At 38.9% G+C, this 288,358-nt stretch overlaps 2 protein-coding genes and 2 long non-coding RNA genes across 7 annotated transcripts in view; 3 read left to right on the top strand and 1 right to left on the bottom strand.

Moving 5' to 3' along the window:
- The window catches only part of LOC131676332 (uncharacterized), a 2,363-nt gene extending 1,477 nt beyond the window's left edge, over positions 1-886 (top strand). Inside the window, exon 3 of the long non-coding RNA XR_009303132.1 lies at positions 710-886. This is a non-coding gene — a long non-coding RNA (uncharacterized LOC131676332). The remainder of the gene's footprint in view (positions 1-709) is intronic.
- Positions 887-107,837: 106,951 nt separating this feature from the next.
- Positions 107,838-280,455, bottom strand: LOC131677956 (uncharacterized). Of its 3 annotated transcripts, none has more exons than XM_058958058.1 (5): positions 279,938-280,447; positions 279,647-279,874; positions 109,181-109,328; positions 108,761-109,119; positions 107,838-108,705 (listed from the first exon to the last, which is right to left on the bottom strand). In XM_058958058.1, exons 1-5 carry the CDS (start codon positions 280,005-280,007, stop codon positions 108,602-108,604), a joined length of 909 nt encoding a protein of 302 aa, XP_058814041.1. In that variant the 5' UTR covers positions 280,008-280,447; the 3' UTR covers positions 107,838-108,601. The 3 variants fall into 3 exon arrangements, with proteins under 3 accessions (XP_058814041.1, XP_058814042.1, XP_058814043.1); XM_058958059.1 differs by having other exon boundaries at positions 107,840-108,705; positions 109,181-109,325; positions 279,938-280,445; XM_058958060.1 differs by lacking the exon at positions 107,838-108,705 and having other exon boundaries at positions 108,982-109,119; positions 109,191-109,328; positions 279,938-280,455.
- LOC131677958 (uncharacterized) lies at positions 230,221-236,990 on the top strand. Of its 2 annotated transcripts, none has more exons than XM_058958062.1 (2): positions 230,221-230,425; positions 236,022-236,990. In XM_058958062.1, exon 2 carries the CDS (start codon positions 236,137-236,139, stop codon positions 236,809-236,811), a length of 675 nt encoding a protein of 224 aa, XP_058814045.1. In that variant the 5' UTR covers positions 230,221-230,425; positions 236,022-236,136; the 3' UTR covers positions 236,812-236,990. The 2 variants fall into 2 exon arrangements, with proteins under 2 accessions (XP_058814045.1, XP_058814044.1); XM_058958061.1 differs by lacking the exon at positions 230,221-230,425 and adding an exon at positions 235,402-235,627.
- On the top strand, positions 251,699-253,144 carry LOC131677959 (uncharacterized). The gene is made up of 3 exons (XR_009303500.1): positions 251,699-251,945; positions 252,003-252,345; positions 252,401-253,144. It is a non-coding gene; the product is annotated as an uncharacterized LOC131677959 (long non-coding RNA).
- Positions 280,456-288,358: the final 7,903 nt, after the last annotated feature.

Genomic DNA, 288,358 nt, shown 5'->3' with positions numbered 1-288,358 from the left:
TCACTTGGGATTTCTTTTCGAAACACTCTTCTTCTCGTTTTCATTGCACTTTTCAAATGCACTTTTTTCACAAACTACTGCAAAAACTCTCGCGAAACTTTGATCGTTTACTAACAAAACTTCAAATTTTCTGCCAATGTGCAGATCACCAAAGGAAAATGTTCGGAAACTCTCATTTGTGCGTTTGAATTTTCACTTCAGATTTCAGTTTTTGCTAATGTAAACAAGCGAGTCGGTACCTAGCAACGTGGCTTCCACATATCTTCACCTTAACGACGATGTTATTTCTAATTTAGCAACTGCTAGGCTTTACTTGCAAATATAGTGGGCTCATTCGTTCTTTAATGAGATTAACGCGAACATTGAATCGAGCTAGTCAAATCAGAGATTGAAAACACAATTTAAATTATCGCCATACTTATTGTTAAACTATCTGGTGTCCTATACTTAACGTATTTGTGTATTCCATACACTGATCAAGTTAATTCTGTTGGTTCGCAATTCGTGAAGAACTTTTAATTTACTTTTAGTGCATAGATAATTACTTTTAGTGTATAGAAAGGACAATGTTTTTCGGCATATTGGACGTTTACAGAAATTATTCCCAATTCGGGAAAAACAATCGCACTTGAATCCAACGCAGTAAAAACATTCATTAAACATTTGATTATAATGAATCTAAATAGAGTTGCCTTCCTTCTTTCCGCAGAATGAATGCCTTCGTTGATTCCCAGCGATAGTCTATCTTTTTTGGAAATGGAAAAGGACGATGAGGAACAGAAGTCGCAAATTATACGTACTATGGGAAGTAAACAAACGATCGTCAAACAGTTGGATCATTCTTCTAGTTAATGAAGTTAATTAAAAGTGAATATGCAAATAAATTTTATACCACAATAAACGAATTAAAGTTCGTTCAAATAGAAGTTTCGTTTTAGAAACGAGGATACTATTTCAAACTAAATGTAAACACCCGTGCCCAAACGTATATATGCGACATATCACAGCCAAAGATAATTTAAGTTAAATCAACTAAAGCCACCTTGAATTTAATTCCAACAGCTTTTTGAATCAGCTGTGGTTTTAGTAGATCCAGCTAAATTTATCTATTACACAATTGAAAAAACTAAAGTTATTTATAATTTTAATCTTCAAGCTTTTTGTTTAAACAATGATATTAGTTGATCTAGCTAAAAGTATCATTGACATAGTTGAAGGAGCTAAAGCTTTTTTTCAAATTTCAATACACAAGTTTTTTGAATCTGCAATGATTTAGTTGGTTCAGCCAATTTTTTTAATTGGACTGTTGAAACAACTAAAGTTCTTTTGAATTGTATTCAACATACTTTTTGATTCAACAATAACTTTAGTTGATCTACCTAACTATATAATTCACATAGTCAAAACAACTAAACCTACTTTGAATTTCAATTCATGACCTATTTGAATCAACAACGACTTTAGTTGATGAAACTAAATATATGAATTGAAATTGAGAAGCTTGATTGCTGACTGACTGACAGCATAATTTTTTGACTAGAAAATTAGTTATTTCTGCCAACTTTTGTTTTGATGCTAAAACAAAAATGACAGTTTAGAAAAATCAACAATCGTTTAGCTGTACCAAATTTTAACTAGTCGATTTCAGAACCACAACTAATAATTTAGCTGCTATGCGATCGCAAGCGTTTCCGTGCAGTGGACAGAAGTAGAGGCAAGGAAGCTAAGGCCTCGCAGAACAGATAGCGCTTAGAAGGAAACTGAGAAACATGTATCTGGAGGATTCTGCTACTTTTTGAACGCTACTCATAAGGATTGTTCATCGAACAGGGTGGGTAATGCGTTGTCGAAAGATTTTTAGAAGTTTTCGGAGAATTGGTTGGCCGGTACTGGAAAGACGGTAGTGATAGAAATTGTAAAGATATACTATTGGGGAAATAACAGACCGAGCAACAGGACAGCTTGTGGTTTCGTTGGGAAAAGATAAGCTGACGAAGAGTCTGAGCGAAAATGATATGGGTTGTGAGCGGCGGTTAGAGGCGGTTGAAACTGTACTGGATGACGGCGAGCAGAGCAGTTGAACGCAAAAAAAAATCTCAGTGTGAAGTTTGTACCGAAGGATGCAATCAAAACATTAAACTTATTGTACAACATACGTAGCAATGAAAACCCTAGCCGTACAAGGATACCTTGATTTCTGTTATCGTCAAGATTGTAAAAGATGAAAATACTGATGAAAATATATGGAAGTATGACTGACGTATGTGATCGTGAGATTGTAATAAACCTTAACCCCACACGGCACAAGCAAATGCACCAGCAAATGTGATGTTTTATAGTTGGTCAACTACGCCAATCAGAAGCGAAGATCTGAATGAATGATGGAACGAACACTAAAGCATCTGTAACCAATATTATTTGAGTTTTAAAATTTTAATAAATACGATAGTATTGCTGATTATCGCCAGCATATAAAACATTACTTTCAAGTGAATTCCCAAACGTTCAATTATATGAATATATATATTTAGAAAGGTGGCTGTTTTATAATAGATTACACAAATAGTGGGATTATTGCGTCACCCACACTAACTAATTTGTCAAACCGATGGATCGAAGAATTTGGGGTTCCAGAAAAGTTCGAAAACAACAGTGTTGTTTCAAAAAATGAGAAAATCATCGTACCAGGACCACGGCGTCTCGGAATGTTTATAAGACTGTTTTCAATGGACGATTTTATATCTTGGAATAAGGATAAATCCAAAATATGGCTTATGCAAAGCCAGACATTCAAAATGGCTAACTTACCATACATCAATTTTAAATTATTGTCGAACATTTAAATTTTTAGAGTTTTAAACAAAAAAGTGTAGAACTATATCCAATTTTACATAATAAAATTAAAACCTCAAACACGGTAGTGATACACCCTTGATCGAGGTCTTATAAGATCGATGCATATTTATAAATTTCCAAAACCCATGAAGTTTCAAATAGCTTGGCGGAATCCCGGCGGAAATATGAAACATCAACCAAGATTCCTCGGCGGAACGCATTTTTAAATTGTTTTATTAATCGTACGATATTCTGCTAGTTTAAAATTGCACATCAGTGCAAGGAAAAAACTACATCAGTGGTTTGCAAAAAGGGATCAGCGTATCACTTGAAGTTAATATCCAAAGAATTCGGTTTACGTGGGCGATTGAACTGATGGAATGGAAGTGATTGTAGTGAAAACGAATTGAAAATTACACTATAGGCATTGTATCACCGTGATTAACCTAGATACAGTCCAGCATTTCCTGAAATTTTCGCCCATTGGAAAAGGAAGAGCCTTGTACACTTCCTTGAAGTGCTTTTCCATGTATTTATTCAGGTTGTTTTGAGGTTGTTTTCTCTCTGAAAAGTTGTTTATTTTCCGATAAAGTTTATCAATTGCTTCAAAGAGAATAGGGAAAGAGACGAATAGAGTGAAGCCACAAATACCTTATTAAGCAGACCAATCGTGCAATGTAAATAAACATTACTCATGCCTGAGTTGGAGGAGATAAGTATTGTACATCTATTAAAAATGAAATTTCAATTTTCGTCAGAATTTGGTTCAATCGTGATTGTGAGGTGCATTCTAGAGTATATGTATGAGTAAAAACAAGCTTTAGAATTATTTCATCTCTTTGTTTCGAAATGCGCATCGTTTGATAAACAAATCCAACGATCGATATACGGTTTGTTTTCAAAATATAATAGGAGTCATGTAAAGTGCTGCCTGTGGAAGCGGTTGCCAAAATTCTAGTGTTGAAATCATCATAAAGGGAGTGTTGCCGTTTTGACTGATTTTCACTCTTCGTCTCTTTCACTATTCTCTTTGAATTGCTTGGATACGAAAATCAAAGCAGTGTTGCGCGAGAAATTCTATTTTCATTATTGCCGAGGGGTAACTCGATGTACCGGTAACTGGCGGTAAATCACTAGGGCATTTTTTCGTCTAATTATTTTATTGAGTTTCAAGTCGTTGGTAACTCCGTGAATATACAATTAGCGTGCATACACGAACACACTGGCCCCTTCAGAAATCACATTTTTGACAGCAAACTCGAGCAAGCAGGTGATCGATTCATCGCCTAAGACTATCAGCACCGGGCGTGGGTATAAGCAATTTACTAACCGTCATCATAACACGACACCGCACCGGCGGTTGGTAAGCAGGTTGGGAAATGGAAACTTATCGTTTCGGTTTACAGCGAGTGTCTATATTTGGTAACTTCTTCCAACCGACGCCAACGTTGCTATTCGCAGAAAGGAGGCAAAACAAAGGAAAATGTAAAAAATAGGATCTCGCGATAAATGTTATGCAGAAGTGTTCTGCGTGAATTTTGATTCGACTCGTGAAAGATTTTTATTTTAAATAAAATTATGGATTGAGCTCAATAAATAAAACTATCGGTTGTGAGACAATAAATTATTTGATTGAATTCAATAACATTTTTTTAAAGTTTACAGAAATGAAAACAATTATTGAAATTAAAAGTTTATTGTAACTTTAATGAAAATATACTTTCAAACCTCGATTCACACCAATTATTTTGTCGTTTGATACAATGAACAGTATTTGTTTGTATTCAATTACTCACAGTTTTGATTATGCTGTATGTTTTCTGCGTGGAAGTAAAAATTAGTGCATCTAAGCAGCTTGGATTGAACTGGAAGATGTAGCATTATGTCAAGCTGGGCATGATGTCTCCCAGGATCCGATTAATGGAATGCTAGCAAGAAGCTGAATATCATTGACTTTGAAGCTTGTAAAGCCAATACGAAAGCTAATGATAGTGTCCAACGAAAATCGAAAATCGCTGCGAACAAATGGTGATGATTGTGGGGACTGTGGAAACTAAGATTCGAGAAGAACGCGAACTTTTTCTCGCGCAAAGTTTTTAATTCAGGACCAGTAGTAAAAAGAAGATCACAACGATAATGGTTTATCACACACTCTGCAGCGCTTAGTTTAAAAACGCTGGATTTAATTGCTAATAGGTACGCATGGCAGGACACAGATCACACCTGTTACATCATCACCATCTCATTTCATCCGGTGGTTCATCATATAAGGGGCAAATAAGCGACCTGGGTAGTATACAGTCGTGATTCGCTGGTTGGACACTTTTTAACTGGACCGCTTTTTAGTTGGACCTCCGCTAGTTGGACCATTGTCCAACTAAAAAGCATCTGAACATCAAAATCTCGTGCCAAATTTACTTTGACAATCAATCTGACAATATTTAGAGATAAGAACAGATGCATTAGGGATCTTTAATTTGGAAAAATTGTGCCAGTTTTTCATATGAATTGGTAGCGTGTGTCCTTACGAGTACACTCATATCATTCTTAAACCTTAATTATTCTTTTATGATTTTTAAATTAAAAAAAACCAAATTAAACTCAACCAGCAAACCGACAGTTGTCCTACTAAATGACGTATCTGCAAATATCTCGTTCGCCTCATTGTTAACCGGGACAGCACCCCACACAGCATGATCTGGTACTTTGTCAATCCGCTAGCAACCTACCATCTCAAGTTTCATCTGCAAACTATGGTAGATCTGATAAGGCAACCTATAGGGTCGTGCAAGTCGCATGGGTTTGGATGTGTTATTGTCCTAAAAGGTTAGTTTGTTTCCTTTTAGGACAATAAATGTTTTTTTCAATAGTTTCGGGCCAAAAAATTGAAAAAGGACTGAGATATCAACTCACGGTACTAATCTGCATCAGAATATGCCTTAACCCGCACACCCCTAAGGATCCCTTTTACACTGCCAACATCTTCTTTGGAGAGTTTTTGACATTTGTCAGTCGGTCCAACTAGCGAATGAAATTCGTTAGTTGGACAAGGCTGTGGCCCAACCAGCGAATCACGACTGTATACTACCCAAGATCGCTTATTTGCCCCGTTTTCTATGGGATTTCCTATCTTCATGGGACTGACTTGCGAGCATAGGCAGTATACCCAAGTAACCATAAGCATTAAGCCATTGCACTATATTGGCTATACATTTGCACTAATGTTGCATTGAAACTCCATTACAGCATTAACAACGCAATAAAGCTCTTTATTAGCATCAATAATGCATAACTGCACAGCCGACATATAGCATTATAGCTTGCTCTATATGCGTATATAAAGCTGATATAACGCGTACATGCTTCAAGGATCTTTAAAGCATGTAAGCTTTACAAGTGCATTTAATGCCATTATAGAGCATATACAAAGCTGATATAATGGTATTGTAATGCTGTGGGTTTATTTATTATGCAACTCTTCTTGAACATTATATTCGGCATATTTCATTTCAATCGAACATATGCAATATAGTCCAGGAAGCAAACGCAGCGCACTTACAGTGAAGGCGAGGCAAGGTACCTCAGTTCGAGACTTACTAAAGGTAATTTTCGTAAACATTCATATCATGTGAGAACGAAAACCCATTAAGGATATTCATAACAATGCATTAGAACAGAGTCAATTACGGTTTTAAACAGGATATTTTATTTTTAAATTTTTCCTTTTTGCTCATCATACCGAAAGGAAACATAAGAAATGGTTTTAAAAGCATGGCGGACAATGACAACCAACTGAAGCTTTTTAATAGCATTAGTAGTGTCAATATAAGGCTTTCAAATTTGACATTTGTACGCTTTTGCTATATAATAGCATTAGTACTGCAGAAACGAGCTGTCAATCTCCGCACAGTAATAGCACTATATTTCGCCTTTTCGGCATTAAATAAGTATTTAGGGCTTCACGGCTTTGTAGGACAGCTTTATATGTGGATCTAAAGCAGATATTAGGCTACGTTATAATGCTTATTGGTTACTTGGGTAGTGAAATGCATGAACGTGAATGCACTTGGAATTCAATTCACTTAGTCTGTAAATAAGGGGAGGGCGGGAGTAGACGGGGTTGAGTGTTTGTACTTAACTTATAAAAATGATATTTTTAATACATTTCAAAATTTCTAATATTGTTCTTAGAAACAGTAACATGAAATGTTAATTAACTTTATAATTTATTGTTGGACAATGAAATTGCTTGTTTCAAGACGTTTATTATAAATTTACTAGAAGTATTCCGCGTCGAACAATGTGGAAATGTCCTATAATTCTAGGATAGCCACTTTTGTTAATTCGTTGCAATAGTTTTTGACTTACCCCGACAATTTTATGCAAACTGTGGATACATGGATGTGGATTTGATGACCAATTTGGTAAGCAGCGAAATTTGGCACTACCCCGCAGGACTGTTGTTTAAAAGCAAGATTCCGTGTTATGTCATTTGCCATACTGATAAATTGGAATCAAATTTATAATTTTTGAGCAATAACTCATTATTTGATTCCATCTTTGGAATTACCGTGTCGACGACAAAATGTTGAATTCAGTTAATATATATCTGTATTAACTTGCCACAAATTCGTGTGTACCAATTTGCCCCAGGGTACGCACTTAATGTTTAGTTCTTGAAGTAGATGTAGTTGTAGTTAGTATTTCAGCTCCAGCGATACAACCGATTGTAATTAGAATTAGTTGTGTTATTGGTGCCGGAATACTACACAGTTAAGCTTTTTCGGAAAATCGGCCGGAATACGAATTACGAATACGAATTAGAACCAACCAGAATTTCCGATTGAACTTTACTTTATCCATAGGTGCACGCAAAGTTCATATATCGATTACTGGAAGCCTATTGGTCGATAGTAGCGCCGGCTAGCGGCTACTTGTTGCCAAAGGCCTTGTTTGTGTTATAAAGACTCGCACAGAGTGAACCCAAATCTACCTATCGAACAGTCAGAGGGCTACCTATCGTGCAAAGTAAACAAATCCATATTAAATTTGCAAAAGGGCGAATAAGATTTGTAAACAAACTTTTGTTTTGAAGGTTTTTCTTAATTTACTGTAATTTTAAAGCAGAAAACAATTGAAATTACTTCTACGAAGGGTAACAATTTACATTAACGCATATTTTTCATGAAATTCCACTCTGCAGCAGACTAATGAGCGAAACAAGTTTGTTTACAAAAAACAATTTCGCCCTTTTGACGAATTAATATTGAAATATTCTTCTTTTGGAGAACAAGCAAGAAATGTATTAGTTAGTTAATATCATGGCGAAATATTTCAATCGTCGAAACAATACACTGTATTCAGTTTATTATGCTTTTTTTGTAACAATGTGAAATAAATTACATGGAATAGTATCAAGAATAAAGTGCTATAAGCCACGAACCAGTGGGTTTTCAATTCACTCCATATTAATTTGTGTAACTCGGTTGAAATCACTCAAAATTGCAGCAAAAATTATGGGTGCAGGAAACAAAGAAGATGGCATCATTTTAGGCAGCGTTGCGCATTCCTCTGCACGGGACTCTATAATACCACAGACACTAATTGTTGTTTGCTTAAAAATGATAGTTATATGTTTTACACATACAGTCTGAACTGGATGTCATTTATTAATAGCAAAAGTAAAATTACTTTTGGTATGGGTCAAAATCCACATTGAGGGGAAATTCCGGAGAAACTATTGTTGGTTCAGCGCAATTGACAGCAGTCACGAAAGAGTTGACGATACTCCTTTTGTTCACGAGCACTAGATGTGTTTGGTGAATATTGGTTTGGAACTTCCTCTCAACGTGAATTTTGATAATTGTCTTTTAAGCACAAATCTCCGATCAACATGGGGAACGTGCTATTTGAAGCAGTCGCTACTGATTCCTGATTCTAGTTCTAGGTTAGTTAGATATGATTACTATAACAACGTGCTCCGTGTATTAACCTAGGAAAACAACGAATTTTACGCAAGTTAATATTATTATTGAAGCCACACATAAAATACTATCACTTAATTATTTTTGCTTTACTGTATACTGTTCTGCCCAAGTTGTACAGTAATGTTTTCATTTCGAATGGTTATAGTCCAGCGTACCAAGTATTCATGAATAAGCCCACTATTCTGCGATTCAAAATTGCCTTTGAATATACTTAATATCTTAATATGAATATACATATCTGGATGTTTACCCGGCTATGCTGTCTACAATATGACCACAGCTAATGGACATTTGGGCTATAAAATTTATGTAAAAATCAGTGTAAACGTCTATTACCTGGGGTATTAGAGTGGTCCAAAGTTGTATAAAAAAAAATGCAAAGTGCGAAATTTCAAACCTTGCAGCTGAATATGATAGTTTGGGTGGCTAATAAGCTTCCCTGAAGATTTCAGCTCATTTGGTACACTGGAAGTGGTTCCGCAAATGGCTCAAAGTTTGTATGGGAAAAATTGACCAAATGTATGGAGAAATGCATCAGTTTAACATTTTCAGACCTAGGTGGCGCTGTAATCGATCAATGTTTTTCGTGAGAAAAATTAAGAATCTTCTTGTAACAACAAATCGACTCGTGAAGACTGCAAGTCAATCCAACAAAAACTGACAAATAAAACTGTTCTCCGTTGGCAAGCCCTTGATTATATAGTCTACTTTGCCGAAGATTATCCCGTCAAGTGTTTCCACCCACGAGGTATGCCCCAATATCAAATGTATGAAAAATGCTCAGGCACTATAGCGCCACCCAGTGGAAGAATTCACAATTAAAATATGCTCCGTCGGAAAGCCCTGGATCTTAGGATTTACTTTGTCGAAGCGTCCACCCCGCTAAGTGTTCCCGATCATGAGATATGACCCAATATATAAGTTAACTATAGGTCATTTGCCTACTCCCTAGTGTCACCTGGTGGGATAATTCTGCATTGTTCTGTTCTTCATCGGAAAGCCCTTGACATTCTGATCCAGTTTGCCGAAGATACTACCCTTCCAAATGGTCAGCATTTCGTGTTATTAAAAATTGAAATTCATGTAGTTATCTACCTCATGGAAATCGTGCGTTCACCATAAGCCGCTTTTTTCACTTTCGACAGAGCCACCCCAACTACAACTCATGACACGCTCAACTTTGCGCGCTTATAACTTTGTCAGTTTTTGTTGGATTGACTTGCAGTCTTCACGAGTCGATATGTTGTTACAAGAAGATTCTTAATTTTTCTCACGAAAAACATTGATCGATTACAGCGCCACCTAGATCTGAAAATGTGAAAGTGATGCATTTCTCCATACATTTGGTCAATTTTTCCCATACACACTTTGAGCCATTTGCGGAACCACTTCCAGTGTACCAAATAAGCTGAAATTTTCAGGGAAGCTTATTAGCCACCCAAACTATCATATTCAGCTGCAAGGTTTTGATTCTGAGATTTAAGGTATTTTGGGCCAGGCTACTGGGGTATGGCAGTATTCTCACATACATTAACGCGCAATTTTTCTCCCATCCGTTTATATTTGACTGCAGCGTCTGAAGGACGTACGTCAGATGGCTTCCGTATAATTTGGTAAAACCCAATTTTCTCTGACTTTTCAATATAGTATTAGCTCCTCTTCAAAGGCTTCGAAATACATAAAAACGAAAGCGTATTTGAAACTGATCGTTCGTATAAACTGTTTCCGCAAAACAATCGTTGAATGGTCGTAAAGGTTCCTTCTCCGCAAGTTTGTTTGTAATATCTAGCATGAGATTCTTTTCATTACACTCCTGATTCATTACACTCCTGATTCAGTAGACTCCGTAGTATGTGCTTCAGACAATAACTTCTGGGTAAACATTAGTTATTAGAATTCGTTGTCCGTTCCGAACCCATAACATTTCTTAGAATTTTTATTACATAGAGAATTTTAGCATATTTGAACAAAAAAATGTCTTATTCAATTCAATAATACAATGTTTATTGCTTCAAACGGCAAAATTAATGGTATGAGCATTTTTTTCATTGAAACAATAATTAACTTTTAATCTCAATAAACATTTCCAGGTTGAATAATATTACAATCATTGCAATAAAATATTTTTAGAAAAGAGAACGATGTTTGTTACTGAAAGGGTTTTATTGAATTCAATAAATAAATGTATTTTCTTTCTAGCAATATTTTTTTCACTGAATAAAGTCCATATAATTAAAAAACGATTATTTTATTGCATGACTCGGCATGATTGCAAAAAAATGTAACGTAACTATAATAACAACTACCGGTGTAAAAATAGATTATTATTTTAGCAACCTATTTACCAACGACCGGTGCGAAAACGGGTGTCTAAATAAAATATTATCGTTTAGCGTAATCAAAATACACACGCATTTGCTTAGACTATCAGCACCGGGCGTGGGTATAAGCTATTTACTAACCGTCATCATAACACGACACCGCACCGGCGGTTGGTAAACAGGTTGGGAAATGGAAACTTATCGTTTCGGTTTACAGCGAGTGTCTATACTTGGTAACTTCTTCCAACCGGCGCCAACGTTGCTATTCGCAGAAAGGAGGCAAAACAAAGGAAAATGTGAAAAATAGGATCTCGCGATAAATGTTATGCAGAAGTGTTCTGCGTGAATTTTGATTCGACTCGTGAAAGATTTTTATTTTAAATAAAATTATGGATTGAGCTCAACAAATAAAACTATCGGTTGTGAAACAATAAATTATTTGATTGAATTCAATAACATTTTTTTAAAGTTTACAGAAATGAAAACAATTATTGAAATTAAAAGTTTATTGTAACTTTAATGAAAATATACTTTCAAACCTCGATTCACACCAATTATTTTGTCGTTTGATACAATGAACAGTATTTGTTTGTATTCAATTACTCACAGTTTTGATTATGCTGTATGTTTTCTGCGTGGAAGTAAAAATTAGTGCATCTAAGCAGCTTGGATTGAACTGGAAGATGTAGCATTATGTCAAGCTGGGCATGATGTGTCCCAGGATCCGATTGATGGGATGCTAGCAAGAAGCGGAATTTCATTGGCTTTGAAGCTTGTAAAAGCCCGAAAAATTTTATATGTGGAGGCCAATACGAAAGCTAATGATAGTGTCCAACGAAAATCGAAAATCGCTGCGAACAAATGGTGATGATTGTGGGGACTGTGGAAACTAAGATTCGAGAAGAAAGAAAATGCGTGTATTTTTCTCGCGCCAAGTTTTTAATTCAGGACCAGTAGTAAAAAGAAGATCACAACGATAATGGTTTATCACACACTCTGCAGCGCTTAGTTCAAAAACGCTGGATTTAATTGCTAATAGGTACGCATGGCAGGACACAGATCACACCTGTTACATCATCACCATCTCATTTCATCCGGTGGTTCATCATATTTTCGAGGGATAATATTGTGTTGTGGTGTACAGTCGTGATTCGCTGGTTGGACACTTTTTAACTGGACCGCTTTTTAGTTGGACCTCCGCTAGTTGGACCATTGTCCAACTAAAAAGCGTCTGAACGTCAAAATCTCGTGCCAAATTTACTTTGACAATCAATCTGACAATATTTAGAGATAAGAACAGATGCATTTACACTGCCAACATCTTCTTTGGAGAGTTTTTGACATTTGTCAGTCGGTCCAACTAGCGAATCAAATTCGTTAGTTGGACAACGCTGTGGCCCAACCAGCGAATCACGACTGTATACTACCCAAGATCGCTTATTTGCCCCGTTTTCTATGGGATTTCCTATCTTCATGGGACTGACTTGTGATCATAGGCAGTATAGTGAAATGCATGAATGTGAATGCACTTGGAATTCAATTCACTTAGTCTGTAAATAAGGGGAGGGCGGGAGTAGACGGGCTTGGGTGATTGTACTTAACTTATAAAAATGATATTTTTAATACATTTTAACATTTCTAATATTGTTCTTAGAAACAGTAACACGAAATGTTAATTAACTTTATAATTTATTGTTGGACAATGAAATTGCTTGTTTCAAGACGTTTATTATAAATTTACTAGAAGCACAGAGAACAGACATCCATGATCGAACAAAAATATTTTAAAAACGTGTTTAAACATTTGAATTAATATACGAAAAACACTAGCGCAGCCACTCCAACCTATCCCAACTATCCGTCAAATCGATTCCAGAACCGGTTCGAAATCTTGGATGGATTCAGCATGGAATCTAGCTCAAAGAAAACAACCGATTCCGACTCTATCGGTTGACGCGTTTTACCTGGAATTCATGCTGGAAGTCCGAATCGGTTCCGGACTAGTTTGACTGGGTAGAGGAATAACCACTGTCAATTCTGTCGCACTCAACCACAAAAAAACATGACGACAGTAGCGCACCTGGTTTAGATATCCAAACTACCTTCGAAACCGTTAGAGATTTTACACAAGTTGAATGCTTAAGATGGACGTCTGTTCTCTGTGCTAGAAGTATTCCGCGTCGAACAATGTGGAAATGTCCTATAATTCTAGGATATCCACTTTTGTTAATTCGTTGCAATAGTTTTTGACTTACTCCGACAATTTTATGCAAACTGTGGATACATGGATGGGGATTTGATGACCAATTTGGTAAGCAGCGAAATTTGGCACTACCCCGCAGGACCGTTGTTTGAAAGCAAGATTCCGTGTTATGTCATTTGCCATACTGATATATGGAATCAAATTTATAATTTTTGAGCAATAACTCATTATTTGATTCCATCTTTGGAATTACCGTATCGACGACAAAATGTTGAATTCAGTTAATATATATCTGTATTAACTTGCCATAAATTCGGGTGTACCAATTTGCTCCACGGTACGCACTTAATGTTTATTTCTTGAAATAGATGTAGTTAGTATTTCAGCTCCAGCGATACAACCGATTGTAATTAGAATTAGTTGTGTTATTGGCGCCGGAATACTACACAGTTAAGCTTTTTCGGGAAATCGGCCGGAATACGAATTACGAATTAGAACCAACCAGAATTTCCGATTGAACTTTACTTTATCCATAGGTGCACGCAAAGTTCATATATCGATTACTGGAAGCCTATTGGCCGATAGTAGCGCCGGCTAGCGGCTACTTGTTGCCAAAGGCCTTGTTTATGTTATAAAGGCTCGAACAGAGTGAACCCAAATCTACCTATCGAACAGTCAGATGGCTACCTATCGTGCAAAGTAAACAAATATTCTTCTTTCGGAGAACATGCAAGAAATGTATTAGTTAGTTAATATCATGGCGAGCTATAAGCCACGAAACAGTGGGTTTTCAATTCACTCCATATTAATTTATTGTGTAACTCGGTTGAAGTCACTCAAAATTGCAGCAAACATTATGGGTGCCAGAAACAAAGAAGATGGCATCATTTTAGGCAGCGTTGCGCATTCCTCTGTACGGGACTCTATAATACCACAGACACTAATTGTTGTTTGCTTAAAAATGATAGTTATATCACAGACGAACAGACGTAACACGAGATGAATTTCCATCGCCCATAGAAAAAACGGTCGATTTAAATTATAAAAAATGCGCCATATCCCCGAGCGTGGCGCTAGTGAAGTGATTTTGACACATTATAAAATGCGTCGTTTCTACACGCACACGAAAACATCACCGCCATTTTAATCGCATGTAAACCAAAACAAACAAAATGGGCCGGAAATGTGAAGTGTATTCCTGTCGAAGTGCCCAAGGCAGAAATTGTTCAAAATCGTTTCACAGTTTTCCGCACGATGCCAATCGGTGAGTAGACACATTCTGGGATGTTATTAGTTTAAATTATTCGGCGATTCAAATCTAATCAGATGCATGCAATGGGTTCGAATTTGTCGGTCCCCGGAGCTGATGGAGAAATTCAGCGTTGGCGGAGTGCAGGAGCTACGAAATCTGAAAATATGCTCCGATCATTTTCGATCTGATATGTTTAATGTTCCGTTTCAACCAAACAAGGGGTAAATTAGTAAGTCGTGGAATGATTAGGATTAATAAAAACTGCATATTTAGGTTACGTCAAGATGCAGTTCCGTATGATTCCAGCACATCGAGCATACTTTACACTGAAGATAAAGGCAATTCTTTCATTGAAGACCTCCCTAGTGCCACGTATGAGGAATCATCGAGGCGAACCATCAAGTTGGAAATAAGTAAAATTGAATCCACCCATAGCCTACATGATGAACTTCCACCTACGGAAGACGTCGAGAATGAAATCATTGATGCAAATGTGATGCATTCTGATATTGACGAGGAAATTTTAGGCGTTGTTTTTCCGCGATCTAGATCCAATGATGACCCCGATAGCGCAGCCGACACTTTACAAATAGACTACAAAGCCATGTACTTACAAGCAGTAAAAGTAAACGCCAACCTGGAAAATCAAATAAAGTGTCTGCGGGATTCTAAAAGAGCGACCGTAAAGAAGAGTAAGTGGAGACAACAATCAATGATAAGAGTTAGGAAAGCCAACAAGCAATTAAAAGCCGATTTGAATCGAGCTCAAAAACACAAATCTAAGGATATTCAACTCTTGCAGCTTATTGAGTCAAATCCTGTCGTTAAAAACAGCTTGTTTAATTCAGTCAAGCCGCAGGTATACTCAACAAATGAAAAAGTTTGCTATCGGAACGTATCTTACTGGCCCAGCCGCATACCGTTACATACAAAGTTCTAATGTACTCACGTTACCTAGTAAAATGACTATAAGACGGTGGACCAGTAATGTGCACATCAAACCTGGTATAAACCACGAAATCCTCAAACAGTTAGAGCGTAAGACGAATAACTTCCAATTAAAGGAAAAGGTTGTAGTCATTTGCATTGATGGGATGTCTCTAAAACAAGAACTTACCTACAATGCGAAAAAAGATATATTTGTAGGATTTCCAGATGATGGCAGAAAACGAAAAATCGAAAAAAATAATCCGACAATTCTTGCATCTGAAGCTGTTGCCGTTATGATATCAGGACTTACTGAAATCGAGACGGGTAATTCAAATGTGGAAAAACGCAGGTTCAAGCAGGTAATGATAATATATGCTGTGAAATGTTGGAAAGTTGTGGTAAGTCATATTAAAGAATTTTCCAATCCTCTTCACTCTACATCTCGTTTAAAAAATCTAGATGAAACCTAGTATACTTTTATCGATTACATAATGACATCATTTAATTTATAGCCGGTCGGATATTTACTTGGACACCATACGCTTGGAAGTTCTGTGCAACATTGTTTGGTCGAAGAAACTGTACGCGCTGCACGAAAATGTGGACTACATCCCGTGTTGCTTGTTCTTGATCAAGGTACAACTAACGTAAAAATGGTGCGAGAGGCAGGGGTGACTGTGAAAAATCCTGTTTGGCGTGTGGATGGCAAAGAAATAACCGTCATGTTTGATAGTCCACATTTGCTCAAAAACGCAAAAAACATGCTCACAAAACATAACGCATTTTTCAACAAAAACATTGCTTCTTATGAACATATTCAGCAACTGTTCCGAGTTGATCAAAATGCAGAACCTAGATTGGTGCCTAAACTTACGGATAAAATTGTGAACCTTGCACCGTTTATGAGCATGAATGTTGCACAAGCTGCACGCACACTTAGCAGTTCAGTGGCAAGAGGTCTGAACTACTATGTAGCATCAGATGAACTACCTGCTGCAGTTTTGGGTACAGCAGCGTTCGCAGAATTTCACGATAAGTTGTTCGATATATTTAATTCGAGATGTATAGCTAACGCAACAAAGGTAACTCAAGATAACTTTCGCAGCATAAATCAATCAATTTACCTGACATTAAATTATGTTTCCATTCGTAATGTCAATCATAAATCTATTGACCAACCCTTAAAATTGATCAATACAACTTGAATTGTACGAAAGTACCCGAAAAACGATTTCATCATACTTATTACCTCAGATTAAAATTTGACTTAGAGTAAGCTGTTAAAATATCCTTTTTTTAGATGTACCGCGCGGCTATGTCTGATAACTCATTGCATTGGGAATTTTTAAACGAAGCCGAAAAAGTTTTGCAGAGCATGTATTTTACAAGTAAATCATGCACCAATCCACAACAGGTAAATACACACACCCACTACCGCTTTTCAAGTTCTAGTCCAAAGAACGAAATAGTTTTAGCTAAACTCATGAACCTTCTGTATTTTCAGGCTATTCGTGAATCCAAAACACTGACAGTAAAACAAAGAAAACCAAATTATATATCAGGCTTCCAACTTAAGCTAAGTATGCACCTCTTGCGAAATGAAATTTCCTATGCAAAACCTATGCATAAAAAACGCCGCGAAATGCTCGCGAAAAAAATTTTCGTTTCGATTTCGTAAGCGGTATGCAGTTCTCGCGGAAACTGCTCGAAAAAATGTAGGTAGTCGAGACACTGCTCGAAGAATGAACTAGTTATTATTTTCTCCGCGAGGTAGCGTCTCTTTCTATGTGCCGTCAATACGATTCGATTTTTCGTTGCGAAATATTGATCGGATGTATTAGGTTTGTTCCAGTACCAGGAGAAACTGGAAGTACTCCGGAGCAAACGGGGAGAAAAACGTTCCTGTATTATCTTCTTCCCTTTTTCTTCTTTTGGTAGCAAACCGGAGTGAAAAGGAGCAAGAATTTTTTGCTCCGGAGCAACAGGGAGTAACTTCCATGTACTGGAACAAACCTATTATTTCGCACTGAAGGCACGAAATTTTGACAGAAGAAAAAAAGAAAAAAGTAGTACTGACGTTTATCTTGATTTGTTTTGTTGATTTCAATGTTCGTTTTTCGTGAAATTTAATGTTTTGATGAGGTTTATTACGGTAATTATGTTCAAAAAATATTTTGAAATAAATAGTAGTCAACAAGTGGTATATATACCATTGAATACCTCACGACAGTGCATTGGCCGTTAGTGCCTGCAAATTCTGATGGATAATCGCTGTTAAATGTAGGTTGCATGTATTTGAATGTACTATCGCCAGTAGATAGTAACTATCTGAACTGCAAGCAGCACGATTGTACAGAAAAGACACCATAGGTTCCCGAAAATGTTCTTCCAATGTGTTTAATTGTGTATGCAGCTAATATGAACGAATCGTACGTGACGGCAGAACTGTAATGATAGCTGTTTCGGATCAAAAATTATCTTGACGTGGTAGCTGTTTGAAAAAAACTTCACTAATGAAAAAGGTTTAATCGAATACTGACCGAATATTATACATACTTATTTTGATTGTTGATTACAGGATTGTATATTTGTCAAATAAGCTCTACTTCGGGATGAATGCGAAGGGGATAAGCTCTTCTACCGTTGGTGTAGCAGCTGGCGTGGACCCTTTGGCCTAGTTTCGGTTTAATAAATAAACTTTCACAGTGTAGGTGATTTTCATAGGGAGCTTGTATTATCCCATAACCACATAAAACATGTAAAATTTTGGTAAATATATGTATTCCACAGCACTATAACCAATTTAAAATGACGTAATACTCTAGCCTTGCTACTATACATAATTATTGCGGAATTTTATCTTCGATTTTTTTAACGGTCTGTGTCTCAAGAGCATGATAATCTGGAAAGGATGTCTTTGGAAAAATGATGATAAACTATGTGGTGTGTCTACATATTTTGAGTACATGGTAGACTGCACAAAATCGCAAGTCAGTCATATGTAGATAAAGAATCCCATAGAACATGGGACCGACTTGCGATTATGTGCAGTTGATAACGCTCTCGAAAATCTAATAATTTAAGAAGTTCGTGTTTTCGGTGAAATTCCGAGGAATGCTTTCCGATGGTGAATAGATTGATTTAAAATTAACCAGCTGCGCGATAGTTATGAATAGTAAGATTTTTGAACCTCTGTATATCAAGATTATGGTAATTTGGAATGGTAGGGACTTGGCATTTTTTCAGGAGGTCCAAGAATTATTGAAAGAATAATTTTAAAATCACTCACCAGGTGGTACTTGCGCATACAATCATAATTTTAAAAATAAATTAACAGCTTCTTGATTGTAAACTGATTTGTTTGGATTTTTTCAATGGACAATGTATAGCAAATATACTGAACTTCTGCATTTTAAGATTATAATAATTCAGGAGGCTCATGCCTTCAGCAGAAATTTTGAGTACTAGTCACGATAGTGGTCAGGTTACTTTAGAATAATTCATCTACTGGATGGTGCTAGTTCAAACAATATTTTTAGCTGTCCTATCTCATGATCATGAAAACTTGAAAAGGGAGATCCGCTCAGCAATAGTCAAGGAAGTTAGTTGCCAGGGTACATAAACATAAGTGGATCGTCTAACTAGCCTAGTTTGCATACCGCATATGACTAGGCTAACTGCTCTCCATACAGTCACATCCTTTAGATCTTATCTTGGCAAATTTTCTGAAGAAGAGAAGCGCTACTCAATGATGTAATGATAATAATTTACCATTAATTCACTACGAGACATAAGTGAGCTTTGCAATTGAATTACATTGGTTTAATTAGTATTTTAAATTATATTTCCCTCCCCTAGGTTGACGGGTTTGGCGGTATTGCAAACATCATCTAGCATGTTTGTGCATCAGTATTAAAGAACCCATGACAGGCAACTGCTTTAAAATGATTATTGCATTACGCCTTGATAGTGGTGAATCGAGGAGACCGAAAGGGCTTATGGGTCCTTTTTTGTTTTGTGTTTTTTCATACTCCGCACCAGCCCAAACTAACGGTCAGCCAACGGTGCACACTGGCGTGACCGATTGGCAGGTCACTGTGGATTGATTTTCAACAGCTTAATGGTAGTGTTTATGTGCACGGCTCGCAGCGGAAGTCATTGTGTGCCGGTTTATCGGTCGGCTTCGCCAACGTGCATAGGCGCATTAAAATATATATATATATATATATATATATATATATATATATATATATATATATATATATATATATATATATATATATATATATATATATATATATATATATATATATATATATATATATATATATATATATATATATATATATATATATATATATATATATATATATATATATATATATATATATATATATATATATATATATATATATATATATATATATATATATATATATATATATATATATATTGAGCCCTATTAGTTGTGTTGTGTTGTAATAATTGTATTTTTACTACTAGTGTACAATTGTTAAGTGCTAGTTGTTTGTCTATCTGTATCGTATCGTCTATCGTACTTGTGACAGCTGGGTAAGGGAATGGATACAGAATGGATACGCCGTATATGATAGAATAGTGGGTAATTCTTCTTGGGATCTGTTGGTCACTTTTTGCCGATGTTCAATTCGAGCATTCGATTCGATTCATTCGGGAAGATCGGATTGGATAAATTAAGCTACGATTAATTTACCAACGCACGTGAATCATCCATTCCTGGCCAGCATAGCATGGAAAACTTCTACGGAATGCAATTGTCGTTAATGGTAAATAAGTATCATTTTCTGGCATTTAGACGATTTAAAGTAGTGTGATTGCATGTTACATCTGTTCTTTTCCTCTACTTCATTAGTCTGTTTTTGGTAATTCTAGTAGATTGCTTTTCCACTTCTTGTGTACCAAAAATAATATCGATTAATTTTGCTTCTACTTAATTTATTTCCTTTTTTTCTTTATTCGATATGTTATTTTTTCTTTTATTGCTATATATTAAATTACTAACTCACTAACACAATAAATTGATTATTCTCTCGTATACACTCATAATCTTTCTCATTCCAAACGTACAAATGTGGACTTCGAAATAACATAAACCTGGTCACAAATACAAACGCCCGCGACCTCGCCAACATTAGAACACCCCGGTAATTAAGTGAACGTTTTAGCATATATAAATTTACTAGCACGGTCTCAAGTATCAACTCACCGCTCGCGCAATCAGGAATCGGTCACGTCCGGAAGTCTCTACATTCGATCCTAACAGCCCATTCCCATTTTCCATGCCTTGAGTTGAACCAATAGAAAAAAATAGACGACACATATCATGGCGACATGACCTGGAACTCTTGTCAAATGGGAGAACTCACTTTTATCATCTGAGCCATACACTAAAAATTAAGTATATTCACGGTCCGCGCGCGATCATTCAAGAACACGCGAACATGCGAATGACCACACGCTTATAAAAAATAATGTATACACGTGAAGTCACATACACGCTAGCACAAGCAACAAAAACGTCAATATACAAACGTTCGAGCCCTTCGCGACGATCCACGAACACCTACTCCGGAATTACGAAAATGCTTGTGAATTGATAAGTAGTTCATGTAATGATCTTATTTTTTCTAGGCAACATGAGTCAATGGACTGAAAATAAAATAATTTATTTTTACAATAAAACCAATGTTAAATTGGAAATGCGGAAGTTTTTTCCATTTTCCAAAATGTGAGTTAGCCACTTTTGGACGCCAGCCATTCAATTGTTACATACGGCTGAAATGTGGGTCAGGTCCACTAGAAAGTTTATAACAATCTATTATCTTTCTTTGGATAAAAGCAGCTTAGAGGGCGTGTCCCATCCAGCGGGCTGAAGAATCGATCCTCTGGGTTACTGCTCTCATGTTATAAGACGACTGAAAACTGCACAGTAGATAAGCAAAGCCATGGCACTACAAGGCCTGCGGGCAAAGCGAGGGTTTTGAAGGCTCAAACTCCTCCTATGAGGGTTTTGAATTACTTTTAAAAATTTATTATCTTCCTGTTCACGAAAACATATACTGTAAACCGCTTTTGGACACATAAAATGTCATTTGGTTTCAGTCACTCTGGAAACAAGTCGATGAAGAAACCAGCGAAGAAACCTTACGAAGGTGGCTGGAAAGGAATGTATGTCAAGTTGAACGGCTTCTCTGAAGGATCGGTTCACGTTTCGACAAGTTTTGATATTAGCAACATTTGTGAGTAGACCAGTTACACCGCAGATGTCGATCAACGGGCTAGCAACGGCAGCTAAGGAGGAAAAACCCGAAGTTGGAGAAAATCGGGATATCGTTATCTGGAGAAATTTCACCGGCGATGATCACTCCGTCAGAGTGGCAGGTAATGGATCGCGAAAATGTGCATCGGTATCGGGTGAAATACCGCCGCCGAGAAGCTCTCAGCACCAGCTAGCAAATAAATAGGAACGAGTAGCGCCAAGAAAGTAACCCGGCGAACGTGGTTGTGAAGAGATGTAAATCCTTATGGTCGACACCTTCGGATCGGTTCTCCTGAACAAGTAACGATATTTGCAGCAGATCTGAGCAGGTCAGATATACCACAAAGATTGGACAGCAAGCAAGGAAATTTCATACGTTGGTTTTTTTCGCAACAAAACGTTCCAAAGTGGTTTTGTTTTTGCCAAACTTATTTGGCATAATATGGCTCACGACGTATGGTATAAATAACCAAAAGTCTTAACATAGCTGGGTTATAATGGGTTAACTTATACTATGTACACAACACAAAATTAAAACACGTTTTAATAATTAGCAACAAAAAATCTGTCATCAACATAGCGTTAAAACACGTTTTAACTCGTAGTGTGTATGTAGTATTAGATTAGTTAGTACATACATACATGGTGCAATCCGTGGCCTAATGCGAAAGCTGTCCATAACATTGCTAGTTTCCATAGTTTCAAAGCTTAAATTAGTTAGATCATTATTTTGCATTTTTTTTTTTAAATTTGGGTGCAATTGTATTGGTAATACATCTAATAGGTTTTAAATGTGCTTGAACCAAAACTATTCACTTAATTGAAAAAAGCATCCAGCTCATTCACGGAAAAAATAAAAAAACTCAAGTATAGATAAGCGAAAAAGTATCTCGCAAGGTATTTTTTATTTTGCAGTCTCGTTAAAATTATTCGAAGCGTAATTTTTATCTAACCCAAAGAAACGAGGGTAAGCTTCATATTTCTATAATAAAGAAAACGTTACCTTTGTATTTTTTTTAATTATGCCTATCGTCTATTATGCCTAACGTATGTACGACTAACTTCTTTATGCCAAACGTCGCGCACCCAGTCAAACATTCGTTTTTTCTCAACGGAAAATTGCATTACGAAGGATAGTTTTTTTCGAACAAATATAGCCTAATCGCCTATGTCAGCGGTTCTCAACCTATTTCATACCACGGACCCCCTCCGAAATCATCCTGGGACATCCACTGTTTAACATCGAGCTACTATGCTATCAATATATTATTTTCAATCTATTACGAAACAATGGCTATTCCAATATATAAATATTTTTACGCACTCCCAGTAACTACTTCACGGCTCCCTAGGGTGAGAATCGCTGGCCTATACGGACTAAATGACAGAGCAGCGGAGCTTAAAATTTCGCTTCAAGTGTAATCCGGGGATCCAATTATATCGCTAAACAAATATCTTTATCCAATCCATTATATATTCCTAATTACTCGACAACGGATAACAAACTTGAGTTGATTCATATCAGCTTGGTGGTTCCTGATTTGAAAAAATTCTATCGCTGAAAATCTTTCAGTGTATCACCAAACAGTTGCTACAACTCATGTTGCCAGCAGAAAATTCTGCCCAATGCATGGCGCACGCAAAATATATTTGCATAGTGCGCTCTCTCGTTCAATTATATACGATATATTGGATACAGAAGAACGGAATATCATATCACATAATATTCCGAATGCATTTCTCATATTTTCACGTTCTATACGTTAAAATTTTCGATTTCGTGGGTGTTGTGTTATTCAAAGGAAATTCGTACAACTAATTTTGACACTCTGCATCGGTGAATCGTCTTTATCCATTTAGTAAATAAGCGGATGGGCGATCACTCAGCTACATTGTTTGATAGAATACTTTGTACGGGTGGAAATAGTTGTATATGTTTGTGAATGTTTTACTGGTTAGCTCTTTTTTCTATAACTATATATGTTTTTTATGTATCGCACAGAAGTACAACTGCTCGTTTCGATGCATTCTCCATGTACCTCTTGGATATCCAAAATTGCGTCGGTTGGAAATAAACATTTCAATCCATATCTCGGACGTCATTCAGTACAATAGCGAACCTCGCGAATCCCACCATTTTCCCTGTACAGCTCATGCTTTTTCAAGTTGTCTGTTTGAAACGTTCTCCAAAGATTTTATTTGGCCTCTGAGAAGCTCCATAAGATGAAAGTTCCTTCTGCATACCAATCGACTATACATAGCATGACAATTGACGTTTATACAATTAACGTTATATTCGTGTATGTGATTTGTTTTGGTATCGGATATAGATTGACATGATTTCTAATAAAAAGTGTACGTCAGCCGAAAGTCTGTTAACGAGAAGACAAAAATATATATTCGTTTCAGTTTTAAACTGCATTTTATGACATCTTGAAAATAAATATTTGAATATCATTGAATAATGCTGTGCATTCTAAGTACTTACACTTTAACTAAATCATTCGTAGTGTTTGAATGAATATTCTTCAGTCATCACATTCATCAGCAAGCATCAAACTGGTAAACTGATTATAACATCATTCGCTAGTGCCTCCCCAGTCCAGAACTTTCTTACTTCACTATAACATGATCATAGGTAAGGTCTGATTCTGATTAGCACTTTTCAATTTTAGCAGAGCAAATCTCAAACACTGTGCTTTCGGCCTTTGGATCACTTGGAGGCTGTTGATAACTGGTGGAGGCCGACAGCCGTCCAGAACATTCATTTTTGTTAATAAGATAGTAGATTCTAGAAACCAGCAACAGTATTTTCAACCCCTCACTAGTTGTTCGAAACAGAAATTAATAAAATTTATTTAAAATACTATGTTTTCTTTTTTAATCAATAATGATAAACAAACAACAGCTGATAGCACTTTTCACTTGTGAAAAGCGACATCTAACTGCAAATGTGCAGAAACTAGTCTGTCAAGTTTTCGCGAGCAAATGTCGAAATTCCGCACGGAAGAAGGAAAAATATTTCGCGAGCTCATTTCGCAAGAGGTGCATACTAAGCTTTAACATCAACGCTTTGCGTTGTCTTTGGCCAACGCTTTCAGAATTTGGATACGTATATTTAAAAACCAATTATACGTCACAGGATTGCATTGAAAACCTTTTCTCGGAAATCAGACGACGATGTGGCCGGAACGACACTCCAAACGCATATCAGTTTGGAGCTGCATTTAAATATGCCGCAATTTCGGCAAACGAAAAATTACCGGAAGGTACAAACTGTGAACAAGATTGTGCTGAACTATTGGTCGATGAAAATGATGTTGAATTCCGAGATAATTTACACGAAAAACAGCATTCCAATGCATTCGTTTATAAGTTCACACCACTCAATCTTGATCTATCCAAGAATTATTCCTCGAAAGACTTGAACGGATTGGCCTACATTACGGGCGCTGCAGCAATGAAACTAATTCATAAAAAATGCCGAAGGAACCTTGTTGTTACTCGAGACACCACTGAATTGAACACTGAATTATTTAAATTTTGCAAGATGAAAAGTGCATTGAACTATCCCAGTACAACATTATTCGAAATTGGTCTGTTGGCATTCACTGCATACAAGCAAAAATTTGAGCACTTCCTATACCAAAACCGGCAAAACGTAAAGGAACGGCTAAAACAGTATGTCCAATATAACGAGTTCGATGCCTTTTGTTGTAAAAACTAGGAGTTGGTAATGTCCGGGACATAACCGCGGTGTTGACGTAGGACTAAACTTGGGCATATCATATGACATTCATGGATAATTTGAACCAATGCACTTTTTGAATGAATGTTTACGGAAATTTCATGTCGAATGAGATTGCCACATTCACTGATTTTCTAGGACTTGCAAAAACCTTCGGGTTTGTAGATTAATTTGATAAACATTTGCTTATATGAATCACTGGTACATGTACAGAAGAATTGACAGGCGCAAACTCAATCCAAGTTATTAAATGGAACTTTCTAATTCAATTCTTTCTCCATTATGTTTTCATCCTAATAAGAACGGTTTGCAGATAACTATTTTTGGTGATACCAGACGAGAATCCTTTCTAACGATTCGAACCTTGCCCCCGAATTCGCTTCTGCTGCGTATATACATGAACCCCTTTCGCAGCTCACATCGAATGAGCATTGTATATCGCAATGCGATCTCTTTTATAAACTTCTTAGTGCAGATGGAAGTCCATCCTTTTGTGCGACAAATGGAAATATTTTCATCATTCTTTTTGGTGTGGCTTTCGCTTAGTAGTTTGTAGATTAATTCGATAAACATTGGTTTATATGTGTCACTGATAAAGTACAGCAGACTTGACAGGCGCAAACTCAATGCAAGTTGTTAAATGGATCTTTCTAATTCAATTCTTTCTCCATTATGTTTTCATCCTAAAAAGAACGGTTTGCAGATAACTATTTTTGATGATACCAGACGAGAATCCTTTCTAACGATTCGAACCTTGCCCGAATTCGCTTCTGCTGCGTACATACACGAACATTCCCCTTTCGCAGCTCACATCGAATGAGCATTGTATATCGCAATGCGATCTCTTTTATAAACTTCTCAGTGCAGATGGAAGTCCATCCTTTTGTGCGACAAATGGAAATATTTTCATCATTCTTTTTGGTGTGGCTTTCGCTTAGTAGTTTGTAGATTAATTCGATAAACATTGGTTTATATGTGTCACTGATAAAGTACAGCAGACTTGACAGGCGCAAACTCAATGCAAGTTGTTAAATGGATCTTTCTAATTCAATTCTTTCTCCATTATGTCTTCATCCTAAAAAGAACGGTTTGCAGATAACTATTTTGGTGATACCAGACGAGAATCCTTTCTAACGATTCGAACCTTGCCCGAACTCGCTTCTGCTGCGTACATACACGAACATTCCCCTTTCGCAGCTCACATCGAATGAGCATTGTATATCGCAATGCGATCTCTTTTATAAACTTCTTAGTGCAGATGGAAGTCCATCCTTTTGTGCGACAAATGGAAATATTTTCATCATTCTTTTTGGTGTAGCTTTCGCTTAGTAGCAGGGTTGCCACATTTACTAATGTTCTTGAAAGATTATCAAAAACCACCAATCAAAGCAGGCTAATTAATGCTTTTACAAAATCTATCAAAATTTACGGTAAAATCTACGGAATCTACTACACAATTGTTTTGATTATTTCCCAACGAATCGCGCAAAAATCTGTTTGTTCCGTACAACACAGCGCAAATAATTGACGTTGGAAAACAAATCGGCAACTTCAGCTGCCAAACACTTAGAAACGATCGAAGCGTTTTTCCGTCAATGTCACTTTTCTGACTCAAATTTTTGTAGGTATTTTCTTGCTTCCGTCCAATTGGTCAGTTTATTAGTTTTATCGTACATTTTTCGGATATTATTATAGAAAATAACTAACCCGATAAGAGGGAAGTTATTTTCCAAAGCACGAAATGGAAATTTCAATTGTAATTCTTCTGAGAACGATTTTATGGTCCTAATTAGAACCGTTTGTTGTGAATATTATTTCGCCGTTTCCCGCTCGGCATGATGATTATTCGCTTGGTATGGATAGCGCACAGATTGGTATCTTCTAACAAACTAACCAGGCAGGCCTCGCTGGCTTCTTAGAGGGCCATTACGGCCGAGCTCCGGAAGAGTAGATCGGTTTTGAAATGCTGTGCAATCTCACGGACCAGGCACTGGAAGAGCAGCTTGTGAATTAGTAACTCTGTCCACTTCTGAGAGCGATGAATTTCACGCAGGGCGACGACAGTTCTTGGTTGGCAGCAATAAGGCAGTAGCTATGATTTGGTTGATAGTCCAAATGCAGCTTCTCGTTGAGCAGCACACGTACGTGTGTTCTGCTCTGTGGCTTAGACACGTCTGGCTTTAAGAAAAACTGTGACACCCATATTTATAGGTTCTAGCATTAATGTTGATTCGCATTAAAAGTAGTTTTTGAACTTTTTAAACAAGTTTTACATAGCAAACAAGGTATCAATAGCAAGCGTTGAACGTTTTCCTTTCGATTTATGAAACAATATTAGTAATTCCTTTAGTAGGAGAAAAGTTATTAAGGTTCAAAGTGTACGTAACGCATCCGTTTTGAAAATTTTGAAATGACACCCAGTATAGTAAAGAAAGACGTAAGTCCTACGTCAAAACTGCTTCAATCGGATTGTGGACAAAATATTAAACACACTCATTAATTGCTTCCTGCGGAAAAATAAATACAGCTTGAAGCTGGCTAAATCCAAAACTTCCCAAAAAACAATCGGATTAAAATCAAACGTGATGCGCAGGAACAGAAAGGCTGTGCGAATGAATTTGCCAACTACAAACAAAAACCACCGAAATTAGAACCACTAAGTTTTAGTTTAAATCAAATAAATTTATTAAACAATTATTCTACAGTTATTGCAAATTTCAAAACAAAACTAAATGCCTTTGACACATCAGGACGACAAAGAAAGGGTGGGAGTGTTTCTAATTGTTGAGTGTATTAGTAAATGAACGTCAAAAAGGTGTGACGTCACAACCCAAATAATTGACTTCCTCACACAAAAAAACATTGTTACCGTTGCTTAATTTCCCAAATATAGAAAAATAAATGATTGTCATGCTTTCTAAAAATGCAGTATTTGCTCAGCATTTTTTAAATTGGTCAATTGCAAACACTATCCCATCGAAAATCGCAGTATGTGACGTCATAAGCGGCCCTTACACGTTCAATATTTTTGTCAATACCAGTATTGACGATATTGTTACAATATTTCAGTCCCGTTTGAAATCCACATCGTCAGTAAATTTTTTTCCATTACACGTACAATACTTTTGTCAATACTCTCTAGTATTGACAAAAATATTGAACGTGTAAGGGCCGCTATAGATTTTTCTGTTTCTCCCTTCAAATTTGACAACTGCAAAAATCCCCACCTTCCATTTTCTCATCCTGCATTTGACAAGCGGTGGGGAAGTAATGCCAGAACTTCGGTCGAAAAACATTTTTTTGCCATGGTTGCCAGAATCACATTTTGTGCAACATGTACAACAGATGTCGCTAGTATACCGTGGGCGATGATTTTTTTAGGATTTTATTCTAGCTGTTACGTCTGTTTGTCTGTGGAGCTACTTTGGATTTGGCAGTCAAGAGAGCTACTTTGACATTCCCGTTTGAGTCCTCCGATCGTAAGTATGCACAAGCACCATATGCTTGTTCCGATGCGTCCGAAAAGAAATGCAGTTGCACTGTTGATGGATTTAGGCACATAGCAAATCGTTCAATCCTGAGCTGATTCAACAGTGGTAGTTGTGTGTGATAATTGTACCAACGTTCTTGGATTGCTACTGGTAGCTCTTCGTCCCAACTCCAGATGGTTCCATCGCGATTCTTCAAGGTCCACAACATCTGCATAAATAGTTTAGCAGTTGTTACGACGGGTCCTACTAAACCGAGCGGGTCGAATAGTTGTGCGATGTATGATAGCGCCATACGTTTGGTAAGTGATGTGTTCGTTTCGGGTAGAGGAATTTTTATCTTGTACCTTAAAACATCGGTAGAAGGTTCCCAATGAAGACCGAGAGTTTTAAGACATTGGTCTCGATCCAAGTCTACCGATTGCTGCAGGGCTCGATTTTCTTCGGGAATATCCTCCAACACAGTTGGTTAATTAGAGGCCCATTTACGCAGCTCAAAACCGCCCTTAGCTAACAGTGAGTCCAACTGATTGCGCAATTTGATGGTTTCAGCTACGGTGCTTCTGCCAGAAATGAGGTCGTCTACGTAGAATCTTGTTCATCGTCGGCAAGTTGTCGCAGCACCCTAGATGCAAGATATGGCGCTGATGCGGTGTCGTAAGTGACGGTCTTCAATTCAAACGTGTCCAATGAGTCGTCCGGGGAGGCTCTCCAAACAATGCGCTGTACAGAGGTGTCTCGTTCATCATTTGGCGATATATCTGTTTAATATCGGCAATCAGCATTACGCGATGAATTCGGGACCGCATGATGATCGACCTCTAATCGTCCTGGACAATTGGACCAACTAAAAGGGCGTCGTTTAAGGATTTTCCACTGCTGGTTTTACATGAGGCATCGAAAACGACTCGCACTTTGGTCGTCGTACTTTCTTCACGAATGACTGCGTGGTGAGGAAGATGATACAGTGGAGTGGTGGAATCTTCGAAGTGTGCTAAGCGTTGCATGTGTCCTTGGTCATGACATTCTTTCATGAAGCTACAGTATTGTTGAGCCAGGTTGCGAGCTCGATGCAAGCGAGCTTCGAGCAGTCGGAAGCGATGAACAGCGGTGCGACGGTTGTCGCCTAGGATAGCGAGTGCAGCCTTCTTGAATGGTAAGCGAACGATGTATTGTCCTTCTGGTGAGCGAGTAACTGTCCGTCGGAAGTAGTCTTCACAGGTGGATTCTTCCACCGAGTAGCAGGGGGAGGAATCTCCTTCTTCGATAACCCAAAAATTTTCCATGAGCTGGTGCAAATCGGTGACTGAAGCAACGTTAGCGGTTATTGGAGTTAATGTCGAGCAGCAATTGGCCCTACCCGACACTACCCAACCAAAGACAGAATTTACTAAAACAGGTAGGTTGTCTCCGAGTGTAATCCGACCGGAAACTCTGACTAAGTCGAAGAATAATTCTGCACCGAGAATAAGATCGATTGGATTTGTTGTACAGAAAGAAGGATCGGCTAGGTGCACGCCAGATGGGATTTTCCAATGCGAAATATCTACTGACGTGGAAAGTAGATCAACGGTGACCTTGGGTAGCACAAGAAAATCGGCAGTGGTGGAGTAATCGCTGAGTCTGGATCGCACTGTTGATGAAAACATGTACCGTGCTTGCGTTGCAGAATGGCCGATGCCAGCAAACGGAGCGGAAATTTTCTTGCGCTGCGCTTTGATAAGTTGAGCAAACGATTCAGTAGCAAAGCAGCACTCGCTACCTGAGTCAAGCAGAGCTCTAGCCACGTGATGTGTTCCGGCGTCATCAATTACAATGACTGCTGCAGTGGCTAGTAGCACACTCGTTCGTCCAGCAGAAGCGTAACTTTTGGGTTTCATCTCGCTGGCTGATACAGATACGGTAGGTGGCTTATTTGACGATTTCGAACTGGGAGGATCATATATCTTCGGGCAATTTGGTGTATCGTTGGTACATAGTTGTGTATGATGTCGGCCTCTACACTTTCGGCAGGTACTGGTAGATGGACAATCCCTGCACATGGTACCCTTGCGCAGGCAATTCCGGCATAGCTGATGCCGACGAGCTTCTTTCTCCTTTTCTTCGGCACTCAATTTTGAAAACGCTGTACATAGATATAGGGGATGCTGATCGGAACAAATGATGAACTTCCTGGCGCTGAACTGACTAGCCCAATGGCTAGCGAGTGGACGTTAGTTAAGCTGCTTCTTGATTACCGCGGGTGGTGGGACCTCAGACAATTTACCATACATATTTTGAAGCACTGTTACTCTCCTCTGAATAAAAGCAGTCAAATCGCGAAACGAAACCGCATCAAGAGTGGACGAGTGCTCTTCCCAATCTCTCCTGGTTGTGTGGTCGAGGCGTGTGCTAAGCATGCGAACCAATAGAATGTCCCAAAACTCCGTCTTCTCCCCCAGTTGCTGTAGAATCTTCACGTTTGCCTCGAACTTTTCTACCAACGAGTGCAGCTCGACCGCCGATTCGCGCTTAATTGACGGGAACTAGAACGGAGCATCTACATACGATTGTTTCAGTCTAGCAGGGTTCTGAAAATGCTCCACCAGCAGATTCCAGGCAACGGGATAATTATTGGCACTAAGTGGTATGGTCTGGATCAACTTAAGAGCATCACCAGAAAGAGACGATCGGAGGTAATAGAATTTCTGAATATTCGACAGATCTTGAGACGAGTGGACTAGCGAAAGGTATAGATCGTGAAAGTTGAGCCTGCTTTCTAGGTTTCCACTGAACATGGGAAGTTCAACGTCCGGCAATCGCAAGTGCGATGTCGACGAAGGGATCAGAGCGTTTGATAAACTTGACGACGGTGCGCACGGTGTGGATGGCATTTTATTAACGGAGAGCAAGAATCCTTTCACTCGATAGTAGTGTGATTCGATGTCCGTTCTTTGCTTCAGCTACTGTTCTATGGAAGCTTCATCCAGCGACTCGAGCTCACATTGCATCTTGTTGAAGTCGGTCCACAGCGCGATGAGGTTTTCTAGGCGAACGGGCACCTCAAGAGCGTGGTTCTCTTCGTCGTAGTCGTCGACAAAGGTTTTGATGAGGTTGAACGACGTCATGATACTGCGCAGTCGCAGCTTCAAGGATTTGATGCGACGTTCATTTGACATGATGATCTGGAACAGCAAAACGAAAGACCGCGTAGCTCAAACGAGGCGGGTGAATTAAGAGGAATACTAATTACAGGCAATTCAATGCCTTGTAATTTAAAATTGCAGCAATGGCGGCGTCGCGTCTCGATTGAGATAAAGAAGGCTGGATTCCTTGCAACAAACCGTTCCGGAGCCTTACCGAAGCAAGATGGCGTTTGAAAGATGAACGGAGTCCGTCGTTCTTCCGGCTCGAAGGACCAGTGTTGGATAGCTCAGTACTAACGGTTGGAAGCGGTAACTGCAGGCAAGCTGTTTTAGGTGATCGCAGGTAAGTAGAACCCTTTTCGTTACAGGTTCGACGGTTTCTTTATGAAGCAGGTAAGTAACACTCTTTAACTTAACTTCTCTTCTGTATTTAAACTTTCACTTTTAACTTCATCCATATTTAATTCTATAATAACTTCTTCTATCTTTTAACTAAACTTAAATATTTCATTTCACTGCTTTCTTCAGAATCTTGACGTTTCTTCGATGCCTATCCCTTGGTGTAAAAGAAGGGCGCGATGACATTCAAAACGGCCTTTTATAGTTCCCAGGGATTGATGGCGGAATTATGTTGCTCGATGCTGTCGATCGGTTCAGTGGATACTCCGACAAATCCCCTGTGGCAAATATTCGCAGTGTTCCCAAAAATGAGTAAACGGGCAGGGTAACTCCGTGAATATACAATTAGCGTGCATACACGAACAGCTACCAAGCACAACACCGGGCAACTTGAGCAATTTTTCTTGAGTATGTTTTTGGCAAGTGGTGAGGATAGTGTACGCGTTAATTGGGTAGTATTTGGCGCACCAACATTAGTAGCGTAAATATCCAGCGCCAGACGCAGGTTCCGTTTGATGGATTCGATGGAACCGCTATCGACAGACTCTTCGTCATCTCGACTTCCATGAGCTCATTCAGTACTTTATGATAAAATAACAATAGTCAACACAGGCTACGGTCCGACCAGGATGTAGAATTCAACTAGATACATTCGACAATAATACCACGCAAGACTGGCAGTGTACTCAACTGCTGTATGCTTTTCAAGAGCAGCTGATTCTTGGTGAACTATCGGAAAGGATTCAAAAGAAATGGCATTTGCTCACATTTCAGCATGTTTCAAACAATTGAATTCAAATAGTTTGTACCTTTCCGATTTATTTGAGGTATGATTTTCCTGGAAAGACAAATACCAACAATATCAAAATAGCGCCGATTTTTTTAACGTGGCGAATAAAATAAAACAATTAATCAATCAGCCGAATTTCAAACCTTAACTTTTTTCGTTTTGACAACAAATTCTGTCAAAACAAATCAGTTTCGCGTACGGCGTATTTTGCTATCCTGAATGAGCAAAGCACGTTTGTCAAACTTCTCCATCAACAAGTTTGACAACCCAAATAACCACATACATTATATTGAAGCATTATTTTAATATCGATAATGTTCATTTGCTCTAAAACTACTTTCTTAAAGCAGTGCTACCATAACACAACATCCCAAATGTTTCAAGACATTGCCTCTTATGAGCAATGTAATAGGCATTATACACACCTTTAGAGCAAAGTTTTAGTGTTTGATCGCATTGCATTTACAAATGCTTTGACGCTCTACTGCGCTACACTTGAAAAGCATATAATGCTCGAACTAAAAGTTATGAAACATTAAAATAATTTCACGTTTATGAAGAAAATGTTCTAATCAAAAAATATCAACCTGAAACAACATGGAGAGTAGTGTGGGAAACGGACAATTTTCTACGAATGGGACAAAAATATCGGAGCACTGCACCGCCTATAGCTTTTGACTAATCCAATTTCCGTTGAGGAATACATGAAATTAAACAACACGAGTATGCATTCCTATAATTTCCAACTCAGATGAAGCGTATCATAGAGAAACCACTATACTAAAGACTGATCTCTGCTTCGTTTGTTGATGTTTATATTTCGCGACCCGAGAGCCACACGATAAATACTAATCTACTCAAAAAATGACAAATGTTTGCACCTCTCCTTCTATACCGACGTGTCATCGCATTAACAAAGGCTATATAATGTAAAACGTTATTCATATATTGCAAATATCATTCCGTCGGCAACTATCCTCCACAGATAAGAGTGCTAACGGCCTACCTCGTATGAAGCTGGTGTCAGATGATCATGGTTCGGATCCGATAAAAATTATTTAAAAAATCTGAAGGAATTGAAATTTTGTGGTGTGATGTTAATGTTGTATCTGACGAATAAGAAGAAGTGGAAAATGGGAAAAACGTTCATTTTTCTATTTTTTAACCATTTTCACTTTGACATTATATCAGCTTTATATTGTGTTATATAACATCGATCTGTCAAAACAAAACAAACATTATTGCAGCATCTAGTAATGCTTTTAGCAGACTAAAGCTTTATAAGAGCGTTACTAATGTAAAATAAATGCTTTTTTGACAGCTCTTACATCAGTCGCTTAATCGCCCTTTTCCACTTTATAAAAGCATTGGTGTTGCATTTACAGCAATGAAGCATTTTATCGCATTCCACGCACGACTCATTTAAGACTGTTAACTTTGCACCATTTGAAGTGTCGTGGTTACTTGGGTTGTTAATGGAGAAATTTCAATAATCCGATCTCAATCGCCCGAAAGTTATTTACCCGAATGACGTTCGCCCGAATGCTATTCACCCGAAATGACGCATTTACGTGAATGTCATTAACTAGAATAGACCATTTACCCGAATGCCATAAACCCGAATAGACCACTTGCCCGAATGTCATTAACCCGAATACCGCATTCACAACATAAAATAAAATCAAATTCATGCTGCTTAAAAGATCATTTACTATTGTTTCGATTCCAACAAAAGAAAAAAGAATAATAATACTAGTATCTAACAAGCAAGCATGCTTCTATAGCCATTCTCTCAGCTTTCGTTGCTTTGGTCAGTTCACAAAATGTTTTACAAACGAAGAATTGCATATCGCACCGTGTTGCTCATATCAGTGCCATTAAAAATCAAACATCACCATGCGCCCGTCTTCATCATGCTCTATATCAATACCGTCATTGCGAGTTCGGAAACCACGTGGAATAAGAAAACTATTAGCGGCTTCATCATCATTACCACCGTCTCCATCGTTTAAATCACCGCGGTGCACCGCCAGCTAAATCTCAAAAGGAGTTTCATGCCCAGAAAACAGTATTTAGCCTACTTTCGTCATTATCATCGATGCATTCCGCATCGTTTCCGTCGCCGACTCTGGGTATTGATTGGGATTGCTCTGATTTCCCAGTTGCTGCCAGTTGAGAGCAAAAGTCCACACCACAAGCTCCGTTGTCTTTGGAACAACATTCGTTCGCGGCATTAACATCAGTAGCCGCTTGTTAGAAACATAAGAGTTGATTCCTTCTTTCAAACATGAGCAGTTCTTTGAATTTGTATACCAAATAGCCCTCGCAAAAAGTCTGGTGAGCTACTCGTTTGCACGGTTTACTCAAACTTAGGAGTGGATTCCTTCTTTCAAACATGAGCAGTTCTTTGAATCTGTATACCAAATAGCTCCCGCAAGCAAACTGGTAATCCACTCGGTTGCCCGGTTTTCACAAAAATAAGGATTGTTTTTTTTATCAAATAAGAGCCTTCATCGAAATCTATATACCAAATAGCTCTCGCAAGTAAACAAGTGACCTAATCGTTTGCCTGGTTTACTCAAACTTAGCGGTTGATTCCTTCTTTCAAACATGAGCAGCTCTTTGAATCTGTATGCCGAATAAGTTCACAAGCAAACTGTAAATCCACTCGTTTCTCCGCTTTACTCACATTTAGGGGTTGATTGCTTATTTCAAACATAAACAGTTATTTGGATCTGTATGCTAAATAAGTTTACAAGGAAACTGTTGATCCACTTGTTTGCCCGGTTTACTCAAACATAAGGGTGGATTTTTCATTTAAACAGGAGTAGTTCTTTAAATCTGTATAGCAAATAACCCTTGCAAGTAAATTGGGAAAAACTCGTTTGCCTGGATTACTCAAACATAGGGGCTATAAATTAGTTTTTAGTCGAAGAGCACGCGACGTGAAGCGCTGTGGCGTAGCCACATTAGACGTAAATGTTATCTATTAATTGGTAAATTAATTGTTATGCCAAATGTCCGTTATGCCAAATAACACTAACTTTACGCAAAATTAGAAATTATGCCAAATGACCGTTATCCTGAAGATAAAATAAATTATTCTAAATGTCCGTTCTGCTTCAGTGTAATCAATTTTAAAAATTACGCAAAATAACTTATGCCAAATGTCCGTTATGCCAATTGACCCAGACCCCAAAATAAGTTGGGGTGTAGTGATTGTGGGTTTTTTGTCCCATTCACACAGGAACAGCATGTTCAAACAAGTTTGCAAGAAAATAACATTGAACTAATGCTAATTAAGTACAATTTTTGATTCAAGTGTATCAGTGTCGACACGTAGCTTATCAAGTTCGCGGATGGTGCAAGGTGTACTAAGAAAGGAATAGATATTTCCACAATTATATTAAGCATAACCAGCCATGGAATCATAGTTTGGAGAAATGAGAAAGACACAATTGCACCACTAGGTGGATTAAAACAGATTTTTAATGGTGGTTTATAGTGACGATGAGTCCAGCCAGCAGCTCAACTGAAAGGTGAAAGGGTAACTTCGGGAGGGAGTGACTTTACTACGATAATGTGGAATTACGAGTTTGTCCTTCGAAGAATCCTTATTCTTCAAGCTACAAACTTTTATTACAGTTGCATTCTTGTCTACTATTTCCCCAGAACTTCACCATCTAAACGTAATACTGGAGAACGATCAGTGCTGCTATTTTCATCGTATTAAGTCGCACTACCCGATATAGCTTATATTTCACCCGCCTTCCATATCTTCCGGCTTTAACACAAATGAGATGCTTCAACACAACTGGTAAGTATCCAAATAAAGCATTCAGCGTAAATTTATAAAACTTGCAATTGCAGCGTTGAATTCAGTGCACTTTATTTGATCGACGATCTCAATAGAAGTGAAAGCAGAAGTCTCGCTATGCGAACGAATCCTGAACTGAATCGTGCTCTAATACCTACTTAGGTTGATCGATTCGATGCATGGAGTGTGGACGATTGACAGCCCATTTCATTGTGTAAAACTTGCTGGATAGTTTTTTCATTTGTGGTTCCCAACACGCTGCAGTGTCCCCCATAGGTGCTGAATGATTTCTACATGCAGTAACGCATCGTCGGAGATAACAAGCAACAACCGAAGAAGTCGATAAATGAGTATTCTTTGTGGCACTAAAAACTGGATTCTAACAGCACTGCGCACTTACTATTCTTCCATTAAATTCTTCTCATAGACTGGTTAGTTCGACTGGTCTGTCTATGAAAGTTCCATCTCTATCACTTGAAATACATGTGTTTTGACAGCTCGCAGTTTTCAGTAGCAGTTTGATCACTCGCACTTCGAAAGTGCGAAGTCCAGGTTGGTGGGAAGTGCGCAATAATAATTCAAATTAGCGTCGATGTCGATCAGTACCTGGAAAACTGTCATAGTTTCTGTTTTTGCTGATTAAGATGGTCGGGAAACAGATACGATAAGTCCGACGTCTTCCTAGTAAGCATAGTACTAGTATGTTTACGATCTATGTGATTTTCCTTGGAATGTTTTAATTTCCATCCCCTTATTTATCCTTATTTACAGAATATATCGCTCATAATATGTACGCTCATCTGCGGAAACAGCGATTAACCAAGACCGCTGCGAAGTATGTACCGTGACCAGATGCATCGACGTTCAAATACTTGATTTGGAAAGATTTACAACATAATCTCATATGAGCGTTCAACGGCAATAAAGCGACAGTTGAGCTTCTGCGGCATAGCTGTTAGTGCCGAAAACGTTAGATACGAATTATTATTACGAACGAAAGCTACGAAATTGGCCAGAACTTTAAAATGCTCTACCATAGCCATAATTAAAACACAACGATCAAATATCTTTAACAAATTCGTCGTCCCACAAAGGCAAACAAGATCATTCAAATGCATCGCTACCAAAGCTAGAAGCACATCCAGAAATTATTCGTGTTGTTTTTCATATCTCACTTCATCGAACGAGTAGTTCCAACGTGTCAGAGGACAGTTCGAAGCTTGCTTGCTGCCGGACACCACTCGATAGCAGCAATCAGAAAAAGTCTTATCAGAGTATGAACTCTTATAGTGACAACAAAACAGCATTACATGTGTAGGTTCTTATCGAAATACAAAGATGAACAACAGACAAACAAACCACGAAATAAAATCGCTAGAGATTATAAGCGCTAAGAAAAACGCTACTTCATCGCAACCCATCATCTTAAAAACACTTGCCCAACGAGCCAGGCACAACCACAAATTTAACAGTTTCATGCTGAAGAAGAAAACTCTGAGCAGCGACTATTTTATAGTTTTGTACACGAGTGAACCGTCGCTTACACCCGGTATTGAAAGTACAGGCTAAGATATTTTGGCGGCCTTTTTAACAACAATATACGTAGTCTAACGACGAGTATTAAAAAAGAAAGAAAATCGCCATAAAAAGATATCAACATCTTTGCACCAGAGGCATGACGTTGTAAGAGTGAATTCTGTGGTGAGTGATCACAATACTGTAGCAATTTGAAGGAAATGAAATTTTGTCTCATTTTTTTTGTTGCAGCAAATTGATGAGATCTGCATTCCCAATAGTTTCTTCATTTCAGAAGTTACGAAACTTCTTCCTGTCATCATCCTAACCATACGGGCCAACAAGCTCATTAATTGCCGACAGATTCCGTCAGCCCAACTTGTTTCACAATAATCCGTAGTCGATGGGAGCAAAGTATTGGACTTTCGTCAGAAAAAAGATCATCAGATGATCATAAAGTTCACCCAGTTTATGGCCGTTCACATCAACAATGTCTCGGTTTCTTTGTTAAACAAAGGCCACAATTTGGGCTGGTTACTGCAAGCTACAGCCAAGGAGATTCATTTCTACGGAAGTATCGCACATAACACAAAAACAATGCTTGTTTCTGTCGCTCTATGCGACGCTCAAACAAAAGTTCTTCGCCGCTGCTCGGTCACCAAGAAAAGACTGGGCGATAATCCGGCCTGCTTGGGGGAACTTAGCTGCGAAATTTCCATGGATAGTGTGCTGGTAACTCACGGTCGAACTTCGCAGAAAAAACTGCTGATAGCAATGGCCAATACGAAAGCGGTGCACAGTGTCGCCTAGCCGGACAAAACCTCAAAATTTTATTTTAGATTTTTCGTGATTTAACATTTTTCTCTGCTTCTTAACAGGTTGAATAGAGTCTTCTCAAAATATTAAGTCCCGAAGACGAGAGTTCAATTTTTTACAGAACTTCGATAGATGATGAATTCTGCGGAAAACTCTGTTCAAACCTAAGTTGTTCAAATGAATATATCTTTTTAGTTAAGATTCCGATTGGGGTCAAACTGATTTCATTTGAAAGGTTATTCGCTGGACTTATAGCTGCCATACGATTTAGTGGATTCAAGACCTTCCTTCTCGATCAGACATGAAAAACAAATAGTAAATCGAGCAATAGTTTAAAGTTATAATGTTCAAAGTGGCTGTACTTTTTTTGAAACGGTTCGGAAAGATCGCTTGTTATTCATTATATTTGAAAATTAGTGTACTTTTCGAAAATGAATATCTTGTTTTGCCCCTTTCTGCCCCGAGGTATGAAAAAAGGTGATTTTTCATGATACGTCTGAAGGAGACGCATGGTAGCCTTTGACTACCCAGGGTTCGCAATATAATTTATAGATGTGTCTTAGCATTATCAACAATTGAAAAAATGTGTATTCTGCTAAAAAATTCACCGAACCTAATTTTTTGAAAACGAATTTTCGGAAATAGTGCACTTTATATTCGTAAATGTTGAATTTTCGAACCACCCTAAGTGCCAAAATTTTGAGGATTTAAAAAACAAAACATAAACATCAAATATGAATTCAGCGTCACAAAATTACCCTAATGTGAAGTTTTCATCAAATTCGGGCCACTTTTGAGGTTTTGTCCGACTTTTGTATGTATGGAAGGTGATCACTGTGCGGTGGTTCGTATGAGTTCATAAGGGACGCACAAAGCCAGCAGCGACGGCACAAGACAGAATTGTGTTAATTTTGATCAAGATCCTGTGTTCTATAAGGAGGATAGCAATAGCACCGAAAGGTACCTTGGAATAGCTTCACGCAGATGAATCTGAAAAGTTTAAAGCTGGCGACAAGCATGACCAAATCTGCAGTGCGGTTGGCTATTGGTGAAAGACCGTTGGAAGAGTTTTTGATGCAACAGGTTGTGCGGAGCTGTGGAATGTGAGTCGGTGTTCAAGTTTGGGTCGCAAGTGATATCATCTCTTTGCTGCAATTATACGAAACTGCTGCTGAACTAGGATACCTAAACACACTGCGGCGTGTAGAAAATTCTTTTTTGAATTTAGTACTAGGAAAATATCACTGGTGTTCCAAACTCACAGGAATTGTTTCGAATAGTAAGAGGTTCTAGTACTCTAGGAACAACAAAACAATATTATAAGAAAATTCAAGCAAATAAAAGTTTCAACAGAAATGCGTTTTGTTTGCTAAAGCTAAATCTGACAAAACAAACAATCCTAAAATCTAAGCAAAAAGAAGAAGAAAGAAGAACCGATTCACTAGCGGTTGTAGTCATTCTGCCTGACAGAAGTATAGCAGACGGCTGCCAGCAATGCCTCCCTCAAAACCGATGGGCGAAATCCTGGTAGAAACGGTTGTATCGATTGAGGTGTATGTCTGGCAGCCGCGAGGCAGCCATGCACCAGAATGGCTGCCAGCCATTTTTCGCCTGCTGGCAGCCGGGAGGTAGCCGTCTAGCAGCCAGCGTTGAGCGGGTATATTAGTGTTGTCCTAAGACAACCCAGTGAGCAAATTTTCTGGCAGAGACCGCTCTGCTAGATTTCTCTAAATCTTGGTTTGGAAGCCCTGTCAGATCTCCTGTCGGGTTAGTTGAGCTAGGACCAGGGATGCCAAGTGTTTTTCCAAGAAGTCTGTAATAATTTTCGAAAAAGTCTGGCATAACTCCGACATAAACTGTGCAAAGATCCTGGCAATTCCTGTCTCGTAGAATTTAGCACGAATCGAGCAAAACATCTGACAAAGATGTGGTAGGAAGCGTGCAGAGATCTTGGCCGTACATTTCTGACTGGATTCTGGATAAAAGTGAGCAGCATCGGCTGGTTTAACCGCTTCTGTCAGAAACGGTTGTTGCATTTGAGCGAATTTGTTGCCAGAATTCTCGCACAAATCGCGCAAAATTTTCAATTTCAATTTCGCTTTGCTCAACTTTTGCTAACTTTCTGCTTGCCACGCTGACCGGGAAGATGTGACAATCGGCTACTTGTTTTTCGTTCGACATTCTTCTTTTCGCACATTTTCACCCTGCCGAAATCTTCCGAACTGTGTTGCTATTTTTATTAATAAAAAAGAAGTCTTGTTAATTTATTTTATGCCGGCAATATTTTGTATCTTTGTTCCACTATACTGATGTAGGGCACCGTTTTTCTATGTCATGGGTATTAAGTAAGGTTTGATGAAACAATTTTCTGAAAAATTTTAGATTATGATGTGGTTTCTGTCTTATTTTTGTTAAAGTTAATCAACCACATATCGGGTAAATACATGATAAATACTTGTTTCACTTTGCCACACAATTTCTGTTCAATTTAATCATTTTTTACTTTTTTAACGATAATAATTTTATTTGTCAAAAGTAATGACAATCTTTTCCTATAAATATAGCAACACCAAAGAGAATAGTGAAAGAGACGAAGAGTGAAAATCAGTCAAAACGGCAACACTCCCTTTATGATGATTTCAACACTAGAATTTTGGCAACCGCTTCCACAGGCAGCACTTTACATGACTCCTATTATATTTTGAAAACAAACCGTATATCGATCGTTGGATTTGTTTATCAAACGATGCGCATTTCGAAACAAAGAGATGAAATAATTCTAAAGCTTGTTTTTACTCATACATATACTCTAGAATGCACCTCACAATCACGATTGAACCAAATTCTGACGAAAATTGAAATTTCATTTTTAATAGATGTACAATACTTATCTCCTCCAACTCAGGCATGAGTAATGTTTATTTACATTGCACGATTGGTCTGCTTAATAAGGTATTTGTGGCTTCACTCTATTCGTCTCTTTCCCTATTCTCTTTGAGCAACACTGCCAACCATCATTTCACTATCCCTGCAGTAACATTCGGTACGGTGCAAAAAGTCAGAAACAACCAATCAGGAACTGGACCATTCTGACGTAAAATTGGAACAAAAACGGTCCCCCCTATTGTCACGTCTTGTTTTAGGTGTTGTCAAAAACAAAACGAGAGATTCGACTCAGTTGAGGTCTTCCGTGCAGTAAGCTACTTTTGAGTTGTTTGGGGTATACCACTGAGAACTGACATACAAGTGAAGTTTTCAACTTGTGTAAGAAATTAAACTGTCGCTTTGAAATGACAACAGCAAGTAGCAACTTGCAACTGGTCGGCGCTTCGATCGGCCAGCAATCGCTATACGGGACTTGTATGCAAACAATGGTGACTCACGCATGCAAACCTGTAGGCGATGGTGATTTTCAACGTATTTTCATTTAAATCTTTACACAGGTTTTTCGGGCAAGTTTGTTCTAGCTTATATCGACATAGATTTTTCATTAGGGCTTAAATCGCAAATGTAAACAAACTGCGTTTTCGCTATTACGACATTATGCAACAAAAATACTACAAGATTGAGGTGAAAATTAGTTAAAATGGTTTTTAGTTCGATGTATAATTAAAGAAAACAAAACGGCGAAACATGCATTTTCTTCGAGATTTCGACTTAGGCCCTTCTTCTCATATGGAATATAAAGGCCAAACTTACATTTTTAGACAGAAGCGGGCGTACGGTTATTATTCACAAATAAAAGAATAAACAGCGATTCTGTTATATAAATGATAAGCAATATCTACTATGATCATGTCTACTCGATAGTTGTTGCACAATAACATTCGAATATTTCGATATTTTCATGAAATTTGAAGAAAAGATTCACGCACCCTTTCTTTTACATTGGGTTTCTATGCGCCCATTTGCTGAGCCCTATTAAAAGGTATACTGTCAAGCTCGCCCATTTACCCAGCCCTACCCAGCAAGACAGAGTCAGTTTAGCCCATTTACCGCGCCCTTCTGAAAATTATGTACACGGTTTAGCCCTTCCGCAAATGGTGGTTGCTGAAGGGCGAAATCACGACTGGGATGCAAATTGGGCGTAAGCATTTTTTTAGTTTCTACCCATTAAAAGCACATAGGAATTAAATTCTTTGTTATATTGTCATAAGGTTTAACGAAAAATGCTTCCGGAAAAACACGGTCATAAAGTAATTTATACCTACAATAAAAACTACATTTAGAAAACCTTCGCCGAATATTGAAACTGATTTTTCTCCATTTGAGTACATTGCGACTTAGGCCCTAATGAAAGATCTGTGTCGATATGTCTATGTCTAGCTTGTGGGTATACTCAAAATTAGCTAAGTTCAACTTAAATTGAAGTCAATTAAACTCAAGGTTGAGTTATGATTTTTGCCGTAGTTAAATGGAAACTACCTTCAACACGGTTTACCTAATTTTACCTTCCTGCACGATACCCCCCGAGTCAAGGATGGATCCGCTGGCCTTTGGGTGGTATACTTTTGGCCCAAAAATAAACCGTTAAACAGCATAACTGTTGCACGGGAGCTGACAAAACGTTACTCGGCCGTAACCGAGATTAAAAAGGTTCAGTCAGATAAACTGCGCGTAGTCGTTACTGACTTGAAACAGGCCAATAATATCGTTAGCAATAACCTCTTTACGCTGGAGTATCGCGTCTACATCCCTTCTCGTGATGTGGAGATCGACGGTGTGGTAAGTGATGCGGGTCTAACGGTCGATGATCTGCTGAATGATGGGGTTGGCCCTAGGGGCAGATCACTTGTGATGCATTTTTAAAAATCAGCGAAATTAAATGCATTTCTTTCCATCAAAATAGAAATTCGTAATGCATTTTGCGTTGCGTGTAATGTATTTTGCATTGCGTGTAAGACGTCAAAACCCTGCAAAAAACAGTCCTACATTCAACAAAACATCGAACAAAGTAGATCAGCGTAGGACGATTGTTAAGTAATCTTTTCTGCGAAGGAGTGCAAAGTAAATGCAAAAATGGAAATTAAATGCATTTTTTCTAAGTTGATGCAAATTTGTTATACATTCCTAGAGTGATCTGCCCCTAGGGTTGGCCGCTTTAAGGACCCTAACCTTCAATCAGTTAAGATTTTGGAGTGCAAGCAATTGCACTCAAAGTCCATCGAAGATGGGAATTACAGTCGCGTAACCTTCGCCGGATCTGCACTTCCGAGCTACGTTGAAGTGGGAGGAGCTCGTCTACCTGTGCGCCTGTTTGTACCGCGGGTCATGAACTGTTCCAATTGCAAGCAGCTAGGTCACACGGCCAGCTACTGTAGCAACAAGCAACGGTGCGGTAAATGTGGGGAACGCCATTCGGATGATACTTGCAGTAGGCCCGCTTAGAAGTGTGTTTACTGTGGGGAGAATCCGCATGCACTTTTGACATGCCCAACGTACAAACTTCGCGCGGATAAACTGAAGCGATCCACCAAAGATTGCTCCAGACGCTCTTACGCAGAAATGCTTAAAAGAGCTGTTCTACTTATCTCCGAAAACCCATTCGCTCTCTTGCCAACTGACGATAACGCCTCTAACGACCCTTGCGAGGGGCATTGTTTGGTTCTGCTTGGAAACTCTAGGAAAAGACCTAATCAAAACTCACCTGAACTTTCTCGTAAGGGTCCTAGGTTGCCCCAAACAAGGGTACAAAATAAAAATAACTCATCAACTGGAAGTGCTGATACAAATTCGAATATAATGCCTCCTGGTTTTGGGAAATTGAGATACAACCAGGAGTTCCCAGCACTCCCCGGGGAACCAAAAATCCCAAGTGCTCCAATTTTACAGTCAGAAACTCAACCTAAAACGGGATTCCTTAAATTTTCTGACATTGTGGACTGGATATTCACAGCTTTCAACATTACCGATCCTATGAAAAGCTTGCTGGTTGCTATTCTACCAACAGTAAGAACATTTTTAAAACAGTTGACTGAACAATGGCCCCTCCTTACAGCGATCGTATCCTTCGATGGCTAACTTATTAGACGGAATCAGCGATCTGATCACTGTTTTACAGTGGAACTGCAGAAGTATTATCCCCAAAATTGATTCATTAAAACCCTTGCAAAATTACAATCATTGTGATGCATTTTCCCTATGTGAAACATGGCTAACTTCTAATATAAACCTCAACTTCCACGATTTTAACATTATCCGCTTGGATCGAGAAGACTCTTTTGGAGGGGTACTTTTAGGGATCAAAAAGCGCTACTCCTTCAATCGAATCAACCTCCCTTCGACGCCAGGCATTGAAGTGTCACTTGTCAAACAACATCTTTGCATTGCTTCTATTTGCATTCCTCCTAGGGCCATGACGGGATATCGAAGATTCTCCAACGTGATTGAACACCTTCCCTCGCCCCGCCTGCTTCTTGGAGACTTTTACTCCCAAGCTACGGGGTGGGGCTGTCTGTACGACGATAATCGATCTTCGACAATTCAAGACCTTTGTGACAACTTCAATATGACAATTCTCAACACAGGGGAAATGACATGGATTCCTAGACCACCAGCGCAAGCAAGTGCACTGGACATATCTTTATGCTCGACATCACTACGGTTAGATTGCAAGTGGAAGGTAATATCTGATCCCCACGGTAGTGACCACCTACCAATTGTAATTGCAATCACCACTGGTTCAAGACCATCGGCACCAATCAATGTTCCCTATGACCTCACACGAAACATTGATTGGAAGAACTACGCTGCTGAGACATCTAAAACTATCGATTCGACACAGGTACTTCCCCGGAGCAAGAGTATAAGTTTTTGTCCAACTCGATTCTCGATACCGCGATTCGAACTCAGACGAAACGAGTACCCGAAGTGAACACTCAAAAACGGTCTCCCAACCCGTGGTGGGACAAAGAGTGCTCAGACGTGTACGCGGAGAAAGCTGCCGCGTAAAGCCTTCCGGAACACCGGGTTAGTTGCTAGTTATCGAGTGTACGCGATATTAGAAAAGCGAATGAAAAATTTAATGAAAGCTAAGAAACGCAGTTACTGGCGCTGGTTTGTCGACGGGTTAACAAGAGAAACATCGATGAGCACTCTTTAGGGCACGACCCGACGTATGCGAAACCGAAACAGTAATAACGAGAGCGTGGAATATTCAAACCGTTGGATATTCGATTTCGCCAAGAAAGTTTGTCCGGATTCCGCCCCGGCACAGAAAATCTACCGCGCCGCGTCCCCTCACAACACCGCGAACGAAACACCGTTTACGATGGTGGAATTCTCACTTGCTCTCTTATCATGTAAAAATAAAGCCCCGGACCCAGATAGAATCAAATTCAACTTGTTGAAGAATCTGCCAGACTCTGTCTAAAGACTTGTCTCGTCCGCGTCGTTCTGTAATATCGTTGAATATTTCTCGTGAAATTAAGGTTTTCCTCTCGTTTAATCGCTTGAACAAGTTTAATTAAGTGATTCTGTACCCGGTCTATGAAAACGAATTTGAAATCTTGTATAGTGGTTCCTGAAATCGATATTAAAAAATCATCATCAACGGTTGTACGATTCGCTTGCTTTGTTCCGCCATTAAACAGCAAGAATGATTTGCAAGAAGTGCTTTACTCGAATCGCTCCCGAAGACGAAACAATCGAATGTAAAGGTTTCTGTTCGACGGGTCGCATGTTTACCATGTGAAATGTGTGTATGTCACTGGATCTGAAGCGATTATCTATAATAATAATAGTAATATTCACTGGCTATGCAATGCGTGCGAGGAGATGATGTGTAACGTTCGCAACATGGAGGTATTCCGAGATAAACGCAAGCTTCTCGATATTGCCAATTTATCATCCTCAACCTTCACTACTACTGATGCTGAATCACACTTAGAAACAAATGGTAAACAATCATCCTCAACCTTTATTAGTGCTACAGCTGAATCAAACTTCGAAACGAATGATAAACACAGCGAGACGGATTTACACAAGGAAGTTGCCGATTTAAAGAGCGAGATCGCTATAATTCATCAAACACTGGCAGAATTCTCAAGTACGTTTAACGTTTCTGCTTCGTACCGGTCAACGCCGTTATCATCAACTAAACTGTTACACGGTTCGAGAGAGGTCGATGCAGAAAAATGTAGCAGAATCTTTCATTCGGAGAAATGCTGGATTTTTCTAACGAGAATAGTCACTGTCACGAGTCACTGAAAAAGAAGTTCTCGATATGGTGTCAAATTGCATTGGTGAGACAGAAGACATACTTTCGGTGCAGACGCTTGTACCACAATGGAAGGATGTAACAACTATGCGGTATGTGTCCTTCAAAGTTGAACTGGACGTTAAATTACGAGATGCAGCACTTAACCCGTCAACCTGGCCTAAAGGAGTTTATTTTCGAGAGTTTGAAGAACGACTAAATGTATGAAAATTTGTAAAGTAATGTAAATATTCGTAGTGCTATAATGTTTTATCGCTTTGTGTTGTTGTGCCGTTACGCAAATTAGTATTAGTAAACAGTAGTCTGTGCGAGCGTGTAATATATATATATATATATATATATATATATATATATATATATATATATATATATATATATATATATATATATATATATATATATATATATATATATATATATATATATATATATATATATATATATATATATATATATATATATATATATATATATATATATATATATATATATATATATATATATATATATATATATATAATATTAATAATAATCACAACCCCCTACATTGGGTGTTTTAAAAAAACTATGTTTATTGTAAATTCAAAACGCCTTGACTTCCCATTTCAGAAATTTCGGATTACCAAAAACTATTGTGTGCAACCATGAGGTAACCTTTACCAGCATTCAACTTAAAGGTTTCCTGGCAAACTTTGGAATTAATATTGAATTCGCATCCTCATCCGAATCGAACGGGCAAATAGAAAAGACCCACAGTACTATAATAGAAATGTTTAATACCAATAAACACAAATACCCTTAACTATCCTCCCTAGAAATCATGTCCGTTGTAAACGCATTGTACAACGAAACAGTTCATTCAGCTACCTCGTTTACTCCCAACGAAGTAGTGTTCAATCAGAGAAACATTACGAACCCGGCAGAAATTTCGGAAGCAGCCCAAAAATTGTTCGATAAAATAATCCTCAATTTGGAAAAAGCACAAAACAATATGAAAAAATGCAACCACAAAAAGGAAGAACCACCATATATTAACGTAAACAGCGACATTCATTTTAAAAAGGGCACTAGGAAGAAAGTCGACCCCAGATACATAATGCTCAGAAAACCACGATAAAACTATAAAGATTAATATTAACTATAAAACTATAAAGATTAATATTAACATAGCGCAATAAAAACAAACTAAAAAGATTAAGAAAAAACAACTAGTTTAAACACCTAATAATACCTGTCATTTTCCTTTTTCAGATTCCAAAGGCGCCTCAAACCACACGGAGACTAAAAAAACCCCTTTTTTCAGGAACCCACTATAAAAAAGAATATAAACACTAAAAACTTTTAAAATTTCTCGTTTCAGCCATCCTAAGCCGTAGATTAAAATCCTCCAAACTCCTTCACTCGACACGAAACGTCAGGAAAATGAGACAATTCCCACCAATTCATATCGCTTTAATTTTCACAACAATTTTGACAATTATAAAAAGCCAAGAATTAGAACTAACCAACCTTAACAAAAAATCGTTATTGGTATTAGAGAATGGTCATTGTAAAATTCAGACAGGAGTTATTAACATTATACACCCCATAAACTTGACAGATATAGAGACTACAATAGACAGCTTGATAAATATAGCGTACAGCAAAACTAATTCCCAGTTATCTACCATAATTCAATACAAAACTAAGGAACTCTACAATAATTTCTTGCAAATTATGCCACATCGCCAAAAAGATGGGACACCGTAGGAACAGTATGGAAATGGATCGGAGGAAGCCCGGACGCCCAAGAACTTAAACTAGTCGACGGAAATAATCAACAGAAACGGATTAACACACAACTTGGTAAAAGAATCCAGGACGTCACAAAAACTATTTACAAACTAATAGAGAATACAAACGACAATAATCTCATATTAAACGAAATCCAACTCATAAACACAATAATCAACATAGAAACAATCAACAAAATACTAGAAAACATACTAGAAGCGGTAACTCTCGCAAAAGCTGCAATTCCAAGCAACAAAGTCTAAAGGAAATTCATCTTATGAAAACAATGTTAGAAGAACAGGGTGTCAAAATCGAAATACCGGACCAAGCTCTGTCATACCTAACTCCCAAAATCGCTCTCAATAAGGACACACTATTATACATATTAGGTGTGCCAAAACTACAAGAAAGGGAAGCCAGCGTACTAGAAATTCACCCGCTAATCAACAACAAATCGATCATTACAGACTACCCAAAATTTATCATCAAAGATCGGAAAACTCTTTACACAACCTCACAACCAGACAACTATGTTCAACGAAGTACATTCATCAAACCATTCAACGATGACTACCCAATCATCTTGGGAGTGAACAGTCAATGTAACACAAAAACAGAAAATGAAACAATAGCTAAGCTCGTTTCTGATAACACACTTCTCATAAACAACGCAAAAAATAACGAACTAATATCAAATTGTGGTCCCGCCAATCGGAAGTTGAACGGCAACTTTATGATTTCCTTCTGGAACTGCAAAATACATTTCAAAACGGAAATTTTCGTATCCCAAAACATAACCATTAAACAATCGATCTTCCAAGGAGCCATGCACGACCTAGTCATAAAACAACAACTGGTACCAACACACAACATAACAACTCTCGACAATAGGAAACCGGAAGCTACTGGATCGCATCCATCTGAAGCAGTTTAATCATGATGTTTTAAACTGGAGGCTGCTTAGCGGAATCTCAATGTCAACGGCGCTCAGCCTAACCCTAACAACGTTTGCCCTTCTCTATTTTACACAAGAAATCCACAGGATTCTAACCAAGCTGTCCCGCAGGAAAAATCGAAAGCCACCTACATCAGGAATACACACAGACGAAGTCATCAACACGCCACGCGGCATCAGCAAGTTCTACCACATGGCACGAGCACTTCCACCACATGGCAACACAACGGCACCGTCATCAATTCGGACCCTGATCAACGTGGCCAACGTAAAATTGCAGACTAGATAGAACGATCGAATAAATCGATCGTGTTAGGAGCAGCAGCATTTAGTCTTGTATTAGAAACGTTCGAGTGAAGTGCAGTGATTTTTGAATTTATAATAAACATAGTTTTTTAAATTACCCAACGTAGCGTTGTTATTATTGGCGTATTAGGAAATGAAGAAGTGATTTATCGAAAAAACAGTGGACTTTCATCCTAACAATGTGAAAAACAGTGATACTTGCTAAAATCAAACTTAGCATCCCTGGCTGAAGGCAACAGCCGCCAGAGTGATTCGAGGATCCCCCGCCGATAAACACGTGGAGCACCACCAGCGTTCTTCACGTACCTACACCACGACAGGTGAGTGAGTTTTTTTAATTTCAAAGAAAAACATTACTCATTTCGGATCAGCGTACTACCAGACAGGCGCTCATCCAACCAGAAGATCGCACTACTAAATAGACTATCTTCTATTTGGCGTACTACCAGATAGGCGCTAATTCGAACAACACACTACTAGATAGGTGTCGTTCTTTGAAATGAACGAATGCCAAAAGCACTGAAAGACGCAAGGCAAAACAAATTTCTGTGCAGCAGGAATTTGAGCTCTTCAGAAGAATCTATCGATTCCATCGAGTCCGGAGGACATTCACACGTCCCCGTCGACCAAGGAAAAATTGACGAGCTGACAAACATTATGTCGCTCAACAACACTAATGATCAACCCGTTAATCACCCCACCATGGATGATATCTTAGTTGCAATAAAACAAATCAGTAACAGGCCACAACAGCAAGAAGCATTCTTATGTGCTATACAAGCAAAAATTAATAGCAGCGCGAGTGCCGGACAATTTATGCCGACGCCGCCATCACCACAACACTTAACTACGTCAGGCGATCCGTTCAAGATACCTGACCCAATCAAAATGTTACCCGCATTTAAAGGGAGCAAAAAACAAGTAAACAGCTGGCTGGAGACACCAGAAAAAACCTTGAGTGTCTTTGAACCCTTAGTGAGTCCATCTATATTCCAAATGTACGTCACAGCAGTGGCAAATAAAATTGAAGGTTAAGCAAGGGACATCTTGTGTACAAACGGAAGCCCTACAACCTTCACTGAAATTAAGGAAATTCTAAACGCCTGCCTAGGCGACAAACAAGAATTATCCACATACAACTGCCAACTCTGACATACAAAAATGGATGGTAATATTAATCAATATTACCAGAAAACCAAACAATTAATACATAATATAAAATCGATCGCAAAACAAAATACAAAATATAACTCCATTTGGGACGCCATAAATTCATTTATAGACGAATACAGCCTGGCAGCATTTATTAGTGGCCTACAAAAACCCTACTTCGGCTATGTTCAGGCAAACGGTCCTAAAGATATCGAACAAGCTTACGGATTTCTTTGCAAATTCACCTCCAATGAAACTACCCGCAAAATAACAGTCGAAGAAAAAACATGATAAACAGAAACAATATCCTAAATACACTCCATCTGGAGAAAATGGTAACTTCAACAAAAATTTAAAAAACCGGAACGACGAAGCCAAACCAAACCGGCACAAGTTCAATCAACCCAAATTCGAATCATCTCAACAACTATTTAAAACCGAGCCAATGGACGTCGATTCCTCAATCCGAAGCAAGTTAACACTGAACAAACAAATAAATAATAACGAAAATTCCGATGGAGATACGGAAAGTGAGCAAAGCGAAACCGAAGAAAATTTTTGTTGTATTTCAACTCAGAGACGTAACAAAGCAACTGAAGTCAGACAATTTTTTACAATATCTGGTAATTACCAAACAAAATACGGGCCAACAAGAACATTGTGAAGCCTGGCATACTTAGTAAGACAAAAATAATCTAACCAACTACCACTAAAAACATTACAGGTAATAGAATAGTGCACAAAAGGGGTAAATGTAAAGTACTAAGTGAAAAATTACCACCAATTACCCTATATGAATTAGATTTCCACCCCGAGTTCGACGGTCTTATAGGCACAGAAACCCTTTCAAAATTCAACGCCGTATTGAATTATCAGAATCTCACACTAACCGTGTGCGACACAATATTCCCGGTACATAAATACAACATCGAACCAACGAGAATCGAACAAAATCCTCTCACCCTTAGCACTGATAAAAACGGTGATTGGCTTGTCACTAAACCTTCAAAATTGACTGAAAACATAATCATCGAACCCGGAATCTATAGAGCTAAAAATAATAGAACCACAGTCGTAATTCGAGCAAACAAGAAACCAATCTCACAGACCTCATTCCCGGAATTAAAATTACAAGTTAACAACATCGAAACACGCAGTTTCTTCTCAGACAAACCGAGTATGAAAAAATTGGAACCACACCCATTCGACGAACTAATCAGAACAAAACACCTTTCCAAGTTCGAAAGAGACCGACTACTAGATACCCTTAAGAATCATAGCGATATAATACTTAAAGAAAATGAAAAACTAACTGCAACTACGAAAATTAAACATAAAATTAACACAACTGACGACCTCCCGGTCTATAACAAAACCTACAAATACCCCCATGCTCATAAAGAAACCGTAAAAGAACAAGTCAACGATATGCTAGAAAACGGCATCATAACACACTCAGAATCTCCGTGGAACGCACCAATTTGAGTAGTTCCCAAGAAATTGAACGCATCTGGGAAAAGGAAATTCAGGGTTGTCATCGATTATACGTATACGATACGTATACCTCGACGACATAATAGTGTTTGGCAGGAATTTGAAACACCATTCAGAAAATCTTGCAAAAGTTCTCGAAAGACTAACCCTATCAAATTTGAAAATCCAGGTGGATAAGTGCGAATTCTTAAGAAAGGAATGTGAATTCCTAGGACACATAACAACAGAAAAAGGCGTTAAGCCAAAGCCAGATAAAATCAAAGAAATTCTCAACTGGAATCTGCCACAGAACGAAAAACAGATAAAACAATTTCTAGGACTGCTTAGTTACTACAGGAAATTTATCATGGATTTTTCAAAAATAGCAAGACCAATGACAAAATACGTGAAAAAAGGAATGATACTCAACACAAAAGACCCAGAATACATTGAACCATTCGCCAAATGCAAAAAGATGCTAACATCAGATCCCATATTAATTTACCCCGACTTCGAGAAACCCGTTATTTTGACAACAGACGCCTCTAATTATGCAATAGGTGCCGTATTGTCGCAAATACACGATAACAAAGATCACCCGATAGCATTTGCTTCAAGAACACTAACTACCCGACTATTGAAAAAGAAGCCCTTGCCATAATCTGGGTTACCGAAAAATTTGAACCTTACCTATACGGCCATAAGTTCACACTAGTGACAGACCACAAACCACTAACATTTATAAAAACCTCGAACAAAAACACCAAAATACTGAAATGGAGGCTTGAGCAGGAAAACTATGACTACACCATAGAATACAAGACAGGTAGAACAAACGTCGTCGCCGACGCCTTGAGTAGAAAAGTAGAAATCAATATGACAGAAACCGATGATAGCACAGTCCACTCTGCAGACACCTCTTCAGACTTCTTCCTACACTTTACGGAACGACCAATTAACATCTACAGAAATCAAATAATTTTTAAACACGCCAGAATCAACACAACCATCCATGAGACAATATTTCCTCACCATACCCGAACCATTATTTGTGGTGACAATCTCAACAAAGATTTGATAACAAACACCATCAAACAATATCATAATGGAAAGCAAACCGCTATCCTCGCCCCCGAAGACACCCTACAACTCATACAAGAAGTATACCGAGAACACTTTTCAGGTTCACCCTCACACAAAACATGGTGGAAGACGTCCTATCGGAGCAAAGACAAAACGCAATCGTGAAAAAAGAGCACGAAAGGGCCCATCGCGGAATACAAGAAATAGAAAAACAAATAAAGAGATCATACTACTTCCCCAACATGATAAAGAAAATAAGAACCTTTAACAATTCTTGCCCCATATGCGCGCAACACAAGTATGAGCGAAAGCCATACAACATCAAAATTTCACTAAGACCAATCGAAAAATCTCCCTTCCATATATATATATATATATATATATATATATATATATATATATATATATATATATATATATATATATATATATATATATATATATATATATATATATATATATATATATATATATATATATATATATATATATATATATATATATATATATATATATATATATATATATATATATATATATGTATATATATAAAAGACGCCTGTTGAATTTATTTAATAGGTTTCTTGAGGGTAACAGTACGTGGTAGTACGTGGTGCCAATCCAGCACGTGTTTCAAGTTGTTTTGCGAAATGAATCTTTTCGCCTGGACGAATTTGTTGAACGTTATCAACACCGCGTGCCTGACGTGCTCCAACTGAATGTAGCTGACTTCCGAAAATCGAATCGTCATTTTCACCTTCAGCAAATGTACCACATCACCAATACTTGGTCTTATGCGGAAAGCCCGGAAGTCAATGGCAACCGTGTTAGCCCGAAGAATCATATTTTGTTGATGAGACTCAGTCATCTTGATAGATCACCGCACAAGAATAACATGCACACAAGAAAAGGCAACTGTTTGCGCTGGCTTGGGTATCAGCCGAAATGACACTGGTATTGTGACTGATGCCTTTGGTGGTTGAGAATAGACTGTGTTCATTTCAATAGATTTTAAATCTATGAGGTATTACGATTGTACCGGTTCATATGAGAAATTACCTTTGTGACCGCAATAACCAACTTGTAACTCTGGAACCAAAAGTCAGAACTGAATAAAATTCAATAGCAGTCATTGGGGGTATTATATCTTTCATTTGTCAAAATCGGTTAAGAGTTTGCTGGAAAATAGGTGTGACATTAGCTCGGGAACTTGGCGAGTTCCCCGAGGGCATCAAGATCCGTTATAGGTGACCAATGTAGTCAAAACTACTTTGATTGGTCATTAGTGATCTAAACCTGAAAATCCAAGTAATGTTGAACGAATTTGAATTTGTATTACATCATTCGGACACAGAACAGACATCCATGATCGAACAAAAATATTTAAAAAAACGTGTGTAAACATTTGAATTAATATACGATAAACACCGCCAAACCAACTTATCCCAACTATCCGTCAAATCCATTCCGGAACCGGTTCGAAATCCTGAATGGATTCAGTATGGAATCTTGCTCAAAGAAAACAACCGATTCCAACTCTCTCGGTTAATGCATTTGAGCTGGAATTCATACTGGAAGTCCGAACCGGTTCCGGACTAGTTTGACTGGGTAGAGGAATAACCGCTGTCAATTCAGTCGAACTCAGCCACAAAAACATGACGAGAGTAGCGCACCTGGTTTGAATATCCCAACTACCTTCGAAACCGTTAGAGATTTTTTTGAATTCTGAAGATGGACGTCTGTTCTCTGTGATTATACCATTCATTTGAAAGAAAGTTTGTGTAAATCGGTTCAGTCATCTCAGATAAAATTGAGTGACATTATTTGACACACACATACATACATACACACACAGACATTTTGCGGTCTCGACGAACTGAATCGAATGGGATATGACACTCGGCCTCCCGGGCCTCGGTTGGAAAATCGATTTTTGGAGTGATTGCAAAGCCTTTCTTTATATGAGAAAGGCAAAAACATAGATTACATTCTTAAAACTTGTAATAAGAGAATTAATTTCATGAGAAACATCACTGGCACGTGGTGGGGTGCTTCTCCTTCTGATTTGTTAATACTTTATAAATCCCCTATTTTATCAGTTTTAGAATACGGTTGCTACACTTTTGGTTCAGCTGCAAACTCACATCTTTTAAAGTTAGAGAAAATTCAAATTCGATGTATAAGAATATGTCTAGGTTAAATCTACACACATTAAATCACTTGAGGTTACTTCTTCTATTTTTTTCCTCTGAGACTTAGATTTCTTAAACTAAATTGTAGGTTTTGAACTCAATGTTTATCTACTACTCATCCCCTAGTTTCTATTTCTAAGACATTAAGGAGATGGTCATCAAAATCCGGAAGGCGCTACTGTCTGTCGTGAAAGAGTACGATACGGCAACGCAGAGGGCAGATTCAGCTGAGCGAGCATCCGCGTCGGCTAAGGCCTAGCTCCTCCGAAACAGGGTAAGGAGAGGCAGATTGGAGTGGAGAACACGCCAGTTCCCATAACTCCAAAGAGGACAAGATCCTCACCAGGAGAAGAAAGACCAGGCGGGTCAAAGAGGCAGACGCTCGAGGATGCTGTTGCTGCCGAAGAAAAGGACGCCACCTTACAGGGTGAAAGCTGGAGCACCGTTGTAGGTCGGAAGGAGAAACGCGGGAAACAGCAAAAAAAGAAGGAGGAGCGAAAAGGGGAGCAGAAGAGGAAATCAGAACCCTCGGCTCATCAGGGAGAAGCCGTGCTCGTCAAAGCAAAGCTCGTCAAAAAGGTCAGAGAGGACCCAGAGCTGAAAGATTTGGGGGAAAACGTGTTAAGAGTCAGGCGTACCCAAAAAATGAGATGCTCCTCGAGCTTAAGAAGAATACTACGACTAGTAGCTCTGCCTTGCAGGAGACTATAACTAAATCGATGGGTGGAAAGGCAGAAGTTAAAGCCTTAAGCCCGGAGATGGTAATCGTGTGCAAAGACCTCGACGAAATAACGACGGAAGACGAGCTGAGAGGTGCTATGAAGCAGCAGTGCAAACTGGGCGAGGTGCACATGACGATCCGGTTAAGGAAGGGATACGGAGGAACGCAGATAGCGATGATACGTTTACCGGTAACCACTGCAGACAAGGCACTGGAGGTAGGTAAGGTTACAGTTGGATGGTCGAGATGCCTACTGAGAGCCGCCCCACGAGTAAACAAACAAGCAGAGAAATGCTTCAAATGTTTAGGCTTTGGACATTTAGCAGGGGCTTGCAAAGGCCCGGACAGATCCGGGATGTGCTGGAAATGCGGAGAGACGGGCCATCTTGCGAGAGACTGCACGCAGAGGCCGAAGTGCTTGCTTTGCACCCCAGCGGAAGGAAACGACCATCAGATGGGTGGCTTTAAATGCCCAGCGTACAAGAAGGCGACTGCAGGCCAACGGTGATGGAGATGACCCAGATAAACCTGAATCACTGTGATACCGCACAGCAACTGTTGTGGCAGTCTACGACAGAAACTATGTGCGATGTCGCTTTGATCGCAGAGCCTTATCAAGTCCCCCCTAATAACGGTAATTGGGTGGCGGATAGATCAGGAACCGCAGCGATACAAGTAATGGGAAGATTCCCTATCCAAGAAGTGGTAGAACGTTCCTATGAGGGTTTCGTGATAGCCAAAATCAACGGCATCTTCGTATGTAGCTGTTACGCTGGACAGTAGAGCAGTTCAGCCTAATGCTGGAGCAGTTAACCGAGCAGTTGATCGATCGGAAGCCGGTAGTCATTGGTGGTGACTTCAACGCCTGGGCTGTGGAATGGGGCAGTAGAGTAACCAACACAAGAGGGTGTATCCTGCAGGAAGCTTTTGCGAAGTTAGACGTACGATTGTGCAATGAAGGCTCTGTTAGTACATTTCGGAGAGACGGGAGGGAGTCCATCATAGACGTCACATTCTGTAGTCCCTCATTGACGGCGAACATGGATTGGAGAGTATGCGAAACGTATACGCATAGTGACCACCAGGAGATTCGCTACCGTATCGGCCAACGGAACCCCGCGGCAGTACAGAGAAGGGTGACCGGCGAACGATAGTGGAAGACGAAAGCCTTCAACAAAGACCTCTTTGTTGAGGCACTTCGGCCGAACGGCGGGACCGAAAACGTGGATGCGGTTGACCTAACAAGAAGGATTGTGGCGGCTTGTGACGCCACAAGGCCGCGAAAACTGGAACCACGCAACAAACGGCGTCCAGCTTACTGGTGGAACGAGACGCTTAGTACGTTACGCGCTGTTTGTCTCAGAGCCAGAAGGCGGGCCCAAAGAGCAAGGTCGGAACCAGATAGAGAAGAGCATAAGGCATCGTTTCGGGAAGCTAGGGGCGCTCTAAAACGGGAGATCAGACTTAGCAAGTCAGAGTGCCACAAGGAGCTATGCCGAGAAGTAGACGCCAATCCCTGGGGTGACGCATACCGAGTCGTGATGGCGAAAATGAAGGGTCCGACGACGCCAGCCGAAATGTGTCCGAGCAAGCTGAAGATAATCGTCGAGGGTCTTTTTCCCGAAGAACGATCCAACTATATGGCCACCGTCACCGCACGGCGAGGAAGAAGGAACAAACATGGATCGGCAAGTGACTAACGATGAGCTAGTTGAAGCATCGAAGCGCCTAAAACCAAAGAAAGCCTCTGGTCCGGATGGAATACCAAACGTGGTACTGAAAGCTGCGATCCTGGCATATCCGGACATGTTCAGGATAGTGATGCAGAAGTGCCTAAATGAAGGCAACTTCCCCGAAATGTGGAAGGTCCAGAAGCTGGTGTTGCTGCCGAAGCCAGGGAAGCCACCTGGCGACCCGACCTCGTGCCTGCTGGATACACTCGGAAAACTCCTGGAAAGGATCATTCTTAACAGGTTGACGAAATTCACGTAAGGTGAGCGCGGACTGTCCAAGATGCAGTTTGGTTTCCGCAAAGGAGCATCGACAGTGGATGCAATTTGGATAGTTCTCGAGAGTGCCGAGAAGTCATCTAAACAGAAGCGAAGAGGAGATCGATACTGCGCTGTGGTCACGATAGATGTGAAGAACGCGTTCAACAGTGCCAGCTGGGAAGCCATCGCTGCAGCGCTGCATAGAATGAGGGTTCCCGACTATCTGTGCCAGATCCTGAAGAGCTACTTTCAGAGCAGAGTGCTACTGTACGAGACGAGCGAAGGACAGAAGACATTGCGTGTCACAGCGGGCGTTCCTCAGGGCTCCATTCTCGGTCCAACCCTTTGGAACGGGATGTACGATGGGGTCTTAACGCTGCAGCTGCCTAGGAAAGTGAAAATCGTAGATTTCGCGAACGACGTGTCACTAACGGTGATGGGTGAGACACTTGAAGAAGTGGAGGTGTCGGTGACGGAGACAATAGACGCGATCGAGAGCTGGATGAACGGGGTCAAGCTGCAAATAGCTCACCACAAGACGGAGGTGTTGTTGGTCAGTAACTGCAGATCGGTCCAACGGATGCAGATCGACATCGGAGGGCACGTGATTGCATCGAAACGTGCATTGCAGCAATTGGGAGTTATAATTGACGACCGGTTGAGCTTCAACAACCACGTTGATTACGCCTGTGAAAAGTCGGCGAAGGCAACGAACGCAATAGCGAGAATCATGCCAAACGTCGGCGGTCCGAGAAGCAGCACGAGACGTCTGCTATCTACTGTTTCGTCATCGATACTCCGATATTGGGTTCCTGCCTGGAGTGCTGCGCTGAAAACCAAGCGGAACCGTGAAAAGCTAAACAGGACATTCCGACTGATGGCCGTACGAGTCGCGAGTGCCTACAGAACAATATCGTCGGAGGCAGTATGCGTTATCGCCGGGATGATCCCCATCTGCATTACCCTGGCGGAGGACGTGGAGTGCTACCAGCGGAGAAATGCACGTAACGCTAGGAGACAGGTTCGAGCGGACTCGTTGGCTAAATGGCAACAGGAGTGGGACAACGCGGAGAAAGGAAGGTGGACCCACCGACTCATCCCAAATGTATCGGCCTGGGTACATAGGAAGCATGGAGAGGTGAACTTCCATTTGACGCAGTTTTTGTCTAGGCACGGATGCTTCCGGAAGTACTTGCATCGGCTTGGACATGCTTCGTCACCCCTTTGCCCGGGTTGTGCGACCGTGCAGGAGACACCGGAACACGTGGTCTTCGAATGCGCTAGATTCGAAGAAGTTCGTAGGGGTATACCTGGTATGACAGCGGACAATATCGTCGAAGAGATGTGCCGTGACGAACATACCTGGGACGCTGTCAACAGAGTGGTCTCGAGCATACTCTCCGAGTTGCAGAGGAAGTGGCGTAGAGACCAACAAGAAACCGCAAATCGGGTTTCGAGAGAAATTCCGCCGCCGGGGAACTCTCCAACTGTGTAGACTAGGTCCACCGCCGGGGACCAGTTGAGTAGTGCGTGATGTAGCACCGAGTTGGGTCGTCTGGGCGCCTGGGAACCGGACGTCAAGCTTCACCGGAATCGCTGAACCGACCTCGACATCCTTCCGGGTAGTTCGTGAGTAGGCTATATCCACCGCCGGGGATTGGACCGAGTAGACCGCGTCGCAGAGCTAGCAGTGGGTCGTTGGGGCGCCGGTGAACCGGAAGTTACGCTCCAACCGGAATCGCCGGATAGACCTCAGCACCTACTGTATGGCCCGTTGAGTAGGCTAGATCCACCGCCGGGGACTAGATCGAGTAGATCGGGCGAAACGGAACGAGAGGAAGCCAAAGAGCTCATGAAATTGTGGTGCTAAAACAAAAGAAGAATCGGTACCGGGGGTGCCTCCTTCGCCGGGGAACTCTCCGTCGGCGTAAGCTAGATCCACCGCTGGGGACTAGACTGAGTAAACCGCGACGAAATACCACCAGTCGCAGGTCGTCGGGGCATCAGCGAACCGGACGCTCTGCTCCACCGGAATCGCCGAACTGACCTCGACATCTGGTTGGTTGGCTCGGTTTCGGGAGAACTTCTCTCGCCGGGGAATTCTCCGTCGCAGTAGGCTAGGTCCATCGTCGGGGACTAGACCGAGTAGTTCGCGAACAAGTCTGGTGCTCAAAGAGTAAACGGCGTTTAATGGTGCGAGAAGGGAGTTGCGGTGCTAACAGGCACAAGCGAGCCGAAGGGCTCGGTGAATTAGACAGTCAGAAGTTTGCCGCTCAGACTGTACTCGTAGGGGAGGAGTACTAAGCCTCGACTCACAGCCAGCTTTCCGACTGCCATGCAGAGCTTGCCAGTCTGTGTGGATGGTAGAGAATTGGTGGTGTGTAGAGGAGTGGGGCTGTCACCCTACGGAAGAAACGAACTAGTAAGTAGTTGAATTAGAGTGTGTGCTATGCACATAAAAACCCCTCCCCGAAGTAATGCCGTAAGGTAGTGCCGGGGAGGAATTAGGTTCTGGGCAAGAGCACTGGTTTTTAGCGGGTCGGGTGATGGCAGCCCAAACCCGTTCCCTGACAATGGGGTTTTTGTACATTTTTCCTCACTCAGGGTTTTTCTGAATTTTTTTTACTGCTCTCTAAAAAAACATACATACATACATACATACATACATACATACATACATACATACATACATACATACATACATACATACATACATACATACACATATTCATACACACATACATACACACAGATATTTTGCGATCTCGGCGAACTGAGTCGAATGTTATACGAGACTCGGCCCTCCGGGCCTCGGTTAGAAAATCGGTTTTTGAAGCAATTGCATAACCTTTCTATATGAGAAAGGCAAAAGAATAATATTTAATTAGCTTAATCAGCATGAGTTCAATGTTATCTTCATGTGATTATAATTTGGAAAGGTTGGTGGAATGGGTTTGAACGTGTAGGGAATGGGGGGTTAGTAGAGTGGGAGTGGAGGATGCGTCAGAAATCCTTCATCTTATTTCGGTATACGGGGTGGATGAAGGAAATGCGGGCGTGAGGGTGGTCCAAGAGGAGGGGAGTGATGAAGGAGAGAGGTGTAAGGGCAAGGCGGGGGGAGGGACGACCACGCAATACTCAACTGCATATTTTGCCTTCCATTTGAGACTTGGTTTGAGAAAATCGGTTCAGTCATCACCGAAGAACCGATTTGACTTTAATTGTGGAATATGCCCGGAATTCCGGACTTCCGGAATCGTCGATAGTGGACAATATATTCAAAGAATGTTTGATTGGCAATCAGTGATCTAGTTCTGCGATTAGAAGTTATTTGGTGACCATTTCAATAGTTTTTAGCCTCTGAGGTATTACGATTGTACCGATTTATATGGGAAATTCCAGTGTATCCTTACTAACACCCCTGTAACTCCGGAAGCAAGAGTCAGAACCGAATGAAATTCAGCAGCAGTCAATGGCATTACTGTATCTTTCATTTGAAATCAAGTTTGTAAAAATCGGTAGAGAATTCGTTGGGGAATGGATGTGATATTAGCTTAGGAACTTGGCGGGTTCCCCGGGGGCGTCATGAACCATCATAGGTGGCCAATGTGGTCAAAGCTACTTTGATTGATCATTAGTGATCCAGACCCGCAAACTAGAGTAATGTTATATCAATTTTAATATGTTTTACATCATTTGAACATCATGGTGGTACCAGTTTATATTGGAATTTGCTGTGTGACCGCACTCTTCAACCCGTAACTCCGGAATCGGAAGTCGGATCAACTAAAAATTCAATAGCAGCTTATGGGAGCGTTATACCTTTCAGATGAAACTAAGTTTGCGAAAATCGGTTCAGCCATCTCTGAGAAAATTGTGTGAGTTTAAATGACACACACATACACACACATACACACACATACATACACACACAGACATTTGCCGATCTCGACTAACTGAATCCGGAAGTCCGGAATTCCGGGCATATTCCACAATTAAAGTCACATCGGTTCATCGGTGATGACTGAACCGATTTTCTCAAACCAGGTCTCAAATGGAAGGCAAAATATGCAGTTGAGTATTGCGTCGCCGCACCTCCCCCCGCCTTGCCCTTACACCTCCCTCCTTCATCACTCCCCTCCCCTTGGACCACCCTCACACCCGCATTTCCTTCATCCACCCCGTATACCGAAATAAGATGAAGGATTTCTGACGCATCCTCCACTTCCACTCTACTAACCCCCATTCCCTCCACTTTCAAACCCATTCCACCAACATTTCAAAATATAATCACATGAAGATAACATTGAACTCATGCTGATTAAGCTAATTAAATATTATTCTTTTGCCTCATATAGAAAGGTTATGCAATTGCTCCAAAGACCGACTGTCTATCCGAGGCCCGGAGGGCCGAGTCTCATATAACATTCGACTCAGTTCGCCGAGATCGCAAAATATCTGTGTGTATGTATGTATGTGTGTTTGTATGTGTGTATGTATGTATGTATGTATGTGTGTATGTGCGGATTTGTTAACAAAATGTCCACATTGGTTTCTCGGAGATGGCTGAACCGATTTTTACAAACTAAGATTCAAATGAAAGGTATAATATTCCCATAGGCTGCTCTTGAATTTCATTTTCAACCGATATCTTGTTCCGGATTACGAGTTGAAGAGTATGGTTACAAATCAAAATTTGTTGATTTGTCCACATCGGTTTCTCGGAATTTTCTGAACTGATTTTGACAAACTTGATTTTAAATGAAAGGTCCATCAGCTGCTGTTGAATTTTGTGTGTATCCGAGTTCTGGTTCCTGAATTACAGGGTGATATGTACGATCACGCAGCAAATCCCGATTCTAACGAATTCTGCGATGAATGTAAAAAGGTGATTTTCCAAAATGTAAACAAAGTCTGTTTGGCCACCATCGACGGATCCGGAAGTATCCAAATTCAGAATAACGGTTATTTTGGTTTCTCGAAAATGGCTAGACCGATTTGATCAACTTAGTCTCCATCCGACTTCCGGCTCCGGAGTTACGGGTTGTGGAGTGCGATCACATAGAAAACTCCGATTCAAACCGATACCGCGATGAATGCAAAAAGGTGCTCTTATATATACTTACCAAATGTAATAAGAATGAAAGACATTTCCATAATGTTATATTGTACGAACCAGCTATTAAATCATAGTTTGGAGAAATGAGAAAGGCACAATTGCACCTCTCGGTGGATTAAAACAGGTTTTTTTTTAAATATTTTTGTTCGATCATGGATGTCTGTTCTGTGTCCGAATGATGTAATACAAATTCAAATTCGTTCAACATTACTTGGATTTGCGGGTTTAGATCACTAATGACCAATCAAAGTAGTTTTGACTACATTGGTCACCTATAACGGATCTTGATGCCCCCGGGGAACTCGCCAAGTTCCCGAGCTAATGTCACACCTATTTTCCAGCAAAATCTTAACCGATTTTGACAAATGAAAGATATAATACCCCCAATGACTGCTATTGAATTTTATTCAGTTCTGACTTTTGGTTCCAGAGTTTCAGTTTGGTTATTGCGGTCACAAAGGTAATTTCTCATATGAACCGGTACAATCGTAATACCTCATAGATTTAAAATCTATTGAAATGAACACAGTCTATTCTCAACCACCAAAGGCATCAGTCACAATACCAGTGTCCTTTCGGCTGATACCTAAGCCAGCGCAAACAGTTGCCTTTTCTTGTGTGCATTGTCTGTAGAACGAAGAGAACCGTTACTATTATTCTTGTGTGGTGATCTATCAAGATGACTGAGTCTCATCAACAAAATGTGATTCTTCGGGCTAACACGGTTGCCATCGACTTCCGGTCTTTCCGCATAAGACCAAGTATTGGTGATGTGGTACATTTGCTGAAGGTGAAAATGACGATTCGATTTTCGGAAGTCAGCTTCATTCAGTTGGAGCACGTCAGGCACGCGGTGTTGATAACGTTCAACAAATTCGCCCAGGCGAAAAGATTCATTTCGCAAAACAACTTGAAACACGTGCTGGATTGGCACCACGTACTTGCAAAGTGGCCATTAAAAGATTCATGTCGTATTTTGGAGAAGTGGAATCCATTACGGAGGACACGGAGGAATTACTTTCCAGGTATTGCAAATGGTGTTTTTGTGGTGAGAATGCAGGTAGACCAACCCATTCCATCCTACTCTACCCTGCAGTACAAAACAGAAGGGGGTGATACCATTATACAGCGAACTCTATGTACATATCAAGGTCAAACTAACACGTGCCAGTTCTGTGAACAAACGGCACATTACGGACAACCCTGTCCAGAAACCACTGAGAAAAGCTCATCTACAGAAAGAAATGCCAACACTCATTCCCTGAGCCACAAACAGTTGCCAAATTTGTGGCTGCTGTTCAAGCAATAATGACAACTGCGTAAGCCGCGTCAAGTACCGTAAACTCAACAGCTAATACCGTCAGTGAGGGAGCTACTATCAATGACGGAGGGTTCACGCTGGTGACCCGAAAAGGAAAGAAGTTAGGAACGAAGCCTAATCGCGAACATCAAGGCAGTAACCCCGATGATGACCCGGACATGTGCGACGACGACAGAAATGTGAATGACCCCCATGATACAGTTGACGTGGATGAAAATATTTCCCCGAAACGAAAACGGATATCCGCGCGCGTACGGGATCAGATAGATTAATATTGTATTAATTGTTTATTATTTTTATTTTTTACATCATGTAAATATATAAAAGACCCACGGCTCCGTGAAGCTAACGCCTTGAGCCGTGCCAAATAAAGAACCTATTGAAATGAGCATCAAGTTACTTCGATTCGCAGGCCTAGATCACTGATGTTGAATCAAAGATTATTGGAATACACAAGTAATTACTAAGTAGTTAACTACAACCAGGTTGAGAATCAGAAGAAACATTTAAATTTTCATTGTCTTCAAGAATTTCGAATTAATTTTCTGTTGTAATTATTGATGAGGAAGATTTCAATAATTCAGCATATGAATATTAACTCCTATTTAGGGTTCTTTTGGTGGACTTTAGTTTGACGATCTTTATAAGAAGGGTATTCATTTAATCTAGTATCTTTGCCGTGGTAATAAATACATGATTCTCTGCTAATTTTACAAGAAAATGTGCTATGGTCACCATTACAAGTCCCAAATTTTATTTTATTCGAGCAAAATTTTTCTGTGTGACCAACGTTATTGACGTACAGAAAGTCAGGAAGTCGTTCAAAAGTGACACGTACTGAACTAGATGGAACAAATTTTTGATCACCATTTTCGTTAATTTTTTATATAGACGTTCACTATGCAAGATTTGGACAGAAGAAATATTTCTATTTTTAAAAACTCCTAAACCACAATTAATTATATTGTTACATTCAATAACCTCGTCAAAAATTACTCCATCAATCTCAACTAGATCACATGGAATATTATCCCGAACTAAAAATATTCAAATTGCTTAATTTTTACACAAAATAACTCAAAACAAGTACTACGTACATTGCAAAAACACAACACCGCTGGGATTCACTGCTACCAAGGCCTGGAAAGGGGATCGTCAGTAGCCCTACCAAGGTAGAACCCTCGGAAACAGGGCGAGAACCGCCATCAAATAGTCGTCGACGATCACTTTTATATAGGCGAGCAAGTGCGTAAGACGTATTTTTAGTAAAAACAAATTGTGATATATAAGTAGGTGAAGTGAAACTCTGCCAGCCATTCAGGACCTTTTGATACCTACCATAATTTGGGAAGTTGCGAACTCCCGGAGACACGCCGCACACGCATCGGCCTAGGTGACTTGACGGTCACCTACGTCTAACAGTAAAGGACCAGCCTTCAGCCCTCTGGTCGCCAATGAAAACCAGGGACAAAGACTCTCGGGCAAAGGCACTAATTACCAAGGAGAGCAACCCTTCTCGGTCTGGTAAAAGTCGGTCTCGTCCGTCGCCACCCGATCTTGCCAACGAAGGAAGCGCCTGTTGGACACCTCGCCCAGAACGCCTTTCTGGACCGCCATTTTACCCACCACCCCAGCATCAAATCCTAAACCCAAGGATCAGTCACCGCCATCTTGCAGGAAGTTCATCGTGCCAACTACAATTTCGGAGATAAACCGATCAGCGAGCGCTCGCCGATCCATCTAGCTGGCAAAACAGTCTACAATTCGGTACGTACCAGTGACTAGTGAACCCACCAGTGATACGGTAACACCATACACCACCATACAATAAAATTACACACGTTAAGAAAGTTGAGTGTTTTCGTATAGCACAAGATCCGCGAAATCCTTCCAGTTTGCCCAGTAGCGCGCCGACCCTGCGACTAAGTCCGAATCACGTGCTGCTGAAGCTTGTCGGGTAAACCTTAAGTTACAACACTTTAGCGTTGATTGACGAAGGATCTTCAGTGACGATTGTTGATAGTGGTGGTAGCTCCTCAGAGTTTTTACAGCAGATTGGGGAGGTAACTGTGGAAGATACGAAGTATCTCAGTGGTCTCAGTGATTCCGAAAGAGGTTTGAAATGGGACCCAAAGAACTATGTTTTCCTCTTTGCAGCTGAGATGCGTGAGGATCTGAAGTCTTATATAACAGGATATGCTTGGCCTACAAAACGGATAGCGCTTAGGTGCATCATGAGCATGTTCGATCCTAAGCAGTTTCTTGCACCAATGCTAATTCATGGACGGATTTTAATTCAAGATATTTGGAGGAGTGGGATTGGTTGGGATGAGAAATTAGGACTGAATCACTACGAGAAATGGTTGCGATGGACAAAACTATTTTCACTCATTGAAAACGTTCGCGTACCTCGATGTTATCTTGGGGAAATGGATCCGAGTGCATACGAGGACATTCAGTTACACGTTTTTACGGATGCTAGCGAAAATGCTTGTGGTTGTGTAGCGTATTTCCGCTTTTCGAATGGTGGATTCTTCTAGTGCGCTCTTGTTGAAGCAAAAGCGAAAGTAGCACCGCTACAATATTTATCAATTCCTAAAAAGGAGTTGGAAGCTGCAGTGTTAGGAGCACGTTTATCACTATCGATATGTGAGAATCACTCATTCCCGATCCGGAAGAAATTTCTGTGGACGGACTCCATTGCCGTACTTTCGTGGATCAGATCAGAGCGTCAAAAATATAAGCCTTTCGTAGCACATCGCATTGGTGAGATCCTTAATATTACAAATCCAGACAATTGGCGCTGGGTTCCGTAAAAAATTATGTTGCGGATGATCTTACGAAGTGGAGTAAGGCAACTGAACTGAGTCCAAACAGTCGCTGGTTTCGAGCAACAGATTTTCTCTATAAATCCGAGAATCATTGGCCGGCAAAAACAGCCAATAATAGAGACTAAGGAAGAGCTTCGAACTAGCGTACTATTGCATGATATTGTGTTGCCTGATAAATTATTTGATAGAATACAACATATATCTCATTGGACGGTATTGATGGCACTATGGCAACTGTATATCGATTCGTGTTCAATTGCAAGCGTCGAACACAGAAGCTTTCAATTGAAGGTTTGCCAAGCAAGTCGGAGAGAAAGGGATCAACTTCTGAATCCGCAGTGAATTTAAAACAAGGGGAATTCTTAGCAGCGAAGAACTGTCTTTAGCGCCTAGCTCAAGGTGAAGTATTTACAGATGAAGTGAAGGTATTGATTAAGAATCGAGAGTTACCGGTCGGGAAGAAAATGAAACTGGAGAAGAGCAGTTCGATATACAACAAATCACCTTTCTTGGATGAGTTTGGAGTGGTACGCATGGAAGGACGGACAGAGGCAGCCGAGTACGCTGCATTCGACGCGAGATATCCGATTATTCTTCCAAACACTCACCCAGTTACAATGAAGCTTCTACGGCATTATCACCAGCGTTATGGACAGGGTAGTAGAGAGACCGTAGTGAACGAGATAAGACAGAGATTTGATATTCCACATTTGAGAGCGATGGTCGAGAAAGTAATGCGAGAGTGTCAGTGGTGCAAGATACGAAAAACGATACCAAGGACTCCCAGAATGGCACCACTTCCACCACAGCGATTGGCAGTGAGGGCAGACCCGTTTTCGTACGTTGGGCTTGATTATTTTGGGCCAATAGAAACGACTGTTGGAAGGCGTAAGGAGAAGCGTTGGGTAGCATTATTTACGTGCTTGACAGTACGTGCGGTGCATCTAGAAGTATCATACAGCCTATCTTCAGAATCGTGCAAAATGGCAATAAGAGGATTTGTCAAAAGATGAGGTAGTTCTGTAGAAATTTTCTCAGACAATGGGACGAACTTTGTAGGAGCTAGTAGAGAACTATCTGAACAAATCAGAAGAATCAACAGTGATTGCGCTGACACTTTTACCAGTGCGAGAACACGTTGGACCTTCAATCCTCCGTCTGCGCTGCACATGGGGGGCGTACGGGAACGGATGGTACGATCTGTAAAAGAGGCGATGAAGGTCTTTATGAATAACGGGAAATTAAATGACGAGATACATTCAACGGCGCTGGTAGAAGCGGAGAATCTAATAAACTCTCGTCCGCTAACCTATGTAAGGAAGACAGTTAGGCACTGACCCCAAATCATTTTCTGCGCGGTCTTTCTTCTGTAGAATGTCTACCATCTAGGTTTCCGGTAGATCTGGCGAGTACATTGAGGAGTAGCTACATACGAGCACAACACCTTTTGGACGAGCTCGGACGGAATCGATGGCAAAAGGAGTACTATCCCACCATAAACCCAAGGTCGAAATGGGTCGTAGATCAAAAACCAATAGAGGTAGGAGATCTAGTATTTGTGGCAGATAGAGAGAGGCGTGATACTTGGGAATGAGGAATAGTGAAGGATGTCATGATTGCTAAAGACGGACGCATTCGGTCAGCGGTTGTGCGTACAAGTAAAGGCGATAAGTCTAGGCCTGTGACAAAGCTAGCTGTGTTGGAGGTTGTTAGTGGTAAACTCGATAATGGTCCCGACAGGAACCAATAGCAGGGTTTACGGGTGGGGGAATTTACGATCAATCAGGATTATTCGGCGTTGACTGTATTAGAAAACCCCAAGATCATTTGACTGTACCCGCGCCACTGTCAAATTAACGTCAGCTTAATAAGTTATGATAACACATTGATGATAATGAGATAGTTTTTAGTTTGGATATTGGAATTGATATTTGGCAAAAACTTTTGGATAATTTATTTAAATATTGTAGAGAAGAATTAAAGGTGAAAGTAGACAAAGCGTGAATATTTGGAGTGAGCGGAGTTAATGAAATACGGACTCATTAGCAAAGGTGGGCGCATTAAATGGTGACATATACGAAAGACCAATCTGCTTCAACGAATTTTTTAGTATTTGTCGTCAGAGGACACTCAACAGTTGGCATACCTCGTGGAGCAATGGTGAACTTGGACGATGGCTACATTCCATTATCTCAAAGGTATCAACGAAGCCTTGGTTCAGGGGGATGGATGTGGGTCGGGATTTTATTCATGTAATGTCCCGACTTATGTCCAACCACTACACCTTAGATGCGCATTTGCGGCGCATTGGGCTTGCGGAGAGTAGTCTGTGCGCTTGGGCTATCACGACATCGAGCACGTTGTCTGGGTATGCGCCGGTGGACGCCAGGTCTCAGTTAAAGGATTACCTTCGGGCCCGAGGTAGACCACCCAATGTCCCAGTCCGAGATATGCTGGCAAATCGTGATTTCCGCTATATGTCCCTTATTTATACTTTCATAAAAACGATCCCAATTTAGCCCCTCTCTTTCTCGTTTTAGAAGTTTCCTCTTGCCTTGTGGAACCGATCAGCTCCAGACTGCCACTATGTAACCGCCGTCGCCCTTACCACTACGGAAACTGAAGCGAGAGCGACTCGAGGTTGTAACCCATCAGGGTAACAATTGAGCACTGGGTGGAAATATACCCTTTCGTGGGTACTCTCTCCGTAGAGTGTATTGTTTACGAAAATTTATGCTCACCGCTGTTTTGTACCGTTCACACTAAAGTTGTAAATTTTTGTTCATTTTCTCGTTTGTGAACGGTTTTGTTTATGCAGATAGGTGTAGTAATTTTTGTTGAACATTTGTATATAAGAAACATAGGGTTTAGGTAGGTCACCGCTCTCCTCTCGCTGTAAAAGTGATTGCTAACTATGCTGTACCATGGCAATGACAGCTATGCGGCGGTGTGTTTTTTTGGTGGTTGTTTGGTGGAGTGAAAAAGGCGGCCATCGAGATAAGGGAGAAAGTGACGGACCACGGTGACAATCAGACGTCCAGAAAATTGTAGTGGTTTTTTTTCGGGACAGTTTCCCGCCACTGTAAAATCGTGAAGTGCGCGTGTGCGACGGTAGATTTCCGTCGAAAGTGCCGGCCCGTGGTCCGGGTGCTCAAGAAAGTGTGGTGCTGGATCGCCGTCGGGGGAAGCTAATTATCAAGGAGCTTTCGCTTCCCCGGCTAACCGTAAAGGATCCAGACGCACCATTCCGCCCTCGCTGGGAAGGATAAGCCGAACGAGCCTTGCTTTCCTTCCCAGCTAATAGCCAAGGAGGGCGAAGCAGGGTGGACAGCGGCTCCACCTGGGAAGAACACTGCGGTGTCTTCCGGGATTCTTTGCGGGGAGCAAAGCATCCGGTGATTCGTCACCACCGTCGCTAGGGAGGTTCCGACAAAGGAGCAAAGCTCACCTCCCTGGCTAATTGTTAAGGACCGCTGCCGGTGCAGCCAACGATACCAGCAGGAGAACTCGGCCGTTGGAGTCCCGGCCGGTCGGAAAAAACCGTCGCCTTCCCGCCGCCATTGGCAGCAGACTGTAAGGAACGACCAGCAGAGGAGAGTTTCGGGAGAATAAACGGTAAAGTTAGAATTTATTTGTTCTTTTCTCTTTTTGTTTGTTATTATACGGAAATCCGAAATTCCGGTAGGAGCACCTAGGCCGCCCTGAAAAGAAGGGCAAACCCCTACTTACAAGGTCCGATGACTTTTGAAGGAATCCCCGCGGGTCCGAAGAATACCATCCGCCAATCCGACCTACTAGACTGAGGCGCTAATTTGTTTCGCTGATATCCCGTTTGTCCGAAAGTTGCAAGTTTTGCTCTCCTCTCCCGGTCACCATCTACGCCTTCTCTCCCCTGTCCTTGATACAACTGCTTCTACACCGATTTTGGAAATAAGCCCCCCTCTGAATATCTTGACCAAGCATAAGTGTCCGATAAAAAATCAAATTTGTATTCCGTATTCCTAGTTTTAAGATAGTTGTAATTTTACCTCTTTGTTAAAACTATTGTCCCCCATATTGTAAATAGAATTGTATCCCTAGTTTTAAAAACACCTGTGAAATTTTTCATAAATATTTGTTCCCCATTTTTTGTACCAAACTATATTGTTAGTTTTAAGATAACTGTAAATATTTCCTAAAAAACTATTACTATTGAATTCCTTGTTTTAAAATTTTTCATAAAAAAAAATCTTTTGTCCCCTCTCTTGTATATAGAATCTTATTTCTAGTCTTAAGATAGCTGTAAAATTTTTCTCTTTTATAAAAAAAATATTTCAACATTGTAACCTCCTAGTTTTAAAATATCCAACATGTAAAAACAAAAGAATTTGGCACCGCCAAGCTAACGCATTTGTGCCTATCTAATAAACGAAATGAATAAAAAAACGGGAAAAAGGTGATAGTTTTTTTTGTATAGTTGAAAATCTGTGTATATAGATATGTATAGTATTTTAAGGTTAACTAGCTGGAGATAAAGTAGGCTGAATTGTACTTTCGAACGCAAATTACCCGTAAAGATCGTAAGTTTCTATATCTTTAATAGTTGAGACAAATTTATACATTGAATATTACGAGCAGATTGCATTAGGCTGGACGAAGTGTTGCAAGAGTGTTGGATTTGGCGGGAAGCTAAAATTTGAAAATGTGAGGTTAACTAAGTCCTTGTTCTCAAACATATACCAATCGATAAATATATTGCAGCTTTGAGTGATTGTTATAAATCCACTACGAAGACGGTTTTGGTCGACCCTTATCCGAAACCCTCGCAACAATGACTTTGTTGCTTCAGCAAAAATTCCGTCGTTCGGGGTATCTTTGCGCACTTTTATCAATTTTTCAATTTTGACAAATTATAACTCCTTTAATAATCGATGGATTTGTATCATATCAGCACAGGTTTATCGTCATCGTGTATGTATTATTTATGCCAAATATTAGCAGAATTGGTTCACACATAAAAATGTTGTTCATATAGCGTTCAAAAATATTTTTGTGGACTAGCAGGGGGCTACTTTGCACACTTCTTGAATTCGATATAAAATAAAAATTAATTAGTTTTATTTACTTTCATTGAAATATCATTAATGTTACTGGCTGGCAGATGGCCAGCCTTTGAAAAGCCCCTAGTCCCTGATCAAGCCACGGGGACCGTCTGGGGTGGACTCTCACGGTCTCTTCTCTGGCTAGCTCGATCGTGAAAGCACGAAGACTTTCATGGTCGGCTCCGGGCCAACTTTAGGATCAAGAGTTCGGATGATTAATGTCACTAACTTCACTTCACTTCAGAACATTTATTAACTTCACCTAGTGTGGGTGTGTACTCACTGAGTCGGCTGACTTGTCTCTTGTGGCTATACTTGGAGCGGTGAAATGTTCGCTCTGCGTGGTTCTGCGTGCGTGCGTGCGACTTCCAAAGCAGGGTAACTATCCCGAATACTGCTGCAAGATGAGAGGGTCTGGATCTGCCCGATACACGTGGTGTTTCTGCTGCCTTGTCACGTATCGGGGCCTGGTAGGATGAATCACCGGGCCACCGTTGCCTCCCAATGGAACGTGGTCGACACCGTCGTGAATGCGGGTACAGTTGGTGTTATTAGCAGAGGGTTTTCATCGTCGATCCATGAATGACATGAACTGGGACGGCTACACGACAGTGCAGGTATCGGGCAATGTCGAAGGCGAGCCGCGGGGCGGTCTCAATGGCTAGAGTTAGTGCGTGGCTGGTAGGCACTTTGCTTTGCTCGTACAATAATGGGTCCTGACTTGTTGATTAGTCCTCGCTGTAGGTTAGTCACTTTTTAACTATAACTCACTTTGGACAAATGAATTTAATCTGGTTGGGTTGAAGGCTGGAATGGAAAATGTCTCAGTACCTCATTTTACGTACCGTTAATAACTTCTTTCTCTCTCTATCAGCTATCTCTCTCCCTCTGCGATTTCAGTATTTCCTGGATTTTTAAGACCTTGAACTCAAACTTTGGTGCCAACTTCGCAGAGAAATAGTGTGTAGCGTGTTGTGTATGTTTACAATTTTAGTACAAACGAAGTAAATTTAATACAATATATTTTAAATTGATCGTTAGTGACGTACGTTTTAATAGACATTTTATTTAATTACATATTATACATCTGACTACTATTTAGATTATTTTAATATTATTTATTTTTTTGCAACGCATGCCCATGAATTTTATAACTAACATTAAAGCCTAATATTTCCAAACGATGATATTTTTTGTTCTCCTCCATGGATAATATAGGGTATAAGATGCGGAACGGTAACATTAATTTATACTGGTACGCAGGGGGCTTTTTCAACAATAAAGCATCACGCATTTATCGCATTTTCTAAAATAAGGGATTCATTTTAATTTATCATTTACAACGTTACTTGTCAGAAAAACTTGGGTGGGTTGAGACTGCATATTGTTTTTCTTATAGATAAAAGGAAAACGATGAAAAATGGCAATATCAGTTTATTTCTAGTATGTCAGAATAGGTTTTTAAGAGAATTTAAAGATTTTTTTGAATTATCAATTATAAAAATAGCCAAGTGTGATTGAAAATTTCGCAAAATAAAAAAATTAAATAAGGGGCTATTTATGACGCATAGTTGAGTGCTAAATTGATGGCGTAATTAGTACAAAAAGCACCGTTCTCAAGTCATGCACTTTTTATGTCAAGAGTTCTGAAATAAAGGTTCGAAACCAGTTTTTTCACGGCCAAGATCACATTATTTCGCAACCACCAACTATGGAGGTTCAATGTCTTCAAAGAAATTATACAGCATAATACAGAGCATCTCTTAAAAAAACAATTTTGGTAATTAATTCTCTTGGACATAATTACGCAGAATAAACTCAAAACATTTGTAAGGAATAATTTTTCACAGTTTTATTGTAATCCAGAATACTACCGTATCAGCGCCCAATTCACTTTCGCTTCAGCGTAATCTTCGCTCAAAATAATTCTTCTTCTAAATTCCTGATTGGCTGAGTACCGACCAACTTACACCTCGCGCGGCACCTGCTAGGCGCGCGAACGCTAATTAACTTATTACGACTCACTAACTGAATGACTCACCGGACGTGGCCGGGCGAGAGCAACTTAAAACGACTGACTAACTGAATGACTCCCCGGACGCGGCCGGGCGAGAGCAACTTAAAACGACTGACCAACTGAATGACTCCCCGGTGGATGAATCAGTAGTTCATTATGACTCATACTCGGAGGCCTTTACTTTCTATAATAGCGTCGCCGTCTGCTGCTAGCAGCAACAAACTGTGTTTAATTAAACAAAGTGTTTATTCGTTTTCCGTAAGCATATGGCTTGGAAAGCGCGAGTGCATCAAAATATCAGCTTAGCTTAAGGCTGTAGCTGGTGATGTAACCCAGGAAATTAGCTTCCATGGTGCACCACTTGGAGAAATTTTCCAGGGTTGATGCTGGCCGAAAACTATGGGCGCTGCATGCCCCCTTACTTACTGAGCTTGATGTTGCCTCGGAGAGACGCATCATCAAGACGATTGCGCGGGACATTAGAAACATTTGTGTCAAAAAGTCTTTTGTGTCCTAACTCCTAAGATTGCCATTACAAAAATCATATTTGTTATTACTTTTGTCAAAACCAAATATTTACAATTTTCTATCATTATTTGACATTTTCTTAACATCCTAACTTTACGATGGTCCTAGTGTGCACCCCTGCTGTCCTTCTTGCGGCTCGTCCAATGCTTTCACCGGTGTTTTCACCAGTGTCCTAACCAGTGAGCTGTCTTGCTGCTTCCCCTTTCGTGTTGGTCGATATTGGTTCTCGGGAGTTCGATTTCGAGGCACCTTCTCTTGTCTCGACGTCTTCCTTGTGGTTTACTGTTTTCCGCCTTCCTTGCGTATTGATTTCTGCTGTCCTGCCACCTGGCTTTTTCGATTAATTTCATTTACGTATGTGAACCTTCGCATCAATCAGAGTTCGACGTTTCTTGTTGTACCTCCCTTTTGTTATTACTTCGGATTGTCCGACTGCCAGTGTCTAACATGACGATGGGCTTTCTTTCAGTGCAAAATCGGTTTTGGTAGTTCCGACTGCGGCAATGTATATGTATTGGTCCGACACCAGTCGAATTGTAGCGACTGTGCGGCCTGCTTCTTGTTCTTGTAACATCGGTCAGGGTGTAGAGTTCCGACCGAAGTACTTGATAGTTAATCATATGACCGTAGTCAGGTTGTGATGTCCCGACTGTGGCCTTTTCGTTTGTGTTTTGGAGTGAGCCGGATATTGGCTGTACCGACTTCCCTCCCTACGTCTTATTCTCCCCTCTAGCATCGTATACTCCTTTCATGCCAGCTTGGCTTCCGTTTCTTGTTGTCTTCTGCGGCGCCCCTCAATCGTTCCCGTCACCACCTTCGACTGGTTCCATCCTTATCGAACGCGTTGGGTAGTCTAACAATGCTACCTTAATCTATCCTTGTCGAACGCGTTGGGTAGTGCTCGTGTCTACCTTCTCCACAGGGTACACACTATTGGACTTCTGCTTCCACTTTGTACAAAACCTCCTATGTTTAATGGTTATTATCATTTTCGTCAATATTCGTTATTTGTTTAATTGCTCTACGGTCAAAACCGTCATTTGATTGCTATATATTATTATAGTATTGAAAATTTTTTTTTATCTGTTTCAATTTTCGTTGGCCTTTAATTATTTACTTTACTCTTTAAAATTTGTAGTATGTGAGATTACTCTGGTTTATAGTTTATTTTAAAATGAAAACCGACTCGGTTTGGCAATCTTCCTAATCTATTCTTGTCGGATATGTATTTCAAGCAAGAACAAGGGTGTTAGTTGTTATTAATTGCCCCCAATTCCTTCTTTTTCCCCAAAATGTGTTTTTTTTCTTTTGTTTTTTTTCTTTTTTTTTGTTCGAGATCTTTTGCTACTTTGCTCGTTTTAATAATTTCGAGTTCTTTTGCCTATTGTGCTCATTTTTAGTAAATTTCTTTTTTGTAATTTTGTTTTAGACTCGAGATGGATATTTTTTTTGTGTGTTCCTCGAGTTGTGTCTTTTTTTGTAATTGTGTTTTTTTTCATAATAATTTTTTTTTCATAATAAAATATATTTTTTTCATTAAATTTTTTTCAAAAATGGTGTTCCGACAACATTTGTCGAAGCGAGGTAAGTATTTTTTTTGGGAATACTTGAGTGTCTTCCTTCCTGTCTATTGTGGCTATTGTATATGTTACTTCAACATCTCCCCCTATCCAATTGAGGTTGATTCAGGAGGGTACCTGTAAATAAAGACTTAAATTCCCGAAAAGATACATGGTATTTGTAACCATGCGGTTATGAAAGAAAAGTATACTGAAATCTTACTTACCATAATCAACTACATCCATCCTAGAGAGTACCTGAAAATTACAAGGTGGACTGATGCGCAACTTGTGAAACCAAATCGAAATTCTCCTAATAATATTTAGAAAGATAGAAAAAAAATAACGCACTTTGGCTCATTTGCGACTCTTATGAAATTGAAAATGAAATTCTTCTGCAGTGTCTGTCTCTACTGCAATTTGATAACTTTCTTGTTTTTGCATTTTTCTCCTTTTCATAAAATATTTCCCATCTGGGCGTTTTCTCGCCATTTATTTAACTGCATTTTTTTATGTTTATATTTTAACCAGTACTTGGACGGATTCATGTCACGCCTCTTTGGTAAAATGTAATCTTCTGAGCGTGTTCGCTACACGTCTCTTTATAAATTGTTTAATAAAAATTTTCTATTCCCACTTTCACGTTTTTCGTGATGCTTTCATCACCTATATGTTATAGTGTCCATTAACACTTCTCTTTAACTATGAAACTTTTTCCCTTGTTTTCACCGCTAAGATCTCCTAATGATTATCCCCTTCGTCTTTGTCTCGTATTCCTGTTCTTCACCCTTTTCGCCCTTACTTGGTTTGTCCTCGTTTGTCAACCTCTTCGTCCTATCTGGAATTTTAAACACTCGTTCGTACTTCATTCATTTATCATACATCCTGGCGTCAGTTTCCTTGTGTATCATACACCCTTTTCACTCCAGGGGTCTGACTTCCCCTTGCTCATTCATTCTTGTGTTCTCCCTTCGATATTCGATCTTGTCAACTCAAGAGTTCCAAATCGTAGTATAGCTTACACGATCGGAATTAGAAGATACGTGACCCCCATTGACGTCCCCCACTTTGGATGTCGTTATTATTCGTAACAGATTGCGCTGTTTTTTCTAATTTTATTTCATTTCTGGTTTCCTTATGTTCTATTTTAATCGTGTACGTTGGTTCCAGATAAAGCGGTTCCTCTCCCGCGTTTCCGGTATCCGGTATTGTTCCTTTATTTGCCTCATTCTGTATTTCATTGAAGGCGGTTTTTCCGTCGCGTTTTCTAGTTTGGATACTCGTATGTGATGTATCCTGTTGTCTTGAGGACATCGCCTCTGGCTTTTCCACCTCAATATTTACTACATGACCACCATGTCTGATTTCGTGATGCATCATTGGATTCGAAATCTCTAGTTTTGGTCTTTTTATTGCCTTCTTTTTCTCTTCTGCCCTTTTTGGCGTCTTTCCTGCGTATGATACCCGCGTGCAACAGGACAATTTCCCTTTAAATCCACAAATGACTAGGATTATTGCTCCAAATAATCCGATTAATGCACTCGTACTTAGCCATGGTCTTTCCAGTGGCGCGTAAATTAAATCCCGTAATATGGGTCTTTCTAGTATTAAATCCTTAACGTCTACGCCTAGGTCGTAGAGTCGCTTATTATCAAGAAATGAATAAATTTTTTCCGTTTCGTTTAGAATTGGCAACTGGCTTATCTGCCAGGCGTCTAATGTGGGCACTGAAATGTTCCCGAAGTTCTCTTTGATCTCGAAGTTGCTTGGGTGAGCGGTGTTTCCTTCGTATCTTATTATTACCTCGTTTGTATATAATGCTGTTCCTTCTAGTAACAGTATTCTTCCCGTACCTTGTAGAGTCGAAACGGTGAAGTTGTTCCCATTAGTTATATTCGCTATGGTTTTCAAGGGGGCCGCATAGATCCATACGTTTGCGTCAGGGGTCGCAAACCACATAGTATGGTTTATCTTACTCGTTTTGTATGCGCAGCTATTTCTAGACGCACCATAGATAAGCTTTGCCGCACACTTTCTACTGTTGGCAAGATTTTCCTCGGGTTCGCCGATTTCACATATTCGGTCGTTCCTCAGGTTCTTACAGGTTCGGAATGTGTTCTCCGATATTATGTAGCCCCATTCAGTTTTCTTGTCCTTTAATATTATGTTGCTCTCCACGTGAAAAAATGATAACGTGTTATTTTAAATCTGAGGGGTAATGAATACTCTTATTGCCTCATATTCTTTCGTGTCCACTAGGGGAAAAAATACGTCTAGTATAAGCTGTTTCCGTCCAGAAAACCTGTGGCCGAATTTAACTAGCTTAAGGGTTCCTGGTGTTAAACCGTCATTTCCGGTTGGAAACTACACATTTGCTGGCAGTGTTCGCCTTGCCTCCAAGAGAGTCGTTGTGATTACCTCTTGGTTTATTAAATACAGAAGCAAATCGCTCTTCTGGACCTCGTCCATTAGAACCTGCATGAAGATTCTTTGCCTTCTTCTAATGTATTCCGCGAAATTTTGTATCCACATTCCTACTTCTATGAGTTCCGTTTCCATTTCCAAAATATGTTTTATTTGGCTTGTGAAATTTATCCCTTTTCTGACTTCGTTTTTAAGAGTCTGAAACTTATCTATTATACCAATGCTCTTTTGATCTATGTTCATCATCGATTTGTTCACGAAATCGTATAATGATGAGGCCACTAGTGCCTGGTGATCTGTGCGAGTCCGTATAGACTCGTCGTTCAATCGTAATTGATCCATATCGTAATCAATTCTAGCTCTGTCCCCACTGTCCATCAGTCCGAACGTGCTCCAGAAACTTCTCCTATTTCTCCCTTGGAAGATGTTCTGAATGACTTCGCTATTCTCTTTTAAGTCACTGTTAGCTAGTGCTATGTTTCTGCTTACCTCCTGGCATGTGTTCGTAGGAATGTGTTCCGTTAAATTTGCGCATATGCCGGAGAATGTCTTTATCGCCTTATATTATGGGTTCTCGTGCTGAGTTAATTCACCTGAGTCCAGACTTACCGTTATGGTGTAGAACCCTCTGGCTATCCTAACCCCTTGGATTCGTTCCAGGACAAGCGTGGGCTCTTTCCCCACTGCCGCGTCCAATAATAAGATCAAAAGTAGAATCATCCTATTGGGGTGAAAAAAAAGAAAGAAAGACAACTCGTTAAGTTTTGTCGCCTTTCCTTTTTGTGCGAATACTCTATGTTAGTTTACCCTTAGGGATAAAATGAATGTTTTCAGAAACGAAAACTTTTTATTTCGGTCGTCCACCTTTCTATTCCTTTATGTCTATGTATACAATGGGTATATATTTGTTTGTGTACGCGTATATTCTATTCGTAATATTTCCTTAGTCGGTTGACATGTACTTTTTCTAGTTTATTCCCGTTATTAATTACGGCTGTTTGTTCACTCGGTAGTTTGACCACTTCGTATGGTCCTCTCCATAGATTCTGCAATTTCTGTCCTACACCCATAGGGGTTGCGTGTACTAGTACTAAATCCCCCCACATAGGTGTCCATTCATTCGTTGATTTGTCATAGAGTTCTTTTCTTTTTTGCTTTGACAAAATCAGATTTTCCTTTGCCGTTGCGTGCATTTTGGCGAAGCATTTCCTAATTTCGCCTGCGTAGCTGTCATAATAAATTTCCCGGTCTTTTCGTTCATAAATTGACGTGGGAAGTGTAACCTTTCGCCCGAACATCAATTCGTACGGTGTAAATCCGGTCGATGAGTTCGTTGTAGTGTTGTACTCGAATGTGAAGAATGGGAGTAATTGGTCCCAAGTGCCGTGTTCTCCACTTATGTACTATCTTAAGTAAATTTTTAATTCCCTATTGGCTCTCTCTACTAAGTTTGCCTGCGGGTGGTACGCACTGGTAGTTATCTTCTTTATCTTTAGAATTTTGCATACATTCTTCATTAGAGAGCTAACGAAGTTTGTGCCGTTATCTGTAACTAGCTCCTGTGGAGTACCAAATTCACAGATCACATGTTCTACGAAAGTCCGCGCTACTGTTTCGCTTTCTTGATTCTCCATTGGTGCTACGATTAGGTATCTGGTGAGGTCATCCTGTATCACCAACTCATATTTGTTTCCCCAGTTTGATTCGGGTAGGACAACTATATCCATATATAATTTTTCCAACGGTTCCGTTGCCGTTGTAGTAATTTTCATTGGAATCCTATTCTTCTTGTGGATCTTGTTCTTCTGGCACGACTCGCATTGTCGTACGTAATTTTCTACATCTCTGCGCATGTTATTCCACTGGAATAGATTCTTAATTCTGCGAAGCATGCGTTTCGCTCCCACATGTCCTTCTAGAGGGGCATCGTGGAATTCCAGTAGGATTCTTTCTACTTCCTCTGTTTTTACTGAAATGCGCTCGCAATCCGAATTGTACAGCGTACATTGCTTTCTGCCTTTCCATGCCGCGAATTGCAGCATTTGGATCGCCTCATATTGTCTAATTTTTCTAAATGAAACAACCTGTATGTTACTTGCGTTGGGCATTTTGCTGATCAATATGGCAAAGCCGCGCATGAATATGTCAAAAAAGTCTTTGCTGTTTAACAGCGTATTGGCATTTCCTGGCATTATGATGCCAAATAGTTTTTTCTCTGGGACAGAAAGGATACTGTCCTGCACATAATCCTTCAGTCCATGCGGTAAGTCGCAAATTTTAGAAATTTCAGCGTACGATGTTCTGCTATTCAAAATAACAAAATTGGCGTCATATGTTCCTTCGGTGTCAATCACCGATGCAAAACTAAGGATTTCGGTGGGGATTGAATTAGATGCTATTGCTTCCTCGAATTCCTCATATTTTTCACTTATGTTGCTATTTTTTCCGAATCTCTTGAGCTTTCATTGTTACTCATATCAATGACGTCAAAATCGTCACTGGCGGCTTTATTATTTCTCGATGCTTCGGCGTCTTTTCTTCGCTTTTGCGCTCGCGTCAATACTAACACCGGGACAGTGGATTCTTTGTTTTTGTCATCCATTTCATTGTTTTGTGGTAGGCGAGATAGAAAATCCGCAACCACATTCTCTCTTCCTTGCTTATATCGGATGTCGCACTCAAGGCCTTGTAATTTGAGCCGTAATCTCGTAAGTGTTGACGATGGTCCGTATATATTATGAATCGTTGTCCAAATATATAATGCTTAAAGTATTCTACTGCCCATACAATAGCGAGTAATTCTTTCTCAATCGTGTGGTAGCGCCTCTCGGCACCGACCAGTCCTCTACTTGCATATGCAATTGGGCGATCTGTTGACTTTTCGTTGGAGAACACAGCGCCTATTGCAAAGTCGCTTGCATCCGTAGTAATTACGAACGTGTCTTCGTAATTTGGTCTTACTAATATTGGGTCCGAAGTTAAGTGTAATCTTAATTCGTTGAATGCGTTTTCACATTCCGTACTCCACACAAACTTTGCTTCCTTCTTAAGTAAATCATTTAGAGGTTTCCTCTTTGCGGCAATATCTCGAATGAATTTGCCATAAAAATTTACGGTTCCAAGAAAGGATCTAACGTCCTTCACCGTTTTTGGTCTATTCATGTTCTTGATTGCCTCCACATTGTCTCCATTGGGGCGAATTCCGTCCTTTGAGATAACATGTCCAAGATACTGCAATGTCTCCATGAGAAGATGACACTTCCCAGGCTCCAATTTGAGGTTGTGCTCCCTCAGGGCTTTCAAAATTCTCTCCAAGTTTTCGTTGTGTTCCTTTACTGTTCGACCGAACACAATGACATCGTCGAAATATACGAAGGCTTTAATACCCTTCAAACCATATAAAATTGTGTTCATTAGTTTTTGGAATGTTGCTGGGCTATTCTTAAGTCCCATTGGCATTCTAGTGAATTCAAAATGACCTCTGTGGGTTGAGAATGCCATCTTAGCGGCATCCCGTGGGTGAATTGGCACCTGATAAAATCCGGATTTCAAATCCAAAGAGGAGAAATAACAACTATCTCCCACATTGTCCAGTATTTCGTCAATTAATGGTATCGGGTATACAAATTGTTTTGTAATCGTGTTTAGAACACGAAAGTCTACTACGATTCGATACTTTTTATTACCATTAGCGTCTGGTTTCTTTGGCACACAAAGGACCGGGGCATTCCAGGGACTTCTACTAGGTTTGATGATGCCTTGTTTCTCCATTTCTTCGATTTGTTCATCGATTTGAGTCTTTGTTGACTCCGGAAATCGGTATTGTCTCTTGTTGATGGGGATATTAGTTGACGTTTCTATTTCGTGGATAGCGATATTAGTGCGCGTTAGTTTATCGCCGTTTAAAAAGAACACGTCATTATAGTTTTCAACCATGTGTCTGACTGGTTGAAACATTTCTTCTGTTAGATGGCTAAGGTCTAACTCGCTAGCTAAACCTTTCACCCTTCACTGTCCGAGTAAAGGTCTGAACTTAGCATTCTCCATGAAATCGAAATCCTTGCGTAATTCGAGATCAATTTCATTATAGTTTGAATATTCCTCGGTTGTCTTTTTAAACCCATTTTTGTTGTGGGTCCTTCCCGCGGTATTATTGTTTTTAATTGGTGGAATCGTAGCAACAACGTTATGTTCTTTGGTGTAGATCATATATCGTTGTGTACCAGATGTAATTTCCTCTGCGAATACATCTTCCGCGAAGAAAGTTCCATTTTTACCCGGGCCTTCGCTCGGGAAAAAACTGTCCAGCGAGTATAGCTCAAACTTTGGACTAAATTTTATTGGGTCTTGCTGGATTGTTATAGTACCAGCGGCATTATTTATCATAACCACTTATTGGTTTATGAAGTCCGCCCCCAAAATCCCTTCTAACATCAAGTCTTCCACCACATCAAATTTGGCTGGAAAGGCTCTTCCTGCTATCCTGAAAGTAATCTCTACCGTACCGTAACTAGTTTTGGGTATATTTGCCACTCCTGTATATCTGATCGTTTCCGATCTATCAATTTTGGATGCACCTATACTTTCAGCTATGTCCTTTCGGATCATGCTACCTCCTGCTCCTGTGTCCAACAGGAAATTTACATCTCCTAGCGGCTCGTTCCCGTTATCTAGTTTTATTCGCGGTAAATTAGTGATGTCCCGCTTCATACGTAACTCTATTCTTTATGGTGTGTTGCCATGTGCTCTGATTATTCTGACGTTTTCGTTGTTTCTTCTATTGCTTATTGCGCGCATTCTCTTCGAGGGTGTTCGGGCTGGTCCGTCGAACACCCTACTCCCTAGTTTTTTGATTGCGTGTTCCTATATTCTTGTCGTCCGTTCTGACCGTTTCTGCTATATCTATGGTTCGGGTTATTTTGCCCATTCTGCCTTGAATCTCTATCGTAGTGATAGTTTCTAACTTGGTTCTGTCGACTCCAATTATTGTTTTGGCCGTTTCCTCTGTTATCGTTATCACTATTCTGGTTATTCCAACGTCTATTGTTCTCATTATTCTGATTGTCCCGACTATTATTATTATTCCTATTCTGGCCGTCCCATCTAGTATTGTTCCTATTCTGGTCGTTCCATCTAATATTATTCCTGTTCCGGTTGTTCTCCGGGAAGTTTTGTCCCCCTTCCCAATTGCTTCTTTGTGGTGGTGAATTATATTGTTGTCTGGATGGTCCAGCGTTCAGTTGCTGTCTATCCCTCCAGTTAGGTCATTCTTATTGGCCCAATTATTTTGTGGTTTGGCGGGTTGGTGTCCTCGCCCCAGTTGGTCGAGGTTACGCAATCTCTGGCTAATACCAGCTATTTCCTCGCATTCTGCGTGCTGTTCCTCTAAAAAATCCAGTAATTCCTCCAATTCCATATCTCTGTGCCCTTGGGCCATTTAAACCAATTGGTGGTTTCTGAAGCCACCAATGCAGTGCAATCTTAGACTTTTGTCCATTGCCCTGCAATTACCGCTGTCCTCGTTGTAAGACTCTAAATCGCCTTTCAACCCTAGGACTCTGATTCTATACTGATGGAATGATTCATTTGGCTCTTGCCTTAGCGTTTCTATTTTTTTCAACAACGCTTCCAACGGCGTGTGGTCCCCAAATTCTCTTATCAGGTTGGATCTAACGTCCGGCCACGTTTCGGATTTTATCCTGCGGATAGCTGCAGCGGCCTTACCTTTTAACTTCAGAAGCACAACATAAATTAGTTGGTCATGGGCCTCGTCGTGTTGTATTTTCTCGGCGAAGTGCTCGACGTGATAAATAAAGGCATCTAGCTCGTCTTTTGAGCCGTTGAAATCCGGTATGCATTGTATCGCTTCCGCCTTTGGGAAAACCATGTTTGCGATAGCGTCTTCGATTCTAGTGCTATCGTTAAGGAAGATCTTTTTTATAATATCTAGCTCTTGTTTGAAACTAAGACTAGTTCTTTCCTCTGACTTTGGTTTCTCGGGCGTTGCTTCCTCTACTAAAATTCGTATTGTGGAGCTGTTCGCTTCAAAGTCTCCTAACTTGGTTTTTCCTTGGGGTGATCTATCCTTGCTAGAGGTTTCCCCTGCGTTTTCAGGTTCTTGAACCCTTGTAGAAGACAACAGTTCCGCTTGAGACTCAATGGAGCTGGCTACCTGTATTTCTTCAATGTTAAGCAAGGTTGCTGCCGTCACTGTTTCATTCGCAGTGTCAACTCGCAAATTCGTTAATGAGATGGAGCGCTTATTCTCCTTTTCGAGTAGTCGATGTCTCGTCGGATTCTCTAGTTTTTTGGTTTTCTGACTTCGTGTCTTGGTTACCCTTTCGCCTTCTAGGTTTGATAGCGACGTAGACCGCTTTTTTGCCTCGTCGATTGATCCTATGTTCGTAACCCTTTCTGTTTTCTTCACCAGGCGGTTTCTTAATTGGATTACCCTATCTGTCATATCTGCCTGGTAAATGTGACATTTTTAGAATTCATTGTGTATAAATATTTTACTGAAGTCCTGAATTTTATACGGCTTAAGGAAAGGTTTATTATTATTGCTACTTTATCATTTGATCTGTGATAATGTTAGGCGGCATCAGCCGTAAACGTGAAGGAAAACGCTACTTGCTTCGCCTTGGGTTTTCATTTCTATTTATATTCAATAATAAAGACAGGACGCTTCCCCATGAACTTGACCTACGTCAACCGTCTCTGATTCAGGTCCAATTGTACTACCCTTAGTGGTGACAAATTTGGATTTGAATTTCTGTGTCGTTTATATTGGCGATGACCTTCGATCACAAGTCTACTGAGTATCTCGTACGCTTTTATTTGCTTATTATTTCGTTAAAAGCAAACACAAACACATATAGTGCTGTGTGCATCATATACGCGGCATCAAACCTCTGATCGTGGTTTCGTTTGTTTAGAAAAACAACTGCATTGCTTGCGACGGTTTTCGTCGTCGCAATGGGCAAATTAAGTTGGACAGCTACTTTTTGCGTGTCACCTACAATGTGCTGCTCCGGGTCATGATACCCTGGTAGCGCTTTCAGTGAATCTTTAACCAGTGATCCTTATATCCTTAAGGATGGTTGGTATTAATAAAACAAACTGACCTGATAGCTTGGACTCGCCATTTCTATCGGTCTGTTAGTGTTAGTATAAAAAATTTGTCATCGAGTTAGTTTTGTCATCAATCTGAAAGTGTTTATTTGCTTAAATAATTATTTAACCCCGTATATAGCGTTACCAAATGGGCTTAAAGCGAAATAAGGACATTTTGAATTTTGACCGAGACTAACAAATTTTACTAATCTTTGACTAAATGTGTTTGGTTGAGTGGCGTTAAGAAAAGATTTCCAATATTTTTTTAGAACAGCGCTTTTTTGTTCTTCTGGGGTCCTAAGAAACTATGCAGAATATTATGTCGTGGCATACCGTATTACATTTGCAATTTGTAAGGATATTATTGCGAGAAATCATGAAAAGTATTAGATTGTAACTTTTCTTCAGGCAATAAAATTTTTGGCTGAACTAACTTTTTGAATCATTAATATGAACATAACAAATCAAAAGAATCTAAGGAAGTGAACAACTAACATGGCGAGTAAAATGTTTCATTCGCTTGAGTGAATTTGATCTAATTGATTTCAAATATAACATTGATAAAAAAAAGTAGAAATGGTTCACTTACCCTGTGCTGTTTCTCCTGCTGGGGTGCAATTCTGCTGCTTTCGTGGGACTAAGATGATCCGCATCAATGTGTGAGTAAAATAAAAATATTTCAAAGGCTTCTTTCTTCTCGGCGACTAGTTGATGTGTTTACAACAAGTATTTGAGTATTTTTTCACATTAATCTACGAGTAGCTTTTCTATTTGAATAACTGACTTCGTTACGAGATAATTTTCACTACTCGTTGCTATCTAATGCCACTGATGCAATTTAACTCTCCAATCAACAAATTACCGGGTAGAGTAAAATAACAATCATCACTTTTTTGCCTACATTAATCCAATCTCACATATTTCCAGGCTTCCTTACTGCTCTCGATATTAGCTCATTTTCTCTTTTGCAAGCAGTTAAACGCAGTAGGGCTGTTTACTAGCTCCCACCGAAAGCGAGAGAACACGCTCTCGAGAATCAAGAGATTTTTTTGCGTTCAAGCTTATCTCTCTACCACGCAGGGGAGATGCGAAAGTATTAATTCTCGCCCAATTCAAGAGGGAGTGTTCCTCATCAGATGCTCAGTTTCAGAAAGAGCATGTTTGAAAAAATGCCAATAAAATAAGATGGTTTCGTAAACAACAGTATGGCGATATTTTATATCAAATGAGTGCTTTATTTAAGCTTTGCGTATTCAAAGTTGTTCAGTAATTTCATTTGACGATTTGCACAGTATTTTTAACGGAGATCAGCAATTGATTTATAAAATTGCGAAAGCGTATTCATTTTTCAGCGACTTCGGTAGATTTCCGAATAATTTGCTGCTAAAACCTGGAATATTTTTAATTGAATTTATTATTACTTTTGCTTTTTTCGGTAAAATATCCATCATTCAGTAAAATACTAACTTGTTCGGCAAAAAGTTAAACGTCATCGAATCTCGTCAAAAACATACAAAACACGTACAACAAACCATCTGTTAAATCGCCATTTTCGGAGAAAAAACATTAACACGACGTGTTTGCACATTGCAAATACTTCGTAGTCTTTCGTAAAACCATGAATTATCAACAGAACACAGCAGTAAGCAGTAATAGTGAGATTTTTGTGGTTGTCATTGTCATGTTTGAGGTGTATTTATTCCTTGCATAGGGCAATTTTTCACATGACGATTTTGGATGAATGATTTGACTCGAAAGTGTAATAATTAGAAGCCTGATAGTAGATTCAATCGCGAAAAAGTGAAAATAATTCGGCTTTATTGATAATTGTATCGATTTTGTTGGCTATTTTCGGCAAATTTGAGACTAAGAGAAACGAAAGCAATGAAATTGAAAGACGGATAGGTATTTTAGAGCGAATCAGTTATAAACTTAGAACGGAAAACTAGAACTAGGCAGGCTCATATGGGCATGATCGAAAGGAAATGTGAAGAATTTTTTGCCTTCTGCAGAGTAGGAGTTGGGCGTTTCACCCAAGTCTACCGCATGGTCTATGGTAGAACATAACTCATTTTACCGCCGACGCCGGTAAATTATTGAAGATTTTTTCGAACAAGCAATTTTTTTGATAATGAGAATGTTTTGTGTTCAGAAATTCCGGGCTAAAATTCGTAATCAAATTCAGGAAATGTAAGATTACTTTCGTTCGAATTTTAATTTTCTGTACAACCTTTAAAAGCTGGTAAATTAATTTCCATTACCAATTCGTCAAATTTAATTATCAAATTACTGAACAAGTCAGCAATCCTCATCTGAAAATTTGCTGAGTATTTTTGACGTTTGGATAAAAAGGGAATATTGCGGAGAAATTGGTAACAGAATTGGTTTACTAAATTAACTACCGAATGGCTTGCTGTTGAAAACCCAGGTAAAATTTTCCAATACTCAATAATTCAAACTAAGTATTTAATCTATGCACGTTTGGTGGAGCAAATTAATAGACATTTGAGCATTACACTAATATTAGGACACTTTTTATTAAACATGTCCTTGAGAATGATTTGAAGACAACGTTGATTTTATTATGGGAAAGATTGGATTAAGGCGGAAAATGGTAAAATACTGGTGTTTAAACGCAACGAAAACTTAATTCGAGTGCCCTAATTTTCACCCTGCTATTTACGGCAATAAGACGAAGAAAGATGGCAGACGCTGCTTTAACCAAAGGCTTCAAATTAGTAGGGTTATAATATAATTAGGATGAAAATAGTCTCAACATCTTATCAGTCTAATAGGCATTTAAGTGGTTACACCACCGTAGAATTTTTAAAAAGTCGAATTTATATTTATTAGTCTAAGATGTGCTTTAGGATGTTAAAAATTATATCCCAAAAAAATGGAAGACGAATACGATATATAAATGTTCAAATTGCCAATTCTTCCGCAACGCCTTCTATGTAAACCTCAAACCCACTTTTTTGGGTTGGCCGGAAATACAAGTCGAACAAATGGCTTTTGATTTTTTGAAATTTTCACAGCATATTCGAAATTGATGTCTCCAGCAACGTATGAAGGATTTTAATTTTTTAATTGGATTTTAATTTTGCTTAATTTTTGTTAAATTAACAATTTGTTTTGATTTTAATGGTATTCTCGGCGTTTTTTTTTCACTTAATAGTGCACCATTTCGCGAAAAAGCAAAACAAACGAGAAAAAATCCTACGTAAGTCTCTTGCCACTGTCATAAGGAATCAGAAAAACTATTTTTGTGGCCCTAGGTTTAAAATTACGGGAGATAGTTTTCAGGCCGTGGACCTCTACCTAAAAACTCGCATGGGGGGAAATGCTGCATAGTTGCCATCTTGTGATGAAATTACTAGAAAAAAATATTTTTCTGATCCAATATATATGTTATAAATTCCTTTTAACAACATTTCAACTCCCTTTATTGTGCCAAGAAAAAATTCCGAAATATGCCCATTTGTTCGAGATCCGCAGTGGTGTAACCCCTTAATGTTGTTCAGTGATTTTGAACTGGAAGCTGCCAATTCAAACATCTTTACTAGTCCCAGAAGGTAAAACATGGATACTTATCATGAAAGCCTAGTTAAATATTCGAACACTGATGTGAAGCGAACTAAATTTGGTTCTCTTGGGGGTAAAGAGGAAACTATTTTATTCTCATCTGCCAACTGAGCAATTTATCTCCGTTGCTCCACCAGACTATGATGAGGTAAAAGCAGAGCATCTAATGAAGGTTTGCTCTGTCACAAGCAAGAGGATTCAGTAATGAGAGCATGTGGTTTCTCTCTGCTCTCCTAGTTACTGGGCAAAAAATGCGCACCAAAATAAAACTCATGTTATATGCGGGTAAAATATTTCTCTATCTCTTCGTTGCAAAGATGAGTAAAATGAAGCCTGATATTTCGAACGCACTTATCTCTCAATTGTTCCCGTCAGTCGGCGTCTTCTGCATTACTACTTATCCAATGCCACTTTCTCAGCTCAAAACAACGCTGTTCAACACAAGATGTAACGACACACTTCAGAACTGCACTAAAATCATCCGTTTTTTTGCTACTACTACTACTACTTTCCTACTAGACCGTTTCTTCGGCTCATTTCCAGTTTCCACGCAATCAAACTCGACAAGGAGCAATGCACCGATCCTCTCGCTCTTGACGGGGAAGCTTCTTACAGCAACACGCGAATATCACTCGATCAACCAAAAGCACACCGACGATGATCACTTGCAAGAATGGCTCTTCAACTAGTTAAAACGGCGCTAGGTGTAAACGATGTTGGTCCATAGCGTAATACGCCAATATACATCCGCGTCACTAAATAAAATCCTGGAGATATGGAGAGCGATTCACTAAACCGACGTTAATTGCGTTCACACTAACTTTAGACTAAACTGTTTCTTTGTTTCTCATCTACGGAAGTCACTACTTGGGCACGGCTTCTTCCAGTAGTCAGTCACACAAGCTGAGTTAATGATAAGTCACTGTTTCGTATCTCACACCACTACTATATATCCCGGGCCGCTGGTTGTAGGTTACCAGTCAGAAATGCGACCAACAATCGCTCGGGATTGCTTTAGCGCTGTCACCACAATGTAAGGAATAATTTTTCACAGTTTTATTGTAATCCTGAATACTACCGTATCAGCGCCCAAATCACTTTCGCTTCAGCGTAATCTTCGCTCAAAATAATTCTTCTTCTAAATCCCTGATTGGCTGAGTACCGACCAACTTACACCTCGCGCGGCACCTGCTAGGCGCGCGAACGCTAATTAACTTATTACGACTCACTAACTGAATGACTCCCCGGACGCGGCCGGGCGAGTGCAACTTAAAACGACTGACCAACTGAATGACTTTCCGGACGCGGCCGGGCGAAACCAACTTAAAACGACTGACCCTTTTCGATTTGACACAAAAGACTTTTATCATGTCATCTGTGTAGACTTTACTCTGAGAGAGTCTCAGACCTAAACAAAACATTCTTTCCACGCTCGCGAGAGTAAAGACCCCGGTGGATGAATCAGTAGTTCATTATGACTCATACTCGGAGGCCTTTACTTTCTATAATAGCGTCGCCGTCTGCTGCTAGCAGCAACAAACTGTGTTTAATTAAACAAAGTGTTTATTCGTTTTCCGTAAGCATATGGCTTGGAAAGCGCGAGTGCATCAAAATATCAGCTTAGCTTAAGGCTGTAGCTGGTGATGTAACCCAGGAAATTAGCTTCTATGGTGCACCACTTGGAGAAATTTTCCAGGGTTGATGCTGGCCGAAAACTATGGGCGCTGCACATTATTTAGAGGCTTGGTATGTTCGATAAAGTTGTTGATAATGATATCAAAAACAACTTTTTAAACGACACAAAAAAAAAATTAAATGCCCATGCCTTACATACTAGAAATAAACGAAAAATGCCATTTTTCATCACACAAAAACCTTCAAATGCTCGTAAAAACCGATCCTGACGTACTAGAAACACTGAGAAATGACATACAAGTAAAGTTTTCAATTTGTGTAAGAAATCATACTGTCGCTTTGAAATGACATCAGCAAGTAGCAACTTGTCACTGGCTGGCGCTACGATCGGCCAGCAATCGCTATTGAATACTTTACGCTGACGTCACAAATGAACTCAGTGTTCATTTTTGACAGTTCGCTTGTACTGTTTACATGGACTTAGAAAAAATCTTTACGATTTTCTTCGAGCGAATCTAGTCGTCCACAAATTTTTCTAAGTCCATGTAAACAGTACAAGCGAACTGTCAAGAAAAGTGAGGTTAACTGTGCCAGTAAAGAACCTAATAGGGGCTTTGCATGAAAACTTGGATACAATGTTGATTCACATATGCAAACCTGTATGCGGTGGTGATTTTCAACGTATTTTCGTTTGAATGTTTACACAGGTTTTCGGCGAAAGTTTGTTCTAGCTTATACGTCTGTTCTCTGTGCTAGAAACAAACGGAAACGCCATTTTTCATCCTTTTACATTTCTTATAAAAGATATTTATAGAATTCGCTCAAACTTTCAAGATTATTTCCGAGGCCCGGAGGGCCGAGTCTTATATACCAATCGACTCAGTTCGACGATTTGGGACAATGTCTGTGTGTGTATGTAACGGACAAACTCTCATTCGTGTTTCTCAGCAATGGCAGAACCGATCTTATCCAAACCAATTTTAAATAAAAGGCCTATCACCCAGATAGAACGCTATTAATTTGTTTTTGATTATGATGTTTAGTTTCCAAGATATGAACATTTGAAAGTGTAAAAATGGTGTTTTTTGCAGTTTTTTTTTTAAATTATCTGCCAAAATTGACGACATAGATAAACACTTTATATATCGTTGGACAGCCTATGCGAATACCTTTGGAATGAATAATTTTAGGTCAATAGTACCTTCGGAGAATTTGATGGATATAATATGGCCTTTCTTTTAGTATTATTTTTTTGCTGATTAATCCACCTACGAGTGAGATATTTTCATAAATTTTCTTAGAAGTATTGAAGATTGTATTGAAATTATATCTGTACCAAATTTGTAGCTCGTACTTTTGCGAATAACTTTCCTGAAGACATCAAATATCTATTTTGAATACTTTAAAAGTTATGGCTTGTTGTTTGTGGATTACCCTTTGTCGCCTATTTATTTTTCAATATAGTAGTAAAGCATTTAAATTAGCCAAATATTATTTTGGTAAAACGAATTTCGTATTTCCTTTCTCTATCTACAATCGCTAGAAATAACCGCCGAACAATTCCAAGTTATCTACATGGAACTTGATCAATTATCGATGCAAAAAAATTCATTTGCGCGAACCTGATGACTGCAAAGTTTCTAAATTACTAACATCGGATCGATCTGAAACATATCTTAGAAAATGAAAAGCAATATAAATAACTCCAAGCAACGGCGTAGCCAAGAGAAGGCTTCAGGATTCAACCCCACCCCTTGCCACCCTACCAAATAAAAATAATTGGATTGATGAGAATAATTCATTGATGCTGGCTGACTTCATTCAATATTACTATAATAATTATCAAATCAGTACATTGATAACCTGTCGTTTTAAACATCTTGAGGACTTTTGAAAAGTTGTGGGATTGGGATCCTGACCTGTAACTGATCTATTGTTATTGATCTAACAGTTGTCTAATCACATCAATATCAAATACCTGCCTGAAAATATTTCAATAGATACTCGTTCCAGAGTTCTGAAATTGATTATAATCCTCAGATTTCCTATCATATTAAGCTCACTATTGAATGGATGTACTGTAATATGGATTAGGGTCTTTTTAATAGGAAGCGAAGTTGGAAACACAGAAACATGAAACATAGAACTGCTCACCCAAAAATTGCACAGCAGTCAACATTTGCTGAACATGTCTTTATTTTGGGAATGCGTAGAGTTGAGACGAAAACGTAATATGATTAATAACAAGGATAACGCTTTCCGAAAGTAGAGTAAAACTTATGAAAAATGCCGTTTTCCGTTGGACTCTAACACGTCCTGATCAATTTTGATGAGCTTTTAATTTTTGTTGTGTTATCAATTATATGAATAGGTAAAATAAACCGAATTTCTAACTACGCCGCTGACCCTAAGTAAGTAGAAACAAAGTCGTTCTACACTCGTCCACAAGAAACTTCTTCGAATACTGCCTATTTATTACAATACAGTGAAGACCCCATTTGATTAGCCCCTGATTTTGTCAGTCTCATATGAAAATATGTTTGATGGGCTCTAGCAGACGAACAAGGCTGAATTTGAGTAAACCCTTTCTTGAGCATATTTTTCTTACCTTAAAGATGCAAATATGCAAAAATAAAAAATCCATTTTTTTAAAAATTAGCGCTAGAAGGCCCCTTTAAGAGAAATTTATATTATATAATCAGAAATAGCTATCAGACTAGATCAAGGGAAGGGAAGAATATTTTAACAGCTTCAGTTTATTATAAAGAAAGAAAGAAATATTTCCCGATTTAGCCAATATCAGCTTAAAACACACCATGAAGCTGATTAAAACGGGTCTTTACTGTATTTATTATTCACTATATCCCATATTAATAGGTACATCACATTTTCTGAGGATATTTTCTTTCAATTGCATCGAACTACAGAATTTTTTTGGTAGTTTTCAAGGGGTTATTTTATCGACTTCTTCCAACATTTTGGTGAACCTATTCCTATTCGTGCAATAGTTTATGTTAAAAGGGCTTCCTAAATTAATTGGTATACTTAAGGGCTTATATGTTGCGGATTGAAAAAAACACAGAAATTTTCAGGTTTTTTCCTACACAATATTACAAAAGCTTATTACACACCTTTCCCTAATAAGATTGTAAAAATTAAAAAGAATTTGAGAATTATTATTAATAGCTTTAGTAACCCGATCAGAACGACATAACAGAAAGCTATCAAATTTATATCTCATGTTGATATTTATTACTCACTGTGTTATTTTTGTGATATCCCATGAATATATCTTCTGGTGATATCATTGAACTGCTAATATGATTTTAATGTACGCATATAACGATGATGTTATAATATATTACATATTCTTTCACAATTATCTTTGAACGCTAACTGTACACTGTAAAGCGAGCAAATGACCAGTTGGTTAAAGCCCCAATAAACAAACCAATCGATCAACTGTGAATTATTGTTATATTACACAAATGATCGTCTATTTGCTAATACGCTGAAGCCTCCTTTTATGCGTATTTATTCAACTTTTTAAAGCAAATTTTCGAAGTTTTTATTGATTTCCTTATATTTGTGTTTTCCACATGGACATTCAAAGCTCCACGATTTTGAGAATAGATAAGTTTTAGATGCAAGTGGTCGGAAAACATGAAAATAAGGCGTTTAACCCACTTGGTTGCATTTTGATTAAGAGATTACCTATTTTTTGAGACACTCGTCTGACACGCAATTTCGAATATGTGGCTTATGATTTCAATGTTGAAACCTTTATTCAAAAAGTTTTGGAATCGCAAAATTATCAACAAGCTATTCTAAAAAATATAATTTTCATATAAAACTTATTTTAAAGAAGATGTAGGAAGTATCAAGCACACCAAATGAAATAAAGAAACGCGAATTCAAATAAAAAAGCATTTTTTAAACTATTTGTTATGGTTTAGTGATTCTATAAATAATTTCCTTTTAATTAATTGTGCATATTGCGAAAACGAATTTTCAGAACTTAAAAAAACTGTTTGATATATATTGATTTCTACAACACCGTTATGAATTTTGAGGATCTTCGAGGATCTTCAGTCCGATTTCTCCAATTTATGCGGGGTTTTCATAAACAACCGAAACTTGTCCAGTTTGTGGGTATCTGATTTTGTGCGTTCTCCGAATTACCAAAGTATTTTTTTTATTTAAACCCCCGCATAAAAATGTTTGAGTTTGAGATTGTTGTATCTTTTCATTCCACCTAAGACAGTTTGACATTTACAATGAACTGACAATTACTTTGAATGCGCATATGTACTAACGTTTCTGTTGTATTCGATGGTGCTTCGTTCGTCTTAAAAAAACATCGAACTAACAAATTTTCGTAATAATCAAGATACTTGATTCATTATGTAGAAAGTTAAAAAAGGAATAATGCGACCTGTTCAAATTGTTGAAATATTAATATTTGTGAGTATGCTGCATAAATCTATCAATATTTCAAAATGGCCTAGAAACCTCTGAATAAGGGGGTGGGCGTAGCGTAGTTGGTAAATCGATTGCCTTGTACGCAGCGCACCTGGGTTCGAGTCCCGACCCCACACATAGGGTTAGAAATTTTTCAAAAAGAGATTTTTCTAACCCGAAGAGGCGAATGACCTTAAGGTTAAAACCTCTATAATCGAAATAAAAAAAAAAAAAAAACCTCTGAATAAATACACATCCCAGCTGGTATTATTGTTTGCTGTTACAATTTAAATGTGTTTTAGATAGTGCTTGAAATAGCTAAAAACTTTAATGTAAAAGTATTGAATAATTTACTCGTTAAAACTAAATAAAATTTAGAAAAGAAGATGTATTTTAGAAAACATGAAATATTCTAAAATTCGTCACACCGAAGAATCCTCAACAATTTCTCAAATTTTATGATTATCTGTTATAATATTCGCAGTTGATAGATTGAACTATTGTAAAAAATTGTATTTCTGCGAATTTATTAGATGTGAGATAATTGTACTGGTTTGCTTAATCTTCCCCATACTAAAAATGCTAATAACAAAACCCCAAAACCGACTTTACTTGAAATCTCAAAATGCAAGCCTCAAAACTTTGTATTTGTTGCACTGAATCTATTCGGAATCATAAGTAACATTTGTCGTATTCTCCGTAAAATAATGCAGGTAAATTATCTGCTAAATGTTACCATATCGCATCGACATTATTTCTAAAAATCGTGTAAATCATGTTAACGTGCAAGAGAAACGCCGAAGCGCACTATCCAGATTCTAAAAATAGCCCCACTTTCCTAATCTGAAAACATATTATAAAGCTATTCAGTCTATCGTAATATAGGCAGCTGTAGTAGTGAGCAAAACTGTATGAAAACAAAGCGTATTATACAAGGAAAACAAACAGTCCTTAGGCTTTGGCAAAGTTCAATGTGTGCGTTCTAGAAACATCCTCTGCATCTACAATCGTTTTGCCCTTGACGGATGCGTGGAATATTATGCTAATATTAAACATCAGTCGAAAACAACGTCGTTGGTTCATACAGGAAACTTTCCCATCAAACTCGGAATACCCAGGTTCAAAGCGGCAATATCGACAAATAATAATCTGCGTGTCCATAATATAATCACTATAAAAATCAGCCAGCATGTATGCAATCATTTGGCAATGCTATAAAAGCTTTTGCTGCATGAAGGTTGTTGCTCCCAAGCAAAAAGTGCCCTAATGTATGCTTTATTTTTCTCGTATTCTATGTTTAGACGTGCACGCTAAAATCGTTGATGTTATACAATAAGTAATACACGCTATGTTGGGTTTAATTATGCTATCTCACGTTGTTATGATCGTGTTATATTGCTATCAACGTTTGTTATAAATGTGATATTCGTAGAGAATTTTTTGTTAGAATTTTTGTTATTTTAACACCTAACGGTTTCTACTTTATAACAAAATTTGATAGGAATTTTTTCGTAACAAAATATCAGCATGAGTTATAATTGTGTTATTTCCTTCTGATCGGGAAACGGGGTAGTGACCGTCGCTCCACAACGCAGTTTATTTTTCATGGCTTGCGTTGAGCAGGATTTCTCGAATTACTGAACTGAAAATTATGGAATAGAAGTTAGTTTTTAAAATTCTTTACAGATTTAACCCGCCGAAAATCGTGCAAATGGCTTGGAATGAGACCCGCTGGTGCCCTAAGATGATTTCGTCAGATTTTCAGAGCAGCATGCACCCAGTGCACTAACACAAGTGACGAAAGGTTATGGAAAAGTTTCGTGGAAAGGAAAATTCCAGTAATGATGATTTTATTTAACGGGTTTCGAGTTTTTTATTTGTTCTTTGGCATTACAATGAGCGATAAAAATTCAAATCAAAGATACTACTGGGAAGTCACTTTTAGAAAAAGTCGATATCGAAGTAAACTTTAAACTATGCACGCATGCACTTCAGAGGTAGCGTGATATCAAGAGCTACAACATTTATTTTTTTAGTTCTCTGCATGTGTTATCAAAAACATCGCGAAACATAAAGTTCTAAATATTCTCAATCGATATATAATCGGAAGAGTGTGATAAGAGTTATAAGCAATGTCTCATAACACTGTTGGGTGGATTAAAAACGTTTTTCTTCTTTCCGAAAAACAGTATGTGGTCTCGGCACACTTAAGATTTTCTGTTTTGTTGAGCAGTTTTATTTTACGAGCCTCCAATCACTTTTATCGACCCTTGAAGTGTTTTGTTTGTTTTGGTAAACAGTGATAAGAAAAATGACAAAAGGCATATGCAACATGTTTAAAAGACATGCCTCTACAAATGTCAAAGGTATAATAAAACTAATAAAAGCGCGTCTGTTAGTAAATATTGAAAAACTAAAGTGTGCAAAGTAGCCCCACATATCCAAAGTAGCCCCGCCCGACGGTATGCGACATACAAAGTTCTAAAAGTGCTGCAAACAAAGTATTAACGAGAAATCAATGTATGAAAAGAGCTTGAGCTTGCTTGAGCTTGTGCGACCACCCCTGGCTACTACTCCGTTATCGATCGGGACTAGCTGAAGTTGCACAGGGAATCAGTAGATAATTATGCTTGGGATTAGCGAAATATCGTTCAATGCGCAACTCCTGGTAATCCTAAAGTTCTGATCAATACCGGCGCCGGCCAGGCCCGAACGTAGATCGCGGAAGGAAAGGGAAGGAATTGTTAGTCCGATACTTGCTTTTGCTAGAGGCCGTATATACTACTGCGCACTCCACAAGTATCACGGGAGGAGGATATTTTTGTTAGTAGAGTATAGAAGTTGGATATACTTCTTCTTTACCGACGCCAGAGAGGTGATTCCACTACCTGGACTAGATATCAATCAGCCAAATTTCATGGACCGGGGACCAACGGCTTTACTTCCCTTCCGAAGGAAGACGTGACCACAGATTTTTTCACCTAAGAAAAATCTCAACCGACCTCGGCTGGAATTGGACCCAGGCCAACTGGAATGAGTGGCGGTTACGCTTACCACTCAACCACCGGCGCCGTCAATAAATCAATGTATGAAATGACAAATGAAAAATAATGATTTTAAGGGGTCACGTTTTCATCGCTCAATCTTTTATGGTAAAATCAACTGAGAAATAGTCAATGTGTGTGATAATGCCGAAAGTCACGGAAATTCTATTGGATATGTGATAGTTTTTGAAAAAACAGTCTACCGTACATCTAAATGGTTGCGTGGATTTACAGTAGTGTTGGTTGCAAACTATCGTTAATTATAAATCGGCCAACAAAAGCTATCTATGCTCACTTAAGTAATTTTTTTTTTGGTTTGGGTTTGTGCTAGAAAGAAAATGCTTTATATTCATGTCATTGTTATCTTAAAATGAAAGCTTGGAACGAGTTTGTTATTTTTAGCAGTGGAAATTGTTGTATGCTTTTCTAACATTTATGCAATGTTCGAAAGTATAAATTAAATATCGACTATAATGACGGCTGTCGGTCAGTTAAGGTAAAGCTCTCAATTATTTGTTACTTCAAAACAAATAAAAGTAAGTGGTCTGAAAATTGCTAACCGCGAACTGGCAAAATAACTCCTAAAGCATAATTCCATAGCCGTAGAAAAACTCTCATTGGTGTTAAAACAGCTTTTCAGTATACATGTGACTGCACCTCGTCCCCGAACAAAACCAGCATGGTCCAACAACCGGCTACGTAAACTGAAAATATAGCGAGTTGCTGCGCTTCGACATTACACTATTCGACGAAACCCGATCACAAAAAGGGAGTTCACTATAGCCAGTAACAGCTACAAAACATATAATCGCTTTCTCTACTCAAGACACGTATTTAGCACAAACCCAATCCAACCTAAAACGAAACCCAAAACAGTTTTGGTCCTTTGTAAATGGGAAACGTAAAGAAAATGGGCTTCCTTCCAGTATGTTCCTCGCAAATGAAACGTCCAATTCTCCAAGCGGTATCTGTAACTTGTAAACATTTCTCGAGTGTGTTTAAAAATGAATCGGCTAGCTCAACTCAGGTGGATTGTGGCCTACAAGATGTCCCTCGCGATGTAATCAATTTTGGAAACATTCAATTTCCTGACGAAGACATTCTAGCTGCCATACGCAAGTTAGAGTCCTCTACATCGGTGGGGCCAGATGGGATTCCTTCCATTATACTGAAAAAATGCGCAAGCGCATTGTGTACACCTTCACGACTAATCTTCAACCAATCACTGTCGCAATCTGTGTTTCCCGTGTGTTGGAAAAAATCAGTAATGTTTCCCGTTTTTAAAAAGGTGATAAGCAAAATGTTGCGAACTATCGTGGTATAACCTCGCTCTGCGCTGGATCAAAGTTGTTTGAGATCCTAGTAGCAAATATGCTCTTTCGTGAGACCAAAGCATACATATCGAAGGACCAACATGGCTTTTTTGCAGGCAGGTCAAAATCCACCAATCTACCCCAATTCGCATCGTACTGTATTAAAAACATCGAAGATGTATCACAAGTAGACACTATATACACTGATCTTAAAGCTGCCTTTGATCGTGTAGACCATTCTCTTCTTCTGGCAAAGATCGAGCGGCTGGGTGCTCCATCAAATTTTACAGGATGGCTTAAATCATATCTCGTAGATCGTTCTCTGTCTGTAAAATTAGGAAGTAACGTGTAGCTTCATCAACTTGTCGGGAGTACCTCAAGGGAGCAATCTCGGTCCGTTGCTTTTATCTTTATTCTTCAACGACGTTTGCTATGTTATACCCCCAGGGTGCAAACTCCTGATACGCTGATGATCTCAAACTCTTTCTCATTGTGCGGTCAATAGAGGACTGCATCGAACTTCAGCGGCATCTAGATGCTTTCTGTAACTGGTGTAATCGCAACTTGTTGGCTCTCAGTGTGTCTAAATGCTCTATAATATCTTTCACGCGCAGAAAAAAATCCAATTCTCTGGAGCTAACACATCGCTGGCCAATTGCTAGAGAGAGTGTCAGTTATCAGAGACCTTGGTGTACTCCTGGACTCGCAACTGACATTCAGAAACCACTACTCTCACGTTATAGCAGAGGGAAATAGAAACCTTGGCTTCATAATAAGAATAACCAACGAGTTTACTAATCCATATTGTCTGCGGGCATTGTATTTTTCACTTGTTCGGTCTGTCCTGGAAGCTTCCGCAGCCATTTGGTGTTCTTATACGAGCATTTGGACTAACAGAATTGAAGCAGTACAAGCAAGATTCCTCCGCTTTGCTCTTAGAACTTTGCCGTGGCGTAACCCAACACAGCTACCACCATACATTGATCGCTGTCGTCTGCTCGATATGGAAACTCTTGCAAAAAGGCGAAATATATTCAGAGCGGTATTTGTTGGGAAAATATTGACTGGCCAAATGGATGCCCTAGATATTCTCTCACAAATCAACGTCAACGTACCCCCCAGAAATCTCAGATCACGTAACTTTTTAAGACTTGACTTTCAGCGCACCGAGTACGATAAGAACGAACCCATAAGGGGGATTGTAATGTTTTCAATAGTGTGTATGATAGGGTTACCAAACGGGTTAATAGTAAAATAAGGACATCTTGAATCTTGACCGAAACTAACAAATTTTTCTCATCTTTGAGACTACATTGCCGCATTTAAGTGTAGAAAGGACCACAGCACAACGTATATTGGTAAAGTTATTAGTGACTCAAAAATGAATTCTAGCAGCATAGAGGACTTAGACATACTGTACTCAATGTAGTGTTTGAAGTTAGTTCGGGATCTAAGTAAACTCTGACATCTTTAACAGACGATTCCAGTTTGAAAACGATTTGTGAATTATTGTAGTCACAATTAACTATCGAGTGTTTGCGAGTAAAAGATAATACCGAACACTTGGAAGCATTTAACATCATTCTCTTGGCATAACACCAATTGGTAAATACATGCAACTGAGAATTTTGCGTGTTTGATATTCCTGATAAGGTGAAATAGTTTAAAGTCATCAGCAAACGAAAGTTTCATGCACTTTAAGTCTTTTAAATAGAGCAAAAATATGAATGATCCGAGACGACTACCCTGAGGATTAATACCCTGTGTACCCTGACTGCTCTTAGGACTACCATGAGAACTAGAACCCTGTGCTAGAAAATGATAGCTGTACAAAATTTAACGGTTCGATTTAGAGGACAAAATCGTTTTTTGCCTACACTCAACAAGATAAGAATCATGAAACAAGTTTTAGTTTGAAACATTACTTCAACTAATAAACTTAAGCAATGTTTTAGAATTATTAATCTGAATATAACAAATCAAAAGTAATGCAGCAAGGGATCTGGAATGAGTGGCGGTTACGCTTACCACTCAACCACCGGCGCCGTCAATAAATCAATGTATGAAATGACAAATGAAAAATAATGATTTTAAGGGGTCACGTTTTCATCGCTCAATCTTTTATGGTATAATCAACTGAGAAATAGTCAATGTGTGTGATAATGCCGAAAGTCACGGAAATTCTATTGGATATGTGATAGTTTTTGAAAAAACAGTCTACCGTACATCTAAATAATTGCGTGGATTTACAGTAGTGTTGGTTGCAAACTATCGTTAATTATAAATCGGCCAACAAAAGCTATCTATGCTCACTTAAGTAATTTTTTTTGGTTTGGGCTTGTGCTAGAAAGAAAATGCTTTATATTCATGTCATTGTTATCTTAAAATGAAAGCTTGGAACGAGTTTGTTATTTTTAGCAGTGGAAATTGTTGTATGCTTTTCTAACATTTATGCAATGTTCGAAAGTATAAATTAAATATCGACTATAATGACGGCTGTCGGTCAGTTAAGGTAAAGCTCTCAATTATTTGTTACTTCAAAACAAATAAAAGTAAGTGGTCTGAAAATTGCTAACCGCGAACTGGCAAAATAACTCCTAAAGCATAATTCCATAGCCGTAGAAAAACTCTCACTGGTGTTAAAACAGCTTTTCAGTATACATGTGCCTGCACCTCGTCCCCGAACAAAACCAGCATGGTCCAACAACCGGCTACGTAAACTGAAAATATTGCGAGTTGCTGCGCTTCGACATTACACTATTCGACGAAACCCGATCACAAAATGGAGTTCACTATAGCCAGTAACAGCTACAAAACATATAATCGCTTTCTCTACTCAAGACACGTATTTAGCACAAACCCAATCCAACCTAAAACGAAACCCAAAACAGTTTTGGTCCTTTGTAAATGGGAAACGTAAAGAAAATGGGCTTCCTTCCAGTATGTTCCTCGCAAATGAAACATCCAATACTCCAAGCGGTATCTGTAACTTGTAAACATTTCTCGAGTGTGTTTAAAAATGAATCGGCTAGCTCAACTCAGGTGGATTGTGGCCTACAAGATGTCCCTCGCGATGTAATCAATTTTGGAAACATTCAATTTCCTGACGAAGACATTCTAGCTGCCATAAGCAAGTTAGAGTCCTCTACATCGGTGGGGCCAGATGGGATTCCTTCCATTATACTGAAAAAATGCGCAAGCGCATTGTGTACACCTTCACGACTAATCTTCAACCAATCACTGTCGCAATCTGTGTTTCCCGTGTGTTGGAAAAAATCAGTAATGTTTCCCGTTTTTAAAAAGGTGATAAGCAAAATGTTGCGAACTATCGTGGTATAACCTCGCTCTGCGCTGGATCAAAGTTGTTTGAGATCCTAGTAGCAAATATGCTCTTTCGTGAGACCAAAGCATACATATCGAAGGACCAACATGGCTTTTTTGCAGGCAGGTCAAAATCCACCAATCTACCCCAATTCGCATCGTACTGTATTAAAAACATCGAAGATGTATCACAAGTAGACACTATATACACTGATCTTAAAGCTGCCTTTGATCGTGTAGACCATTCTCTTCTTCTGGCAAAGATCGAGCGGCTGGGTGCTCCATCAAATTTTACAGGATGGCTTAAATCATATCTCGTAGATCGTTCTCTGTCTGTAAAATTAGGAAGTAACGTGTAGCTTCATCAACTTGTCGGGAGTACCTCAAGGGAGCAATCTCGGTCCGTTGCTTTTATCTTTATTCTTCAACGACGTTTGCTATGTTATACCCCCAGGGTGCAAACTCCTGATACGCTGATGATCTCAAACTCTTTCTCATTGTGCGGTCAATAGAGGACTGCATCGAACTTCAGCGGCATCTAGATGCTTTCTGTAACTGGTGTAATCGCAACTTGTTGGCTCTCAGTGTGTCTAAATGCTCTATAATATCTTTCACGCGCAGAAAAAATCCAATTCTCTGGAGCTAACACATCGCTGACCAATTGCTAGAGAGAGTGTCAGTTATCAGAGACCTTGGTGTACTCCTGGACTCGCAACTGACATTCAGAAACCACTACTCTCACGTTATAGCAGAGGGAAATAGAAACCTTGGCTTCATAATAAGAATAACCAACGAGTTTACTAATCCATATTGTCTGCGGGCATTGTATTTTTCACTTGTTCGGTCTGTCCTGGAAGCTTCCGCAGCCATTTGGTGTTCTTATACGAGCATTTGGACTAACAGAATTGAAGCAGTACAAGCAAGATTCCTCCGCTTTGCTCTTAGAACTTTGCCGTGGCGTAACCCAACAGAGCTACCACCATACATTGATCGCTATCGTCTGCTCGATATGGAAACTCTGGCAAAAAGGCGAAATATATTCAGAGCGGTATTTGTTGGGAAAATATTGACTGGCCAAATGGATCCCCAGATATTCTCTCACAAATCAACGTCAACGTACCCCCCAGAAATCTCAGATCACGTAACTTTTTAAGACTTGACTTTCAGCGCACCGAGTACGATAAGAACGAACCCATAAGGGGAATTGTAATGTTTTCAAATAGGGTTACCAAACGGGTTAATAGTAAAATAAGGACATCTTGAATCTTGACCGAAACTAACAAATTTTTCTCATCTTTGAGACTACATTGCCGCATTTAAGTGTAGAAAGGACCACAGCACAACGTATATTGGTAAAGTTATTAGTGACTCTAAAATGAATTCTAGCAGCATAGAGGACTTAGACATACTGTACTCAATGTAGTGTTTGAAGTTAGTTCGGGATCTAAGTAAACTCTGACATCTTTAACAGAGGATTCCTGTTTGAAAACGATTTGTGAATTATTGTAGTCACAATTAGCTATCGAGTGTTTGCGAGTAAAAGATAATACCGAACACTTGGAAGCATTTAACATCATTCTCTTGGCATAACACCAATTGGTAAATACATGCAACTGAGAATTTTGCGTGTTTGATATTCCTGATAAGGTGAAATAGTTTAAAGTCATCAGCAAACGAAAGTTTCATGCACTTTAAGTCTTTTAAATAGAGCAAAAATATGAATGATCCGAGACGACTACCCTGAGGATTAATACCCTGTGTACCCTGACTGCTCTTAGGACTACCATGATAACTAGAACCCTGTGCTAGAAAATGATAGCTGTACAAAATTTAATGGTTCGATTTAGAAGACAAAATCGTTTTTTGCCTACACTCAACAAGATAAGAATCATGAAACAAGTTTTAGTTTGAAACATTACTTCAACCAATAAACTTAAGCAATGTTTTAGAATCATTAATCTGAATATAACAAATCAAAAGTAATGCAGCAAGGGATCAACTAAAATAACGACTAAAATGTTTCATTCGTTTTATTGATTTCAAATATAACAGAGACCAGAAATAAGGACATTTAAAGTAATATTAAGGACTCTTTCTAAAGTCATCGAAATAAAGGACATGTCCTTTAAAATAAGGACGGTTGGTAACCCTATGTATGACCATTTCGATTTTGATATTTCTAGTGATGTTTTCAAGAATAGACTTAGGAGATTGACTTATGAAAATATTTCTGTAATGTTACTGTAATGCTGTATACCTTGTATTTAATTTTGTTAATTTGTTATGTGAGATCATTGTAATAGTTGAAAAACGTAAGAAAAGATTATGGGCTTTTACGCGCATTCGAGGTCTGCTTCTGAAGTGAACCTTGAAACGGGCTTTTCCCATACAATTTCATGTAGACCAACACAGGTCAGATGAAAAAAGAAAATAAATAAATAAATAAATAAATAATGCATGTCGACGGTACTTCCTTTATTGACCATGTAATAGATAACTTTTATTTACAATTTACCATAGGACGCTATTAACACTATTGAAAATTTACGCTAACGTTTAGTTGTACGGTAGACTGTTTTTTCAGAAATGTTACATATCCAATAGAATGTCCGTGACTTATGGCATTATCACTCACATTGACTATTTGTCAGTTGATTTTACCGTAAGAGATTGAGCGATGAAAACGTGACTCTTCAATATAACTATTTTTTCATTTATCATTTCATACATTGATTTATCGTAAATACTTTGTTTGTAGCTCTTTTAGAGGTTTGTTTGGCGCACATTTTCGTTGAAGTATCTAAGTCATTATCTCGTCTATTTGAAAAGTTATGAACGATTTTTGTTGAAAAAAAAAACCTTTTTCAACAATTAATTAATTTTTTTACAGAAATAACGCTCTTACAGTTTTTCACCGAAAATTAGAAAAGTTCCGATCTTTCAAATGAAATTAAAATATTGAAAATTCATTTGCAATCTTGGAAGATATATAGCTCTGAAAAAAAAAAAAATTTGTTTTGAAAATCGCCTGTAACTATGCAAACAAAAGAGATAAAAATTTCATTGCTTCGACAAAAATGCGTATTTACAAAAGTTCTTGAGTAAAGTATTTGCATGAAATTAACACATAAAAAGATATTAATATAAAACCAATTTTTCAAGATCCACTCTACTTTAAATATTGCAAAAATCATAACACATAAACCAAGATAGTTTCCTCAGAAAAGTTGATTCAATTTGATTGATTTGTAGAATGTTACGTAGCTGAATTTTAAATAACTTTAAAGTTGAAACTTGGGCACCCTAATCACAAGAACCACCCTAATTCAACTAATATAAAAAAATCGGCAAGATAGTTCTGAGAAAGTTTGCCGAAGCTACTATATATCTAAAATAGTTTTGTCTTCCTAAATACAGCTTTGGTACCATAGTGCAGTGTTGTTAAATTTTCAACGGGGGTAAAAATAAGAGGTTTTTGGATTGGAAAAAGAAGCCAGCTGGCGGATCCTGTCCTATATTCACTCATAGTCGATTTATCCGCTTCAGACATAGAATACAAAAAAGAGACCAGAAATAAGACACGTTGATTTAGTACGATTTTAGTGGTTTTAGTGACGATGAGTCACGCGATGGTAGGATAATGTATAATAGGTTTGGACAAACTAAAAGTTGGATGTACAGTTGTGTTTGTGTATATAGGAACAATCTGGACCAACATACTGCACATACCGAAAATAGCAACGGTTAGAAAATAGGTATGCAGCTAATGCACATAGGTTGCAGAAATTGGTTGTTGAGACAGTCCGATTGTTCACTAATAAATTACAATTATAAATTGCATATCATTTTTATTACGTTCAACTAAAATTCTGTCTGCCTGTATCTGTTTTTCTCGGTGATTATTGTTTGAGAGTCTTTGTCACTTTCATCTAAAATCTCAACAACATGTTCCTCACTTTCAGTTTCTGAAATCGATACAAGTCAATGAAAAGCCGTATTCATACATGTGTTCAAACCTACCGGTTCCCGTTTCGACTATGGAAACAACAATTCGTATTAGCTGAAAGTCAACAACCAGCATAATACGCAGGAGCATAATTAGAACACCGCAAATGTAGCTCCCCACCCAGATCCAGGGGAACGATGCAATGAGGTAGTAGTTTTTATCCGGTAGTATCAAGTCGTTGTGTTGCCGTAGAGAGAAATACGTAATCATTCGAGCACAACTTACTTCTCTTTCATTATCAATTTTGCTGAATTCTTCACAGAACTCGGCCAACGCATCACTACTTAAAGTGGCACATACAAACGCGGAAATGCCACATATCGTGAAAAATATCAATGAGGGAAACACGATCCTCCACGGTTTGGTGATGATGCTGCAAATAAAAAACCAAGCTATATAAGTCATTGACGGGGCTTAAAGATATGCCATGTCACCTGCCAATACCTTCACCGCCTGGACCATGCATAATGAAAAGCGCCAACCAAATCACGCTAACCATTGCGTGAAATAATGGAGTAAACTTTAAATACTCGCAAAAATCTTGATTACTCCATGTGCTGTTGAATTCATTTATAATATCTGCTGAAAACAAGAAAAAACCATCAAAATCCTTCAACTACATAACAAATTCATACAAACATAGTGCAAATCAAGAATTATTAAATGGTTGATTTAGGAATCAAGGCTGTATTTAGATGTGCATAAAATAATGAATTAGTTGACATGACAGTTCTGATCCGTTTGTTCAGTTATAAAGGTGAAACAAAAAGCAGACGATCAGACATCGGTAATGTAGGTGTATCGTTTGCTGAGGGAAATAAATTTTACACGGTGTCTCCGGTGGAATAATATTTAAACAAAAAAATCAGTATCGCTGAATTACTCACTGATCGAATGCTTGGATACTCCTTTTTCATATGAGGCTAAATTTGAAATGTTCTATCGGAGGGTAAAGAACGACAATTTTTTAACATTTTGATGATCATTTATGAAGATTGCGTTTCAATGAACAGCTCTCTGAAGATATCTCACTTTTAGGGGGATGAATCTTGTAACGGTCTGGGACCCGGTGGGAGCACAAAATAAATTTAACAAGTAATCAGCGAACCGAAGTTGATTTCCGTTTTACGAAATTTCACTTTAGCGCCAATCTGTTACCAGAATGTCAAATTCCGATTTTAAATTTGCCCGGCCGGCTGTCGGCCCGTCGTTGGTCCAACCCCGAAAGTAAATAGTCAATCAACCTAAGTTCGCTGTATCACCACAACAATCATTATCATATTTAAACTCTATATTATACCGAAAGCAAATCAAAATTGTTTAACAGTTCTGTTCACACGGCCATGTTTTTCTAGTACAACACCTCGTTTCACTATCCAGCATGCAACATCTAAATTCTGCAGTTCGACGGTCCTTACCGCCGGAATCTATTCGAAAGGACGAAACTCCTCCCAAAAACGATCGGTTTCACTGGTGCTATTGCACACTACTGGTTTCTGGTTGGTATTATCACACAATTCGTATTATTGGAGATTTGCGGCGGCATCATTATACATCTCAGAGCTGGGTGGAAAATTCTAAATTCTTTATTAATCTTGCAAGCGATGCAAATTGTGGAAGATGCGCAAGAATGCGACCTGATCGATGCGAGTCCTGTGTGAGACGATATTTCCGTCCGTCGGTTGCCGTGTACTGCCGGATTTGTTGTCCGCTCAGCTGCTTGATGTGATGCTGCCTGTACAATTGGCTGGGTAAAACTGACCTCAGTTGACTACTACTACTACTAAAATTTGTTTTTATTGACGAAGTTTAAATTTTTACATTAGATTATACATGGCAAGTGTTCAGCTATTTGCTTTTCATCTTCGGTCTTCTTTTACTGTTTTTTGTTTTATTTTTGGTGTAGTTTACATTTATCATTTAAAATGATTCATCTATTTAAAATTTCCTACTTATCTAGCGCTATCTTAAATCTATACCTTAACCTAATTAATTGAAAATGTTCCTAATATATTCAATGTTGCTTGTTTCACATTTTAATCTAAATCGCTCCATGTAAGAGTGAAACTTTGTTTCGAGCGTTTCAATACAAGCCAGCTGGTGGACTTCCGATGTTCTAGTCCAAGGGGGAACTCTCAGAATCATTTTGAGGATTTTATTCTGGATTCGTTGAAGGCGAGTCTTGTGCGTTTTGGCACAGCACTCCCAAACCGGAACAGCGTATTCAATTACAGGGTATATTATTTGCTTATATATTGCAAGCTTATTTTTCAACGATAGTTTGGACTTTCTGTTGATGAGGGGGTATAAAGATCTTATCAAAATATTGCACTTAGTGTTTGTTTGGTCGACGTGTTCCCTGAAAATGAGTTTAGTGTCTATGGTGAGACCAAGGTAGACTACCTCCCTCAACCATTCTAGTGTGTGGCCTCCAAGCCTTATTCTCATATCATCCGATGGAACGAGTCGTTGAGATTTAGAATGCGGGAACAAGATGATCTGTGTCTTGGACGCATTAATGCAGATCTTCCAACTTGAGAAGTACTCAGACAGTACGTCCAGGCCCCGCTGAAGTTTTACCGTTAAGGCTCGAATCACTCGTCCTTTGTATATGACAGCGGTGTCGTCAGCAAACAGTGACAGCACACCTCCATCCGGAAGGGAAGGGAGATCTGAGGTAAAAATATTGAAAAGAATCGGCCCAAGTATGCCACCTTGAGGCACTCCTGCGATGATGTTGAATTTGTCCGATAGAGTATTGTTTAACGAGACCTGGAATGTTCTGTCCGATAGATAATTTTGAATTATCTTGATAATGTATGTTGGGAAGTTGTATTGCCACAGTTTAAACAACAAGCCATCATGCCAGACATTGTCGAAAGCTTTCTCTAGGTTCAACCTCAGTTGACTGATGGCTAGTCGCTTTTATAGTCGTCGCTGTTGGCTTGTAGGCACCCGCCTTTTTTCCTCCGTGAACAATTTTGCCAAACAGACTTGATTTGCATTAACTCATCATAGCGCGGCTGATCAAAATTGATAGAGCGATCATGAGTTGATTTCATTTACCACAAATTAACCCATTACAATCTTTAGACATATAGTATCAGAAGAAGAGGCTTGTTATGGTCACAAATAACTCCGAAGACACCAATGACCGCTATTTAGCCAATTTTGTATTCATTCAAATTTTAAATGTAAATAACATTTTTTCTCGGTGCATTTTTCTGTCTCTGGTAGAACAATATTATCATAAACAAACTAATATCACTAATATACTCACTATCCGAAACCTTGCTTCTCTTTCACACGAGGCCAGTTTTGAATTGTTCTTCCTAAGGGTCTTGAACTTTTTATTTTGGAAAAATAAATATCTATGTTTATATACATTTGAATACTTCATTACTCGTTTGTGCGTCGATCTAAGAAACTAACTTTTGAAGTAGAATACTTTAAACGTTTCAATTTAGGGGCTCCGTTTAAAAATTTTGTGCCGGAATTTTACCCGATTTTATGAACGTGAATATCTGCCGTTGCACTGAATGAAAAATTAAGATTAAGATCTGATTGGAAATTGTACAACAATTTTGTATCCAATTCCGTAAGATGTACAATTACTAAAAATAACGGCAATAATGGATTTTATGAAAGCAGTATTTATCTGATCCATGATTGGTCGGCACAATTCGATCAAGCAGCGAGTGTTGTTAGGAATACGCCTGTGTCATCGAGTGAACAGATACGTACAGTGACACAATTTCATATTCGTACACTTCTAGTGTATATGTTTAATATTGTTTCATAAGTGTTTGCGCTATTTAATACAGGTATTGTTTTGTAAATGTGGTAGTATAATCATCATCTGTCATTTTCTTATCATTTGTAATCTAAAGTGTGCAAGTTTCCGTACACTACACATAAAAATCATTACTTGGCATGAAAATGGCACAATTTCATACTCGTACACTTTTGAAAAGTCCATTAGTTTGTAATTTAAGACCTGTTATTTCTTTATTTTTTTGTTTTACTTAGAAAAATAGATTTTATGACTACAGAAAAGCATTCATTGGCACAGTTTCTTCTATACTAATTTATGAAATTCCCTTAAATTAACGTAATGGTTAAAAAAAGTAAACTAACTGCCATTATGAGACGGAAACTAATACTACTCACCAAAATGAAGCTAAATCACTTCATGACATCTTTGAAATTGTTCAAAGGTTGCGTCCAACTATTTAACATGTCGCTAAAAACTTTGATGTGGCGAAACGTAGAGCAGATATTTCGAAAAACTTGAACTGTAAAAAATTTACGATGAGGGATAAACGATTTTACATTTCTTATAAAAGAAATGTATAGAATTCGCTCAAACTTTCAAGATTTTTTCCGAGGCCCGGAGGGCCGAGTCTTATAAACCAATCGACTCAGCTCGACGATTTGGGACAATGTCTGTGTGTGTGTGTATGTAACGGACAAATTCTCATTCGTGTTTCTCAGCAATGGCTGAACCGATCTTATCCAAACCAATTTTAAATGAAAGAACAAAAAAACAGTATGAACGCTATTAATTTGTTTTTGATTCTGATGTTTAGTTTCCAAGATATGAATGTTTGAGTGCGTAAAAATGGCGTTTTTTGCAGTTTTTTTAAATTATCTGCCGAAATTGACAATATAGATTAACAATTTATATGTACCTACGAATACCTTTGGAATAAGCTATAGATTGTTGAAATCGGACTATTATCAAAAGAGATATTTAACATTAAATGCGAACGAAAGATTTTTATCATTTCCCATTGCCAGAAATATGACCAAAAACATGTAATCAATTATTAACGCCAAAACGGCTGATTTTAGTTCAATAGTATCTTCGGAGGATTTAATGAAGGAAATATGCCCTTTCTTTTGGTATTGTGCTTTTGCTGATTAATCTCCCTATGAGTGAGATATTTTCACAAATTTTCTTGGAAATGATTATATCGAAAGCAAATTTGTAGCTCTTACTTTTGCGAATAACTTTACTAAAGACTTTAAATATCTATATTGAATACTTTAAAAGTTATGGCTTGTTGTTTGTTGATTACTCTTTGTCGCCTATTTATTGTTCAATATAGTAATAATCTATTGACATAATCTAAACATTATTTCGATAAAACGAATTTTGTATTTCATTTTACTATCTACAACCGCTAGAAATAATCACCGAACACTTCCAAGTTGTCTGGAAGGAACTTGATAACTTATCAGTACAAAAATGTTCATTTGTGCGAACCTTCTGACTGCAATTTTTCTAACTTATAACCATCGGATCGATCTGAAACATACCGGAAAATGAAGCGAAATAAATAACTCCAAGCAACGGCGTAGCCAAGAGAAGGTTTTGGGGTTTAACACCATACAACCTACCCCCCCCCCCCACCCCCACACCCAAAAAATATTGGATTGAAGTTGAAAATTTATTGATGCAGACTGATTTAATTCAATATTACAATAACAATTATCTGATCCGTGGATTGATAACCTATTGTTGTAAACATCATGAGGACTTTTGATAAATTGTCGGAATGGGGTCCTGATACGTAACTGATCTATTGGTCTTGATTTCACCGCTGTCTAATAGCATCAATATCAAATTCCTGACTGAACTAGTTTAAATTTCTTAACAAGTTGAAAATTTTCGGCAGGACCTGGACCTCCCGGATCTTTGTCCATGATCCGCCGCTGGTTTCAAGCGATGTTTTAGTATCACATAGTATCTCAAGATCGTGGCTGTCGATCCACTGTATGTATGTGCAAATCGTGCTGAACACCAGTGATGTCCCTATCCTCTGTGCAGTAAAGAGAAATTGAAATTGCTCCCCACACTCTGCCAAGCGAAACGAGAGCGCTTCTCTTTCGTTCATATACACCACCGTATTTGATATGTGTGAGCGCATGCTGATATCAGAGGTAAATTTTCATACACCCAACACTGGAACGATCTAGAGTGTGGAGACGAGCTCTTGAAATTCTCTGTGGCGCGCTCAGATAATTTCACCACCGCGAGCGCCCCAGTGTCGCTGCGGTGTATTCACTGGCGTGTGATCTGGTTGGTTTTCGTCTGGCAAGCGGCAGAGCGATCGATTTGATTTGCACTGGTGGCTTATTTCAAGTTTATATGATTTTCTACTGAAGATTTGATACAAGTTGCTTGGTAAAGCTTACGAGTTTGTAGAGTGTTGTTACACTACCCTGGGAAACTTGAAGTATTTTACTTATTTTGATTGCGAATTTGGCGACGCCAACAAGTAAAGTGATCCATTACAAGTAATGTCCTGGTATTACACGCGTTTTCGATTATTATCATACGTGATAATTGAAGGGTTAGTGCGACAATCCCATTGAAACTAAGAATCTTGCTTGGTCGAGGATTGAACCTATTTTTATTTATGGTTTACTTACAGTGGGTCCAAAAAGTACTTGTTATCTGATTTGACCCTTCATTTGCTTTACACATGTTAAACTGGCTTATTTCTAAAAATACAGCTAGATGATTATTTCTTGGGTCTGCTGTATCTGTAATCGCAGGTAAAACATATGATTAGTGCTCATGCTAGTTTTATAATCTTGAAGAAAAGTGCAGATCATTTTAAGCCCACTACTTACAAGCTCAAGTTTAACTAAAGAATCATTTATATGTACGGAATAAATTAAATTCCGACCACAATAAAATAATTGTTTCTAACGCATATGTTTATAACGTCTATATAAAACCAGATAAATTTCACGAGGATTCACATTGTTATTAAAAATAATGACGCGCCAGTTTAGAAGCGCTTCTATTTGTCCGGTACAGTGCTCTTAAGGGGTTACAGTACTGCAGATTTTACAAAACATTGAATTTTTATTTATTGGTTTAAAATGTGCTTTAGGATTTTGAAAATGATATTCCAAAAAATGAATCGAGAAAACAATAAATAAATATTCAAATTTTCCGCCACGTCTCTTATGTATATCTCGAACAAATGATTTATGATCAGCCCAAATTTTTTACAGTATATTCAAAATTACTTTCGCCAGCGACGTACGTGGGATTTAATTTTTTCATTGCATAATTTTTAATAAGCGTTTTTCGACTAAAAAGTGTGCCATTTCGCGAAAAATCAAGACATAGAAAAAATCTTACGTGCGTCGCTTGCTGTCGTTCTAAGGAGTTTAAAAAGCTTTGGTTTTTGGCTCTAGATCAAAAGTTACGGGACATAGCACTACTGAAGGTAATAAACAAAAAAATAAACGAAATAGACGCAAATGCATTGATAAAACCCATAGAGATGAATGAACTAGAACTTGCTATAAAATCAGCATCAAAAAAAGTTCTCCAGGGCCCGATGGTATAAGTTATGAATTCTATCTTAAATTCTTCGATTTAATCAAGAATGAATTGCTAAATTTATTTAATGGATATTTGATAAGTGGGGAGTACCCACCAGCATTGTTCACTTCTGGCATTATCACGTTAATACCTAAGAAGAGGGACAGGTTTGATTTATTGAACAAACGACCAATCAGTATGTTACATACCGATTAAAAAATCTTCACAAAAATTTTATGGAATCGTCTTCAACCGATTTTATCTAAGATAGTTGGATTTGGACAATCTGCTTGTATTTCAGACAGTTCGTGCATCAATAATTTGCTACTATTGCGATATGTTATCATCACAGCAAACAAAAACCGGAAGTTCAAAGGAGCAGTACTTAGTTTGGATCTGAAAAAGGCATTCGACAGGGTGCATCATGATTTTTTGTGACGATTTTAAATAAATTTCAATTCCCGCAATTATTCAACAGCTGTATTTATAAACTATACAAAAATGCAACATCAAGAATTCTATACAACGGCTTTTTAACATCTCCGTTTGCAATTTCTTGCTCAGTGCGCCAAGGTTATCCGTTGAGCATGGCTAAGCTGACCAACTCTGGCGAAAAAATCCGTACACCATACCGCAACGAAGCATAATCGTTAAACACGCTCAGACAAACTGTTCACACAGCGTACGGATTTTTTCGTCAGAGTTGGTCAGCTTAAGCATGGCCCTATTTACACTGTACATCAAACCACTCTTAAGACTTATTGATCAACATATCAGTGGTGTATTAATAGATCAGCAATTCATAAAAATTATAGCAGACCCGGATGATATCAATGTTTTCCTTAGAAATAATCATGAATGTAATGTTACACTAGAACTGATTAATTATTACAGTTTATACTCAAAAATCAAACTAAACTTGAAAGAGTCTTATTTTGTTAGATTAAACAATTGTGCAATTGGACCACACTTGATTAAGGAAAGTGACGAAATTTAAATACTAGGTGTTAAATTTCAACAAAATTATGAAAAAATAGTCGAACAAAATTATACCGAAATTATTCAGACTATCCAAACAAATTTAATTTTCCAGCAATACAGAAAACTGAATCTATTTCAAAAGGTATGGATCTTGAATACATTCATCCTTTCAAAATTATGGTACATAGTTCAAATTATTCCATCAGAAAATAAACACTAGGGTGGGGCATTGTTATATGGAAAAACGCAATCATAGCCACATGAACCGAGCACAGCACTTTTTTGGTACCTTTTGGGGTCCCAAACAACTGTGCAAAATTTGGGGTCGATTGGTGTTGACCCGGCGTGGCGCATTGCGTTTGAAATTTGTATGGAGATTAGTATGGGAAAACCTACATTTTTGCATTTTTAATTCTACAGACTACAATTCTTCCTGTAGTATGCCAACAAACAGATAGAAGTATAGTCCAGGATATGCTGAGCAACTTTGCCGAAGGATGTATGGTGTTAGAATGTCTCTAAGGCGAGTTATAGCTGTTCAAAGTTCAATACATCGAATTAAATGAAAAAAATCATTTTTATTGCCAACACTGCGGGTGTACCAATGGAATTTCATATAGAATTCCAAAATAACATTATTTATCTTAGATTTACCACATTGGTATGTTTGGATGAATTATTCAAAAGCCTTAGCTCAATTTCATGAGCGTAGGTAGTTGAGCAATAGGGCGTAGTGAGGGGTGAAGGGGGGGGGGACTTTAATATGTAGAAATTCGAACTGAAATGTTGTCGAGTTGGAATGTTCAGACGAATTATTTCAAAACATTTACACAATATCCTACGCATAATAGTAACGTTGGAATAAAACATACTGTATCCTTTGGCCTTGACTTTTATCAATAGAAGTTTCGTTACAGACTGAATCAACTGATGTCGAGTTGATATGTCAGAGGATTGCATTGATTATATTTCAGTTTAATGCGTACTATGATTTGATGGGATGCTCATTTCGATGCTGTTCGATCACCTGAAGCAAAAATTGATGTAGGGATCTGGTGGATTTCATGTTGAAATCCAAAAATTAGCTTCACGCCTCGTGATAGAATAGCATAGAAATGAGCATGCTATCAAATCATGCGTATTATACCGAAATATAATCCTCTGACATATCAACTCGACATCATTTGATTCAGTCTGTAACATAACTTCTATTAATGAAAGGCAAGGCAAATGGATACAGTATGTTTTATTTCATCGTTACTATTATGTGTAGGACATTGTGTAATTGTTTTGAAATAATTCGTCTGAACATTCCAACTCGACAACATTTCAGTTCGAATTTCTATATATTAAAGTCCCCCCCATCCCCCCTCACTACGCCGTATTGCTCAACTACCTACGCTCATGAAATTGAGCTAAGGCTTTTGAATAATTCATCCAAACATACCAATGTGTTAAAACTAAAATATATAATGTTATTTTGGAATGCTATATGAAATACCATTGGTACACCCGCAGTGTTGGCAATAAAAATGATTTTTTTCATTTAATTCGATGTATTGAACTTTGAACAGCTATAACTCGGCTTAGAGACATTCTAACACCATACATCCTTCGGCAAAGTTGCTCAGCATATCCTGGACTATACTTCTATCTGTTTGTTGGCATACTACAGGAAGAATTGTAGTCTGTAGAATTAAAAATGCAAAAATGTAGGTTTTCCCATACTAATCTCCATACAAATTTCAAACGCAATGCGCTACGCCGGGTCAACACCAATCGACCCCAAATTTTGCACAGTTGTTTGGGACCCCAAAAGGAATCAAAAAAGTGCTGTGCTGAAAAAACGATCATTTTGCCCCACCCTAATAAACACATGGCTTCATTAAGGAAAATTTGCGGAAATTGTTTATGGAAGGGATGTTTCTATAAAGTTGACCGTCAAGAATTATACCTCCCAGTGCCAAAAGGTGGCCTAGTTCTAGTTGATATTGAAAACAAATGTAAATCGCTTTTTATCAAAAATATTGTTTTTTCGCGAATGAATTCCACAGTAGATATAGACTTATTCATGTTGGCACAACAGATTACAAAGCAATACAAATATAACCAGAAATGCGCGTGAATGGTTAAAGATAGTAGAAGAATGTAAGATTAATGATAAATTAGAAACAAGCAAACAAATATACGATCATTTACTTGATAAAAAAATATTACCACCAAAAAGCAAATCGCTAATCCAAATTGACTGTGGGAAACATTATTGGAAAATAACAATAGCAATTTTCTATCGTCACCAGAAAAATCGATTTTTTTCATGATACTCAGAGATATTCTAAAATGTATAAACATGGCATTTGAGGTTTAGATTCGCCCTACTGCAAATTCTGTGGTTTGTAGATACCATTAAACACCGTTTAAAAGAATGCGCTGCCTCGTCGGGAATGGGGATGGTTTTTTTTATAAATATTAAATTTATTTAGGCCCAAATGCGGTAGCTCAACGAGGCCGATTGTTCGTTTTTTACAATAAATAAAAAAACAACTATGTTAAGTTTTTTGTCTCGTTCATACGCAGCTTTCTGCTGCGTGTTGAGATCCTTTTTCTAGGGGGCGAAATATTGCCAGTGTTGTCCACTGCCATTTGAGGTTCGATCCGTTTGTCTTCTTTTGCGTTGTCGTTCATGTCCATGTCCTCCTCCGTACTACTTTCCTGCTGCTCGCGGTCAGATGTTCCAGTTTGTGTCTTACTCTTATCGGTCGTCATTGTATGTTCGTATTTTTCGGCATTCGTTTCGTTGTTGTTGTTGCTGGTTGTTGGTGCTTGATCCGAAGATGTTGGTTTTGCAGCTGTTAGTGGTTTAGCGTAAGATGGTTCTGGGCTGATTTCAGTTGGATTGGTTAAGTTTTCCTTAACAGTTTCTACGCAAGGTTTTCCGAGGTGCAGCTTCTTCGTGCAGAACTGGCACGTAGGAATTTGCCCTGGGTACGTGACTAGTGATGTTTGATGAATGAGAACATCGTCACTTCCTAACGCTGTGACGGTTATGTATGAGGGAATTGGCTTGGTCACACGCATTCTCACCACACGAACACCGTTAGGGATGCCCGGGAAAAAATTCCTCCAAGTCTCATGTGTAACGGAGTCTACTTCTCCGTATTTTTGCAAGCATTTTTTAATCGCGCCGTTAGGGGTACGCGTAGCCAAATCATGGACACGAACTTCTACAGCGCCGTTCTCGATGTGTACGGGAATGCTATATTTAACATTGCCGCATTCGGCGGTGTGCTGCATGTTGTTTTGCGAGGCGAATGACTCAGCTTGGTTAATGTTGTTGAACGAAATCAGCACGCAATGTTTGATATGATGCATTTGTAGGGTTTTCACTTCAGCCAGATTGAGTTTCATCTGCACTTTTAATAACTGTTCCACTTCCTGAATGGCTGGTCTTACGGGGCATTTCGAAAAATCAACAGCAACACAGTTCGGCCGTATCTGGGTTGCTGGGCACCGTCACTCATCACTAAATCGCACAGTAGGTATAGGCTATTGTTATATGGACTGCTTGTGTGATAGGCACCGATTGATTTTTAGGTAGAATTGACCGTTTCACTTGCGCGGGACGATTTTTTGCTTCTGCTCAGGGCGAGATGTGAAGACAAACTGATATGGGAATGGTTGAATAACACAATACGAAAAAAATTGAAAATCATTATCGATTATACAGAAACTATATTATCGATAGTAGTATAGCAGAGAATAATTTTAAATACAAAGCAGCATTGTGGTTGACAGTTGAAACGATGGCATACTGTGTGAGAAATTACGGAAATGGAAATTTGAACGAGTTACACAATAAAATACGCGAAGTTCGATGGAGCAAAAAGTTTCTTTTTGAAAAACATTTCAAGCATTCGGACGTAGTCCGAAGCCAGAGAAAAAAAGGCCCGCTGTGGACCTGCACAGCGCAAATTAGCATATACTAAGGTGTTTCGAAACCCTATCCCGCACCATCTTTTAACCTGTTTTATGTAGCAATTTTACCTTTTTAACTTGATTTTAATTTGTCTGCGATTCGTGCTTTTCAATTTCTTCGTTTTTTCTTCGTTTTGTGACACTGTTAAAATACATACAAAAATTTACAATTTGTTTTATACTAGGACAATGCGCTATCACTATTTACTAACCGTACTATAACCGTTTACTTTTACTTTTAATCTAATCTATCTATATCTAAAACAAAAAAAGAACATTATTCACACAATACACCACTTAAACTGTACAAGAAAAATCACATTGAATAATGAGAAAAAACCGCGCGCACTTCTGACTTCCTCGAATGTCGAGAACCGAAAGAACTATCTCGGCGACCGCCGAGCCTAACTCAGCTCGGATGATACCGAAAAACCTCAATTTTTGCAATATCATCCGAACTGACATTTAAATTGTCAAAACCTTGGCAGCCCTTCCAATGGCTGCGACAGCGATGGATAGCATGTTGCGCTACGTTATGCTCACACCGTTGTGATGAGACACCTTGGGTGAGCGCCTGCAACCCTTCTGCGTGAGTGACCCACCCGTCTCAGATGACAACCTGGACTTGGAAGGCCATCACTCACACATTTTGATGTTTTACACAGAGTAGGAGTTAGGGATTGGGAAAGGGAATGAGCAAACCTAGCGACACTTATCAATTTGGCAAAGCCAACTAACAACTGTCGTAACCGGTGGTTACAATATCCCATCGTCCCCCTCCCAATTAACGAAGTATTGGTTTAAATTAAACAAACAATTGTTATTATTCCACATCTTAACGTTCCCTGACGAAAAATAATTTTGCCGATTGGAAAATTATTCCCAGGTACGCCTTCATAGGCCCTTATTAAAAAGTATTCTATACATCCACTTCACTCAACGAAGTGGAGAAAGAACTTATTACACCAACACATGTGTGTGTTGAAAACTGTCAGCCGTCGATCACGATTGTTGTTTACTATACCGGTACGCGTGCGTGAGTGAAAAGTGTTTCATCTAATTCAATTATATTTTTAATGTGTTATTGTACTATTTTACAGGTAGGTTGTGCACGAAAAACGCGTCGTTGCCGTGAAGCTTTCGCGGTGCACCAAAATCGGCAAAATTTCTAAAGAGCTCTGGTCGTTTTTGATGACATTCGTCGGTTTCGTTGGAAATTTGCTGGAGGAAGGTTTCACGGCAAGGAGACAATTTTCCCTTGAAGATTTTTTTCACGTAAGTAGACAATATAAACAAGCTAATCGACATCTATTATTGACTATATAAATCTCATTTCAGATCGCAATTTACAGTTGCTACTCATTGGGGTCCGGACCGCTCAATGGTGCCCCCAAATTGATTGAAAATAATTTGCTGGAAGTCTTATTCGATTTTTTTCCATTTCAGGCTTCGGGTTTCAAATCAGCCACGGAAAAAACCCCAATCGGTTTACCTGCTTCATTGGCAAGCTCATACGAGCTGGTGCCAATTCGTGCAAGGACTACGCACGGGATGTACAGCGCATCCAGTTTGGCGTTGTAGGCATCAGCTGCTGATGACTGTTTAAAGTTCCTCCTGTACACTCTCTACCCTACAGAGTAAACAGGAGCAGCCGTCTTCGACCGCAAATTGTAGTCCATGACATGTTTGTCATGGGCTTTTCTTAAATTTTTGTATATAATGGAGTAAATTTTCCTGTTCACCTCTCCTCTCTGTTCCATTCTTTCCTCCTCAGATATATCCCTTTCGTCCCTATCCATTCTGTGCTCTCCTGCTCTTTAAACTATATCATCTGCCTTATTCTGCGCGGCGTGTGACGTGAGACGACTAAACTCACCTCACTTCATGTGACTTTTCTCACCCGATTCTGAGAGTCGACTCGGGTGAGGTGAGATTACCCGTTGCGGTTAAATGGGCGTCTCACGTCACCCGAAGTGACTCTTCAGAATCGGGTGAGAAAAGTCACGTAGAGTGAGGTGAGATCAATCGTCTCACGTCACGCGCCGCGCAGAATAGGGCCGACCATTTCGAAAACAAGTCCATCACGACTAGTAGATGTGCGTTGCCGTTTTTACTACGGGGAAGGGACTGGATGAAATCTAGCGCGATGATTTGGAAGGGTTTCGTTGTTAGGCGTTATTTACCGGGTTCAGGGATTTGTGAACGATTCGCGGGCTTATTTTATTTGCATAGTGAGCAGTGTCGAATGTATTTCTGGACATCTTCGGCCATTTTGGGCCAGAAGTACTTCTTCCTAACAAAAGCTAAAGTCTTCTCCGTCCCTAGATGCATTTTGTCGTCATGCTTTTCGACGAGGATCCTTTCTCTCGCAGAAGCTGGTACACAAGTCTTCCAAGAAAAACGGTAATCTAACGAATCTCCCTGAACGGAAACAATTTTTTTTAAGATTCCCCGCTCAAGTTTAAAATCTTTATATTTTTCTTGTACCTTTTGAACCATTTCCGGATACCATCCGGTTTCATCAGTGGACATAACTTCTTCAACGGACCTGGACAAAGCATCCGGAACGTAATTCTCGGACCCTTTCCTGTGCAGAATGGTCATATCATGGCGCTGCAGGTCCATACTCCAGCGACATAAGCGAGATGACGTACGCCAACTGCTTCGCATAATGTATGTTAATGCTGACGCGTCGGTGTAAACGGTGAATTTAGCACCTTCGATGTAACATCTAAATTTTTCGATGGATCTTATTACCGCCAATCCTTCCTTTTCTGTGGCGAAGTATCCTTGTTGGATTGTACTTAGCTTCTGCGAGAAAAAGGCTAAAGGTTTTTCTGTTTCATCATGCGTTTGTGTAAGGACACCGGCAATCGCCGTATCGCTTGCGTCGCAGTGGATCGCGAAAGGTAAGTTGAAGTTTGGATTTGTAAGGATTGGGGCACTAATCAAGAGTCCCTTGATGTTTGCAAATGATAATTCTGCTTTATCATTCCAGATTACGGCTTTGGGCTTATTTCTAAGGAGCTCTGTTAGCGGTTGTGTAACCTCACTATAGTCGGCTATGAACCGTCTATAATAGTTACACATTCCTAAGAATCTCCTTAGAGCCCTTAACGAGGTAGGTCTTTCGTAGTTGACAATGGCGGATACTCGGTCAGGGTTGGGCCTTAGGCCTCCTTGACCCAAGATGTATCCCAGGTATGGAACTTCTGCCACACAAAAGCGAGATTTGCTTAAATTAATTGAGAGATTGGCCGCATTTAAGCGCTTCGCAACCTCTTCTAGCAGGGCCAGGTGTTGCTCAAACGTATTTGAAACCACAATAATGTCGTCCAGGTATACAAATACGTTTGGTTCCAGTTCACCTCCACCTAAGACTCGATCCATCAGTCTGGACAGCGTTGCCAGGCTATTGACTAGACCGAAAGGCATTCGGGTGAACTGGAACAATCCTCGCCCCAGCACGGAGAATGCCGTATATTTTCGCGAACGAGGGTGTAACGGAACTTGTAGAAAGGCTTTAGAGAGGTCTATGGTTGTAATATATTCCGCCGCCCCGAGTCTGCTTAAGATGCGGTCCGCATGTGGGAGAGGATAGCAATCCCGGACAGTGCGGTCGTTGAGTTTACGCGCGTCAAGGCATAAACGTATAGAGCCATCTGTTTTGTCTACCGGGACGAGGCGTAAGGCCCAATCACTGTAAGACTTTTCAATCACTTTGCTTTGAAGCATCTTGTTCAATTCTTCATTGATTTGTTCCTGCTTCTTCGGCGAAGTTGGGAACGGGTTAATTCGAGCGGGCGGAAGTTTTTTCGCTTCTTCTGTTAGCTCGATTCGATGGTTAATTAAATGTGTAGTGTCAAGGGTACCTTCTCCTGCTACTTTGAATAACGTTTTTACATATTCTAATCTATGTTTCTGATCCTCCGTTAATTCTAATTCATCGTAGTCCGTATCTGTACCGGACTCGTTCGCGCATAATTTTGATTCATCGTCACGTTCTAATTCTTCCACCTTTGCTTGACCTATGGTTGGTCGAATATCGAACGATTTCCAAAAATTCATCCCAAGGAGAATTCGTCTCTTTAGGGAGTGAACTACTAGGGCTTCTACAATTTTCGTTGCATTATTAAAAGTAACAGGAAGGCACACCACTCCACTAACTTTCAGCTGCTCCCCATTTGCAGTTTTAAGGCTTACATCTGAAGGGAGTAATTTCAAATTACACTTTTTAATAATTTTTTTGGAACCGACACCCAGGATACTTAAATGAGCGCCGCTGTCCAGTAGGCCTACCATAGGTATTCCTAGGACGGATATTTTAACAAACGGTCTCTCGTCATTTTCGGGGTGTATAATCAACTCATTAATCTCGTAATTGTAAGAATGCACGTACTCGGAGGAACAAACTTGGTCGAGACCAAGGTTTTGCAATTGTTCGGTGCAATCTTGCGGTAAAAGGGGCTTTATGAGCGGCAGACTGGCCTGCCCTCCGGGACAGTCTTGACAGCGTTTTTTTTACAGAAGGGACAAGTGTCGGTATCCACATCATGAAAGCCACATCGTTGACAATATTGGTGTCGCGGTCTGTCACACTCTCGAGCATGGTGGCCCTTGAGGCGACAGTTGAAACAAACGCCGTCTTTCGGTACTTGATAGTTATCCAGCACAATTTGCAGTCCCTGTGGTCGATCCCTTTCACTACCCTGTTGCGAATTCGGCACACGTTTAATCTCCTCATCCGAAATGTTCGCGCGCGATTTGGAGTTATTAAAGACTCGCGATTTGTACTGTTCGTTGTCGGGCTTAGCTTTCTGTTTCCGTTTCGCGCCGGTTTCGATTTCGTTAACCTGCTTCCCCCGGGGATTGTTCTCGTTCGCGTGGGGTTGGTATTTATACCAATAGGTGGCATCTAACCGTCTGCCAAATTTCTTGAGATCAGCCAAGTTGTCGATTTCTGACGACACCGCATGGCCTTTATATTCCGCGCGCATATTACGAAACACGATTTCAAACTTCTTGCGTTCTGTCATAGGCTTGGTTAACGAGTTGAAAATTTTCTGAATGTCCCTGCTTTCTCGCGATCGCGCGTATTTCGCTCGTGTGGTCGTGATCCGGACTCAAAAATTCCCTCTTGAGTTCTTCTTTAAGCTCTTCCCAAGATGAGAAATCATCATTCTCGAAACCCGTCATGTACCACGATTTCGCCGGTCCACTAAACAGATGAATTGCTGAACGGAACAATTCTCTGGTGGACATATTTTCCGACTTCGCGTAGAACTCAACTTCCCGTAAAAATTTCATTAACAACTGACCGTCATCGGACCCGTCGTATTTTAGTCTCCAGTCTGACACTGGCCTACACTTCCCTGATCTCGGTCCTGGTCTATACTCCCGACGATTATTTTTATCCCTGACATTTCGATTTGATCTCCGCGAGCTATATTGCGTTCTATCCGTCGAGCAACCGGATTCGGTTTCAGACGATGTCTCTGAAACTGGTTTACTTTTTCGCGACGACTTGGGTGACAAACTCTTATTTTTGCTTTTGACGAAAATTTCCCTATTCTTGTCAATCACAGGTTCTACTTGGTTGGATGCACTATCTGCTGCACTAAATTGAAGCACTTTCTGAGCAGGCCACGTTTGCATTTGTGGGGGTCCAAACATCCATGGGTATGCAAGAGGTTGCGTCATCAATGGGAACCAATTGTTCATTGGAATATTCCAACCAGTCGAAAAATTGTCTAATGATTTAAGGTTTCGTTTTAAATGTTCTCCCGGGGTTACGAAATCGTTATCGTTGTTTTGACTAGACGACGCAGTTGATTTCCTATCGATATTCGAACCGGCGGGGCCGATGGACATATTCGCCATCGACTGATTTAATTGGGTTGCAATTTCTTGCTGGCCTATTGCCGAGAAAAAAGAGAAATGCATATTAAACGCACCGCGAATGCACGACACTAGCGAATCTACATCGTTTAAATCTTCCTCCTCATCCGTATTTTCCGCCACTCGTTTAACGCGCGCGAAGCAATGTACAAGCCTAGCTTTTAACGCTTCACATGACCCTTCGTACCTTCTGGGATTTCTTAAATAATCTCTAATGTCCTTAATCTTTCTATCTATAAGCTTGATCTCTTCATCGACCGTTGTATCAAGCCGATTGAAATCAATATCGCGGATATCACTGTTCTTCTCTGTTTTAATTTGTTCCCTCAAACGCCGCGCGAGGGCTGCTCGCGTTTCAGCTTCCGTAAATTCTATTCCGCGGATCGCGAGCTCGTGTGCGATTTCATCCCTTTCCAGGTGATGAACGAGCAAACTTTTATACAGAATATCAAATTCAACATCCATTTTCCGAAAAACTGTATACTTTCGTTCAGAGGACGAAAATAAACTAATAAAACAGCGTTCTGTTTTGTACTCCCTCCGTAGGGATTTTGAAAAAAAATCTAACTGTGGGTTGTTATGTTGGGCGCCAATTTGTAGCCCCTCGACTTGCTCAGTGGGTGGTTGGAGGGGGATTATGCTCTCTACTGCTGGTATACATTCAGGGTTTTAGTTGTACTCACCACGGAACTCATTCACTTCGGGAATAGGGGAAACCGGACCATCAATCGCTGCTGCAACCAAGGTGGACAACTAAAAAGGTAAAGCAATATTTTAATATGCTCAAAAGCGATACCGTGAATGCTCTTTCAGCGGAAACATCCTAGGACGAGGACTGACGACTCCTTTCGAGTCCGGAAACCGATTCAAAGTAGTGGTGTTATTGTACGGACAATGTTATACGAGAATATACAGATGGTACAGAATTTTAATTTATACATACAATTTATTACCATACCCTAACTAAACTTAATGTTATGTGACGTCACGATTTAGCTACTTACGGATCTCTTTATCTGGTGCAGGTTTACAGTGGTTGTGCGGCTGACTATTACAGCCATGGCAAATTCTGATGGATCTGGGTTCGCTGGTGGCAGGAAAACGGTCCGGAACTTTGAAGGCGACAAACCTGCCGACCTCGTAATTGTACACCGTCAATAACAATGGCGGCGTTAGCACACTGGCGGAGTTGCCAAAAATGGCGGCGAATCTCCCCAGCGCGTCGGATCTAGGGTTCTTCAGCAAGGACTCTCGGTTCTCTAATCGGTTCGCTTTGAGGATTTCTGTTTAGCGTGCTTCCTGCGAAGAAACCCTTCGGACGTAGTCCGAAGCCAGAGAAAAAAAGGCCCGCTGTGGACCTGCACAGCGCAAATTAGCATATACTAAGGTGTTTCGAAACCCTATCCCGCACCATCTTTTAACCTGTTTTATGTAGCAATTTTACCTTTTTAACTTGATTTTAATTTGTATGTGATTCGTGCTTTTCAATTTCTTCGTTTTTTCTTCGTTTTGTGACACTGTTAAAATACATACAAAAATTTACAATTTGTTTTATACTAGGACAATACGCTATCACTATTTACTAACCGTACTATAACCGTTTACTTTTACTATTAATCTAATCTATCTATATCTAAAACAAAAAAAGAACATTATTCACACAATACACCACTGAAACTGTACAAGAAAAATCACATTGAATAATGAGAAAAAACCGCGCGCACTTCTGACTTCCTCGAATGTCGAGAACCGAAAGAACTATCTCGGCGACCGCCGAGCCTAACTCAGCTTGGATGATACCGAAAAACCTCAATTTTTGCAATATCATCCGAACTGACATTTAAATTGTCAAAAACTTGGCAGCCCTTCCAATGGCTGCGACAGCGATGGATAGCATGTTGCGCTACGTTATGCTCACACCGTTGTGATAAGACACCTTGGGTGAGCGCCTGCAACCCTTCTGCGTGAGTGACCCACCCGTCTCAGATGACAACCTGGACTTGGAAGGCCATCACTCACACATTTTGATGTTTTACACAGAGTAGGAGTTAGGGATTGGGAAAGGGAATGAGCAAACCTAGCGACACTTATCAATTTGGCAAAGCCAACTAACAACTGTCGTAACCGGTGGTTACATAATACACAAATGAACAAATGGTGTACGCTCAATTGTGATGTTGTCTGTAAATTAATTATCGCCACAAGCGTATACCTAATTTTACTGAATATGTGAACGAAATCTAAAATTTCGTTTTAAACTTGTAGGATTAAGTTAGGTTTGCATATCAGATGCCTCTGATCATTATAAAACTCTCTATACGACGATACGTAAAAAGTTTTCCCAGCTTGCTCCGAGGACCGAGTACTTTTAGTTTTGCAGGTAGTGGAACAATACTCTATAAGCTTGTAAGCTTTACCAAGCAACTTGCATCAAATCTTCTGTAGAAAATCATATAAGCTTGAAATAAGCCACCAGTGCAAATCAAATCAATCGCTCTACCGCTTGCCAGACGAAAACAAACCAGATCACACGCCAGTGAATACACCGCAGCGACACTGGGGCGCGCGCGGTGGTGAATTTATCTGAGCGCGCCACAGAGAATTTCAAGAGCAAGAGAGCACGGTTATCTCGCACCCAACTACCCCAACGCCAGCGCACACTTGAAATCGGTCTATACAGCTCCGAAAGAAAGAGAGTTCTGTTTTTTTTTCTGTGGTGTGTGATATTGAATCCTCTGTGTAGGCATCACACTTGCGCGCTAGTGCATCACTAGGGTGAAATGCCATCCCTGCTGAACACTATTGCATTGAACATAACCAGCCATGGAATCGTAGTTTGGACAAATGAGAAAAGCACAATTGCACCACTAGGTGGATTAAAATAGGTTTTTATTTTGGGAATGCGTCGAGTTGAGACGGAAACGTAATATGATTCATAACGAAGAAAACACTTTCCGAATGTAGAGAGAAATTTATGAAAAATGACGATTTCCATTCGACTGTAGCAGGTCCTGATCGATTTTGATGAGCATTTGATTTTTGTTGTATGACCAATTATATGTATAGGTCAAATGTTCAAAAACAGTAATTTAAGGTCAAGATAGCATCATTTTGAAACCGCCAATTTCGGAGGTTTAGTATCTTCGATGAGTTTTACAAACGTTAAACAGCGCATCATTTGATAAAATAATTTTGACGGTATATCGTCCAAGAAGTATTTATGGTGAATTTTCTCAGGTTAATATTCATGACTACAATAAAGTCTCAACAAATTCGCTAAAGACACGAACTCTGTTACTATTTTCTAAAAAATTAATTCTGCATAATTTTAAAGCTTCAAAATTACGGTTTCGGAATTATGCCGTTTGGACAGTAAGATCGATTTTCACCAAACCCCCACCAAACCGAGTTTCTGGCTACGCCGCTGACTTCAAGTAAGTGGAAACAAAATCGTTCTACACTCGTTCACAAGAAACTTCTTCGAGTGCTGAATATCTATTATAATACATTGAAACCCCGATTTTATCAGCCATATATGAACATATATTTGAAGGGCTCTAGCAGACGAACAAGACTGAATTCGAGTAAATCCTTTCTTGAGCATGTTTTCCTTATCATGAAGATGGAAATATGCAAAAATAAAAAGTTCATCATAATCAAAAATAGTTATCAGACTACATCAAAGAACGGGAAGAATATTTTAACAGCTTCAGTTTATTATAAAGAAAAAAAATTGCCCGATTTAGTCAATGTCCCCATTTTGTCAGCCTAAAATACACCATGAGATTGATAAAAATGGGTCTTTATTGTATGTATTATTCACTGTGTTTCACATTAATAGGTACATTTCATCTTTGGGGATTTTTTTATTGCATCGAACTACAACAATTTTTAGATAGCTTTCAAGGGGTTATTTTATAGACTTCTTCCAAAATTTGGCGAATCTATTCCAATTCGTATACCAATTAATTGGTATACTTAAGGCTTTATATGTTGCAGATAGAGAAAATACTTAAATTTTCAGCTTTTTTCCTACACAATATTACGAAAGCTTATTAAACAATTTTTCATAATAAGTTTGTGAAAATTATAAACTATTTGAAATTTTTTAATAGTTTTATTTTTTATTTAACCGTGATTTATTAATAAATAGTGACCATCGCTTCACAACGTAGTCTATTTTTCATGGCTTGCGGTGAGCACGATCTCTCGAATTGCTGAACTGAAAATTATGGAATAGAAATTAATTTTTAGTATTCTTTACAGACCCGCTGGTGCCCTAAGACGATTTCGCTAGATTTTCAGAGCACTGTGCACCCAGTGCATTAACGCAAGTGACGGAAGGTTATCGAAAAGTTTCGTGAAAATGAAAATTCCAGTAATGATGATGATTTTCCCAAACGGTTCGTTTTCGAGAGGTTTTTATTTGTTCGTTGGCATTAGGATTAGCGATAATAATTCAAATCATGGATACTACTGGGAAGTTACCTTTAGAAAAAGTCGATGTCGAAGTAAAATTTGGAACTATGCACGCATGCACTTCAGAGATAGCGTGATATCAGGAGCTATGATTTCATTTCAACGCTTTTTTTTGTAAAAAGGGCGATACTTACAAATGTAAACATAAGGCTTTTTTCATACATTCGAATGAGGGCTTTGAAACGCAACAAATTAACCTTAAAATTTTGATTCTACGATATTGCTTTCTTAAACTACAGCAAAAAATACAACGGGCGAAACTGTATTTTTGTTTGTTTATTTAAAGTTTCGCCCTCCACGCTCCATGCAAACAAACAGGGCGATACTTTTTTGCTAGCACCCACTGAGACGTCCAAAAAATTGTTTCAAAATCGTTCAACACGGGTCCAACGATGGACGTTCGTTGAACGGTTATTTGGACGATGTCAAAATTGGTCCAACGAATGTCCTTCATTGGACGATTTTGAAACCAACCGTTCTTAGAGGGCAGTTTAGAGTCGAAATTGTTATTTTTGTATTTTTTTAGGATTATCAAGCTGATACCAGCTGTAAATAGTAACAATGATCGCTACTGAAAAAACACGGACGAAATCGGTGGTGTAGAACTGTAGTTATTGTAAAAAAACGTAAGGGCGATACTTCAATGCTGATAGGTGGGACCGAAAAAGTAAACAATCGCCCAAGGGGCGATACTATAATTTTGTCAATTTCAATAGCAAAAACAAATTTAAATTTAATAATTTCAAATACTTTAGGAAGTTTTGGGTTTCGATCACTGAATCATGCAATCTATGATGTAAAAAACACAATAGTTCTTAAATAGGAAATAAAACCTAATTCTGGAAATATTCACTGTTGATTTTCTTTGAATGGTATCACTGCTAGTATCGCCCTTTTCAAGAAAAAGCGTTGATTTCTTAGTTCTCAGTCGCGTTGGAAATTTGAGTAAAGTATAAACTTCAAATCAATTCAAACAAAAATTCGATTTTTTTGGCTCAATACAATATATAAGTTGTTAATGCAAGCATTGATCAGCTCCTCGCTTCCAGTCAATCGCGGCATTCAAACCTACAAATATATTATTAGAATGCTGGAGGTATGAATTCAGGAATCGACGATTATTTGATAGCAAGTTCGGATGAATGCTTCGACATAATCGCCCTCACAGAGACGTGGCTTAGCGATAGCACTCTGTCAGTGCAAGCATTTGGTGCCAACTACGATGTTTTCCGTACTAATCGCAGCTCACGCAACAGTCTCAAGGCTACCGGTGGCGGAGTACTTGTGGCTATCCATCGTCGATTGAAAGCGCAACTGATTGATGATACTTTGGGAGTCTGTGTCGAGCAGGTGTGGGTGCGAATCAAACTGGCTGGCTACGCATTTTTTCTTTGAGTGGTTTATCTTCCACCGGACCGCACTCGCGATTCGACATTGATTGATTCACATACTGAGTCACTGGAACGGATTTCCTCTCAAGCAAGCCCGGTTGATGAGAGCCTGATTGTTGGCGATTTCAATTTCTCCGGATTAAAATGGCGCTCTGCTTCTGACGGATTTATGTTCGCTGATCCCGAACTGTCATCTTTTCATGATGGTATCACCAGTTTGCTTGACTGCTGCAGTCTAAATCTGCTGCGCCAAACGAATAATGTGGTGAACGAGAACAACAGAATCCTTGATCTCTGTTTTTCGAGCTAATCTGACTACGCGCCAAATGTTACCGCAGCACCGTTCCCCCTGGTAAAGACTGCTAGACACCACTCTCCCCTGCATATAGTGCTTGAAGCGATTCGAGTGAAGCATGACTGTAATGCTTCTGACACCGTCAGCTATAATTTTAGAAAAGCCGACTACAATAGGATTATTGACTTCCCGTCGAATATCCACAGAACTGAAATTCTCGACAATGATGATGTCAACGTTGCAGTGCAGACCTTCTCCAATGTTATGAGCTATGCTATCAATCGCTATGTACCCAAAAGAAGTGGCCTTCAATCTAAGCACCCAGCGTGGCACACTACCGAGCTGAGACGGTTAAAAGCGACTAAAAGAGCCGCTCTGAGGAAGTACTCCAAGTTTGGGGGCTACGTGCTGCGACAACACTACATTCATGTTAACCGAGTCTATAAAAAAGATATCGAAACGTTGCCATGCCGATTACTTGCGAAACGTGCAACGTAAGTTGAAGTCCGAACCTAAAACATTCTGGAAGCATGTAAACGAGCAAAGAAAGGAATCCGGGTTGCCTTCAACGATGAGCTATGGAGGACGTATGAACTCTAGTTTACAGGAGATTTGCCAACTATTCTCTGAAAAGTTCGCGAGTGTTTTCTCCAACGAGAAACTGACACCGACCCAGTTTTCACGCGCGACTCTTAATGTGCCTCAATCATACCAGTCTTTGAACTCCATCAATATCGACAATAATATGGTACAACTGGCGATTGGCAAAATGAAGTCTTCAACTTCGGCAGGCCCAGATGGTATACCAACTATTATTCTAAAAAAATGCTCTGCCGGTCTAATTGAACCTCTTTGTCATCTGTTTCAATTGTCGCTAACAACCGGAGTATTTCCTGAACTCTGGAAATCCTTCTTCATGTTTCCAGTTCACAAAAAAGGTGATAAAAAGGTAGTTGACAACTACCGTGGTATTACAACGCTAAGCGCAGTTCCTAAGCTGTTTGAAATGGCTGTGTTGGAACCCATCTCCAGCCACTGCAAACAGTATAACTCTAAGACTCCGCATGGATTTATGCCGAAACGTTCAACATCTACGAATATTCTGTCGTTCACAACATATGTTACAGATGCCATGTCGGACGGCCTTCAAACTGACGTTATCTACACGGACCTTTCAGCTGTTTTGACAAGGTAAATCACACTATTGCAGTGGCAAAATTGGATAGACTTGGCTGAGGTACTAATATTCTCCTTTGGATGCAATCGTATCTCAGTGATCGTCGTCTAGCAGTCAAGATAGGTGATTGTGTATCCGAAGAGTTTCATGCTTCATCTGGTATTCCGCAAGGCAGCCATCTCGGTCCATTGATTTTTCTTCTGTATTTCAACGACGTCAATTTTTGTTTAGAAGGACCACGGTTGTCTTTCGTCGACGACCTAAAGTTATGCCATAGAATCCGGAATACTGATGACGCAGCTTTCCTTCAACGCCAACTGGTAACCTTTGCGGAATGGTGTGAGTTCAACCGAATGACCCTAAACCCCAAGAAATGTACGGTCATTACGTTCTCGAGGAAAAAAACGCCAATTCGATTCGATTACTGTCTAGCTGAATCCACGATTGACAGAACGAATTGTGTCAAAGATCTTGGAGTTTTTCTCGATGAACAACTGACGTTTAAACAGCATATCAGCTATATTGTCGCAAAGGCATCACGCTGTTTGGGGTTCATAATGAGAATATCTAAGCACTTTTCAGATATTTACTGCTTGAAATCTCTCTACTGCTCACTCGTTCGATCAACTCTGGAATATTGTTCAGTTGTGTGGAATCCTCATTATCTTAACGGTGTCCATCGAATTGAGACAGTACAGCGCAGATTTGTTCGGTTTGCCCTTCGTCGATTGCCTTGGAGCAACCCTCACCAGCTGCCAAGTTACGAAAGCCGGGGATTGCTTATTGGACTCGATACATTGCAAGTTCGGCGGGATCTATTCCGTGCTATGACGATTTCGGATATTTTGCAAGATCGAATTGACTGCCCCGAGCTTCTCAGTGTGATAAATATGATCGTTCGCCCCCGCGCTCTTCGCAATAATTTATTCCTCCGATTACCTCTTCGCCGGACTAACTATGGAGTAAACGGTGCCATCATTGGTTTGCAGCGGACCTTCAACAGAGTGTCATCCGAGTTCGATTTTCACATTCCACGTTGCAGATTACAATTTGACTTTTTGAATAGATTAAGAAATTATCATTAGGACCACACTGTGTCTGTTGATATCAATTAGGGTGATGTGCCTATTATGGCAGTAGAGCCTATTGTGACCCTATTTCGTACCCCTTGGTTTCGAACCAAGCATATGAGATAATGACACTATCGATTTGGCTAAAGCAGGTGAGAAAAAATAAGCTCAAGTTATATTCTTTATATGTTGTGCACATATGTATTTAGAACTATCCTCTAAATCCAACTTTTAATTAAAACAAAATCACCTTATTGAATTATTTACTAATCCGCCTCACTCACGTAGTGAACCGAAACTGGATACAACGGCGCTTAGCAAAATAAACACTTACGAGCCAGCATTTACCGCCTCATATCTCGTTATTCCAGCACAAATATACTAAACATTGCACTGATACATACCTTTATTTTAGCTGGAGAATCTTTTTACGATAATTTCACTTTAAAATCACTCGTCAAACACTAGAATAGGCCTAGTGTTATAATAGGATAAAACTAAATACGGAGGTTCCTATTATTGGCATGTTTTGCTGATACACTACCACAATCAAAACCAACTTTTTGTATCCATCATACAGAAAAGAATCACCAGTGCGGCCAAACCAAAACATGAACTTGTAAATATAATGTAATGCAATTTCAGGTATAAGTAATCAATTACTTCAAGTTATTCAACTAATTGTTGATTGCAGATATTTTATTTTCATCTGCACATACAATTCGGATCGGGAGAAAGCAATGTGTGATGTGAAACTTGTCATTCCAGTTGCTAACCTTCGAATGGTTTTTTCTGCGTGCGCAACTCTGGGCGCTCTTCTACTAACAGCTGATGAGTTTCATTGATGTGCGTGATGTTTACGTTTGTTTTGATCGGCTGAAAAAAGCAGAATGATTCGTTTTACAAATCACACGTTGGCGTCCATGATCTGGATACCTAGTTAGAATCGACGCAAATGGAATATGAGGCATTGCGTTTCAACTAGATTGTTTTTCGATGAGGTGGAAATTGGCACACCCATGAGGCGATAATTGGATCGTTGAGGTGGGAATAAATGCACAGAATGGAACATTTATTTCCATTTATGCTGAAAATTGAGGCAATTCTGCTAATTGAGCATTATATAGATGTTTAAGAAACAGTACACTGATACTTTACGCTGAGAAAGGTTATAGATAATATGGCTTCTTTTAAAGTTGTTCAAAAAATAGTGCGACCCTCTCCCTAATGGTGCCAAAATAGGCTCATCACCCTATAAATAAATAAATAAATATTGGAAAGATTGTAAACTTTGTCTACGAGTCCAAATTCAACATCTTTGACTCAAATGGCTGTTGTTTCGAGTGGAGAAAATTGAACTCAGACCTGGACGTAAAAGCCTTCTAACAGCAGCTAAGCGCAGGGACAGTGGAGTTATTGTATGGGGTATTATATGTCCACTAGAAGTGCTAGAAATTTGTTCTTCATTGATGGAACGATGAATCACAATGTGTATTTCAATATGAATATCTTAAAATAAATTTTAAAGTAAAGTTCCCGTAAAATGGTACTTTTATTAAGAAATGGTGGATATTGTAAATTCGATCAGGAGAAGAACCTAAAGCATAAGGCGTGCAAAAAACGTTTAGAGTAAATTTATAATTGTTTAAATGTTACGGATTCTCCATTGCAGACCCCGTTTATTAATTGATTAGAAAAATAAATGGGAGTATTTGGATAAAAAGTGAGAAACTATCCTGATTATAGTGAGAACGATCTTAGAAACTACTGTTTAGAAGAATTGGATAAAATTTAAGTTGGATACATACAAAAACTAGTGGTCAGCATTCCAATACGATTGAAAACTGTAATTACAAACAAAAGCTACCACATTGAATATTTAATAGAAAAAATTTAAATTAATTTTTAAAAAAATATGTGTGCTGTACGAATATGAGATTGAGTGTATATTTGATTATCTTTAGAATTATGATTATGTTTGAAAAAGGAGCATCAGTAGTACAAAAATAATTATTGTATCTTCCCTATGCTGTCTGGTAAACTATTTCTACATAAATAAAATGTGTCGTTAACTAATTTTTTACTTGTAAAATGCATAGAAGCACTCCGCATAGCGGTGTACGAAAATGAGATTGTGTCACTGTATAAAACGGGAACATAAGAAATCGTTAGTTTGTGTTCTGACGATGTAAGCGGAGCAGCTGCTGCGTTTCATGTCAGCTCGCATTCTTCGGTGGTAGGTAATAGATCCCATGACTGCCGTCAGGTGCTGAGTTTCATGCATGCACAGAAGATACAATGATGACACACCACAGAAACCGCAGAAACCTTTTTTGTTTGGAAATGGATTGGTGGTTGGGCGGTTTCGTGCGAGAGAACCACGCTAGACTTATTCAGCTGCGTTTGTATTGTGCCGTTTTGACGTTTGAATCGGAAGGAAAACAAACCGCTTCTGGGCTTAAGGGGAGGGTGGTAGTATAAAAACGCGAGATCTCTGTGTGCGTATTTTAAACGTCAGATATCTCTATACATTGAAGTGTGAACTGGCGTGTGTTTTTTGGTTCGTTTTCTTCTGGCAAGCGGTAGTGCGGGTGTGACGATTAGATAAGCTCGAGTTGTTTCGTTATGCAAAGGAAATGGTGTTGGCTTCATGGATGCTGATATTATGATTTTCAGTTGATGATTTGATACGAGTTACTTCCTAAAGCTTATAGGGCTTTTGTACACTACCCGCGGAAACTTAAAATACTCGGCTCTCGGGGCAAACTGCGAAAAAGTTTTACGTATCATGAGTGTTCAACCCATTATATTCTAGCGTATGAAATTTCATAAGCAAAACCATCCATCGTTTAACGATGTAGAATTTCGACATTTACCTGCTTTAATATTATATTCCTTGTTTTGACGAGAGTCTTTGTTTTTTTCCTTTTTCAATTATTTTTATGAATGTGTCCACTGGAAAACAGACAGAGAAAGAATGACCGGAACGGTGAGAATTAAGAAACGGTGAAAATTCACCTTTTTATTGGAAACACTGATAAAATATATGTCCTCGAGCAGGAATCGAACCTGCGATTTCCCTGTCTCTAGTTAACCACTCCGCCATCAAGGAACTGTGATGATGCCATCACATATTCCCGACAGCTTCCAATACCTCCTAATTGACCTATCGACCCTCAATGTCTCCTATAAGCAGATCGTCACCTCTCCTGCTCATCGATCGGGCCAAATCTCTCTCGTTATCTATTTTTAAGTCAAGTGGATTGCGTTCAGACTTGAGATATTTATTATCACTGTTTGCCCCCTTAGCTAACTCAGTCGCCGCCAGACTTTGGCAGTTGGTAGAGCAATGGAGGTGCATGTTGCTGTCTGCACTCAAAGCCTTTCGGCAGATGCTAACGACAAATCCAGCCGTTGCTGGAATTTATATATTACTTGTTTTGACGTGAGTCTTTGTTTTTTCCTTTTTCCTGACCGGAACGGTGTGAATGAAGAAACGGTGAAAAATCACCTTTTTGTTGGAAACACTGAGAAAATATATGTCCTCAAGCAGGAATCGAACCTGCGATCTCCCAGTCTCTAGTTGGGTACGGTAACCACTCCGTCATCGAGGAACTGTGATGATGTCATCACATATTGCCAACAGTATCGTGATCACCGCCACAGCCTTCAATACCTCCTAATTGACCTATCGACCCTCAATGTCTCCTATAACAAGATCGTCACCTCTACCTCTCATCGATCGGGCCAAATCTCTCTCGTTATCTATTTTTAGGTCCAGTGGACTGCGCTCAGGCTTGAGATATTTATTATTACTGTTTGCCCCCTTAGCTAACTCACTCGTCGCCACTTTGGTAGTAGGCAGAGCTATTAGGGCATTATTGTACTAATGGAAACATTACACCTCGTATTTATTCGTGAAGCAAGACAGTTACATTTTTTGTCGTTTTATTTATATTTTTGTACCTGATGTCTTTGGTTTGGGGCGAATGGCGACTGAATAAGCATTATATTAAATTTAATTGTATTGTTAAAATTGGTGCTAATAGACAAATTTCGCGCCAAATCGTATTCAGAGTTGGCAGCACCCTCTCAGATTCTAATGAAACGTTCTGTACATGAAGACTTTGTCACAAAAAGCCACTTTGCATATTTTGTTTATCCAAAAATGATCTAGACTGTCTTTTGAAAAGGGCCAAACTTTTTTACCATTTTTTCTTTGCAAATGGCTATAGTCTAAAAATGACAAATCCTACAAAAAATGATGTAAGGGTGGTTTTCAAAAAATTAGTCAAATTTTCGAATAAAGATATTGAAAAAATCGATTTTAAAAATTTAAAGTCGATTTACAAAAAAACCATTTTTGATATGGATGAAATTTTGTTCCAAGATAGATAATTATGTTCCCTACCTAACGTCAAAAATTCAAGTTGGTCACTTTTGAGGAAAAAAAAGTTATTTGAAAAAAACTTTTCATTGTCCAAACTGAATTTTTTTTCTTCAGTGTATTTTTATCGAAAACTAAACCAATGAAAGTCATAACCATCTCAGAATCCAATAAAACTCAGTTTGTGAGAAGATATTGTCTGATTTGGCAACTAAGCATATTTTCATTAAGGGGTTAACTACTTTTTTATTTTTCATGAAATCGTTTTTTTTATTACTTTATCTGAAAGTACAACTCCTTACAAATGGTTTTCCAAATTTTTATAAAGATCTAAGAAATAGATCGAAAGTTACAGCGCTTCCAAACGCGCTTCGTCTACCAAGAGCAGTGGTAATTTGAAATTTTAAACTCGATTTTCTCGAAATGTCGTTTTACTTAAAATGGTTTTTCCGTGATCACGATTGCCGAAAAACTACTCAATCAATTTTCTTAATTTTTTTTCAATTGATCGTAATTAATTCCTTTTTTATTCATGAATTTTTGTTTCAAAAATAAGAATTTTTTAATACAATTTTTAGAGCTTAAAACTGCGTTAAGGTACGAGGAATACTCATATAGGAATAAAAAAATTGAGTTTTGGGTTTATAGATGATCTATTGGTCTCCAATCGTGATCACCCCAAACCTCTTAAATAAAAAAGGGTTTCGGGGAGAATGCCATAGCTCCGCCAATTATCAATTTATTTTTATAAACTTATGCTTGTTTATTTTACTGAAAAATGCTCTACCAAATTTTATAAGTTTGATGTAATGAAATCATTCCTTTATTTCTTTACGTAAATTCAATTTTTTTGACATTTTTATTAAAAGATATGTAACCCCTTAATCAAGAATCCCATTTAAAAGAGTTTATGTCGTTAAAAAAATATTCCATTATTACTTTTTTATTTTCTTGTTTAGTGCTGAGGAAGAATTAGAGAAAGAAACAACCACCACAACATTATGTATTGAATTTTACATAATTATTTATTTATTTTTATATTTTTAAGACAAAAAACTATCTTCATGCATGCTATTTTGTATTATTTCTATACAAGGAAAATATTTTTGGTTCATCTTCTGAATTACAATACCTTTGCGTCTCTACTTTGCCCCCAGGAATAGGCACAAAACTGTGGAATTTTTGAGTTCCACATATTGTTTAGGCGTTCAGTGAATATGTAGAAGAAAATTAATTTTGTGATATTTTTATCAGTTGTTATGGTATTTTCATAGTCGCGAGCAACACTAGCTTTTTTGCCATTCGCTTGAGAGTGCCAGCAATAGCATCACAGGGTCCTTTCCATGGGATGCTGCAACAAAATTCCATTCTGCCGTTAAGGTTGGAGAAAGAATAGGCAAAAATCAAAAATGAAAAAAGCAGTTTTTTTCCACACCGAGTGTTAGATCTTCATAAAAATCAATCAGCAGCACTGTAACAACATTTTACATAAGCTGATTGATTGTTGTGAAGATCTAACACTCGGTGTGTAAAAAAACTGCTTTTTTCGTTTTCGATTTTGTCCCATTCTCTCTCCAACCTTAACTCATACTTTGACTGGAATCTACACAAGCTTGAAAAGTTTTTCTTATTGTTGTATTGTGCTGCTGCTCAACCAGACATAAAATAAATTTTAGAAAAGTTTGTCAATTGTTTCATAAAATTTATCAGTTTTGAGAGAAATAAATGAACTGCAGTCTTCAAGTCTTCCAGCTTTCTTGTCTTCCAATCTTCCAGTCTTCCAGTCTTTTAGTCTTCCAATCTTCTAGTCTTCCGATCTTCCAATCTTCCAGTCTTCCAGTCTTCATTCAACTTTGTTATGAATATATACCAAATTCGTTACTGATACTTTTTGCATGTATCAGGCAACTAGCAGCTGGGAAAATGGATTCTGAGATGATCATGACTTTCATTGGTTTAGTTTTCGATAAAAATACACTGAAGAAAAAAAAATCAGTTCGGACAAGGTAAAGTTTTTTTCAAATAACTTTTTTTCCTCAAAAGTGCCCAACATGAATTTTTGACGGTAGGTAGGGAACATAATTATCTATCTTGGAACAAAATGTCATCCAAATGAAAAATGGGTTTTTTTGTAAATCGACTTTAAATTTTTAAAATCGATTTTTTTCAGTGTAGGAGTCAATGAAGAATTTGTTCAATATTTTTATTCAAAAATTTGACTAATTTTGTGAAAACCACTACTACAACATGTTTTGTAGAAATTGTCATTTTTAGACTACAGGTATACCTCGATAGTACGTACCCTCGTTAGTACGTACCCTCGATAGTACGTACCCTCGATAGTACGTACATTTTGCCTCTATAGTACATACACCTGCCATCATTTTTTTCCCTTTGATTTTGTAAGCTTTAACGAAGTAGGACAACTTTTACGGAAATTCAATGGGTTTATACATACTTTAGAGAAGTTGTGTGCTACTTACAGTAGTTCTATAAAGACCAGTAAAGTATTTCAAACTTTAAGTAAGTCATAAATTTATTGTAGGAATCAAACAAGTATAAACAAATCTGCAAGCTTTAGGGACGCCCTACAAGTTCCAGGAATGTCTTATATTTTGGGAGACTGCTGACTTACAATGATATCTTTAATTCTTCAGATAATTTGTACGACACTCATTAGTTATAGTTTGGTTTTGTCAAAATTCAGAGTATTTCAATGAATTTTAAGGATGATCTTCGAAGGTCATATGGAATTTCAGTAATACTTCAAACTTTCTATACTAACAATTTCTATAGAAAACGTAGTGTTCACGATTTTCACACATATTTTACCAACTTCGGGAAATTCTGCGACCTGAACATTTAGGAATATTACATTTTCAGTAGGTTTTGTTAACGGCTATCGGTGATTCAGTCAAGCTGCTTCAAGGAAATCCTACGATATTAAGTAGAATCTTAAGAAGCTCAGGAAAGTTCGTGAAGTTTTAAGAATATTCTAAGGATTTATGAAGAATCTTTTAAACATCAGGGGGCGTCTGCAAATTTTATAAAATTTCATCAAATTTAAAAAAATGTCAAGTGCATTTCATGAAACTCACAATTAATTTCAACAAAGTATTTCGAGAAAACTTACAAAATTAGAAAAGTGACGAATATCAAAAAGCCTCTTCAAGCTTTAGGTACGGCATGTCCCAAGTCTTTCTAACTTTGAGGAAAATTGCAAAAATTCGAGACATTTTTCGAATATCAAAGAAGATTTTAGGCAATTTTGAGGGTTAATATCTAGAGCGGCGATGAAACGATTTTTGATGAACGATCTGCAAACAGTAGAGTAAGGTGGGGCAAAAGTGCGCACCTAATAGTTTACGTAAAATAACTATTGGTAGAAAAGCACTAGAAAATCGGCATGATTACAAATTAATACTCTCATCACACATCTTCAAAACGTAATACTAGATATCTCTTGGTTTTGCTTGTAATCCGAGAAATAATTATTTTCTTATGAATACTCAAATGCGCACTTTTGCCCCATGGTCGGGGCAAGAGTGCGCATAGCACGGGGCAAAAGTGCGTACTGATTAAATATCCGATTTATTACCGCCCATAAATTAAACTAATCAATTTTAGGATATCCATCCCCTCTTGCTCTTCCTTCATATCTAAAAAGTACTTCTACCTCTACCTCGGTTAATGTTGTTCAGTTTTCCATTATGTTTAAACAACTTGGATGTTTCATCTTTTAGACAATGTTTAGGTAAATTGCAAATCAAACTGTCACCCCTCGTAAAATCATTATTTGTCATAGTTGGGTGGATCACTTCAAGAATTCTTGCGAATATGCTATTTATATTGGAAATACATCTTTATTTACTTATTCATAGTTTTTTGTTTCTTTTTTAATTACTCTGAGCTTTCGGCACTCTATATTTTCCCTTGGAACCAGTTATGCTGATGCTTTTGTTCCTAAACCGCTCATATCAGTCGTAATTTGACCGGTGAGCTTGCAGTTATTGGAGATGCTGGTACCTTCTTTAAATCATGGAATAATTAGTTCAATTTTTATATAAAAAGCTTCATTCTCGTCCTTTTATTGGGGCGGATATGCTATGCGCACTTTTACCCCACCGTCAGTTTTTTAACTTATTAAATTGTTACGAAAATAAGATTTTTTTTCATCAAATCAAATATATCCAGGAACGAACCATATATTGAAGATTTTTAGGGTACTGTAATTTTATAGATCCTGATTTATTCAAACAGCCAATTTATGATTCCCAAAATTCAAAAAATTACATCAAAGCAGCGAAAAATGGTCTTTCCCCCTTAATTTCAAGCCACTATATTCAAACCTTTCATGCTTATATGTGCGATTAGTTGACTTAATGATATACTAAATCCATACAGAGTTGCAGGTTCTAGCGCTTGTGTGCTTCTAAACGTCCTATGCGCACTTTTGCCCCATGCGTACGTTTACCCCACCTTACTCTACATAAAATTTGAGTGCTGAGTCCCATACATTCCAGGAGATACAATGTTTAGAATGGAATGGGCGAGATTCGCAAGACTAGCGACTTCGATGGAGGCTACAGGTAAAGAGCTGAAAAAATAAGTATTTTCTCAACACTTCGTTTGGGGATCTTGTGAGCGTGATTAAAAAAATGTATCCACCATATTGGCGTGGTTCAAGAAATATTTCCTAATTCAGTAAAACCTATCTTATGTAGTCAAAAACTGTGGTTATTATGCCTTTTAGTTTATATGCCGACATCGTTTTAATGTAAAATCATATCTTGTTTGCAAATATATTTAAATATTCGTTTTCGGGGTTTTTAAAGTTCATTAACGACCAAAAACTGGAAGGAATAAAAACCAAACTAAAATCCTGTATGTATCTGAGAAGAATTGCTATCGCGCCCACAAAACGGGAACTTCTGTTTTTTTAACCCACCAAATGTCGGTTCGTTCCCACAGTTTGAAAAATTGTACTGTTAATATTTCACGAATCAAATATACAAAAAACAATTCCTTCTGCTTCAGGCAGATCAAAAAATTAAGAAAATCTTCAAGGAATTTATCTATGAATTTCAAGCAAGTCTTTCGAATTTCAGAGATTCAGGATAGTTCTAGAGTTTTAAAGAAGTGCTAAATAAAATTTTACAAAATTCCTAATAAATTTGCCGAAATGCTCAAGACAATGCTACCAATTTGAAAGGAACTTATCATGGAAATGTTTTTACATTCCATTTTCAATCATTCTGGTTAATGGAAACCATAACATTAAAGATTAAGTACTTGGTGATAGGACAGTTTATCACTAATAGGGTGATGAATTTAGTGATTTTTGTGAAGTTTCGTTAAATATTAAATATAAAAAGTAATATGTTGAATTTTATTTTTGTGATTCGATACTACGTACGTTTCGATAGTACGTACGCTAAACGAAGCGAAGGTGTAAGTACTACCGAGGTATACCTGTATAGCCATTTGAAAAAAAAATAGGTAAAAAAAGATTGGCCCTTCTCAAAAGACAGTCTAGATCATTTTTGGAAAAAAATAAATATGCAAAGTGGCTTTTTGTGACAAAGTCTTCATATACATATATTCATCGAGTTGGCGCGAAATTCGTCAATAATTCCATTATGTGACAAATGTTGCCCCAGGTGTAAAATAACTCTTGTCTATCAGTAAATCTGAAGAAATATGTGAGACAACTTAAAATTTGTTTTTATTTAAGCGTACGAAATTGTTTGCATGTGGTATTTTCACTTTTAAAACTATTTTCAGCGGTGATTTTGTGTTTCCTTTAATCTTTGATACATTTTAATGGAATTGAATATATCACTGCACTCGGCTTACTTTAGAAAACCCTGGTTTTCAATGGGTTAAACACAGTTAAATAACGATCCGAAAAACCACATTAATTGTATTACAGGTTGATGCATGACGGGATTTTTCGTTTGTTTGTTTATTAACAAATAATACATCAACAGGCATATCAAAGCCCCAATGATGTTGGCTTTAATACTAATCTTATTTCTAACAATGAAGTACACAAAACAATAGTCGTACAATAATAAAAAAAAACCTGTTTTAATCCACCTAGAGGTGCAATTGTGCCTTTCTCATTTCTACAAACTATGATTTAATAGTTGGTTCGTACAATATAACATTATGGAAATGTCTTTCGTTCTTATTACACTTGGTAAGTATATATAAGAGCATCTTTTTGCATTAATCGCGGTATCGGTTTGAATCGGAGTTTTCTATGTGATCGCACTCTACAACCCGTAACTCCGGAGCCGGAAGTCGGATGGAGATGGAATTTAATATCAGTTTCCGGAGACGCAACACCTTTCATTTGAGACTAAGTTGATCAAATCGTTCTAGCCATTTTCGAGAAACCAATATAACCTTTATTCTGAATTTGGATGCTTCCGGATCCGTCGATGGTGGCCAGTGTGGCCAAAGAGACTTTGAATGACTGTTGGTGACCTAGATCTACAAATTCAACAGTTGTGTTTACATTTTGGAAAAAAATTCACCTTTTTACATTCATCGCAGAATTCGTTAGAATCGGGATTTGCTGCGTGATCGTGCATATCACCCTGTAATTCAGGAACCAGAACTCGGATCCACACAAAATTCAACAGCAGCTGATGGACCTTTCATTTAAAATCAAGTTTGTCAAAATCGGTTCAGAAAATTCCGAGAAACCGATGTGGACAAATCAACAAATTATGTTTTGTAACTATACTCTTCAACTCGTAATCCGGAACAAGATGTCGGTTGAAAATGAAATTCAATAGCAACCTACGGGAATATTATACCTTTCATTTGAATCTTAGTTTGTAAAAATCGGTTCAGCCATCTCCGAGAAACCGATGTGGACATTGTGTTAATAAATCCGCACATACACACATTCATACATACATACATACATACATACATACATACATACATACATACATACATACATACATACATACATACATACATACATACACACATACATACATACATACATACATACATACATACATACATACATACATACATACATACATACATACATACATACATACATACATACATACATACATACATACATACATACATACATACATACATACATACATACATACATACATACATACATACATACATACATACATACATACATACATACATACATACATACATACATACATACATACATACATACATACATACATACATACATACATACATACATACATACACACATACATACATACATACATACATACATACATACATACATACATACATACATACATACATACATACATACATACATACATACATACATACATACATACATACATACATACATACATACATACATACATACATACATACATACATACATACATACATACATACATACATACATACATACATACATACATACATACATACATACATACATGCATACATACATACATACATACATACATACATACATACATACATACATACATACATACATACATACATACATACATACATACATACATACATAAATACATACATACATACATACATACATACATACATACACTTCCGGAAGTACTTGCATCGGTTTGGACATGCTTCGTCACCCCTTTGCCCGGGTTGTGCGACCGTGCAGGAGACACCGGAACACGTGGTCTTCGAATGCCCTAGATTCGAAGAAGTTCGTAGGGGTATACCTGGTATGACAGCGGACAATATCGTCGAAGAGATGTGCCGTGACGAACATGCCTGGGACGCTGTCAACAGAGTGGTCTCGAGCATACTCTCCGAGTTGCAGAGGAAGTGGCGTAGAGACCAACAAGAAACCGCAAATCGGGTTTCGAGAGAAATTCCGCCGCCGGGGAACTCTCCAACTGTGTAGACTAGGTCCACCGCCGGGGACCAGTTGAGTAGTGCGTGATGTAGCACCGAGTTGGGTCGTCGGGGCGCCTGAGAACCGGACGTCAAGCTTCACCGGAATCGCTGAACCGACCTCGACATCCTTCCGGGTAGCTCGTGAGTAGGCTATATCCACCGCCGGGGATTGGACCGAGTAGACCGCGTCGCAGAGCTAGCAGTGAGTCGTTGGGGCGCCGGTGAACCGGAAGTTACGCTCCAACCGGAATCGCCGGATAGACCTCAGCACCTACTGTATGGCCCGTTGAGTAGGCTAGATCCACCGCCGGGGACTAGATCGAGTAGATCGGACGAAACGGAACGAGAGGAAGCCAAAGAGCTCATGAAATTTGTGGTGCTAAAACAAAAGAAGAATCGGTACCGGGGGAGCCTCCTTCGCCGGGGAACTCTCCGTCGGCGTAAGCTAGATCCACCGCCGGGGACTAGACTGAGTAGACCGCGACGAAATACCACCAGTCGCAGGTCGTCGGGGCATCAGCGAACCGGACGCTCTGCTCCACCGGAATCGCCGAACTGACCTCGACATCTTGTTGGTTGGCTCGGTTTCGGGAGAACTTCTCTCGCCGGGGAATTCTCCGTCGGAGTAGGCTAGGTCCATCGTCGGGGACTAGACCGAGTAGTTCGCGAACAAGTCTGGTGCTCAAAGAGTAAACGGCGTTGAATGGTGCGAGAAGGGAGTTGCGGTGCTAACCGGCACAAGCGAGCCGCAGGGCTCGGTGAAATAGACAGTCAGAAGTTTGCCGCTCAGACTGTACTCGTAGGGGAGGAGTACTAAGCCTCGACTCACAGCCAGCTTTCCGACTGCCATGCAGAGCTTGCCAGTCTGTGTGGATAGTAGAGAATTGGTGGTGTGTAGAGGAGTGGGGCTGTCACCCTACGGAAGAAACGAACTAGTAAGTAGTTGAATTAGAGTGCGTGCTATGCACATAAAAACCCCTCCCCGAAGTAATGCCGTAAGGTAGTGCCGGGGAGGAATCAGGTTCTGGGCAAGAGCAGTGGTTTTTAGCGGGTCGGGTGATGGCAGCCCAAACCCGTTCCCTGACAATGGGGTTTTTGTACATTTTTCCTCACTCAGGGTTTTTCTGAAATTTTTTTTACTGCTCTCAAAAAAAAAAAAAAAAAAAAAAAAACATACATACATACATACATACATACATACATACATACATACATACATACATACATACATACATACATACATACATACATACATACATACATACATACACACATACATATACACAGGCGACCCGACCTCGTACAGACCCATATGCCTGCTGGATACACTCGGAAAACTCCTGGAAAGGATCATTCTTAACAGGTTGACGAAATTCACGGAAGGTGAGCGCGGACTGTCCAAGATGCAGTTTGGTTTCCGCAAAGGAGCATCGACAGTGGATGCAATTCGGATAGTGCTCGAGAGTGCCGAGAAGTCATCTAAACAGAAGCGAAGAGGAGATCGATACTGCGCTGTGGTCACGATAGATGTGAAGAACGCGTTCAACAGTGCCAGCTGGGAAGCCATCGCTGCAGCGCTGCATAGAATGAGGGTTCCCGACTATCTGTGCCAGATCCTGAAGAGCTACTTTCAGAGCAGAGTGCTACTGTACGAGACGAGCGAAGGACAGAAGTCATTGCGTGTCACAGCGGGCGTTCCTCAGGGCTCCATTCTCGGTCCAACCCTTTGGAACGGGATGTACGATGGGGTGTTAACGCTGCAGCTGCCTAGGAAAGTGAAAATCGTAGGTTTCGCGGACGACGTGTCACTAACGGTGATGGGTGAGACACTTGAAGAAGTGGAGGTGTCGGTGACGGAGACAATAGACGCGATCGAGAGCTGGATGAACGGGGTTAAGCTGCAAATAGCTCGCCACAAGACGGAGGTGTTGTTGGTCAGTAACTGCAGATCGGTCCAACGGATGCAGATCGACGTCGGAGGGCACGTGATTGCATCGAAACGTGCATTGAAGCAATTGGGAGTTATAATCGACGACCGGTTGAGCTTCAACAACCACGTTGATTACGCCTGTGGAAAGTCGGCGAAGGCAACGAACGCAATAGCGAGAATCATGCCAAACGTCGGCGGTCCGAGAAGCAGCACGAGACGTCTGCTATCTACTGTTTCGTCATCGATACTCCGATATGGGGTTCCTGCCTGGAGTGCTGCGCTGAAAACCAAGCGGAACCGTGAAAAGCTAAACAGGACATTCCGACTGATGGCCGTACGAGTCGCGAGTGCCTACAGAACAATATCGTCGGAGGCAGTATGCGTTATCGCCGGGATGATCCCCATCTGCATTACCCTGGCGGAGGACGTGGAATGCTATCAGCGGAGAAATGCACGTAACGCTAGGAGACAGGTTCGAGCGGACTCGTTGGCTAAATGGCAACAGGAGTGGGACAACGCGGAGAAAGGAAGGTGGACCCACCGCCTCATCCCAAATGTATCGGCCTGGGTACATAGGAAGCATGGAGAGGTGAACTTCCATTTGACGCAGTTTTTGTCCGGGCACGGATGCTTCCGGAAGTACTTGCATCGGTTTGGACATGCTTCGTCACCCCTTTGCCCGGGCTGTGCGACCGTGCAGGAGACACCGGAACACGTGGTCTTCGAATGCCCTAGATTCGAAGAAGTTCGTAGGGGTATACCTGGTATGACAGCGGACAATATCGTCGAAGAGATGTGCCGTGACGAACATACCTGGGACGCTGTCAACAGAGTGGTCTCGAGCATACTCTCCGAGTTGCAGAGGAAGTGGCGTAGAGACCAACAAGAAACCGCAAATCGGGTTTCGAGAGAAATTCCGCCGCCGGGGAACTCTCCAACTGTGTAGACTAGGTCCACCGCCGGGGACCAGTTGAGTAGTGCGTGATGTAGCACCGAGTTGGGTCGTCGGGGCGCCTGGGAACCGGACGTCAAGCTTCACCGGAATCGCTGAACCGACCTCGACATCCTTCCGGGTAGCTCGTGAGTAGGCTATATCCACCGCCGGGGATTGGACCGAGTAGACCGCGTCGCAGAGCTAGCAGTGGGTCGTTGGGGCGCCGGTGAACCGGAAGTTACGCTCCAACCGGAATCGCCGGATAGACCTCAGCACCTACTGTATGGCCCGTTGAGTAGGCTAGATCCACCGCCGGGGACTAGATCGAGTAGATCGGGCGAAACGGAACGAGAGGAAGCCAAAGAGCTCATGAAATTGTGGTGCTAAAACAAAAGAAGAATCGGTACCGGGGGAGCCTCCTTCGCCGGGGAACTCTCCGTCGGCGTAAGCTAGATCCACCGCCGGGGACTAGACTGAGTAGACCGCGACGAAATACCACCAGTCGCAGGTCGTCGGGGCACCAGCGAACCGGACGCTCTGCTCCACCGGAATCGCCGAACTGACCTCGACATCTGGTTGGTTGGCTCGGTTTCGGGAGAACTTCTCTCGCCGGGGAATTCTCCGTCGGAGTAGGCTAGGTCCATCGTCGGGGACCAGACCGAGTAGTTCGCGAACAAGTCTGGTGCTCAAAGAGTAAACGGCGTTGAATGGTGCGAGAAGGGAGTTGCGGTGCTAACCGGCACAAGCGAGCCGCAGGGCTCAGTGAATTAGACAGTCAGAAGTTTGCCGCTCAGACTGTACTCGTAGGGGAGGAGTACTAAGCCTCGACTCACAGCCAGCTTTCCGACTGCCATGCAGAGCTTGCCAGTCTGTGTGGATGGTAGAGAATTGGTGGTGTGTAGAGGAGTGGGGCTGTCACCCTACGGAAGAAACGAACTAGGAAGTAGTTGAATTAGAGTGCGTGCTATGCACATAAAAACCCCTCCCCGAAGTAATGCCGTAAGGTAGTGCCGGGGAGGAATCAGGTTCTGGGCAAGAGCAGTGGTTTTTAGCGGGTCGGGTGATGGCAGCCCAAACCCGTTCCCTGACAATGGGGTTTTTGTACATTTTTCCTCACTCAGGGTTTTTCTGAAAATTTTTTTACTGCTCTCAAAAAAAAAAAAAAAAAAAAAAAAAACATACATATACACAGATATTTTGCGATCTCGGCGAACTAAGTCGAATGTTATATGAGACTCGGCCCTCCGGGCCTCGGTTAGAAAGTCGGTTTTTGGAGCAATTGCATAACCTTTCTATATAAGAAAGGCAAAAGAATAATATTTAATTAGCTTAATCAGCATGAGTGCAATGTTATCTTCATGTGATTATATTTTGAAATGTTGGTGAAATGGGTTTGAAAGTGGAGGGAATTGGGGGATAGTAGAGTGGGAGTGGAGGATGCGTCAGAAATCCTTCATCTTATTTCGGTATACGGGGTGGATGAAGGAAAAGCGGGCGTGAGGGTGGTCCAAGGGAGGGGAGTGATGAAGGAGGGAGGTGTAAGGGCAAGGCGGGAGGGGGGGACGGGCGGCGACGCAATACTCAACTGCAAATTTTGCCTTCCATTTGAGACGTGGTTTGAGAAAATCGGTTCAATCATCACCGAAGAACCGATGTGACTTTAATTGTGGAATATGCCCGGATTTCCGGACTTCCGGAATCGTCGATAGTGGACAATATATTCAAAGAATGTTTGATTGGCAATCAGTGATCTAGATCTGCGATTAGACGTAATTTGGTGACCATTTCAATAGTTTTTAGCCTCTAAGGTATTACGATTGTACCGATTTATATGGGAAATTCCAGTGTATCCTTACTAACACCTCTGTAACTCCGGAAGCAAGAGTCAGAACCGAATGAAATTCAGCAGCAGTCAATGGTATTACTGTATCTTTCATTTGAAATCAAGCTTGTAAAAATCGGTAGAGAGTTCGTTGGGGAATGGGTGTGATAGCATCTGGTTGGTTGGCTCGGTTTCGGGAGAACTTTTCTCACCGGGGAATTCTCCGTCGGAGTAGGCTAGGTCCATCGTCGGGGACTAGACCGAGTAGTTCGCGAACAAGTCTGGTGCTCAAAGAGTAAACGGCGATGAATGGTGCGAGAAGGGAGTTGCGGTGCTAACCGGCACAAGCGAGCCGCAGGGCTCGGTGAATTAGACAGTCAGAAGTTTGCCGCTCAGACTGTACTCGTAGGGGAGGAGTACTAAGCCTCGACTCACAGCCAGCTTTCCGACTGCCATGCAGAGCTTGCCAGTCTGTGTGGATGGTAGAGAATTGGTGGTGTGTAGAGGAGTGGGGCTGTCACCTTACGGAAGAAACGAACTAGTAAGTAGTTGAATTAGAGTGCGTGCTATGCACATAAAAACCCCTCCCCGAAGTAATGCCGTAAGGTAGTGCCGGGGAGGAATCAGGTTCTGGGCAAGAGCAGTGGTTTTTAGCGGGTCGGGTGATGGCAGCCCAAACCCGTTCCCTGACAATGGGGTTTTTGTACATTATTCCTCACTCAGGGTTTTTCTGAAATTTTTTTTACTGCTGTCAAAAAAAAAACATACATACATACATACATACATACATACATACATATATACATACATACATACATACATACATACATACATACATACATACATACATACATACATACATACATACATACATACATACATACATACATACATACATACATACATACATACATACATACATACATACATACATACATACATACATACATACATACATACATACATACATACATACATACATACATACATACATACATACATACATACATACATACATACATACATATATACATACATACATACATACATACATACATACATACATACATACATACATACATACATACATACATACATACATACATACATACATACATACATACATACATACATACATACATACATACATACATACATACACACATACATATACACAGATATTTTGCGATCTCGGCGAACTAAATCGAATGTTATATGAGACTCGGCCCTCCGGGCCTCGGTTAGAAAGTCGGTTTTTGGAGCAATTGCATAACCTTTCTATATAAGAAAGGCAAAAGAATAATATTTAATTAGCTTAATCAGCATGAGTGCAATGTTATCTTCATGTGATTATATTTTGAAATGTTGGTGAAATGGGTTTGAAAGTGGAGGGAATTGGGGGATAGTAGAGTGGGAGTGGAGGATGCGTCAGAAATCCTTCATCTTATTTCGGTATACGGGGTGGATGAAGGAAAAGCGGGCGTGAGGGTGGTCCAAGGGAGGGGAGTGATGAAGGAGGGAGGTGTAAGGGCAAGGCGGGAGGGGGGGACGGGCGGCGACGCAATACTCAACTGCAAATTTTGCCTTCCATTTGAGACGTGGTTTGAGAAAATCGGTTCAATCATCACCGAAGAACCGATGTGACTTTAATTGTGGAATATGCCCGGATTTCCGGACTTCCGGAATCGTCGATAGTGGACAATATATTCAAAGAATGTTTGATTGGCAATCAGTGATCTAGATCTGCGATTAGACGTAATTTGGTGACCATTTCAATAGTTTTTAGCCTCTAAGGTATTACGATTGTACCGATTTATATGGGAAATTCCAGTGTATCCTTACTAACACCTCTGTAACTCCGGAAGCAAGAGTCAGAACCGAATGAAATTCAGCAGCAGTCAATGGTATTACTGTATCTTTCATTTGAAATCAAGCTTGTAAAAATCGGTAGAGAGTTCGTTGGGGAATGGGTGTGATATTAGCTTAGGAACTTGGCGGGTTCCCCGGGGGCGTCATGAACCGTCATAGGTGGCCAATGTGGTCAAAGTTGCTTTAATTGATCGTTAGTGATCCAGACCCGCAAACTAGAGTAATGTTACATCAATTTTAATATGTTTTACATAATTTAAACATCATGGTGGTAACCCGATCAGAAATACATAACAGGAATATTCCAAAACTATATCTCGCATTGTTGCTTGTTATAAATTTCTGTTATTTTAACTACTAACGAGACCTAGTTTATACCACAATATGTTACAAAAATTGTGTTCTGTTATAATCTTGTTATTTCATTCTGATCGGGAACAGTTTATATGGGAATTTGCTGTGTGACCGCACTCTTCAACCCTAAGTTTACGAAAATCGGTTCAGCCATCTCTGAGAAAATTGTGTGAGTTTAAATGACACACACACATACACCCACACACATACACACACATACATACACACACAGACATTTGCCGATCTCGACGAACTGAATCGAATGGTGTATGACACTCGGCCCTCCGGGCCTCGCTTAAAAAGTCGATTTTTACAGTGATTGCATAGCCTTTCTTTATATGAGAAAGGCAAAAACTGTTTTAATTCACCTAGCGGTGCAATTGTGCCTTTCTCAATCATGAACACGAGAATTTTTTAGTTGCTTATATTTATTGAAAGCTTTCAAATGTATACATTACAATTTTATTATACATGACTTGACAACTATATACAAGAAAAGAAATCATTATTCGAGTTCTAAAATTTTGCAAAAGAAAAACCAGCCACGGTAATATTGAATTGAAAAACCTGTTTTAATCCACCTAGAGGTGCAATTGTACCTTTCTCATTTCTCCAAACTATGATTTAATAGCTGGTTCGTACAATATAACATTATGGAAATGTCTTTCATTCTTATTACACTTGGTAAGTATATATAAGAGCACCTTTTTGCATTTATCGCGGTATCGGTTTGAATCGGAGTTTTCTATGTGATCGCACTCCACAACCCGTAACTCCGGAGCCGGAAGTCGGATGGAGATGGAATTTGATATCAGTTTCCTGAGACGCAACACCTTTCATTTGAGACTAAGTTGATCAAATCGTTCTAGACATTTTCGAGAAACCAATATAACCTTTATTCTGAATTTGGAAGCTTCCGGATCCGTCGATGGTGGCCAGTGTGGCCAAAGAGACTTTGAATGACTGTTGGTGACCTAGATCTACGAATTCAACAGTTGTGTTTACATTTTGGAAAAAAATTCACCTTTTTACATTCATCGCAGAATTCGTTAGAATCGGGATTTGCTGCGTGATCGTGCGTATCACCCTGTAATTCAGGAACCAGAACTCGGATTCACACAAAATTCAACAGCAGCTGATGGACCTTTCATTTAAAATTAAGTTTGTCAAAATCGGTTCAGAAAATTCCGAGAAACCGATGTGGACAAATCAACAAATTATGTTTTGTAACTATACTCTTCAACTCGTAATCCGGAACAAGATGTCGGTTGAAAATGAAATTCAATAGCAACCCGATCTGAAAGAAATAACAAAATTATTACAGACTGAGTTACTTTGTTACGATAACAAGTTTTGTTATAACTTTGGTCTCGTTAGTTGGTAAAATAACAGAAAACATAACAGAAATTCTTCTAGTATATATCAAAAATATGACAACCTTTGATAGGCTTCTATCAGAATTATAACAAATTTTGTTAAGTTCCCCCACTGCCAATATAGATTTTATTACCTATTGTATAGTATCAACGAAATTAGCGTGCAAGTCTAAAAATAGAATAGAATAGAAAAATATAGCATACATTAAGGCGTTTTCGTTTTGCAGCAAAAAGCTTCATATAGAAAAAAGCTTTTTATAGTTTGGTCAAATGATTGCAAACATGCTGGCTGATTGTTATTACGAATATATGACACGCTGATGGTTATTTGTGGATTATAGCGATTTGAACCTGGGTATTCTGAGTTTTATGTGGATGTTACCTGCATGGACCAACGACGTTGCTTTCGACTGATGTTGAATGTTAGCATAATATTCCTCGAATACGTCAAGGGCAAAACGATTATAGATGCATCTTGTTTCCAGAACGCACACATTGAACTTTGCCAAAGCCTAAGGACTGTTTGTTTTCCTTGTGTTGCAGTTTTACTTGTTTTCCTTGTGTTGCAGTTTTACTCACTACTACAGCTGCCTATATTACGATAGACTGGATAGCTTTATAATATCTTTTCAGATTAGGAATGTGGGGCTATTTTTAGATTCTGAATAGTGCGCTTCGATGCTTCTCTTGTACGTTAACATGATTTACACGATTTTTAGATATAATGTCGATGCGATATGGTAACATTGAGCGGATAATTTACCTACATTATTTTACGGAGAATACGACATAGATTCAAAGAAACAAATACCAAAGTTTTGAGGCCTGCGTTTTGAGACTTCAAGTAAAGTACAATAATCTCATATCTAATAAATTCGCAGAAATACAATTTTTTACAATAGTTCAATCTATCAACTGAGAATATTATAACAGATAATCATAAAAGTCGAGAAATTGTTGAGGATTCTTCGGTGTGACGAATTTTGGAATATTTCAAGTTTTCAAAAATACATTTTCTTTTCTAAATTTTATTTAGTTTTAAGGAGGAAATTATTCAATATTTTTACAGTAAAGTTTTTAGCTATTTCAAGCACTATCTAAAACACATATTTAAATTGTAACAGCAAACAATAATACCAGCTGGGATATGTATATATTCAGAGATTTCTAGGCCATTTTGGAATGTTGATAGCTTTATGCAGCATACTCACAAATATTAATCTTTCAACAATTTGAACAGGTCGCATTATTCCTTTTTTTATAACATTATGGAAATGTCTTTCATTCTTATTACACTTGGTAAGTATATATAAGAGCACCTTTTTGCATTTATCGCGGTATCGGTTTGAATCGGAGTTTTCTATGTGATCGCACTCCACAACCCGTAACTCCGGAGCCGGAAGTCGGATGGAGATGGAATTTAATATCAGTTTCCGGAGACGCAACACCTTTCATTTGAGACTAAGTTGATCAAATCGTTCTAGCCATTTTCGAGAAACCAATATAACCTTTATTCTGAATTTGGAAGCTTCCGGATCCGTCGATGGGTGCCAGTGTGGCCAAAAAGACTTTGAATGACTGTTGGTGACCTAGATCTACGAATTCAACTGTTGTGTTTACATTTTGGAAAAAAATTCACCTTTTTACATTCATCGCAGAATTCGTTAGAATCGGGATTTGCTGCGTGATCGTGCGTATCACCCTGTAATTCAGGAACCAGAACTCGGATCCACACAAAATTCAACAGCAGCTGATGGACCTTTCATTTAAAATCAAGTTTGTCAAAATCGGTTCAGAAAATTCCGAGAAACCGATATGGACAAATCAACAAATTATGTTTTGTAACTATACTCTTCAACTCGTAATCCGGAACAAGATGTCGGTTGAAAATGAAATTCAATAGCAACCTATGGGAATATTATACCTTTCATTTGAATCTTAGTTTGTGAAAATCGGTTCAGCCATCTCCGATGTGGACATTGTGTTAACAAATCCGCACATACACACATTCATACATACATACATACATACATACATACATACATACATACATACATACATACATACATACATACATACATACATACATACATACATACATACATACATACATACATACATACATACATACATACATACATACATACATACATACATACATACATACATACATACATACATACATACATACATACATACATACATTCAAGTCGTCGTTACAGTTCGGTCGCGTTTCCATTTGCGCCGTTTAAAGTTTAACCGTGCGTGTTTTAATTTGTATTGTTTTCATTTATCATTGCTACGTAAGTAAAACATGCCGTGCGCGATTAATAATTGTACAGTGAGTGACGACAAACATGTGTGGTACTGCCATGGATCATGCGGGAAAAAATTCCACGCTGCATGCGGTGGTGCTCAGAGGAATCATGAGCAAAGAATACTAACATACATGCTGCCAATATGCTACGAGTGCCAGAAGCGTCTCGTGATGGAGTTAAATTTCGATAAACTGTACAGACAACAACAAGAAGCCATCAACCTCAACAAGCTAGTTATGGAGTCGAATCACAAACTCACATCCACATTTAGCAACTTCAATGTCCGAGATGGATTTGAATGTATCGAAATGCTCTTAAACGAGTTGAAAGGCGAAATTAAAACAACTGCAGCTAATCATAATAACGCGGTTGCACACATAGCCAAAACCTCGGAGTTGTGGAATGAGCTGACTGCTTCCAACAAAACTGGCAAAACTGATGTCGTTGCCACAAAAAATCACTTAACATCATTATTCGACATATCGATGAAAGCTACGAAAAACAACATCGCAGCCTATGTCAATGAACTGACCACCGATATGACACGCGAGTTGAAACAAATTTGTTCAGAAATTGAAAAGGTCAGCAGCGTGATAACTGACATGGCTAACAACTGTTCGGCTCAGAATATGAGTTATGTAAACCCAATATTCACGGATGATATTATCGATGAGTTAAAGCAAATTTCTAGTGCAGTAAACTCACTGGAACAAAAGACTGCTGCTTCACCCGCAACAGATTCCTCCCCTAGTTTAGAGGCTGAGATGTCCGTCGAGGCAGCCAGTAACTCAGGCTGGCGTTTCCTTGGCAACTCTAAGGTATGGAAGGCTGATTGGTCCGAATACGACGCACGTAAATTGCGTCGTCTCAATCAACAAAAAGCGGAGGAGAAAGCAAGAATAAAGAAGAAACGGAATAAACAGAGGCCCGCTAATGCACTTGACACCACCCGAAACAGTAATAATAATACTAAGCGTCGCAAGAATCACGGTTACAAGCACCACACAATTTTCGACAAAAATAACGGATGTAATTACAACCACAGCAGATTTGCGTACCACGATAACAAACGCCGTGACATCGACAATCTTCCGTTGGATAGAGAGCTACTGGCTGAGGCAAAGAAACGTTTTTCGAGGCCACCTTCAACTTCGTTCAGACCTACCATTGCATTCCATAGAGGTGATGTTTTAAACCCGTGCCCTACCGACCAACCTAGCACCTCACATCGAACAGCTGCTGCCACACCTATGTACCCCTCCGGAATTGGCGCCTGTCAGTGTTTTTGCCGCTATCGACGCGCTCATTAGAGCAAGATAATAATGAATTGACAAATAATATTGCGATTCAAGATTTAGAAGAGGTAGAGCTAGGTCTAATTAATTCCCATTCAACTAACACTTCTCCTAGAGAATCTCAGTCAAGAACAGAAATCTTGGTCTATTGCCAAAACTTTAACCGCATGAAAAGTGCAGCTAAGATGAATGTGATTCAAAACAAAATATTAGGTTGTCATTATTCCGTAATTTTAGCAACTGAGACTAGTTGGGACGAAACAGTGAGAAGTGAAGAAGTTTTCGGGAGCAATTACAATGTATTTAGGGATGACCGTGATTGTCATGTATCTGGTAAGAAGTCAGGAGGGGGCGCTTTGATTGCGATTTCAGCAAAACTAAATGCAGAAGTTATCAAAACTATAAAATCAACAGAATTCGAGCATGTGTGGGTGAAAGTACATGTTAAAGACGAAACTCACGTTTTCGCTTCGGTGTATTTTCCTCCAAATTTTGCTCGAAAAACGACTTACGAAAAGTTTTATCATGCTGCTGAATGCATTATTAATAGTCTTTCCCCGCACGTAAAAGTTCACATATATGGCGATTTCAATCAACGCGGTATTGATTTCATACCAGATGCTGATAATGAGAGCATCCTACTTCCTGTTGTAGGGGAAAATGAAACTTTGCAGTTCATTTGCGATAAATCTGCCAGTTTAGGACTTAATCAAATAAATCACATAAGAAATCAGCGACATTGCTATTTAGATTTATTAATGACGAATATAGACGAAGACTTCTGTGTAACGGAATCACTTACTCCCTTATGGAAGAATGAAGCTTATCATACAGCCATTGAGTTTTCTATATTCTTGCATGTTAGCGACAGACCTGGTGATAGTGAATTTGAGGAGGTATTTGATTACGAGTCCGCTAACTATGAAAGCTTGAGGCAAAAAATTAATGCAATAAACTGGCAAATGATTTTAAGAAATGAAGAAAATGTTGAAGCTGCCGTAGACATATTCTACAAAATATTATTTGAAGTCATTCACGAAGATATACCATTGAAAAGAAGAAGGCGTCACTATAACTCAAAACATCCCATCTGGTTTAATAGAGAAATAAAAAATTTAAAAAATCGTAAGCAGAAAGCACACAAAATCTACAAAAAATACAACAGCGAAGATAACTTAACAAATTATTTAAATCTATGCGATCAATTGAACCTTGCCATTGATATCGCGTTTGAAGAGTACAATGCAAGAACAGAACGCAATATAAAAACTTGCCCAAAAAACTTCTTTAATTACGTAAAAACTAAAATAAAATCGGATTATTTCCCAACAGAAATGCATCTTGATGGAAAGGTAGGCGATAACTCAGAGGAAATCTGCAATCTTTTTGCAACATTCTTCCAGGAAGTTTACACTACATTTTCAGAGAAGGATCGAGAGCGTGAATACTTTTCATTCCTCCCAGAACTTTCAAGAGATATTAACATTAAACAGATAAAAGTACATACAATCATGGATGCCTTAAAAAACTTGGATAGCTCTAAAAGCCCTGGACCTGATGGCGTTCCACCGGTGTTTTTAAAAACTTTGTCAATAGAACTAACCGCTCCTTTATTTTGGCTTTTTAACATGTCTCTAGAATCAGGTTGTTTTCCTAAAACATGGAAAAGCTCTTTCCTAGTTCCAATTTTTAAAAATGGTAAAAAATCCGATGTGCGTAACTATCGTGGAATAGCTATCATCTCGTGCATTCCCAAGATTTTCGAGGCGATTGTTAATGAAAATTTATTCCACCAAATCAAGAACAGAATTGTTAGCTTTGTGCAACATGGTTTTTTCAAAGGGCGTTCTACAAGTACAAATCTACTCGAATTCATTAACTACACATTAACAGCAATGGATAACGGAAACCACGTTGAAGCTCTTTATACAGATTTTAGCAAAGCATTTGATCGCATCGACATACCCATGCTACTTTTTAAATTAGAAAAAATGGGGTTTGAGCCAGGACTTCTTACATGGGTACAATCATATCTTACAAATCGTGAACAAGCTGTTAGATTTAAAGGGATAAAATCAATCCCAATTCAAGTTACATCAGGAGTCCCTCAAGGGTCTCATTTGGGCCCGCTATTCTTTATTTTATTTGTTAACGACATTTCCTTCATTCTAAAAAATGTAAAAGTTCTTATATATGCTGATGATATGAAACTATTTCTAGAAATAAGAAATGGTGAAGACTTTCAGACATTTCAAAACGAAGTAAATATATTTTATACATGGTGTAATAAAAGCCTGCTGAAATTGAATGTAAAAAATGTAATTCCATAACATTGAGTAGAAAGAATAATATACAGAACAATAGAATCTTATTGGGAAATCAACAAGTAGAAAAGTGTGACAGAATAAGAGATCTAGGAGTTATTATAGATTCCAAAATAACATTCATAGATCATTATAACACAATAATTAACAAAGCAAACAGCACACTAGGTTTTATTAAACGCTTCAGCTATAATTTCCAAGATCCCTACACAATAAAGACATTATATGTAGCCTATGTGCGTTCAACACTAGAATATTGTAGTATAGTTTGGTCGCCTTTTTCAGCAACGCATGCAAACCGGATAGAATCAGTACAAAAGCAGTTTTTGATGTTCGCTCTTCGTAAACTAGGTTGGACTGGACTACATTTGCCATCTTATGAAGCACGGTGCAGGCTAATTGACATTCAAACCTTGAAAGATCGTCGTGAATTTTCTATGGTATCATTTGTAAACGACATTGTATCACATCGTATTGATTCAATCGAACTTTTATCGAAACTAAATTTTTATGCTCCTTCTCGACAACTACGTAACCGCAGCATCTTTTGTACAATTCGCCATCGCACTAATTATGCCAAGTTTTACCCTTTAAACCAAATGATGAATATTTACAACAAACATTGCGAAAGCATTGACTTCACTATGTCGAAAACAAAACTTAAGCAGCAGTTTAAAGTAAACCAAAATTTCAACTAGTGTTAAGTTAGTTTAATAATTATTGTAAGAAACCGGTCTACATCTGATTGACGACTTGAAATAAATAAACATACATACATACATACATGCATACATACATACATACATACATACATACATACATACATACATACATACATACATACATACATACATACATACATACATACATACATACATACATACATACATACATACATTAATACATTGACCCTAAACCCCAAGAAATGTACGGTCATTACGTTCTCGAGGAAAAAAACGCCAATTCGATTCAATTACTGTCTAGCTGAATCCACAATTGACAGAGCGAATTGCGTCAAAGATCTCGGAGTTTTTCTCGATGAACAACTGACGTTTCAACAGCATATCAGCTATATAGTCGCAAAGGCATCACGCTGTTTGGGGTTCATAATGAGAATATCTAAGCACTTTTCAGATATTTACTGCTTGAAATCTCTCTACTGCTCACTCGTTCGATCAACTCTGGAATATTGTTCAGTTGTGTGGAACCCTCATTATCTCAACGGTGTCCATCGAATTGAGACAGTACAGCGCAGATTTGTTCGGTTTGCCCTTCGTCGATTGCCTTGGAGCAACCCTCACCAGCTGCCAAGTTATGAAAGCCGGGGTTTGCTTATTGGACTCGATACATTGCAAGTGCGACGGGATCTATTCCGTGCTATGACAATTTCGGATAGTTTGCAAGATCGAATTGACTGCCCCGAGCTTCTCAGTGCGATAAATATGAATGTTCGCCCTCGCGCCCTTCGCAATAATTTATTCCTCCGATTACCTCTTCGCCGGACTAACTATGGAGTAAACGGTGCCATCATTGGTTTGCAGCGGACCTTCAACAGAGTGTCATCCGAGTTCGATCTTCACATTCCACGTAGCAGATTACATGTTGACTTTTTAAATAGATTAAGAAATTATCATTAGGACCACACTGTGTCTGTTGATATTAATTAATTATAATAATAATAATAATACATACATACATACATACATACATACATACATACATACATACATACATACATACATACATACATACATACATACATACATACATACATACATACATACATACATACATACATACATACATACATACATACATACATACATACATACATACATACATACATACATACATACATACATACATACACACATACATACACACATACATATACACAGATATTTTGCGATCTCGGCGAACTAAGTCGAATGTTATATGAGACTCGGCCCTCCGGGCCTCGGTTAGAAAATCGGTTTTTGGAGCAATTGCATAACCTTTCTATATAAGAAAGGCAAAAGAATAATATTTAATTAGCTTAATCAGCATGAGTGCAATGTTATCTTCATGTGATTATATTTTGAAATGTTGGTGAAATGGGTTTGAAAGTGGAGGGAATTGGGGGATAGTAGAGTGGGAGTGGAGGATGCGTCAGAAATCCTTCATCTTATTTCGGTATACGGGGTGGATGAAGGAAAAGCGGGCGTGAGGGTGGTCCAAGGGGAGGGGAGTGATGAAGGAGGGAGGTGTAAGGGCAAGGCGGGAGGGGGTGGGGGAGAGGGAGGGGCGGCGACGCAATACTCAACTGCATATTTTGCCTTCCATTTGAGACTTGGTTTGAGAAAATCGGTTCAGTCATAACCGAAGAACCGATGTGACTTTATTTGTGGAATATGCCCGGAATTCCGGACTTCCGGAATCGTCGATAGTGGACAATATATTCAAAGAATGTTTGATTGGAAGTGATCTAGATCTGCGATTAGAAGTAATTTGGTGACCATTTCAATAGTTTTTAACCTCTGAGGTATTACGATTGTGCCGATTTATTAGTCAAACTATCTTTTTCAGACTTTAACTTTTCGGGACTCTGATCATCACTGAGGTATACATAAGATCATTGTCTCATTGTGATAAAGTTCGTCTATGACATACCAAGAGAACACTAGACATTCGGTTTGATGAGCTTTTTGCAGAAATAGTAAAAGCTTCGATAGAATCAGATAAGCAAAAATTCCAATTTTTGATTTTTAAAGAGAAATAATCACAATAGAAGTATTTCTGTGAACTATAGTGTACTGTGTGTGTCGGTTTTACTCCAACAGCGCATATTTTTGCCTTTCTCGTATAAAGAAAGGCTATGCAATCACTGTAAAAATCGACTTTTTAACCGAGGCCGAGTGTCATACACCATTCGATTCAGTTCGTCGAGATCGGCAAATGTCTGTGTGTGTATGTATGTGTGTGCGTGCGTTTTTTTAGAGAGAGCAGTAAAAATGTTCAGGAAAACCCTGAGTGAGGAAAAATGTTCAAAGACCCCAATGTCTCAGGGAACGGGTTTGGGTTGCCATCACCCGACCCGCTAAAAACCACTGCTCTTGCCCAGAACCTGATTCCTCCCCGGCACTACCTTACGGAATTACTTCGGGGAGGGGTTTTTATGTGCATAGCACACACTCTAATTTAACTACTTACTAGTTCGTTTCTTCCGCAGGGTTACAGCCCCACTCCTCTACACACCACCAATTCTCTACCATCCACACAGACTGGCAAGTTCTGCATGGCAGTCGGAAAGCTGGCTGTGAGTCGAGGCTTAGGCTCCTCCCCTACGAGTACAGTCTGGGCGGCAAACTTCAGACTGTCTAATTCACCGAGCCCTTCGGCTCCCTTGTGCCAGTTAGCACCGCAACTCCCTTCTCGCACCATTCAGCGCCGTTTACTCATTGAGCACTAGACTTGTTCGCGAACTACTCGGTCTAGTCCCCGACGATGGACCTAGCCTACTCCGACGGAGAATTCCTCGGCGAGAGAAGTCCTCCCGAAACCGAGCCAACCAACCAGATGTCGAGGTCAGTTCGGCGATTCCGGTGGAGCAGGGCGTCCGGTTCGCTGATGCCTCGACGACCTGCGGCTGGTGGTATTTCGTCGCGGTCTACTCAGTCTAGTCCCCGGTGGTGGATCTAGCTTACGCCGACGGAGAGTTCCCCGACGAAGGAGGCTCTCCCGATACCGATTCTTCTTTGGTTTTAGCACCACAATTTCTTGAGCCCTTTGGCTTCCTCTCGTTCCATTTCGCTCTACTTTCCCGATGAGCCATTCAGCTCCCGCCCTCACTTGTTCGCGAACTACTCAGTCTAGTCCCCAACAATAGATCTAGCATATTCTCCTGCAACCGAGCGGTAGATTTCTCCTGATTCCGATGTTCGTTTTTGTGAGCCATTTAGCTCTCCGCGTCGTCCCGATCTACTCGATCTAGTCCCCGGCGGTGGATCTAGCCTACTCAACGGGCCATACAGTAGGTGCTGAGGTCTATCCGGCGATTCCGGTTGGGGCGTAGCTTCCGATTCACCAGCGCCCCAACGACCCACTGATAGCTCTGCGACGCGGGCTACTCGGTCTAATCCCCGGCGGTGGATCTAGCCTACTCACGAGCTACCCGGTAGGATGTCGAGGTCGGTTCAGCGATTCCGGTGAAGCTTGACGTCCGGTTCCCAGGCGCTCCGACGACCCAACTCGCTGCTACTTCACGTACTACTCAACTGGTCCCCGGCGGTGGACCTAGTCTACACAGTTGGAGAGTTCCCCGGCGGAGGAATTTCTCTCGAGACCCGATTTGCGGCTTCTTGCTGGTCTCTTCGCCACTTCCTCTGCAGCTCGGAGAGTATGCTCGAGACGTGTTCCGGTGTCTCCTGCACAGTCGCACACTCCGGGCAAAGGGGTGACGAAGCATGTCCAAACCGAAGCAAGTACTTCCGGAAGCATCCGTCGTGTCCGGACAAAAACTGCGTCAAATGGAAAGTCACCTCTCCATGCTTCCTATGTACCCAGGCCGATACATTTGGGATGAGTCGGTGGGTCCACCTTCCTTTCTCCGCGTTGTCCCACTCCTGTTGCCATTTAGCCAACGAGTCCGCTCGAACCAGTCTCCTAGCGTTACGTGCATTTCTCCGCTGATAGCATTCCACGTCCTCCGCCAGGGTAATGCAGATGGGGATCATCCCGGCGATAACGCATACTGCCTCCGACGATAATGTTCTTTAGGCACTCGCGACTCGTACGGCCATCAGTCGGAATGTCCTGTTTAGCTTTTCACGGTTCCGCTTGGTTTTCAGCGCAGCACTCCAGGCAGGAAGCCCATATCGGAGTATCGATGACGAAACAGTAGATAGCAGACGTCTCGTGCTGCTTCTCGGACCGCCGACGTTTGGCATGATTCTCGCTATTGCGTTCGTTGCCTTCGCCGACTTTTCACAGGCGTAATCAACGTGGTTGTTGAAGCTCAACCGGTCGTCGATTATAACTCCCAATTGCTTCAATGCACGTTTCGATGCAATCACGTGCCCTCCGACGTCGATCTGCATCCGTTGAACCGATCTGCAGTTGCTGACCAACAACACCTCCGTCTTGTGGTGAGCTATTTGCAGCTTTACCCCGTTCATCCAGCTCTCGATCGCGTCTATTGTCGCCATCACCGACACCTCCACTTCTTCGAGTGTCTCACCCATCACCGTTAGTGATACGTCGTTCGCGAAACCTACGATTTTCACTTTCCTAGGCAGCTGCAGCGTTAAGACCCCATCGTACATCCCGTTCCAAAGGGTTGGACCGAGAATGGAGCCCTGAGGAACGCCCGCTGTGACACGCAATGACTGCTGTCCTTCGCTCGTCTCGTACAGCAGCACTCTGCTCTGAAAGTAGCTCTTCAGGATCTGGCATAGATAGTCGGGAACCCTCATTCTATGCAGCGCTGCAGCGATGGCTTCCCAGCTGGCACTGTTGAACGCGTTCTTCACATCTATCGTGACCACAGCGCAGTATCGATCTCCTCTTCGCTTCTGTTTAGATGACTTCTCAGCACTCTCGAGCACTATCCGAATTGCATCCACTGTCGATGCTCCTTTGCGGAAACCGAACTGCATCTTGGACAGTCCGCGCTCACCTTCCGTGAATTTCGTCAAGCTGTTAAGAATGATCCTTTCCAGGAGTTTTCCGAGTGTATCCAGCAGGCATATGGGCCTGTACGAGGTCGGGTCGCCAGGTGGCTTCCCTGGCTTCGGCAGCACCACCAGCTTCTGGACTTTCCACATTTCGGGGAAGTTGCCTTCATTTAGGCACTTCTGCATCACTATCCTGAACATGTCCGGATATGCCAGGATTGCAGCTTTCAGTACCACGTTTGGTATTCCATCCGGACCAGGGGCTTTCTTTGATTTTAGGCGCTTCGATGCTTCTGCTAGCTCATCGTTAGTCACTTGGCGATCCGTGCTTGTTCCTTCTTCTTCGCCGTACGGTGTCGGTGGCCATATAGTTGGATCGTGCTTCGGGAAAAGACCCTCGACGATTATCTTCAGCTTGCTCGGACACATTTCGGCTGGCGTCGTCGGACCCTTCATTTTCGCCATCACGACTCGGTATGCGTCACTCCAGGGATTGGCGTCTACTTCTCGGCATAGCTCCTTGTGGCACTCTGACTTGCTAAGTCTGATCTCCCGTTTTAAAGTGGCCCTAGCTTCCCGAAACGATGCCTTACGCTCTTCTCTATCTGATTCCGACCTTGCTCTTTGAGGTCTTTGTTGAAGGCTTTCGTCTTCCACTTTCGTTCGCCGGTCACCCTTCTCTGTACTGCCGCGGGGTTCCGTTGACCGATACGGTAGCGAATCTCCTGGTGGTCACTATGCGTATACGTTTCGCATACTCTCCAATTCATGTTCATCGTCAATGAGGGACTACAGAATGTGACGTCGATGATAGACTCCCTCCCATCTCTCCGAAATGTGCTAACAGAGCCTTCATTGCACAATCGTACGTCTAACTTCGCTAGAGCTTCCTGCAGGATACACCCTCTTGTGTTGGTTACTCTACAGACCCATTCCACAGCCCAGGCGTTGAAGTCACCACCAATGACTACCGGCTTCCGATCGATCAACTGCTCGGTTAACTGCTCCAGCATTAGGGTGAACTGCTCTACTGTCTACCTTGGGGGAGCATAGCAGCTACATACGAAGATGCCGTTGATTTTGGCTATCACGAAACCCTCGTATGAACGTTCTACCACGTCTTGGATGGGGAATCTTCCCATTACTTGTATCACAGCGGTTCCTGATCTATCCGCCACCCAGTTACCGTTATTAGGGGGGACTTGATAAGGCTCTGCGATCAAAGCGACATCGCACATAGTTTCTGTCGTAGACTGCCACAACAGTTGCTGTGCGGTATAACTGTGATTCAGGTTTATCTGGGTCACCTCCATCACTGTTGGCCTGCAGTCGCCTTCTTGTAGGCTGGACATTTAAAGCCACTCGTCTGATGGTCGTTTCCTTCCGCTGCGGTGCAAAGCAATCACTTCAGCCTCTGCGTGCAGTCTCTCGCAAGATGGCCCGTCTCTCCGCATTTCCAGCATATCCCGGATCTGTCCGGGCCTTTGCAAGCCCCTGCTAAATGTCCAAAGCCAAAACATTTGAAGCATTTCTCTGCTAGTTTATTTACTCGTGGGGCGGCTCTCAGTAGGTATCTCGACCATCCAACTGTAACTTTACCTACCTCCAGCGCCTTGTCTGCAGCGGTTACCGGTAAACGAATCATCGCTGTCTGCGTTCCTCCGTATCCTTTCCTTAACCGGATCGTCATGTGCACCTCGCCCAGTTTGCACTGCTGCTTCATAGCATCTCTTAGCTCGTCTTCCGTCGTTATTTCGTCGAGGCTCTTGCACACAATTACCATCTCCGGGCTAAAGGCTTTAACTTCTGCCTTTCCACCCATTGATTTAGTTATAGTCTCCTGCAAGGCAGAGCTACTAGTCGTAGTATCCTTCTTAAGCTCGAGGAGCATCTCATTTTTTTGGATACGCCTGACTCTTAACACGTTTTCCCCCAAATCTTTCAGCTCCGGGTCCTCTTTGACCTTTTTGAGCAGTGCTGCGTACGTAGTCTCGTCATTTGCTTTGACGAGCACGGCTTCTCCCTTAGGCGCCTGCTGACGAGCCGAGGGTTCTGATTTCCTTTTCTGCTCCCCTTTTCGCTCCTCCTTCTTTTTCTGCTGTTTCCCGCGTTTCTCCTTCCGACCTACAACGGTACTCCAGCTTTCACCCTGCAAGGTGGCGTCCTTTCCTTCGGCAGCAACAGCGTCCTCGAGCGTCTGCCTCTTTGACCCACCTGGTCTTTCGTCTGCTGGCGAGGATCTTGTGCTCTTTGGAGTTATGGGAACTGGCGTGTTCTTCACTCCAATCTGCCTCTCCTTACCCTGTTTCGGAGGGGCTAGGAGGATAGTGGCCTTAGCCGACGCCGATGCTCGCTCAGCTGAATCTGCCCTCTGCGTTGCCGTATCGTACTCTTTCACGGCAGACAGTAGCGCCTTCCGGATTTTGATGACCATCCCCTTAATGTCTTTGTGGACATTGTTTCTCGTGTCTACGAACTTGTGGAGCTCCTCCACCAAGTGCCTAGCTACCACTACCTTTGGCGTTTGTGGGGTGTAGCTCATTCCGCTCTGCTCCGGCTGTTTTTGTTGCTGCTGTTGCTGTTGCTTCGGCTTCCCATCCTCCTGCTCTTGCTGGATGACTTCAGCTACTATTGGTGGTGGTGACCTCACCAACCCACCTCTGGCAAACGAATTCACCGTGCCTGCTCCATTTATATCAGTTGCTTGTTTTTTCTCCACTTTATTGGGTCTCAACTCCGGGCCGCTATCTCCACTCGCTGCACATAGTCGCATCTCGCGATCCCATGATTATCTATGCTGCCAAAAAGCAGCAGTGAGGTCATGCAAGGGTTGACACTATCCTTTATGGGGAGTAGTGTTCAGAGCCGGATCGGCGTAAATCGGGAATGCTTCAACCGAACCTAGTACCACCAACCAAATGATGGCGTGTTTCGAACGTACCCGGAGACCTGCCAGGGGTTTGTTGGGACGGAGGCAGCCATGCTGTTAGCCCACTCGCCATTTCAAGTCGGTGTCATCCTTCCTTACTCAGGGAGTAGAACAGCACGCCTGTCAGCCCAAAGTCGCCATCCTATTCGTCATCCGTGTCCTGTCCGTTGACGTTCGCCAAGGCCAGTATACCATAATCAGGATGTTACTGGCGTCGATCCTGATGTGCCGGTTGGCACTCCGGTTGGGCTAGAGTGCTTTTATTGCCTAGATCTTTGATTATTGGAATCTTAGGATCTTAGCAGAAGCGGCACAGACTCGCTTCGTCGGAGCTGCTTTCGGAGTTATGGCTTTTTTAGAGGTTTAGAAGAGCCCAATCTTAGCCCCACCATATCCTAGTAAAGCTCCCCAAGTCCCAGTAGGTCCGTGGGAGGGGGGGGGGGTTCGTTAGGCCCCTAGACTCCTGTCCTTCCTGTCCCTGCTGCCCCCTATGTGTGTGTATATGTGTGTGTCATTTAAACTCACACAATTTTCTGAGAGATGGCTGAACCGATTTTCGCAAACTTAGTTTCATCTGAAAGGTATGACGCTCCCATAAGCTGCTATTGAATGTTTAGTTGATCCGATTTCCGGTTCCGGAGTTACGGGTTGAAGAGTGCGGTCACACAGAAAATTCCCATATAAACTGTTTCCGCCATGATGTTTAAATTATGTAAAACATATTAAAATTGATGTAACATTACTCTAGTTTGCGGGTCTGGATCACTAATGATCAATTAAAGCAGCTTTGACCACGTTGGCCACCTATGACGGTTCATGTCGCCCCCGGGGAACCCGCCAGGTTCCTAAGCTAATATTACACCCATTCCCCAGCGAATTCTCTACCGATTTCTACAAACCTGATTTCAAATGAAAGATACAGTAATACCATGGACTGCTGCCGAATTTCATTCGGTTCTGACTCTTGCTTCCGGAGTTACAGGGGTGTTAGTAAGGATACACTGAAATTTCCCATATAAATCGGTACAATCCTAATACCTCAAAGGCTAAAAACTATTGAAATGGTCACCAAATTACTTCTAATCGCAGATCTAGATCACTGATTGCCAATCAAACATTCTTTGAATATATTGTCCACTATCGACGATTACGGAAGTCCGGAATTCCGGGCATATTCCACAATTAAAGTCACATCGGTTCTTCGGTGATGATTGAACCGATTTTCTCAAACCAAGTCTCAAATGGAAGGCAAAATATGCAGTTGAGTATTGCGTCGCCGCCTCTCCCCCCGCCTTGTCCTTACACCTCCCTCCTTCATCACTCCCCTCCCTTGGACCACCCTCACGCCCGCTTTTCCTTCATCCACCCCGTATACCGAAATAAGATGAAGGATTTCTGACGCATCCTCCACTCCCACTCTACTAACCCCCCATTCCCTCCACTTTCAAACCCATTCCACCAACATTTCAAAATATAATCACATGAAGATAACATTGAATATTATTCTTTTGCCTTTCTCATATAGAAAGATTATGCAATTGCTCCAAAAACCGACTTTCTAACCGAGGCCCGGAGGGCTGAGTCTCATATAACATTCGACTCAGTTCGCCGAGATCGCAAAATATCTGTGTGTATGTATGTGTGTATGTGTGTATGTGTGTATGTATGTATGTATGTATGTATGCATGTATTTATGTATGTATGTATGTACGTGTGTTTATGTGCAGATTTGTTAACAAAATGTACACATCGGTTTCTCGGAGATGGCTGAACCGATTTTTACAAACTAAGATTCAAATGAAAGGTATAATATTCCCATAGATTGCTATTGAATTTCATTTTCAACCGACATCTTGTTCCGGATTACGAGTTGAAGAGTATGGTTACAAAACAAAATTTGTTGATTTGTCCACATCGGTTTCTCGGAATTTTCTGAACCGATTTTGACAAACTTGATTGTAAATGAAAGGTCCATCAGCTGCTGTTGAATTTTGCGTGGATCCGAGTTCTGGTTCCTGAATTACAGGGTGATACGTACGATCACGCAGCAAATCCCGATTCTAACGAATTCTGCGATGAATGTAAAAAAGTGAATGTTTTTCCAAAATGTAAACACAACCGTTGAATTTGTAGATCTAGGTCACCAACAGTCATTCAAAGTCTCTTTGGCTACACTGGCCACCATCGACGGATCCGGAAGCATCCAAATTCAGAATAACGGTTATATTGGTTTCTCGAAAATGGCTAAAACGATTTGATCAACTTAGTCTCAAATGAAAGGTGTTGCGTCCCCGGAAACTGATATTAAATTCCATCTCCATCCGACTTCCGGCTCCGGAGTTACGGGTTGTGGAGTGCGATCACATAGAAAACTCCGATTCAAACCGATACCGCGATGAATGCAAAAAGGTGCTCTTATATATACTTACCAAGTGTAATAAGAATGAAAGACATTTCCATAATGTTATATTGTACGAACCAGCTATTAAATCATAGTTTGGAGAAATGAGAAAGGCACAATTGCACCCCTAGGTGGATTAAAACAGGTTTTTATAAAAGCAATAACGTTATGTATCCGACGCGGTACCCGGGTACATTTTACATTTCTTATAAAAGAAATGTATAGAATTCGCTCAAACTTTCAAGATTTTTTTCCGAGGCCCGGAGGGCCAAGTCTAATATACCAATCGACTCAGCTCGACGATTCGGGACAATGTCTGTGTGTGTATGTAACGGACAAATTCTCATTCGTGTTTCTCAGCAATGGCTGAACCGATCTTATCCAAACCAATTTTAAATGAAAGAACTAAAAACAGTAAAAATGACAGTATAGATTAACAGTCTATATGTTTTTAGACAGCTTTAACGAATACCTTTCGAACAAGCTATAGATTGTTGAAATCGGACTATTATCAAAAGAGATATTTAACATTAAATGCGGACGAAAGATTTTTATTATTTCCCATTGCCAGAAATATGACCAAAAACATGTAATCTATTATTAACACCAAAACGGCTTATTTTAGGTCAATAGTATCTTCGGACAATTTAATGGGAATAATATGCCCTTTCTTTTGGTGTTATGTTTTTGCTGATTAATCCCCCTATGAGTGAGATATTTTCACAAATTTTCTTGGAAGTGATTATATCGAAATGATGCCTTCAGCAAATTTGTAGCTCTTACTTTTGCGAATAACTTTACTAAAGACTTTAAATATCTATTTTGAATACTTTAAAAGTTATGGCTTGTTGTTTGTTGATTACTCTTTGTCGCCTATTTATTGTTCAATATAGTAATAATCCATTGAAATAAGCTAAACATTATTTCGATAAAACGAATTTTGTATTTCATTTTACTATCTACAACCGCTAGAAATAATCACCGAACACTTCCAAGTTGTCTGGAAGGAATTTTATAACTTATCAGTACAAAAATGTTCATTTGTGCGAACCTTCTGACTGCAATTTTTCTAACTTATAACCATCGGATCGATCTGAAACATATCGGAAAATGAAAAGCGAAATAAATAACTCCAAGCAACGGCGTAGCCAAGAGAAGGTTTTGGGGTTTAACACCATACAACTGACCCCCCCCCCCAACCCAACAACACCCCAAAAAAATTATTGGATTGAAGTTGAAAATTTATTGATGCAGACTGATTTAATTCAATATTACAATAACAATTATCTGATCCGTAGATTGATAACCTGTTGTTGTAAACATCATGAGGACTTTTGATAAATTGTCGGAATGGGGTCCTGATATGTACCTGATCTATTGGTCTTGTTTTCACAGTTGTCTAATTGCATCATTATCAAATTCCTGCCTGAAAACATTCCAATAGAAAATTCCAGAGTTCTGTAATCAATCATAATCCTCAGATTTATTTTCAAATTGAGCTCGTTTTTGTAGAGATGTACTGTAATAAGGGTCTTTATTTAATAGGAAGCGATGTTAAAATTGATTTAATGTATATGAAACATAGAACTGCTCACCAAAAATGCATAACTTTCAACATTTGGTAAAAATGTTTTTGCCTTTCTCATTCACTCTAAAATTCGTTAATCTAATCCCGACCCGGTGAGCCGTGTGTCATATGCCAATCGACTGAGTTCGTCGAGATCGGAAAATGTCTGTGTGTATGTATGTGTGTATGTGGAACAAAATGTGACCTCTGTTTCTCAGAGATGGCTGGACCGATTTGCACAAAGTTAGTCTCAAATGAAAGGTACAACCTTCCCATCGGCTGCTATTGAATTTTTTATTGATTGGACTTCCGGTTCCGGAGTTACGAGTTGAAAAGTGAAATAACATAGCAAATTTCCATATAAACTGAAATGAAAAATTTTCAAAATCAAATTTGTGTTTTTGATGCCAAATGACTTTAAAATGCATGAAACATTGAGATGTTTGACAAAAATTGACTTTTTTGGACTTTGGTACATTTTTTTCTTTCTCATATAGAAAGGTTATGCAATAACTCTAAAAATCGTCAATCATACCGGCCCGGAGGGCGTATGCAGTGAGGGGTTTCTACTTTAAAATTAAAACTAGTTTAAAATTTCTTAACAAGTTGAAAATTTTCGGCAGGACCCGGATCTCCCGGATCTTTCTCCATGATCCGCCGCTGGTTTCAAGCGATGTTTCAGTATCACATAGTATCTCAAGATCGTGGCTGTCGATCCATTGTATGTATGTGCAAATCGTACTGAACATGTAATATTCATTTCCACCATTGTATTGAACATAACCAGCCATGGAATCGTAGTCTGCACAAATGAGACAAGCACAATTGCACCACTAGGTGGATTAAAACAGGTTTTTATTTTGGGAATGCGTCGAGTTGAGACGAAAACGTAATATGATTAATAACGAGGATAACACTTTCCGAATGTAGAGAGAAATTTATGAAAAATGACGATTTCCATTCGATTCTAGCAGGTTCTGATCGATTTTGATGAGCATTTGATTTTTGTTGTATGACCAATTATATGTATAGGTCAAATGTTTAAAAACAGTAATTTAAGGTCAAGATAGCATCATTTTGAAACCGCCAATTTCGGAGGGTTGGTATCTTCGATGAGTTTTACAAACGTTAAACAGCGCAATTTTGACGGTATATCGTCCAAGAAGTATTTATGGTGAATTTTTTCAGGTCAATATTCATGACTACAATAAAGTGCAGAGCCGATAACCTTCTCAAGGTACAATCCTGGTAAACTTTCCATTTGCATCAAATAATGAAAACTAGATTTCATGGATAGGTTACATCATATGGCAACGGCCTTTAAACCAAGCTATTTGTTTAACACACGGGCACCGACGTTGTACATAGGTCATGTACTTCGAACTAAGCAACAACCGCCGCTGTGTGTTTTAAGATGCTTGCGTTTTCAAGGGCGAGACTGTTTATTGTTTTTAAAATTGCCACAGCAAACCACGAGTAACCAACTGCTCTCGCGAGTAAAGTGGGAATGTTTTGTTTTTAGACGTCGTGATCTCCGGGCTTCTCTTGGGGACATGTGACACTCATGTGTATAAGAAGTCACAATGATTTGTAAAGAATTCAGACGGTACTAAGTGGTCGCCCGGCCGCGACCGGCGCGTGAAGTAAGTAGAATTTCATCATAAAAAATGCATTGAAATTAATTCGAAGTAGTGAAGAAAAACTAGAGCAGGGAAAGTTAGGAAAATCAACGTAGGATGTAAGTGAAGTGTATAATTACATAAGTGTGATAAAGTGAATAATAAAAACAATTAGTAAGCAGGCCGCTCGGTTGTGCTTATTCAAAAGTCTCAACAAATTCGCTAAAGACACGAACTCTGTTACTATTTTCTGAAAAATTAATTCTGCATAATTTTAAAACTTCAAAAATTACGGTTTCGGAATTATGCCGTTTGGACAGTATGATCGATTTTCACCAAACCGAATTTCTGGCTACGCCGCTGATTTCAAATAAGTAGAAACAAAGTCGTTCTACATTCGCTCAAAAGAAACTTCTTCGAATGCTGAATATCTATTATAACACATTGAAACCCCGATTTTATCAGCCAAATATGAACATATGTTTGATGGGCTCTTGCAGACGAACAAGACTGAATTCGAGTAAATCCTTTCTTGCGCATGTTTTCCTTATCATGAAGATATGCGAAATATGCGAAAATAAAAAGTTCATCATAATCAGAAATAGTTATCAGACTACATCAAGGGACGAGAAGAATATTTTATCAGCTTCAGTTTATTATAGAGAAAAAAAAAATGCCCGATTTAGTCAATGTCCCCATTTTGTCACCCTAAAATACACCATGAGACTGATAAAAATGGGTCTTTATTGTATGTATTATTCGCTGTGTTTCACATTAATAGGTACATTTCTTTTTTGGAGATTTTTTATTGCGTCGAACTACAACAATTTTTAGGTGGTTTTCAAGGGGTTATTTTAAAGACTTCTTCCAAAATTTGGCGAACCTATTCCAATTCGTATACCAATTAATTGGTATACTTAATGGTTTATATGTTGCAGATAGAGAAAATACTGAAATTTTCAGCTTTTTTCCTACACAATATTACGAAAGCTTATTAAACAATTTTTCCTAATAAGTTTGTGAAAGTTATAAACTATTTGAAATTTTTTAATAGTTTTATTTTTTATTTAACCGTGATTTATTAATAAATAGTGACCATCGCTTCACAACGTAGTCTATTTTTCATGGCTTGCGGTGAGCACGATCTCTCGAATTGCTGAACTGAAAATTATGGAATAGAAATTAATTTTTAGTATTCTTTACAGACCCGCTGGTGCCCTAAGACGATTTCGCTAGATTTTCAGAGCACTGTGCACCCAGTGCATTAACGCAAGTGACGGAAGGTTATCGAAAAGTTTCGTGAAAATGAAAATTCCAGTAATGATGATGATTTTCCCAAACGGTTCGTTTTCGTGAGGTTTTTATTTGTTCTTTGGCATTAGGATTAGCGATAATAATTCAAATCAAGGATACTACTGGGAAGTCACCTTTAGAAAAAGTCGATGTCGAAGTAAAATTTGAAACTATGCACGCATGCACTTCAGAGATAGCGTGATATCAGGAGCTGCGATTTCATTTCAACGCTTTTTTGTGAAAAGGGCGATACTTACAAATGTAAACATAGGGCTTTTTTCATATATGCGAATGAGGGCTTTGAAACGCAACAAATTAACCTTAAAATTTTGATTCTACGATATTGCTTTCTTAAACTATAGCAAAAAATACAACGGGTGAAACTGTATTTTTGTTTGTTTATTTAAAGTTTCGCTTTCCACGCTCCATGCAAACAAACAGGGCGATACTTTTTTTGCTGGCAAATTTAGAGGCGAAAGTGTTATTTTCGTATTTTTTTAGGATTATCAAGCTGATACAAGATGTAAATAGTAACAATGATCGCCATTGAAAAAACACGGACGAAATCGGTGGTGTAGAACGGTAATTATTGTAAAAAAACATAAGGGCGATACTTCAATGCTGATAGGTGGGACCGAAAAAGTAAACAATCGCCAAAAAGGTGATTCTATCATTTTGTCAATTTCAATAGCAAAAACAAATTTTAATTTAATAATTTCAAATACTGTATGAAGTTTTGGGTTTCGATCACTGAATCATGCAATCTAGGATGTAAAAAAACACAATTGTTCTTAAGTAGGAAATAAAACCAAGTCTGGAAATATTCACTGTTGATTTTCTTTGAATGGTACCACTGCTAGTATCGCCCTTTTCAAGACAAAGCGTTGATTTCTTAGTTCTCAGTCGCGTTGGAAATTTGAGTAAAGTATAAACTTCAAATCGATTCAAAAAAAAAAATCGATTTTTTTGGCTCAGTACAATATATAACCCCTTTAGGAAAATTCAGTTTTCCCACCACAATATAGGTATTTTATTAACAATAATTCGTAATTCGTTGGTATGTCTATTTTATGGGCCATTTTTTCGCTTTCCCATTGATTTGGTTTGGGATTTCTAGCACTGATGTTGTCCTATGCTGATTTGAGCGATTCTCTGAGTCCTGCCACTATCCCATGTAGTATGTGTTATCAAAAACATCGCGAAGCATCAAGTTCTAAATGTTCTCAAACGATATAATATCCGAAGAGTGATAAGAGTTATAAGAAATGTCTCATCACACTGTTAGGTGGATTAAACACGTTTTTAGGTTTCAATTCATGAAATTCGTAGGTTTTATCCATAGCTGGAAATTGAAACTTTGTGACATCTTAGAACTTCACTAAGTCAAGCTTTTGGGTTAATAATATTGTTGATATAGTAAGGTGGGAGTTAGGAGGGGCTCCTGAATTTTTTTACTACGTAACAGGTACCCGGGTACCCACAAAACTGAAATACCAATAACTAAGGTAATTTCCAACCGATGTTGATGCTTTTGGGTGTTTTGGATTCAGGACCTCATCCGCTTTTGGGATTGGTAAAAATTAATCGGGTTACTTCATTCTGTTTCCGGGAATCCGGATTTACGGAAGAAGGTTCCAGTACTGGGATACTATTTGTGAACTTCAATGGAATACTAGCAATATGCGTTGCGTTGCGTTATGACGATGATTTTGGCGGATTGCACACTGACTTCATCATGTTTGACTGCTGATTATCTAATAAGAGTTACTTAGGAAATAGTAAGTAGGAATTCATACCAATCCGACCCATATTAAAACCTCACCCGATCAGAAACACATAACAGAAATATTTCAAAACTATAACTCGCATTGTTACTTGTTATAAATTTCTGTTATTTTAACTACTAACGAGACCTAATTTATAACACAATATGTTACAAAAAATGTGTTCTGTTATAATCTTGTTATTTCATTCTGATCGGGCAACAGCATGATAGCCATCATTGCCGGCTGCCCTCATCTCCATCGTTCACGGGGAAGGATAATGTATAAAGTAGACAGGAGGTGTTGATGCTCCACCTACTTAACGGAAGGACGACGATTCATCAGACTCTTCCATAGGTGTCTCGGAGTTGGTAGTTTGGAAGGGTATCAGGTCTAGGATTCGCTCCAAGCAAGCGATGCGACCTGTAAAGCATATTTCATTAGGTAGTTGTTTAGTTAGTCTTCGAGTGCACGATCACTCGAAAAAGAGAAGATCTTGTTTAGTTTTTGGTTTTTTTTAAATTCTGCGCAGTCGGCTACCGAGAGTATACTATGTTACCTAAACAGAAGCAATTTGAACTCCACACAGCCGACCGTGGGAGTATTGCCTAGAAAAGCTAATCTTATCTGCGTAATGGGCCGGATCACTATTCATTGCAACAGTATTTGGACAGAATTCGCTACTTCTTCTCAACGATATATTCATTGGCTTGAAAACTACCGTGTGATAACACATTATACAGGTAAACATAGCGCGAGATGTTATCAATCAAGGAAAGTATTTCTAGTAGTATATTTTCCATATCCGATTGTTTGCGGAATACAAGTATAGGAGCGATAATAACGAACACTGAAGAGAAATATAAAGGACTGTTAACTTGATGCACGGGCTTGTTAGCAATAACGGAGCTTGATATTAGGTTCATAAAAACAGACGCGGCGAATTTTCAATACGTATTGACCCGTGATCATAGATACTAGTCAGATTAGTCGTATTGGGGCTAATTTCCGATCAACTATTCATTTTTACGGCAATGTTTTCTCGGCTAGATCTGTTCGCACCCTCTCATTCCGCTACTATCGGCAGAAGGCTGATAGCACCCAGTCGTCGCCGGTCTAAGGACCAAATGTCATCAATAGACTTAGACTCGCGTGGAGGCATGAGATAGGAAACTTGTGAGAATTTTGTTATCCCACCGTTTGACGACCTTCAATGGAATACTAGCAATATGGGTATCAAAATTCTTGGAATCGCATCATTAGGCTGTATCTCGTGATTTTGGAACCATTTGGTGATTTGACCCCGGAACGGACATTCCGGATCAGGTTCCCGTGGGGCCGTGAGTGGCCATTCCATTCCAATTCCATTTTTTAAATTGCCATTTGGTCCCGTAACAATAAATAACAGACTTCCGAGACAAGACAATTTGAAGAGTTTGGTTACTAATATTGCTAGGACATTATTAAAATTTACAAATCATACCTAGTACTGGAACATTACCCCGGAAAATACGGATTACCAAGCACCAGATCCATTCATCCGGTTCAATTTTATGAATCAAAAAGTGGACAAGTTCCTGAATCCAAAAAATCTAAAAGTGTCTAAATCGGATAAAGAAAACCATAGTTATGAGCATTTCAATTTGTGGCTACCCGGGTACCCACGTTGGCCTGTTAAAGGTGTGTTTTTTTTTTGTTGGACACATAACAGTTAAAAATATTGAATTTCTCAAACTCGTGTTCAATGCACCTAGTTGATCATAGGAAAGGCCGATAATAATAGGTACTGAAAAATGAGGTGATTTGAAAAGTTTTTGTTCGGTTAAAACCTTAAAATCTACAAACAAAATTTAACATCTAGACGAGTATGAACGTTGCTGTCGTATGTTATGTTTATTTTTATGATATTCGGCGCACTAACGTAAATCCAATTTTCCTTCAAATGCACTACATAAACGTACTAATAATAAAGTGTTATTATGAAATGAATAAAAATTTGATTTCTAGGAAAAGTTGTCGGGTGTCGGTTTTACCCACGGTGTCGGTTTTTCCCACAATTTCCCTACATACTATAGTTAGTGCGTAATGCTGGTTTATGTTGATTTGTTCCAAAAAAGCTGTTACATCGATACCAGCTTGCAGAGTGTTAGCGATGAACAAAGCTCTTGCAGTGTTGCTTCGAACATGTGTTTTCATGGCAAGGTAGTCAGGAAGGATCTCTCCACGGAAATCTACGAAGCGCGAAACGTAAAAAAGCGACGCTGGACGAACTCTATTCTCTCAACGCCATTATTGTAGTTTGGACTCTGAACTTTAGAGCAATATTTTATAATTGATCGCGATAAAGATCAGTAGAGCGAATTGAGCCAATTCGTCAAATTTTTGGCTATTCTGAAGATGCATCCCATTTACCAATTTATTAACTGCATAGGAGACGTGTTGTTTAAACGTGAGAATCCAGAATCACTGTTAGATCTTTAACGTGACTGACGCGTTCAATGTTTGTTTCTAGTAGACGCACAGTGTCGGCTAGCCGGACAAAACCTCAAAATTTTATTTTAGATTTATCATGATTTATCATTTTTCTCTGTTTCTTAACAGGTTGAATAGTATTTTCTCAAAATATAAAGTCCCCAGGATGAAAGTTCATTTTTTACAGAACTTCAAAGGTGAAATAGATGATGAATTCTGAGAAAAAACTGTTTTCAAACCTAAGTTATTCAAATCAATATATCTTTTTAGTTGGGATTCCGATTCGGGTCGAACTGGTTTCATTTGAAAGGTTATTCACTGGAATTATAGTTGTCATTCGATTTAGTCGATACAAGCGTTTCTTCTCGCTCAGACATGAAGAATAAATAGGAATAAATCGTGCAATAAATTAAAGTTCTTACACAGTTGCGTTTCGGCTTCGCCTCATCAGAAACCGACCCTAACTTTTTGTCGGAATAGATTAGCGCCGGCTTGACGCAAATCCCTTAAAACTAAAACACACTTTGTGTTTCAATCGAACGACTGATCAAACGTGATGTCCCGTCCGAGCAGAAGTTCTGTTTATGCCGATGGGACACAGTGAAGCCGAAACTTGTCTTGGCTTAGCAGGCCTATGCGAAAGCTCTATGCTATATTTCACCCTAAGGAGGAAAAATTGGTAAATACCAAAATTTCTCACTAGGGTGAAAATTTGTTGGTAAAACCAGCCTTTGAAGCCTTTCTCACCCTAGTGAGAAATTTTCTGCCCTTTTATGCAATTCTGACGTTAGCGCCAATAGGAATATTTTTCAGGAAACCAATTTTTGTGTTTCGTGATGTTTTCAAAAGGACGAATAATGTTTCAACTATCTGTTCTGTACAAAATGTGTACAATCCATCGTAGATAATAGCCAATTGCTTAAATTTTCAATTTTTGGCAAAAACCTTGTAAATTTTAGCTAACGTCACTTTTGCAAAAAAATAGCGATTTCATTTCACTGTTTTTATGCAATTCTGACGTACGTATACAAACCAAAAGTACCGGGTAAAACGTGTCGTATATTATCAACCGTTTCAATTGAATTATCTGCAAATGATTATTACTTCCTTCAAGTTTCCGAGGCTATATGTGGTGGTCTGGTCAGATGGTCGGTTTTGGATCTATACGGATGTTCCGTGGGTTATGTCCGAGGGCCATTCAGTACATTTTTATTAATTTTCCAAAGTTTAGCTGCAAGTCAGGCATTATTATAAAATGTATTGTATATTTTATCCTACATTTGAACACTGTAACTTCATTTTGGTATCATGTAGGCCTCTTTCAGGCAACGTGGAAGCAGTTCTGGGCTGGAAGTCCTAGTGAATATGGAATGCGCTACCCATGTTTGTGAAAAATTTATACTTGAAGATACCTGTCATGCGGCACATTAATGATGATCTGCAGACATGTAAAGTCATCCGGAAACACGGAGAAACTTTACAACCCATTCGGTGATTCCGGATTCCTTTTCAATGGACACATTTTTAAGTGAATATTCCTGTCACGCGGCACATCAAGGTGCACCAGCTCGGTTTTCTACGAACAATGCTATCACATGTAAAGTCATCCGGGATGAAACGTTTTTGTTAAACATTTCTGTCATGCGACATATCAAATAATATCAACTCTATAATTTATGGACAATGCAAATTCAATGCTAAATAGGGACACTTTATTAACAATTCTGGAATATGGATGTTCCGACCAAACAATTCTAGTAATTATTTCTGTCATGCGGCACATCAAATTCTGTGATCTGTGAAAAATACAATCATATTTGAAGACATTTGGATACAGTGTTCCACTTAACGACTGATCCCGGTAATTCCGGTTTCCCGCTTCTTTGGTAATTTTTTAGTGAATATTCCTGTTACACGGCACATCAAAATACATCATATAGGTTGTCTATAAATTATTCAAGCATATTTGAAGTCTTCCTAGTACACGCTTATTCTGGAGTTGATTGCATTTCTAGTGGATCAAGCGTGTCGAATAACAGGTGTATTCAGGTACAATCGTTTCACAGGTATGGGTTACTCATTTTGAATCCACAAAGTCTCTCAGATGGTTTCAAAATTAGTTTAGAGCCTTTATATATACAATTTATTAATGTTCATGTTATATTAATACCAGTTTTCAAGCTATACTTTGAAAAATTAATGAAACTGGATTAACATTACCTCGGACTCACCCCATGAAATTTTCGTATAAATTTGGAGCCGGATATGTGAACAGTTCAACTCACGGTTTATGAGACTTGAATAAATTCCATTTCATTTGCAGGTGTTTTGGTTGCAAATTGGTTTTGAAATTAATTGGTTGGGTACCAATTGCGCACTACAATGATGGAATATAGAACAACAGCGGTCAAGGTTTTGAACAAAAGTTTTCACCAAGATACATTCGTACATTATTGTGGTTTGAAAGATACAAGACAAGACAAGACTAAGCTTGCTGCTTTAAAGAAGCATTCGAACTTGCACAGGAGACTTCTTTATAAAATATAAATAGCTAAAAAAATTATCGTGTTAAAAGAACTAATTTGAATACCACCCTAGCATAAATATAACACCACCCTAGCCATTTACATTACAAAATGGTGCTTATCTAGCTCCCAACATTACTTATGACACAATAGCTTAAGAATAAATTGTTTTCCCTTGTTAAATATACCTTCAATACTATATTGCATCTGTACGTCACTTTGGTAAAAAAATGGCGTCTACGTCACTTTGTTTTTCTCGTTTTAAAAGGCCATTTTGCATAATTTTTTAAAGACAATTACACTGAAAGACGTGGATTTTTGTGGAGAATTCAGAAATATGAAAAAATGAAATTTGACCAAAGTGGCGCTTACGTCACTTTTGCATACAAGGGCAGTTTTGGTGTTTACCAAATTTTCCTTCTTAGGGTGAAATATAGTATAGAAATTCCCTTATAATGTTCAAAGTGGCTGCACTTTTTTTTGAAACAGTTCGGAAAGATCGCTTGTTGTATCGATTTTGTTGGCTATTTTCGGCAAATTTGAGACTAAGAGAAACGAAAGCAATGAAATTGAAAGACGGATACCGCCGGCGTCGGCGGTAAAACATGATGATGAGTTATGTTCTACCATAGACCATGCGGTAGACTTGGGTGCAACGCCCAACTCCTACTCTGCATAAGGCAAAGAATTCTTCACATTTCCTTTCGATCATGCCCATATGAGCCTGCCTAGTTCTAGTTTTCCGTTCTAAGTTTATAACTGATTCGCTCTAGAATACCTATCCGTCTTTCAATTTCATTGCTTTCGTTTCTCTTAGTCTCAAATTTGCCGAAAATAGCCAACAAAATCGATACAGTAGAACCTTGCGGCAATTAAAACATAGTAACAAGATCGCTTGTTGTTCATGATACTTGAAAATTAGTGCACTTTCCCAAAATGAATATTTTGTTTTGCTCTTTTCTGCCCCGAGGTATGAAAAAAGGTTATTTTTCATGATATGTCTGAAGGAGACGCATGGTAGCCTTGGATTACCCAGGATTCGTAATATAATTTATAGATGTGTCTTATCGTTATCAACAATTGAAAAAATGTGTATTCTGCTAAAAAATTCACCACACCTAATTTTTTGAAAACGAATTTTCGGATATAGTGCAAGTGTTGAATTTTCGAACCACCCTATGTGCAAATTTTTGAGGTAATAAAAAAACAAAAAATAAACATCAAATATGAAGTCAGTGTCACCAAAAACCTGAACGTGAAATTTTCATCAAATTTGGGCCACTTTTGTGGTTTTGTCCGACTTTTGTATGGAAGGTGATCACTGTGAGACGGTAGTTAAAATGAATCGAATCCTTTTTCCAGGAAAACGATATTACCGAACACTTATTCGGGTTCATGTACATGCGGTTCGTGTTACACCAATCAGCCAAGACATGGAGAAATCTGCAATCTTCAATTGAACGAATTAGTCGAAATATTTTGAGGTCATCTGCGAAGGACAATCGTGGAGCCTTCAGAACTAGATGTACATCATTGAAGTATAGCAGAAACATCAACGGTCACAAGTGGCTTCCTTGAGGTATTTCTGACGTAGAAATGAAGGTGGGGGCCTGATAATCTGCTATGACAACCGCTATCTCTCGGTCTGTGAGGTAGGATCCAAACAATTGCAAAACACTATTATTTATTTCTAATCTCTCCATTTTTGCGATTGCTGATTTATCTCATCGAAAGCTGCAGATAACTCGGTATAAACAACGTCACTTTGAGGACGATGTTCCATACTCTCTGTTATGTAGGATGCACAGGAGGTTAGACGCTGTTGACCGTCCGGACGTGAAGCCGTGTTGATAGTCACTTAGGTACTGCTTACAATGAACCTGAAGTGGTTCCATAATCACCAGCTCAAACAACTTCGAAACAGCACTCAATGAAGTTATTGCACTGTAATTGTTGACGTCTCGCCTATTAACCTTCTTGTCAACTGGGAACATGTTCGCGTATTTCCAGCAAGATGCAAAAGCTTCTCTAGCAATAGATGTTCGAAAGATATGAAAAAGCGGGGTAATCGAAGTTTCAATGTGCCTTTTCAGGATAACGGAGGGGAACCCTTCGGGTCCAGGATTGAAAGATGACTTAAGCCGAGAGGAAGCTCTGGTAATCATCGTTGCATAGACATCAATAGCACCCAAAGATTGGCCTACAAGTGAGGCCTAGCAGTGAGTTCGATTTGCTCAATAGTTAGGGCCTGTGGACATCTGTGAATACATTCGTGAATTTTTCCGAAAAAACGCTTTTAATCCACCTAACAGTGTGATGAGACATTTCTTATAACTCTTATCACTCTCTTCGGATATTATATCGTTTGAGAACATTTAGAACTTGATGCTTCGCGATGTTTTTGATAACACATACTACATGGGAAAGTGGCAGGACTCAGAGAATCGCTCAAATCAGCATAGGACAACATCAGTGTTAGAAATCTCAAATCAAATCAATGGGAAGCGAAAAAATGGCCCATAAAATAGACATAGCTACGAATTATTGTTAATGCTCTGTTAATAAAATATCTAAATTGTGGTGGGAAAACTGAATTTTCCTAAAGGGGTTATATATTGTACTGAGCCAAAAAATCGCATTTTTTTTAATCGATTTGAAGTTTATACTTTACCCTTTGGCGATTGTTTACTTTTTCGGTCCCACCTATCAGCATTGAAGTATCGTTCTTACGTTTTTTTACAATAACTACAGTTCTACACCACCGATTTCGTCCGGGTTTTTTTCAATAGCGATCATTGTTACTATTTACAGTTGATATCAGCTTGATAATCCTAAAAAAATACGAAAATGACAGATTCGCTTCTAAACTGCTAGAAAAAAGTATCGCCCTGTTTGTTTGCATGGAGCGTGGAGGGCGAAACTTTAAATAAACAAACAAAAATACAGTTTCGCCCGTTGTATTTTTTGCTGTAGTTTAAGAAAGCAATATCGTAGAATCAAAATTTTTAGGTTAATTGGTTGCGTTTCAAAGCCCTCATTCGCATGTATGAAAAAAGCCTTATGTTTACATTTGTAAGTATCCCCATTTTCACAAAAAAGGGTTGAAATGAAATCGCAGCTCCGGATATCACGCTATCTCTGAAGTGCATGCGTGCATAGTTCCAAATTTTACTTCGACATCGACTTTTTCTAAAGGTGACTTCCCAGTAGTATCCTTGATTTGAATTATTATCGCTAATCCTAATGCCAAAGAACAAATAAAAACCTCTCGAAAACGAACCGTTTGGGAAAATCATCATCATTACTGGAATTTTCATTTTCACGAAACTTTTCGATAACCTTCCGTCACTTGCGTTAATGCACTGTGTGCACAGTGCACTGAAAATCTAGCGAAATCGTCTTAGGGCACCAGCGGGTCTAATTCAGAGCTATCTGCGCGGCGAGTAAAGTAAAGAATACTAAAAATTAAATTCTATTCCATAATTTTCAGTTCAGCAATTCGAGAGATCGTGCTCACCGCAAGCCATGAACAATAGACTACGTTGTGAAGCGATGGTCACTATTTATTAAAAAATCACGGTTAAATAAAAAAAATTATACTATTAAAAAATTTCAAATAGTTTATAATTTTCACAAACTTATTAAGAAAAATTGTTTAATAATCTTTCGTACTATTGTGTAAGAAAAAAGCTGAAAATTTCAGTATTTTCTCTATCTGCAACATATTAACCCTTAGTATACAAATTAATTGGTATACGAATTGGAATAGGTTCGCCAAATTTTGGAAGAAGTCTATAAAAAACCCCTTGAAAATTACCTAAAAATTGTTGTAGTTCGATACAATAAAAAATCCCCAAAAATGAAATGTACCTATTAATGTGAAACACAGTGAATAATACATACAATAAAGACCCATTTTTATCAGTCTCATGGTGTATTTTAGACTGACAAAATGGGGACATTGACTAAATCGGGCATTTTTTTCTTCTTTATAATAAACTGAAGCTGTTAAAATATTCTTCCCGTCCCTTGATGTAGTCTGATAACTATTTCTGATAATGATGAACTTTTTATTTTTGCATATTTCCATCTTCATGATAAGGAAAACATGCTCAAGAAAGGATTTACTCGAATTCAGTCTTGTTCGTCTGCTAGAGCCCATCAAACATATGTTCATATTTGGCTGATAAAATCAGGGTTTCAATGTATTATAATAGATATTCAGCATTCGAAGAAGTTTCTTGTGAACGAGTGTAGAACGACTTTGTTTCTACTTACTTGAAGTCAGCGGCGTAGCCAGAAATTCGGTTTGGTGGGGGTTTGGTGAAAATCGATCATACTGTCCAAACGGCATGATTCCGAAACCGTAATTTTTGAAGTTTTAAAATTATGCAGAATTAATTTTTCAGAAAATAGTAACAGAGTTCGTGTCTAGCGAATTTGTTGAGACTTTATTGTAGTCATGAATATTAACCTGAGAAAAATCACCATAAATACTTCTAGGACGATATACCGTCAAAATTATTTTATCAAATGATGCACTGTTTAACGTTTGTAAAACTCATCGAAGATACTAAACCTCCGAAGTTGGCGGTTTCAAAATGATGCTATCTTGACCTTAAATTACTGATTTTAAACATTTGACCTATACATATAATTGGTCATACAACAAAAATCAAATGCTCATCAAAATCGATCAGAACCTGCTGGAATCGAATGGAAATCGTTATTTTTCATAAATTTCTCTCTACATTCGGAAAGTGTTATCCTCGTTATTAATCATATTACGTTTCGTCTCAACTCGACGCATTCCCAAAAAAACCTGTCTTAATCCACCTAGTGATGCAATTGTGCTTGTCTCATTTGTCCAGACTACGATTCCATGGCTGGTTATGTTCAATACAATGGTGGAAATGAATATTACATGTTCAGTACGATTTGCACATACATACAATGGATCGACAGCCACGATCTTGAGATACTATGTGATACTGAAACGTCGCTTGAAACCAGGGGCGGATCATGGAGAAAGGTCCGGGAGCTCCAGATCCTGCCGAAAATTTTCAACTTGTTAAGAAATTTTAAACTAGTTTTAATTTTAAAGTAGAAACCCCTCACTGCATACTCCCTCCGGGCCGGTATGATTGACGATTTTTAGAGTGATTGCATAACCTTTCTATATGAGAAAGACAAAAATGTACCAAAGTCCAAAAAAAGTCAAAATACAAATTTGATTTTGAAATTTTTTCATTTCAGTTTATATGGGAATTTGCTGTGTGATTGCACTCTTCAACTCGTAACTCCGGAACCGGAAGTCCAATCAATAAAAAATTCAATAGCAGCCGATGGGAAGGTTGTACCTTTCATTTGAGACTAACTTTGTGCAAATCGGTCCAGCCATCTCTGAGAAACAGAGGTCACATTTTTTCCACATACACACATACATACACACACAGACATTTTCCGATCTCGACGAACTCAGTCGATTGGCATATGACACTCGGCCCTCCGGGTCGGGATTAGATTGACGAATTTTAGAGTGAATGAGAAAGGCAAAAACATGTTTGGCAAATGTTGAAAGTTATGCATTTTTTTGGTGAGCAGTTCTATGTTTCATAGATATTAAATCAATTTTAACTTCTCTTCCTATTAAATAAAGACCCTTATTACAGTACATCTCTACAAAAACGAGATCAATTTGAAAATAAATCTGAAGACTATGATTGATTACAGAACTCTGTAATTTTCTATTGGAATGTTTTCAGGCAGGAATTTGATATTGATGCTATTAGACAACTGTGAAATCAAGACCAATAGATCAGGTACATATCAGGACCCCTTTCCGACAATTTATCAAAAGTCCTCATGATGTTTACAACAACAGGTTATCAATCTACGGATCAGATAATTGTTATTGTAATATTGAATTAAATCAGTCCGCATCAATAAATTTTCAACTTCTATCCAATATTTTTTTTGGGTGTGGTGGGGGGGGGGGGGTTGTATGGTGTTAAACCCCAAAACCTTCTCTGGGCTACGCCGTTGCTTGGAGTTATTTATTTGGCTTTTCATTTTCCGATATGTTTCAGATCGATCCGATGGTCATTAGATAGAAAAATTGCAGTCAGAAGGTTCGCACAAATGAACATTTTTGCACTGATAAGTTATCAAGTTCCTTCCAGACAACTTGGAAGTGTTCGGTGCGGTGATTATTTCTAGCGGTTGTAGATAGAAAAATGAAATACAAAATTCGATTTGTCGAAATAATGTTTGGCTTATTTCAATGGATTATTTCTATATTGAACAATAAATAGGCGACAAAGAGTAATCCACAAACAACAAGTCATAACTTTTAAAGTATTCAAAATAGATATTTGAAGTCTTCAGTAAAGTTATTCGCAAAAGTAAGAGCTACAAATTTGTAGAAGGCATCATTTCGATATAATCACTTCCAAGAAAATTTGTGAAAATATCTCACTCATAGGGGGATTAATCAGCAAAATCACAATACCAAAAGAAAGGGCATATTATTCCCATTAAATTGTCCGAAGATACTATTGACCTAAAATAAGCCGTTTTGGCGTTAATAATAGATTACATGTTTTTGGTCATATTTCTGGCAATGGGAAATGATAAAAATCTTTCGTCCGCATTTAATGTTAAGTATCTCTTTTGATAATAGTCCGATTTTAACAATATATAGCTTGTTCGAAAGGTATTCGTTAAAGCTGTCTAAAAACATATAAATTGTTAATCTATATTGTCAATTTCGGCAGATAATTAAAAAAACTGCAAAGAACGCCGTTTTTACACATTCAAACATTCATATCTTGGAAACTAAACATCAGAATCAAAAACAAATTAATAGCGTTCATACTGTTTTTTAGTTTTTTCATTTAAAATTGGTTTGGATAAGATCGGTTCAGCCATTGCTGAGAAACACGAATGAGAATTTGTCCGTTACATACACACACACACAGACACACACACACAGACATTGTCCCAAATCGTCGAGCTGAGTCGATTGGTATATAAGACTCGGCTCTCCGGGCCTCGGAAAAAATCTTGAAAGTTTGAGCGAATTCTATACATTTCTTTTATAAGAAATGTAAAAAGTGCACATATGTCTCGAGATGTGGTAGCTGTGTTCCTATTAAAAGTAATAGACGGTGGCAGTCCAAATTTCTTGCGCTGCTCGTTCACGTATTTCCAGAAACGTTGAGGACGCGACTTAAGATTACGCTGAATATTTTGCTGATATCGAAAGAAAGAGTGTTGACTGGCTAGTTTATATGCGTGGTTGAGACTGACATAAGAGTTTCTGAATGGTATTTTGCGATACTTGGTAAATCTCTGCAGGGCAGCTCTCTTGATGGACTTGAGCCATCGCAGCGTACTCGTTAGTCATGTAGATCCGGCGTGTCGATGGTGAACTTTCTTCGGAACGTGCCTGTATGCAAGAACGTTGGAAAAAGTTTGAACTGCGGTTTCGACATCTTCGGGTCTAGAAAATTTTCCCAATCGATGGTGAAAAGAAGGTCTGCGATACTTTGATGGTTAGCTTTACGAAATTCGTAGGAGACGGAGAGATGTGGCGGAAACCTGATCGCTGACAAAACAAAGGTCGAGGTGGCGCCTATTCTCATTGGCAATATAGGATTGATTTGTAGTAACGTGTTAGTTTTTACATACGCACTAAAACTGGTTTAGTTTATGTGCGGATAGATGGCGCAATGTGCATTTTACTTATTTTGCTAGCGAATATCGCGGCTCAACAAGTGAAAAGATTCATTAAATGTAATGCCATGCATTGCAGTCGTTGTCGATTATCATACGTGACAATTGCATGGTTATTGCGAAAATTCCACTCCTAAACCTGATTGGTTAAGGTTTGAGCATATTATCATTTAGGAAAAGATGGGGTAAAATGCGCCCCTAATCATAATGCTTTGTCAAATGTTCAAAAACATGTAGAATATGCAATGTTTCAAAAACATTATAAAGTACACTTTGAAAATTGCAAAACGCAGTTGTGCGGGGGTAAACTTCACCACAACAAGGGAGCATAATTCACTACAACAACGGGATAGAAAGCTCGTTGGACAAACACGTAATTGTTTTCTGTCAGGATTTCACAAAAGTGTAGCTATAAATCTTAGTTTTAGTTTAGAAAGATGGGTAGGAAATGTCAGAGACATTTCTGAAATGAAGTAGCATACACTTTAAGACACGAATGCTGAAATTTTTACTAATTTCTGAAACATTGCACTAAAATAAGTTATTTCGGCATTTCTAATGGAAATAGCGAAATAGCGGTACAAGTATATCCGATTCTCTGCTGTTACCAAATGATTTGTTCCACTCTCATTAAATGTTCTTTTCAGGCTTACCATATGAGGATAAATATGTTCGAATATTTTGGATTTCGATGTACGTGTATCGATATTTCGGTGTTTCCATTAAAAATAACGAAACAACTGGTTTTAATACAGCCTATCAGAAGATAGTCAAAATTGTAGCATTCGTTTTAACAGCCTAGAGTGTATTCTACTTCACTCCAGTTATGTCTCTGGCATTATCCACCCATCTTTTTTTAAATTTTTTAATCATTGGCACAAAAAAATAAATTGTTAGTTGATGATGTTTTTGTGATCTTTGAATTCAATTAGTTTTGTGTATGTATGGTTTAATACTTACATTTAGAGAATTTTTTTACAAACGAGAACTCCTTTGAACGAGAATTCATTTTTATGTGTACCGATTTCAATGATTACAGTGTTTGTTAATACATGTGTTATGAGAACATTGGCCTAATATCTACTTCGTACTTCCTAATATCTTTTTTTCCCTTTTTTATTGACAATTAAGAGTGAGTCAATTTTTTCTTTTTTATGTTTTTAACGACATGCAATTAGCAAGGGACTGGAAAATGAAGTATATTTTTCAATATTAAGAGCCATAGTACTCAAGGGAGAGCAAGGAGTAGAAGGAAGAAAGCTTAGAAAAGCGTGGAAAGGGTATATGAGCAAGCTTAGAGTATACCGGAGACTTAACCCTTTGTCTGCTACCGCAGGAGTCAAGATCTTTTGGCATTAGAAATGCGAATCACTTTAGTCTACGGCATGTCCGGACGAGCGTAAAGTAACTTGTTACTTCATGCTGTCGGAACCGACAAAAACTTAAGTCACGATAAACTTCCACACTAAGCTTTTTACAACGTTTAAACTCGTTGAATGAGCTAGTTTTTGCCCTCATATCTGCTCTAATATCCGCTTCCTACTTCAATGGTAAGTGAGATTAAACTGTCTTTTTGAATTAACCTGTAACCAAAAGTTTACAGATGGAATACTTGTTGGCTCCACCACAAGTCCACTACACACACATGTACCCTAACATACTTGAGCGCGAGTGTCTATCTCTGTCGCGTTCTCTCATGATACATTAACTGAGCGAACTGACAGCATCTAGTGAGGGCAGGGTGTATTGGATACACTCAGAGTCGTGTCCACAGATAGCTAGATCAGTGCGTCCACACTCAAAATATTATGCTCGATTATAGCAGTTTGACAATTGAGTTGCTGCCATCGCTTCACCGATGGAGCCACTAGCGTCAGTGTTGCCAAACTTTATGGACATGTCAAATCTATGTTATTTTCGTAGATTATCGGATGTTTTCGTCCTTTTTCGTGAAATCTTAGACCTATAAATAGCTTGGCTCGGGAATAATCGTCCTCTTTCTGTCCGTGACTAGTAACCAGCTTAGTAGTGCGCGACGAGTTCAATATCGTTAAAGTTAGGTTAGAAAAAAATAGTAACACGTGGTGTAAATTGTGATTTAATTCCTTGTTTAATTCCAGTGAAAAGTTTATATAAAACCCTATGAAAAGGGAACTTAAAAGTATTTGGCCTATTAACTATCTACTTTAGTAGTACGGTTAGTTAACAGTAAAATATTATAGTGCTGAATAAGATTGGTTGAAATGTTAAAATTTATAAATCTTCCGATACAAGACACGTTAAAAAGAATAGTACAATTTATTAGAAAGGACGCGCAAAAACGCAGTTGTGCGGGGGTAAACTTCACCACAACAAGGGAGCATAATTCACTACAACAACGGGATAGAAAGCTCGTTGGACAAACACGTAATTGTTTTCTGTCAGGATTTCACAAAAGTGTAGCTATAAATCTTAGTTTTAGTTTAGAAAGATGGGTAGGAAATGTCAGAGACATTTCTGAAATGAAGTAGCATACACTTTAAGACACGAATGCTGAAATTTTTACTAATTTCTGAAACATTGCACTAAAATAAGTTATTTCGGCATTTCTAATGGAAATAGCGAAATAGCGGTACAAGTATATCCGATTCTCTGCTGTTACCAAATGATTTGTTCCACTCTCATTAAATGTTCTTTTCAGGCTTACCATATGAGGATAAATATGTTCGAATATTTTGGATTTCGATGTACGTGTATCGATATTTCGGTGTTTCCATTAAAAATAACGAAACAACTGGTTTTAATACAGCCTATCAGAAGATAGTCAAAATTGTAGCATTCGTTTTAACAGCCTAGAGTGTATTCTACTTCACTCCAGTTATGTCTCTGGCATTATCCACCCATCTTTTTTTAAATTTTTTAATCATTGGCACAAAAAAATAAATTGTTAGTTGATGATGTTTTTGTGATCTTTGAATTCAATTAGTTTTGTGTATGTATGGTTTAATACTTACATTTAGAGAATTTTTTTACAAACGAGAACTCCTTTGAACGAGAATTCATTTTTATGTGTACCGATTTCAATGATTACAGTGTTTGTTAATACATGTGTTATGAGAACATTGGCCTAATATCTACTTCGTACTTCCTAATATCTTTTTTTCCCTTTTTTATTGACAATTAAGAGTGAGTCAATTTTTTCTTTTTTATGTTTTTAACGACATGCAATTAGCAAGGGACTGGAAAATGAAGTATATTTTTCAATATTAAGAGCCATAGTACTCAAGGGAGAGCAAGGAGTAGAAGGAAGAAAGCTTAGAAAAGCGTGGAAAGGGTATATGAGCAAGCTTAGAGTATACCGGAGACTTAACCCTTTGTCTGCTACCGCAGGAGTCAAGATCTTTTGGCATTAGAAATGCGAATCACTTTAGTCTACGGCATGTCCGGACGAGCGTAAAGTAACTTGTTACTTCATGCTGTCGGAACCGACAAAAACTTAAGTCACGATAAACTTCCACACTAAGCTTTTTACAACGTTTAAACTCGTTGAATGAGCTAGTTTTTGCCCTCATATCTGCTCTAATATCCGCTTCCTACTTCAATGGTAAGTGAGATTAAACTGTCTTTTTGAATTAACCTGTAACCAAAAGTTTACAGATGGAATACTTGTTGGCTCCACCACAAGTCCACTACACACACATGTACCCTAACATACTTGAGCGCGAGTGTCTATCTCTGTCGCGTTCTCTCATGATACATTAACTGAGCGAACTGACAGCATCTAGTGAGGGCAGGGTGTATTGGATACACTCAGAGTCGTGTCCACAGATAGCTAGATCAGTGCGTCCACACTCAAAATATTATGCTCGATTATAGCAGTTTGACAATTGAGTTGCTGCCATCGCTTCACCGATGGAGCCACTAGCGTCAGTGTTGCCAAACTTTATGGACATGTCAAATCTATGTTATTTTCGTAGATTATCGGATGTTTTCGTCCTTTTTCGTGAAATCTTAGACCTATAAATAGCTTGGCTCGGGAATAATCGTCCTCTTTCTGTCCGTGACTAGTAACCAGCTTAGTAGTGCGCGACGAGTTCAATATCGTTAAAGTTAGGTTAGAAAAAAATAGTAACACGTGGTGTAAATTGTGATTTAATTCCTTGTTTAATTCCAGTGAAAAGTTTATATAAAACCCTATGAAAAGGGAACTTAAAAGTATTTGGCCTATTAACTATCTACTTTAGTAGTACGGTTAGTTAACAGTAAAATATTATAGTGCTGAATAAGATTGGTTGAAATGTTAAAATTTATAAATCTTCCGATACAAGACACGTTAAAAAGAATAGTACAATTTATTAGAAAGGACGCGCAAAACCACCGATCGTTATCCGTCACTGGATCGAGTGGACACGGACAGGAAGCCCAGCCGCGTGCCGGAAGAATCGTCGCCACCGCTAGTTCGACATTCGCACTGGCCAATGTTAATTGCCGAGCGGGACAGGATTGTCGCCATTGTTATTTCGACATACTCGCCGGCCATTGTTAACGGCCTAGCAAGGCAGGATCGCCGCCAACACTGATTCCCTATTGTCGTCCTCCTTTGTATCCATCCGGGCAACGCACCGTGTTGGACAGTTGCAAGTTCCGGGCAGGAATAGGAAGCAGCGATCGTCATCTTGGTCTTCATATGCTGCCGCTAAAATTACCGTTCGGGAGTGGTCAATTGTGAATGATCAGTCCACACCGATTGAACGACCACGTCATCGTTGAGTTATCATCGTTACGGTGGTCCAAACCACCAGGACATATCGAACGTCAACGGGGACAATTCACCTGGTCGACCGGGTTCAACACATCATCATCATGAAGCATCGCCGGATACCTCAGGTACATGTGTGACGTCACAGTAAGGAAGTAGGAAGAAATAGTATAGTTTAGGTATAAGTGATGATGTTTTAGGATTAAGGTATAGGAGAATAAGGATAGGGATTAAATTAATTCACATCAGATTTGCTTTGTTTTCTTTAGTTCCGTTTGCGGGCTTTAAAGTGCTTCCATCCCTCGGTTGTTTAATAGTCCACTGCAAAGAAGGCGATTAATTGAGCTTTTGAGCACCCCTCATTTACGAGAAACTGTTTTCAGCCTGAGTAGTGAAACATTGTCGGAGTTGGTGAGCATCTTCTCTACCGGTCATGCTCATTGATTGAGAACCTTTTAGGTGTGTGCGTTAACTGGTGAGTAATAGTGAGAGACGAATTGTATCAAACCTTCCGAAATTGGTTAAGTTTTGAATACTTTCTCTTTGGATTTTGATCGCAAATACACTAAAATATTATATTTTACCTTGAAAATACTACTATATAGAAAATGTCACAATTTTTCGCATCTATCTAGTTGTGAAAATATAAAACCTGTTATAGTAACTTTTTAAAATTTCTTCAAATCCACGAAACAATACTCTTTTGGTCATAGGGTAGTTTGGGGAGAGATGCCGCACATTTCTTAAAATCGATCCTGCATCAAAGTAAACCATTCAATAATTGATTAAATCATTTTTATCAATTGCGACAAGATTCTAAAATACTGTGAAATAGTCCGGACGAGCGTAAAGTAACTTGTTACTTCATGCTGTCGGAACCGACAAAAAGTTAAGTCACGGTAAACTTCCACACTAAGCTTTTTACAACGTTTAAACTCGTTGAATGAGCTAGTTTTTGCCCTCATATCTGCTCTAATATCCGCTTCCTACTTCAATGGTAAGTGAGATTAAACTATCTTTTTGAATTAACCTTCCGAAATTGGTTAAAGTTTTGAATACTTTCTCTTTGGATTTTGATCGCAAATACGCTAAAATATTATATTTTACCTTGAAAATACTACTATATAGAAAATGTTACAATTTTTCGCATCTATCTAGTTGTGAAAATATAAAACCTGTTATAATAACTTTTTTAAATTTCTTCAAATCCACGAAACAATACTCTTTTGGTCATAGAGATGCCGCACATTTTTTTAAATCGATCCTGCATCAAAGTACACCATTCAATAATTGATTAAATCATTTTTATCAATTGCGACAAGATTCTAAAATACTGTGAAATAGTTTCTGTCATGAAAAAAAAATCATCAAATTTCCATGAACATTTTACAAAAAAGGTCATTGTGGGAGAGATGCAGCATGTGCGGGTGAGACGCCGAACCGTGGTCACAAACTGAAAAATAGCGAACAAAAGTATTTTTTGGCTCTCATTGATGTTTTTGTGATTAAAAGTCTTCAGCTGAGTTTCATGAAGTTTGATTACACCTATAAATCGGCTAGCACCTTCAATTTTCTTAGGGGGGTACTACCACTTCCAGAAACATTTTTTTATTCAATATTTTAAAAATATTTTCCTTTCGCAACCTTGTGTAACAGTTAAGTTGGAGTAACTTGAATGAGGGCACTATTTATCTATCTGTTTGTATGAGTGATATTCATATCTATGTGTTGGTAGCAGTTCCTTACAAGCACTGTTTGGCTGTTTCTCCCATTGAATTTATATAACTTAGGTTTGTTCTTGAAAGATTCATTTTGAAAAAGCATCAATTCATTCAAATTTTCGCGTTTATCTCAATATTGGCATTACTACAATTCAATGCGTTCACGAAAATTAGTGCTTGAAACTTTAAAGAATAAACCGAAGTTACTAATACATACACATCGCCCGTTTCAATATATAGATAAATAGGGTGACCATACCATATTTCCCAGGACATGTCCTGGTTTTGCATTGACTGTCCTGGTGTCCTGGGAAGTCGAGGAAAATGCTTGATTTGTCCTGGTTTTTCTCCTGAAAGCCTAATATATTTCTATTTATTCAGTCCTCGATTTTCACTATGCTCCAGATCGTAGTTACGACCGACCGCAACCATAACTGCAACGTATACTCATCCTCCATCGGAATGCGACAAACTAAACTTAATACAGTCGAATCTCCCCATTGTACCTTCCGATGTTTTTTTTAATCTCCCAAGAGTGGCTCGTCAATATCGATGAAGCAATGGTTGCCAGCGCTTCTTCTCGGCTCAAAACGCCTTTCAATCCGGGACCCGAAGAATTCCCTTTGGTACCTCTGAAAAGACACATCGGCGTTTTGGTGCTTCTGCTTCTACTTGTGTTCACTTGCTAGTGGCTTTTTGTCGTCTTACTGGAAATCCATTCCATAAAAAGAAAAAAATCAACTATCGTGGAAAAATTTCATTGAGTGCTCTCTCGAGCTGGGGATCATGGAATTACTACAGGGTCGATACCAGCACCTATTCAGTTGCTCTGCTTGCTAACAGTGCAGTGAATCAAACGAACGTTTCTACCTAAGGTCTGCTGTCTATATGTAGGGGAGACTGAGGAGACTTGATCCCCGGGGACACTTGATCCCATCATTGTAACTCAAAAGCGGAGCAGAATGCATTAATCGAATATACTATAAAGTTGCGTAGTTTTATCTAAACATAAATTTTATTAACACAGAAAAAAGAAATTGGACTTTTGTGTAACCGAATTTTTACCGATTTAAAAAAAAGTCTTAGAAGAACTGAAGAAGATTTATTTTTCAAATTTTCAAACTTTTATAAAATTGATAAAATCACCCACTACATACTCTACTTTTGCATACAGAATTACAGGAGAATGTCAATTATATGAATACGTTATGATTAAGCTGATTCTTTTGTTCAACTATATTTTTACTAAAATTTGCTGAAATAGATGCTATGGGTTCACTTGATCCCTTCAAATTCGTGGAGCTTTGATCCCCTTCGCCATACTTCATACACACCACTGAAAATAACCAAATTCACACCAGAACAATTGAAGTCATTGTTGTCATAAAAAAATGTCAAAAATGAACGCTTCATCGTAAAGAAACATAACTGTAATTGTTTACCACAGTATACGTAGCCGAGGTGTATACAGGTGTACACATTTTTTTTCTATGTGTGCATCAGCTATCACTTTTTTCGGGCAAACAAGAAGAATGAAGAAGAAAACAGAAGCGCGTGGTCTCATACTTCATTCTGATTGGTTAGTGATGTAAACATTTGCTCTTTTGTGATCCCGGACGCCATACTTATTTTTACCACGTGCTTACAAGCCTCCTTTCGATTGGTCGGTTTGTTGATTATGTGCTTCGCGGTCCTGGGCCGCCATGATCAATTTCACTAGCAAAAAACCAACACACTCAAACTTGACGAATGTGAACACCTATACTATAATGCATCTCGATACGTAGCAACCATTCATCCCACATTTGACGTTCCTCAACCATAATAAAGACAGCTTTCAAATAATTGAACGGAGATTTGGGGAATTCGTAAAAAATCAGGTGAAAGATGCGTAATATGTAGTAACAAAAATAACAATATCTAATCATAACAATTTAACCAATACTACAATCCATTTATAAAATTGAATGGGGTAATGTACCCGTTTTTGCCCTATTAAGAAGGGTACCACATTATTACTACAATAATTTTATTATTTCAGCTTCTTTGATTTGTTATTAAGGTCCATTTTTTTTTATTTCGATTATAGAGGTTTTAACGTTAAGGTCATTCGCCTCTTATTAAGAGCCAATATAATAACAAAATTGTCTTGAGAATGGTGACAATCTTCTGTTTGAGCGCAGCAAAATCTCTAATCGAGTACCCCCATTATCGCAATACCATTTGAGTCAATGCGTTGAGCATGTATGGCAGACGCTGCTCTAACCAAAGGCTTCAGATGGGTAGGATGATAGTAGAAACAGGGCAAAAATAGGCTTATTAGCCTACATGCTCTTTTAAACACGTTTTCATAAAGGAATCAAGTGTCCCCAAATTAGGGATCAAGTCTCCACTAATCTAAGAATTTTCCATTTTTTTTGTTGTTTTCCAGAAATGCTCATAGCTCATGTCTAGTATAATATTTCCATGTATTTTTTTTATGATTATTAGTCATCCCTAGAAACAATATAAAACTACAAAAAAATACATAGTTTTTTATCATTCCACGGAGTTGGACTGAAAAATAAAAAAGGGGATCAAGTCTCCTCAGTCTCCCCTACCGTGCCAGTACTATAAACAAGCAAAGCGATCGAATGATAAAATTCGTCCCAAGCCAGTGTGAACAATAAAGCACCGTTACTTTCATCGGTGCGATATCGATCATTCATTTTAGGATGTTTGAAACTCAACAGCAAATTTGCAATTGCAGTTTAGACTATCGGAAGTCGTCGTTATACAAGCCCACCACACTCTCGTTACTGATAACGATTAAAACTTTGGCCATAACGGAAAGCTACGCCATGGAAGACAACATGCAATACGTCGTTGAGCATGATAATGTTAGGACCAAGATACCCGTATATATTGACAATGATAAGATTGATATGCGTCTGCACGATCTACATCTGGGTACTATTAATAAATGTCGGAATACGTAAGATTAAAGTTTGAAATCAGGAGAAAATTTTTCTAGGCATTTCCAAGCCCATAGAACATTAACAGCGAGGATAGCATGAACGAAAACGATAAACCGAGAGAAAGCGGACGAAGTGATCCATAAGCAACAAGAGGCAATGAAATAAATCGATCTTCAATAAGAAATAAGATCTTTACGCAAAGTAACAAAGCGCGTACACAAGATCCGATGGATACACAATAAAATTCGATTCTTTTTATTTCGATTATAGAGGTTTTAACCTTAAGGTCATTCGACTCTTCGGGTTAGAAAAATCTGTTATGAAAATTTCTAGCCCTATGTTCTGGATCGAACCCAGGTGCGCTGCGTACAAGGCAATCGATTTACCAACTACGCTACGCCTACCCCCAATTCGATTTATTTATTTATATTTACACATTGATAATATTAAAAGATCCACGGCTCAGGTAATGCATTGAGGTGTGGCAATGTCGATTGAGAGGTACCGGGGAAGCAGTACTCTTTCGACTGTCCTGGTTTTTTATTCGTCTGATATGGTCACCCTATAGATAAATGGACTCATAATTCTATATGTCACTGTGTTAGGCCCGTTAGTTTGTGGATATACCTTATTAAGAACCTATACCTGACGCAAATGATCATTTAATGACATTCCGAGGTGAAAAAGTACATTTTAGCTATGCATCCTCTTCCATTGAGTGCGGCATCTCACCCGCAATTTTGATGCGGCATCTCTTCCAATTGTAGGGGAGAGATGCCGCACAACGACATTTTCCTCTAAAATTATGGATGACCGTGCTCATGACCAGAATGCCTTCTGAAAGGTCCCAGCTATTCAACCGATACATGATTTACCAAAAAAAATCGAACAATTGAAAAAAAAAAAATGTGTCGAAAATTTTTCGGCACTTCGTCATGCAACTGAACACACAAATTCATTAATAAAATTTTCGTGGTTAATTAAAAGGGATTATTTCACTTCTCTAGAGTTATAATTCTTCGAAAGACAAATTCACAATATCATATTACCGTATAAAAGTGACCTCATGTACGAGATATAGAGATATAGAGCATCTCTCCTGACGCGGCATCTCTCCCGAAATTACCCTAGTCTCCTTCCGACAGATGATGTCCTCCATCTTGAGGGTTTGGTGAATCAAGGTATGAGCTGGGACGGGACCTGCGGATTCGTGTTTTCTTATTCTTTCTTTTTGTTTGTTTTATCTTACTTCTTCGATTCACACACACTAATACTTGGTGTAGTTCAAGAAATGACATGACTTTTTTAAAGAACACACAAGAATTGAACTTTCAATTTTTTTTTTTCGTGAATCCATTATCATGAAGTGCAAGGTAAAAATTGCGGTCGTAGTAAAGCGAAAAATCCGTAGATAACTTTTCAACATTTTCCGGTGAATCCTGATTTGAGAGAACAGATGGAGAAGTTCACAAGAATTGACGATCTCGAAGTTAATGAAATCACTATCATCTCCACTATCATTATTGATCTAATGATTAATTTATAGATATATTTGAAAGAAAGTTAGCATTTTCTAAATTTCAAATAGAATACTCCCCACATTAATCACTCTGAGGACAGCCGGTTCAATCTGACATTTGCGTGCTGGATCAATTTGACACGCGTTTTTTTCTTTCCGCAGGTCCCGTCCCAGGGTATGAGAAAGTGGTCTTCCGTAAATTTTTTTCACGATGACCATAAAACCGTGATACACGCTCGCAGAGTGAATGCTGTTTTGACGCCATCTTTGATTGAACTGACAGCACCCGAGCGAAAAAAACATGCCACCCATTTCTAGGAAGTCCAGAGTCGAGAGAAAATTACGCTCCTTACTTTATTTACAGAAAGGTATTGAAATCATTCTCATTTTTTTTATTGAACACCCGTTAGATGGTTGGGTTTAATTTTGATTTAATATGAACGACTGGAAATTATTTGCGGTGTTCAATTACACTATTATTGTATCCTGTCGATATTTGAAATACACGGAAACTCTGGCTTTGTATTGTTCAAAGCCAACAAAAAGTTGGCGTTTACAAGTCAAATGATTAAAGTTTTGTCTGAGACGGTGATATTGATATGAAGGAACTAGTTGATCGGTAATTTTGATCCGCACGTTAAAACCAAGCCGAAGAAAGTTAAGAGTAGTGAAAATCGTCCTCACAGAACGGGCTCTCGATTCCCGGTGCAGTCTGTCGTACTTTTTTGTGTAGAAGACAAACTACTGCGACTAGCATTTTAATCTATTGTGGTATCTTTTGTACTTCAAAAATCGTGTCGAAAAGACCTAAAAGTGGAAAAAGCCATCCAAAACTAAACTTCGTACCCCGTTGTGTGTAGAACACGACCACGGTGACATTAAAAATGTAGTGTGCAATATAATTCGCGGCGTCGGCGGTAAAATATGATGATGAGTTACGTTTTATCAACGACCATGCGGTAAACTTGGGTGGAAAGTCGAACTCCTACCAGCAAAAGGCAATGGATTCATCACATTTCCTTTCGGTCATGGCGATATGAGCCAGCCTAGTCCTAGTTTTCTGTGTCATGTTTATAACTGATCGCTCTAGAATACCTATTTTTCAATTTCATTGCTTTCGTTTCTTTTAGTCTTAAATTTGCTGAAAACAACCCACAAAATCGATACAATAATCGAAATATCGCACGTTTACTCTCTTCACGGATATGGTCCGACAGCACACAGAAAAATAATATTGGTAAAAGTAAGAGTGTTCCGCTCTTAGCAAAAAACAACCAACGCCTACTATCAGGTTGAAAGTAAAACTTTTAAATTAATCAAGAATAATAATCAAAATAAAAGTTTTCCTTTTTGCCTTTCTCAATAGAAAGGTATTGCAATTGCTCTGAAAACCGACTTTTTAACGGAGGCCCGGAGGGCCGAGTGACATATACCATTCGATTCAGTTCGTCGAGTTCGGCAAATGTCTGTGTGTGTGTATGTATGTGTGTATGTATGTATGTGTGTGCATGTGCGTCTGTGTGTGTATGTGACCAAAAATGTCACTCATTTTTCTCAGAGATGGCTGAACCGATTTTGACAAACTTAGTCTCAAATGAAAGGTGGGAAATAGGCTGCTATTGAATTTCTAATGGATCCGACTTTCGGTTCCGGAATTACAGGGTGATGAGTACGAACACGCAAAAAATGTCGATTTTAATAAATTCTGCAATGAATGTATAATGGTGAAATTTTTTCCAAAATATGACCACAACTGCTTCGATTTGTAGTATTAGGTCACTAACATCCATTCAAAGTCTATTTGGCCACATTGGCCACCATCATCGGTTCCGAAAGCCCCGGTGGAAGTATCTAAATTCAGAATAACAGTCACATCGGTTTCTCGGAGATGGCTAGACCGACTCGACTAAACAAAACAAATGAAAGGTATTGCGTCCCCGTAAATGGCTATTTAATTTCATCTCGATCCGACTTCCGGTTCCGGAGTTACAGGTTGTGGCGTGCGATCACATAGCAAATTGTGATTCAAACCGATACTCCGATGCAAGCAAAAAAGGTAAAAATTTTGCTAAAATGTCTCTCAAATAACTTGCTGTTCTAGGTCACCGCCGGCCAACCAAACTTTCGTTGACTACATTGACCACCATAGACGGTTCCGGAAGTGCCCGGGAAAAGCGGCCATCTTTCAAAATTGACGAACTCACATCAGTTTCCCGGAAATGATTGGGCCGATTTTCACAAACTTAGCACAAACCCAAATGATAGCTATAATATCCCCATAGATGTCTATAAAATTTCGTACGGATCGCTTATATGGGTCCGGAAATAGACTAAATCGTCCGGTCACATATGAAATTCCCATATAAGCCGGAACTCAATTTTTTTTCCCATGAAATTTCAGAAATCGAATTCGTATTTTTGATGCCAAACATCTTTAAAATGCATGAAACGTCGAGATTTTATGTTATCTCGAAACAACTGCAAGGGGCAGCCCTACGGGGTTGCACGAGCTGTAGACGTAGGACTATACTACTTAATGTAAAATATTTATTTTCTTAGTACATTTATAGTAATAATAAATCAAACATATTTCTTACGTATGGTTTAATCACAACCAATCAATGTCGAATATTACATATTGAACCAAACCTTCTTGGTCATTTCATTTGTAGTAGGTGATCGAATCCGATTAAACTTATTTAAGAAGATCTGAAGAAAGAAGACAGAAAACTGTGACCGAACTAATATCTGGAACTAAATCTTTATAGCATAAGATTAGCTTGTAAAAACTTTTCGATTGTGTGTGGTAAAAAACCCGGACCAGTGAAGAAAATCAAATTTTAGACAATATAATCACATTTCATGAATAGACCAAGCATTCTAGTTACAGTCGGGTTTCCTACTACGAGGATTCCTACAACGCGGCTTCCTACTGCGCGGATTCCTACTGCGCGGTACCCGCGTTGTAGGGTACCCTTAGCTTATGGGATTTCGACTAATTGGGCCTGTGGCCGATTATTTTGTCCGCGTCAACATGTAGCGCCATACTTTCTTTAACAAAGTTGTTGTACTCACTTGGGCCTACAACTTAGAGTAATTGGGTATCCAATTAGTTGAGAACTATGCCGCCAGGGGTGCTATGAAAAAAGAGTAAATAAATCGAACTTCTCGTCGTAAATTCGACTATCATCAAATGGATTCAATCTCATATATATCAAGACCCTGATTATTTTGAAAGGTGGTGTCTTCGGGGGATTTGTAAAATGTAAATGCTAATGCAAATATTCAACACATGTTAAAATAATTCTATATCTCAAAATCGTGATTAGATGGAGTAGTACTGTCTTCAGCAAAGTTGCTCGAGAGGGCGAGGACCACCCAACGGTAACAGATTAGTTAGGATTACTCTCCCTATGTGGCGCTAGTGAACGTAGAAGCTTTCAGCACATTGTAGATTATGATATATCTCAAAAGTCTAATAACTTGGAACAATGGTGTTTTCGGCAAAGTGCTTGAGGAGGTCAAAGCACAGCATGTATCTCGAGATCATGATCATTTGGAATGGTAGTGTCTTTGGCAATATTCATAGGCAGGTCGAGCTCTGTCCTACGGCGAACAAATTAGTTCAAAACTTGCTCACTAGATGGCGCTAATGAGAATGAAACTTTCTCTACATTATAGATATATTTCTAAAGTCTGATAATTTAGGTAAACGCTGTTTTTGGTAAAGTTCTTCAGGGGGACAAGTGCTGTTTGACAATGTATAGAAAAATTTCGATTTTACCCACTGGGTGACGCTAGTGAGCACGAATTTTTCCTTTCAATTTCTGCATCTCGATATAAAGGCAGTTTAGAAGGATGCGGCGCTAGTTAGCGTAGATGCTTTCAGCATGTAGTAGGTAATGATATATCTCAAAAGTCTAATACCTTGGAAAGATGATGTTTTCGACAAAGTTCTTGAGGAGGTCAAAGGCTACTCGATTATGGATAGATTGAAGTTGAATGATCCCGCTAGTTGGCGCTAGTGCGCATTATTTTTCATATCCAGTATCTCGAGATTATGATCATTTGGGAGGGTGGTGTATTTGACAATATTCAGACAGGTCGAGCTCTGTCTTAAGGCGAACAAATTAGTTCAGTACTCGCCCACTAGATGGCGCCAATGTAAATGAGACTTTCTCAACATTATAGATATATTTCTATAAGTCTGGTAATTTAGGAAAACGCTGGTTTTGGTAAAGTTCTCCAGGGGGACAAGTGCTGTTTGATATGTATGGGAAAATTTTGATTTTACCCGCTAAGTGACACTAGTGAGCACGCATTTTTCTTTTCAATTTCTGCATCTCAACATAAAGGCAGTTTATAATGGTGGTATCTTCAACAAAGTTGCTTGAGAGGTCGAGGACTACCCAACGGTAACAGATTAGTTTAGAATACTGTCACTATGCTGCGCTAGTGAGCGCAGAAACTTTTGGGACCTGGTAAATTATCATACATCTCTAACTTAGAAAGATTGTATTTTCGTCATAGTTCTTGAGGAAATCAAGGGCTGTTCGATTATAGACAGACTGAATTGGAATGGCGGCGCTAGTGAGCAAGCAATTTTTTTCCAATTTTTATTTCTCGGGATCAGGAAAATTTGGATGAGTAGTATCTTTGGCAAAATTCATCGAAAGGTTGAGTTTTATCTTACGGTGATCAGATTTGTTCAGAACTCACTCATTGCAAGGGAGAATACAACTTCTACTGCATAGTAGATTAAGTCAAAAGTTGGTGAAAATGGTTGTTGTTGTTGTTGTTTATTTATGACACTTTACACCGAAGAGCGGTGCATTCGTGTCGATGAAAATGGTGTTATCAGATTAACGTGAAAAAAAGAAGAAAGGAGGAGGAGAAAATGGTGTTATCAGATTAACGTGGATTTTAGTTTACAAATTTCACTACCTCAAAATCAAGACAGTTTAGAAGAAGACTTTCTTAGGTGAAATTTATCGGTAGATCTAGAGCTGTCTAATGATGGCAGATTGGTTTTGAATACTCTCATTATGTGCCAGAGAATGGGTTGATGAATTTATCCTCTTATCCGTTTCGAGACTACTTCAGAAATTTAGATGAAATTAACAAGAATCAGAGCAGTAAATAATCTATTCATAATCGAGTAGCCCTTATTCTTCCTCAAAAACTTTTCCGACAACACCATCTGTCTAATTCATTAGACTTCTGAGATAACTCATAATCTACCATATGCTGAAAGCTTCCACACCCACTAACGCCGCATAGTGAGAGTATACCAAACTAATCGGTCACCATTTGGTAGTCCTTGACCTATCAAACAATTTTGTTGAAGACACCGCCTTTAAAAACTGCCTAAATATTGAAATGCTGAAATTGAAAAAATGCGTGCTCACCCAGAACACGTGCTTACTAGCGTCACCTACAGTCACCTTAATTACCAGACTTTAAAAATTGATCTACAATATTCTGAAAGTTTTATCCTCCTTTGCGCCGCCTAATGGGTGAGTTTTAAACTAATCCAACTAATAAACATGGAAGCTATGACATTTATTTCACATTTGGACATATACTGACAATATTTACAAATTTAACAAAATTTGTAGGGGTCTATATTAAGCTGGCCCAGTGACCACGGATTTATTGTGACCAACGAAACACAGGTCACAATCTTCCCGGAGTCGGGGTAAAAAAACGAAGTGTTTTTTTCCATCCTGTACTGCCGACGTTGAATGCGACTACTTCTCCTCCAATATCAGTTTTAACTCGTAAAATGATTTTTCCAAAGGCCAGAGGATCTCTTTCCTACGAGTTACGCGACTTTAGAAGAGTGAGCACGGACAATATGCAGGGATAAATGTCAAAATCGGAAAGAATAGTGCCTTCAATCAAACATTAAATGTCCTGCCAAGTGTCAATATCGCGATTTTTTTGTTGCGTCAGATTAAAGGTTTCAGCCATCATCCCAAGCGTTGAACGAAATCACAAACTAGTTTATCCTGTCAAAACCAGTTTTGACCATAATTAATGCAATCTACAGTGTTTACTATGAACGGAGATTAGATCAACTTGTTCATCTCCCATGTACCATGAGCCCATGTACTGTCCCAAGTACCTACTTGGACCACAGAATTTTCACACACTTTTTCATTCATTCTATGCCTTTCATTCTCCCCCACAATCACTCAAATCCTCGTGCACACTCTCACACACTCCACTTTTATTAACCTATTCACGGTACAACTAAATCTAGGGCGCCCTATAACTAATAATCAGCTGTAACTCTCACTCGAGAGTCAGCGATTTGAGTAAAATCGAATGAATAACTCGAAACGGTATTTTCCCAAAATTCAACCGGTTCACGATTGAAATTTTTCACTAGAAAATACCCAGAGTTAACTCATTCGAACTTAACGTAATAATATCGCACAGATCTACACGCTTTCCAGCCTTTACCTAATTTTGGGTAGAAACCTACCCAAAATGGACTAAAGTGCATCTCCTCACTTTTGGGTAACACGCTATGAGCTTAAATTTTGGGTAGTGTGAGGACTACCAAAAGTTTGGGTTACGGATAACCCAAGCGTTGGGTACAGAGCGGATAACCCAAAGTTCGAGTGGTTAACCCAAAATTTAGGTACTGCATGAATGATCCAAACGATGCGTACTGCCCAGTCCAACCATTCGGAATTTGATTCGGAATCCTGAATGGAGTCAGTATGGAATCCCAGCAAATGCAACAACCGATTTCGATTCTATCGGTTTCAGAGTCGGTTGTTGCATTTACCATACTGACTACATTCAGGATTCCGAATCAAATTCCGAATGGTACTTTGGAGATTATTCTTATATGGGAAACCTAGATATATCTTATTAATTAATTAAGAAAATCACATCGACAAAACTGCAGCTAGAATTAGGTAATTGCTAATGTAATATGAGTAGTTTTTACCAAAATACAAAATGCAGAATGTTATATTGATTGGCACCAATTAGTTTGTTTTTTGTACTTACTTTATGGGCATTATGCTGGTAATAGTATTCTAGGTAGATCCAGCCTACCGTATGAATTGACAACCAAAAATTTAAGCACTGTGATGGCAGCTAGAAGGTGGCGTAAAGTAAATAAAGAAGATCATTACAAACAGATGGTGTGAAAGATTAGGCGGATCGTTTATTTTCTATGTTGATCGAAACACGCCGCTGTGGACTACTACGTATATTATTGAATCCAACAGTTTTGTTAGAGGTTTTAATATGATTTATAATGGTAAATACCAGTTTTTATAGAAGGAAAATCGGTACTAAGCAACACATATTGTTGAGAAATACATATCATTGTTTGAAAGCTCTTCCATATTTTTACTAGAAGATTTTCCGCGAAGTACACTCGTCCGGAAGCGAATAATGATCGACGATGCACTGTAGTAGTAGTAGTTTTCGATGCATTCCGCCGTCAGCAGCTGTTGGGTCTGGGCTCTGGACCAGCATCACCAATCTATAGAAAAGATGAACGCCATTATCATTATTCTACTTATTTTAAAATAATCACCATAGGCTTCTGGAATTAGTGGTCCCGTCGCTGTTACCATTTGCAGTATTATCAATAATTCCAGGGGCATCAAGCAATCTAGTAGTCTAATTGCTATCAGGAATTAGAAAAAAAAACTGAATCCAACGTTATACGGAGAGTCATTTTCTGACAATCAATAACTTACGTTGTACTAAATGGAAGGTTGTATGTATTCGACTATGAGATTGAAAATAGTTACAAGTATCTTGTAACTTGGCCAAGCGCTAAGATTCTACAATTGGCAAAATCGAGTTCTATGTGGTTCTTATTTTTTAATATTTTTATATTTGTTTAGAATCCTTAATGAGAAGACATGACCAAGTGGCAATAAATTGAAGCGAGATACAATTTTTTTATACAATGGTACCTACATGCCACAAAAATTGCCGCCTTACACACCTGTTTATATCCTTATAGTAGTAGTAAACAAAGTTAACAGTAATTTATGAAATGCAATCGTTTTATATTTTTATTGGCACCTAAGGATCCCGACAATATGAAAAAAATGATTACAGCATGTATTATGTCATAATTTTTTATTCTGAATTTTCAAAACTCTCTTGGGTGAGGTTCTACAGATGCACGAACGAGTATGTAGAAGTGCGTGCACACAATGAATTGTATTGTACTCAGGTGGCTTGTGTTTGGAAATTTGAATAGAGTTCAGCATTACAGGGTGCGACGTGCTGCTTGTGATCATTTGAGTTATGCGTTGGGTTGGCGAAACGGATGGAATTCTCATATCAAAATATGTTCGACGATTTGTAAATACCCAGGGCAATACGCCTAAGAAGCTACCTATATTTTATAGGCATACGCGTTTCATGTTTCAGATATTCGTGATGCGTTTTTAAACACGAAGACAGCTGACAATATGCTTCTATAAGTACTTCTAAAGCACGGGCAGACTATTGCAGTCGTAATCCGATGGTTGGGCCACAGCCTCTGTCCAACTAACGAATTTGATTCGCTAGTTGAATCGACTGACAGATGTCAAAAGCTCTCCAAAGAGTGGTGCAAATACATCTCTTCACATCTCTTATTCTTGTCAGACTGATTGTCAAAATAGATTTGACATTAGATTTTGGCATTCAGATGCTTTTTAGTTGGGCAACGGTCTAACTAAAAAACGGACCACCCAGCGAATCACTACTGTATAAGCTTTAGAATTTGTTATTGTTAAGAGACATTCAATAAATTTTGTTTTAAGAGGGAAGGTGTATAACAATATGTAATGTATTGGAGCAGGAAAATTAGTTAGAACGTTTTGTTTTTACTAAAGACTGTGAGGTCTCCAGTCCTAATACGAGTCGATTTAAATTTTCATGTTCAAATTTTTTTAATTTTTGTATCTTTAGATTTTTATATTTTTAAGTTTTATATTGGTATGTATTTTTATATCTTTATTTTTTATATGTTTATATTTTATGTTGTTGTAATTAATACTGTTAAGACAGATATCTTCCGGTTAATTCCACTATAGAAATAATCATGAAAACCTGTTGCTTTTCACTATCAATCAGATACTAGTATTTCAACTATTACGTAAAGACTTCTTCAGTGCTCAATAGAATATGTTCAGTGTAATATATCAGTAGACTGATATTGAACACTGAAGAAGACTATACGTAATAGTTGAAATACTATTATCTGATTGATAGTAAAAAGAAACAGTTTATCATTATTATTTCCATATTGGAAATAACGCAATCTGAGTTAACAGGGTTAATTGTGACATTCCGCTAAGTCGATCAAAAAGTTTTGAATATTGTTAAAAATGTTGTTGTATTTTAATTATTTTATATTTCAATATATTATATTTTTGCATTGCTATATTTTAATCAACGTTGTTTTAATGTTTTTAGATTTCACGTTTTATACGTTTCTATTTTGTTAGCCTCATAATGATTATATTTTCATAATTTTAGTTCATAAATTTGTATTTATGAAATTGGTAATTATCAAACTTCGATATTTTTAATTTTATAAATTCCCTATTTTTTAAATTTTAAATTTGCATGTTTTTTTAAAGTATAAAATTCAAAGCTTCAAACCTTTAGCTTTTTAATTTCTTAAATTTTATGATTTTAACTTCTTTGGATATAAAAAATTTAAACTCCTCGGATCTAAATTTTCTTCATTCTTAAATTTTTAACCTTTCAAATCTTAGCGTTTCTCAATTTTCAAATTCTTTAAATTTCCAAAAACTTTAAATTTTTGGACCTTTAAATCTTTAAATATTAAAATTTTTGAATGTTTCCATTTATTAATTGTTGAATTCCTTAATTTACAATTTTTTGAATTGTAGAGTTTTTGACTTTTTAGATTTTTTAAATCTTAATTTTTGAAAGTTGTGAATTTTAAATTTTTAAATTTTCATGTTTCAAAATTTTTAGATTTCTAAATTTTAAAGCATTAGATTTTTAAAATTTCAAATTCCTGATCCACAAAATTTCAGAATTTCACATTTTTTAAATTTCTAAATGGATGAAAAGTTTTCAAATCTTGGAATCGTTGAATTTTTCAGCTTTTGAATTTTTAAGTTAACGAATTTTTGCATTTCTAAGTATCTCAATTTTGAAATTTTCTGAATGTTTAATTTCCTAATTTTTAAATTTTTATATCTTAAGTTTTTTTTATCTCAATTTTTACTGAACTCCTAAAATTTCTAAATCTTAATTTTTTTAAATCTTAAAATTATTTAATTTTTCAATATTGATATTTCTAAGTCTAAATCTTTATTATTTGAAATTTTTAAACATTTAAATCCTTCAATTTGTATTTTTTTGTTTTTAAATTAAAAAACAAATAGTTTCCCTAAATTTTTAGATTAAAAATTTCTTTTCATTTCTATATTTTTAAATTTAAAAGTGTTAGAATTTTTAACTTTTAAAATCTTTAAATTCTTGCTAAATTCTTAAATTTCTAATTCCTTGAATTTTTTAAATTTGTAAATTTGCATATTATTAAGTCTCTAAATATTTAAATTTTAATCTTTAAATTTTAGAATTTTTAGAATCCCAAATTTTTAAATTTCTATTTTTTAAATTCTTAGATTCTTAAATTTTTATGTATCTAGATCGTTCGATTTTTAAATACTTCCAATTTTTTATCTTCTCTCTAAAACTTTTAAATTTTCCTTTATTTTAATCTCAATTTTTTTATTTTCAAGTATTTGAATTTTTAACATGTTAAACCTTGTGTTTCATAATTTTAAAACCTTTAAATTCGCAAACCAAAAAAAAAAAATAAAAAAAGAACACCATTTTTATATTTTTAAAGCGTTAGATTTTTAAAATTTCAATTTTTTTTCACTTTTCACTTATTCCGTTTTCACTTATTCCTTTAATTATTAAGCTTGTTTAGATTTTCAATTTTTAACCGTAAAAATTTTAATTTTTTTTAAATATTGGATTTTGAAATGTTCAATTTAATTTTTATAGCATTATTGGTCTCTGATTCTCTTGCATTGCCTTACCTGACGTCATAACACAAACAATTCTGTCACAATCTATAATCTCAACTCGTCACGAAAAAATAAACATGATCCAGTTGCTCACCGCTAAACATGCTTGTTCTACCAAAGACTCGATGCAAAATCCTGCAACGAGCTTGCATTTCCAAAAAAAAGAATCATTTATTTTACACATCACTTTGCGGAAGCATATTATTTTGTCGATGGGGATTTTCTTGACGGAGAGAAAGTTTTAGCTTAGAATGTTCTCCCGAACTCAGGCAACTTTTCTAGCGCGTAATGGACAAAACACTAATTTGCTTTTTAAGGAACACTTCATCTATTATGTCTTAATACTAGAAAGGTATTTTCTGGAATGTGCAAAATAAATTGTGGTAATTGTTCCGAATCGCAGCTTTTTTGAAAAAAATGGTAAATTTCCTATTTTACAACCTATTTTACAACAAGTAATAACAAAAGCTCGGGGGGAAAGCTTTAAAGTAGTTTTAAACTGGAAAAATAAGTTTTCCCCCTTACCTTTATAACAGTGGCATTGCGCATAAGACAGTGATGCTAAGGGCGATGGTAGTGTGATGCGGCTTGGCCGCATAGTCGAGTCCAAGGGTTCAAAGCGGCGCAAAGTCGCTGAGAATCCGCAGGACGGGGTGGTCTTGATCTTGCTATCGAAGGGTGCAATCAAACCTGTAATCCACTCGTTTGCCCGGTATATTGAAACATAGGGGCTATCCCTATTTTAAGTCCGACTGAGCGGAGTCGAAGTCGGACAGCACTTGAATCGGTACTGACAATATTATATTTTTGTTAACCGTTATGTATCCGACGCGGTACCCGGGTACCCGGGTTTCAATTAATGGAATTCCTATGTTTTATCCATAGCTGAAAATTGAAACTTTGTGACATTTTAGAACTTCACTAAGTCAAGCTTTTGGGGTAATAATATTGTTGAGATAGTTATGAGGGGAGATAGGAGGGGCTCCTGAATATTTTTACTACGTAACAGGCCGACGTGGGTACCCGGGTACCCACAAAACTGATATGCCAATAACTAATGTAATTTCCAACCGATTTTGATGCTTTTGAGTATTTTGGATTCAGGAACTCATCCGCTTTTGGACTTGGTAAAAATTAATCGAGTTGCTTCATTCAGTTCCCGGGAATCCGGATTTCCGGAAGCAGGTTCCAGTACTGGGATACTATTTGTGAACTTCAATGGAATACTAGCAATATGGGTATCAAAATTCTTGGAATTGTATCAGTAGGCTGTATCTCGTGGTGTTCGAACCATTTGGTGATTTGGCCCCGGAACGGACATTCCGGAGCAGGTCCCGTGGGGCCGTGAGTGGCCATTTCATTCCAATTCCATTTTTCAAATTGCCATAGGGTTCCGTAACAACAAATAACTGACTTCCGAGACAATTTGAATAGTTTTGATATTCATGTTGCTGGGACATTATTAAAATTTACAAATTATACCCTAGTACATTACTCCGGAAAATCCGGATTACCAAGCACCATATCCATTCATTCTGTTCGATTTTACAAATCGAAAAGTGGACGAGTTCCTGAATCCAAAAAATCTAAAAGTGTCCAAATCGGATAAAGGAAGCCATAGTTAGCATTTCAGTTTGTGGGTACCCGGGTACCCACGTTGGCCTGTTAAAGGTGTTTTTTTGTTGGACACATAACAGTTAATAAATATTATCCTATTATCCGTAATTAAACGTTCAATATTTTTGACAATACTAGCACAGAGAACAGACATCCATGATCGAACAACAATATTTAAAAAACGTGTGTAAACATTTGAATTAATATAGGATAAACACTAGTGCCGCTAGTGAATACTGAAGGTGGACGTCTGTTCTCTGTGATACTAGAGAGTATTGACAAAAGTATTGTACGTGTAATGGAAAAAAGTTGTATTGACGATGTGGATTTCAAATGCGATTGAAAGATTGTAACAATATCGTCAATACTGCGTATTGACAAAAGTTTTGAACGTGTAAGGGCCGCCATTGTTACTAAGTAAAACATTATTTATGCCTAATGTGACTACGTAACATCGCTTTTTGTCGGTCTTAAATTAAGGATAGCCCCTATGTTTAAGTATAGCGGGCAAACGAGTGGATTGCAGATTTGATTGTACCCTTCGATAGCAAGATCAAAACCACCTCATCCGGCGGTTTCTCCGCGGCTTTCCGCCACAGCGAATCCTTGGACTCGACTATGCGGCAAAGCTGCATCACATTAACTTCACTCTTAACGTCTCTTTCTCATGCGCAATGCCACTGTTGCCAATGCCAGGTAAGTGGGAACAACTTATTTTTCCAGTTTAAACTACTTTAAAGCTTTTTTTCATACATGCGAATGAGGGCTTTGAAACGCAACAAATTAACCTAAAATTTGGATTCTACGATATTGCTTTCTTAAACTACAGCAAAAATACAACGGGCGAAACTGTATTTTTGTTTGTTTATTTAAAGTTTAAAGTTCCCTCCACACTCCATGCAAACAAACAGGGCGATTCTTTTTTTTGCTAGCAGTTTAGAGGCGAAGCTGTTTTTTCGTATTTTTTTAGGATTATCAAGCTGATACCAGCTGTAAATAGTAACAATGATCGCTATTGAAAAAATCCGGACGAAATCGGTGGTGTAAAACGGTAGGGGAGACTGAGGAGACTTGATCCCCGGGGAGACTTGATCCCCGGGGAGACTTGATCCCATCATTGTAACTCAAAGCCGGATCAGAATACATTAATCGAATATACTATAAAGTTGCGTAGTTTTATCTAAACATAAATTTCATTAACACAGAAAAAAGAAATTGGACTTTTGTGTAACCGAATTTTTACCGATTTAAAAAAAAGTCTCAGAAGAACTGAAGAAGATTTATTTTTCAAATTTTCAAACTTTTATAAAATTGATAAAATCACCCACTACATACTCTACTTTCGGATACAGAATTACAGGAGAATGTCAATTATATGAATACGTTATGATTGAGCTGATTCTTTTGTTCAACTATATTTTTACTAAAGTTTGCTGAAATAGATGCTATGGGTTCACTTGATCCCTTCAAATTCGTGGAGATTTGATCCCCTTCGCCATACTTCATACACACCACTGAAAATAACCAAATTCACACCAGAACAATTGAAGTCATTGTTGTCATAAAAAATGTCAAAAATGAACGCTTCATCGTAAAGAAACATAACTGTAATTGTTTACTACAGTATACGTAGCAACCATTCATCCCGCATTTGACGTTCCTCAACCATAATAAAGACAGCTTTCAAATAATTGCACGGAGATTTGGGGAATTCGTAAAAAAAATCAGGTGAGAGATGCGTAATATGTAGTAACAAAAATAACAATATCTAATCATAACAATTTAATCAATACTACAATCCATTTATAAAATTGAATGGGGACATGTGCCCGTTTTTGCCCTATTAAGAAGGGTACCACATTATTACTACAAAAATTTTATTATTTCAGCTTCTTTGATTTGTTATTAAGGTCCATTTTTTTATTTCGATTATAGAAGTTTTAAAGTTAAGGTCATTCGCCTCTTATTAAGAGCCAATATAATAACAAAATTGTCTTGAGAATGGTGAAAATCTTCTGTTTGAGCGCAGCAAAATCTCTAATCGAGTACCCCCATTATCGCAATACCATTTGAGTCAATGCGTTGAGCAAAGATGGCAGACGCTGCTCTAACCAAAGGCTTCAGATGGGTAGGATGATAGTAGAAACAAGGCAAAAATAGGCTTATTACCCTACATGCTCTTTTAAACACGTTTTCATAAAGGAATCAAGTGTCCCCAAATTAGGGATCGAGTCTCCACTAATCTAAGAATTTTCCATTTTTTTGTTGTTTTCCAGAAATGCTCATAGCTCATGTCCAGTATAATATTTCCATGTAATTTTTTTATGATTATTAGTCATCCCTAGAAACAATATAAAACTACAAAAAAGTACATAGTTTTTTTTATCATTCCACGGAGTTGAACTGAAAAATAAAAAAGGGGATCAAGTCTCCTCAGTCTCCCCTAGTTATTGTAAAAAATCGTAAGGGCGATACTTTAATGCTGATAGGTGGGACCGAAAAAGTAAACAATCGCCAAAGGGGCGATACTATCATTTTCTCAATTTCAATAGCAAAAACAAATTTTAATTTAATAAATTTAAATACTTTATGAAGTTTTGGGTTTCGATCACTGAATCATGCAATCTAGGATGTAAAAAACACAATAGCTCTTAAATAGGAAATAAAACCAAGTCTGGAAATATTCACTGTTGATTTTCTTTGAATGGTGTCACTGCTAGTATCGGCCTTTTCAAGAAAAAGCGTTGAATTATCCCTTCGTGTTTTGATAACATCCGACAATTAGCCAAACATTAACCCGGTTTGGTGTGGGCTGCTGGCCATATACCGAGGTTTTTTCCGTGAAGGTTCTTCAGTTCGTAGGAGGAAGATCCTATTTTTGATTTTACTCTACAAGGGAGAAACTGACGACCGTATTTTGCGTTGTAACCCTCGCTAGCACTGGATTGCTTCATATTTCGCCTGTACACAAGTTGTCCTTGCCTAAACGATTTGGCGAAATTTCGATGGCGAAGATTATAACGGTGCTCTGATGATTCGTGTGCTTTTTGCAGGTTAAGGCTTACTAGGTCATAGATGCTGCTGAACATCTGTTTTTGACGATCGGCTTGTTGCTCTGGGGTAAGTGATTCATTGTGACGGGCCAATTTATGGTCCGTGCCGCGTTCGGACAGTTCGTGACCGTGCGTGATAAAGTACGGTGTACAGCCTGTCGAAGAGTGAACACTTGTGTTTAAAATAACTGCAATTTCTGGTAATCGCGTATCCCAGAGCTGCTGATCGTCTTTAACATATGTTCGGATGGCAGCATTAATGGTTCGGTTAACTCTCTCTACCGGATTCGCCTGCGAATGGTATCGAGAGTTTAACCAATGCGCAATCTTGAGACGGTCTAGTAGCTCTTTGAATTCCTTCGAAAGGAAACTACTGTCGTTGTTAGTACTGCTTATAATGATCTCCGGAACGGAATTTCGGTGAAACCATTGTTCTCGTAAAATTGTGCATAGTGTGGAACTGCTGATTTTTTTCATAGGGTGAACTATGACCCATTTGGAAAAGTAGTCCGAAATAACCAAAATGTGTTGATTTCCTCTACGACTGCGGGGAAGTGGCCCGATGAAATCTACTGAAATTATCTGCCATGGCCGTGTGGCGAGTTTCATGTGGCCCATCGGTGGGTTGACTGCAACTGATGATGCTTTCACTTCATTACAGGTACCACATTGTTGAACGTACTGCCGAATTTCAGAAATCATTTTCGGCCAGTAGTAACGCTGACGAATGCGAGCCAAGGTTTTCTCCTGTCCGGGATGGAAACAGTCGTCATGGCACTGTTGAAGAATCTTAGGGATTTCGTCTGTCGTCGGTATCGATTTCCACTCAAAGCGCTGGTCGTACGGACAGTCTGGTACTGAAATGAATTTATAGAGTCTTCCATCCTCAACCTTGAAGTCGACGTAAAGGTCTGGTTCGTTTTGCATGGTGGAATGATACCAGGATGACGCGGACGAATCGATGATTGCTGCTATGCTTCTTCATTGGCTGTTCGGCCATCTATGGGAGGTGTCCATCAATGTCAGCTTCTTTCTCCGAACAGCCTAGATAAGCCGTGTAGTGTCGGTAGTGGTTGTTTCAACCGGCTAAGAATTACACTACGGACTACCTGTTCCGGTGGTAACACCAAACAGGGAACCCCAATTCCATAGTGTCATGCAACCCGTGCTATGGGTAAAATTGTTGAGGGGGTTTAAAATATTCTCAATGGCGAACGGAGCCTGGGAAGAGCCGGGCGAACTCCCCAGTAACTGGCTGTGGTCCACTAGGAGGTTGATAACTCTATTATATTTCTCCGGACAAAACCAGCCTAGAGGCCGCGTGGCATCCGGCGGGTTGAAGTATGTCAGTTATGGAAATAACTGTCAAATTCATTCCCAAAGGTGGCCGCGTCACTTATGAGGAGGCAAAGAGCTTTAGTGCGATCAGTCTGACCTCCTTCCTTCTCAAATCAGTGGAACGTTTAATCGATCACTACATTCGGGATGGTAGCTTGGGCGAGCACCCGCTGCATGCAATGCAACATGCATATCAGCGGGGGAAGTCTACTACCACCCTGTTACACAATGTTGTCTACAACATTGAAAAAGCTTTTTCACAAAAGCAATCAAGTTTAGGAGTTTTTCTCGATATTGAAGGTTCTTTTGACAACGTGTCTTTCGAATCCATTTTGGAAGCAGCACGAGATCATGGAGTACCTTCATATATCACGAACTGGATACACGCAATGCTTAGCAACCGACATCTGTGCTCATCGTTAAGACAAATAGAGATGAGGAAACTGAGTGTCTGCGGATGTCCTCAAGGTGGTGTGCTGTCACCACTTCTATGGAACCTTGTCGCCGATAGCTTGTTGAGAAAACTAAATGAGCTTGGGTTTCCGACGTATGGTTTCGCCGATGATTATCATAGAATGATCACCGGTATTTGCATTAACACACTTTTTGATTTGAAGCAAAAAGCGTTATATGTTGTTGAGCGGTGGTGTCTTCATGTTGGACTATCAGTTAATCCAAATAAAACCTCAATGGTGCTTTTCACGCAACGAAGGATTACAACCGGAGTTCGTCCATTGCAGTTTTTTGACTCTGAAATTATTGTCGAAGATCAAGTTAAGTACGTTGGGGTTATTCTCGACTCAAAACTTAATTGGACAGCTCACATCGATTTCAGGATCAAGAAAGCTTGCATGGCCTTTGGCCAATGTAGACGGGCTTTCGGCAAATCTTGGGGACTCAACCCAAGTACATTCAGTAGATCTACACAACAATTGTTAGACCAATACTGGCATACGGGTGCCTTGTTTGGTGGCAGAAGGGAGAAGTCACGACAATCCAATCAAAGTTTAACCATCTTCAGAGGATGGTCTTGATGGCGATGAGTGGTGCGTTCTCGACAACACCTACTGCTGCTCTCGAGGCACTCTTGAACATAAAACCACTACATGTGTTTCTGAAACAAGAAGCACTTTCTTGTGCATACCGTCTTAAGGTTACTGGGCTCTGGAACAGTAACCCAATAGATCGTGTAACTAGCCACACAAGACTGTGGCCCCAAATGGTTACTTGGGATGAATATACACTTGCTCCCAGTGACCTTACACTCACAATTGATTCGGTGGTGTTGTTACGCATTGGCTGTGTGTTTTACCGCTCTCGGTTTTTGATTAATTTGACTATGTTCAATTTCGTTATTTGAGCAGAAAATTTGCTCTACCGTCTCCGCTTTTATTGACCAATTGATTTAAGGACCTAGTTCTGTGATTTGAGATGTGAAAAGCTGAAAAACTCGAAAATTTTTACCACTGAAATACGCTTTCTTGTTGTGAATTGTGCTGTTATTGTTTCGATCGCATAATGGAATGCAAGAAGTGTTGTTTATCCATCGACGCTAACACAGATTTATACGCAGTATGTGAAGGAAGATGCGCTAAACGATTCCACGCTACGTGCGTAGATCTCACAGAGAATCAAATTAATTCATTCTCCAATAATGTTATTTGGCTTTGTGACGACTGTGCGTGCATATTTTTCAAATTACGCGAAACAATGAATTTTCCGGTAAAACCGCCAGCCACAGTCGAACACGAAATCACGTCGATGAAGCAGCAGATCAACGAAATTCTTAATACACTTTCAATGATTGTTTCGGATAAAGATGTTGGAAATAGCCACTCGACTCCTGTATCAACAACCGTACTACGAAGTAACATGAAATCGAGTATAAGCAGAATAAATACAACAAAAGCTACTGAATCGCTCGGATCATCATCATTCACTAGACCAACGGAAGAAAAAAATAAAAAAATCGCACTTTACTTGTCAAATGTTGATAGTAAGGTTTCAGAGAATGAAATATCGTTAATGGTATCTCATTCTCTTGGCATCAGCTGTACCAGTGATATCGAAACAACCAAACTCGTACCGAAATGGAAGGATTGCAATACGCTTGATTACGCATCGTTTAAGGTTGTTTTGATCGAAAGGTGGAAATCAAAAGCTTTGCAAGCATCATCGTGGCCTCGTGGATTGAAGTTCAGAGAATTCGTTCATCGTGAAACCTGGAAACCAGAGGACTTCGCAAATTTATGTAATTGAACTGTGATTAGATGTAATTTGTAATATGTAATGTAGTGTGTAGTTTAATTGTGAAAGGATGTTTAGATTTTTGTTGAAGTTAGATAATGTTTTTAACTGTTTTGATGTGAGCTAGATTTAATAATTGATTTTTATGAAATATGTTGTCAATAGTTTTAAGCTAAATTTTCAATAAGACCAAAAAGGTCAGTTGGAATACAACAAACAAATAAACAAATAAACAAATGTAGTTTTCCTTCTAAAACTTTCAATGTAAGAATTCCTCTTCGTGAGGAATGGCTGTCTGGCTGGATGGAGCGACAACTTGAAGAATACGTAGTTTGTTATACGGACGGTTCTTTATTGGAGGGCCGAGCCGGTGCTGGTGTCTATTGTCATGAGATGAGATTAAACCAATCTCATTCGCTTGGTAGATACTGTACCGTATTCCAAGCAGAAATCTTTGCGATTCTGTGTGGCGTACAATCCGCACTTCAACAGGGAATCTGCGGTAAAAGAATCTATTTTTGCTCTGACAGCCAGGCTGCCCTGAAAGCACTTAGTTCGGCAGATTCGAGATCGAAATTAGTAATCGCATGTCGAACTCAAATCGAAGAACTTAGCATTTCAAAGTCTATCTACCTTCTATGGGTACCCGGTCATTCCGGTATTACTGGAAATGAATGGGCGGACGAATTGGCTAGAGCTGGCGCTGCGACTGATTTCGTTGGTTCAGAACCAGTTCTACCACTGTCAATAAGTTGGATAAAGCACAAGATTCGCTCTTGGGCTGCATTCGAACATGCCAACCATTGGCGTAGCTTGCAAATTTGCGTTCAAACAAAGGCTTTTCTGTCGGATGTGAGTCCGAAAATGTCAAGAAATTTGTTGCATTTTTCCAAGCACAACTGCAGTATTCTGGTCAGGGCACTGACTGGACATTGCAAACTCAATTATCACATGGCTACTATTCAGCGCGCTGAGTATTATTCATGTGATCTTTGTGAATCCGATTACGGAACATCATATCATTTGATATGCAATTGCCCTATATTAATGCAATTGAGCATCCGGATTTTTGGTTCTCCATACATAGATGAACCTATGTACAGAGAGCTGAAATTGAAAGATATGCTTTTGTTCCTAACCCAGTGTGGTAAAGAGCTATGGTTTTTTAGCCGTATTTGAATGACAATATCTCTTCGGGGGTGTTGTCGTTCTGTTATCTCAATATCCCCTCGGGGATGTTGATATATCCGCTCACTGTTTGAGTAGAGGTTCTAAATCCCTCCGGGGGTTGGAAGTTTTATTCCTGCTGTTGTAGCACCTGCAGATCGTTCAGCATCACTCCGGGGGTGCAGAATGCTCTGTTTTAATTGTTCTGTGTCGTTGTTTTCCTTACCCCTAACCTTACCACTTCCCCAATCCTTCCCATCAGGAAAATGATGAAAAGACGATTCTTGGCAAGGCACAAATCTCCGATCAACTTGGGGAACGTGCCATTTGAGCCAGATGCTACTGATTCCTGATAGGGATTTCGTCTGTCGTCGGTATCGATTTCCATTCAAAGCGCTGGTCGTACGGACAGTCTGGTACTGAAATGAATTTATAGAGTCTTCCATCCTCAACCTTGAAGTCGACGTAAAGGTTTGGTTCGCCAAGCACCTTTTGCATGGTGGAATGATACCAGGATGACGCGGACAAATCGATGATTGCTGCTATGCTTCTAGAAAGCGCGTCTGGGACAACATTTTCTTTGCCTTTACGGTGTTTGACGGACATGTCATACTGTTGTAGATTCAGCGACCATCGACTACACCGAGATTCCACCTTCCATTTTGTGTTTAGAATGTGAGTCAATGCAGACGAGTCGGTGATGAGCTTGAAGTAATAACCTTCGATATACCCACGAAAAGCATCAATAGCTAACATCGCCGCCAAGGCTTCTTTTTCAGCCGCGTGGTAGTTTTTCTGTGGAGTCGTTAACTTGTGCGAGAGTTTACGGTACAGACCGACGCCAGTGACGTTGCCGTTGCGGGAGTGTTAATCCTGGAACAGAACGGCCAAGAGCGCGTCATATCTTAGTAATAAGATATGACGCGCTCTTGGACGTTCTGTTCCTGGGTTAACACTCCCGCAACGGCAACGTCACTGGCGTCGGTCTGTACCGTAAACTCTCGCGAAAAGTCAGGACTTCCCAGAATAGGCGACGAGATTAGACGTTCTTTGATATTGCAGAAGGCAGCTTCTGCGGCATCGTTCCACTGGATCATCTTGGACTTCGCCTGAAGTAGATTTGACAAGGCGGCTGTTGCTCCGCTGAAGTCCTGTATGAACCTCCGGTAATAATTCGCCATTCCTAGGAATCTTCTGAGATTAGTTATTGTATTTGGTCGCTCGTACTCGACAATTGGTCGAATTTTGTCGGGATTTGCTCGCAAACCGTCTGAACTCAGAAGATATCCCAGGAAGGGAATCTCGGACACATCGAATCGTGATTTGTCCAGGTTTATACTGAGGTTGGCATTCCTCAACCGATTCGAAACTTCCTGCAAAAGTTGCATGTGCTGCTCGAACGTTTCGGTTACAATGACGATATCATCAAGGTAAACGAAAACGTACGGCTCTAGCGCTCCATGACCGAGAACGGTGTCCATCAGTCTGGCTAACGTTGCTGGACTGTTTATTAACCCGAACGGCATGCGGGTGTATTGAAATAGACCCTTTCCCTGTACACTGAACGCCGTATACTTTCACGAGCTCGCTTCGAGAGGCACCTGCAGAAAGGCTTCTGACAGGTCAATCGTAGAGAGATACTTCGCTTTTGGCAACTGACCGAGTATCCGACCGGGGTGTGGTAAGGGGTAGGCGTCCCGCACTGTCCGTTCGTTTATCTTCCTCGCTTCTAAACAGAGCCGAACTTTGTTGGGTTTAATCACTGGAACGCAGTTCAAGGACCAGGAAGAATTGATTCTTTCCAAGATCTCCTCATCTAGCAATGTCTGGAGCTCGATTGCTACCAGCCCTTGTGTTTTAGGAGACATGACATACGGAAACTGGCGGACAGGAGGCTTATCTCTCCACTCCTCTTTCAGCACGATACGGTGCTGTGCGCCAGTGGTCAGCGTCAACTCTCCATCACCAGCCGCTAGGAACAACGACTTGATTCACTCAACCATCAGTCTTTCTTCCTCGGTTAGAGTCGAGTCTGACTGAGATTGGTCAATCTGAGCAACGTTTTCATTCTCCAGTGATGGCATCGTCGGTTGGATTTGGAACTTTCTCCAAAAGTCCATACCTCAAATACACGGAATTGAAAGATTCGCAAGAACCAATGTAGAGACAATTCGAATGCGCCCTTGAAAAAGAAAGGGTAACTGTGCTTGACCTTTGATTTCAAGAGGGTCACCGCTGGCCGAGCGAAGCGCTACATTCCCCGACGGGCGGCTTAACTTTTTGGTTTTCAATTGGGAGAAAAACTTCTCGCTTACGAGAGTGTGGTTACTTCCACTATCGAGAAGGGCTCGTATCGCCATCCCGTAAACTTTTACAGGTGCGTAAGGTCGATTATCGTTAGGGAATGGGTAAACAATTTGACATACATCGACGGACCTTTCGTACAAATTCGAGGCGGCGGGCTCCCAGAAAGGTGGAGGACTCCGCCAGCTAGACTTTGAAACATTTACGCGTTCGGGGGTTGCGGACGGCCATTTTCGTTCGCTCGAGATCCGTTTTTTAGACAAAACGGGCAGAAATTTGTAGGGAATCCCCGAAGGCCACAGTTCGCGCAAAGAATAGCAAGCTGCTTGTCACACATTGCCATGTGATGGCCAACCCTACCGCATTTGAAGCAGGTGTTTATCGGTGGAGGGTTATGTCGGTTTATAACCTCCTCTAGGGTAAGTTGGGGACGAACTGAGGTAGCAGACGGCCCTGCTTGCGGCTGGTTTGAAGCATTCGACGGTCCTGAAGGTGGATGAGAATTCGGAAATCTCTGGTTGTTTTGAGCAGAAGACGGACCTGGTCGATTCGAAGAATCTTGAGTATAGGACTGAGTATTGTTGTTCCTATTTTGGTTGTGCTGTTGCGAAACTGCTGCTGTAGTGCCGTCAGACACTTGTGGCTGAGATTGAAACTGGTTATTCTTTTTCTTCTTCTTTCCTTTCTTCAACGGCATTCACCTTTGTACTTCAACGGCATTCACCGTCTTCTCGGTTCCGAAAACTTTGTTGTAAGCCGAGAAGTTCAACGAATCTAACTTCTGTCCCGAGGCCACAAGTGTCTGCAAATCTACAATCGGAATGAACGCTAACTGTCGCTTATAGTCAACGCGCATATTCTGCTGTAAAATTTGGATTTTTTCGTAATCTGGAATCTGTTCGCTCATACTGCGAAACACTTTAACAAAAGCACTGTTTTGAGCGACTTAGTGGAATGTTATATTAAACACTACGAAACAGTTTTTCCATTTCGAAATAAAATTCGTGGAAAGACTCGTGTTTCTGCTGACATCGTTGATAGATTTTCATCTTTATAAGCGCGTCCAGATCAGGATGCATGTATGTACGTCTAAGTTCGAACACCAAGTGTTGCCAGTTCAGAAGCCTATTCGTGGACCTTTGAGTCATGTACCACTTTAAGGCTGACCCGGTGAACAAGTGTATGGCTGATTCGAACAACTCTCTTTCTGAAATCTGCTCAGCATGACTCAGTGCTTGGACGAGCTCTAGAAACTCGTTAAGCTTTAGACCTTTTTATTTCCCCTTGCCCCGGAAACCATCTCCACTCTCGATCAATGACCTCTTCTTGTATATCGCGTCTCAAAGGAAAACATTATTTACAAACATGTATGGGTTGGTGCCCCGATAAAAAGTTTATTTGAATTTTTAGATCGGATTGGTTGCATGCATAACCTTTACATTGTATAATTTTCACAAAATGAACAAATGAACAAAAAATGTAAATAAACTATCTGACATATAATATAAATAATTGAGTAAATAAACAGTGAAAATAAATAAATAAATAAATAAATAAATAACAGGGAAATACATAAATAACAAGCGAATGTACAAATAAATAAATAAATAACAAGCAAATAAATAAATACTGACGGGCACCAACCGAAGACTACTAAACATAAAATAAACAACCATCAAACATGGAGACATGGAAGCTATGAGATTTATTTCACATTTACAAATATAACAAAATTTCTAGGGGTCTATATTAAGCTGGCCCAGTGACCACGGATTTATTGTGACCAACGAAACTCAGGTCACATCCCATGGGGTCATTTGGTTCAGAGCAGCAAAATGCGTTTAACGACCTGCGCAGCGAATTATCTAGCACCGTTCACCGTTTAGGCTTCTTTGATCCTAAAGATCAAACCGAGTTGTACGGGGATGCATCCGCCGTTGGTCTTGGTGCAGTCTTGACACAATGAGATAGCTTAAGTAATCCAAGAATCATCAGCTTTGCGTCAAAGGGACTCACGAAAGCAGAGAGAGTCTACCCCCAAACCCAGCGTGAAGCCCTAGCTGTCGTTTGGGCTGTAGAGAAATTCTATTCTTACTTGTTTGGTATACACTTCACTGTTTATACTGATCATAAGACACTGGAGTATATATTTGGTGGAAAGCATCAAGATGGGAAACGAACATGTACACGTGCCGAGGCGTGGGCGTTGCGCCTTCAGCCCTACGACTTCACAGTGGCGTACATTCTTGGATCCGACAACATCTCCGACATCTTCTCGAGGCTATGTACGCAGTCAGACAAACCATTCGATGAATCATCTGAATACTACGTTTGTGAAATTGGCGAAGGGCTATCCGCTATTACGCTAGACGAGATTAAAAAGGAAACTCTTTTAGATGAAGTGCTAATAGAAGTTGTTAAATCTATTGAAACAGAAGTGTGGCCGTCCAATTTGGTTGCTTATCAGGCTTTCGCAAAAGAACTAGGTTTCATAGATGGTGTAGTAGTGAGAGATGACAGAATCATCCTCCCGTCAAAACTGCGACAAAGAGCGATGGATATCGCGCATCGAGGCCACCCTGGAGTGGTTTCAATGAAACGAAATCTTCGAGAGAAGGTCTGGTGGCCGTATATGGACCGTGACGTAGAGAGTCGGATGCAAGAATGTGCTGGTTGTGCTTCGGTGAGGCTACAAGGTCCGCCAGAGCCAATGCTGCGTAAAGAAATGCCTGATCGAGCATGGCAGGATTTGGCACTGGATTTTTTCTCTGCCAAAGAATGTGCGACTTTCTTGGTTGTGGTTGACTACTACAGCCGTTTTCTGATCGTTATTGAAATGAAGACAACAACTGCAACCAAGACCATCGAGGCTTTGGAGCGCGTGTTTAGAGAGCACACATACCCTGAAACAATTCGATCTGACAATGGACCTCCTTTTGCCAGCGAAGAGTTCTCAAACTATTGTACCCGCAAAAATATTCGACTAGCCCGAACTATACCGTACTAGCCCCAAATGAACGGTTTAGTTGAACGACAAAACCAGGGAATCCTGCGAGCCTTACGGATTGCCAGATCAATGAAAGATGATTGGAGAGAAGCAGTAAACGAATACGTATATTCATATAATACTACACCGCATTCTGTTACTGGTAAGTCACCGATGGAGCTGCTCACTGGAAGACCGGTGAAGGATCTGCTGCCTTCATTAAAAACCGAACCGTAGTGGAAGCGCGATGAGGCAATCAGAGATAGAGACATTAGGTTTGTTCCAGTACCAGGAGAAACTGGAAGTACTCCGGAGCAAACAGGCAGAAAATCGTTCCTATATTATCTTCTTTTCTTTTTCATCTTCTGGTAGCAAATCGGAGTGAAAAGGAGCAAGAATTTTTTGCTCCGGAGCAACAGGGAGTGACTTCCGTGTACTGGAACAAACCTATTATAAAAAAGATGCAAGGCAAACTATATGCCGACAAACGACGGAACACCAAAGAGGCAGAAATAGCCGTTGGAGATACAGTCATGATCAAAAATTATGAAACGGGAAAATTGGAACCGAATTTTCGTTCTGAAAAGTACTCAGTGATTCAGAAGAGCGGTAGTGACGTAGTTGTCTTGAGCAAAGATGGAGTGAAATATCGACGCCCTGTACCTCATTTGAAAAAATGGCCCATCCCACATGACCAAGACGAATTGCTGCAATTACCAACCACGGCAGATACTGAGTCACAAGCGACTGAGACGATTCAAAATCAAGATTCAAAGGGATTACCCACCAAACGACCCAAAAGATCCATTGAAATTCCAGCACGATATAGCGAATAACCAGATAAATATGTTTTTTCTACTATCTTTATTTGCTTAATCTCTTTGTAACATGTAATATGGACCAGGTGAGGGATGTAGAGTAGAGATAATTAGCATTCTCATGCCCTTTGAAATAATATGCTGAGACATCGGGATAGAGAGAAAGAGAGCGAGTAGGGTTTGCAGGTCGTAGCGATTGCAATTGCAGGCAGTGAAAGTGTAACTGTACCCGAGAACGGATCAATAAATAGAACGCTGCTAGTCACACGGGCCGAACACAAAAGTGAATTAATCTAGTTTGAATCGAATCCGAAAGTACCATCCATTTGGGCTGAACTCTACAAGTAGATTCTACGTGCCAGCTTCCATGGAGGTTTATTTTTTTTGGAGAAACGGTAGGATCATTTTACTTACTTTAACTCCTTATTAACATCTTCGTTTAACGTTTTCAGGTCGATTTAGTGTAGCTGTTAGGTAGATTACAAGGTAACGAAATGATGAGCTTGAGTTTATTTGCATGCCTGCAATATTGAATGTGTTCAAAAAAAAAGCACGAATAAACAGTCACAGCATCGTGAGAAATGTTTCGCATCGTCATGTCTCGGCTAAACACAGTAGGAATATGGTGGTTTTATATCTGTGGTAGTGATTGAATTCGTCCGATCTCAAGTGTTTTTCATATGCGGCTGGTTTTGAAGAGGTCATGCCAGAATGCCGTAAGTGTCTGTGTCAGGCAACTGGCATCCCTATCTCTACATACAGAGTTTGACAATAGGCAACATCGTTTTTCCACCGATCGATGGGGGTCAGTTTGACAACGTCAAAATCGCTTAAAATGTCATCAGCAAACAATAGTAGCAGTAAACAAAAGAAAACAATGAACACTAACTGATTTGATGTAAACTAAAGTGCTCCTCGTTCGTATTTAGAATTAATTTCGTTACAAGCAAAGTTCTTATGTTGGCTACGAAAATATGACGTCACGTCACCCTCTTGCTCTGTGTGTTAAGGATGGAATATGCCCCATGGATGGGAGCTTCAACCAATTATTCAATCATTGTGATCGGCAAATATGGTGAGCGAGTGCTGATTGACATTCTTTATATAATCTAAGCTTACAAATTTAATATATTCATCCCTTTTATTTGTTCTGCTTCTAAACTTTTCCCAAAAGTTTGGCCTTATGTGTGATGAAAGAAGGTTTTAACATTCACGAAGCGGCGCCGGCACAACATTCGATTAGAGTAGGCATGGCTTTTATATTTATATTACTGTTTCTTTGAAAAAGATGTGTGTGTAATAGAAAAGCAGCTACCGATCAACTATCCATACTAAATATTTACAGCGGTTCGATTATGTCGGTATAGATGTCTTCAACCTACAGCGTGCAGAGTTCTATGCATAACCACATACCAAGTATTTAATCAATTCAGATTTCTGACAGCTCATCAACAACCACAGAGGCAAAATCAAACCAAAGGAGCTTGGCTTGTTTTCGTCAACTTGTTTTTGAAATGAAACATATTTTAGTACCATTTCCTTTTTGACGGGAATAGAAGGGATTATTGCCCAAATTTCTAGCTTCAAATAAGCAGGCTCGTTTAGTAGTCGGAAAAGTAAGGTTAAGCTATTTCATACAATGTGTTTTTCGATTGTGTTCTCATTCCCACACTGCGGTAGCAGGTCAGATCTTTTTGTTTGGTTGCAGGTGGTGTTATAGTGAGAAGGAGCAGTGAAACACCCGCGCTTCTTTTTTTTTGTTTTGGAGCTGTACGACTACACTTGCACAATGACGAGATAGAGGAGCTTGGGGCTAGTTACGGCGGTGTTCTCAAATTTTTTCTTTTTTACCGTGGACCGTTTTTGAAGACAATCAAGTGGAAAGTCAAGTCCTAATAGAACAGGAGAAAAACTTTAGAATAAAATAGTATATTACTTGACACTTGCTATTGCATTTCAGTCTCAATCTGCCGGCATTTTGGCTTCGACAACACCTTTCGACAGGTTGTATCAAAATCTATCGAGCTAGAGTTTTGATCCTGAATACACACATTTAATATGTTATATTTATTAGCTTTATGTACAGCCCAATGCTATGTGAAGTAGTGCTATTGAAAACCGGTGCATTGCTAATTTCTATTTGCTCCATAAATCCATTTTCAGGATCTGACGTATTTATTCTTTGAGGAATGATAAAATACTTATTCATAAGCTTATTACACACATATTTTCAAGACTTTATTTATACCTCTATAAATAGCCTCATCTGATACGGGAGCGTTCGATACACCATTATTTTCAGTATTTCTCGAGTACTTTTTCAAATGGACGTATGTAACATTTGGTGGAAAGCGAGAAAAACGGGTCTGAAGTTTTTAGCGGATATATTTAAATCCTATTTCAAAAATACTGGAGAAATTCCAGCACCAATTTTACATATTGTAGGGATTGTGAGAGGAAGAGAGAGAAGGACTAAGAGAGAGAGAGAGAGAGAGAGAGAGAGAGAGAGAGAGAGAGAGAGAGAGAGAGAGAGAGAGAGCAAGAACATAGAGAAAATTTAAGGTTTAAATAAAATGAGAAAAAATGTGTCAGTCTTGTGATTGGCTTTGAGCGACAAAGTGGTGCTTCTCACTGGAAAATGCGAAACATATACACCCGGACACGACAATGGCGCAGTTCGGTAATTGCGTAAGTAAGCAGTGCAACTTTGATATGCAAAAAAAATAATTTTGTAATATTATTCCCCTGAGAGGGTACTGCAAGTGTATTTCTCGAGCGGATGTTTTTTTTTCGAATGGCCTCGAGAGGTAAATTAGAATATAATCCCCTGAGAGGGTGTTCAAATTGTTAAGCCCCCGAGAGGGAAATGGAACTGTATTGAAGTATGGCAAAAAAAGAAATTTCGAAATATTATTCTCCTGAAAGGGAACTGGAAGTATATTCCCTGAGCGGATGGTTTTTGAATGGCCCCGAGAGGTAAATTGGAATATATTCCCCTGAGAGGGTGTTCCCATTGTTAAGCCCCCGAGAGGGAAATGGAACCATATTAAAGTACATTCCCCTGAGAGGGTGTTATAATTGCTATGCTCCCGAGAGGGAAATGAATCCGTATTCTCGTGATCCCAACGAAGACTCCAGATGTGCGAAATAATTCTCTGCAGGCCCGTAGCCAGGATTTTGTTTCGGGAGGGGCTTGAAAATTATTGCATAAATGTATAAATTCTGATGACTTGAGATAGTCACAGTAAACTGAATGTAATTATGAAATGTTCTTAGTGAAAACAATTCCATAACTAAGACAATAGACACTAAAAACCCTAAAAATATGTTGTCTGTTACAAGAAAAGCTATAGTGCATCGACGAATTAAATTTTATTATTATTAGTTTATAAGTTAGAAATTTCTCTCAAGATTCATCAAGAGATCAAAGTATTTAGGGCTGATTGAAAATGCTACGCATTCTAGACTACACGTTTACAAGGTGTAGAAGACGCTAAATTGGAATGAGTACAAAAATATCCAAAAACCCGCCTAACGAAACTTTACACGCATTTGCTAAACAGGAGAATGAAACCAACGTCAAGGTTGTCTCCATGGATAAGAATATATCAGTGTGAAATCCAAGTTTATCGTTGCAAAGAATGTCCGAACAAAGTGAACTTCAACTCCTATTTTCATGATCAGGCTACTATTACTAGTTCTGTGACTTCATCCGAAGTATGCGTTAAGTCAACTTTATGAAATTTCTGTTTAAATGATACTGATCATGTCGTAATTATAATCCTGAGAAAAACACATGTTTTTTCATTTGACTCTCGTGGGGAATGGGTTAAACGCTATCTTCGACAATATTATCAGGCATCTGAGAATAACTATCTATTTATTTATTTAAGTAGATTCTTTTTCGATACTTTCATATCATTGGACTTACGAATTAAAAATATCGTAGACTGATTTTCCTAGATCCCTGAAACTATAGTAAAAGTCAAAATGTAAAGTGAGTGCAAAAAACTACTGATTCCACTACAATGCAAGAATAAGATCATTAGCTCATTGACGTTCAGAATTTTGCAAAACCGTTGGAACTTGAGAAGATTACCTAGATTAAGTTAATGTTATATTTGAACATTTGAAGGTATTATTTCGGATTTCATGGGTTTTTGGACAATGTAAAATATATATTTCAATGATTTAATCTACTAATGAAAACTACCCAGAATTTAATCTACTGAGCGAAACTGCTCAGAACATGTTCACTAACCGAAAGAAAATTACTTAGCACTGATTCTGAATGCTTCTAATTTACGTAAAATTAGGTAAATATATCACCACCAAAATAACTATAAACACAAGTGAGCTTAATAATTTCAGCATCACTTGCTTCCGACACCTGGAAGAGAACACATCGCACTTACATCTAATTTTCAAAAGAGGCTTTCTTTTAGAGTTGTCTGTTTTCAAATCACAGCAAATTATCCGTTTCCTGTGAAACTTTTGCAAAACTTTATGTCAATTCGTCAATTTTGCCTTTATGTTTGCGAATGTCTGATTTGTTCCTTGCTTCTCGCTCTCAATAATTATCCTTCCGAATGGATTCCATTTCTCCCAAATATGACATTAATCTGCGAGTAAGCGATATCCGATCTTGTAGCGGAACATTGATGTTCTCATCGTCCATATATAGGAGGATCTTAATTATAGCATTGTCACTTTCAACCATGTGTTTTAAGTTGTTCGAAATGAATGGTTTCATCTGGGCTAATTTGTTGAGCGCTAAATGCCTGACATGGTAGAACTCGCTTCCGAAGGTCCAACCTCCATTTACACCTTCAGGAAATGTTCCACATTATGAATACTCGGTCCTAAGCGAATCATCAATAATTTTATAATCACCGTATTTGGCTGGAGCACCACTTCTTGCTTCTCGACAGATTACTACAGCAACAATTATAGTAACAGTTTCTTTTATTCTTTAGGCAAGACACACAATATAAAAGTTACTATTTTTATCGTTCGCGTCGCACTGGCTCGAGCAAAAGCATAAAGTGACTGAATTTCGTGACCATTGCCTTTGGTGGTTAGAAATAGCCTTCTTCAACTTTTTCTCAAAGATTTGTTCAAACCACATGAGCAACAAATTTTGTTAAACATCGCCGGTTTTTGAAATTCATTTTTGAAAAATTTCGGGAGGGGCTTTAGCCCCCTAGCCCCCCCTCTGGCTACGTGCCTGATTCTCTGGAAGTTACGTTATAACGCTGGCAAACGCTCATTATAATCCGATTCATCAACTTTTTACTCAACCAGCGAAATACGCAAAAAAAGGTTCGTGTATGTATGCGTCTGCACTATACTCCGATCGAGTGTTTACTTGCCAACTTAGATAATACCCACACTACAGTAAGCGGCAAGTTACGGCAGGTAGCCTAGAACAAAGTTTCATTAGTCTGCCGTTCGCAAGCATCTAGTTTAATCCGCCTAGCCGCCTTACCGTTTACTGGGTAGTATTGTCGTAGTGTAAGTAAACTCATAGTACGATTAACTGATTATGCCACCCACCTTCGAAGATTGATATAAGCCAACGAAATTCATTCCAAACGCGCACACTACATTCTGTCTATTTTCTTCCATCTACCATCTGTATAAACGCTGTAGCATCGACTTTTGTATTGACCCAGAATAGTACATATGAATAGCGGGAGCATGTATGCTGTCACGTTTGAAGAGCGAAGTAGAAAAAGCGACAAAAAAGCGATGAAACTATCGATTTTCTATGGTTTAACACATACAATCGACGATTGATCATTTTATTTGATGTATTGCCCACTATTTGAAGAATTAAGCAACTGTAAAGTTGTTTTTTCGTAATCGCAAATCCTTTCTTCAAGATGTGACGTCACATATTTTTGGCGTGCATTCACCAACACACCAAGAGACGAGCAATACTCCCATCTATCAGACTGGGGTGGTCAGACTCGCGCATGTGTGCGTGTTGCAGTTTTTGCTTCAATTGTAACGGCACAAATAAGTCACCAATCTTGTTCATCAGATTGTGATCAGTAATCTTCAGTGTGAACGATACAGCCGCATTCCGACGTGCGGTGATTAAAGAAAAAGGAAACAATTACGTTGAATTCATCCAATCGGTTGATCTCAACAATCTATCCTTATCTCGGAGTGCAACAGGTTAGGTTGATTAGATTTTTCGGTACTAGCGGCGGATTTCGGACCGGTGAGGGAAACGCTATTTTTCTTCACGTTGCGCCGTTGAACAGTACAGGTGGGTTTATCCATTATCCTACACGCATTCCAGGGTGCCCTGTGTAGTATCATGTACTGCAGTTTCCACCTAGCTTAGTGGATAGATTTTTTCAATCGGAAAAGAGGATGTGGTTTAAACCGTTGAAATAGTTAAGCTATTTGTGTGTGTGCTGTATGTTGGTATGACACACACTTAGAAAGCGTCTAATTTTTTGGTATTGGAGAGAGTTAGTAGAACGAATGTGACTCACACTCAGGCATGAGTGTAAGGTACTACTATTGTTGGAATTTAATGAATTTAATAGCTTCCCACAGTACGATTGAGAGGGTTTAAATGACTAATATTATTCCAAATGGAATTACATTGATGTGAGAAAATCTAATTGTAAACAATCGTGTTTTTTCCATTTTAGGAACCCAATTCACTTTGTTAAATTTGCTTATTGAAACGGGTCGAAATGGATAAACGACACAATGAGCGCTTGAGAACCAAGCTTCGTATGGCCCGAAAAAGGAACAGTATGGTTAATGAGTGGATCGAAGAACCATCTATTGGATGTTTTAGAGAGTACGGTATCAAGTAGTACGGCCCCTGACGAAAAAGTACTCCCTTACTCGAATGCGATGTATCGCTTGAGAGAGATTCACGGTTCTCGCGATTATATGCTGCTCCAACGCCAAAAGTTACGGTCAATGACACAAAGTCCAGATGAACCCGATGTAAAGTTTGTAAAACGAGTTGCAGCGGTCGCCAAGCTCTGCGATTATAGCAGCGAACAGATGATGGAGACAGTAGCCGACGTGGTTCAATCACATACACTGAATATCAAAGTGCGAGAAGCAGGTCGAAAGGTGATGCGCAAAGGCGGTTCGATCACGGAATTGTTGGACAAGGTTCGGTCGGCAGAGATAGAACGACAGAGTAAAGAAATATACGCCAAAAACCATCAGCTGCGGAAATTGCTGCTACTTCATACGCAACCAGTCATCCTTTCCACGGCTATGGTCACGGATCAAATTTTCAGAGTGAAGGTGGTTTTCAGCGACCACGCGGAGGATTTCAGTCACGTACCCGGGGCGCATACGTCAACGCGGCTGGAGAAGGCTACAGAAAACGCGTACCGTGCTGGAGATGTTCCAGTAACTTCCATCGACCGCAGAACTGTCACGCAATCGATAAAGTCTGTCGGAATTGCGAAGTAAAAGGTCACATTGCACGCGCTTGTCGTAAGACAGTACCAAACTCAGCCAAACGCAACGCTGCTGAAAGCGCAGGATCAATATCGGTCCCGCAGTCATGAAAGGTTGCTACCAATACAGCTGGAGAGGAAATTTTGTTAGATGAGAGCGATGAGAAGAAAGCAGTAAGTGAACTTAACTAGAACAAAAAAAAAGGTTGACGAATTTAGATTAAATACAACAACCGATAACTACAATATGTTGTTTTGGTTTCCACCCAATGGTTAAATTTGCTTTGAATTAATAAACAAAAACAGACAATAAGCAAATGTTTATTTTTTTCTCTTGTCCTTAGGAATGTAAGGCTTGAAAACCATTAAGCGTTGTATTAGAATACTTTATTCAGCTTGTAGCTAATGGCCAAACAAATCCAGCATGAAAGCATTGATGGTCTTTTTTTCTTATTCTGCAGAAAGAAAACTGCTCTTCGACAACGATGCATACAGAAGCTATGACGTATGACACAATAAACACTTCTGTAGAATCTATGGCCCGCCAATCAGAATCAGGAGAGCATTGTGACCGACTCTCATTAAATTCATTGAACTACCGCCGTCAACTAGATACCCTTGTCTGTCATGTCGTTGGCCAAGTAGCCGGAGAAAAAGTAAGTTTCATGATAGACTCAGGAGCAGACGTGAATACTGTCGGCCTGGACATTCTTGATCAGTTGATGAACAGCGACCCTCTTCATTGCCCTATATATAACTTTAAAAAAGGAACAGATCGGCCCCTGAAAGCTTACGCAACCTCAGCGGCAATTTCCGTGGTTGCGACATTCGTTGCAGAATTGTTCATCACAGCGGACCGTCCGCGATGTCTAGAAAAATTTTACGTAGTACAAGATGCGAAGGCTCTGCTCGGTAGAAGTACAGCGATAAGATACAGTTTGCTAAAACTGGGTCTAAATGTTCCCATTCAGGGACTCGTTGGCCGAGGCGAACCTCATTTGTTACGTGGTGAGATGTGTGCGATTGGCACAAGAGAGCAGTTCCCCATGTTCAACGTACCACCGGTGTTGCTAGCTTACGACAAGAGCATTCCTCCATCAAGGCATGTTTTTACCAGCATACCGCCTGCTTTCAAAGAAGAAACAAATTGCAGACTAGATGAGTTACTGTCCTCTGGCATTATAGAAAGAGTTAATAGCGAAATGGACAAGTCGTTCTGCTCTTCTCTTTTGGTCGTTCCGAAAGGAAAATCTGATATAAGATTAGTTGTCGACTTGAGAGGGCCCAACAAAAGTATCATGCGTTCACCTTTCGAAATACCCACTCTCGAGGCTATCTTATCGGAATTACACGGAGCCACGTGGTTTTCAACAATCGACTTGTCGAGCGCTTTTTTTCACGTAGTCCTACATGAAGATTGCAGACATTTGACGAATTTCTTTGCTGGTGAAGCTACCTATAGATTCAAGCGGCTTCCCTTTGGGCTGTGCAACTCGCCCGACATTTTTCAAGAAATTCTGCAGACGGTAGTTCTTGCGGAATGTCCAGGTTGTGTCAATTATTTGGACGATATTCTCGTTTTCGGCGAAACTAAAGCAGAACACGACAAGTATCTGGAAAATGTTCTCCGTCGATTGAGCGAACATAACGTGCTATTGAATGTAGCAAAGTGTGTGTTCGAAAAACAGTCCATAAAATTTATCGGATTCCGCTTATCCGACGACGGATGGAGCATAGCCGACGACAAACGGAAGGCCATTGAAAGCTTTCGTAGACCGGAATCACTTTCGGAAGTGAAAAGGTCCTAGGTCTAATGAACTTTACAGAGCGATTCATTGTTAACAGGGCCGAAAAGACGAAAAATCTTAGACTGCTAACGAAATCTGATGTGTTCTACTGGACACCTGAGGAGGAAAAAGAGTTTGTTTACCTGAAAACAGAAGCTTTAAATTCGATTGTCAAACTGTGGTACTTTGATCGCCGAGACAACACGGAGCTTTACGCAGATGCTTCTTCAATTGGTATAGGTGCAGTTTGGTGCAATTTAGCAGCTCAGGTGAACCTCGCATTATAGCGTGCGCATCCAAAGCACTCACTATTGCCGAACAGCGATACCCTCAAACGCAAAGGGAGGCTTTAGCGATTGTTTGGGGCGTCGAACGGTTCAGATATTATTTGACCAGTAAGCAGTTCACAGTTAGAACAGACTCGGAGGCTAACGAGTTCATTTTCGATGGTCAACACAGAACAAGTAGGAGAGCTATAACTCGAGCTGAAACTTGGGCATTACGACTGCTCCAGTACCGGTTTAGAGTTGAAAGGATCCCTGGGCATCTAAATGTGGCAGATGGTTTGTCTCGGCTCATCGACAAATCACAGGTTAACGAACCATTCGACGAGGACAACGACAAGCATATGCTGTTTTCACTGGATGCAGGAAACATGAGTATTTCGTGGTCAGAAATCCAGCTAGCATCGGAACGCGATGAGGAACTTTGTGAAGTTAGGTACGGAATCGAATCCGGGAAATGGACGAGCGGACTAAAGCGTTATGAAGCTCAAGCGAAGTATTTGAGTACTCTGGATCCTCTGGTGTTCAAAAATCATTTAATAGTTCTGCCGATTAGTTTGCGACGACGGGCATTGGAAGCAGCTCACCAGGGACACGTAGGATGTGGAGCAACAAAACGGATTCTTCGAGAGTTCTTTTGGTGGCCTAACATGGCGAAGGAAACGGAAGATTTTGTGGCCAAATGCGAAACGTGTCTTGTGATTTCGAAACGGAATCCACCCACACCACTATGAAGCCGCCAACTTCCTAACGCCCCCTGGGAGATTATTCAAATTGACTTTCTTCACATCCAAGGTTGTGGTTCTGGCTATTTGTTGATAAGTGTAGACACATATTCGCGATACTTACACGTGGTCGAGATGAAAGCCACAGATGCTCGTCATACGAATGCTGCGCTTTGTAAGATATTTTCGGTATGGGGACTCCCATTAGTAATCCAGTCCGACAACGGACCTCCTTTTCAGAGCAGCGAGTTCTTTGGTTATTGGGAGGCGAAAGGAGTTAGCGTGCAGAAATCCATTCCACTCAGCGCACAATCAAACGGTGCGGTAGAGCGTCAAAACCAAGGCGTAATCAAGGCTTTAGCGGTTGCAAAAGTAGAAAAAAGAGCTGGAAAGAGGCCCTAGAGGAATACACCCATGTTCACAATACACGTAAACACCATTCACGACTAGGAGTCACGGCATTCGAGCTGCTAGTTGGTTGGCGCTACCGAGGAACGTTTCCTAGTTTGTGGGAATCGAAGACCGTATTGGATACAAGTGATATGAGCGAGAAAGATGCATATTCGAAGCTCGTGAGTAAGCAATTCGCCGATAAACATAGAGGAGCGAGGGAAAGTGAAATTACGGTTGGTGATAAGGTTGTTGTTGCGATTATTCAGTGAACTAACCCGACCCGACATTCTCGAACGAGAAATACACAGTGTTGACCAGGCAAGGAACGAAGGTGGTAATTCGGAGCGAAAGCGGCGTACAACTATCCCGCAATATATGCGATGTGAAAAGGGTTCCAGTAGCTTCGGATATCCAAGGTTATACCGCGAGGGAAGACAACGTACAAGCTGATCCCGATCATTCTCGATCTATGGCAGTCGATGGAAGCAACATAGCAACAACTAAAAGCCAACCACGTAATCTGACGACCGAGCAAAACGTAAGCAACAACGTATCGGAAAGGCCGAGAAGAGAGATTCGGAAACCAGCAAAACTAAATGACATGTATTTATACAATATTTTTGAATGAAGTGTAGAGGCAGAGGAGGATGTAGGGATTGTGAGAGGAAGAGAGAGAAGGACTAAGAGAGAGAGAGAGAGAGAGAGAGAGAGAGAGAGAGAGCAAGAACATAGAGAAAATTTCAGGTTTAAATAAAATGAGAAAAAATGTGTCAGTCTCGTGCTTGGCTTTGAGCGACAAAGTGGTGTTTCTCACTGGAAAATGCGAAACATATACACCCGGACACGACACATATAACATTGTTTACCACACCTTTCTTATGCAACCTAACATTTCTACACGTTTGATGCGTGTATCATGTAAAAACTGAGAAAAGAAATTGATACATCTTTTCGATTTCTTGACTGTATCATACACCGTCACAATCGTCGTCTTGAAATTTACGTTGCTAGATACGTCAAGTCAGATTAGACTGTTTATAATTTCTGAAAGCAGTTACGTCGTTTGGTTTTTACGATTCTTCGAGGGTTATTTCTATCAAATTTGAACATAGTGCTAAATATAAGCAAATACCGAGTACTGTTTCAAATGGACGCATGGGATTTTGGGTAGAAACCAAGAGAAATGGAAAACATCAGTTTCTTGCATAAACTTTTAACTCTTATTTCAAAATTACTGGCAAAACTCCAACATCGATTTCACATTTACATTTCATTTTCGCACCATTTTACGTAAAGTAATCGTTTTAACTTGTTGTTGCGTGTATTATGTTGAAATTGAGAAAAAAAACCATGATACGCCATTTTGATTTCTTGACTGTATCATACACCGTTAGATTCGTCGTTTTGATAATTATGTTGTATGTCAGTCAGATTAGACTGTCACTAAATTCTGAAAACAGTTACGTCGTTTGGTTTTTGCTATTCTTTGAGTGTTAAAATTATTAAATTTGAACATAGTATAAATACGAGTAAATATCTGCCACAGTTACACTAGTTGATTTGCTTGCTCAAAGCGCACAGGAATAATATCCGACTTGAATAAGTGACATCCTCACATTCTCAACAACATAAGTGAGTTTATGATAACATGAAAACTACCTTTTATATATCCCGGGCATAGCTGGCCGTTATACCGTAGCAACATCAACAATATCTCCGTTGCACTCTGGATGCACATATTCTTCCGAGAACTTAAAATCAGTTAGGTGGCGTTGAGCATCACACCTGTATCCTTCTCGTAGTAAATAATGCGGTGCTTCAGTTTGGCAATGACCATTTCGATCTTCGGCACGGTATGAGAGCAGTAAGTCAGCTTACGAATAAAGTGCATGTGTTTCACTATGTAGAAAATTATCAGTGGAGAACAAAATCGTATATCCCGTCCTCGCGCTCATCGGTCTTAGCACCGAACATCCCGAATAGAGATGTACAGTAACAAAACTATGATTTTCACTGTGACAATACAGTAATTTTACAACAATTTACAGTAAGTTTTAGTGTTATGCTACAATACAAAAACAATAAACTTTAACGTTTTACATTTCTTATAAAAGAAATGTATAGAATTCGCTCAAACTTTCAAGATTTTTTCCGAGGCCCGAAGGGCCGAGTCTTATATACCAATCGACTCAGCTCGACGATTTGGGACAATGTCTCTGTGTGTATGTAACGGACAAATTCTCATTCGTGTTTCTCAGCAATGGCTGAACCGATCTTATCCAAACCAATTTTAAATGAAAGAACTAAAAACAGTATGAACGCTATTAATTTGTTTTTGATTCTGATGTTTAGTTTCCAAGATATGAATGTTTGAATGCGTAAAAATGGCGTTTTTTGCAATTTTTTTAAATTATCTGCCGAAATTGACGATATAGATTAACAATTTATATGTTTTTAGACAGCTTTAACGAATACCTTTCGAACAAGCTATAGATTGTTGAAATCGGGCTATTATCAAAAGAGATATTTAACATAAAATGCGGACGAAAGATTTTTATCATTTCCCATTGCCAGAAATATGACCAAAAACATGTAATCTATTATTAACGCCAAAACGGCTTATTTTAGGTCAATAGTATCTTCGGAGAATTTAATGGAGGTAATATGCCCTGTCTTTTGGTATTGTGCTTTTGCTGATTAATCCCCCTATGATTGAGATATTTTCACAAAGTTTCTAGGAAGTGATTATATCGAAATGATGTCTTCAGCAAATTTGTAGCTCTTACTGTTGCGAATAACTTTACTGAAGACTTCAAATACCTATTTTGAATACTTTAAAAGTTATGGCTTGTTGTTTGTGGATTACCTTTTGTCGCCTATTTATTGTTCAATATAGTAATAATCCATTGAAATAAGCCAAACATTATTACGATAAAACGAATTTTGTATTTCATTTTACAATCTACAACCGCTAGAAATAATCACCGAACACTTCCAAGTTGTCTGGAAGGAACTTGATAACTTATCAGTACAAAAATGTTCATTTGTGCGAACCTTCTGACTGCAATTTTTCTAACTTATAACCATCGGATCGATCTGAAACATATCGGAAAATGAAAAGCGAAATAAATAACTCCAAGCAACGGCGTAGCCAAGAGAAGGTTTTGGGGTTTTAAACCATACAACCGCCCCCCCCCCCCACCACACCCAAAAAAAATTATTGGATTGAAGTTGAAAATTTATTGATGCAGACTGATTTAATTCAATATTACAATAACAATTATCTGATCCGTAGATTGATAACCTGTTGTTGTAAACATCATGAGGACTTTTGATAAATTGTCGGAATGGGGTCCTGATACGTAACTGATCTATTGGTCTTGTTTTCACAGTTGTCTAATTGCATCAATATCAAATTCCTGCCTGAAAACATTCCAATAGAAAATTCCAGAGTTCTGTAATCAATCATAATCCTCAGATTTATTTTCAAATTGAGCTCGTTTTTGTACAGATGTACTGTAATAATGTAGATGTACTGGTTTAATGTATATGAAACATAGAACTGCTCACCAAAAAAATGCATAACTTTCAACATTTGCTAAAATGTTTTTGCCTTTCTCATTCACTCTAAAATTCGTCAATCTAATCCCGACCCGGAGAGCCGTGTGTCATATGCCGATCGACTGAGTTCGTCGAGATCGGAAAATGTCTGTGTGTATGTATGTATGTGGAAAAAAATGTGACCTCTGTTTCTCAGAGATGGCTGAACCAATTTGCACAAAGTTAGTCTCAAATGAAAAGTACAACCTTCCCATCGGCTGCTATTGAATTTTTTATTGATTGGACTTCCGGTTCCGGAGTTACGAGTTGAAGAGTGCAATCACACAGCAAATTCCCATATAAACTGAAATGAAAAATTTTCAAAATCAAATTTGTATTTTTGATGCCAAATGACTTTAAAATGCATGAAACATTGAGATGTTTGACAAAAATTGACTTTTTTGGACTTTGGTACATTTTTGCCTTTCTCATATAGAAAGGTTATGCAATAACTCTAAAAATCGTCAATCATACCGGCCCGGAGGGCGTATGCAGTGAGGGGTTTCTACTTTAAAATTAAAACTAGTTTAAAATTTCTTAACAAGTTGAAAATTTTCGGCAGGACCCGGATCTCCGGATCTTTCTCCATGATCCGCCGCTGGTTTCAAGCGATGTTTCAGTATCACATAGTATCTCAAGATCGTGGCTGTCGATCCATTGTATGTATGTGCAAATCGTACTGAACATGTAATATTCATTTCCACCATTGTATTGAACATAACCAGCCATGGAATCGTAGTCTGGACAAATGAGACAAGCACAATTGCACCATTAGGTGGATTAAAACAGGTTTTTATTTTGGGAATGCGTCGAGTTGAGACGAAAACGTAATATGATTAATAACGAGGATAACACTTTCCGAATGTAGAGAGAAATTTATGAAAAATGATGATTTCCATTCGATTCTAGCAGGTTCTGATCGATTTTGATGAGCATTTGATTTTTGTTGTATGACCAATTATATGTATAGGTCAAATGTTTAAAAACAGTAATTTAAGGTCAAGATAGCATCATTTTGAAACCGCCAAATTCGGAGGTTTAGTATCTTCGATGAGTTTTACAAACGTCAATTTGGAAATCCCAGGAAATTTTCAGACCGTCCGTGAAATTTGAAATACGTCCCTAATGTGTGTAAAATTCGTTTGTTATTTGATAGCTTTGTCTGCAGCGGCTATAAGTCATATGAAATTCGAATATCTTTGCTTAATTTCGCAAAACAGCTCTGAGTAACATAGAACTTTCTAAAATTGTCATTAAACGCGTAGGGTTTTCTTAAAACTCGTACAATTTTCTGATAGCTTGCGAATCCAAATGAAAAATGCTATGTTATTGAGGTACACGTTATCGAGGTATACCTGTACTGATGCTTGGCAATAATTTAATTGACCGCATTTGAATTGGTGTTGGTTTCTACTTTGTAACTTGGAGGAATTTGTTCCCTGGTTTGACAACGAATTAGGAGTAGTGAGAATTTGTTTTATCACCCAATTCCTTCGGTCATCATTTTTAGTAGTGATGCGAGCCACGCAGAGTACTTAGAGTACGTATGAATTTGAGACAGCTATGTACCTATTCTGTCAGTAGACTACATAACCTTTCATCCAAATTGAACAGTTAAATCATATCCTAACAACTTAATCTCGTAGTTTACAAAACGACGGACCATTTTCGATTCAGATGAAACTTTCAGCTTTATGCGTTGCGTTGCGTTGCGAAGAACGGTGCTATTCGTAGATTGCATACTAACGATTATCATGTTGCCTATAGGTAGTTCAACTCATCGTTCTTGTGAGATAAATGATCGGGAATGAACTGTATCTCTTTTGAGTTCAGTAAACCAATAGCATGAGAAATGTTGATGCAATACCTACTTAAGGAAAGCCACCGCCTCAGCCACGCTTCGATAGATATTACAGAGTCGGATTTTAGAACAGGTATAGGTGTAGGTTTCGGCACAAGCAGGCAATGCGCCAAGAAATGAATACGTTTATATGCGGTGGAATGGTTTATCTCCGAGAATACTCAGAGCAAAAAGATATTTAGTTACGTTTCTCTTGTGTTTCTCTGGATACCCGACCATTGAGAGTGATTTACTTTTTGCCTAAACTACAACTCTTTGAACTCCAAATAGCCGGCTGTAGTAGTATTGCTAAAATCGTGAGCTAGTCTGATATCTATCATCTATAGAATTGGGTAGTATGAACTCAAGAATTGGGTAGCAGGACCTCAAGATAAGAATATTTTTAACACTCCAATCAAGCCGCAACTTAGAGTTTTCATACTCGATAAACCATCTATTCTCTATGCAAACTTTATCTAAAACTAAAAATGTTGGCAACGATCTCACTGGTTTTCAGTATGCCGAGTTTGTACATCCTCCGGTGCAGTCAAACCTTCAAAAAAGGATCAGTTAACAAACACTAGTTTTACTATTGTGTCTTATAATATTGGAAGCACACACTAACAACATTTTTCCATTCAAAATGAAACTCGGAATTTATCAGAATACACTAATAGCGGTAAGCTTGAAGCTAGTTGGTACCGCCACACGGTACTATCTTTGATTTTAGGCCTGAGTTTAGTCCGGTCTAAGACATTAGTACCTGTCATTGCAGAAATGGCTGCATCCTGAAGCCAAATGAAAACAGTGTAAAAGGCCGCCATGTTCCTCTTCCATACATCTCAATAATTTGAATCAACTTTTCGACCTTTATGTGCAATATTATAGCCCACGCTTCACACAAACCATATGAGGGCAAGTAAACAAGTTATCTCGTACGAGAAGCAGGTGTAATCGAGTTTTAAATGCTACTTCTTTGATATTCTTTCTTGACCTATCTATAAGGTGCTACACGCTCATTTCAAAACGCCACGTCGAAGAGTTATATTGCAGGTTAGCAGAAGTCGAATCATTATGAAACAAACTGTAGAACGAAATTTTATAATTGGATGCAGAGATGCATTAAATAAAAATTGATTTCGTTTGTTGGTTTACTTATGGCTATCAGAATGTGAGAAGCTGTTTAATTTGACCACAATTTTTTAATTAGTTTAACAAGAGGAAAGAAACGAATATATAATCACAATTTGTACCCTTTTCTAGTTACATTTTCTCACAAAGAACACAGTAAGCAAGTGGAAGTTTACTTACATTTTACATTGATTATCAGACAGATTGCAGACTATAGGAAGTAATTAATTGTAATTTATTATTTTGTAACCGGGATTTGAAGCTTTCTCAATTTTTGCATGACGTCGCAAAATTTCGTTGAACTGAACGTTTTAGCAATCCAAGATGTTGAAAGCTCAGCAATTTGGACAAAACCCATTTGACAGATTTACTTCGCTGAAAATCAGCTTTTGAAATTGTCAAATTCTCAGCTTAATTACTGAACTTTTGGAATTTTAGGATTGATTAGGTAATCCTACTGATAATTTGAATTACTTCATTTTCAGCAAAGTAGGTCTGCCAAATTCTATATGCATGATTAGTGGAATAGTTAGGTAGGATGGTATAATAAGCCCCAACAAGGTTAAAATGTCAGATTTCTTTTCAAAGGACCTCGTAATTATCTGAAGCAAATAAATAATTGTTTTTGGTTTTTTCATGTGCTGCAGAACAGCAACTAATACAAACGTTTCCAAGAAAGGTAAGCTTCCATTATTGTTCTGTAAACACTTGATTTAATTTGAAATAGTCAGATTTTGCTGAACTGTCTGACTACCGACTACTAAATATAATGTTAGAGAAGCTCTTTCAATCCTTGGAGTGGCTAGCGACAAACAATACAACTTCATAACATTCACGATAGTATGCACCATTATTAGCAAAATAGCGAAAAAACGTTTTATACCATGTTCACACTACAGAGTTAAAACATGTTATAATAATTAGCAACAAAAAAATGTCATCAAGATAGCGTTAAAACATGTTTTAACTCGTAGCACAGAGAACAGACATCCATGATCGAACAAAAATATTTAAAAAACGTGTGTAAACATTTGAATTAATATACTAAAAACACTAGCGCCGCCACACCATCCTATCCCAACTATCCGTCAAATCGATTCCGGAACCGGTTCGAAATCCTGGATGGATTCTGCATGGAATCTAGCTCAAAGAAAACAACCGATTTCGACTCTATCGGTTGACGCATTTGAGCTGGAATTCATGCTGGAAGTCCGAATCGGTTGCGGACTAGTTTGACTAGGTAGAGGAATAACCGCTGTCAATTCTGTCGCACTCAGCCACAAAAAACATGACGACAGTAGCGCACATGGTTTAGATATCCAAACTACCTTCGAAACCGTTAGAGATTTTATACAAGTTGAATGCTGAAGATGGACTGTGCTCTGTGCTCGTAGTGTGAAGGTAGTAATAGCCTTTTGGATCTTAAATAATTCTAATATTACTTTGTTTAGGCTAAATCGAGGATCCCAAAATTGTTTTAAAAATATAAATACATCAGACTATTAAATGGCATAAACAGTGACTTTTCAATTAACCTCATTGTACGGTTTTTAACATTGCCGTGTATTGCCGATCAGAACGCAGTAAAGCAACCCGGTCAGCGTGACAAGCAGAAAGTTAGCAAAAGTTGAGCAAAGCGAAATTGATGCTGGCAGAGTTTCTACGAGCATTTTGCGCGATTTGTGTGAGAATTTGGCAACCAATTCGCTCAAATGCAACAACCGTTTCTGACAGAAGCGGTTAAACCAACCGATGCTGTTCACTTTTATCCAGAATCGAGCCAGAAATGTACGGCCAAGATCTCTGCACGCTTCCTGCCACATCTTTGTCAGATGTTTTGCTCGATTCGTGCTAAATTCTACCAGGTAGGAATTGCCAGAATCTTTGCACAGTTTATGTCTGAGTTATGCCAGAGTTTAGCTCGGTTTCTGTCAAAATTTGCCAGAAAACGCGAGCGAAACCGAGTTCGCCCTAGCTCAACAAACTGACAGGATACGCGCAGAAATCTGACAGGGCTGCCAAACCAAGACTTACAGAAATCTAGCAGAGCGGTCTCTGCCAGAAAATTTGCTCACTGGGAAATCGCAGCATCATGTTACCGGAAGAAGACAAAAATATGGCATGCTCCTCTTACGCATTCTTTGTTATTTTCAATAAATAAGCCAGTTATCAGGTAGGAAAGACAATCACCGTCGAACTATATCTACCAGAATTTTTGATTTCTCTGTTCTTTTCTTCTCTCTACACGCTTGATTCCAATTGCTCATCGAAGAGTTACAGGAGAGCACATTTGGATAAATCGAATCGATTATCGCATATTCAGATCAAAGTTATTTTTGCGTATTAGAATCAGTGCTGCATTCGGTAACCGTAAACAGAAAACCTTCCTACACGGTCGCAAGTACTCATATTCGACTCTCTTTCTGTATAAATTCTCACACTGTGACAGCAACATATTGTGTCAGTCATACTAGGTGAGTGCCTTTTCGAAAAAATGTTCTGTCTTTTCGCTCTTTTGTTCACTCAGTTTGAGCAATATTGTCTTTCAGTTTCCGTCACTGTTTTGAAAAGAGTTTTGTAAGCCACGTAAATTGCTCATGTAATGTCATATTTAATAATATAATATTCTTTCTGTATTCTATGGGATTCCCTAATAACATAAAACTAACTTCTGTTTATTCGCAGTCTAGGGCACCCAATCATAGTAGGCAGGGTTAAAATGCAAGGAAATCGATGGAAATATATGTTGTGTTTTGATCATGTTGATGTGTTCGGTTAGTTAAAAATATGCTCTATCCGTTGATAAATATTTTTGCAGTAAACCAGGTCAAAAAACAACATGCATTACTACCAATTCAGGAGCATATAAGCTATAAGCATCATTCAAGTTTAACTATCAGTATGTTACTGATTTCGATCGAATTTAAGGCAAGTGCGAAGGGTCAATAAACACTGGCTAGTGATTGAATCGTATATGGTGATTATTTAGCGAACTACGCTTGTTGAATTCGCGTGGTAGACAAAAAGGACAATGTATATGACATGTGTACTGAAAACTTTAACCTATTTTTCACAAAACCACTTTTTTGAGCTGAACGAAAATGTAACTCGAACAAATGATTTTTGATCGCTTTGAAATTTTCACAGTATATTCAAAATTGATTTCTCCACCCGGATAGAATTTTACAATAGCAGTTACCCTACAAACTATCATAAAACAATAAATATTATAGTTATTATTGTTTCAACATTATTCGATGCCAAGTTCTCACAGTAGATTTACAATAAAATTTCATGTAACAATAAATTTCACTGTTCAGCAAAAAACTGATACAGTGCATTCACATTAAATTTTACTGTTTTCGAGAAAAAAATGTATAGAGAAAAATTGATTTTTTTAATGTTAAGATACATAACCACCCCCCTTTTTCACTGTAAAAGTCTATTTTACATTGAAATTTACTGTAAAACCGTTAAAGTTTATTGTTTTTGTATTGTATCATAACACTAAAACTTACTGTAAATTATTGTAAAACTACTGTACTGTCACAGTGAAAATCATGGTTTTGTTACTGTACATTTCTATTCGGGCAGCGACCTACGCAGGATTTATTTCTTTCATTGCTTATTTTTTTGTTAATTAACGATTTTGTGTAGATTTTTATGACATTTTTAACGTTTTGTCACTCAAAAGTGCGCCATTTCGCGTAAAACCAAAATATTGAAAAAGTCCTACGTACGTCGCTATTTAGGGGAACATGGGGAGACTTGACCAAGCGCAAAATTCTATTTTTTGGCTATGACGTCCTTTACTCGGTTCTTAAAATGTTTTCAAAAATATTTTTATGCTTGTTACGGTCCCTTAGGGTAATTTAAAAAAAACAGGAATGAATGAAAGCCTTTCCTTATAGAAAATATTCAGTAATTAATAAATTTGCATTAAGTGATGTTATTTTGTATCAAACTTTGTATGGACATATCTTCTCGAGTAATATTTTCTGTTAAAGTACTCATATCTCATCTTATTCCTTATGAAGCAGTGAAATGATTTTACATAAATCGGAACATTGGAGTAGTTATTATTGAAATTTGCATGACATTGAACACAATAACTAATGTTGGGGAGACTTGACCAAGATTTTATGGAGAGACTTGACCAAGTTGCAATAAGCTGAAGAAAGATGCAAAATTCCTGATATTTATTATGCTTTAATATCTACTGTTAATGTTAATCCCGCCACAAAAAAATCCCACCTCAAACATAAATCTATATATTTTAGTATTAGTAAACAAAGTACCAATTGTTCAACCACCTCAAACTCGACGAATGCGTATTCACACTGAATGAAAACATGCATATGTATACCAATTTATTTTCTCTTGGGCATTGAATATTATGTCACTACAAAATGTGTACATCACTGGCCAACTATCAACTATCCACCAAGTTAAAGTTCATATCGGCTACAAGCTAACAAAATTGCTCTCACACGCTATGCAACGAAACATTTGACGAAGAAAAGCTATTTTACTGCAAAAAAAGGAATGAAAAACAATTCACCATGTTGTCTAATTTACTCATTTTCTTTAACTTGAATTTGTTGTTTTTTAACATTGTTGTGTAACGCAGATCAGAACGCAGCCATACACTCAAAAAATAAACCACTTTGATTTTACGTGAATTTTCACTTAAATGATTATTTTCCGCTTCTCAACATATATTACGTGATTCCTATAAACGGCATTTGACTATCCTGTAGAATCTATCTGATTCACACATCAACTTTATGTGATTCGAAGTTAATTGCTCAAACGCAGTCCATGTGAATTTCCTGTGTGAAAAAAGACAAAATGTCTGAAAATTTGGTCGCTGAATAATTTATTCCAAATTAGTTGATTTTTTTTTAATGAATTGGTAGTTATATATTTGCGTGATATATGTTGGTTATCGTAATTTCAGAAAATACACGAGCACGACAAATTGGTATGTAAATACTAATTAAATTCAGAATTTTTATCCGACAATACACATTACATAAAATAAAATCCACATAAAATAATTTTAACAAAACCGTAACGTAAATATATCTTTCTCTGTTATTCCATTTGAAGAGTTTAGTCAATATGGTTATTAGGCCTTTTCAAAAATCAACGTTCGTTTTCGATGTCATGGTCATGGTGAAGCAGAGGAGATTCCGAGTGTGAAAAACAGGAAACACGACCAGTCTCCTGTCTGACTTGATGGATAGTTAAATAAACTTCGGTTAGCATTCGCCAACCTTGTTATCCGGAGGTAACAGAAATGTTTCCAGAACGAGGTTCGAACGTATGCCAACCATAAACACTACCAAAGAATACCTTTAGCCGTCGCTAATTCGTCATGCAGAGTGAGTGTGTTGTAGTTCTTACTGTATCTGGTTATCAATGCTTTTTTTTATTTCTAGACTATATACACCGTTTCCACGATTCACGAGTTGGAAATTGAAACGCCATCTAATTGTTTCGGTAAACAAAATAAGGAGTCCAGTATTGTATGCCTCAGTACAGCATCAAATTGCTCCATCCAATTATCCACAGCATTATGGTGGTGATGGGTAATGGGTAGCATCAGCTCGATCAACGTTTCTTGTACTGTAGATGCATGCCATCCCACAAGCTGTTGCACGGAATCTAATATTTGGCACACTCACCACTTCGACTGTGATCATATTATGACAATACTGCTGATTGTTGGTTGGCTGATTATAATGCTACTGTTCCTGTTCAGCTTTTGCTAATTGGAATAAGGTAATTCATTGTGTACTTGTATATAACAAAATCTGTAGCTAAATTCAAACTGCAGGAAGGTACTTCGAGCGTATAAAACTCCGTTCGATTACCCGACGACGCTTCTACCCGGTTTTTCATAGTTACTGGAACGGACCACTTCATGGGCCCTATTCTCACAGTCACGTCACCTAGTGACTAGAAGGAAATTTTGTTCTAGTCACTAGGCGACGTGACTGTGAGAATGGGGCCCCATATCTATCCCAACGAGTATCGCACTGTAACAAATGCTGCAAATTTGCAGCAGGATCGAGTGTACAGAAGACGGGAGGCCACAAGCGTAATTTTTGCTGTGGGTGCACGAAATTACAGGAGGCACAAATCTCAGGAGATTGTTGGGAATGTACCGTTTGCACAATACCCTGATTTGTGCTGATACTTTCTGACGTTAATTCTGCTGGTTATCTGGTGTGAAGCCATTACACTGAAGGGATTGTATCGGAACAAGCATTTCTCCAGTGGATGTACATTGTGATATTTCTCACCAATCAGAATTTTTTTATACTCGTCAGCTTGGAAAAGTGTGCTTACATATTGTGACGCTCCAGATTGTCCAAGCGAAAATGTAAAATGATAGCACAGAATTGAAATTACTACATCTTTACATTGTATAAACTTTAACCCTCCGGCACTCGCGCCATTGTATTTTGTGCAACACCTTCAGAAAATCTAGCGAAATCTTTCAGCACCAGTGGCTGCTCATTCAGGGAGCCATTCGCGCGAGTGCCGGAGTGTTAAGAAATAACTACTGTAATATATTAGGAGCTATAGGTATATATTTATATTTTATATTTAATAATTGTAATTTGAGATTTAAATAAAGCTAAATTGAAGAATACCGGTTTTATTTTGTATAATGAAAATTAATCGAAAATTCATACATGTACGACTGTAATTGTCGCGTTAGGCTCCATATAATTGTTACGTTTGATTTCACATAAATACTACGTTCAGCTTCGTGTAGTCGTTGTGTTTGGGTTCTAGTAATATTTACGTGAATTGCTGTCATTTATTATCTGAAAAACACGTAACTTTTACCTGATTAATCAGATATTGAAACTGACTTCAATTTATCGGACCATCCGATAGCCTTTATGTGGAAAGTGCGGTGGATGAGATACATATATGTTTTCACATACAATGAACGTGATTTATATTTTGAGTGTATAAATGACAGCATCGTTTGGTTAAAGTTTAAGGCTAGTTTACAGTTCGGGAAATGGATCACGGGATTTCGCACAGGATTTGTGTCGGGATTTGATCAGGGAAAATTTCCCGCCGAGATCTCTCCAAACTGTCAAACCAAAAACTCTGCTGCTTCTTAAAAATACAAACAGTATCCAACTTGCAGCAAATTGCAAACCTAAAAATACTATTTTCCCCGTCGGAAACAATTTATGTTGAATTGTTCCCGGCCGGATTTCTGTGTGGAGAGTTTTAAAATCCCGTGATGTTTCCCGCGGTTGGGTTTACACTTCAGGAAAACTGTCATTTTTGTGTAGACTCAATTCCCGTCACGGGATTTGAAATCCCGAGCTCCATTTAAAATACACAAGGACCCAAATCCCGTGACACGTTTTCCGAACTGTAAACTAGCCTTTACCAAGTATTTTAGGCCGGTTTAAAAGTTAGTCCGGTTTAAAAACTGTTGGTACGCCGTTGTGCTTATGGCTATCAGTTAGTTAATTTTATTCGTTATATTTGTTCGATAGCTCGGTGGGGTCCCCGGATCTGGTCAACTGCCTTCCGATCGGATGATGGGAAAACCGAGATGATGGTGGTCCGATAGGTATGCGCAATATTCCAAGTGCGCTGGGATTAGGTGTAATTTCGGCCAAAGTACGTATAACACCTCACTTGGACTCAAACGACACTTTAATAATAACTAATTTACAAAACTAAACTAAGTTATATTTAAACATAAATTCTTCCGCACTCGACGCGGCTTATTTTAATCAATGCCAGATTCGTTCTGCCGCAGGTAAAGCTGTGTAGTGAAGCCAATAAATTTTCCCGCGCTGTTGAGCCGTTGGTAGCAGAAGCTTCGCTGGGTAGCAATCCAATTTGCATTACTCAGCACAAGGGGATGACAATGTTAATAGGGTTGGTCACCAACATCCTCCCCCCCTGAAATGACCGGAGTTTCAGCCGTTCACAAATCAGTCGTCTCGGTCGAATTCTCCTTCGTCCGACGAACTTGCAACCGGTAGGATGCAGATTTTATCTACCGGTCTTTCCACCTTCCCGTTCGCCGTCCGCACAGTGGTCCCAAAGAACAAAAAAGGGGGTTTTTTAGATTGCATCAAAACGGTTGACTTTAGCAATATTATGTCTTTGAGAAAGTTTCTTGGAGTAGAGCTCCCCTTCTTTCTGTTTTATCGGGTTGATGATTAATCCCCCTAATAGTGAGTTACGAAATTTATTTTCTTCAACAATTCAGATAGACAAATACTTACTTCAGCAAAGTTGTAGAGAAACTTATTACAAACATTTTACCTGTAGACTTCAACTCTCTAACTTTTGAGGTTTTTGAGATATAGGACATTATTTGTAAAAGGCCCCTTAAAAACTGTTTTTTCATCATAAGTTTTCTTGTAGATTTTTTCCATTATATAAATGTTCTAGAACATTGTTTGGACTATTAAACTGCTTTACTTTGCCGAAGACGGAAACTTGCTATCGCTAGTATGTGTGGAGATATTTACATTTTTTGATTGAAAATAGCTCTTTTTCCAATGCCGATAACTTTTAAACGGGCTAAAACGGGCAAACCACTTTATAAACAAATTAAAGTGCGAGAAAAGCACACCAAATACTGGAAAAATCAGATCTCCCTAAGGCGACCCTCTGTGGAAATACTAGAGCTGAAGTTTGTCTATACTAGAGCTGTTCCGGCATTAAATACATCGCTATATATTACTGTTAGCTTTGAAATAAAGGGTTAAAGTCGCAATAATTAGCCTTTCTTACTTTTGTAAGCACGTCTTGAGTAAATACCCAAGCAACCAAAAGTTGATATAAAGGAGCTGCTAAAGTTTCTCGTTTTAAGTAATTTTGCAATACGTTTTATGTTCTAATAGCGGTGTAAGTTTGTCTTACTTAGAATGAATTATTTTATTCAATATTTAGTTTTTATATGCATGACGATTGCCATGCATACATCGATACATAGTACATAGGGTCATAGCGTTAGACGCCTGGAGTGACAATTTGCTGCGCCGTATCCATGTGCCTTGCACGTCATCAAATGTGCAGCGTCGACAATAGACCTCGGTGATCGACCGCTCGAGTTGGTCACCGGTGTGCTGTGCGAATAAAGTTCGATTGAGTACAGTCGAACTTTATATAGCACGGTATAATTTAATTAGTGGGACGTCACACCTATCCCCTACAGAAAATGATGAGACTTCAGGTGAAATCATTTTATACACTCCAGATGCCTATAAAATCATATCTTAGTTTTATAATATTTTTTTTCCATTTTTTCTTCTTTTCTTCTTTTTTTTTACTTTTTTTTGTTTCTAAATAATTAAATTTTGCACTTCTCGGCAAGTGCTGAAAGTAATGCAATCGTTCCCTTCCTTTTACGAGGATGAAAATATATGATTTTCTGTATATAATATTTTGTAGGTTTTAGTTGTTTTCAAGGTCTTACCACTAATGATACGCATTGGCAGGCTTAATGTTTTTACCGTTTCACTCAGTTTCTTGTTTTTTTGAGCTAGTATCATGCTGCTGGTTAGGCTTATTCTAATTTTGTTAATTTAAGGTAACCACAGTAGTCTTATCAAATCATAATAAAATTAGATTTGTGGTTATTTAATCACTCTATTTTTATGCACAGTTTGTTCTTCTTTTGTCTCACAATGTTCTATTACAATGTTGGGATGTAGGATGTTTTTTATAATAAATGGACCTGAATATACTGGATCTAATTTCCTTCTGTTCTCTATTTTTAACCAAACTTTGTCGTTAATTTTTACATTTAATGGATTTGTTTGATCGGCTTGATCTTTTATTCTCATAACTTTGTTTTTATTTAGTAATCCTCGAGCTTTGGAAACTGTTTGTTGAATTTTGAATTTTAGTTCCGAATAATAATGTTCATGATTGTAGACTGGATCTATAGTGTGTGCATTTTTCAAATATAATGGAAAGTTAACTGGTTTTCCAAATACAAGTTCAAAAGGAGCAAATTTTATATCTGAATGGGGTGAAGTATTGTAACAAAAGGCATAGTATGAAATAAATGAGTCCCAATCATTGCGCTCTTCATTAATGAAATGTCTTAAGTATTCATTAAGAAAACGATGATTTCGTTCTAAGCTACCAACTGTTTGAGGATGGTAAGCAGTTGCAAAGTTATGATCTATTTTTAATATTTTACATACATTTTCAAAAATTTCATTCTTATACTCAGTTCCCATATCTGTTTTTATTGCAGATGGACAACCGTATATAAGTACAAAACTTTCGATGAATGCTTTCGCTACTGTTATAGCTTGCTTATCCACTAGAGGTGTGATAATTACATATTTGGATAAATCGCATTGCAAAGTGAGTGCATAACGATTTCCATTATTTGTTTTGGTAAATGGACCTACCGTGTCGATTGATATCAAATCGAACACTTTAGCAGGTGTTGTTGTGTGAATAAATTTTTCACTTGTTTTCATTTTGTGTTTATTTTGTTTGCATAGAATGCATTGTTTGACATAATTGGTTATTGTGGACTTCATATTCGTCCAATAATAGTTTCTTCGTAATTTCATCAATAGTTTATTTATACCTACATGTCCTCCCAAGAGAGTATTGTGGTTTTCAGCTATGATGTTTTGAATATCTATTTTATTTTTTATCACTGCAGCTTTTTTATATAGTATTATACAGACGTCTTTTAATGTTTCGTTGCAGCTTTCTTTAAATTTTTGAACGTTCATTTTTTTGAATATAATGCTGCTTAATTCTAGCGCTAGTTTCTTTATTGACATTTTCTTGGCCATTTCATTTATTTGCTTTAACGCATTTTGGACATCTATAACATTTTTTTTGTAAGTAAGTTGCACTGATGCTAACTCTTTTTTCTTTGTTTTTGATGTGATTTTTATTGATATTATCGAATGGCGCATTTCAAAGACCAATTTTGGTAAACTGAAAGCGTCTATATTGTTGACAGATTCATAAGCCCTGAGGTGATCAGTCTCAGTAGCATTATCAACTGTTATTTTGTTTTGGTCGATTTTCCCAGTTCTAGACCTAGTTTGAACTGGCAGGACAAGTAGTACTTCAGAATTGATAGTTACGCGTGAAAGAGCATCAGGTACCGTATTATTTTTGCCTTTCACGTATTCGATATCAAATGAGAAGTCTTCTAAATCCGTTCTCATCCTTGTTAATTTGGAGGATGGTTCTTTCATCGAAAATAAATATATAAGAGGTCGGTGATCAGTTTTCACTAAAAAGCGTCTTCCATATAAATATGGTCGAAAATGTTTGATTGCCCAGTGGATGGCTGTTAATTCTTGTTCTATAGTAGACTTATTACTTTCTCCTTTGGTGAACATTCTACTAGCGTATGCAACAGGTAGTTCAGCATCGCCATGTAATTGAGATAACACAGCTCCGCATGCTAATTTAGATGCGTCTGTGCTTAAAATAAATTGTTTATTGAAGTCCGGAAATTGTAAAATTCTTGGTGACATAAGCTCTTGTTTTAATTTTTCAAACGCATTTTTACACTCTTCACTCCACTTGAAGACTGCATTCTTTTTCAGAATTGCATTCAATGGAGCGGTTATATCAGAAAAGTAAGGTATGAACCTTCTGTAATAATTACAAAATGCGACAAAACGTCGTACTTCGTCCGCATTTTGGGGTACCGGATATTTTTCAATCACGGAGAATTTTTCCTTGTCAGGTTGAATTCCTTCGGCGGATATATGATGTCCTAAATAAGTAACATCTGCACAGAAGAAATGACATTTAGCAGGATTTAGCTTGAGATTAAATTGTTGGAGTTTGGTGAACACTCTTTCTAAATTTTTCAAATGGTGGTCAATAGAACATCTAATGACAATAATATCATCGATGTACAGAAAAGCACATTCCGGAGGAAGACCGCTTAAAGCTATAGTCATCATCCTTTGAAAACTATTGGGCGAGATGGACAGTCCAAATGGAAGTCTGTTAAACTCATAATGCCCTTGATGTGTGGAGAAGGCTGTTAACTTTTTTGAGTTTTTGTCTAGTTCGATTTGATGAAATCCTGACATCAAATCAAGAGTCGAAAAATATTTCGCTCTCCCAAGTTGGTCCAGAATATCATCTATTCTAGTTAGAGGAAATTTGTCGGCTATAATTTTTTTGTTAAGTTGACGAAAATCACAGACTAAACGATGCTTTTGATCTTTAGTATTGGATTTTTTCGGTACTAACAAAATTGGTGTGTTATAAGGTGACGTGGAGTCTTGAATAATTCCTTTCTCGAGTAAATCATTAACTTGTTTCGTTATTTCAGCTCTGTGAACTTCAGGAGTTCTGTAGTTTTTTATGTATACTGGTGTGTTGTCGGTAATATTTATATTTTGTTTATAAAAGTTATTGCAGGTTAGCATATCACCTTGCAAAGAGAAAATATTATTAAATTTTTTGCATAATTCTATTAATTTGCCTTTGGCTTCAGCATTTACACCATCAATATTTAATTCTTTCATGAGATTTGTATTTCGGTTTTCCTGGTCAACATCTTTGAACGTATACATTGTATATTGTTGTAGAGGGATTATCTGTTTAGTAAAATTTTTATCAATTATTACTGCTTTATTAGTTGTGTTAATGAATTTAGCTATTGCATGTTCTGAATTAACGATAGCGTTTCCGCAAAATACTCCGGGTTGAACTTCACATGACAGTAAAACGTTATCTTCTTTGGTGCTCTTCGTATTTATTTGTCTATAAACCTCACAGCGAGGTGGTAGGACAATTGTATCTTCACAAGTGTCTTCAATTATTATTTCAATTGGACCAAGGCTAGTAGCGCATGTTAATGTCCAAGTGTCATAATCAATATTACAATGATATTTGGTGAGAAAGTCTCGACCTAAAATACCATCTGTCGGAATTGGAAATTCGTCATTCACTATATGAAATTTATGTAATAGCGATACACCATCGCTAGTATACAGTTCTGTAGTCATAGAACCTTTAGTTTCAGTTTTGATATTGTTTATTCCCGTAATCAAGCATTTGTCAGTTATTGTGATAAATTCGTCTTGGTTTAATTTATTGGGTTTCAGAATCGATATCTCTGCTCCCGTATCTATCAAAAATGTACAAGTATAATTTGAAATTTTGGGTTTTAAATTGATAAAATTAGTTGGTTTAGTATGAATATTGAAAATGTATCTGGTCAATGGTTCCTTATTTGGGATAATGGGACTGCTTGTTGTGTTTGCTGTTGTTGTTCTTGCGGGTTGCTTATACCCCCAACATGCTGAGCATGTTGATTCTGCTGCTGCTGCTGCTGTGGCTGTTGAGGGCCTTGCCAGTTTTCCGCATCGTTGTAAAATATTTGATTATGTTGACGAGTATTTCCACCCCGTGTGTAACTTTGTCCGCGGTGATTCTGGATTCCGCGGCCTCTATTTCCATTTTGGTGTCCCCGATAATTGTAGTTATTTTGATTGAAAGGGCGGTTTTGATATCCACTATAAATATTAGATCGGCCTCTGGAAGAGTTGACTTGTCCTCTGTTCGATCGGCCTCGGTAGTTATTTCTACCTCTTGGATTTCCTTGATTGTGGTTTTTAAAGTACAATACACTGACTTCAGTCTCGTGCTGATTCTCATGCACTTTTCCAATGGCAGCATCCAAGTTTTCAAATTTGCCTGCCTTTATCAGAAGTCTGGTTTCAGAATCTCGAACTCCATTGGCCAAAGCTTTAATGCCTGCTTTTGTTGCAAATCTAACGGCTGCATCCAAGGGGATGTTTTCAGCCAAATAGCACTTCTGCAAGTCTAGTGTTAATTTCTCGACTTGGTCAGTGAATTTATTGAGGTCACTTGTCTGTCTCAAAGCATTTAATTTTGCTTGGACAACCTCAGGCTGTTGTTGCTTTCTGCATTTTTCATTAAGTTTTTCTATTATAACGTCTAGAGTTTCCGGGTTTTCTCCGACGGCTGCTATAGCTTTATTCGAGAATTTCGATAAAATCACATTAATCGCAGCGGCGCGATTATCGTTGTTAATGATAGGCGATAGGGCTTTTATAGCCGCTACTGTTGCATTTAATTTATCAGCACTGCCATCGTACTCAGGGATTAACGATGAGGCTGTTTTAATAACTTCCAATACAGACACCATCTTTAGTTCGTCTTTTGGTTTGTTGTCTTTAAATTTTCGTGTGAGAATCTCTTTTATTTCTCTATTCCATTCACGTGTATTTTTCGCGATTTTAGCGAATGTTTGCGGTTCTATCAGGTCGTAATTTTCTTCTAAGTATTCCTCTACTGAAGTTTTAAGTTTTTCGCTCAATTCTAGTTTAGTTTGGAGTGTTTCATTGGTGATTTTGTTATATTGAGACTTTTTTATGTTCGTGTTCAATATTTTTAATTGTTCGTATTTATCCATTCCTAAAGAGTTAGACCTGGTTTAGGTTGACGAGCGATTTCCTCGCCTTTTTGAAAGCTTGTTTTTTCACATACTTCGTGTAGGCTTGGTATATTACAAAAGCTAATTGTATACTGCATATAGTTAGTAATATCCAATATTTAGTCTCCTGGCCATCTTGCCACACCGCGTGCTGCTCTAACGTATTTATTATATTTATTTGCGGATCTCCGCTTACCGTAGGATTTTTACTTGTACGCGACCCCATTTTTTTAACTGTCACTGGTTGAGTGGGTAGCGGTCGGACGGCTGAATCTCGGTTAACTTGGCTAATGCTTAATAGTCACGTACTCATTCTCGATAATAGTAAGGTTCGTTCACTTGGTCGTAACTTAGCATCAGGTCACTAAATTCACTTGGTCGTAGTTTAACGGAATGGCGTATCTCACAATTTGGCTAGTTCTCTTTCTTTTGGTTACTTTTCTTAGCACACTGGACGAATTTTCCACCACTGGAACTCCTCACTTTTATTTGTATAAGTTCTTCTGGAGTTATTGGCAGTTGCTGTGCGATCACTACTAATCAGTTGGGTCTTTAGATCTCCATTTTCACTTAACACACGCGAGAACGGAACGAGCTGTTAGGATTCGCGGATCTACTGTACAAGTGCGGGTTCGTGCCGCTGGTAATCACTGCTCGGATACGAGCCACAGTCTGCCATGTAAGTTTGTCTTACTTAGAATGAATTATTTTATTCAATATTTAGTTTTTATATGCATGACGATTGCCATGCATACATCGATACATAGTACATAGGGTCATAGCGTTAGACGCCTGGAGTGACAATTTGCTGCGCCGTATCCATGTGCCTTGCACGTCATCAAATGTGCAGCGTCGACAATAGACCTCGGTGATCGACCGCTCGAGTTGGTCACCGGTGTGCTGTGCGAATAAAGTTCGATTGAGTACAGTCGAACTTTATATAGCACGGTATAATTTAATTAGTGGGACGTCACAGCGGGTTAAGCAGTTTTATTAAAGCTTTAGCAGCTTGAAAGTTCGCTAAAAACTTTTTGTGAATTTGTGTGTTTTTTAAGTATTATCCTAACTTCTGTTTGATTGGGCCAAAAGTTACAGTGGTTCAAAAACTCAATGCATACGCCTGACACCGGAAACTGACAATTCCCTTGCGCCTGCTTCATAACAATGGCGTAAGTGCAACTAAACGGCGAGTAATCAATTGCATTTACTGACGGAATGAGACAAACTTCAGCTCTAGTATTTCCACAGAGGGCCGCCTTGGGGAGATCTGATTTTTCCAGAATTTGGTGTGCTTTTCCCGCACTTTAATTTGTTTACAAAGTGGTTTGCCCGTTTTTGCCCGTTTAAAAGTTATCGGCATTGGAAAAAGAGCTATTTTCAATCAAAAAATGTGAATATCTCCACACATACTAGCGATAGCAAGTTTCCGTCTTCGGCAAAGTAAAGCAGTTTAATAGTCCAAACAATGTTCTAGAACATTTATATAATGGAAAAAATCTAGAAGAAAACTTATGATGAAAAAACAGTTTTAAAGGGGCCTTTTACAAATAATGTCCCATATCTCAAAAAGCTCAAAAGTTAGAGAGTTGAAGTCTTCAGGTAAAATGTTTGTAACGAGTTTTTCTACAACTTTGCTGAAGTAAGTATTTGTCTATCTGAATTATTGAATAAAATAAATTTCGTAACTCACTACTAGGGGGATTTATCATCAATCCGATAAAACAGAAAGAAGGGGAGTTCTACTCCAAGAAGCTTTCTCAAAGACATAATATTGCTAAAGTCAATCGTTTTGACGCTATCTAAAAAATCCCCTTTTTTGCTCTTTGGGACCACTGTGGTCCGTAGAGAAACCACTCGTACCACACCATCCGGACCTGGGTGTGTTTCGATGATTCGGACCATCCTCCAGCGTGTGGGTGGTAGGTTATCGTCTCGTATCACCACCAAACTGCCTTCCTTCACGCCAACACGAGGTTTCCACCACTTGGTTCTTCCTTGTAGTTGGACCCCAGATATTCGGTCCTCCATCGTTTCCAAAAGTCTTGAAGTCTCCGTTGTACTGTCTCCCACAGATTTAGCCTCCCTATCGCTGTTTGAGTGTAGTCCGCCGATGGTACTGCTTGCATGGCCGTTCCGACCAGGAAGTGTCCTGGAGTCAGTGGTTGAAGATCGTTGGGATCATCCGAAAATTGGGTTAGCGGCCGCGAATTCAAACAACACTCCACTTAGGTAAGTAGTGTTGCCATATCCTCGTAAGAAGCCGCAGAATCTCCTAACACCTTCAGCAGATGTGTTTTCGCCGATCGTACTGCAGCCTCCCAGAGGCCCCCAAAATGTCGAGCACCGGGTGGGATGAAGTGCCATTGCATTCCGACGTCCGCACACTCTTTCGCAACCGCATCATGATGCTCCTAGTTTTTCAGATTCTGTAGAAGCTCCTTCACCTGGTTCCTCGCTCCCACAAAATTGGCGTCATTGTCAGACCACAGATTAGCACATTTGCCCCATCGTGATATGAACCTCCGTAATGCCTGGATGAAACGTGCTGTCGACAAGTCCGTGACCAACTCCAGATGTGTCGCCTTTGTGGAGGAACAAACGAACACGGCCACATACGCCTTCACTGCTGTTCGTCGGTATCCTGGGCGCCCATAAACGGGCCCGAAATAGTCGACGCCTGTCGTCGAAAAGGATCTCGCTGCCGCTACTCTGGGTGCTGGTAATTCCGCCATAAATTGCTGTATCGCCTTTGGTTTCATGCGGTAGCACCGCATGCACTGATGACATACCGCTTTCGCTACGTTCCATCCCCCAAGAGGCCAATACCGCAGCCGAATGGTACTCAACATTAATTGTGGCCCGGCATGCATCAATTTAGCATGGTAGTGACGCATGAGAAGTTTAGTTAGCATGTTTCTTGCAGGAAGCACGATAGGGTGTTTTGTATCCTCAGACTCTCTCGATTGCCCTAACCTCCCCCCTACCCGCAGGATACCGTTGGGTGCAATGAATGGATTATACCAACGTAACGGTGATGATCGTGGCAGACTCTCTCCGTTGGTTAGCGCCTTGAGTTCGCTGCTGAATGATTCTGCCTGAAGCTTCTGTAGAATTCTAAACTCTGCCTTTTGCAATTCCGTTGTCGTTAGAGGACCGAACTGTCGCCTTTCCTTCTCCGTTATCCGTAGGTTGCTCAAAAAACGAAGCAAGTATGCCGTTCGTTGCACCATTGCAGTATGGTTAGAAAATCGTAATATGTACCAATCGATGAAGCTGGTGTTCACGGTAGTTGTCACGAGTACGATACGCTTCCTCTCTTCCTCAACACCTTCCGATGACCAAACTTGTTGTCTGGGCTAATTCTCAGCGCTCGTAGATAGCCCTTCCACCAAAGATGATTGTCTAGGATATCTTCAGGGGAAATTCCTCTCGAAATTAGATCAGCAGGATTGTGCTCGCCGGGCACGTGGTTCCACTGACAGTTCTCCGTGAGTGATTGTATCTTGGACACCCGATTCGCCACAACGGTTGTCCAAGTCGAGGGCGATGCAAGCAGCCAACGTAGAACCGTGGAAGAATCAGTCCAAAAGAAAACGTCAGCCGGGCATCTGATGGATTTCCTCACTTTCGAATATAACTCCGCAGCCAACAAAGCACCACATAGCTCTAATTTAGGAATAGATTGTGTTTTTAACGGTGAGACTCGGGATTTCGATGATAATAAGGCAACCTTAATCCTTCCTAACGAGTCTTCGGTCCTGACGTAAGCACAAGTTCCGTAGGCCTTTTCCGACGCATCCGAAAATATGTGCATTTGAGTTGATTTTGGTTTCTCCAACATCACGAGCCGTTCAATATGAAGGTTATTGAGTAATGGTATCTGTTGGTGGAATCGTATCCATTCATCGCTAACGTTTGTAGGTAGTGGTGAGTCCCAGGACAATTGGGCTCTTTTCTCATCCTCCAATCGTCAGAGCAGTTGCATAAAGATTTTGGCAGGAGTAATAACTGCTCCGATGAGCCCGAGAGGGTCAAATAGGGTGGCAATTATTGATAAAACCTTCCTTTTTGTTAGCTGGTCATCCGGCACAAGCGGTGTTGTCTGGAATTTGAACCGAAAGACATCCGTATGGGGCATCCAAATTAATCCCAATGCCTTAACCATAGGGTCGGTATCCAAACTGATTCCATCTGCTGCTTGAATCGAAAGTTCCTTTTCGGCAAGACCTTCCAATACTGTTTTACAGTTGGATGCGAATTTTCGTAATCTAAAACCACCCCAGTTTAGCATCTCTTGCAGCTGAATCCTCAACTCCCTTGCTGTGTCAGGATCGTCGGCATCATCCATATAAAAGTCCTCTTGAATAGCAACCGAAGCCAACGGGAACCGAACCGCCTCATCCTTAGCCAGTTGCACCAAAGTTCTCGTCGCAAGGAACGGTGCGGGTTTGGTACCATAAGTAATCGTCAAAAGCTCATACGTCGACAACAGAGCGTCGGGTGAGGTGCGCCATAGAATAGATTGAAGGTGTCTGTCTTGAGGGCAAATGACAACCTGCCGAAACATTTTCTCTATGTCGGCAACTAACATTACTTGGCGAGTACGACAGCGTAAAATAATCGAACGAAGATCCTCTTGAATGACCGGGCCAACACATAAACTATCGTTCAGAGAAATGCCGGAGGTAGTTTTGGCCGACGCGTCAAATACCACCCTCACCTTGGTTGTGGTACTTTCGTCCTTCACAACTGGATGGTGTGGAAGAAAACAACGAGCGACGTCCTTACCTTCTTCCTGGGAAACCAACTTCATATGACCCAACGCCTCGTACTCTTGCATAAACAATACATACTGCTCTCGCAGACCTGTATCCCGAATTAGCCGCCTTTCTAAATGCAAGAATCTTCTTTCTGCAATGACTCTAGACTCGCCCAGCCTGGCTACCATTTCGTCATCCTTGGGGTAAGAAACTATATACCAACCTGAGGATTCTCTCTGGGTTGTTTGTATGAAATAATCCTAGCATCTTGCCTCTTCCGGAGAATAGTTACTTCCCAAGTCAACCTCCTCGCATTCCCAACACTTCTCCAACATATCGTCTAATCGACTCGTAAGCGTAACATCACACGAGACAGTTTTAATAGGGCTTTCCACTGAATATCGTCCTGTAACCACCCATCCAAAGACTGAGTCGACAAATGATGGTAAGTTCTCCCCCAATCGTATACGTCGGTCGCACGAAAAGAATTCGAAAAATGATTCTGCTCCTAGCACTAAATCAACGGTTTCATCCTGCAGAATATTTGGATCTGCTAACTCTATTCCGCAAGGTATATTCCATTTACATGCGTCTATCGATACTGTACACATTTGGGGTGCTGTTTTAGGTAGCACCAACATTTCCATAGCCTGTTTGAAATCAGTGACCCGGGAGTGTACAAGCACAATAATCTTTCCATGCACTCTTGTAGCCAAACCTTGGATCCCAATAACGTCGACCATACTGCCCTCCTCCTTGACCGTCAAATACCTTCTGACCCGCTTGCTGATCAGATTGCATTCAGCTGCGCTATCCAATAGTGCCCTTACACGAACCTTGTGACGGTGACCGTCTTCCAAAACAACGATCGCTGTGAGCAGTAAAACACCCGTCGATGAAGTAATAGTAGTGTTGCAGGATACAGTAGTAGTGGTCGCTAGGTTCACAACCTTTGAAAGAAAAGAGTCAACCTCTTCACTCGTAACTGTTGGCTTCGGGTCAGTGTTGTTATTTGGCTTGCCTTCGGTCAATTTTCCCTTAAAGCAAACGAGTGTGTGGTGTTTCGCCTTGCATTGCCGACAAGTGAACTTGGAATTGCACTCTCTTGCGTGGTGCCCTCGGCGAAAACAATTTCGGCACAGTGAGTTACTTCGTAAAAGAGCATCCCTTTCCGAAACCGGCATTTTTTGGAACGATTGGTAAAGCAGGGGGGTTATTATCGAGAGAGCGAGTAGTCTGATTGAGTGCACTTGTGTCACACTCTTCCTTAATTTTATCGACTAGAAACGACTTCAATTCGTTGAACCGATTTTCAAAGTCGATCCGATCTTTAACGAAACCTTCCGTATCATCGGGTGCTTCATCGTGAGACTCTACATCGTCGATAGCCTCGTTCATCTTGTCCCACAATCGATCCAGTTGCTCTAGTCGAACGTTGACCTCCACTGCCTTAGTATCGACGCGGTATTGTTGCATAAACCGGTACATGTTGTTAAACGACGTTTGTAGTCCGCGAAGTTTAGTCTGCAGTGACTTCAGTGGTGGCAGCTTCTGTTTCGACGCAGCTGGCATATCGTGTTCCTCGAAAAATGAGACCAAAGTAGCAATGTTTGGTGAAGGTAAAGTGTTTGGAGAGCCAATTACCTGGTGGCTCATGAATCGAGCCTTGTATAATAAATAAAGATGCTCCTCGAACAAAATGTGTTGTGATCAGGCTACAGGCGAGCGATGCTTTTGACTGCCCTGAATCTGAGCGTGAGGGATTTTAAGTTGGGTTGATGTGGGTATCCTCGATGTTGGGTGACTCGCGTGATAGTAAATCCAAGCGTCGAGATACGGTAACCTGTTTGTCCGTAGAACAAAAGACCACGAGCAGTACTGGGATTTAACGGATAAATCTTTGGAATCGCACTCACCGATTTTTCCAGAGGAATGAAGCCTTGTATTGTTGGATATTCCGCTGAAATTCCTTCGGTGATGCTACTGACGCCTTCAAACAAAATGGCGTATCTGTGCTCTGGTATGATGAATAGGCCCGCGAGTATATGGTACGAACGTTCCCCTTGGTGTTCTTCGGATTGGTTTCCTTGGCCAAATCCGGTTCGAAGGACCAGTTGTTCGATAGCTCGGTGGGGTTCCCGGATCTGGTCAACTGCCTTCCGATCGGATGATGGGAAAACCGAGATGATGGTAGTCCGATAGGTATGCGCAATATTCCAAGTGCGCTGGGATTAGGTGTAATTTCGGCCAAAGTACGTATAACACCTCATTTGGACTCAAACGACATTTTAATAATAAGTAATTATTTTACAAAACTAAACTAGTAACTTATATTTAAACATAAATTCTTCCGCACTCGACGCGGCTTATTTTAATCAATGCCACATTCGTTCTGCCGCAGGTAAAGCTGTGTAGTGAAGCCAATAAATTTTCCCGCGCTGTTGAGCCGTTGGTAGCAGAAGCACCGCTGGGTAGCAATCCAATTTGCATTACTCAGCACAAGGGGATGACAATGTTAATAGGGTTGGTCACCAACAATATTCATTATATGCATGAAATATTTTTATAATATTCTTTATATTATTTATATCCATTACATTTATCATTAGTATTATCTCAGGCAAATATTGTTATGTTTAGTACCAGTCAACCGATTCCGCCAATTTTCTCTATCATTATTTTAGATAGCGAGTAAAGGCGCTAATAACCTTGGCTCATTAGCCAGGACAGGTCTAATAACCTCTGCCCTATCTCAGGAAATTAGGACCAAAGGAGTGGCATTAACCCAACGATTTATCATACCCCCATCAAATTGAAACGGTCGGTACGGTTGTCCATGTTTCTTCCTTATTAAAGGTTCAAAATAGTACGTTAATTAAATCATTCATACAATGAATTATTTGATAGCTGTATAATTTTGAATCTTCTTTATTTTGTACGCTGCACAGTTGGCCTGACCGCTTTAATGATTGTGTCACATACCGTGTGTGCCACAAACATTAATATTGACAAGAAAAATTGTAGGCGAACGTCTGCAATTTTCCAGGATCCCTACATGTATTGGCTGTGTATGTGTAGACTAGACTAGACTAGATGAATCCTAATAATATAGGATATATTCTGCTTGCAGAACTCATCTGACTCTATAGAATGGCTTCACAAGTTGTAATAAAGCTCGAAAAGATTACTTGATAAAATCCATACTATAATATAAACCAAACATTATTTATTCATAACACCACGCATTCTAATGCTTTTCTCTTGCTACGCGACGAAACTCCAGAAAGCATGCATCAGACATACTTATATACAAATAATTGCACTTTATCACACATACAGCACACATTTTTAATAAAAAAAATGAACAAAGAGAAAGTTCAAGAGTGTCACTTTTACCCCTTTGGGGTGTTGGTCTTACCCTCAGCGTTTTCAAAATGTCATTTTTCTCCATTTTAGTGCAACCAGTAATCTTCAATGAATATAATTTTTTAAAACGAAATTATACCTTGTTAAGTACCATCTAAACAAGGATTGTGAATTTTAGAAGCTTTGTGGTATTTTAGAAAAATGATTTCGCTTAAGGTGTGGGATGTGCTCTCGGTTCTCCTACTGAATCATCCATCTCTACACGGTAAAAAATCGTCGCGTTGATGTAAAGTGATTTACTGTTGAATTCGCACTACTTGCCAAACATTACTAGGCGATATGTCAACCCGTTGGATGAGATCAAATTGGAGCACAACTAAATTAATAGCAAATCACTTCTTTTTGGAGTGCAATACACACTGCTGCTGAATGATTATGAACCGAATCTTGTGCGTTTTCCTTGCGCTCCTTCTATATATTCCGATCGTTACCTGAAAATAAACAGGAGCATAATAAAATGGACCTCAACAAAAACTGTATAAAACTTATGATCTAGATTACTCTGGAAATGCCGGTTTTCCACGTTTCGCTCCGAATTGTGAACATTTATTTGTTGTTTATTAAATATTGTCGTACTGGTGGTTTTGACAATTTGAACAAAGATGGATCCATTCACAATCAATAGATTTGTACAGTGGTGTGAAGTCAACAGATATACATTACATTACATTATTCATTTAAAGGTTTTTTCCATTAAATAGTTTTCAAACGCCCGATCACATTGGTACGGATTGTGACCCGTATAAATAAATACCATTTCAGAAATCTTCGGAACCATTTCCAAACTATTCATATAATACTCACCATATTGGGAATAATATTGATACATTCCACCATTATAATTCAACTATTATACTACCATACTCATTTAGTTACCATTTTCAGTACCTTCCGTGTATCCTATATTGAAGATTTGTATACTACATTGTACTTTTGTGCCAGAAGTTATTATTGCTCTAGTGGTCTTTGTTATTCGTATATCTCTTTACGCTGCTCCCGAAATCTGTAGCTTATTATGGTCAAAAATCCTCATCTCACAATGTTACGGCAATAGCTCAATTGGATAAAGCGTCAGTCTACTTAGTGTCAACGAAGATGGCGTGTAACAAAATGAATTTTCATCAATCGATATAATTGAAATGTGAATATGAGAAGCTTTTTTCTCCACCGAATATTTTATGCATGGCCAGATCTAACATATTCATGTCACCATATTCTGTATTGTCAAAACAGCACATTTTAGTATTGTGACCGTTCTTAACAACCCGTTGTTTGTACGGTCGAGTATGGAAAAACGACACAGGTTATATTCGATATTATACCAGGCAATGGTTAATCTTTTGTTGAACGAACTATATTGAAAAAGGGTTTTGAAACATTTGATGCAATGGTTGGCAAATTGTACACATTTATGCGGGGAATCCTTACAAAATCAAAACTAATTCACCTCATTTGGTAATGATAGAAGATAATCTGATTCAAGTGCACAATCATTTGAATTAGACGTGTCAATTTTGTACCGTGTACTAACTTTGACTGCCATTGAAACTTCGATTGAAGCGTTGTCAGCATAGAGCAAATATAGACAACTAAAATTCTTCGCTATATGATCACGTAGAAAAATCATTGTTAATCTCAAATAATATGAGGGTTGAACCAACAAATTTATCAAGTGGTTCTGTGTTCAATAAAAATGTATATGTGATGTGATATATAGCCACCATCAGCTCAAGGTTTTTCCAGTGTATGCGGGTAGACTTATCGTAGCTCCGAAATAGTTTATCATTTAACCTTCATATTACTGTTGTTACTGAAGAGGGAACAAAAGGGGTTTGGGCGAACCCGTGAGCAGATACACTTACGCGCATTCCGCGGGATGGAAAGGTGCTCTTTCAACAATAATATCCAGCCAAAGGGTAAAAAAATTCGCTATACGTGCTTGAACCCATCTGATGGTTTGTTTGGAGAAGGGTGCGTCAAACTCCTATCGGACCTTCTGAAGTTTCCTTCAAGTGACTCAGGCTGGCTACCCACGTTCCTTCGCCCAGTCCTCAATTTGTATGATACCCTGATGCTCCCATCCCCTATGCGACTTCTTTTGTTTTGTAATGTAAATATATCATATAATAGAATATAATGCAGTACAAAATGATATAACGAACATATAATATAATATAGTACAATAAAATGAATATATTGACTGTGAAAACAACATACAGTGGAGTATATATTTTAAAAATGGTCATAATGAATGTTTTGAGTGGATGTCTTCTGCCTGAAAAACGCAACGTGATTAACCTAATCCAAATAATGCATAAGTAACAAATATAATTAAATGAAGTAGGTAGTGTATATAATATGTATACCTGAAAATATACTGATTGTGGTACGAAAATAAAGTGCAGTAAGATACAGTATGAGTTTAATGGATATAACACATACAATAAGCGAACGTTTAAAACTGAAAATGAGTAATTAATATAATGCCTACAATAAATTTATGAAACATCTATGAAATTGGCCTATAAACATAATAAATATGATATTCAATCTCCATTGTATTGAATGTACACGGATACACCTTTATAATGCGTTAAAATAATGTAGCAATTATATGTGGACATTTCTGCGTATATTTAATTTAAAGTACTATGGTTGTAGCATATTTTTTGAAATGATTCTCATATTATATAAATATTGATGACAAACGTTTTAGGTATATCTAGATAAATGATCCGAAATAAAACAAAAATATCTGAATTTAATTTAGAGGTTTTTCTTCAGGTGATCCTTACAGAAGTTCCGAATTGTTTTCTGAACTGTTAGGTTATCGTGCATCCCTCCCTACCCAGTACTATTTGTATATAAAAGTATATGTAATATAATAAATATAATAAATGTAACGAAAATAATATAAGTATTAAAATTAATTGTATTAAGTATGATAAATTTGGATACTTTCAAGGCAATTTAAAAAGGTGTTGTATATAACGGCAATAATGAGAATAAGGCATTGAACTAAATTAATAAACAAATATACTGAATATAATATGCAAATTCATGAGGCTCAAAAATGTAAAATGTTTACATTACAATTGTTCGGTATAGTTAATTAAATAAATGTAATAAATATAAGGAACGTAAAATATATACAGTTTTAGTAGGTATATAATAAAATATTATAAATAGCATAATGTGCATATTCATTCTGCTCTATTGTATGTTTGCGAATAGATTGTGAATCATTATTACTACCAAATATACCACTATAAATTAAACGGGATTATTAGTAATATTCTGCATAGGATATAATATATTGATTGTAATAATCATAATGCATATAATAAATGTGACGATTGCAGTACATGTAAAACATGTAGTGATATGTTATAATTAATTCATAATATAATATATATTATATATAATTTATTATAAACTACTCGCGGCCTTTCACATGATCAAAATGCCAAATTTATTAGAAACTACTGAATAAACTTCAGAGTAGAGATGTGCGCCGCTGCGCCGATTTCAGGTAAAAATCGGCGGCGCGCCGGCGTCACGCCGATGTGCTTACTATTTTTACATGCAATCGTCGGCGTGGCGCGGCGGCGGCGACGTACTTCAGAGGCAGTTAAATTATGTAGCGCTACGCCATCCGATTCGACCGAATAGCTGCAAGACAAACCGCACACGTAGAGATATTTACGCACACGACTTCGGCTTACCAAGCCGAACTGTCCTCCGCCGATCACTACTACGCTACTCAAATACTTTCCACAAATTTCCCTTAACATATCGAAAGACTACGGTTTTTGCTAGTATATTATACAAGGAGTTAAGAGGTAAATGTTGAAATGGCCAATCAATGAACAGATAAGAAAGCAAACAAAGAGAATCTCTCAACGCCAACCTAGACCTAATGAAAATTTACCCCTGAAATCACGTAAAACAGCCACTAAAATATCTATGGTCACATCTGTAAATCACTCTCGGAAAAATAATTATCGCACCAACACACTATGTTGAGACATAATGCAACTTTGTATGAAAAGACCACAGCAATTTCCTCAGCAGCACTCGTCAAACAGGCCGTAAAACCCCTCCAACAACAATCCCACATGATTCGCATCATATCTAATGAACCGAGAGATGGGCCTCCTTCGCATTTCAAGAAAAGACCACTATAAAGCCGAATTTACACCCATCCGATCCGTCCCAGCGCCGGCCCAGCTCCGTGCACGGACGCCAATATTCCCTCATACAAAGCAAACGCAAGCATTCACACTTATCCGGCACGGCACCGTCCCGGACAAGTGTGAATGCTCGCACCTGAAGTGTACGAAAGAATACCGGCGTCCGTGCACGGAACCGAACCGGCACTGAAACGGACCGGACAGGTGTAAATTCGGCTTAAACCTACTTACACGCATAGTCCACCGGAATACCCTTACGTTCACCTGCGTAAATGTCTAACCCTATTTAATAGGTCAATGCAAGGGCATTCACACATATGGACAATTCTTGAGCGTTTCCTCAAAACGTCACACCTGCAACGAGTCACTCTCCCTGTCCACCCTCTCTTCCGTTAATAATTCGGTCACTCTAACATTTATCCCTCAACTCTTTGCATAATATCGAAGACTCCATATCAAGAAGACTGATATCTCTTTCCTTCCCCCATACAAACGAGAAGCGACAGAGGTTACAGCGCCTCTATTGAAAGAAGGGAGGAAGCTTTTTGTAAAAATGTATATGTGTGTGTGAATCACTATGGAAAGTACCACCTTTACCCGCAAGTGGCGTTGCTGTTACTGTCTCCGGATTCTGGACAGAGTTGCCAGTCTTCTTGATATGGAGTCTTCGATAATATGCTAGTTAAAACCACCGTCTTTCGATCTGTACTGTACAATAAGTGAAAAGTGTTACAGTGACGGCGTAAAAATCGAAAGAGAAAGCAAACAAAGAGAGCAACCCACTGCAGACACAACGCCTTGAAAAAACGCTCAAGAATTACAGTCATGTCTCTCAATACCCACACGGGAAAGTGAGAAATACGATACTCAAACACAGTTTGCTGAAAAGAACAAAACGATATAATGGTAAAACAGATTGAAATCACCCGTTTGAATTTTGATCTCAGCAGCCTGGATTCTCTCCTCACTCCGCTTCAACGCTCCGCAAACCACACACACCAAGCATGTGGTATTAGCACGTTTTGAATTTTTTTCTTCACTACCACTGTCATACAGACTATTTGTATTGCCTCATTTGGTCAATTTGATTTTATTTGAAAATTTTCGTTCGTGGTTTAACCAAATCAACATGTCGGCTGTTCGACAACATTCAGTCTACTTGTGTTCAATAAAAATGTATGTTGATATAAATAAAACAATTGTTGAAATAACTCTGAATAATTAATTGGTGACGATGGACAAGCTGTGGAGCCTCCGACGCTAGAAGAGGTGAAAAGGGCAATCAAAGAGCTGAAAAACTGCAAGGCTGCTGGAAAGGACGAGCTCTCGGCCGAAAAAAAATACTTCACCTTACTCTTTTGAAGGTATGGGAAGAACTACTTGATGACTGGCTCATTTATCCTTTATACAAAAAGGGACACAGACTGGAGTGCGCCAATTATCGAGGAATATCGCTCCTCAATTCGGCGTACAAAATTATGTCACGTATTCTGTTCAACAAATTGAGGCCGTTGGAGGAGTCTTTCGTCGGCGAATACCAAGGTGGTTTTCGTGAAGGCCGATCAACTACGGATCAAATGTTTACCCTGCGACAGATCCTAGATAAATTCCGGGAATACCACTTGCAGACACACCATCTGTTTATTGATTTCAAAGCGGCGTACGATTCAGTGAAAAGAAACGAGTTATGGCAGATAATGGTAAGACATGGTTTTCCGACGAAACTGATTAGGCTGATTCGTGCAACGCTGGATGGATCGAAATCAAGTGTTCGGATTGCGGATGACATTTCGACGTCCTTCGTAACCTTAGATGGATTGAAGCAGGGTGATGCGCTGTCAAACTTGCTGTTCAACATTGCTCTTGAATGTGCCATAAGCAGAGCAGGCGTGCAAAGGAACGGTACCATCGTCACACGGTCGCATATGCTCCTATGATTTGCGGACGATATTTATATCATTGAAATCGACCGCCGAGCCGTGGAAGAGGCATTCGTGCCTTTTAAAAGGGAGACAGCAAGAATCGGTCTCACAATCAACACCAGTAAGACGAAGTACATGATAGCTGGAAGAATACGTGGGCCAAATAATGATGTTGGCGGTGAAGTCGTATTAGGTGGTGATAAATTTGAAGTATTGGATGAATTTGTGTACCTTGGAACTCCACGTCACTATAATGATGTTACCCGCGAGGTGAAAAGGCGTCTTGCTGCTGCAAATAGGGCTTTTTACGGACTTCGTAGCCAGCTGAAGTGCCGTAGCTTGCAGACGAAGACAAAATTCGCGTTATACAAGACATTGATAGTTCCGGTTGCCTTGTACGGCCATGAAACGTGGACGTTAAAGGAAGTTGATCATAGAGCTTTCGGTGTCTTCGATCGTAAGGTGCTGCGAACAATACTCGGCGGTAAAGAAGAAAATGGCATCTGGCGGCGTCGCATGAATCACGAGTTATACCAATTATATAAAGGAGTGGATATTGTCAAGCTAATAAAAAATGGCAGGCTGCGGTGGGCTGGTCATGTGGCACGAAAGCCGGAAAAGCGACAGGTGAAGATAATATTCAGTAGAGAACCGGGAAGAGGCCGACGACTCCGTGGCAGGCCGCGTACACGATGGCTGTTTGCAGTGGAAGAGAGCCTAAAAGCACTCAATGTCCAGGGTGACGGGAAGAGATTGGCCCATGACCGGGTCCAATGGAGGAGAATTCACTCGGCGTAGATTCAACGAAGCGAATTGTTGCCATCAAGTATCAAGTAAGTAATTTATTGGATCAAACATGGAAAAAAGTTGAATCAAATATTTTGTTGATCTTATCATAACCACAATCGAAACAAAAATACAATTTTGTTGGTTTAATATGCTCATTTTGTTACTTTAAACGCTACAAATATTTGACTCAATGCATATCGAATATTGAATCGAAAAAAAAACAATTGTGTTAATTCAAATTGTACCTTTAATTGTTTTAAATGCAATAAATGTTCAGAATAACGCATTTCAAATGTTAAATCAAAACCAATATTGTTTTGTTCATACATTTTTATTTGTTGCAAGACATCGTGTACTACTGGAACTGTGAATTCATCAGAGCTTCTGTAGCGCTAGTGAGCATGTACTAGTTTTCAAATTCTATATATCATGATAATTTAGAAGTGTGGTGTCTTCGGCAATATTCATCAACGAGTCGAGTGCTACTCGAAAGCGAAGAGTTTCAGAATTCAGTCACTAGGCGGCGCTAGGGAGATTACAAGTTCCAGTATATGTAGGTGATGTTTTGTCACGAAAGTTTAATAATATAGGAAAATTATGTTTTCTGTATAGTTTCTGAGTACGCCAAGGGCTGTTAGATAATGTAATGATTGAGTTGATCTTTGATTTCTCGAGCAACTTCACTGAAGACTGTACCCCTCTAAATATTCGCGTTATTGAGATAATGAATGATTTTGACATTAGTTGAACATTTGCATTCGCACTAGGGCCGCCTTGTGGGACAATTCCACTTCCACCATCCAGGAGCTATTGGCTTTTTGGACAAATCTTCCTAAGACACCACCTTTCAAAATAATTAGTGTTTCGATATATTTCATGTTAAACCCATTCAACAATAGTCACATTCATGATGAGAGGTTCGATTTATTTACTCTATTTTAAAGCATTCCTGGTGGCACAGTTCTCAACTAATTGGATATCCAATTACTCTAAATTGTAGGTCTAAGTAAGCACAACAACTTTGCCAAAGAAAGTATGGCGCTAAATGTTAACGCAGACGAAATATTCAGCCACAGCCCCAATTAGTCAAAATCCCATAAGCTATGCGATTCCTATTACGCAGGTACCACGCACATTTTTCTTGAAGTTCTTCCGAAGTCAGCTTTCTCGCCCTTCTTGGCATGTTCTTGGATTTTATGCTCAAGATCCTCGGCTAGTACTGGATCATTGCTCAAACGATTTTCGAGACATTTTCAACGGTTGAAAACCGTCGCTTCACTGTCCGGAAGTCGAAAGTTATCGTGTCTTCAGAGCAGGTCGGATTCGAAGTTGTTAAGCAGTGGACGGGTTAGGGATTTTAACAATAACTTAGCCCGTTGATCGTCTTGAGAGATAAGTAACTTGTTTGGTTTGCTGACTCCCATGCTGCCCAGCGTAAAGTAAGATTTCATCGCTTTGTGAAGATCATTATCATTATCCAATCTGCACTCACATCTTCCCACACTGTGAAAGTATACATATGCGCCGGTGTACAATTGTACTAAATTGTCCACCCCAAGCGGATATTGATAGCGATCGGTTCGTTTCACCTACCTTCACGACGTTTGATTCCTTGCCCGAGATTGGGGGAATCCAGGCCAATTAGTCTTGGACTGACATCGCGGTAATTTTCGAGTGGTGGTCCACTCAGGTACGTATACTTCTCCTGCATACTAGAAACCAGTAACGTTTGCGGTCGTATCTGCAACGAAGAGACAATACCTCTAAGGACTACTAGTATCCGTTTTATTCATCAAACGTGGTATTGATCCAATAAGCTCGTAACTTAGCTGTACACGACCTTAACACATTATAATGATTCACAAAAGAACTATTCACGAAAGATTTGCATATACATTCATTTCTACTAAATAACTTTCCGGTTGAATAGAGGGGGGCACGTGCCCCTCGAGCCTCCTCCTGGAGCCACCAGTGCCCGTAAAGTACCGTCTTTTCACAGAATGACACGTAGGGTAGACGAGCCCTTATTCATCTCATTAGTCAGTATGTCACACTATTTCGTTGATAACTCGACTTAGAGTGACTGGATTGCGGTTAAATAGGTGTCATCATCTTTGCTACGTTCCTAAGAAGCAGAACAGTTAAAATTTTTGCCTGGAAAATGTGAAATGCTCGTGTTTGAGCGAAGTGAAAAGTCGAGTACAACGTACCCTTATTCATCCTACCATTTAAGCTAATGCGTTGAATAGAGATAGCAGATACTGTTCTAACTAATGTGTTCAAATGGGTGAGATGAATAGAGGAGCTAAGATGAATTACGGAGCAGTTACCCTACTAGTTTGTTCTTGATATGCGCAAAGAATGTGTATGTTCAATTGCAAATAAGAAGTTATTTTGATCACTTCCTTTTTGGGCGGTAGTTTTTACAATATTTCATCACTAAAATTGTAGCAATGATCAGTACTTTCCGATACATATCTTAGCTTTCAGGGAAATTATTAATATTGATTTTGAGCGGATTTTCTTCAATAATAAATGAAAAAATTATTTTCTCTCTCAATGTTCAAGAGTATTTATATCATAAATACATTTTAAAAACTCTTGAATATAATTTATCAAATCCACAGAAAAAAATGAAGAAAATGGGACTTAAAAAGTGGGGAAAACCGCTTTTAGACGACATTTGGTCGGTGTTAAGTCAGACCGGACCAAGTCGCAAAACATCAAAAAATGAGTTGATGATAGCACTGGATAAAGAATTTCTTCATCTACATTCCACTTTTACCAGATTTAAAATATGAAACAATTAACAAGAATTATGGTAAAAATTTATTTCCAATTATAATGTAAAGGATGCTGCGATTCAAACTTTAAATCCGTTTTTCTCGAAATCAATGCACTGTCACTTAGTCCGATCTGACCTAACACCGACCATTTTCTCTCAAAATGGGCCGTTATTCATAAATCGAATTTGCGAAGCCTCTTGGTGATATTTTAGAAAAGTGATTTCATATTCAAAAGTGCATCAAGTGTGCATATGATTCTAGGGTTGAGCACCATGACTTTTCAAACACAGATTTTTTGAACAATCTAATCGCCATATAAGTACGAAAACACTATAAGATATATGGTCAGTGTTAAGTCAAGACCGGACTAAGTCGCAAAACATCAAAAAATGAGATAATTATAGCATTGGATAAAGAATTTCGTCAGCTACACTCTTGCCAGATTTGAAATATGTAACAATAAGGATGCTGCGATTCCAACTTTAAACTCGTTTTTCTCGAAATCAATATTTTGTCACTTAGTCCGGTCTGACTTAACACCGACAATATAGAAGCTTAATGCTTTTTTATGAGACCATAAGACATAAATTTCTCGTTGATAAAAATTCTTAATCGTCCATGTTTTTTTAAAGTTCGATATAAATCTTTGAATTTGAGTCTGATTATGTCCATAAGTTACCTTGAGTAAATCAAAACCATTGTTGATAAATAAATGTTTTGAATCAATACTACATACATTTTTCTCCTTCTGGTGCTGCTCGAATCAGATTGTATAACATTTGTCTCTCTCTAGATGAGTGTGTTTTCTGTAAAAACTCAAGTAAACTGGAACTTTGAACTGTTATGAAATTTAAACTGGCACCCATAAAACAGTTCTGATGAAAGCTCTTCTCCAAAGATTGCATGCTGAAAGTGATCACTAAGCTAGATGAAATGGCCATGAATAGTACTACGAGGATCGATGCTGTAAAAAAAGATTCAATGGAATAACTAGCTTTGTAATATGTAGAAAAAAGTGTAATCTCACTTTTCCAGCAATAATTGACACGCCTGGAGTCCTTTTCAATAAGTTGATGGAAGGATAGTAAAACCGCCATTATCAACAAGGTGTGCAATATTTCAAAGATAACTAGATAACTAAATTTCTTCTGTTTTCGACACAGTCTGCTAATGACCGCGAACTTCTTCAATCATTCTTCGATCCTTCTACTAAATATTTGCAATAATTTTCGAATCACTACTTGGAAGTATTTCCATTAATCATTTGTCTTATTAACCATTTGCTTCACTAGTTCTTTTCGAGCATCATCAGCTCATCTTCTACGATATTTTCACAGATCAATTTCAGGTACAAGAGATGCAGACGTTAGCTATAGTTCAAATTACCCGAGATGATTCCGATGACTGATGGCCGTGTGTATATGTTTATATCAAATGCGACCTTGGATATATTTTCCGCAGCAAAAAGTTATGATCTCATCTGAGAAATCAGTGAATGTGTAAGTAAGTTTAAAGGCATATTGAACACACCATATGCTGAACCAAAATACGGCCAGTGTGATCGTCGCGTGCACATGTTTTAATGCTCGCGACTGCTCATAACATTTGTGCTGTGCTGTATATGAATGCAAATGAAGCATTCGTATGTATTAGCGACGCCGCCGAAAGACGATTAATGTAGCCTGGTTCTTTTGCTGGTAAAATTATTCACCTTTTATCAGTTGGGTGATAAGAAACCCTGCGTCTGGTATAACGTAGTTATTACTCACACACAACATTGGCGTACAAACTGTAACTGAGAAGGTCAATATTGAACCCTAAACAATCCTTAATGTCATTTTTTTTTTTAAGAATTTAATTTGTGCCATACTATTTAGTCCAATGCTTATAATTGTTTTATGTTACTAACTCCTACTAATAACGCAAATCAATGAACAGTATTAATGTAAAGTCACGTCACGGTGTACCCAAAACCGGCATTCGAAAGGTACCTAAAACCGGCATTCAAAAGTTACAGTATCCAAGCATCTTCTCAGTGAATTTCAAAAGAATCCATCGAGAGATTCGAGAAATATGACGATTTAAAGTTTTATGATACGTTTCACAGGGCTATAGCATATACTCACAGGTTTCATCTTATCTTCATGAACAAAAAGTATTTGTCTGCCTATTTGGTATTTGGAATTTGAAAGATATAGTATTAAAGTATATTCCCTGTTAATTTTAATTTTTTTCTTTGACGGAATCGGAAGTTATAGCGATTTGAATTTGTATGCGGTCATCGATAGGTTTTCTACTAGACTTTAAGCATGAATACATGATTGTCCATGCTCTATTTAGAGCGTTTACACGTGTCGCGGTTTCAAACAAAAACCTTGCCATTTAATTACATAAATATAATGTACAAAGGATGTTTATATGCTGCACTGAAAAAATATGAAAATAGTGTTGTCTATCTAACGTTATAGTTAAACGTGTAAATAAATGTTGGAAAGTTTCCTTTAAAAGGCCATATTTCAGTGGTTTGTTGATTAATTCTAATTATCTTTTCATTACTTGATAGGTAGACGTTTTATCAAAAATTTTCATTAAGGAGAATATAAAATATAGTTGCCTAGCTCAAATAATAGACAATATGACTATTCTCAGCTACATGTACTATTATTATTTAGTGAATATTTTGGAATTAAAAATGATGGCCTATCCATTGTTATACACTAGTTGATTGCAATTGCTGTATACTACGAATTGAATATATAAAAAATGTTAAAACTAACCCAGTCGTGATTCGATATACTCCCTATACTACGAATTGCAGATATAAAAACCTATTTTAATCCACCTAGCGGTGCAATTGTGCCTTTCTCAATCATGAATCATGAGAATGTGTGCGTTGTTTATATTCATTAAAAGCTTTTAAATGCATATATTACATTTTATTATTATACATCACATGACAACTATATACAGGAAAAGAAATCTTTATTCGAGTTCTAAAATTTTGACAAAGAAAAAACAGCCACGGTAATATTGAACTGAAATATTGAGAAAGGCAAAAAGGTGCGAAATCGGCGAAGTCCCAAATAGTCGATTTTTATATAAAAAATTTTTTTTTCGAGATAACGTAAAATCTCGACGTTTCATATTTCATATGTGACCGGACGGTTTAGTCTATATTTTCGGACCCACATAAGCGATCCGTACGAAATTTTATATAGATATCTGTGGGGATATTATAGCTATCATTTGGGACTAAGTTTGTGAAAATCGGTCCAACCATTTCCGAGAAACTGATATGAGTTTGCTAGTTTTGAAAGATGGCCGCTTTTCCCGGGCACTTCCGGAACCGTCTATGGTGGTCAATGTAGTCAAGGAAAGTTTGTTTGGCCGTCAGTGACCTAGAACTGCGAATTTAAGTTGTTTGAGAGACATTTTAGCGAAATTTTTACCTTTTTTTGCTTTCATCGGAGTATCGGTTTGAATCACAATTTGCTATGTAATCACACGCCACAACCCGTAACTCCGGAACCGGGAGTAGGTTCGGGATAAAATTTAATAGCCATTTACGGGGACGCAACATCTTTCATTTGAGACTAAGTTTGGTTGATTCGGTCTAGCCAAATCCGAGAAACCGATGTGACTGTTATTCTGAATTTGGATACTTCCGCCGAGGCTTCCGAAACCGATGATGGTGGCCAATGTGGCCAAAGAGACTTTGAATGGCTGTTAGTGACTTAGTTCTACAAATCGAAGTAGTTGTGGTTACAATTTGGAAATTTTTTCGCCATTATACATTCATTGCACAATTTATTAAAATCGACATTTTCTACGTGATCGTACTCATCACCAGTGATGTCCCTATCCTCTGTGCAGTAAAGAGAAATTGAAATTGCTCCCCACACTCTGGCAAGCAAAACGAGAGCGCTTCTCTTTCGTTCATATACACCACCGTATTTGATATGTGTAAGCGCACGTTGATGGCAGAGGTGAATTTTCATACACCCAACACTGGAACGATCTAGTGTGTGGAAAAGAGCTCTTGAAATTCTCTGTGGCGCGCTCAGATAAATTCGCCACCGCGCGCGCCCCAGAGTCGCTGTGGTGTATTCACTGGCGTGGTTTCACTGGCGTGTATTCACTGGCGTGTGATCTTTGGTTTGTTTTCGTCTTACAAGCGGCATTGTGGGTGAGTGATTTAATTTGCACAGGTTATTGCGTTGTGTTGTGTGGATGGCGGTATTCGAGCCTAGGGGCAAACAAGGAAAACGTTTTACGTATCAATGTATCGGCTGGTATAAACAAAGTTTTATAATGATCTGTAGTATCAGATTAATCGTATAACAGATGTAAGACGGAATTTGTACATCCACATTAGGAACGGCCTATTTTTTGTTCGACTGAATAACTCAATGGTAATTTAACTTATTTTGATTGCGAATTTGGCGACGCCAAAAAGTAAAGTCATCCATTACAAGTAATGTCCTGGTATTACACACGTTTTCGATTATTATCATACGCAGGCATTGTAATTCTCTCTCACTCACGCGAGAAGAGGCTTATCCGATGTCCAACTTTTCCGAGATAAAGTCCACATAAAACAAAATAACGTTCACGAGAATTCACATTATTACTTGTTTTTTTCTGTAGCGCGTTATTAAAAATAATGACGTGCCAATTTAGAAGCGCTTCAATTTGACCGGTACAGTGCTTTCAAGGGGTTACAACACTGTAGATTTTTTAAAACATTTAATTTTTATTTATTGGTTGAATTTTGTTTACTGGTGCTTTAGAATGCTGAAAATGATATTCCAAAAAATTAATCGCGAAAACAATAAATAAATATTCAATTTTTTTTCGCAACGCCTCTTATGTATACCTCGAGTATACTGAAAACGTTAACCGTATTTTTCTCGAAATAATTTTTTTTTGATCTGGCCGGAAATGTAACTCGAACAAATGATTTTTGATGAGTCTAAAATTTTTACAGCATGTTCAAGATTACTTTCTCCAGCGATGTACGAGGGATTTAATTTTTTCATTGCATAATTTTTTAATAAGCAAATTTTGTGTCGATTTTTAACACATTTTCAGCGTTTTTCGACTAAAAAATGTGCCATTTCGCGAAAAATCAAGACATAGAAAAAAATTTAACGTATGCTGCTTGCTGTCGTTCTAAGAAGTTTAAAAAGCTTTGGTTTTTGGCTCTGGATCAAAAATTACGGGACATAGAGTTCCGGCCGTGGACCGCTTCCAAAAAAAAACTCCCCGACGGGAAAGTGCTGCACAGCCGCCAACTTGTGACGAAATTACTCGAATAAATCATTTTTTTTGCAATAATGTTATATATCTCATTAACCCTCTGGAAGTCGCACTTATGGCCCACTGAACGAGCAGCCGCTAATGCTTTAAGACGGGTTCGCTAGATTTTCAGAGCAGCGTGCACTGTTTAACTGAAAGTTAAACAAGATCTCGATTCATCTCATTATTGCGTCAAGATAAATTCCCGAAATATGCCTATTTTTCGTGATCTATAGTGGTGTAACCCCTCAATAATTAGTTCTGGAATCTTTTGACGGCATTTTTCTTCTGTGCCATCATTTACATAAATTAGCTGGTTTTCTCTCGAATTTCCATGCGATGGAATAATAAGAGAGAGAATTAAAATTAAAACCTAACATGTTCGGGTACGAGTATAGCAAAGAAGTTCAAAATGGCAAATCCACCGTCTTTGCAGTGCATACTAAATTGTTCCAAAGAACGTTTATCTGTTTACCGTGATTTTATAATTTGTAAAACTTATAATATTAAGTTTATGTATCAGAGGATGTTTATGACCTCACCGAATAAAAATCTTCTTGTGTAAACCTTGAACCTATAGTTGATTTCGTGACGTGAGGATGTGCTTTTGTTTTCATTTCGATCCGAAAAAGGAATACGATCTACGTTTATATCAAAAATTAACGTAAACTTCGTATTCTATACATATATTAATCAATTCACCTGTAAGTATTCATGCATACACGTTATCGAGTACACTTCCGTGATTTTTATTCTTAGTCCAATTAGGTGATTCAAATTTTCTGATAAACAGAAATATAGGATTTGATTCCTGATGAAATAAGTTTTTATGGATATTTAGTAAAATTATATCAGACAATACTAATTATCCTCAACATATTCCATTTTCTTCTCAAAATTTATCAATTTCGAATGCTCTAGTAATGCTAACAAAGTAAATACATAATAGTTTAATAGTTCCGCACTTAAGGTGTGAGTCGCATTTTAGTCATGCTTGGGTCAGTAAAAGCCAAATATTTTACGCTTTTTTGGCTATTCTCGAGCGACGTAGCGATACAAAAAATATTTCGTTCTAATTCTAATATATTTTTTTTGAAAATCTACACTTGTACTGCATTACAACGATAGCATTAGTTAGACTAATAATATAGTGCAATAAAAGCAGAATGTTGAAAGTTGTTCTACGTGTCTTATAAACTGCCCTAGAATTTTAATTGCAAATATGGGAAATCATTCAACGTATCTTTGGTATGTGTGCAAAGAACTAGAATATTTGAGTGAAAATTCTGCTAAAAAATCGATGAAGTTCTATGGGCGATTTCAATATATTAAACGAAAGCATTTAATCACAAAAATGATAAAAAATGTTAAGATTGTTTATTAACCAATTTATGTATGTGAAACTTCTTGTACCATTACCACTACCATGTATCATTAATATAACCATTGCTAATTACGGCTCCTATGGGACATGCAACTATAGATACATTAGCTCAACTATATATAACTTTCATACTCGGTCATACAAACACCCTTTTGTTAAGAACCGGCCACCATACCAGAATTTGCTTTTTTCCATATATATATATATATATATATATATATATATATATATATATATATATATATATATATATATATATATATATATATATATATATATATATATATATATATATATATATATATATATATATATATATATATATATATATATATATATATATATATATATATATATATATATATATATATATATATATATATATATATATATATATATATATATATATATATATATATATATTGACAACATACCATTCAAGCACCATTTTAATTCTGTCGATTGATGTTTTTTTACACGATGGCTTCTGAAGAAAGCTTCGTTGACACTGAAGTAGCCTGACGCTTTCTCCTATTGAGCTGTCGCCGTAATATTATAGAACGTAGTTTTTTATATCATGTTAATCTACAGGTTTTTGGAATCTTTGAAAATCCCTCGGAAATCCCCTGTTCGAAGATCGTGCAAGATGTTTTCATAAGGCGAACTTTTTTCTATATTTTCGTTGATATAAAAGTTCGCAAGCGATCTTTTCTTCTTCCGATATTTGCTTGAACCGAATAATGTTCCCAAACATCGGCACTCTTGAAGCTCACTGACGATTTTTTTCCGTAGCGATATTTTATATCAGTGAACTTTTTATTAGAAAATCGGCGATGAAAAGATTCTGTTGTGAACATTGATATTTTGATATTTTCCCAACACTACCTTTTTGATAAAACACCTCATTCAAGAAAGTTATAATGAGGAATAATTTATCACACAAAAATCGCTTGTTTAAACTTGAGGAAACACCTTACTTGTTACTTGAAAATACGAAAATTTCATAGAGATTGACAGAGATTCCGACAGATACTACCAGATACCTAATACTTTGTTTTGCTGTTGATATTACGTGCAATGAATCCGTGCATTATAATTACGGTCTAAAATACTAACTGACGCAAAAATCTAGAATACGTATAATAAACATTGTTGCTGCTGACCCATTTATAACATCCTTTTATGGAACACACATTCATTGTTCATTTAAAATAAGCGTGAACACTAGTGGCCTTTTTTCTTGACCCCGAAACTGAGCCAATTTATTTCGCTCATTGACGCGCAGAATCCCGGTCCTAGCTCCCATGCTCTTGAAACATTCACTTTCGCCTGCTGTTTAAACTATTTCCACGCAAAATAACAGACAAATAAAAAAATGAATAACGGGTGTACGCTCAATTGTGATGTTGTATGTAAATTAATTATCGTCACAAGCGTATACCTAATTTTAAACTTGTAGGATTAAGTTATAATAAAACTATTAATACTTATAACACGAGTTTGCATATCAGGTGCCTCTGGTCATTATAAAACTCTCTATACGATGATACGTAAAAAGTTCTCCAAATTGCTCCGAGGACTGAGTACTTTTAGTTTTGCAGGTAGTGTAACAATACTTTATAAACTCCTTCGCTTTACCAAGCAACTTGTATGAAATCTTCAGTAGAAAATAATATAAGCTTGAAATAAGCTACCACCATCCACACAACACCTGTGCAAATCAAATCAATCGCAACAACCAGTGCAAATCAAATTAATTTCACTCGCAATGCTGCTTGTAAGACGAAAACAAACCAAAGATCACACGCCAGTGAATACACGCCAGTGAATACACGCCAGTGAAACCACGCCAGTGAATACACCACAGCGACTCTGGGGCGCGCGCGGTGGTGACTTTATCTGAGCGCACCACAGAGAATTTAAAGAGCAAGAGAGCACGGTTATCTCGCACCCAACTACCTCAACACCAGCGCACACTTGAAATCGGTCTATACAGCTCCGAAAGAAAGAGCGTTCTGCTTTTTTCTGTGGTGTGTGATCGTTGTATCCTCTGTGTAGGCATCACACTTACGCGCCAGTGCATCACTAGGGTGAAATGCCATCACTGCTCATCACCCTGTAATTCCGGAACCGGAAGTCGGATCCATTAGAAATTCAATAGCAGCCTATTTCCCACCTTTCATTTGAGACTAAGTTTGTCAAAATCGGTTCAGCCATCTCTGCGAAAAATGAGTGACATTTTGGTCACATACACACACAGACGCACATACACACACATACATACATACACACATACACATGCCCGGATTGCCCAGGTGTAGATGAAACTGCCGAACACATACTGTTCGTATGTCATCGGTTCGACGTCGAAAGAAGAGCAATGCTTGACGTCTGTGGCTGGGACACAACCCCTGATACCCTTATTCAGCGGATGTGTCAATCGGTGGAGAAGTGGAACGCAGTCTCTACCATCCAGATTGCCAGTAGGCTACAGGTAATCTGGCGAACCGAGCAACAGACGACGGGCACGGCTAACTAGTGATTGGTTAGCTGGAGCGAAAAAGGCCAAGCGCAAAAAAGGGAGTGAATGGTCTGTTCATGCCGAGGCAGGTTTGGCACAGCGAATGGCAACCGCGTAAGGGGTAAACCCAGCCACCCCGAAGCAAGACAGAAGAGTGAGTGTATAGGCGTATAAGTGGACTGCCTCATGTCAAGACGGGAGGGTCGTAGCGTAGTATGTTGGAACTTAGCTATCGATGCCTCATG

The sequence above is a fragment of the Topomyia yanbarensis genome, chromosome 1 (genome assembly GCF_030247195.1).
Source record: "Topomyia yanbarensis strain Yona2022 chromosome 1, ASM3024719v1, whole genome shotgun sequence".
Taxonomy (NCBI): Eukaryota; Metazoa; Arthropoda; class Insecta; order Diptera; family Culicidae; genus Topomyia; species Topomyia yanbarensis.
Note: the sequence above shows the minus strand (reverse complement) of the source record. Positions and strands in the feature narration are given on the sequence as shown.

Excerpts from the sequence above, each read along its gene's own strand:
- LOC131677956 (XM_058958058.1), bottom strand. The coding sequence starts at position 280,007 with ATGGCGGTTTTACTATCCTTCCATCAACTTATTGAAAAGGACTCCAGG. Across the intron at positions 279,875-279,937 it reads TGTCAATTATTGCTGGAAAA|CATCGATCCTCGTAGTACTA; the intron begins GTGAGATTACAC and ends CTTTTTTTACAG. Across the intron at positions 108,706-108,760 it reads CATAGTCGAAACGGGAACCG|AAACTGAAAGTGAGGAACAT; the intron begins GTAGGTTTGAAC and ends TATCGATTTCAG.
- LOC131677958 (XM_058958062.1), top strand. The coding sequence starts at position 236,137 with ATGAGTGGATCGAAGAACCATCTATTGGATGTTTTAGAGAGTACGGTA.